Source organism: Mixophyes fleayi, chromosome 7 (genome assembly GCF_038048845.1).
Source record: "Mixophyes fleayi isolate aMixFle1 chromosome 7, aMixFle1.hap1, whole genome shotgun sequence".
Lineage (NCBI taxonomy): Eukaryota > Metazoa > Chordata > Amphibia > Anura > Limnodynastidae > Mixophyes > Mixophyes fleayi.
In genome coordinates this window covers 150511986-150800343 of record NC_134408.1, presented here as the reverse complement: position 1 = coordinate 150800343, position 288358 = coordinate 150511986, and the positions used below count along the sequence as shown (strand labels likewise).

The window sequence follows — 288358 nt, the reverse complement described above, 5'->3', positions numbered from 1 at the left end:
GGATCACATGATCCCTCCCTGTCACTCTGCGTGCTCTCTCTGCAACTATCGTTGCAGATACAGAGAAGGGATCTGTGTGCGCATGTCCAGTTCTTGGAACTGGACATGCACAATTGAAGAATGAAAAGAACGAGGAGAAGACCCGGAGACAGCGCTTCCGAAGAGGGGGGGTAAGTATGATTTTTTACATCGCAGAAACAGCAGTTTTTCGGAACTGTGCAGGGCTGTACATAAATGTGAGAAATAGTTCAATCCTTACCATTGCGATAAGGATTGAAAACTACTTTTCACTTTATGTGAATATTGATAAATGTGCCCCTATGAGTGTGTATACTTACCCGATGGTCCAAAGTGCCGATCATCGCTTCATCTGGTTGGTCGTACTGGTTTGATTTTTGTCGTTTAGCAGCTAGTGAACTGTCAGCAGCTGCTGACAGTTCAGTGTAAATCTGCACTATCTGCATCCTGAGTGAAGGAGAATGGAGACAGCAAGCAAGCACACGGTCAGCAAGCACACGGTCAGCAAGCACACGGTCAGCGTTACAGATAGTGAGAAATGCCAACCGTTTCATTCATTCATTCATTCATTCTGCTGCAGCACATTTCTTTGATGTACGCTTTACACGGTAAGCTAAATAAATGAAGAGTGGTCTTTAAGGGCAGAGCCGACACTGCAGGACATTTGCATGCTTCAGTTCCTCGCCATAACATCTTCCAGGCTGACGGTGACAGGCTGTAAATCTGAAGGTAAATTGTGTGTAGTGTGTACACATGAATCGCATGTTGATCGTGGCTTTTTTTTTTTTTTTTTGGTCTGCCGTTAATAAATCGCTAAACATTAGCATTTCATGTAGTGTGTACCCAGCTTATGAAACAGGTTTTACACATAACAAAGATGATTGGATGAAAAACAAAACACACATTAATGCTTTTGTACAAATAAGTTTATTTGCATTGAATCCAGATTCCAGTTCAGGGATATTCCTGTACAACAGTAAATAGCCAGTGCAAAAATATGCTTCTCCATTCCATGTATAAAAGAAAAAGGAAAAAAAAGAATGGCAGTAATTAACCTGTTCAGTCAGCGTCCCATTCACCAGCACAGACAGACATTCGCTCTGATCCAAATTGCATAGAAAGCGTAGAAAGATCAAATTTAATGCACAATAAAAAATAGCAAAAACACATTTCTAGAGGAACCCAGCACCGGACACCCCGACAACAGTTTAACTTCAGTCAGTAGAAAATCCTAAAACATTTAAAAGAAATTCGAACAATTTTATATGACTATATCCCACCTTCATCTGAATATTCCCATAATCCTTAGTTATTTCAGGTACAGACAACCGGGACATTAACTCAAAAAGAGGGGACATGGCTCAACACAAAGGCACCGATCATTGTTATCATGAAATTTTAAATGAAACTGCCTCCCCAAGCACTCAGACCTGCTGAGCTCCCCTCTCCCCAACCAGCACCACTTTTTGAAGCACAGAAAAAAAGGTTTAACACTAATTTTAAAGGACAAGTGAATTGAAGGGGACAAATCTACACCAAGAATTTAGGAAAGGCTCCAAGCTCCAGCAATGGCCACGATCTGTAGAATCTCTCCCAAAAATTAATTAGCCAAGTAATCTGCTGCTCCAAACCCCCCTCTCCCCTCTTCCCCAATGCCTCGAGCTGCGCAGTCGTGTTACTCTGTAGCAGAAATTGCATCAGAAGTAATAGGCTTGGTTCTTCCCGCTCCAATCATTAATGGGTTAAGGGGTACCCACAGAATTTTAGGCTTTTTGCAAACATGAAGTGCTTCTTTTAGGTTATTTGATAGGCAAGTGACCAGCACATCTCACTCCAGCCGACTATCACCAGACGCTGAATGAGATAACAACACAGCTATAACACTGTGGAGGAAACGACCATAGGGGTTTGGATGTTTGTGAAATAGATCAATGTTTGGCATTAAAATTTGGTCAACATGGACAAATCAATCTATATACCAAATACACTGCTCGACACCAGACATATTGCCAGGAGACTGCCGCAGTGATATCACCCATTCTTAGTGAACGGAAAGTCTGGCTGTTGTTTCGGCCCACAAACCGGCTGCTTCCAAGGCGTGTAGACGACAGGCCCACCTCAAAAGAACAGTTACTGATCTGTGGTTAGTATCTAGACTTTGCCACCAAGTGTCATTTCTGAAGAAAGCTCAGCACAAAGAATGACGGCCATTATAAGACTTTCCAGGGTCAGACTATTATATCTCACTGCCTGTTGGTGTTAAGTATTCAGACATAGTCTATGCATGGATGTCCAATAATCTCACTGCATCTGATCATTGTGTAATTAGTGTGTACAATAATATCATGATATGGCACAGACATGAGACCGATAAACACAAGAAAGAAAAATTTCATGCTACCAAAATAAAGTGTGGTGAATCTTCACAAAACCTACAATACACCAAAACTGTGTGCTACATAAACATTCAGAGAGCAAGAACTCAGCTCTTAGCTTTTCAATCTAACTAAATATGTTTTGTCATATTGATTCACTTATTAATGCCCCCTACAGCAGCAGTTGCTAGTACAGCGACTACAGGACTTGCCCCCGTGTTAGGTTCATCCTTAATCAGCTTAATTATCAGGGGTTGGCTGCCTTCCTTAAGGCACAAATTCTTAGAACCACAATGTACTGAACTGTTCATCGCGGTCAGGCTACGAAAAATGTCATCACTCACTTTATACAAATTACTAAACATTAAAGCATTTAGCAGCTTTCAGAATATATGAAACAAAAGTGCTCCTATTTGATATTTTGTTACAGAGTTGAATAGATTTCATTGTATCCTGGTCAGACTTGTGTAATGTTTTTTATCATTTGAAGAGTTGGTGAAACACCATCAAGTTTATTTATATCCATATATGTAATAACTGCACATAAACCCCCTTTTCATGTGTTCTGAATGTCATCAGCATGAAAACCACAAAATACCAGGAGAAGAGGGGGGGGGGGGTAAATTGCATGATGTTAAATTTCCTGCACACTTATTTCCTATAGAAGTCATCTTTTCTACATGGAGTAGTACCTTTCATTTATGCTGTCAATGTTACAGAAACAACAGATTGCATAAGAGGACTTGTCAATAGGATACATCAAATCAAACATTTCAAATCATGAACACAGCTTCAGATATGCAAAACAATGGAGATGGGGATTTTAAAGCTTATAATGCCATTCTGATTACTCAGCACAATATGGGGAAATACAATGATTTTTGCTTGCTATGAAGTTACAAACTTAATCTGTACAGTGCAATAAGTCCATGCTTATAGCAGATATTCAAGCAGAGTCATTAACCAAGCACACAACAGCTCATGAATTGCTCTGGCTGTATGTGATAGAGATGTAGAAAACCGCTTCCCAAGGATGGGAAAGTCCCTACCTCACTGGGACTATAACTATATATACACACACACACCAATCAAATCTACTTTTATTACAAATAAGAGATCTGGAGAGAACCAGTGTTTCTTTTAGTGAATTCATGTACAATAAAAATGTGGGAAAATATACATAGTAGCAGAAGATCTGGTGTTTAGCATATTCTATTATTTACACTATCTCACAGGTTGGAGGCGTTGGATTTGTCACACACATATTTACAATAAACTTGTACAGCTCATACATTGCAGCCATGGGGGGGGTCCTGCAGAGATGATGGTTTACAAACACTTGGGATTTACACATAAATATGACTGTTCTTTTGCTGCTACACACGCCGGCATGGACACCAGGATTTTGTTCATGGGCCGTTTAATACTCTATCGCTGATTGTCTGATGGTAGAGCAGAAATCGTCAATATTTGTCCTGGGTGAATCTCAGGGGGGTTTCATTTCAAAATGATGTGATATCCGACACCGTTCTCTGCTGCAACATAAAACATTTAACTTTGGTTACATAACCTCAAAACCCCAAGACAGTGAATTTGATTGGACAAGGTGGTTTGTCCCTGGATAAGGCATATCCAATGGATTCTAGAACCCAGTGACCTACCTTTCAGGGTGCTGATCACAAAACAGGATTCATCTTGGAAGTTTTGGACCATCTGAGGGGAAAAAAATAAATTAAAAAAAAGTTCTCGTTCAAGAGTTTTCAGAAATCTTTCTGAATCATTTGTTCAGAAACCCAGGAGTTGGGCGTCATAAATGTCTTTTTGCTTTCCCAAAATAATTTTATTTATAAATCAGGGGTAAAGTGCAATTACAGCAAAATATAACAACCACACATTGCGTACAATCATATTAATATTGGAAGCCCTAACAAAAACAGCCATGGCTTTATTTTTGGGGGATCAGTTGATGGTCAATTTTAGTGAGAAGCCGCAAAATCACTTTCCAGAAAATGTCTATTCTGGTGGTCGTGGGCTTTTCTCCAGCAAAGAGGAGAAGTGGTACTGTGTATTTTTTCAAGACTAGATGCCACCTCAAATATATTTTATACAATTTTTTAGGGTTGATTTTGAAGATTTAGAAACTCGTTCTCTAATGGTTGGATAAGCCTCCTTATCTAATGGTCTTCCCAGGTCAGCCTCCTATTGTTCTTCACATCTAGGGGTCAGCAATTGTTCAATTTAATAACAAATATAGATCAGCAAGACCAAAATGTTTTATTAAGTAGTCAAAAACATTAGAGAACTCCAATTCAAAATTTGTATATACCGAAGGGAAGCACATGTACCCCAAATACCAGATACAAATCTTCTGCCCCTTGTCTGCCATTGATTAAAGTGTATTGTGGGGATGAAATTAGACTAGAGATATTAAAAGGAGTTCTGCAATGATCTTAAATACAGCAAGATAAATGAATTACCAGCCGCAAGAGAGGAGACTGGTCTTAATTTAGGAGGTCTCCAATTCTATCCATCTGATTGGACTTTATGAGAGAGAACCAGGCTACAATTTGGCTAAAATTGGAAGCAACATAATATTTTATGTCAGGAAACCCTCTACCTCCATTTCTAGTTGGACATCTTAAAGTGTAGAAACTAGTTCTGGAAGATTTATCCCTGCAAACAGAATCAACCATTTATGGATCTGGTTTAGGGCAGTAGTAGGTACCAATATGGACAAGGTTTGTAGCAAATAAGAGCAGTCGTGGAAGGAGAGTAGTTTGACTGCTATTATTTTCCATAACCAGGAGATGGTCAAACTCTGGTACGAGTAGCTTGATTCCTGTGTGAATAAAGGGGGGATGCAAGAGGACAAACTCAGATGCATGTTGGGTCCGGTGCATGGCCGGGGTACCAACCGAAGCAGTCCTTGTATGACACGGGTGTAAATGGCTTAATAAAAAAGGTTTACTCTAGAGGGAAATAGTTGTCGATTAATGTTACAGCAGCCCGAGTGCTGGCTTCTGTTTTATGGATTGAGATCTATATTCACATACACACAAAAACATTTTGTTAATGAAGAAAGACTCTAGAACGCAGGGCTTGGATAACAAAACACCTTCGTATAAAAGGCACTTGGTGCAAATGTGAAACAAAAAAAAAATGCTAGACACACACACACACACACACACACACACACACACACACACACACACACACACACACACACACACACACACACACACACACACACACACACACACACGACTGCTGAGTAACCACTGTAAGCTACGATTGCTGGGAGAATGCTTTAGCAGCATTAGAAGTCAGTAGAGGGAGGACATGCCTATGACTGTGGGGAACATTCCTGACATACTATGAATACAGGTCACAGAGGAGATCAGAACACTCTGTCCAGTAACGGTTACATACACACATAGCTAATGGCACAGAGCGTATATATGTATATGAGTGGAACATGGATTAGGATTGGTTAAAGAACAGTCTGTGTGGATAGGGGACACATCCCCCCTTTTGAATGATAAGACTGGATCTACGTACACGCAGTGCAGCTCACTTGTTTGAAATTCGATCCATCCAAAACAAGTTTATCTGGAACAGTGTTTCTAGTTCCTAAAGCTGGGTGCACACTACAGATTTTTCAAACAATTAGTTTATCAGGCCAATCACATAATAAACGACTCTTACGTCCGATATCGCATTAGCGTGTACACTGTCCCAATCATATTTTATTGAACCAAAACACATCGTATAGTTTTCTTTTATTAACTAACTAAAAATCAGGAGCAATATCAGGCAAATGTGGCAGTGTGTACGCACACACGAGCAGCAGTGTAGGCAGATCTCTATAGAGTTTACAGACCCATGATCTTTTCAGCAGATGGTTATGACAGATTATAACCACAAATCTAAATAGGTAAAAAGTTTATAGTGTATACACAAATCTACATGAACATCGGGACTTTGTCGTTTGTAAAATAGTCACAAAAATTGCATATGTGGTAATTTTCTGCAGTATGTATTTAGCTTTACTGTCTTGTGATAAACCTATAACCCTGAAAGGACACATCTTATCTATATCAGAAACAAAGTGGTTGCTAATATTTATAAGTACAGGAAAGACTTCCCAGTAACAAGATTAACAGAAACTTTTAAAGACAACCGACACAAAAGACTTATTTGAAATGCCAGCATTAGACTAACTAAGATTGTAAACGGCGCTTTCAGAGAGACCAATCGGCTGTTGGCTGTAAACCTGGAGAATCACAGTTTTCAGGACATCTCCAGTCTGATCTGCTCGTACATTGTTACATTAACCAGCTGAGACAGAATTCTATTGGGACCCCTAAGACTTGACTACTTGGGGAGCCGGTATTTAGCAGTAAAGACATCTGCGCCTGCAGTTTTCCCTTTACCAAATTGTAGAATTAGGGAATAGGGGTACACACCTCTGTGCTAACAACAACATGGATCCCAGTTGGTCCCTGTCTGTAAATCTGATGGATTTGCTGAGGAGAGATTGTATACAGGTTGGCAATCTTCTCAATTAACTCCAGGGATGTCAGTTCTTCCAAGAAAATGGCATGGTACACTGCAAAAATAAAGATCATGCTGAGTGACAGCCCCCTAAAAAAAAACCTCCAAATTTATACTGTGCAGGACTCAATCGGCCGCATTGAGCTCATCTGTAAGGAACCGTGGTCACAGCCACGTCTACATTTTTTAGTAATGGGCGACATTTGCAACACCCAATTTGTAACATAATATGTGAAATTCAATATATATCTATATATTAAGATAATATGGTTACATGAGCACTTCTACTAATCAGTTTTATTATAGGTTTTTAACAATGTTTGTCACAATATTCAATCACAAAAATAGTCAAATTAACAGTTGTTTAACCTTTACCTAGATTTTTTTCTAATGCAGACTTGTATAACTTCAATAGGAGATGATATTTCATAGTTTTCCTTTGTTTATAGGAACTGTACTAAATCACTTCCCAATAATGGTATTCTGGTGGCAATGCCCGGCTCGTATCTCCACCATTCTCTGTATTTAGCAATTTAACAAAATTTACCGCGCTCCCATATACGGGACTTTCGTAATTTACCTTCGGCACTGCTCAATTCTCTCCGTAGCCGGTTGTTTCGAACACTGCGGCTCAATGAGAGACTATTCTTTCTAGGTGAGCCGAGTGGCACAGTAGGTGATCAGGAGAGGAGCCGGGTGTGGGTTTAGCAAAGCCTTGATGTTTAATACCACACCCTCTACCACAAGAACTACCGACTGTTTCCACCAGTATATTATACAGATTGCTCAACAGCAATAAATAAGAGGCTCCACAAGGTTTTCAGCAGTGACACCCAAGACCCCAAATATCGTGGTGACACAAAGTTTTCATGGGTCAACCACTCTCTGCAAGGGCTGAAGAGGCTGGAAGACATGTTAAGTCTTCAGTATGGAAAGCATTCGCCGTAGTTCTGGCCATGCTAACTGAACACGCAGCCCATGGACACATATGTAACGGAGCAAGACAAGTTCACAAAGACTACTTTACAATCCAGTGGTTGGACTGCGGGATAACTCCGTTTTGGCTTTAAGAGCGAGAAAAAAACCTGTCGAGCAGGAAATACAGACCCTAAGAGAATGTCTGTAGAACCTGGTGGCGGAATGTTGGATGAACCAGTTTCACATTCCCCGGAGAAGATCCGAGTCAGCAATATAGGTTCCAAGGGTGCAGGGAAGTAGACACAGGACACACATTGTATTCACCTGCATATATCTTAGACACGTTGGAAAGCCATGAATAAATCAACACCCTCACAGAGACAAATTAGATGCTCATTAGTTGAAGTCAGGAATTGTTTGTCACATTGAACGGAAATGAAGCAACATCTAATTAGTACAGTAAAGGGGAGCTCCACAGAGTCTTAATATTGGTCTGTAGAACACAGTGACACATAATCTGTATTTACTAATACCTCATCCTTCACTATTGTTCCTGACCCAGCCAGCACCCCTCCACCTCCCCGTAAGAGAGTTATTTGGTATTAGACCTTAGTCAGTGTAGAACCTTCACCTACCACACACGGCGGTTTCGCTGTGTTCCCGTTTATGCTGCAGGGCAGTTCGGTTTTGTTCCGATTCATGACAGACGTATATGGTCAGTCTGGGTCTCACGTTTCTGTAGAGATAGGTAAATGGAGCTGAGTATTACCTTTATTAATCCCCTGTCCTACCACTGCACTACAGGGAACTTGTACCAACCTTCCTTTCACTGCGTTAAAGAGCCGAATTCCATCCGCAGGGCCACAGACTTGGATAAAATCTTCCTTGGACATCTTTAATAAGTCAGCACCTATAGATGATAGCTGTTAAAATTCACATTTAACCATTCATAGTTGTTCCAGCTTGTGGGAACATCACTCATTGATCTTTATTTCAATTTTATTTACATAAAAGCTGTGGTTTATGAATGAATTTTGGCAGTTTTGTTCCATCCAGCAACCCAAATCCTAAGTTACTCAGGCAAAACGTGTCTCTGGCACCATAACAATCACTAAAATCCCGTATCCACCGAGTGCCAGAAATATTCTGCCAGAATCACTCTCACAGTTTACTGGCTAATGAAAGCCACTTACAAAGATTGAAACATTTTTCACAGTAACTGAAAACGCAAACACAAGTAATCTTCATAGTTACAAAGTTTCCCTCAGGAATTTGGCCACTCTTCCTTCATACCGCCTTAGCTTCCCTGCACTCTCCATTCCTAGAACATTGTTTATAAAGCAATGGGTATAATTTGGGTGCTAGCTAATAACAGACAAAACCATACTTAGTCCATGCCTCAAATTACAGGAGAATATCCTGTGGCTACAGATTGGCATTGCATGATGCCTGCAAGTCTACTACCTACACGCGTGCCAGGATCCTCCTCGTGGATTCAATGCCACCACTGTTTAAGCTACAAGGGTAATTTCAAGCCACCAATACAGAGCATTGTATTTATCCTCACAAACTCATCTGACATGAACGGTCCCAACAACTTTCTACGTCTTACAAGGAGTGTGGCGAGATGGCGCAGTCTGGATAAAGTGTTTTCTGGAAACACCACATACCTGAGAAACTAGACAGGAGTCTGCAATACTGAGGAAATCGGTTGCGTTGTAACCATTGCTGGACATCTTGTATGGATGCTGAAGGCACAAGATGCTGTTTAACAGAAGGGGGGGGAAAAAACTATAACATATGATAGGTAAGATACAGAGGTAGATATGAGGTAGATAAGATATGAGATAAATAGATAGATAGATACAGAAAACAATCACCAAACACAAGGGTTTGTTAAAATGTAGAGTTTTAGAAATTGTAATTTACCTTTCCTTTATCATCCGGATTCCAAGCCTCAGCATGAAATCCAGGGACTGGCTTCTATTTGGGAAGACAGAAATAAAATTTCTCAAAAGTACAAAATTCATCCCCCATTCTGTGGCTTAAAGGTCTGTTAGATTGGACATTTCCACTGAAATGTAATTTCACCACTTGACAAAAACAACAAAATATCTGCATTATTTTAATGATGTGGGTTGGGGGGTGCAAGGGAGATACAAAGAAAGGACCATGGGGGTAGTGATGTAGATCCCAGTGCCAACATTTGTCAGAGACAAACATTCTAACAGGTTTCCTGGGAAAGCCGCATTGCAGAGATTTATTTTTCTGTGCTAAGGGTCACACATTTCAGGCATACTTACATCATTTCTAAGGGAAGGAGGTTCCACCTGGGGGGTTGGAGAACAGTTCCTAAAACAGGCGAGAAATGTGATCAATCAGGAACACGTCATGGATAAAAGTGACAAGACCGAGTCTGCAAAAGACGGACATGCTGCTGTCCACAAGACTAGTGCTGAACCTGGTCCGAGCTCCTAGAACAGTCTCCACCTGTCCGTATAGACTTATGCAGACACCACAATGATTTACTGCAAGATATGAGATCATGGGACATGTCAGACATTCTGGTTGTGTGTTGGGTACGTGACCCCGACTAGCACAACACCGACAAGGGCTTATCCGACTTAAGGGCGAAGCTGGCAATCACGAAAGAATGTTAACACCGAAGATTTCAAATTACTAGCTGCCAGAATCGTGAACAATGCAGAAGCCGACACACAGAAAGTCTTGCGACTTCCTGGGACTATATTATTATTAGTGGTGTTAAGAGAGTAATGCAGAGAGGCGTCGAATGTACAAAGTAGAAGGCTTGTTATAAAATATTGTACATCCGGCACCTCCCTGCATTACTCTCTTAACACCCCTAATAATAATATAGTCCCAGAAAGTCACATGATTTTCTGTGTGGCGTCCTCTGCATTCCTCGTGATTCTGCTACTGATTTGAAACCTTCGGCGTTAATATTATTTCGCATTTGCCAGCTTTGCCGTTCTCATGTCGGGTAAGTCCTTGTTGGTGTTGTGTAGTCGCGTTAGTGACTACCACCGATGGTTGTACACGCTGCAGAGCTGAATGCATCCGACACAAACCATCGTAAGACAAGGTAACATGACCATGTGGTATATTTAGCAGTTCTAGAAGAATGGTGTAACCTTACAATGACAACACTGTATTGCCCCAAGATGACAAAGCTTACCCATCTCCGATGCTGAAGCTGTTGGGAGAACTGTTGTAACCAGGAGAAGAGGAGCTGTTAGACTGATAAGGCAAATCCGGCCATGGAGAACACTATGAAGGAAATAACTGGAGGTCAGGACAAAGATTGGACAACTGGAGGTGCTACACCAGGCTCCAGGGCAGCCACAGGGCAAGTAAAGGTACGGCATATAAATCTATAAAGGACAAATAACCTGCAGCAACCAGATATATAGATGAGTGCATGGTAATAAAGGAACATTTCAGCAGTGCTCGCAAAAAGAATACAGATGGTTCCCGAGGCTGCATTTCTTATGAAACTACTTAATTCGTATATTACAAATATTCGTATATCTTTATCTACACAAATCTTTCTAGAAGATATTTTAAAGACCTCAACGTTATCCGTAAGGGGTAACAGATTTACTGTATGACTATCACAGTTTTTACTTTAGCGCCTACAGATTTCTTATGCGGAGTGGACAACTTCCTTTTCACCATTATAATTTTGTGTTTCTCACCTCTGTCAATATCGTGGTATCGTAGGAGGCCTGGTATTTCTCTCTCTCCTGAGCAGTGCGCTTCTCGATCTTCTCGCGGTCCGTCTTCTGTTTTCGGTCTGCTCCTTTGGGCTAAAGATGCAAAGTAATTTAAAATTATGCAATCTGTACGTTTAGTTTGAAATAACAGTTTATATTGAAAGCAAATATAGCCCAATGTAACTACCCAACCCCTTCACACTTATTACAGAAAAGCACTATTTTAAAAACATTTTTTTAACTAAATACAAAAAATTTGTGGGCCTCCAGTTTGTGCATTGACTGAAGGTATTAATGACAGGATAACGACAGAAGAGGTTTCATGCAGGATAAGCTGTACTATGTTTTCAGTGTTTTTGATTTTTGCATTCTTGTGGATGAAATAAGGCATGATGGGAGATGAGACTGAACTTGGTGAAGAACTATATCCCCAATAATGCCTCACTTTGGATGGGGGGGTGAAAGGATGCTCTGACTAGTGTAGTACAGACAGGAGCACTGTAATGGGAGAGGGTTCCTACGGAGCAAAGACAGCCCATCAGTGTGACGTACAGCGGTACAGATCAGTTACCGTGGACAGATAAAACTGCACAGTACAGAATCCATCAGCGACCTGTACAAGTAGATGTACGCCTGTGTCAATTGCTGCAGATCACTGCAATAAGATTTAAAAATCTAAGTACAGAAAGCAGGAGGCTGAACACAAAGTGATCACTAAGTGGACTAGTTTAGCAGAGACATCTTACAGCTAGAGAGAAGCTGCTTCACCAACAGGACGGCATCTTCATTGTTTAAAACTCGATTTTCTTTGTTTAGGAATACATTATGTATGTATATATTTGAGGCTATCTGTAGGGAGAGAGCGTCTTCTGGAAGTCAGGCCGGTACCTTGAACACCTTGATCTGGCAGCTGGCAGAGTGCAAATGTTCTGTGTATTCTCCATTCTCATTCTGCTTAAAGGTGTCAATCTGAATTCGGAATGGGACGCCCTTCTCCCCTCCGTGCTTTCTGGGTGTGAACTCTGTGCTGATACAGTGCACCTATTCAATATGAAGAACAGATGGTTACGAAGTGCGATGTTCTAATCCTACTACAAACCACTATCAAACGGAATTATATCAAATCTACAAACGTGGGGTCCAGTGGTGTTATGATGGATTACAGATAGTTTGCACATGAGAATAAAGTGTCAGGGTCACTAAGGATACAACGTGTATACAGTGGGAGTAACGAACAGCCCATGCAGACGATATGGGGCCTGGCGGCACTGCGCCATCAACTCAGCCCTCGTTCCTGAATGGAGGAGCCCAAACAGTGTCTCACAGACCTATTACCTACACCTACAATGGACCCTAGAAACATTCTGGCAGAAACAGCACCCCCATACCTGAATAAACGCAGAAGAACGTTTGGTGGGATCCCACAGGAATTCCACAGTGTTTAGCTGTGTTGGACTAGCTCTGGGATCCAATATTCCAACCGACAATGGGATATCTGTAGTGAACATTAAAGAGACATCAATGCGGATACAGGGAAAGCCACTGCTAAATATATTTACACAGAGGAGGAGGACTGGCAGAAGGGTTCTATGGGGAGATAAAGGGAAAGACGACAGAAAAACAATGGCACTCCACTGAAGTTTAAACACCGCAAGACTATGTTGTAAAAACAGGGTAAAGAAAAAATATAGGGTTCAAGTGCAACATTGTAACGTATGTTGTCCAACTAAAACTCACAACGGCTCTCCCTGTGGCCAGAGATATCAGGGATGGCAGGGATTTATCCTACAATTACACTGACCTATATCAAGAATACGATCCCCTGGTCGGTTCCATCTCCAGCCTTCAAGCTGTTGGTGTTCTGTGTACTGCAAGCGCCGGTCATGGAAAACGACCCGTATAATGCTCTGAAGAAAGAAGATAAATCAGTTCTGATACACCGCACACCCTCCCCCAATGTGACCCGTGTGCCGTGGACCCGCTTATAAATACCTTTATATATTTGGTATTCAGCTCTTGGTACTCTCCAAGTTTTCGGTTGTCAAGCAGACGAATTTCATAAGGTTGTCCTGAAATGAATGAATACCTGGTTCAACCTTGTTTATAAAGCAGTTACCCAATAACAATTATGTATCAGAGATTTGCTAGGTGGTATTCCTCGAAGAGTCACAAGTGCTTTTAGTATCTATTGAGATTTTAAATATGTATTAAAAAAAAATTACAGACAAGGAACTTGAAAGTGCAAGATGTAAGTTTCTATCCTAGCATGCAACTTGTGCAGACAATGCACTCACATACGGTTCTCACAGCAATGAATGCGTGATACATACAGAAACCAAACATATCAAACCTCGTTACTCACCCCGCCAATCACCAGACCACACCACAGTCACTCACCAGACCACCCCCCCACCCAGTCACTCATCCTGCCAGTCACCAGACCACCCCTCCCACCAGTCCACACTCCAGTCACTCATCCCGCCAGTCACCAGACCACCCCCCACCCACCCAGTAACCAGGCCGCACTACAGTCACTCATCAAGCCAGTCACCAGGCCGACATCCCTCTCCCGGACACTCACAAAGCCGCACCCCTCCGGTCACCATCACTACATTGCGCATTATCTAAGATTTCTGTCAATGCGTTCCACATACACACTTATGGTAAAACAAAACAAAAAAAGGAGACAGGTTCACTCTCATTTTGCTGCATCAGAAACAGACAGATACATTTAGGGGTTTAAAAAAATTACCATAAAAAAAAAGGCAGTAACACTTACCCAGAAAAACACATTTATACTACATGTGTGGCAGATATTTCAATATGAAGGAGGTGAATACTAATATAACTGGGAAAAATAATCCTAATGTCCTAAAAGTGGGCGGGAACAATTGGAGGGGACTCATCCCATTCAAGTTCTGGTAAAAAATAAATATAGGGAGATAATTAGCAACCTGTAGAAAGGAACAGTAACAGAGGATCCGGGAAACGGGGGGGAGGGGGTGACGGGGGGGGGGGGGGGGGGTGACCCCCATATCTGGCAGTGTGTCTCAAGAATTTTCACGCAGTAACAAACAGCCTGAGGAGCTGAGTGTTCCAGGTAACCGGTTATTCCGCCCATCAGTGGCTATAAAACCTTCAGTGCTTAGTAATTATCCTGGTACTGTGCAATTACTTTGTTTCCAGATCAGCAGCCAAATAGTATGCCAACTGATGTAATGGATTTGTGGGAAAACAAGATGGAGAAAGGATAACACTAGTACCTGCATGGTAAGACCTCACCTGTGAAGGAGTTTCTACAGGTAAGCATGCGGTCACAGGACAAGCTACGAGGAGGCTGAACAATCACTTGACAAATCTGATATTTGTTTTAATTTATTTTACAAAATATTGACACAGTTATACCTATGGTGCAGCTCAGATTCCTTTATTTAGGGTCTGTACAACAGTCCATTAGAGGCAGGTATTCAGCATGAACACAGTCACTAGACTTCAATCACAGCATAACTACACAGACAGACAGTCATCCTCATGCAATCACTGCACAATTGATTGTTCACAAACATACATAGATATCTTCTGTGTAAACCAACAGTTCATTTTCATCACTCCGTGGTACAGAGTTTTAGAAATACAGTCTCACAAACAGTACCCTAAAATAATGTATGTTAGAGGGGGGTTACCCAACTCCTGAGATTTGTACTCCCTTACAAACTTGTATTTTGCATCAATCAATACACTATTGATAGATGCCACAAAAAAAAAACAACTATTTGGAAAAACCGAAATTCTTAACTCTTTCAGTGGCAGTCACCCAGGTCCACACAAATTTGGTAGGAGAGACATTCACAAACCACCAGACCCACACAACATGTGACCACACGCTTACACGTCTACTCAGACACGTCACCAACACACAGAAAACACATGAAAAAAAAAAAAAGTAAAAATCAGTAACTTATTTTCTCTTTATTTTTGGACATGGGTCAAATTGCTTTGGATTCCTAAACAGTTGGACGAGCAGTTCTACAACCAAGGACCATATTCCTGCGTACGCCCCAAAGCAAAATGTAGAGGGAGAAAAGTGAAATAGATACCTGAAAAGGGAGTAATTATAGCATCACCTCCAAATGGTGCAACATCAGGTGTTTTCTACCCACCCACCTACAAAAGGCAGCAGGATGAAGGTTTCTGAGCATCACCCAAGCAGGCCAATTCTTTCAAGTACAAGCCTTTTCTCCACAGGGAAACAGGTGAAAGAAAACAGGTCAGAACTGGGAAAACAAAACACGCCCTCAGATTTGCAAACACAACTACACAAAAATCATAGAGAAGAGAGCGGGCGATGGACCCTGCGGAGAGAGGATGGGGTGACATCACATACATTGCATTCTGGATCCCCAGGAATGACTGAATGGAAAGGAACCGACTGCCTGCAGAGACCTAGCAGGGGCCTACGCCCGTTTCTTCAGGATCAAAGCTCGGAAAACTAATCTGCTCAGTGTGGCTTTGGTTAGAGCTGATCCTCCCATTTCATGCTATGACAGGACATGGAATATAACGTGTACTGTGCGGTGTTTCTCCTTCATGTAAAAACCACACTGAGATGTTGATTAGACAATAAAAATATTGGAGGAACCCTGAAGATACAACGCTGCCCCTCCTCTATATATTGGCTTGTGTGATGGCCAAGTCATCCATTCATTATGCAAGGTATAGGAACCTGCCCTCTAGCCCTTGTGGAACTAGAAGTCCGAGCATGCTTTCACGTACAGCTCCACAACAGCCAGAGAGCCACAGGTCAGCCGGTCCTGCTATAAACAGTCATTGCTGGGGATAAGAGGTGCCGCAGCAGCTGAATACGGAACATGTCTATACATTCAGTAATGTTGGAACAGGATATGGACAAAGCAGTGAGGAGATAGAACACACAATGTGCAAATCTCCTTATAGAAGAGAACAAAAGGTTCCCATAAACACCTCACAAATTAGTACATATCTGTTCCATCATGTGAGAAACGCAGAGTATTCTAATATACTACAATGTATCAGTGAGCTCAATCTAACAGGATCCTGCACAGAATATTGCTCAGTGTCCCTGCTGGTTTAAGACCATATAAAAATACTAGAAGAAAAAACAGATTTCTTCTGTAGTCACTGAAGCAGAACACACCAATTCCAGCGAGCACAGAAGGTGGGAATCTCTAATGATCAGTGGTCCAAGTTATAACCACAATGCAGGGAATGCAGTTACTGCCCCTGGGGAGCAACAAGGAGCTCCCCGGACAACACACACACAAAAAAAAGCACCAAAAACAAGATGGATTCTGAAGGACGTTCTGTATAATCATTTGTCAATCTTCTCCAAATGAAGACTGAATTTGAGGCGTTGAGTGAAAAAGAGATATTAAAAACCCAAGGTGGGGATTTCTCTTGTTCTCATTACCCCACCTATTCTTGTATCTTAAAACCTGCAGTATCCTCTTTTACCCAAAAAAGGTTCTACCTCATCTCTACAGTAAAATGGAATTTCACACTTCCATCATGTTTCATCTCTATTATCAATGTCATGATGTTTGAACATTTTAAAGATACTGTAAAATAAAGAAGTAGAATCCCTTGGGCGAGCAATCACTTATGTGATTTTTTATGGCAGAACGCTGCGTATTTTTACCCGCACCCTATCTGCGCACTCTGGCGCTCACATTTCCCTGCAGACTGCAGGCAGTGTAAATGAAAGCTTTAATTGGCACTATATATGCTACATTATTCAAAGGCTGCCAATTTACATATCTATTATCCAATGGAGAACCTAAACTGGTAACAACTGAAACATGTCACCATTAGTTAAAGAGCGTTTATTGGCAGAAGTATTTCTGGGGCACAGAAAGCCCAATATTAACCCCAGCCTGGGATTCAGGAGCTGTGACCGGGTTGCTTTGTGGATTGAGGGACAAATGTGGGTTCATTAATATCACATCACCCTCTGTACCTCTAGTCTGTCTCCCTAGCCTTGTTTTCCTGAGCTCAGGCCCACTTCACCATCAGTCTCACTCACTGTCCCGTAAATAACTTCATTACCATATAATCTGTGTAATCTGCTACGGCTGTCTGGTCGTGGTATAATTAGAATTAGTTTAATAACGTGTTATGAATCGTTGCCTGTTTGTCATTTACGGTGCTGCAAACCTTTTGCACCGGCTTATAAATATAAATAAAATATTAATAATAATAATAAAAAAAAAAATAAAAAAAAGAATAATATTAATATTTCAGGTTCTATGGGTAAACTGGGTGGGGAATTTAATATCACAACACTCGCACTGGATTTCAGCCAGAATCAGGATATTTTTAATATACAGACTTAGATATCCTTGTACTCCGCTATGGCTTATAGCTTAACTACAATGCCAAGGCGCACAAGTGCTCAGAACTCCATGTAACACTTGTTAATTTAATATTTACAGAGACAGTTATTGTTGTGATATTTGTCCTCGCATTTAGTTGAACTTGTATCACTAATTACGGAGCAGAGAGGTGGAATTAGAGCAAGAAACTTCCCTGCGCGTAGATACAATTACAGGCTGAATACTGACATTTTACGCTCTGCACTTCAACTTTTTTTTGAATTACAGTTAGAGGACATTTAACAAATGCTGCCCATGCCAGACTATGGGAATTTACGTGCAGCGAGTTCTTAGAGTATCATCATGGTGCAAAACTGGGACACAAACCAGATCTTACAGATTAAAGACCCACATTTATTTTATATTCTAAGGAGTACAGTTTTATTTAGCGAGTGGAGCGGTTTAGAAACAAAAAACAATTATTCCATACAACACTTTATGTAATATGTAGAATAGTGTCACTTGGGCCAATTGTACAATATTAGAAGTGATCATATATTTCAATATGCGATTAGCAGAAAGTTTACGTTGCATCCTGGCTGGCACATGGGAAAAGGTTTTGCATCTAAATGCAGGATATAATCCACCAGTAGAGGACTAGATCATCTACATATATAGTGTTGAAAGGCACCTTGCAGAGAGTATTCCCAGCCTTCATTAGCTTCCAGCATGAGATCTCTGTACTGGGGGCAACTAGAACAATACCCAGAAAATTAACAGATCAGATATTAGACTACAACAATTGTCACAGAAACGTGATACAATGTAATGTGCGTGGACTTAGCCGCCCCCCCCCCCCCCCCCTCACTATACTGTGCAATGTTACATAACAGGTGACTGTCCACTTGCCTATTTCTTAAGTGGAAAAAGCAGCTCAGTGGTTAACATTGTTACGTCTCAGCGCTGGGGTTATGGGTTCAAATCCAACCAGGGCCCTATATGTGTGGAGTTTTGTATGTTCTACTTGTGTTTGCGGGAGTTTCTTCCAGGTGCTCTGGTTTCCACCCAGTCGCACAATAGACATATTGAAAGGTTAATTGGCTTCTTGCAAAATGAAGCATAGTGCTTGTGTATGGAATATAGATTGTAAGCTCTGTTGGGGGAGGGACTGATGATAACATGTTCTACATAAAGAGTGGTGTAATATGTAGGCACAATATAAATAACTGTTAATAAATAATCTACTGTAGATTGATCGCAGTACTTCCTCCCCTAGATCCGTCCTGTACCCGAGCACGGATTAGGTCTGTCTCTGAACAATTCATACAGAACATCCTCTATGACTGCACCAGATGGGACATCGGCGAATTCATACCTTGGTTGAGATAGGTCAGCGTCTCCTCGTGCAGTTTGATAGCAGGTGAGGTGCCTGCACACAACACATACTGGAATGGGGGCAGTTTGGCATCCGTGTCTGGGGAGAGATGAGGTTCCTCTTGCTTAAAGATCGGCAGAGCAAGGACGTCACTAAAATAACAAAAACAGCAGAGGGTCAGCATGCCTCCATCCGACGGATCACAGGTAAAAGGATATAATTCACACTCCAACGAGTGACCAGCGTAGAACACATACACCACAATACAAGGAACACAACAACACAATTATTAGCAAATGCAAGTAAGTTTGTCAGAAAACAAAACAAAACAACCAAACCCTCGAGAACATATTACACTGGGGACATACGGACACTGGTGCACAGATATTACAAGAATATAACTAAGCAGGTTTGTGTTACAGCAATTGTTACCTGTGACCTAGTGTTGATAATCCCCCTTCCCCCAGTAATAACATTAACGGCAACAGAATTTCTACCTATAAATCAGGTATATGGGTTATATGTAACAAAGAGAGACCAAAGCTGCTGCAAGTTAGGCAAGAGGAATGAAAACTTAAATAAAAATCTCTTTAATTGTTCTGAATATAACAAGTTATAGTCCTTAGCTATCTTTAAATGACTCTAAATTGGTTTTATTGGGGGGGTGGTGACAGGTGCATTTTTTACACCATGTTTTTCTGGTCCATTGAGAGAACCTTCAATTTTCTATATAATTATCATCAGGTATTTAGAAATTTGGCTGACAACCATAAAGAACGTTGGCATTTAACAAGACCACGTCACCACTCAGCTTTCCCAAATTTCATTTAGCTGCTACTGGGAGCTAGAACCTCCCTCAGCGGGAAACCTCACAGCCCAACGTTTAATCCACTTCAATATGCAGATCCTGTGTTACAAAGCACATTCATAAAATAATCTCCTTGCTGGATCCCAATTTTCTCGTCTTTTTAAGCCCCCACTTTTAAAAACCGTTTTAACTCTTTGAGAACTGCCTACGTAGCAGAAAGTTGACTTTCCGCATAACTAGTGCCAATCCAGAACACTGAAGATTGATGTCGGCTGGTCATATGTAAATTAAACACGTTTAACAAAATGTGACGACTTTGGTCAGGGTAGATCTGGTTCTAACAAGAACTGCAAGGGGTCATATTACCCAGCATGCAGCAGGAATGCACTGCCTGACCTCATGACAGAATACAAAATTTTAAATGATATATTGAGTAACAAAACTAAAACACAACCAGATCCATCAATGTCAAAGAATTAAAGTGTTATAGGCTCAAGTTACTGTATGTATTGCATTCAGAGATCTATAGTTAAAACTAAATCTACTTTATTCCCCAATTTTAGAACTTGAATGTAACCACATCCTAACCACATTATAACATTAAAAACCCAGACTATATAGGGCATAAGTACAGCTCTGTCATCAAGAGCGACGCTGTGTTTTCCAGAGACAAGGCGCAAAAGCTGCAAAACTGATGCAAATGCGCATTACCGTTTCTCTATCATAAATCATAAGTTGTATCTCATCACTATCATTCCACAACACAATGTTAATGAGGAGACCACACAGGGTACTGTGTGGTCTCCTCACAGGGTACTGAAATCTGTAAATATATATATATAGATAGTCAAGAAGTGTAAGGCTGGGTAAACACTACAGAAAATTTCTCCCAATGCAATATCGTTAATGGTTTTAGCAACAACTGAAGCAAAAAAAAAAAAAAAGTCCCGATCAGCCCCCCCGATTCCTGTGTACACACGATACACGTTTTACCATCAGATCTGTGCTCTTCATCTGTCATAACCATCGGCTGAAAAGATTGTGACTCTAAACTCCATAGAGCTCTATGGAGTTTATGAATTTGCCACGTTTAATTCTATATGACACCTTGGTGGCACTCTGAATTCATTTGATTCAACACTAATATAATATATATATATATATATATATATATATATATATATATATATATATATATATATATATATATATATATATATATATATATATATACACACACACACATACACACAGTCAGTTCTTGAAGTTGATGTGTTGGAAGCAGTAAAACTGGGCAAGCGTAAGGATCTGAGTGACTTTGGCAAGGGCTAAATTGTGATGGCTAGAGGGCTGGGTCAAAGCATCTCGGGTCTTGTGGGGTGTTCCCGGTATGCAGTGGTTGGTACCTACCAAGAGTGGTCCAAGGATGGACAACCTGCAAACTAGTGAACAGGGTCATCGGCGCCCAAAGGGGGGTGGGGGCACAATATCTGACTTATGTGTAAGACAAGGGGTGTATTAACACAGAGAGATTCCACATCATGAGAGGGAGATCCTTAAACATGACATTTTATTTCTGCAATTGATAAGATAACCCTGTATTTTAAGATATCTTTCTAGGTCCACTTCCCCCCTCCCTCTTCATAGGGCATTTTTAAATGATCACCCCCCCCTATCCCCTGCACTGCATGGGATATAAGAATTCAATTTGAATACAAGTAGTGGTGTCCACAGTACCTCCTCATACCACTGGCATTAAAATAATGACTTACTAGCATTTAAGGTAAAAAAAAGAAAAAGCCCATTTTCTTTTAACGTCAGTTGGCATCCCTTTCAGGGCCTCGTGTCATTTAAGTGCTTCAACACATTAATTTTGAAGAAACGCAAAGTCAACATACCCACTTGCACTTACACATGTTTTTCACATATGTTTTGCTGAAGGAAGATGAAAACACACATATATCAAACACAGAACGAAAGCATGTAAAATAAAAAACATGTAATAAATGCATTGCATTTGACGTGATGTTTTTTCACACACAAACCAGTGGGTAGGACACCAGAGCTGACATCGTCATGGCAGGACGACCAGTAATAAAACGTTGCCTTGTGCTGTACGGAAGATAAGGAGTAATTGCCATCTCTGGGTGGCAGATCTCTCATTAGACAGAGGATCTTCTGTTGGAGACAGGATTTCATCTCAGGGACAGAAGAGGTGACAGGAGGTCATCCCGCATTTTGGGTCATGCCAAATGAGGACACAGACATGGGTAGCGCACAAAAACTTGGCAAGTCTCCTTAGTCACTGAAAGAGGGTGGAGGACAAAAATAGATCTGGCAACGGGCACGGAAAAGTCAGAATTTAGCTGCATCAGCTAATTATTGTGCCAGAATTAGGGAAAAACAGTAATATTGCGAGATATCTGCAGTAACAGGACAGAGGCATCGCCACAAAGAGGAGAAATGACCAAGTGTCCCAAAGCTGGACACAAATTAACCCCAAACAAGATACAGGGGATCATTCAGAAAGCAGAGACATCCCTAGAGTACCAGATCAGCCCCCACCCCATGATGCAAGAGCCAGGAGGGTCTCATCCAAACTCAATGTGTTGCACATCCAATATCACAATATCCAAACTCTTCTCTTGTATTATGCACTTAATCGTATGTATTATATAAATCACTGCTGGAGGTACCAAATACAGGTCAACTGAAACAAAACTGTTACACAACATTCCTGCGTTCAGTAAAAAGAACCTTACTAAACAGTATGTACAACACCAGAAACATTCACAGCCCTGGTGGGAGTCAATTTATCAAGTGGCATAGGAATGTGCAATAATACAGTATATACATCACATATGTACACACACACATACCCAACATATTAACTGTTTTTACTATTGAGCTAAGCAAATATATAATTTATACTTTAAACATTAATAAGACAACACAGTTAAGACCTAAATTTACAAACTAGATGATAAGGGTTTATTTTGAAAATATTACTACTGTCCTATAAAAGTGAACTATATAAATATAGTATAAAGCTAGAAAACCCACAAAGATAAAGAGCGCTCTTACATATGTAATCCCAAAATTAAATTGCATGTAAAGCAAAGAACAAATTATGTAATAAATTAGCCATAAAAGGTCAGGAAACAAGAATGTGCTGATCTTATAGTTATTCGCTGCTACATGTTATAGTTTAAAGCTCCACAATGTTTAGGTGCAGCTATAAAACATTACTATAAGATGTAACAGTGATTACACGATCAGTGCATCCTTGTTTTATTTTATGGATTATGTGATTTATTAATACATTATTTGCTCTGGCTTTACATGCAACTGACTTTTCAGTTTACATATATCAAAGAGTACACAGCTAGCGCTTATCTTTGGGTTTTGTTTGCGGATACATTTTAAGGATCCAGTTGTAGCAGTCTGTGTACCTATACTTGTCTGTGTACCTTACTTATTAATGCCAGTTTTTTAAGGCGTGCACCTAATAGGTTGTTTTTTTAATAGTGTATAAAGCACTTACCTGTCCTGAATCTCCGGCCATCTTTGGAGGGACTAGTCACTAGTGGATCCTCTGTTATGGCCAACCCCTGCCACCGTACCCTTTTACCAACATCAGATTTGAAGAGCGAAAATCTATTTGCACAGTTCAAACCTAATGGATTGGTGATGCGGGGCCACCCACCCAAAGATGACAGAAGCTTTAGAACAGAGAGGTCATTTATATCTATATCTCTATATATCACACACAGATACACAATGGTTGAAATAGAAGTTTAGAAGTGGTGGTATGGAAAATGTAAGTAAATCGAATTTCATTGTTTTACATTGAAGGCAGTAAAATTGGCAGCGTGGCGTACAACCTTATATCAGCCCACTTCCACCTATATATAAGAATATTACAGATAGAGTACCAGTCAGGGGCTTGCTGGGCTGGGGGAGGAGGTCAGGGGAGCTGCTTAGCCGGGTCTTGCCCCCTGGCTAATGATTGCCAGCCCTCCCCTGGTACCAGTTCTAATTAAAAACAGATCCTTAAGGTGTATTATGCAAACTCCCCCCCCCCCCCCTTCTTGCAAAAAAAACCCTGCAAAACCACAAAAGTAAAGTTTTCCTTTAATAAAATAGTACAATTATGTCCTTATGTCCTGTATTCATAGTAAGACTTGTTGCATTTTTGGAGAACATTCTGTGAACATTGCATTGGACCAATATTAAAATAATTGTTTCTTTAGACCAGTGTTTGTCAACTTTTTTAACATGTACCTCTGTGTGACCATAAAGGTTTACCAATTTCACCCTAAAATGTGTTTAAACTATATATCTCCTAGTTATGCAAGTTTATATAAAGTAACCCCGAAGAGGAAATATATACCAGATCACTGGTTATCAATTGAAAGTTTTTTAAGATACCTATTCTGACTGTTAAATCTATCTCAGAATAACGCTATACCAATCAGATGTACAACTTTGGGGTACACTGACCACAGGTTGGGAACCTGGAAATTTAAGTTCATTTTTCACAAAAACAAGATTATCTTCTCAGAACGCCACCTAATTTGCATGAACATTTTTGAAAGGTAGAATCAAATTAAAAAAGTATCAGCAGGGTTAAGGGGGGGGGGGCGGGGGGGGGGAGACACAACACACTCAGGAAAAACCACTGTATAAAACAAGACAGTCGCCCCAGTTCACCTGCTTGGGAAACCTTGGGGTAGTGTTCCAGCTGGCACTATCATGGATGTACCCTGCATGTTTGTTCCACACAGTTGCCCTACTGATCTTACAGGGAAATGCAGCTGAGCCCGGCCACAATCTGCTGTTTGTTTAACTAGGAAAGGAGACCCTGACCTAAAATACCAGTCAGGACATCATTCAATTATCACTGACCAAGGTAAATAGCTGCAATGCGCTTTCATTCTGTAGGGTGTACACAAACTGGAAGAGTATAGGAAGGGACAAAACCTATAGACCCTTTATAGGGACAAATCCCCTATAATGACACAAGGTACACAAGGTAATGTCACCTTTTCTGCTTCGCACTAGGGACCAATAGCCAATAACTGAGCTGGCCTTCTGTAAGACCTTGTGATATATTTATAGGCCCTGGAATATAAATGGACACCGGTCAAATGTCAGCTTAGTGTAGGACAGAACATACCCTGACCAATGTTATTTACAGTCTGGTCAACATTTGTATAAACAGAAGAGACAGAACAAAGTGATACATAAGTGCAGAACAAAATTATTTACAACAGATTTGTTGGTGGAAATCAGGGTGACAATAAACAAACTAAACAGTAAAGAGAAGGATTATTATTCAGGTAATAAACAAGTATTAAATAGCAGCTAGAATATACCGATCACATCTGACACTGGGGCAGCTAAGAACATCTCTAACAATCAGACATGATAGGGAGGATTCTCTATTACTACAGACACGTCTGGGTGCATTGATCACATTATAACAGATGTCACCCACACACTATAATAACCATCCAGCCTGATCTACGGGCGCTCGGCCGACGATCGCAAAGAGATCGCACACACATCGGGTAACTCACCGCAGGTAGCCTCCGCTCGGGTGCTGGTTGTAGTGTTCTGGTTGGGTGTGCCAGAAGAGCATTTTCAGTAGGCACTGAATGGGCTACAAATCCAGAAAGCCCCCCCCTCCCTGCAGCACAAGACCCCCCCTCAGGTCAGTGATCTCTCCTCTATCCGGACCGGTCACCCCCAGTACATACCTCCTACAGTGTCCCTCTCATACCTGTCACCCCACTGCCCGTCCTGTGCCAGACCCCAGACAATGTGGCCCCCCCTCGGTATCCTCTAGTCATAACCCTGGTCTCCCAATAACCCAACGCCCGAAACACCCTCCTGAGTGACCCAACTCCCGAATCACCCTCCTCAGTGCAACTGTCTCATCCTGCGCCCGGCCATCGTTTTATACATTCCCTCCCCCCACCCGGTCCCTGACACACGTCACCACCCCCACCCCCTCCGTGTCCTACCGTGCAGGGCGGAATCTGCAGCTCACCTGCCCTGTGTTCCAGAGCGGGTGTCTGGGGCTGCATTCACCTGTTCTATCTCCCCAGAGAGCGGGTGTCTGGGGGTGCTCTCACCTGTTCTATCTCCCCAGAGAGCGGGTGTCTGGGGGTGCACTCACCTGTACTATCCTCCTAGAGGGCGGGTGTCTGGGGGTGCTCTCACCTGTACTATCCTCCCAATGAGCGGGTGTCTGGGGGTGCACTCACCTGTACTATCCTCCCAGAGAGCGGGTGTCTGGGGGTGCTCTCACCTGTACTATCCTCCCAGAGAGCGGGTGTCTGGAGGTGCTCTCACCTGTACTGTCCTCCTAGAGAGCGGGTGTCTGGGGGTGCACTCACCTGTACTGTCCTCCTAGAGAGCGGGTGTCTGGGGGTGCTCTCACCTGTACTATCCTCCTAGAGAGCGGGTGTCTGGGGGTGCTCTCACCTGTACTGTCCTCCTAGAGAGCGGGTGTCTGGGGGTGCTCTCACCTGTACTATCCCCCCAGAGAGCGGGTGTCTGGGGGTGCTCTCACCTGTACTATCCTACCAGAGAGCGGGTGTCTGGGGGTGCTTTCACCTGTACTATCCCCCCAGAGAGCGGGTGTCTGGGGGTGCTCTCACCTGTACTGTCCTCCTAGAGAGCGGGTGTCTGGGGGTGCACTCACCTGTACTATCCTCCTAGAGAGCGGGTGTCTGGGGGTGCACTCACCTGTACTATCCCCCCAGAGAGCGGGTGTCTGGGGCTGCTCTCACCTGTACTATCCTCCCAGAGAGCAGGTGCCTAGGGGTGCACTCATCTGTACTATCCTCCCAGAGAGCGGGTGTCTGGGGGTGCTCTCACCTGTACTATCCCCTAGAGAGCGGGTGTCTGGGGGTGCTCTCACCTGTACTATCCTACCAGAGAGCGGGTGTCTGGGGGTGCTCTCACCTGTACTATCCCCCCAGAGAGCGGGTGTCTGGGGGTGCTCTCACCTGTACTATCCTACCAGAGAGCGGGTGTCTGGGGGTGCTCTCACCCAGAGCCGTAACGACGGCGGTGCGGGCGGTGCGACCGCCCAGGGCGCAAGCCCAAGGGAGCGCAGCCGCCCGATACCAACCTCTGTGCCCAGATGAATCGCGGTTCCACAAGCTCCCCTACAAGCAATATTCCCGGTATCAAAAGCAGTGCAGTGGAACGCATGTGCGTTCCACCGAAAGCAGGAAGTTCGGCATTTGGAACGCATTTGCGTTCCAAATGCCGAACTTCCTGTAATTGGAACGCACATGCGTTCCACTGCGGAAAGGCAAGAGGCTGAAGAAAAAATATCTCCCCCCGCCCCCATGCCCACTGTGTGGACAACCAAGTCATTGTCCAGAATGTCAGTCTGCATACACCTAAGGACATATCAGAAGTACTTAAGATGATTATGGACTTTCTTATGCTTTCTAATGGTTAGTAAAGTGGTTTTAATTGATTTTCATCTGACATTGTGGTACTATCTCTCAGCTCCCTGCTAGGTTTAGATGTTTATAGATAGCTGCAAGAAATAATTATAACCTTATTTCCCTGTCCTCCTCAACTGCTTTTTATTAATGAAGTTCAATAATCATATTTCGAAATCTGGGTTTTGCAAAGTATCTGTTAACAAGCATGGTAAGCTCGACCATGAGACTGGCTCCACATGTAAAATATTATGTAAAATAATCCAAATGTATATTACAATTTGTGGGTCATTCGTTATTACTGATAATGGCATTTATAAGGAATGCCCTGCAGGGTGCTACAAATTAAATAAATGGCTGAAAAGCACATGAGAAAATCAATGTATCAAACGTTGCAGGAGGCCATACAAGCTAATACATTAAAGTCATCTAAGGGTGGTAAATGCTTTAAATGTTACAATTGCTAGATTAAAATAATTATGACTTAATAATAGATGACATGCCAAATATTATTATTATTATCATGAAACTGAATTTCTTGACAAATCAATGCAGATTCTGACCCCTTTGCAGAGCTGTAACTAGGCATGTGTGGGTGGTGCCATCGCCCAGGGGCGCAAGCCCAAGGAGGCGCAGCAGCTACCTGGCACTGAATTAGACTGAGACTTTCCCGCAGAATTCTTTAAGTAAAGTGCTGGCCACACCCCCACATTAGGTTGGCCACACCCACTTGGCAAATGTCACTCCCATTTAGATGGGGGGCGCCAGTGCCCTGTCTCGCCCAGGGCACTAAAATGTCTAGTTACGGCACTGCTCTCACCTTTACTATCCCCCCAGAGAGCGGGTGTCTGGGGGTGCTCTCACATGTACTATCCTACCAGAGAGCGGGTGTCTGGGGGTGCTCTCACCTGTACTATCCCCCCAGAGAGCGGGTGTCTGGGGGTGCTCTCACCTGTACTATCCTCCCAGAGAGCGGGTATCTGGAGGTGCCCTCACCTGTACTATCCCCCCAGAGAGCGGGTGTCTGGGATTGCACTCACCTGTACTATCCTCTCAGTGAGCGGGTGTCTGGGGGTGCTCTTACCTGTACTATCCTCCCAGAGAGCGGGTGTCTGGGGGTGCTCTCACCTGTACTATACCCCCTCCTAGAGAGCGGGTGTCTGGGGGTGCTCTCACCTGTACTATCCTCCTAGAGAGCGGGTGTCTGGAGGTGCTCTCACCTGTTCTATCCTACCAGAGAGCGGGTGTCTGGGAGTGCTCTCACCTGTACTATACCCCCTCCTAGAGAGCGGGTGTCTGGGAGTGCTTTCAGCTGTACTATCCTCCCAGAGAGTGGGTGTCTGGGGGTGCTCTCACCTGTACTATACCCCCTCCTAGAGAGCGGGTGTCTGGGGGTGCTCTCACCTGTACTATCCCCCCAGAGAGCGGGTGTCTGGGGGTGCACTCACCTGTACTATCCTCCCAGAGAGCGGGTGTCTGGGGGTGCACTCACCTGTACTATCCTCCCAGAGAGCGGGTGTCTGGGGGTGCACTCACCTGTACTATCCTCCCAGAGAGCGGGTGTCTGGGGGTGCTCTCACCTGTACTATCCTCCTAGAGAGCGGGTGTCTGGGAGTGCTCTCACCTGTACTATCCTACCAGAGAGCGGGTGTCTGGGGCTGCATTCACCTGTACTATCCCCCCAGAGAGCGGGTGTCTGGGGGTGCTCTCAGCTGTACTATCCTCCTAGAGAGCGGGTGTCTGGGGGTGCTCTCACCTGTTCTATCTCCCCAGAGAGCGGGTGTCTGGGGGTGCTCTCAGCTGTACTATCCTACCAGAGAGCGGGTGTCTGTGGGTGCTCTCACCTGTACTATCCCCCCAGAGAGCGGGTGTCTGGGGGTGCTCTCAGCTGTACTATCCTACCAGAGAGCGGGTGTCTGGGGGTGCTCTCACCTGTACTATCCCCCCAGAGAGCGGGTGTCTGGGGGTGCTCTCACCTGTACTATCCCCCAAAGAGCGGGTGTCTGGGGGTGCTCTCACCTGTACTATCCCCCCAGAGAGCGGGTATCTGGGGGTGCTCTCACCTGTACTATCCCCCCAGAGAGCGGGTGTCTGGGGGTGCTCTCACCTGTACTATATCCCCCCAGAGAGTGGTGTCTGGGGGTGCACTCACCTGTACTATATCCCCTCCCAGAGAGCGGGTGTCTGGGGGTGCAATATTCTTCTGATGAGAAAGACAATTCTTTATTACAAATGACCCTTAAAATTTATTTTTTGTGTGCTGTCTGAAATTACAATATTTAGAAAAATATCTTTGAAGAATAAATATATGTAAATAAACGATGTTCTCATGAAGCTGCTGTTTTTAAAGGATCATCATACTGAGAACGGTGCCAAATTATCGTAGCAGATCTCTGCTCAGGAATTTTGCGCGCTTTCAGAATTGAAAACGAGGCAAAACGTTTTCAGTATGTTGTCAGATCTCACAAGTTTTGGATGCCATAAGCACGGCCATCTAGCGCAATTTCACAGAGGGACACAGAAGGGGTAGCATAGTTGTTGGCAGTCTCTAGTGCAGTTGGGCAGCATCATAGGTAGAAAAGAAAGAGGAGGGGTAGCAGTGTTCTTCAAAGTCTCCAGTGACATTCAGGAGAGTTCCATTGCTCCAATGCTAATTGTCATTTCTGAAATAGAATTAATAATAGGTCTGGCAGCCTTGGTCTTCTAAATATGCAGTCCCATAATGTACAGTGTTATATAGGTTACACACAAAGAGGAGAGCTCCATTGCTCCATTGCTGAAATACAAATACTAGGGCTGACAGGCTTGGTGTAAATCTGCAGTCAAATTGTACGGCGTTATAGAGGTTACACACAAAGAGGAGAGCTCCATTGCTAACTGTCATTGCTGAAATACAAATACTAGGGCTGGCAGACTTGGTCTTCTGAATTTGCAGTCAAATTGTACAGTGTTATATAGATTACACACAAAGAGGAGCGCTCCATTTCTAATTGTCATTGCTGAAATACAAATACTAGGGCTGACAGGCTTGGTGTAAATCTGCAGTCAAATTGTACGGTGTTATAGAGGTCACACACAAAGAGGAGAGCTCCATTGCTCCATTGCTAATTGTCATTGTTGAAATACTAATATTAGGGCTGGCAGTCTTGGTCTAAATCAGTATATAGAAGACCAAAGCTTTATTGAGACAGACACAAATATAGGGAAGGGTGCGTAAATTAAGACAGGACATTCAACAAAACTTTAAACAGTGATGGGGGAATGGGTTGGAGGGGGTTAGGAAGGGGGAGACACACGCCCAATGTTTTATTTAATAAACAGACACATAGGGGGAGAAGGAGAAGAGGGGAACACAAAATTAATCATCTTCCTCTTCCTCAGGACTGTCAATGGTGTTATAGTCTCTTAGTAGGCTGTGGATCAGCCTGCGACAGTCCTGAATGGTCATCTTCTCCCTTTTTAAGATAAAGCGATTCCTGGCAAGCCTTAAAGCAGTTCATAAGCGTCAGGCCTCCTGGATTGCCCCAATGATGTGTGTCCCAGGAAATAATAATACATAAAATACAGAATGGTATGAATGGCAAGTTCTGGGCACACTGTCCTTAAGTTCATGTTCAAAGGCATCCAACAATGCCTGTGCAGTGGGGCAGTCCCAAAAAATATGCGGTGCTACTTCCCTTCTGGTGATGCAGAAGAGGCAGTGGACATATGGGCACAGGTTCCAGGAGTGCATGAATGTCCTGAGAGGCAGACATCCCTGGATAGCCATCCATGCCATGTCTTTGTGTCTATTAGTCAGCCTCTTAGAGGCCACATTCTCCCACACGTGTTTTGTTGTTGCAGCAGGGAGCCCTGGAACAGGCTCCATAATGTCTTTAGCTCTGATGATCTTGTGGACAGTTTTTTGACTTCCACAAGTCCCTCCAGATGGTGCTCCCTCACAAATTGTCCAACATCCAGGTAAAACCAAGGTGTAGTCCAGTAGTAAGGGAAGGAGCTGTCCCACTTGTCCCAACCAAGGGTCCTTCAAAATGGCAGGAGGAAAAAGCGAGACATGGACATCCCAGCAGAGCAAATATTCTTTTCAATAAGAGTTCTGTGGATGCAGTTGCAGATAAAGAAGGTGCGGAGCATGGTGGGGATATCCGGGATCCCTTTCCCACCTTTGAGGGTCTCCTTGTACATGACTGCCCGCTTTACTCTGTCCATGTATTAGCTGTAGAATTACCTCAGTTATCCAAGGAACGGGTGGAGCGATCAAATGAACCATAACTGATTTCATGATCCAATTCCATCTTGCACCACTTTTCTTTTCTGCCACTGCTGTGTGGCAATGTTTCCTAGATGTGCTAGGAACTGCCGTGTGTTTGTGTCATTGCTCTGTCGCTTAGCATCCAGCCAGGTCGCTGCAGTATTTGTCCAAAAGTCTATATAAATAATATTGTGACCTGTGAGGTGGTCAAAATTGACTGCAAATGACTGGAAATTAGTGTTTTTGAGGTTAATAATAATGTAGGAACAAAAAAAAAAGCAAAATTATGTGATTTTAGCATATTTTAGCAATTTTTCTAAAAAAATACAGATCCAAAACGCATGAGGGCGGTTTTGCCAAAACCAAAACACGATGTAAATCCAGATCCAAAACCAAAACCAGAACACAGAGGCCAGTGAGCATCTCTAAATAGCATATCTGCTGTCACGCAAATTATATAATAACTAAGGGGACCAGCTCCAAAACAGTCAGGTTCAGGTGAACCAAAATAATAATTATTATAAGAAATTAAAAGAACATTCTGCACAATTATCGCCAACATTAATTAGAGTGTAGATGAAAAGTCTCCCTGTAATGAATTATAGATTTTTTAGCAGAATTCCAAAATCTCATCCACCCCATAGAATCCACCCACAAGTCCTGTTTGTCCAATGCTTTGCACATCTACTATAGGAGAACAGAACTGGATGTCCTAAAGACCCAAACACACAGGTGGGAGAAGTGTAATCCCAAGAGGGGCCCACAACCTGATCCAAATCTACCTCCATCAAGATTGTGTCCCTAGCGGTCAATAAGCCCAGCACAGTGGATGCAGAAGGTCTGCGTGAAACCTCCGTCAGGTAGTCCGGCCGGCCGTCTGCTGGTCTCCACAACACCCTAAACATGGCTACATGTTATCTACTCGTACTACGGTCATCAGTCTTCGCAAACATCTGAGGGCGTAGTAGGAAGTTTGCCTTTTGTACAACAGCAGCCGAAGGGGTGAGTATCCTTGAACCTGAATCATTCATGATGGAGTCTGCACAGGAAACTCCATTGATGTCACTTTATTAAATACCCTTCATTTGAAGAACTGTTGGACCCCTTAACTGTTCTGTCTGTGAGATTGGTTTCCAGAGGTCCTCCTGCACCCTGCAGTACTTGTGCTGGACACAGAAGATGCAGTCTTACGTTTTCCTGGATCTATCCCTGGCATTGCGGTTGCGAGTCCGCGAGTGGTCTTGGATGCTCTGACATTCGATGTGACCAATTAAATGCTTCATCTCAGGGTGTGGTCCTAGAAGCACTAAATAAACTGAGCACTGAGGCTGATACTTTGGCAAATTATTGAGCTCTTGCCTTTAATCCAGCATTCCTGTGTTCCTTAGTTTCTGTCCTGTATCTCCTGATTCTGACCGCAGCCGGTTACAAGACCCTGCCCCTGATTTTCCCATTAATTTCGGATAGCCAACGCTTCTGCATGTAATTTTCCTGCTAAGCCAGTAAATTCCCTGTCTGAGAAGGAGATGGCTCTTCTCCCAGAAAAGATCTGCCCAGGAGTCCCATCGATATGCTAATGACAGATGTGTTTTCCTACTGCTCCACAGATAGTGAGCTAAAATCTAAGTCCATTGGGCTAAAAACTAAATCGGACCGCTTTCCTTCTTTTATTGTGCCCCTAGTGCTGTCTGCATTCGTTGTCCATTGGATAATGGAATCATCTCTACCCTCTACAACAGGTTGCTGTTGGCTAACCAACCCGCCATCCCTAAACATTACATTACATGGGAGGCTGACGGGCAGACAACCAGATGAGGATTCGTGTTCCAGAATTAGAGGGAAAATCTCTAAACCTTTATTCTCAAATAAAAGACAACTCATGGAAGATATAGGTGGAATCTGATGGCTGGATGTAGGTGGCGGGTCCGGGCATTGCGGCTTTAAAACTATCATTTTCACTCTGGCCATTAGAAGTGACCTCATTTCTTCCTGTAGAGATTTGGGAAAGTCGCAGTTTACAGTTGATGGGCATTAAGTGTGGGGGAAATAGTGTCTGTCTGATAGGTGGTAAGTCTAGATCATTGGCTCGTCGCTTTTACACTCATCGCTATTTTAAAGCCGCTGTAAGGTGTGTTGGGATTTTGACAGTCTGGTAAATGACTACAACTGATTACTGGATGTATAGTGTTAGTCTTAATTATGTATACTAACATTTAAATGCAGAGGTTAAAGACGCCTATAGTTATATTAGTTAATATAATAATATGAATTATATAATGGGCAATTTAGAGAATACAGGCAATACAATATTAGTACATAGGAATTATGATAGCAGTGGTTGGGTGGAATGAGGTGGAAATTAGGCATGGTCTGTGAGGGTATAAAGGATAAAAGTAGAAATTATATATAAGATGGATGAGATATTATATAACATGAGATGTGTCACCAGCAGGAGAGAGGTTGTATTAGGGGGTAGTGGAGTGGACAGTATTTAATAGAAGGGATGGAGTTGGAAGTTGTATAATCAATAGTATAAATAAAATGAAACCATAGAAAACAATAAAATGTAAATATAAATTATAGTATATGTGGAAAGCGAAATAAAAGTATTTGCAAGTGAATAAGATGATAAAAAACGTGGACTCAGAAGTGCAGGAATCATCTCAATATAAAGCACCCGGCAGCATCCGACCTACAGTTCACCCAAGTCCAGGGGGAATATTTACTAAACTGCGGGTTTAAAAAAGTGGAGATGTAGCCTATAGCAACCAATCAGATTCTATCTGTCATTGTGTAGAATGTACTTAATAAATAATAGCTAGAATCTGATTGGTTGCTGTAGGCAACATCTCCACCTTTTCAGCCACGCAGTTTAGTAAATATACCGCTATATGAGTTCACTATACTGTAATATAGGTGTACATCCTATGTAGTGGCTTTTTCTGTAGGCCTTTATATGTAAATGAAAATAAAGTGATTTAAAAAAAGATTATCCATGCACTGAAATGGACGCACTAGATGTATGATCCCGTTCTGTTCTACTACCTAGATTCCGTGTTCCTGTGGTGAAATCACCAACTCATTCCAGAAACCAAAGAGCTAGAGAAAGACGCACACCCTAATGTGGGTGGGTTTTTGTTTGTTTCCCCCCCCCCCCCCCCCCCCCCCCCCCCGTCCCAGGAAGCATCGCTGGAAATCACATTTTATGGAAAGACTGGAAGACAATTTTGAATTACTGAGACTGTGAACTTGTTCTTGGTGTCTGATTTCACAAAATATGAGGAATGCAGAGCTGAAAATAGAAATGTAGACTGTGACGTAAGAGAACAGGTCCAGCTACTCTGCTCTTTCTGTGTCGTTTTGTGTTTGAGATGTTTTATTTTTATTTTTTCTTAGTATTTTGTAAGTCTGAACACCAGACATATTTATGTCTTATGGATCTGAGTTCCCACCACATGATTACATGATTAAACTGTACATTTACCTTTATATCGTCTGAAACTAGAATTCCAGGTCCCTCTGACATTAATTATATCACCATTGCTTCTATATTCTGCTCCAGGGTTTTACGTCCCACATGTATTATTTTGCATTTGATGTATTAAAGTTCAGATTCCACAGTTCTCAGATAAATCACTTCACATTTGTTTTATCCCTTCTGGGGTTTCAACCAGAGGCGGAACTAGTGAGCTGTGGGCCCCGGTGCAGGGAGGCGGGGAGCAGGGAATTGGGGCCCCCGACCCTCTGCATCTGCCATGTAGCGGGCCCCATTATCTCCATGGGCCCCAGCGCACAGCACCTGTCGCACCAATGGTAGTTCTCCCACTGGTTTCAACCATACTTGGCTACTTTTTGGACGTCATCTCCCTTCTCAGCTTACACCACTCACTACAACACTCTGGGCCTGATTCATTAAGGGATGAAAGTCAATTTACGGGGCGTTCTTTTGTATTTTTCACTCTGCGCCTGGTCAAAACCTGAAAAACATGCCAATGAACGCAATTCATGTTTGCATTTAAATGACACTTTCTACAGCCCCCGATTTCATGGGCAGAATGGGGAGGGGGCATATGCAATGAATCAATGTACAGTAAGAGCGCCAAGCTCCAGCGCACACAGCAATGTCCAGTTCAAGCTTTAAGCATCACTAAGGTATGTGATTTTCTGTTGTATCACTTGCACCAGCTACAGGTCTGGTCTAAGTGCCGATTACTAGTGATGACGCTGTGTATACAGCTACAACATGTGTTTGCAATCAAGAGCAAGTGTAAAAATTATTTTTATGGACAGTAGACATTAATAACATCCTGGTAAATGTATTTCACAGAGAAAATAAAATGATAAAAAATTACTAATATTAACAGGTGACAATAATTAAATACTTTTTTCTTCTGTGCGTTCTGCTGCGACTTTATATTCTACATATATATTATACGTATCCTGCAGTGTAATGTGTCTGTGTCAATATAGCAGGTGCCGTGTACAGAGCAGACTTAGACCCTTATTCAACAAAAAAAACTTTTTTTTCCGATCCGCTTGTTGCTGACTACAGAAGTGCGTGTTCCCAATTTCCGTGCATGTTGTTATACACACATAACATTCGTTTGCCATGTCTTAATGAATCAGGCCCTCGGCCTCCTCCTGTCCTTTAACCAAACCTTTCTCTATTCCACTGTCTCTGACCCACATCCAAAGACTTTCAGTTTCTGAATTAATCTAGTCTGAGATCCCATATTAAATGCTGAAATCTATACAAGTCGCTATCACCTGATCCTGATCTGTCACTTGTAGTTACACAGTGAAAGTAATCAACTAGATTTATTTAATATCATCTTGGATCTTGTAAGTAGTATCAATTGTCAGCATTTGTTTTTTTTTAATGATTCAATTAATTTCCATATTATAATGTGAGACTCTGATCTATGCTTATTATATTCTTCCCGGCAAACTTTTGTTGTTTAGTGAAAGTATATATTTCACATTCGCCAATCACCTGGAATGAAACAGCCATTTACATATTTTTATATGTATTTTTCTTAATAATTATAATAACAGCAATTTCCATGAACGCCGTTATTGTCTTTTTTATCCTTTCATTGTTTTACCAGATGCGCCAGCAGGTTTTGGAGCTTATTCCAGTCAGTTGTGTTCACTTATCTCTATTAGTAAATCTAAAGATGCACAGAATTAAGTTTCTCTTTGCAGATTGATCTGTGCCCAGGAATCACTGGAACGATAAAGGTAAAGTAGACGCTTTTCTTTTAAACCGAGGATTGCGCCTCATTACATTATGTACAGGTTTGGCAACAGTTGCTAAATCCTTGTGATAGACTTAGGTGGCTTTACAAGACTTTATGTTATGTACACATACAGCTTGCATGCAGTCCTACATATGTTACTGTCATATAAACACAAGTGTAGGGAATGTTCACCTTCACGTTACAGGCATAGATTGCAGCTAGCTCAATATGTACCTGTCAGGTAAGCCGCACATGCGTGTACCGTGATATCACCTCTCATATTACAATATCCTCTTATGATATATAAATATTCTCTGCACAGGTTGAGCAGCCTACACGAGCCTCTGAAACTTCTGGAGAACAGAGGAACCAGGGATACCCCTCCTCAATAATGGTACAATGCCTATGGAACTCATTATCGGTGGTCACATGAAATCCCCCATTTATTGGACAGTTACTATGAAGTTCTGCCCCCTCCTCAGATCTCCGTTGGTGCTGGTTGATTATTTTTTTTTTTAGAAAATCATCATCGTCGACATTTTTGTTTGTAAGGCGTCATAAACGCTGCAACCCCAGAGAGAATAAAAGTATTGAAGTACAAAGACAAGTACAAGATATCCACGTTCAGTTACACGTATCCCATAGTCAAGAACAGATGCAGTAAGTACAAGTTAAACATAAAACCCATAAAACTCGCACAAATAAAAGTTATACCTAGAACCTAACGGGTACATACAAGGCAGAGCGGAGACACAGGTCCCTGCTATGCTGTAATGTTTATAATCATACTAATTAATGATAGGGTGACATATGGGGTTTGGGATTATGGTAAAGATTAGGGTTTGGGGGGTGGGGGGTTTCCATCCAGTTTTTATCACATTGGGATTTTGCTGGAGGTGGAACGTTGGCAATTCAGTTCTCAGCATTTTTATTGATTTGTTAAGAAAAGGTGTGAGCACCAAACTGAAGGATCAATCTGGAATCCAATGGCAGAAAATGTTCATCCAAAAAAGCATTAAAGACGATTGAAGAGAGTGCATTGGAATCACATAATTATAATCCAGGGGTCATATAACTGCTGTATAGCGCTAGATAATACTGGATATGTCTTTCTGCTCTAATCTGTCCATTGGGAGTAATATACACAGTACTAGTTGTAATGCCAGTAACATGAGCATTGATACTAATATAATATAATATGCCACTTAAATGTCCATCTATAGTAATTTTATTATTATTATTACCACTTATTTATATAGCACCACTAATTCCGCAGCGTTGTACAGAGAACTCACATCAGTCCCTGCCCCATTCGACCTAAATTCCCTAACATACACACACACAGATTAGGGTCAATTTTGATAGCAGCAATTAACCTACTAGTATGTTTTTGGAATGTGAGAGGAAACCGGTGAACACCGGGAGAACATACAAACTCCACACAGATAAGGCCATGGTCGGGAATTGAACTCATGACCCCAGTGTTGTGAGGCAGAAGTGCTAACCACTAAGCCACCGTGCTAATAAGTCAATAACCAGTAACAATACAAACTTATATGGAACAACGGATTAGAACATCACTGATTACTCTGCTATAATTGTATTATTGTGGCAAATACTTCTCATGTTAGTGCTTGGCGTGTAATATAAAATTTTCTGAGCTGGGTCCCTTAAGGCTGCACAGCCAGTACGGTCGCTCCTTTACAGAGGTTGTAATAAAAATTAAAAATGTTATGAGAGCAAATACTGTCCCATGTTCGTGACTTAGTATCTTCTCACATCACCTTATTTCTGTTCAGCAACAAAAGTCACACAAACTATGTTTGTTTTAAATACTGTCAATAACTTTTATCAAAAATAAGTCATAAAACGCTTGAGGAGCTTCCTGTGAATTGTTTTACTCTGCTCGGTGTCTGAACTTCCACCTGCATATGTCTCGTAATGTATCTCAACTCAGAATCCAGACATTTCTCCGGTACATTCAGCATTGCTTCCTCGAACTTCAGTTTTGATGCAAAGACAATATAAATGAATAATAATTTGTCATCACTTTGTCAGACAGAATTGACTGAAATCTGTGTAGGGGCGACTGCATCCTGCCGGAGAGATTTCTGTTTGTGGAGAAGAGATGGTTTCTACCAGTTTGGGGGCCTTGAATCCATAAAGCATTGAGCAGTTACAAGAGCGACCGAGGTCAAAGCCGTCCCAGCAGTACAAGAATTCCAGTGACGCCTGTGAGCTGTAGGGACCAGGAATCCAGAACTGGGACTAATTTTTGGGTATTGCGCCATGTTCTCCATGACTGAATCACCACAGTACGTCTCTGTAAGGTTACAGCGGCCCTGATTCTCAACCTGCAAACAGGAAGCTCTCACCGTTCATAGCTGTGGTTTCCAGATAATCATCGGATTGTAGGATATTATAAGTTAGAGATCTCTAGTAGGACAGGCCAGCACTGTGCAGGGGTAACTGGGACACATGAGATCTATAGTGATTCTGGAAATAGTTTTAAACATATATTTTATTTGATTAAGTCCAAGGTGTTCATTTTAGAGACCATCTCTACCAACATCTGTGAAAATTTTGGGGTTTACATGTCCAGGAGCTTTATCGACACAATTGGCTATTGAAACTTCTCTGTGGGTGGCATATCGGTTAGTATTGCTACCTCACAGCGCTTGGGGCATGGGTTCATTCTCCCCCCCACGCCCCTATGTGTAAAGTTTGTATGTTCTACCCGTGTTTGCGTGGGTCTCCTCCAGGTACCCTGGTTTTCTCCCACACTCTGAAAACATACTGGTAGGTAAACTGGCTTCCGCTAAAATTGATCCTGGTCTACGGAGGGAATTAACCTGTGAGCCCCAAGGGGGCAGGGACTGATAATGATGGTTCAGTGCGCTCTGCAAAGCGCTGTGTAATATGGTGGCGCTAAGCAAATAAATTATAATAATAATGGTCTAATCCCTGGAGAGGAAACCATTACTGGTAGGGGGACATGGCTGAACGTTTTCTTTAACGACTTGTAGTTTTACATAGATCTATTTAAAATGCTGAATTTTAGGGAACTAAATGAACATATAAGAGAAGCGAGTTAATAAGAGAAGAGGACGCAGCTGGTGTACAACTTGGAGAAACAGTTATAATGACAGGTAGGAAACACATCGCTCTCCAACTGTTGCTGAACTACGAGAAGCTGAGGCTTTCAGGGCTTGTTGGGACTTGTAGTTCTACAACAGACGATGAGCAGTGACTCTGAAAGAGCCAGTTACTGATTAGACCTGTGATGAGGAAGGCACAATCCCACACTAATTACAGTGAACTAGATTACGGGTTATATAAAGTATAAAACATTATTTCTCGGGTCTCTTTTTTCTTTAGCAACAAATACATTTTCAGCCGGCTGGAACTGATCAGCTGAAACTAGTCCCCTAAACATACAAACTCTGTGTTTTGTTTTGTTTCCAAGGTTTTATATTCTCAACCAGAAGCAGGACATGGTAAGAATGTAAATACGGCATTATCTGGTACCTCTGTGCGCACAGATGGGTAATATTATATATTAATATACACCCTGGTTTAATGAACCAAAACATTTACATTTCGGTTATAGTTAGACAACATGTCTGACCTGCTGCATGTAACATTTGGTATAAAAGTGAATCTGGTAGCTCAGCAGACGTATGATGTCCAGGCCCGGTGCTCCCATTAGGCAAGGTTAGGCACTTGCCTAGGGCGCCGGGATCTGGAGGGCGCCACAGAATAAAAATTACTTTAAAACTGTGCCGCGACCGCTGACCATACCTTCCACGGCCGCCGCACAGCTTCCGATAAATCCACGGGGAGGGGAAAGGGGCTATGGATCACCACTGCCGCCTCTCTGCTCCGTCTCCTCCCCTCCACTCCACTCACTGACTGTCGGGCATGACATCATCATCACGGCCCGACAGTGTCAGTGAGTGGAGGGGAGGAGACGGAGCAGAGAGAAGCAGTTTTATGGCGGCAAGTAAAGGTAAGGAAAGACGGGGGAGGGGAGTGGATTGTGAAAGTGTGCCGGGTGTGGGGGGGGCGCGGACGTGAAAGTGTGCCTAGGGCGCCAAGGACCCTAACACCGGCCCTGATGATGTCATACACACGTTTCACATATCAAGCATGATGGATTTTCAGATAAGGAGCCACTTACATTGGTTCTACCATGGTGGGAATTAGGGACACGGGAGGTTCATGGTTACAAGAAAACACCGTCTGGAATCCAGGTATTCGGAAAGTATATAGTTTTTACAGTTGTAGTTTTGCAAAGAATGGATCTATGCATAATAGATCTATGGATCCAGCTCCCGTCTATGTACAATAGATCTATGGATCCAGCTCCCCTCTATGTAATTTAGATCTGTGGATCCAGCTCCCCTCTATGTACAATAGATCTATGGATCCAGCTCCCCTCTGTGCACAATAGATCTATGGATCCAGCTCCCCCCTATGCACAATAGATGTATGGATCCAGCTCCCCTCTATGCACAATAGATCTATGGATCCAGCTCCCCTCTGTGCACAATAGATCTATGGATCCAGCTCCCCTCTGTGCACAATAGATCTATGGATCCAGCTCCCCTCTGTGCACAATAGATCTATGGATCCAGCTCCCCTCTGTGCACAATAGATCTATGGATCCAGCTCCCCTCTATGTAATTTAGATCTATGGATCCAGCTCCCGTCTATGTACAATAGATCTATGGATCCAGCTCCCCTCTGTGCACAATAGATCTATGGATCCAGCTCCCCCCTATGCACAATAGATCTATGGATCCAGCTCCCGTCTATGTACTATAGATCTATGGATCCAGCTCCCCTCTATGCACAATAGATCTATGGATCCAGCTCCCCTCTATGCACAATAGATCTATGGATCCAGCTCCCCTCTATGCACAATAGATCTATGGATCCAGCTCCCGTCTATGTACAATATATCTATGGATCCAGCTCCCCTCTATGCACAATAGATCTATGGATCCAGCTCCCCTCTATGTAATTTAGATCTATGGATCCAGCTCCCCTCTGTGCACAATAGATCTATGGATCCAGCTCCCCTCTGTGCACAATAGATCTATGGATCCAGCTCCCCTCTGTGCACAATAGATCTATGGATCCAGCTCCCCTCTATGTAATTTAGATCTATGGATCCAGCTCCCGTCTATGTACAATAGATCTATGGATCCAGCTCCCCTCTGTGCACAATAGATCTATGGATCCAGCTCCCCCCTATGCACAATAGATCTATGGATCCAGCTCCCGTCTATGTACTATAGATCTATGGATCCAGCTCCCCTCTATGCACAATAGATCTATGGATCCAGCTCCCCTCTATGCACAATAGATCTATGGATCCAGCTCCCCTCTATGCACAATAGATCTATGGATCCAGCTCCCGTCTATGTACAATATATCTATGGATCCAGCTCCCCTCTATGCACAATAGATCTATGGATCCAGCTCCCCTCTATGTAATTTAGATCTATGGATTCAGCTACCGTCTATGTACAATAGATCTATGGATCCAGCTCCCCTCTATGCACAATAGATCTATGGATCCAGCTCCCCTCTATGTACAATAGATCTATGGATCCAGCTCCCCTCTATGCACAATAGATCTATGGATCCAGCTCCCGTCTATGTACAATAGATCTATGGATCCAGCTCCCCTCTATGCACAATAGATCTATGGATCCAGCTCAACTCTATGTAATTTAGATCTATGGATTCAGCTCCCGTCTATGTACAATAGATCTATGGATCCAGCTCCCCTCTATGCACAATAGATCTATGGATCCAGCTCCCCTCTATGCACAATAGATCTATGGATCCAGCTCCCCTCTATGTACAATAGATCTATGGATCCAGCTCCCCTCTATGCACAATAGATCTATGGATCCAGCTCCCGTCTATGTACAATAGATCTATGGATCCAGCTCCCGTCTATGTACAATAGATCTATGGATCCAGCTCCCGTCTATGTACAATAGATCTATGGATCCAGCTCCCGTCTATGTACAATAGATCTATGGATCCAGCTCCCCTCTGTGCACAATAGATCTATGTAGGGCCCGGAACATTTGCTGTAGATCCCGTCTATGTACAATAGATCTATGGATCCAGCTCCCCTCTATGCACAATAGATCTATGGATCCAGCTCCCGTCTATGTACAATAGATCTATGGATCCAGCTCCCCTCTATGCACAATAGATCTATGGATCCAGCTCAACTCTATGTAATTTAGATCTATGGATTCAGCTCCCGTCTATGTACAATAGATCTATGGATCCAGCTCCCGTCTATGTACAATAGATCTATGGATCCAGCTCCCCTCTATGCACAATAGATCTATGGATCCAGCTCCCGTCTATGTACAATAGATCTATAGATCCAGCTCCCGTCTATGTACAATAGATCTATGGATCCAGCTCCCCTCTATGTACAATAGATCTATGGATCCAGCTCCCCTCTATGTACAATAGATCTATGGATTCAGCTCCCCTCTGTGCACAATAGATCTATGTAGGGCCCGGAACATTTGCTGTAGATCCCGTCTATGTTATTTCCATGTAGTATTTATTAAGAGACCTCATTAACCTCACAATAGATGTCCTCAAGCTGCCACATACGTGGGGATCATTTCGGTTTCATTCACTGACCACACTGGAGCCTGAGGGGTCTTTACCTGCCCTGGAAGTGGTTGCAGCAGCTTTGAGAACCTGTTGTTCAGTCTGATGCCTGAAACACTTGATCTGTGCAATCTGGTTCCATGTTTGGTCAACCTGTCCAGTGATCCGATCACCCCACCTTGCCCAAACTGCCCCTGGTGTGTCAGTAACATGGGGGACATGTGAACATACACCCTCCCTGTAGAGTAGATGTGCACATTACACAGAGATCATGTTACACAGCGCGGAGCTCAACGTCTCCCTGACAGATATTTACATTCACTGTCAACACATGCACACACGTATAGGCACACGTACACACATGTAATTGGATCTGGCTGCCTCATTCATAGTGGAAACTGAAACATCTTTATCTGCAGCATATATAAAATATTTCTATATTCCCGTCAGTGGTGTAATGAGCGACACTGCGGCCTATTTATCAATCTGTGGAGACCTCTGGTCTTTCTATCACTGCGATAGTCGCCACAATGTACTAATAAAATGTCACAATACTGATGGATGATGATGATGATGATGATGATACTAGTCCGCACATGCAGAGTGGAACTGACTGTGTGACCCTCATTCCCTAGTCGGACACTGCTCTTATTTCCCTGACCAATTGTTTTTATTTTCAATATATCCCAGGATATCTGGGCACTATCTGGGTGAGACAACCCTCTCGGATGAAACAAGGACACCAGGGGGCTTAATTAGGTCTTTTAGGGTCTGGAGGTCTATCGGGGACTCTCAATCCTCTGAGGCCCAAGACAAATACCATTTTTTGCCTCTTCATTAAAAAGATGATGGAGGAGTCATCCATTTGTAAGACATGGATCTAGTCAGACATCAGGACACTGATAAAAACATATATATGTTCTCTCCCATCCAGGCTCCATCACTGCACAGTCTAAGGGTGACTTTCTGTCCCTGTGGCCACGGAGCAAATGCCCTTTTTGTCCCTAACTACCATGCCCTAACCAGTGCTGAATCTCTCCGTGTTTGCGTGGGTTTCCGAGAGAGAAAGAGAGAAAAAAGCCCCCCCCCCCCCCCCCCCCTTTTCTCTCTCTCTCTCTCTCTCTCTTTCTCGGAAACCCACGCAAACACAGGGAGATTCAGCACTGGTCAGGGAGGGAGAGAGAGAGAGAGAGGGTGGAGAAAGAGAGAAAAAGGGGGGGGGGGGGAGAGAGAGAGAGAGTGTGTGTGTGTGTATAGACTATAAACCCCAAAAAATGAGCCCTCTATTGTTAAGACTTATATCTAATAAATTTAAACATATAAACAAAAACTCACAAGGTGGTTATTTTTTTCTGCTGTCAAATTATCTGATTCTAAGTTAAAGCGTAGTCTGCCCTCACAGAGCATTAGTAATTAATCATCTTAACGCCTTCCTGCAGCATTGTAATATGTTCTTAACGAGCGCTCCCATAGTGCTCCAGTTAGCGGAAAGTGGGTGTTTTTTTAGGGAGTGAATGTACAAGTCCATTCACTTCCACTATTCATGAACTATCATCTTCCAACTTTGTTTATCAGGCCTCGAGAACACGCTTCAAAAGCTTTAAAATAATGCACATGTATGCGAGGAAAAAGATCCCGCTGTCTGCGCAGCGCTGAATGAGACACCATGAACGCGGCTCTGCCTACTTACACTGGAAGCTCTTGTATAATTTTATATTTATTAAATTTGATCTCAATTTAAAAATATCCAATTTATTCATATATTATATGGATGTTATGTTATAAAAGTTTTCCAGATTGCTGTTTTTAGACATTTAATCCTTAAGGATTAAGTTTATATTGAAAATAACTTTAACGTTGCTCTTCTATCCTGTTTTAAGGGATTCTGCCTCCCCTTTTGGTTCTATATTTCACTCTATAGAGCGCAATATTTGCTCTCTTCCTCTACAACTAAATGCTCCGAGACAACTAGAAAATTTAGTGCCTTGACCAAGAAAGAAATCCAACAGCCCTTTGCCCTCAAGTTTAACCAAATTAATATATAATATCCATTTCCCAGCTTTGCACGCGGTCTGGTTGCCCCCCGCACACTGCCCTTGTTATGACCCTGACCTCCAGCCTTCAGCCGCAACGCCTCAGCGATCTCGGAAACTATATGTTGCTGTGAAACATTCTCTGTTTACATAAAGTAAACCCCTTTCTTAATTGATATTTATCTTCCAATTCGCCCTGAATGGTGGCCGCCTATCGGCGCTTCCTCTGCACACTCTGTGCTGTTTGAATAGTGGTTAATCTAAGAGAGACTTTATGGTGAGGGAATATTGCACAGAACGGTCCCTCTGTAATAACCGGGTAGATAGGGACACAATAGCTGTCAGTGTGAGAACTTTTCCTTTTTACTGTTTTGTAAACATTTCAGGGTTGTCTTACTCAGACACGAAGGCACCTTGTCCCTTCCATACAAAGACCTGGACCTCCTTCCTCAAACAACACATCAGCTCAGCTCTGGGGGTGAGGGGCTCTGAGGTGGGGGTATAATTAAGCAGATTGCGGCTTCTGTCAGTAGATCTAGTGCAAGTCAGTAAAAAAAATGAAACTTTTACCCATCAGTAATAATCCAACCTACTCCTGATACCACGACTTGGCCCATAGACACTTGAAGATCCCATTGGAAGAAACTTTGTATCAACTTCTGTCCTCCAGTAATATTCACCAGAAATGGCAACAAAATGTGGAGATTTCATTGAAATAAAAAGGGATCATTTTGTTCCTTTAAATCCTAAATAAGTGGCTGCAGCTTTACCAGATCTCAAATGTTTTAGTGATAATATAATTACTGTTCACAACTTATATAGGAACGTGGATGGTAATTGTTAGGTATAAAGGGCTAATTCCACTACACAACCTAATGACCCCTCCTGATCCCTTATTCCTGTGTGTGCCCTTGTCTCCTGCAGGATTAAGGATTTGTATCCCCCCTTTGCCCAGAAAGTGCATAATATTTTGGGCCTTTTCCTTAGGCAGGATGAGATGGGCATATTCAGGGAGATGGACCAGGGACCCTGTTAGTTCTGACATGAATATATTTACTACATTGTAAAGATCCCTCCATTAACATTAATCACTTCATCTAAATTCTAGATTATATAATCTTGTCTACTGAATGTTATAACTTTGATTATTTAAGTCATACTATTTTAGTATTACAGGCCTTTGTTGCTAATTTATAGTGTCAATTTAAATATTTAGATACTTGTATTGCTCTATATTTAAAAATAAAGAGATTAAAAAAACACAGGCAATATTACAAATAGGTAAATTTCCTGATATAAATAATGATCCACGAAGCTGGGGAGAAAGAGAGGGCGCTAGGTGATGTCTTGTCACATCTCTGAAACAGGATTATGGAAGTTTGGGCCGGCAGCGCTCCTATACATAGACTGTGTGAGTCCAACTACCACAGGGCGGCATCAAGCTTATGCAATGTACTTAGAATACTTGATGCCGCATAGTCTAATGCCGGTGAACCTGGGAGAATGTAGAAGAACATGTTTTTATTGTATTTCTTGTGATGCAAACAGTTTGGGGTAAATTTATCAAGCTGCGGGTTTGAAAAAGTGGAGATATTACCTATAACAACCAATCAGATTATAGTTATTTATTTAGTACATTCTACAAAATGACAGCTAGAATCTGATTGGTTGCTATAGGCAACATCTCCACTTTTTCAAACCCGCAGCTTGATAAATTTATCCCTTTGTCTTTCTAGAACTCAATTTCAGGGGCTTATTCCTATCAGACAAATACACAGAGAGAACACTTGAAAACTGTATCTGTTTGTATCCATATAAATTGCAGCCATTTCTGATGCTGTGCCAATCTGCTTTGTCAGCATGGTGGCACAATGGTTAGCATTGCTGCCTCACACTCTGGCCCCTATATGTGTGGTTTGGATGGTCTTTCTGTGTTTGTGTGGGTTTCCTTCTGGTGCTCTCACAGTCAGTGTGTCTGTGTCAAAATTTAGACTGTAAGCTCCAATGAAGCAGGTCTACGTAATCTCTGTACAGTGTTGTGTTAGGTGATTGCACACCATGAAACATGTCTCACATTCCAGCCTCTCCACTGACTACTCCAGTATATTAATCTACCTGCAGTGGTTTAGACCAAACCTGAACAAGGGTTTTAATAGTTGCAGCCGTTAAGATGAAAGAGAAGCGTGATTGTAGAAGGATGATAAGGATCAGTGTAAGTCATGTCCCTGCTCCACGCATGGGGAGATGGAATGTGGCTTCTAGGGAATGCTGTCTATCTGCTCTGCAGGGGACCAGAAGGTGGCCATTATCCCAAATACAGACCTCTGATTGGTGGTAGTCACACTCAGAACTGCTATAAGGAAGAGCCCCAGTGATCACATCCATTTGTCTTTGTTATTCATAGAAAGTCTTTTTATAATAAGGAACTTTAAATCCCACAGAAATAACTGGGCAGTGTGTTGGAGCTTTATCTGAGGGTAACTTCTTGCTTAATGAAGTACAAATTTTAACAGAAATAATCCATTTTGTGGTCCCAATCCAAGTGGATCTCAGAAGCTTGTAATAACATCCACACTGTAGATTATTATGCATATTGCAGCCTCTTAGTACTCATATTGGAGGGGGGAAGGGGGGCTCAAGAGAAGAGATGTAGAGTTGAATGGGGATCTGTTAACCCCTATGCTGTTCTGTTTATACCATCCCCATAGACAATACTGAAATACTCAGCACAGATTTGAAAGTGAGGATGTTTACTATAAATATTTAGTACTGGGGGTCTATTAAGACGCATCGCAAATCTTGTCTATTAACAAACATCTCTTATTGACGCGCTATTTTGCAGCAATAATTTGTTATGATCACGGAGGATTGTACTATGAGTCCGGGTTAGCACAGGCCTCCACAAGGCGAGGAGCTTAACGAACTTCCTGGTCTTCACCAAGAACCGCTGCAAGGCCGGATGGATTTTGTTGCAGGGAGAGCGCAGGTAGCTAACAGTGTGGAGCAAGAGAGAAACCGGAGCCATAGTTAAATTGGATTAGCAGGGGTCTGGTACAGAAGAGTAGCGCAGTACAAAGGAGAATCTGAAGTCGTAGTCTGAGAGTTAGCAGAGGTCTGGTACACAGAAGCTGCGTGGTACAGAGAAGACTCCAGGGACAGAGTCAGGCGAGCCAGAAGTCATACGCAGAAAGACCAGAAAATACTCTGATGCAAGACAGGACAGGAGCCAGACCCAGGGGGCTGAAATCCTATTGCACTGACACAAGCTAAGTGTCTGAACCATTCTTATATAGGAAAGAGGAATTTAAATTCCCCGCCTACCGTCTCATGACCACAGCGGGCCGGGCCGGGCCGGGCCGGGCCGCGCACCTGGATGTTGACAGTGCTGGCGACAGTGATTGAGAACCAGAACGTGGATCAGACACGTCTCTTACATAATTGATGTAGTAATGGAGCAATTTATCAATTAACTTAAGCCGGGAAAGCTGCTCCGATAAGCAGCTTCCATAAAGACTATTTCCAGGTTCTGTCCCAGTTTAACCTTTGTACATGTGCAACTGTGTACAGACTATGGTACTGGGAGATCATTTAATGAACGCTGCAGACATCTGTGATATGTTGCTAAATAGTCCCAATACTAAAGTTGCTTTAATCCTGCGGCAACAGCCCTAAAACACACATTTGACCACAAACAATGGGTGTGTGGTGTTCTGGGTTTGTACCACCCTCCTACCCCATGGGGTACCCCACTTCTAAATATATTTGGGAGTTCCGCAATTCCCTCACTAATGCTACAAGAACATAAGTGTTGGGCTGTGTCCCCCATGTGACCGAGTTGCCAATAAAATAAAGTATTTTCTGGAAGAGAATTGACAATATCACGTAAATATCACGTCCTTAATTTGCTCTGTAGGTAAAGTATATCTACGTACAACCAGGTATGGTGCATTGTGTCTGGGAGGAAACAACCAGCGCAACAGGAAAAAGTCAGGATTTAAGTAGAAACATTGATGGAACAAACCTTTGATTTAAATAAACAGCCTGTGTTACAATCTACCATCCACTCTAGTGGAATCCTACATGTCAATAGATGCATTGTGTCCTCTTATCCCAAAGTCAACAAATGAATGAACACAGAAAATGAGTTTCTCTTATTCAGTCACCTGCTCCACTATTCAGACAGACGCTGTCCATCCTTAAGACAGTTGACTAATAATTTTCCAGATGTTTTTTTAAATATATATATATATATATATATATATATATATATATATATACACACACACATATATTATACATACACATACATATATATATATATATATATATATATATATATATATATATATATATATTAATATTAATTAGAGTGCAACACAGATGAGAAGAACAGGATGTCACACAGGAATATAGAGTAATAGATATAATGAATTTGGGCAACTCTAGTCTGCTTAATTGATTAAATTGATTATCTTCTACCATCTGTACATATTTATAGGATTTCAAATAAAGTAGTTTGGAGTTCTGCATTCTGTCGCTATCTGCACTTCCTCGTAATGAAGGTTACATTGTGCTATTTATTTCTGTTATAGACAGAAATGTTTCCAGTCACTAAAATAAATATACTGTATACTTTGGGTTTACATCTGGGTTTACCCAAGATTCATCAATATAGTTAACTAATTTGAATTGTGTACGTTATATTTGAATGCGTACATTATTATGGCAGCTTCTTAAAGTAACATTGAAACACTTAAGATGAATAATTCAGCCTCTTGTGCTGGTAAACATAATAAATATGGTGCAAACATAAGTAGACCTGAGATTTTGGTCACTTATTAGGCCCAGATTTGACATTGGCCAAGTTTTCAGGTCACAGCCCTGATATTTGTAAGGTTAATACAACAGAATTGTTAGTCTATAACAAGAGTATTGGGAATCAGGTATAAAAATAACAAAAAAAAATAAAAGAAAAAAACCAAAAAGCAACCACCCCAGAAATTGTGCTGCGGACAAGAGGGGGGACAACATCTGTAAAAGCTGCTCTGGGATTATTTCTGGAGACAGAATGGAGACTGTGAACAGAGAAAAGATAAAGATCACACTCAGTGTTCACAAGTAACTATATTCCAAGTGAGTATTCACTAACATGAGATGGAAGATTAGGCCGGTGAATAAAGTAATGTCTGATCTTTGTTGTGTAAACAGCTTGAAAACAATCAGTTCAATTACTGGAACAAATTCATTCACATTTATAGGTGGGAAAATACAGAAAAGACCTTTTGCTCTCCTGTCATGTGGGACTATAAAGGGGAACGGGGTGGGGGATTGTCTGTTCCCTTAAGTTTAGGGTGACCGTTCCAGGTTTTAGGATAACCGATTGGTGTAAGTTATATTGACCCTGTGAACGCAGAAACAAAATATTAGTCAAACGCCAGTAGAAGATTGGAAGATATTAGTATAGTAGCAATGAGCTGAATCTATGACCGGCAGCCTCTTGTTTTATTAGACATTGATGTCTTGTATCTGTGAGATACCGAGGATAAAATAAATAAGACAATTTCTTGTGTCCTGTATATAATTATGGCCAATCAAGTGGTGGATCAAGGAGGAAACAATACATTGTATCCACTGATACACAGTAGCTAATAAGACATTAATGCAGGTTTTATAGATATAATAAATTATATTAAAGTATAAATGTACATTAAAGCTGTAATAAAGCTACTGTACACTACATGCTGCTATACAGTTCTGGAGGTCAGAATGTAGTTTCTTAGTGACCTCCCTGAAATTAATCTGTAATAGGTAAATGGGGGAAGAGCTTGATGGGTCCCTATAAAGTAATGTCACCATGTGCACATTTTGGGCCTCATAGAGGATGCCTTGGTTTTACCACAGTGAGCCCAGATGACCCGTTCAGCGCACATCAAGGTGAGCGCTCAATCTCCGCAAACTAGACCTGTGCTTAGGTGTATGGAGATCAATCCTGGATGGGTCATCGCAGTCCAACCTCTTACAACTTTAGCACTGTCCCTTTCATTAAACTAACTTTTCTGTTTTTCTCCTAAGATGTTGTTTGGTTCAGAGTCCTTGAGGTCTTCAGTTAATCACAAGAGTGAGAAGACATCAGGCCGTTATCACCAGTCACTCTGAAGGTTTTGTTTTACATTACTGCGCCTAGAAACAGGACTCTGTGAAAATGCTGCTAGATGGTGCAAAATGTGTCCCATTAAAATGACACTTGTATAGCTCAGACCTGGTGCAAAACATGACGTCCTCTGTAGAGGCCACGTGTACCCCCCTATCACTACCTCCGCTACTCTGGAAATGCTGCCATTTCGGTTCATGCAACTTGGGAGAAATTTGGTCGCACCTCTGTGTTGTCTAGCGCTGGGTCTCAGCCACTGCGTAAATATGGCAGCCGGTCTCCTCTTTGCCCTACACCCATCTGTCTTGCTCCATGTATTCTCCCATATCTGCATTGTGGCCACGTACATGCACCCCACGATCCTGTGTATTAATACTAGTATTAGTTGGTCTCCGCTGACCTAAACAAACTGAACAACACAACATGCACAGAGCCCTACAAACAATGGTGCGAGGCATCAAATTTGGAGGTTGCCTAAAAACGAGGACTCCTGTTAGGTGTACAATGTGTCATCTCTTCCATAGAGCCGACAATGATTCAGGGCAGTGACTGGACCCCTTTTGCTAGTATGGCTACATATGTTTAGGGGATTGCTTTTTAGTGGGTGTAATGGAGAAGTCTCTTTGCACTGGGGGCTGGCAGTTCCCCGTTACCCACAGATGATCAGCACAAATGGAATGAAATCCTAATCTACCTTCCTTGTGGGTCACACACCGTGCACAGAGACACGTGCAGTATAATCAGTGATCCGCTGAAGGTGCTGGAGGGCATGTTAGGACCTGCAGACCACAGGCTGGGGGGTGGGGGTCCTGCAGCCTCCCACCTGCTGACTACAGCAGTGCCTATTGGCTAGGGATGGGGAAAGTTATTCTTCCTTTACAGAAATTACCTTTTATATCCAACTAATAAATTGTTTTGTTCAATTTAAATAAAAAAAAAAGTTCATTCTAAAGTTGAACAAATTAAATCATGTTTTACTTTTTCCTGTCCAGGAGTTGAATGTGGATTTCACACTAATTGGATGGCAGGAACCAAAGAAAGATGCATCTCATTAGTGATGCAATTATCTGGTGCCTGTTACCATGGTAATAAGCTGCTACCGGTCCAAGGTGTGAAAACCAGAGAATAACCCAGAACACAGGTTATACTACAGAGATACCCAGAGACCTGACTGGGGGAATAAAATATCCGTAAACAAAATCTACAATATTAGGATATTTTTGACCCACACTTTACCAAAACCATGACCCCCTGCACCTCCCTCATCTCTCTGTACTGAAGAAACAGGGTCCGCTCACTTGCAAGCACTCACTTTGAGTGTATTCTACAAGCTTGGAAGAGAGACCCCACAGTTCTTGAACCGTCACTTTCTCTTATGGAATAAATTATCCTTAATTTTTTCTGCAGCTGCTGAGTGGCACCTGTTTCTTCAGATATAGCACAGTATATATGTATCTCTATCAAGTACTTCTCTATATTAAAAGCAGGGAATGTTAGTTCCACATATTGCAATACAAGTTAAGCTGACCAACTCACGCCAAAGTCTTCCCATTCTGGTCAGTCCTAACATGATCACATACTATGCTATTTTATCTGGGCTTAAGGCTTCCCTGCACACAGCTTTTAAAGGCAAGTCTTTCCCTAGCACCAGCAGCCATGGGAGACCTGGGACTCACCTGACACAAGTTGGAATTAATTAATGTAAAGAATGGGGTGCAAGAGTCATGGGACTTACATTGTATAAACAAAAACAGACATAGATCCTCTGCACTCACTATGTACAGACTGGGGTGCAAGAGGGGGTTGCCCACATTGTATAGACAAGAAAACAGGGATACTCTGCACTCTCCAAACACATAATTAATGCTATATCATATATATAATTTTTATATTAAGAAAACTCCATAACGGCGAACGAATAATCTCACCTAATTATTACTAATCTTTATAGAGTGCCACATGAGGCCGCAGCGCTGTCCAGGGCAGACAATAAGTCAGCACATGGTATATCAGTGCAATACAGTAAACAAATAACACTACTCTCAGCACAGCTACTGGGGTGCAAGCCATATATTCAGGGCAGGCTGAAGCTTGTGCCCATTAAACAGATTTTAAACCACTGCAAGAGGTGCAAAGACAACGGAGGAGTCAATGAGCAAAGAGCCCAAGGAAGAGGTGGAGGTGGTGTGCAGTATAGGTAGAAGAGGGCCCTGGTCTCTAGAGCTTACAATCTAAAGAGAAAGAAAAACAAATGGTTGAAACATGGGGATGAGCCAACGTAAGGGGATCCGAGGGCAAGAAGCAAGAGTGGGAGAGGGGGAGGATGAGAGGGTGAGGTATACTACATGGTTAAGTAAAGGACTGGTAGGTTTTTTTTTTTTAAAGAAGTGGGCTTCAATGACTGTTTGAAGCTATACAGACTAGGAAACAGCCGGTAAGATGTTGTGTGATGCACATGGCGCAGTCTAAGAGGACCTCCCTCATGACATGTTCATTGAACAGTTATTTCATATATTGCATTTTAAATACTCTTATTTAATAAATATTATGTTACAAAGCCCAGATAATACGTACAGAGCACTAGACTTGTATATAATAAAGTAAGTATAAGACTTGTATATCGGACAGTTCATGACCTTTTTTAAAAAATTCCAGAAGCTTCAAATCTGGGACTCTAGAAACCATTCATCACAGACCATGATGCCAACATCTTTAATATCTATATAATAAAACCACATTGTTAATGATGTGAGAGGAGGACGCACCCGTAACAACCTATCTATGCTTTAGAACCTCGGCTACAGCCAGAAAATATATTTTGTAACAATGGGCGCAACGTTGTTCACCTTTATCGCTAAAGAAAATCTCTTTTCCGTGTTTACAATGGACATCATTGGAGACATTCCTACAAAGAACATTGATTGTGATTCCTTTCCTATTTGGGAGATTCCATATACTTCATACTGCCACCAAATTAAAACAAGGATCCTATCGACAGTCATGAGACCATACAGCTTCCTGAGGACCCACCAGTGCAAACATGAAACAATGAACCTTTTGGCTTACTCTCATGCACATGGCCTCCCTCCTACCTTAGGCTGTTCCATCCCCTTATTTTGCCTGTCCCTGTTTTATCTATACTATTTTCCCATTATCCCCGGTGACGCAGAGCAATAATATTCTATGTATGATCAAACTTGACAGATCCGGGGGCTGTGTGGTGGAGGAGTGGGTGGGTCACCCTGCGTATGGGCAGCTTCTGGGTACTGTAAAAATAAAGTAACTTGTCTCTGGTACAGATTCTCATACTAAGGCTGGTTACACACTACAGTGTTTTCAGCCGAGTATTGGGTCAAACGATAAAACGACCATTCGGCCCAATACTGGTTTAGTGTGTACGATCCAGTGATGAACGAGGATCGTTACAAAGCACAGATCATTGTTTGATCTGATTGAACGAGATTTATAGTTTGAACAGTTATGAAACAATATCCTTCCAATCCTGCAGTGTGTACCCAGCCTAAGTGAGGCAGAGGAGAGGTGTCCTCCAGCAATAAGCAAACACCTTCACTCCCCCAAATTCTACATTCACCTCCCCTGGTAGGACAGTACCCCCCTTTCATCAAATCCTAGCAACAGCCCTTGATTAAGTGGCTCCAGCGAATCTTCATACGTCACATTGACTTAGATGTCAGCCGTGGCACACTAAAGTAACATGAAATCTTCAAAAATATTCTTGTAAAGCAAATCATTGGTGTAAATCTCATAACTCTAATGATTTTCTCACATATACTGCCATCTACCAATCCTACCGAAATGCTCCGGCCACTGCTAAACAAACATACTTCTAATCTCTGCTCAAGTTTCTAACCCCAAACGCCTTTTCAACATATTTAAATCTCTTCTCAACCCTACAACTCCCCAAACCCTCCAACCAGTAGCCAGGATCTTGCTTCCTACTTCAAGAACAAGCTTGATAAAAATTAGACTAGAAATGGTATCATGGTCCTCGACAAACAATCAGTTGAATTCCTTCGAAGCACCCTCTGACACCCTCTTTTCATTTGATCACATAAATGAAGACGACGTATCTAATCTTTCATCTTCCTACTCTACCTCCCGTCCTCTTGATCCCATTCCCTCACAAATTAGTAGGTCCCTGTCTCCTGTGCTCATTCCACCTCTAACTAAAATCTGTAATCTCTCTCTCTACTGGTAACTTTCCTTCATTATACAAGAACGCAGTCATTACTCCTATTCTGAAAAAACAAAATTCTAACCCAAACTCTCTCTCAAATTACCGCCCCATCTCTCAGCTCCCATTGCCCCTCCAAGCTTCTCGAGAGAATTGCCTACACTCACCTCACGCTTCCTTTCAGCAAACAACCTATTGGATCCTCTTCAGTCAGGCTTTCGCTCTCAACAATCCACAGAGACTGCGCTGACCAAGGTTGTCAATTATTTGATCACAGCTAAAACTGAAAGCCATTATTCTCTTCTAATTCTCCTGGATCTCTCTGCTGTATTTGACACTGTTGACCACTCTCTCCTCATACAACACTACAATCCATTGATCTTCAAGACACTGTCCTATCCTGGTTCTCTTCCTACCTAATCGCTCGTTCAGTGTTTGTTTCTCTGGATCCACATCTGCTCCGCTTCCTTTATCAGTTGGAGTACCACAAGGCTCAGTCCTAGGTCCTCTGTTGTTCTCAATCTACACCACCTTCCCTTGGAAAACTAAATAACTTAATTTCAGTATGATCTCAATGCAGATGATACCCAAATGTATCTGTCCTCTCCGGCTCTCGCTATCTGTGTTGTCTCGCATTACTGACCGTCTTTCTGCCATTTCATCCTGGATGTCCTCTCACCAACTCAATCTTTCAAAAACAGAGTTAAAATATTCCCACCCAACAACAAAAGTTACTTACCTGACTATTCTATTTCTGATGCAATTCCCTTTACTGGCCTTCCCTAAAACAGATAGACACTCACCCCTACAATCTATTTTGCACACAGCGGCTGGATTGATTTTCCTTACAAGTCGTTCTTCCTCTGCTGAACCAGTCTGTCAAGTCTCTACATTGGTTGTCTGTTTTTCTTTACTGAATGCAATATAAAATACTTCTACTAACCTACAAAGCCATTAACAAAACTGCACCGAAATAAATCTCCTCACTTGTCTCAAAATATCTCCCAACTCGACACCTCCGTTCTGCACAAGATCTGCGTCTCTCCTCCACTCAATACATTCTCTCATTCTCGGTTACAGGACATTTTTCGGGCTGCACCCACTTTTTGGAATTCCCTCCCTCGCTCAATAAGACTTTTCTCTGGTCTTCAAACCTTCAAGCATTCTCTGAAAACCCACCTCTTCAGACAAGCTTATAATATTCCTCAATCACCTTCCTAACCTCACTAGGTTACCCTATTACCACAATCATCATCATCATTTATTTATATACCTCTACACAATTCACACAAGACCACAACCCTCTGACTAACATTGTTGTGTGACTAATTATATAGCACACATCACTTTTTACCTTTGCATTCTGGCTGGACCAATAAGCAGTATGTAGACTTAACCAACTCCCATTGTCACATATATTGTAAGCTTGTGGGCAGAGCCCTCTTACCTCTTTGTCTGTATTACCCAGTACTGTTTCATAACGGTTTGTCCCCAATTGTAAATTGCTACGGAATTTGCTGGAACTATATAAATAATTGTTGATGAGGAACATGGAATCATGATTTGAAAGTCTAAGATTTTTAGGCCAAAATAACTTTCTGGTGCATTTTCACCACTTCAGCATTATATGAAAATGGTATTACCCTTCAGGGGAAAAATTATATCTGTCTTTAACCAAATCTAAAGAGGTTTCTCAGATGTAAACGAAATGAACAATGTCATTAAACCATTAGAATATCCAACACTAGTATTTATGTTTTGTTAATATTGACCACCTGCCACTTTTGTATGTAATTTTCAGCATCAGGATTCTGATTGAAATGTGCATTTAGAATAAGTGTTGTCTCGTATCCGAGGCAAGGAAAATAAACACCTGATTATATAAATACATGACTGAAAAGCGCAGACCAGCATTGTGCCATATCCCGAGGCAAGGAGCATAATCTCTGATGACAGACATGACTGAATAGTAGGGAGCAGCGTTGAGACGTATCTCGCAATAATGAAAAGCACAGAGAGCAACTAGAACGTGTACAATGTACTTGGTAAACATTATAGGATGGCGTATTCGGGTCAGAGAGATCTCTGCAAAGTCAAAATGGCAAAACAAATAACTATTTAATACATTAAAATACCAGCGAGACAGCAGAGTGCTATGTACGGACCGGCTTCATGCACTATACTGGTGTGAGTGCACAGCAAATGAAGGACTCCATATTTAAACATAAATTGAATTTATTCTAAAGCAAACTCAGGATTTTTTTTTCTTTTCTTCTCATTTTCTTTTATAGCAAATTCTATCACATACAGGTTAATGCAACAAAAATTTTAAAGGAGACAAAAAAAAAAAACCAAAATAAAAGAAAAACCAAAGAACTTATCTGTACAATTGCCATGATACACGGGAAAGTGGAAAATCAAGATATAAATACAGATGTAACATGACCAAAAGTTTTTAAAATAAATCCATGCATATTAACCAAGTATTCATCAAGTCATTTGCTGTAAGATGCGCTGTTAGCCTTCCCCACCCCGGGGGACCCCTGACAAATATCTCATCCGTCTACACATTAGTGGGATCTATAAATAATATACAGGGGTGCTGCTTGCAATGCTACTATGCTCGTTAGGGGAGAGTTGTGATAAATAGGACAAGACGTGTTCAGATCGGCTGTTAGTAGACGACAAAGAGCTTCACTCTGACCGCGACCTGGGCAAACCAGACACATGCCGTCCATATTTATGCACTATGGTATTATAAAGTGGGAGGGTGGTTTTATAAAGCAGTTTCCTCTTTTGCGCTGAGATATCTTCTCCATTATATATAAAGTGTTGTTGAAAATAACTCACAGCTGGGACCGGTGGTCATTTAGAGGACTAGTGGTCAGCACACCTACACCTATTCGTTTTCTCACTGGGAACAATTTAATATCTCTCAGACTGCTGCCATTCGTTTTGGAAGAAAACAAAATCCATACAGTATCATGTAATTCATTAGACCAACACCCACTTTGGGCATGGACAAAGTACTGACAACTGGAGCAGCTGTTAGACCTTAACAGTCAATATGGAGCAAGCATCTTACTCCAGTGTGCTAATCTGCTCCAGGAAGGATGGGAGATGGCAGAAAGGATCAGTGGACCATCTTCAGGAGCGACCTTCTTCCATGTTCTCCTTGAAGTTAACCCCTCTTTATGGTGAGAGAGGGGAAGGCGGTATTCCAGAAACAGGGAGTGCGGCCTGGGAATTCATATCATACATACAGCGCCGAGTTCTCTCTCAATCGTACTAGGAAATTGTGGAGCATTTTATTTACATTGTGATTAAATATTCTATAAATAAATCAAATGAACACAAAAAAACCAAGAGTCTAAGACCATTCCCCTCATCTGTGCTGCAGAATAAAACCTGGGTACACAAGATAGCAGAAAGAATGGGAATGAGCCCATGGATCAGCAGGGCTCGCCCGGCATGCTGGAGATGTGGTTGGATATGGGTTGGATACACCTGGGATGTAATTGGACAGGTCACATTGATCTGGGTTAGATTGAAATATAACTGGGATCACATCCGGGTGTGGTGCACTTTGGCCCAGCCTCAATCACTCATTGTTATTTCAAATAAAAGAGGGACTCTCCCTATTAAGACAACGGTGAACATTTTTTTCTTTTTTACATTGTGGCTTTAGACAAAACCACTAATCTGCACAATTGATCTGGTTATAGAACGAAGCCTCATTGTGCACTGAATATTGGCAGCATGCTGCTCGTACAGCCACGTCATGTGACTCACGTGGGCCAAATGCTTAAAATATTTAGGTTTAAACCTTTATCTTGATAGGGGACCTCAAATTCATAGCGTGCGACTTGGCTCATAGATAACGATCTAGAGTATTAAAAAACGATTTGACAACTTTCGCATGTGGTGTTCACTGATAGGTAACGCAGACCTGTCGGCCTTCGCACTATGTACACAAGGTTAAAACACAAAAACCCCAAAAATAAAATAAAACGGTTGTGTTTAAAAGATATGACCTTATCATCCTGGCTTAAGTTTTACTAAGATAAAATGCTTTTTACATGGTATGTCAGACGCAGTTGCTGAACAGTCCGCTCCGCACTGCAGCTAATTTGTCACAAAGGGCAGAGATTATGCGGCACCAAGAAGCGGGGACAGAAAAAAAAAAAAAAGTCAAATTTTCAATAACAACATCGTGTCCACTTTCTGAATGTGAAACAGTTTAATGTGTGCAGCTAAACACTGTGGATCCAGCTCCCTCTAGCAGGGATATTACCAGCAGCTGTAAAATTATTTTGCTGAATATTTACAAAATAAAACAGCATGGGAAAAAAAAATATTGGGGTGCAAACCTTCGTCCGCCTGCAAATTCTAAAGCCAGTTCAAATGTCTTCCTTATGGGAATTTTGAGTCACACCACTGAGCCACGAATCTCGGTGTTACATTCAATTCCAAAAGCAACAAAAGAAAAAGGAAAAAAATTACATATACAATTGTTAAATAAAATACTGATGATTGCAACAAATATCGGGGGTGCATTTGCAGAAAGGTATGAGAGGCACCGCTGATCGCTTCTTCACCCCGCAGCTCTGGATGGGTCAGATTTTAGGAAAACCTAACAAATGGACAAGAGAAACACCATTTTCTTGACAAATAAAACCCCTTCAGCGCTGGATCTCTGGAAGGCCTCGCCAGCCTCTCCAGTGATGTTGTTTCTATTAGTGTTAATATTTACTGGTCCACCACTGGAGACACCCTGCGTATGGGAGTTGCCGGCGTGGTCTCTGCCGCCACTTTCTAAAAGCCACCCAGGACCAAACCTGCCCACTAACTGTGCGTGGAAACATCGGAAGAGGAGCTGCTGTTGCTGTTCGTCGTCTGGGCTCTTTTAATGTACAAATTCAGAAGTTTCATCTAGGAGGGACAAAAATATATAAAGGTGTATGTATCATTGTTCATCATAGAGTAAACATTTCATCCAAATTATAACAAATACATTTGTTGTTTGGAACGGTACACACACTTTCTGTCTAGTGCAGGGTTTCCCAAACCCAGCCCTCAGTGCTCCCCAACAGGGCAGGTTTTCTGGATCACATGTGACATAATTAGGACCACCTGTGGATCTGTTACAATGTGTCAGTCAGTAATGATTACGCCTGTGCTCCAGCAAGGAGATATGGAAAACCTGCACTGTTGGGGAGCCCTGAGGACTGGATTTGGCAAACCCTGGTCTAGTGTTTGCTTTGCATCAATGCAGCGTTAGGAGCGTTAATGCTCCGTACACTATGTTTCAGGGCAGCTTTGAGAACACATTTTGAGCATTCTGTTAAAAGAAAGAACAAAGTACTAAGTTTTATAATGTCTAGGTATGCAATTCCTAAAAACATAGTCCTTTACCTGTAAAACATGACATATTTTGGTTTACAATTATAAATAATAAAAGTATGACTATTATATTTAATAAAAGGGATTAGTTTGGCTTTGTTGCTCTTACAGCTTTACATATAGAAATAATGGTTTCGGAAACACATTGCGTTCTCTAATGAGTTGGAGTCTACGAAGGTAAAGTCCAGGTTTCTCAGTAGTGTCTGAATGCTATAGTGATTTTTCATTATATTATAGGACATTCAGCTTGTAATGGGAACTGCTGCTCCCTATTACATATCAGCATGCAGAAACAGGGAAACAGTGTTTCCCATGTGTAACTTAATGAGCTTGTCTCCCGAGAAAACGAGGTTGTGGTCTGAATAAGAATCAGAAGTACAGTGTTGTAACATTTGCAACTTATCGAATTAAGATTTAAACTTGTCTTTATTATCCACCTGTGCCCACACATTTGTATCTGAACCATTATTTAAGATTTAAATACAAGAATCGGCAACATCCATCCGAGCTCTAAGAGAGCAGCTTACAACATATACAACTATTGGCTGCAGTATGGAGAATTTCACTTAACATGTAGTACGGACAGTAACAGACCTGGAATAAAGCTTTGTACCATTCATTCCTATATATGCAGCCACACCTATGACATTCACTGTATCACTATTACCTTGCTGCCGGTGAGCTGTGCAAGATAAGGTTTCAGCTCTTCTCCGATGACGGAATAAATCGCTACCAGGCAGAAGACGCTCGCTTTACGGACGCTGCTCTCTGTGTTATCATAGCCCTAAGGACAGAAGAAATGAGAGTAGGAATATGCCAGCAACTCTAGAACCAGACTTCATTTCCACTTTAGGTTTCAAGATTGGTAAAATAAATGGGACATGAAGCAATGATACAGCGCCTCTAGTGGTCAAACTAGAAATAACTGGAAATATGACAGGAAAATCTGCATCTCATTCAACAATAGGAGTTCTGCAATAAATATTATGATAATTGAACAGATTCTTAATACTGATGGAAATCTTTCTTGTGAGAGGGAGCATTGTAGAGCAACTGTAGATGCAGAAGATGAAATAAACAAGAAAATCAGCTTAGAGAATCCCTAAATAAACGTGCGTGCACTAATAACACTACTATCTACCTTGAGAAGCCTATGCTAACGTTACCACAAACACTGATACTTCCTCTCATAGAGCCCCCTCCTGACTGGAGTTCATCAGGTCGCTTTTCCCAGATTCCTGGCGTTTAACAAAAATGTTGCAGAAATTAGCATAACACCTGCTGACTATATGAACAGGTCCGGCTGCTCCACTGACCAGGTGACAGTACTCGCTCTGCAGGAAGCCGCAGCTTCCACTAATCAATATGTAGGGTGAGAACAAGGGCGACCCAAGGTGAAGGTAAAAGTATCATTATCCACAGTTATATAGTCTTATATAATCTATAACTATGTAATAATCCCGCGTCTCTCCAACTCACCTGGGGCACGGTGCAAGTAGACAAACCATGGCCCTTATTACTGCAGGATTTAAAATTATAATTTTCCCAAATATAAAAGCAATTTTTTTCCCAGACACCTGATCTTGGAATTTTTGAAAGCAGCGACCGGCATGAACAGTTGTGACATTATTGAGTGATTAAACCAAATCAGAGTCTGGGAGAGGAGATCTGTTGTCACAAAACATACTCGTCGCAGCAGCTCCGCAAACATACAGGAGAAGGTGGAAATAAAATATCCCTTATTGGCACCTACTTAGGTCTTTGTCAGGCATGTATAATCCAGATACTGTCTCATATTTATACACACCAGTAGTGTTGATGAAATAGACACAATGAGACGGCTAAACAAAGTAATGGATGGATCAGAATTTAACAGCTTATGTTGTATCAACATCTGAATGGAGGAACTGACTGAGAATCTATACACGTGACAAGAGATTCCAGCTCATAATAAACATCACAGTAACGGAACATTTAGGAAAAGGAGACAGAAAAACCTTGTATTTTGTGGAAGACGGTTGGGGGAGGGGAATGGAGGGGGAGGGGGTGGTACTGGATTATTAAGGCTGCCCCTCGTGGAGGTTGCTACAATCACTTTGCACCAACTCTGTACAAATGTCTGTCTCACCTGTAATAAACCCGGGATTATGTCTTGCAGGATTTGGTGAAGTGACTCCTTGGAAATCCGCTCGATGACTTTAGTCTGCATTTTGATGGCAGCCAGATTTATGGGGTAGTCGGCCGTCTGAATGATGGGACAGAGCACTTTGATACATTGCTCGGGGTGTATGGAGCTGGCGAGGGTGGAGGCCGCTTCTTCTGCAGCTCTGACAACCTATAACGCACACAGAATAAGACACATTGTATTACCTGCGCTCAGGCAAACACGATTCTCAAAGAGGATTTCTGGTAATACACTTTGTAAGATTGATATCTCTATGATCTAATGGTGTATGTGTTATGTTAACACAGGAAGTGTCTCACAACTACTACACAATACGTTACATGGTCCCAGCAGGACACCGTACCTCAAGGTAATTAGATGGAACATAGAACCACACTACATCTGGATAGGTTGGCACTGGTCTCCTCTTACCCATCAGAATAGTGCATTACATGTTACTGCTACATATAGTGAAAGGACGGCCATAGAAGTTATCAGGTATTCAAGATTAAAGTTTACTATAAACAATATTTCATCCTTTTCACTGCATCTGGTTTAAAGCATATTAAATGCAAGCCTTCATATAGAAATCCTACTCCCTTCTGCTTGAAGATACATTCTGTCCTCCACGGGAGGTGGGACAGGAATATGCATTTCCTGAAGATAATGAACCGAAACTTTTACAAATTTTGAAACCCTTTCCAAGTACTAAAAAAAAATATTCTGCAAATCACTGTAGTGCCCCCACCAGGACCCAGTATGCGCCCCTTAAACTGTGCGGTCAGGTTCACCAATGCAGAGCGAGGCTCAAGTAACGGTCCCTGCAGAATCAGCAATCCATAGTACAGTGAAACACAAAACATTTTCACATCCCCAAAAAGTTGTGTTTAAAATAAAAAACCCAACACACAACAGTTTGTGTGGGAATGAATACTATTAACAAGGACACATAAATGGTTAACACATGAAAATATATGAAATATATATTTTGCTCAGGTCACAGTGGTATGTTCGAATGTAAATGTACGTTATAGGCACTTGGAACGAAGAGAAATCAGAATTCTGTATAGTAACCCTTAAAATGTAACATGTGTCAGAGTACAAAGCAACAGGAAAGATTCACTAACGATGGGTAAATGCAACTTGCGTGGACGCAGCAGTGCCGTGTAACGACTTCCGATGAGCGACCGGGCGCTTTCAGGGCATAAAGCGAGAACGTCCTTCCTGCCCCTGCAGAGTAAACAGCCCATAAACCAAGTTCCAGGTTTGTAGCAGTCCATGGAATCAGAGCCTGGGAATACTTTTACTGCAATTTCACAGGCTTAAGTGCTTTACATATAAAAGCTTTAAAGTCAAAACTACAAAAAGTACACAACATTAAAAAGCACTTAAATGGAATCAACCGAGTTTTGTTTGGTCCTATATATATTTATACAGTGTCCTCGCAGTGCAGAGTGGTTTCTGCTTCCTATAAATGTTAATGTGCAGAAAATTCAACTCATCACATTATAGTCTTAAGAAAATGCCTCGTAGTGAACATCCATCAATAAATCTCAGGCGACAGTGTATTACCATAAGGAGTTATTGTTTTCTGTATCCGAGATGAGCTCACTAAATGAGCAGATTGAGGGGCTTATTTATAAAGCATCAACTCCTGCGAAAACAGCACTTCATAGATTTTTCTTACTTCAGTAACTTAGTGCCAAGTACGGCCATCCCCATAACCTCTATGGTGACCGCTAATTACCAAGGTGTGAAAAGCTTAGTTTCTCACAAAATGTGGAAGATGGTGTCAAGGTAAAAATGGCATCAAGCCTATTTTAATGGCTGCCGGAGGGTAATGTCTCCATAGTATGAATCTGCGCACGCTCGGTCATACTTGCGGCAAAACAAGGAAATTAAGTTTTTTGACGCTCAGCTCAGGACATCACTGGGAGGGGGGAGGCTTCTGAAAGTGCTGCCCTAGCAGGAAAATCATAGTAAATAGTTCAGAAAAATTGGAGCGACCAGATACGAACAGGATTGTGAAATATCAGGGAAAATCTGGATCGGTAAACTATGGAGGGGATTTACACCATAAATCACCATTGGGTGGAAACCCTGGGATTATTGTACACTGTAAGATATATATTGGAGATAATTGTTATATACTAATTGCCCAGATGGGGTTGGAGTGCTGCCTCTGTCCTCTAATGATCGCTGGAGTACAAGTACCTGGTTCATGGCACTTTCCTGAGAGCAGCCGCTGCAGTTCAGAGAAAGAGAAAGAGAAATGAATCTGATGTATTAGAGGAGAATGGGAGCGTTCTACCCTTGAGAATGACTTGTGTCCTCCTGCCACGTTGTCTGCAGTCATATGTGCTGCGAGGTCTGGTCCCGGGGGACCTTTGTTTATTTCCTATAAGATAGAGTCAAGACAAAGATGGGGCCGATAACCAAAAATGAGCAACCACTTTAAATATACTTCATGGAAAGCTGTGAACTATTAAATGATCATTTTCAGAGAATGCTTCTGAATTTGTTTGAAACCTTGTTATTTTCACTAGATATTAGAACCCGACAAGTGTGGACAATTCAGGCAGATCGAACGACTGTGCCAAAGTGCGGTCAATCTCCCTACAGGAGAACGAGCGCAGCTACTCGGTTCGGCATGTTACAGACCTTACAACAGTTGTGGTTAAGAATCACACCAGAAAATTACGCAAACAGACTGAGAACACGCAGGATGTGGTGCGGTGCCGAGACAGTGAACACAGCTGATAAGGTTTCGCTGAAACCGTTTTATATGGCGATTTCCTGGCTTATAAAAGTCTGACCTAGTTAGGTTTGGAATGTGAGCAGAGAACTAGAACCAGTTAATGACGTCAGCAGATGTTCTGTGAACACAGTGCTGGAGGGAGCATCAATGCACAGACTACCTCCGAGATGTCAGGCGCAGGGAGGGTTATTATGGAGAAGTATTTGGCTGTCGCTACTGGCAGGTGATTCCTCAATCCAAGCAATATGGAAAAGCTGTGCCAAAATGACCAAAATATCTCCAGGACAGCTCAATACCACGGGAACAGCATGGACAGATACAACAAAGCAGCGGAGACCTGGAATGCCAATGTGGTCATGTGACTGACCGGGGATGAATCTAAACCAAACTCAAATCACTACATTGGGCTTTCTAGGTTAATTTTGAAACTGTTTACACTTCCTGAAGCCCTACATAGGACATAAGAGTTTTGGTTAAAATAGTTTCCTTCGATTAAGCCCCCAAAGTCTGAACTCTCTAGAAGTTTGAATCTGCTAAAAATAGAAGCTGGTCTTATATTTTCATTAGCGTCACGTGGAAACAATTGCTCAAATGTGGACTGAAAATTCCATATCTTAAGTTATAAAAGTGGAGCCCCTGACTTTGAGGCACAGCCGTAAGCGTCTAAAACTTCTTTTGGGGCAGTTAGGAGATTGTTTGAGGTAGCAGAGAAATATGATCTGCGCCAAATCTGATAATTTGGGGAAGACACATGCAGTCATTTTTAGTCAGGACAACGTGGGAAGAAAGCTGAACTGTGGCCAGGCCCTGTACTGGGAGAGTCTTCCAACTACTCTACAGAGTCAGTCCTTGGTAATGAGGAAACAGATGAGAACAGTGTGTGCACAACCTGTGTAATTAGTCTGCAGCACGAACACATCAGACCAGTATTACATACAACGTGAAACCAATAGACAGAAGCCTGCGCAGATCAGATATAAATCACTGTACTTGTCTGAGATATAAAACATGCACAATGCTGGCATTTATCACTTAAAAAAACATTACAGACAGCAGATATTGTTACATGCACAGCAATTTACATGTCCCATTAAACGGATCGCCTACAGATACGAACAGTTATTTTTGTCACAAGCGTGTAATCTATTCTAGGGCAATACAATCTAGAAGTGGTTCTCATTAACTCCCAGCAACTGCGTGTGCAGGAATGTATTGGTAAATATTAACCTACAATACATCCCAACGTTCCCTCCTCTACGACCGCACAGCTTTATAGGAGCTGTAACACGGACAAATAGTCTGTTCCATAAACCTTCAAATCTCAGAAATGTCAATATCACAATAAAAAAAAGTAACACGTCTGAGTTGAGTGCAGTATACTTCTACACACTATTACATTTGTATCTACCTAGACACCCATACTATTTTATATATATATATATATATATATATATATATATATATATATATATATATATATATATATATATATACACATATACATACACACACACACACACATATATATATATATATATAGTCTAACATTGCGAAATCAAAATGGATTTATCCCCAAATTCTTATCACCAATCATAAAAAAAAAAAACACACCCAAAAAACTCTATAATGCGAAAAAAATAGAACTTTGTTTCAATTATAAAACAAATGATTACATAACGATTTAAAAGTTGCCTATAGAGGTCACAAATGGGCTTCTACCAAGTATTATTACCAGGGGTTAATTACTGATTTAATCAATTGTTATCTGGATTTTATTTGTCCTCATACAGGATACAAACATATTGCTAAAGTTAAGAAAAAGAATGAAAATAAGAAAAACAAAGCAAAACAACGTTACCATAAACCAAATATATGGACATTAGATGGACCTTTAAGTTGTTTTGCCATCAGATCATCAAATTCTTTCTTTCTATGTTAAATTAACTAAGAAAAAGCATTTAAGTGATAATAGTGAGTATTTAGTGTCCATCAGTATCTCCAATAAATCAATTTTGGTTATTTAATTTAAAAAAGAAAAAAGTGAAAATGCCAACAAGGGGCAAATATGTTTTATAACCAAAGCCTGTTTCTGCACATTTCTAGCTACATATCTACACAGCCGGGCAGTACAGCCACACGGCACGTACAGGCACACGGTACATACAGACGTGTGCGTACAGCCACACGGCACGCACACACAGCACGTACAGCCACACAGCCGGGCAGTACAGCCACACGGCACGCACAGCCGCACAGCACGCACAGCCACACAGCCGGGCAGTACAGCCACACGGCACGCACAGCCGGGCAGTACAGCCACACGGCACGTACAGCCACACGGCACGCACAGCCGGGCAGTACAGCCACACGGCACGCACAGCCACACAGCACGTACAGGCACACGGTACATACAGACGTGTGCGTACAGCCACACGGCACGCACACACAGCACGTACAGCCGCACAGCCGGGCAGTACAGCCACACGGCACGCACGGCACACACACACAGCACGTACAGGCACACGGCACACACAGCCGAGCACGTACAGACACACAGTATATATTGTAGGGTACGTACAGGCACACGGTACATACAGCCGGGCGCGTACAGGCACACGGTATATATAGTAGAGTACATATAAGCACATAGTATAAACAGTAGAGTAAATATATATGCAAAAAGTAAAATTGCAGTGAAAACCTACAAACACATACACAGGCTGGCTCTGCAGAGTACAATGGGGCTATTAATTCAGGCCTCGTTAGTTTTGTTGGGCAGTTTGTTAATAAGTAAGCTGACATCACTAAATCTATAGCCCCTGGGACACGAGGGGGGGCTGTGTGGTTATGCAGCATAGAGTGTGTGTGGATCCGACACGTTTCTTAGAAAACGGCACAAAATGCTTAGTGATCTGTATTATATTGTGTTAAAAAATGGAGGAGTTTGTAGCTAGTTCACCACTTACAGTAAGAATGTTAGCATGTAAACAAATAATAAGACACAAACCTGAGTCCAGCCCAGAAGAAGAGAGAGTGTGTGTGTGTGTGTGTGTGTGTGTGTGTGTGTGTTCTGTGAATGCTGTATATATAACATGTTACTATAATCCTCGCTCAGCTGAGAGAAATATCATCTATACAACTCAGTGTCTCTCGTAGACGGGTAGAGTCATGGTGTAGTGTTGTCTGTATCCTGTCAAAGTTTAGTGAACAGAATGCACTTTAAAAAGTCTCCCAGTTCTCTGCGCACAAATATATTTTGGGCTAGTCGCAGGGGAGGGGCGCACCGAAGCGGCAGCCTAGGGCTGGGCGCACGGGAGGGGCGCACCGAAGCGGCAGCCTAGGGCTGGGCGCAGGGGAGGGGCGCACCGAAGCGGCAGCCTAGGGCTGGGCGCAGGGGGCGGGCGCACCAAAGCGGCAGCCTAGGGCTGGGCGCAGGGGAGGGGCGCACCGAAGCGGCAGCCTAGGGCTGGGCGCAGGGGGCGGGCGCACCAAAGCGGCAGCCTAGGGCTGGGCGCAGGCGCACCAAAGCGGCAGCCTAGGGCTGGGCGCAGGGGGCGGGCGCACCAAAGCGGCAGCCTAGGGCTGGGCGCAGGCGCACCGAAGCGGCAGCCTAGGGCTGGGCGCAGGGGAGGGGCGCACCGAAGCGGCAGCCTAGGGCTGGGCGCAGGGGGCGGGCTCACTGAAGCGGCAGCCTAGGGCTGGGCGCAGGGGACGGGCGCACCGAAGCGACAGCCTAGGGCTGGGCGCAGGGGAGGGGCGCACCGAAGCGGCAGCCTAGGGCTGGGCGCAGGGGAGGGGCGCACCGAAGCGGCAGCCTAGGGCTGGGCGCAGGGGGCGGGCTCACCGAAGCGGCAGCCTAGGGCTGGGCGCAGGGGACGGGCGCACCGAAGCGACAGCCTAGGGCTGGGCGCAGGGGAGGGGCGCACCGAAGCGGCAGCCTAGGGCTGGGCGCAGGGGAGGGGCGCACCGAAGCGGCAGCCTAGGGCTGGGCGCAGGGGAGGGGCGCACCGAAGCGGCAGCCTAGGGCTGGGCGCAGGGGAGGGGCGCACCGAAGCGGCAGCCTAGGGCTGGGCGCAGGGGAGGGGCGCACCGAAGCGGCAGCCTAGGGGAGGGGCGCACCGAAGCGGCAGCCTAGGGCTGGGCGCAGGGGGCGGGCGCACCGAAGCGGCAGCCTAGGGCTGGGCGCAGGGGGCGGGCGCACCGAAGCGGCAGCCTAGGGCTGGGCGCAGGGGGCGGGCGCACCGAAGCGGCAGCCTAGGGCTGGGCGCAGGGGGCGGGCGCACCGAAGCGGCAGCCTAGGGCTGGGCGCAGGGGAGGGGCGCACGGAAGCGGCAGCCTAGGGCTGGGCGCAGGGGAGGGGCGCACGGAAGCGGCAGCCTAGGGCTGGGCGCAGGGGAGGGGCGCACGGAAGCGGCAGCCTAGGGCTGGGCGCAGGGGGCGGGCGCACCGAAGCGGCAGCCTAGGGCTGGGCGCAGGGGAGGGGCGCACCGAAGCGGCAGCCTAGGGCTGGGCGCAGGGGAGGGGCGCACGGAAGCGGCAGCCTAGGGCTGGGCGCAGGGGAGGGGCGCACGGAAGCGGCAGCCTAGGGCTGGTCGCAGGGGAGGGGCGCACGGAAGCGGCAGCCTAGGGCTGGGCGCAGGGGGCGGGCGCACCGAAGCGGCAGCCTAGGGCTGGGCGCAGGGGGCGGGCGCACGGAAGCGGCAGCCTAGGGCTGGGTGCAGGGGAAGGGCGCACGGAAGCGGCAGCCTAGGGCTGGGCGCAGGGGGCGGGCGCACGGAAGCGGCAGCCTAGGGCTGGGCACAGGGGAGGGGCGCACGGAAGCGGCAGCCTAGGGCTGGGCGCAGGGGACGGGCGCACGGAAGCGGCAGCCTAGGGCTGGGCGCAGGGGACGGGCGCACGGAAGCGGCAGCCTAGGGCTGGGCGCAGGGGACGGGCGCACGGAAGCGGCAGCCTAGGGCTGGGCGCAGGAGAGGGGCGCACGGAAGCGGCAGCCTAGGGCTGGGCGCAGGGGAGGGGCGCACGGAAGCGGCAGCCTAGGGCTGGGCGCAGGGGGGGGGCGCACGGAAGCGGCAGCCTAGGGCTGGGCGCAGGGGGCGGGCGCACGGAAGCGGCAGCCTAGGGCTGGGCGCAGGGGGCGGGCGCACCGAAGCGGCAGCCTAGGGCTGGGCGCAGGGGGCGGGCGCACGGAAGCGGCAGCCTAGGGCTGGGTGCAGGGGAATGAGTGCACTTTACGCTTAAGGAATAAGCTACAGATCTCATCATTAGATCACTGCAGATTTGTATTTCTCACCGGCTGTTACAACTAGAAAGCTACAGTCAAGACAAAGAAAGAAAACTTGTAGAAACTGTATGACATGAATGATGGTGGCTCTGCCATACTGAAATAGACGGGGAGGGCACTCATGTTCCTGCACGTAGAAGGACAGCCTAGGATGGCACAGCTTGACTGGGAAACTGGTCCTGGCAGGGAGTCAGAATGACAGATATACTGAGGAGGTGGCACAGCAGAAGCAGAACAGAACGTCTCCTGGAATCCAATCAGAAATCTCCACCCTGACTTTTCACCTACATGCAAATATTCAGCTATCAGGACATCTCTGTCCCATGCACAATAATGACAGGGTGTAAGGGTTAATATGTAACTATAGATAGAGATTTAGAGAACAGTTGGGATCAGTTGTACCCCAGAACAGAAGCTGCTCCAAGCTCACCAGCCACGTAACAGCCATCAGAGGTTTACTGGTGCCTCTGGGTTACAGCTTTAGTTCCAATGTCTGAAGTCAGGCAATGGTCCGCCTTCTACGTATCCCCTAAATGTCCTTTTCCAGATGTTTTACAGCTACACTGCAGGCAAAGGAGATGGACAATGCAGACATTGGGTGCAGCTTTGTCAGAAGCATGTTATTTTGTTCAATTGCAGGAATAATATTTTTTTTTTTATATATTTGGAAAGTGGGGGCTGGAACACAGGTTCCTGGCACAACTACTAGAAGATGTTTTGGGAGTAACAGGTTATAAATTCATGTCCTATTGCAGATATGGTTATTTCTGAAGCTGGGGACCAAGAGATACAGCATATAGGTATTACACAGTGATTGTGCATGGCTTATGTTACTAACTGCAATACCTGAAGAAGTCACGCTACTATCCTCTGCAAACACATGGCTGTCCCCCGGGGCCAATGCCCGTGTCCCACACTTACCAGCCCTTCCCTGATTCACCTCTCACATCAGCTATTTATATAGCGCCACTAATTCCGCAGCACTGTACAGAAAACACACTCGCATCAGTCCCTGCCCCAAAGGAGCATTGACAAGAGTGAATTTACCTCCTTGTGGGAATCCTTGTGAGCCTCTAGTGTCTTCATGATCGTCAGCTCAGCATAATTTTTAAACCTGGCTGGTTGGTTCCGCAGGATTTCACGTAGTACTCTTAATGCTAAGGCTCGAATTGCATGCTGGGAAATGAAAGAGTGACAACAATGCTCAATGGTTCTAGAAACAACAAACCATCACACATCACCCAGAGGCAGCTACATTATAGAAGAGCAATAGTGAAAGATTGGAAAACCCATCACAAATATTGTTTAAACTTAAGGTGAAATGTGAGATTAAAATGCCAGTAAATTTAAATGAAATCTGGCAAAAAATTCCTATGCCGGACATTTCCTATTCAGATGAGTACAACCTACAGCCAATGTCATTCCATAGACTTATAGACAGGAAGTTTGCTGTGCTGAGGTATAATATCTTCCTGCAGAACAGCAGCTTCATTTCTGAGGAGCTTCTAAACATATGTATTTAAAAAAGTTACCAGTAACTTTCATATAAAGAGCTCTTTAGAAACCAATGAGAGGGCCCTCATAACGCCTCTTGTGGTCCAATCTATTTTTTGGAGTGACAGTGTAACTTGTGTTGGGAACGGGAACGCAATTTACCGGTACTTAACACAAGTGACTGATTTTCACGTTATTAAAAGACGAAGATCTTACATCTTTGTCGCCCAGAGTCTCCAGCAAGAGGAGGAGGATGGTTTTGAAGTGTTCCTCCCAAACACCAAGGTTGTCTTCTCGCGTTATCTTCAGCAACTCGCAAAGGGCTCCTTTCCTCTCCTCCACCCGTTCGTTGTGATTGGACAGTTCCTTTAAAAGGTCGGCGACCAGGTCAGAGTGGTCAATGGGAACTGAAAGACGCAAGAGGTGCAAAACATTATGCGAGAGTGAAAGCAAACCTTATAGAACTAAAAACAACCTGCTACAAAGGTGGGGTCATTGGAAGTAGAGGAAACTGGAGCCAACGAACCATCACGCAACTGGTCCATGTCATCATCAAAAACAGCTTCCTTCAGAGCAGTCTTGTCATAGTTATTTATGGAGTCAGAGTACGGGTAGGGGTTGTATTCTCGTCCTCGTGGTCCGCTAAAAGCACGAGGTGGTTGAGTGTTTAGCAAGGAAGTCTTGTTATCCAGTGCCATCCGTCCTCCTTCCACCATATCAGATCCTCCACGGAGGTCACTGACAGGAGACGCCATTCCAGCTTCCCGGGAGACCTGTAGTGAAGATGAACCAAATATGAAAACCAAACTTCTAAGGCTTTGAGTGGGGTTGTAGTCAGCTAATAAAACAATGGTCAATAAGTAACTGACATTAGCAGCAAATCATGAACATTCTACGTAATCTGCAACATGTGCCGCTGGTTCTCCGATGTAATAATGCATATACCTAATGGTGGCTGGCATGAAATTATTTATGGGAAGAATACCAGATAATGGCCATACAATATAAATATCTACAATTAAATTCATAATTGTAAACAAAATGAAAACAAAAAAATTCCCGGTGAAGTTGAATCACCGCAAAAAATGTAAAAAAAAATAAATTTAAATTAACAAGAGCATCGTGTATCGATTTAAAAACTGATGCAGCCTGTGTGTTTTATCTCTAAAAACCAAAAATCACTGCAAAGCATTGCTGTTCTAGTTTTGGACCATGCCTACAATGACACGTCAGTAGTGCTCAGCTTGTTTTATAGCATCTAGGTGAATCTCCTAATATTGACATAAGACAGTGGAGTGTATTCTACATTGTGTGGGGTATTTTTCGCTTACACAATATGGCAGTTGCGTGTCCATATATTAGAAGGGGTCACCAGAATGCATATGATGGCTGGTGGGAGGACTGGTCTTATACAATATATATGCACAGCGCCATCATAACGAATAATTGTTGAAACCTGCTTTATGAATATATAGTAGCGCGTCTGTCTATGTCGCCTCTGGCAGCAGCAATATTATAGTAGTCTGTACAGATATGTTACCATTTGTAATAACTCTCTTACCAGGTCACCGTCCTTCCTTCCATCCCGTTTAACAGGCTCGTTAAGATCTTCTTGGCTGCGGAAGCTAAATTTCTCAATGGCTTCAGTGACGCCACGAAGGGAGCTGTAGATTTCATCGGAATTCAGGTTTTCAGTGTCGTAATCCAGCAAACTGCAGGTAAAACACCAGGATGCTTACAATAGGCACAAATACATGATCCTACTTGGCTTCACTATGCTGGGGATGCTGCTAATAGCAGGATGAAGTGATTAGTCCAACCCAGCACAAGTACTATACTGTATTCAGTAACACTGCGCTTTATGAGTCCATACATCACTGCATGGCTGGACGCTGCACACAGAAATGAGTATAAATCTATGAAATGAAACTTCAGTGAAAGAGATAAACAACCGATCTACCCAAATACTGGACTTTTACAAATGAAAAAGAATTAAAGATCAAGTACAAGTCAGTATGAAGGAACTTTCTGCATTACACTGGGAGAAGAATCTCACACCACACTACTCCACTATGGCAGCCCCCAGCCTGCCGGTACACACCCTACCCCACTATGGCAGCCCACAGCCTGCCGGTACACACCCTACCCCACTATGGCAGCCCACAGCCTGGCAGTACACACCCTACTCCACTATGGCAGCCCCCAGCCTGACGGTACACACCCTACTGCACTATGGCAGCCCCCAGCCTGCCAGTACACACCCTACTGCACTTTGGCAGCCCCCAGCCTGCCAGTACACAGCCTACTGCACTATGGCAGCCCCCAGCCTGCCTGTACACAGCCTACTGCACTATGGCAGCCCCCAGCCTGCCGGTACACAGCCTACTGCACTATGGTAGCCCCCAGCCTGCCTGTACACAGCCTACTCCACTATGGCAGCCCCCAGCCTGCCGGTACACAGCCTACTGCACTATGGTAGCCCCCAGCCTGCCAGTACACACCCTACTGCACTATGGCAGCCCCCAGCCTGCCAGTACACACCCTACTGCACTTTGGCAGCCCCCAGCCTGCCAGTACACACCCTACTGCACTTTGGCAGCCCCCAGCCTTCCGGTACACAGCCTACTCCACTATGGCAGCCCCCAGCCTGCCGGTACACAGCCTACTCCACTATGGCAGCCCCCAGCCTGCCGGTACACAGCCTACTGCACTATGGCAGCCCCCAGCCTGCCGGTACACAGCCTACTGCACTATGGCAGCCCCCAGCCTGCCTGTACACAACCTACTCCACTATGGCAGCCCCCAGCCTGCCGGTACACAGCCTACTGCACTATGGTAGCCCCCAGCCTGCCTGTACACAGCCTACTCCACTATGGCAGCCCCCAGCCTGCCTGTACACAGCCTACTCCACTATGGCAGCCCCCAGCCTGCCTGTACACAGCCTACTCCACTATGGCAGCCCCCAGCCTGCCTGTACACAGCCTACTGCACTATGGTAGCCCCCAGCCTGCCTGTACACAGCCTACTCCACTATGGCAGCCCCCAGCCTGCCGGTACACAGCCTACTGTACTATGGCAGCCCCGAGCCTGCCTGTACACAGCCTACTGCACTATGGCAGCCCCCAGCCTGCCGGTACACACCCAGTTTATTGTACACTGTAACTGAAAATATTTTTATGTAAATATACAAGAAAAATCCACCATTTCTGTGAAGGATAAGCTCAATAAGTTGGGTGTTTTCTTATTTTTATAAAGGGGTATATTTACTTCAAATCTCTGCTTCTGTAAATTGACATCTTGTGATGAGAGAAGTGAACAAACATGTATTGGGACCAGAAGCATCACCATATTGTATCTGGTTAATGTTTAATAAGGGTAATATTCTGTACACACAGTGAACAATATGAAGTCTTCCCAACCATATGCTGGTTCGTTGACTCTGGCTTCATAGAAATGCATGACAAAATACAAGAAGCACCTATTGAAAGCTAGGTGTACTAATCAAACCCGCAACAATGGAAATAATCATGGTTTTGCATGAGTGCAAGCTGACATGAGTCAACAGCTTCTGAGGACTAGAACAATTGAAAACAATAAACCCACCTAAATATATATGAAATAACTTAAGTGTTTATATGTAACTAGTTCTGTCCTGCTACCACCCTGTCCCTGCTGGTGTTGTAAACATACATTTAAATACTGCTAGTCAGGAGGGCCATGCTTCTCTATCTTGCAGAAGCCCAAATCTGGGAAAAGCCTGCAGCCTCCTTAGTAACAGAAATGCTCTGTATAGATCATCAGTGGATCCACAAAAGAGTAATGCACAGTGCTTCATAGTAAGCATTATTTTTTATTTTAGCCTTTGGTCCTATGTTAACAATACTTTAGACATTGTTCAAAAGCTGTCAACTGTAAGTTTCTGATGAAGATGAAAAAATAAACTGAAAATATACTTTGGGTGAATAAATGAAATAAACTGCTGTGGTTTCCAAGAAGTAATATGGGTGAAGGAACAAGATAGTCTGGCCCTATTGCTTTAATGAACAGTACAATTCCTTTTTTTTTTTGCTTAAAACATAGCAGCGACCATTAATACCGTGCAGTGTACCAGTGGGCACAGGATGATACCCAAGGGACCGGTGAACAGGGTGTCACAATATTATTCCATTTACTATGTCACGTAATGTAAGTACAGGTAGAGATTTTTAAAGGCGACATCTATACAATGCAATGTACTGTTTTTCTTTGAAAACACTATTATTACAGAAGAGCGATTACAGTATCACTTTTAAGGTGATTATGGTCAGAATTAAAACTAGAAGCTAATGTGAGTCCGTATCCAACAGGTGACATATATGTATGACATATATATGCTGGCTGTATGAGGCTACCATTACCTTTGAGACTAGTACCCCAACGTACCCGCTGCCTTTCTGAGGCGTACCTTCCTGCTGCTCACATTTACACACACCAGTCCCCAAACCGGACAGAAACCACTTTGTGAAGTGGATGACTTATATAAACAAATATTACGTTATCTTCCTCTGTATACACATTCTGCAAGTTTGGGTGCTTGTGTTCTACATCTTGACCTGTAGGTTTATTTCCAAACAAAAAACCAACCGACGCAATAAAAGGAAGGACATCAATTTGTCACGCAAGTGTGTTAAAGTATAACTGCATTACTAAACAACGGACAGAAGCGGCTATTGTGCAGTATGTGCGAGCACAGACAATTCCTTGTTACTGTAAAGGAAAAAAGAAAGAAGAAAATACAGCGTTGCAGAGACTTCTGTCTGCCCTCCAGCCAGCTGCCCCCGGAGGAGAGGGGGGACCAGGGAAAGGTGAGGGGTAGGAGAGAGAGGTGGGCAACGCTGTAAGTTTATGCTTTCTCCGAAAAAAAAGGGATATTACACTGAAAAATGTCTTATTCTGACCACAAATAATATATTAAAATACATATAAGGTGCGCTCAAGGTCACTAGCTCACTCATCAAGCTCGCCCTTGGCTGTATGTTTAATCTAAGAGCTGGGGCTGTTCCAGGTTGTATCATGTGCAATAAATCATCAAATCATTACAAAAGGAATTTATTTCAGACATTAAAGCATAAAGAGAACACAATTATATAGTAATCAAAATAAAAAATATTAACTTACAACTTAAAATACAGGGGACACATGTTTATATTTGTGTGTTTATTATACATCATCATTATGTATTAGGAGGCCTCGAAATGTTGGATGAACCCCCTGGGGGAGAGCGGGAACTCACAAAGCTGGCTCACAGGTTTTGCATTTTCCTATGTTTATTGTGAACACAGGTTCAAAATACCAGACAAGTTCACAATCACACATATCTTGGTCACATTGCAAGTGTTGGATACCAGCAATATAAATGTATATATTTAATGGTTCCTGTAACCAGAAGACATTTATGGATACATTACACTGCACTAGTAACCATGCAGATATAGCACTAAGGGTTACAGGGGTCTGAAATGAGTAAGGTGGTGATCACAACATTTTCTTTATAACCTTTAAAAATAAATGGATCCTGTGCATGTCTGGTACTTTCATTCTTATTTTTAATACAAAAGTGGTAAATGGGGGAAACTCTCATTAATAAGCTGCGACGGGCCGACAATGACCATGCCAGCCTGTCGCAGCTGAAGGTGCTGCAAGGACGTTACGTGTATACGGCAGGTTGAGCGCCCGTGATCCCATCTCCTAAACTTACAGCCAGGTGGCTACAAGCAGAGGAATGGGGAAGACTCACACAATGTGACTGAAAGACGGGCAGGTATGGGTAAAGGTGGCAGATATCAGATGAATGAGAATAGGATTTAGGGGCCCCTAACTGAAGAGCTACCAGTCGCTTTAACATTTAGTTTGATCACGTCAGTACACAAGGGTGTTGCGTGTGGTTATGTTTGTCCATGCAGACCGCCTGCACAGCGCACATAAAATAGAGCAGTCACTGAGATGGTTGGTACCGATGCCAAGATCGCCACCTCCATTTTCTCTGTATGACGTACTAATTCCCACTGTGCCAAGAACACACGTCGGCATATTATGTGGACAGACTGCGCTACATTCAGCGCACAGGGCATGAGGTCAATGTGCGTCTAGACAGAAGATTCTTATTGTGATCCTATCACTAGGTGTCACTCATTACAACGCTGTTTTCCATGATTAGGAGAGAACACTACAGACATAACTCATTTATCCTCATGTTCTCCTTATGTACAATTGTGCCCTTACAGTAATACATCTTGTACTATTCGTGTTTGGGTGATCACCTTGTGTTTAGAAACATCCTATCACACAAGCGCCTCATTATGAACAGACACCCGCCCTGCAGCTCCCACCCATTATTCTTCATTCTACTTCCAGATACACTGACAGTAGGGACATGCTGGTACATGTAGTTCTACAACCGCCATGAGGTCAAATTTGTGCAGTAAAATGTATCCCTGTTGTATGAAAACGACAGACCTGGTCAAATACCTTTTACTAAATAACAAGTATCAATAAATCATGACCGCCATAAACCGAACGTGTGTGTTGTATACATAGATTTATCATTATACACACACAGCGACAGTCAGGTGTTCGCACTACAGTAAACTACAGTGTAGAAGAAACCAGGGCTGGATCTCATTTCGCCACTTATTGCACATCACAGCCTACAGTTTGAAAACGTTACAGAAAATTAATAACCTGGAACCAACTATACACTAAAAAGACTAATTATTCAACTGGAAATAGCTCAGAGGATTCTCACTGAAGCTCTGGCTCCTTTATGTAGAACTGAGGCCTCCCTCATGACCTGGACAAGAGCTGCTCAGTGGAACGTATGTTCCCCCTTCTGGCAATCGTCATTCCATCCTGATATCAGGTTTATGGATTAGCTATTAAAATTTAGCAACTCTCAAATCTCTACTCTGGTTTCTGTTGCATTTCACATACAAGTATCAGCAACAACATTTGTAGCAAAGATGTTTCAAGGCAGAAGACATTTCCCCGTCTCTAATTATAGACAATGGTGCACTTACCACCACCTGCTGATTTCATCACAACACAGGGTCAAGGACACAAGATATAAAAAAAACCCTCTTTACCCTCACTTGGAATTTGCAATCACTTAACGATTCCTCATTACCTTGGGGAGAGACCACCATGAGAACAGTTGGTTGGAGATGTTAAAGGACTTGAGCGGCTGCTGGAGTGTCGGGAGGGGGTACGGCCCATGGTATTGCTTGGTGATCCCTACAGATAAAAACAGGAATTGGACACATTAAAAACAAATCTGTGATACACCTGCCCCCCCCCCCCCCCACCCCTCAATAACAATATCGGAGGTCGGGTTTGTTATGGTGAATGGGATCACACCATACAAAATAGGATATGGGAAAAATTCTTAATTCACAAATATAAGTATTTCAAAACATATAAACAGAGAAACAAATCACTGTGGTCAATGGGGACATCCCTTACTAAGACGAGTGATTACTTACTATATACACATATAGTGACAACAGACAAGAAGTTAATATACTCGTCCGGCTTGTTACATTTGCTTTGCGGAGCAGCTTCTGGTTATGTCTAAGGATTGGACCCTTACGGCCACATAACACAATCTATAAGCGTTATACACTGTGTGGACGTCTCACCATGCTGCTGTTGCTGGAATTCTTGAGATGGTTGTGCAGTAACTTTGTCGCACCATCCTGGAATGTTTTTGGCAAAGCTCCCAGTAACATGGTGAACTCCGGTGTGTTCAGTTCAAACAGAGAGATCAGGACAATCTGCGCTGCCTGTAATGACAGTATAGGTGGTCAACCCGGGGGAAATGTGGCATGGTGTAGGAAAGAACAAGCTCTGGAATACTGGTCATCCAGGATAATACAGGAGCCCGCTGAACTACAGGGAATGCATCTCTATAATCTACAACAGATCGAACTTACAGATATTGTTATACCATAGAAACAGGTCACCATACTGGGTTAGGTTTTCAGATTACTAATCAGTGATTCTTAAGGCTAGGTCTCAAGATAAAACGTCTTGAACATTTTTTACTAAAAACATATGGCAAGACATATAAAAGTAGTTACTATCCTGCAAGGGCCATGGATAACTGGGTGGGTTCAGGGCGGATTAGTGGCGAGTGTCTGGGGCTGACAGAACAGAAACAGCAATACAGTGAGCAGCAAGCACATGCAGTGAGGATGCAGTGATCACTTCCATACGCAGTCACTCAATCAGCCAACACCCCCACGTCACACAACTCTACAGAACTACAGATTCTTAGCATACAAAGACTGAACATGAGGCTGGACACCCCAACACCTTTAGAGGGAGCAGTAAAGTCTGCAACCTGCTCCAAAACAGAAATACCTCCTTACTGTCAAATGTTTGGGTGGAAGATTTATTTTGATCCAGTTTATACGGCATGTATATGAGTGACCCTGTCAGACTATTAGGTGAAACCAGTGCCATTTTGGAATGTGTCCTATGACCAGGCAGAGGCTGGTACAGTGAACCTGTCCCTCGATAAAGCCATTTTGGGTTGGTGTCTAATTCCTTAACCGATCTCGCTCTCTGTTACTAGGGGTTGAATAAATAATGTCACTCCTTGTACTATTTCTGCCATATAATATGGAGTTGTGGGAGCCGTCTCCCAATGCCCCCTGCCTTATAAGATGGGGGTTCTAATTAATGAGGTCCTAACTCTGATTAAGATATAGGATGCCCGGACAAGAGTGCCTGAATCTTGGCTCCTTTATGTTAGGAACATGAGGTTTTACTTGGAGTTCCTGGAGGGTGTGTGTGTATTGTAATTGTTACTCAGTCATAAAGTAGGCCGACGTATGTTCAGCAAATGTCCGTTTTAACACTCAGTATAAGGAAAAGTCATCTATCCACATTAACACCAAATCACGAAGAGATACAGAGTAACTGGTGGTTCGTTTTCCTCAAATTTTCTAATTCTCCTTTTAGAATTCCATTATTAACTATTGGCCAAGTATCTCTGCAGTCTGATAAGCTTATGAGAACAGGAAGAAACATTAGAGGAGGTCTCGCTTCCCCGGTTACCTTACATGATAACAGTCGTCATATGAACAGGCCCCCTGGAAATAAAAACTCAGTTTAAAAGGGATGATTCAGCAGAAACTGTAAGTGTACAGAATATGTTGGCAACGATCAGTGTAGCTTAATCCCCTGTACAGAGAAAGGATAACAGGTCAGGTTATAACGGTGAATTACAAACACTGTATCCAGGGCAGAGCGCCATAGAAACAGACAGACAGCGAGACGCACACAGCAGTTATAGTGTTAAGTAGCTGCTACAGGACACAGACACATGAGCACGTTGTATACATGATGTGATCATCCTGTTAGGATGTGCTGTAACCGGAGCGCAGAATAAGCCCCTGGCTCTTAGAACTTGTTATAATCCAAACTTATGGCCGCTGAAGGCAAGATCTGATTGTTACCGCTTTATAATATGGAGAGCTCAGCGACGGCTCATTGGTCAAAAGATGGAGGCGTGCGGTATCAATTTTAGGGTGCAGGGCCTACTTCCTGAGTAGTTAAAGGAGGTCTGATCAGATAAGTGCAACAGCGGTTACAGAGTTTATCTGATTTCAGAAAATACAACTAAGAAAATGGGACATACAATGAATGGCATATGTGATGGGCAGACAAGGAAGCAGCTATTTTCTCAATCTCTAGCCTGAATCTTGACAGGGACACCAAGGAGAATACTAGCCCCTAAGACTCCATGTTGTGCCCATTCTGTCATTAGTTGAGGGGGATCAGACCAAACTAATCAACTGTGGAGTGATCAATGTGAGGTCTAGGAGCCCTTGTGGTGATAACTGAGGGGATCAGAGAAGCTGACCATCTAGGTCCCTAGATGAAACCAACTACAACCAACATTACTCTAAGACTGAAATTCAGATTTATGAGATAACCTCCAATTCTTACTGGTAGAATTCTTATAAACTCTACCCTTCTAGAGGACTGAAGTAATACAGCGAACGTCAATCAATAGTTATAAATGCCGAAGGAGTTGAAAACACACATATGGGAGTAAATGAATGAGAATGGTTCATGAAAGGAAATGGGAGAGCCTGTTAAACCATTAAGGCATGAGGGGCGTGTGGAAACGATGGTTATATAAATCTTCTTGATCCCGGCTATTATGTGTTGTGCCTCCTTATGCAGATCTACCCACGGACTTACTGTATACAAGGATACTGAAGATGGCCACATGGAGGACCACTGACAGCTAGTGAGATACACCTAGGTGTGCAAATTACAAAATATCCTTTCAGATTAAATCAGTTTGTGTTTAATGTTTCAGTCTCCTTCAGTCTATCCAGCGCTTATGTCGGATACATCTACGTAGATCTCAGTACAATATGACTTTAGGGCTGAGGAATCCTAGCTGGTCAGCGGCATCAGAGATCAGATGGGTTATTAAGACACGCAGGGTACACACATCAAGTGCAGTCTTGTGGTTAGTGCACACGACTACCTGTTTACACCTCTCTTCCAGGTTTCCCTCAGGCCTGGAGGATGCTGTGTTGGGTCTGGCTGCAGGGTCATCACACACCCAGTTATGCAGGGTCTGGGTTTCATAAGACGGCCGTGCAGAGAACCATTTCAGGAGGAAGAACCAACCGTTAGAAACAAAAACACACAAATCTGCTGCAGGGGTGTCTGATACACCTGACATTAAACACAGGGACAGAAATCACTGAAAATAGTTAGGACAAAACTAGGAGTATTCGTCCATACCTGGAGGGTCAATGTCAGTAAAACCAGAGTGACTTCCATTCCCCTTCCTTGAGGACACAGGAGGACAAGGTCATGAAGAGGAGATGGGGGAACAGTCTAACTTGGGCGCACTATGTAAAGCAACGTTCTAATGAAATCAGACGTCACACTGACCATGCTTATTAGTGACTGTGCAACATACAATAGTAATGCAGCTGGGGTTTACTAGCATCTAGACACTGGAGAAACCAGATTCAGAAGGCCAGCAGTTTGGTAATGGTGGTGACCCATTCTTGTGTTACTGGTAGAGGGGAGAAGAGAGTTTCACATGAAAGTCGTACATTAAAGGTTTTCTGCAAGGCAAATATAAATACGCTTTCTTTTAAGAATGATTCAAAACTCTAGAACAGGCCTGGCCAACCTGTGATGAAACTACAAGCCTCAGCATGCTTTTCCTGCCGATAGCTAGCAGGGTATGCTGGGAGTTGTAGTTTCACCACACATGGAGAGCCACAGATTGGCCAGCCCTGGTCTAGAAGATCAGGCGATAGAGATTAAAAGCTGTAAGATGACCTAAATGCAGGTGTGAATACCCAATATAAACAGAGGGTTCCTAGTCAACATTACAGCCATAAACAAGGAAGACTAGTTGTGGGATCATTGTGCCAAGAAGGGCTGGATTGTGAGTAAAGATTAAAAACTCCTTGTTTTTATGTGACCAAGGAAAACATTATTAAAACCTCACTTAACGTAATGCCTCCCATTAATGCACTGAAAACAAACACAAGTATTTTGGAAATAGACAGAAGAACACCAGGATCATTTTGTTCTGATGACGTCATGCCAAGCAGACAGCGGTAAGGCCAAGCGGGCAAAACAAAATTAGGTCACGGATGAACATACTGAGAAAGAGAAAAATCTAACATCCATTCAAAAAGAGATTCCCGAAAATGCTTTGTTGTGGCAGATGATTACATTTCCATAGTTCCCTGTCTGTGGAAATACATCACAATGAGTAAAGTAAGTGACCCAAGTGTAGCCATTGTCTCAAAATAAATCAGTGTTATCATTTAACCCAGGATAAAGGTCACTTTGTAAGAACTACTATTACTAATCATCAGCTCATCCAGCAAGATGGCTATAATGGCAGACGTCATGGACAAGTAGGTCTGTATAATGCAGGTATGTATAATGTAACACATCTTAGGATCAGTCTATAAATTGCCCCCTCATCGGCCCTAAGTTCTGCTCAGTGGTATCAAAGTCTGTATTCTACAGGAATGTTACCCCTTGTAGTCCTGTCTGGTGCACACTTTATAAATCCCCTTCCTTACAACATAGTGCTTTACATTTTGAGTCAACTCTATATTTGAATACGTTTTAGTAACCAGAATGAAATAAGTAATCTGTTCTCAGAAGTAGGAGGATATTAAACTAGTTGCACAAGCTGATTTGTAAGTTTTCTGTCCGGAGGCAAATTCCCAGCTTCTTGTGATTTATTATTTTCCTGAGTGCTAACTAGTGGAGCGCAGAGAGTGCGCCTGGAGGAAGCAATCATCATTACAGCCCTAAACCTAACGACTTCACAAACGTGCACACAAAACCTATTTCAGGCTAATGGAATCGAAGCTCATTACAGGATCAGTGTCGGTAGCAGATTAATAGGTATTTCTAATAAACTGCCCCCCCTGCAAGTCTCCACCTGGGACCGTGAACACAAGCTGAAAATGTGCAATATTCTGGAGCGTCAGCTGGTCAGTACATCACTATGATCACAGCAGTACATACAGATTGGTTCTAATGCTCTAAACGGCTGCTTTAGCCCTGTGGGTGTGTATCAATATTGTGATTGAATATTGCTATATACACATCTAATTAAAAGGTTTCCGAATCCTCTCAATGAACCTGTCATATACGAACACTGGCAAGTAACAACCCTACTAGCATATCACAATGTGCTCCTGTCAGGTAATAATGTTACTGGAGTACTGCAATGTGCTCCTCTCAGATAATATTATTTAAGTACTGCACTGTGTTCCTGTCAGGTAATAATATTACTGGAGTACTGCAATGTGTTCCTGTCAGGTAATAATATTACTGGTGTACTGCAATGTGCTCCTGTCAGGTAATAATGTTAGTGGAGTACTGCAATGTATTCCTGTCAGGTAATAATGTTACTGGAGTACTGCAATGTATTCCTGTCAGGTAATAATGTTACTGGAGTACTACAATGTATTCCTGTCAGGTAATAATGTTACTGGAGTACTACAATGTATTCCTGTCAGGTAATAATGTTACTGGAGTACTGCAATGTGCTCCTGTCAGGTAATAATGTTACTGGAGTACTGCAATGTATTCCAGTCAGGTAATAATGTTACTGGAGTACTACAATGTATTCCTGTCAGGTAATAATGTTACTGGAGTACTGCAATGTGCTCCACTCAGATAATATTATTTAAGTACTGCAATGTGTTCCTGTCAGGTAATAATGTTACTGGAGTACTGCAATGTGTTCCCTGTCAGGTAATAATGTTACTGGAGTACTACAATGTGTTCCTATCAGGTAATAATGTTACTGGAGTACTACAATGTGTTCCTATCAGGTAGTAATGTTACTGGAGTACTACAATGTGTTCCTATCAGGTAGTAATGTTACTGGAGTACTACAATGTGTTCCTATCAGGTAGTAATGTTACTGGAGTACTGCAATGTGCTCCACTCAGATAATATTATTTAAGTACTGCAATGTGTTCCCTGTCAGGTAATAATGTTACTGGAGTACTACAATGTGTTCCTATCAGGTAGTAATGTTACTGGAGTACTACAATGTGTTCCTATCAGGTAGTAATGTTACTGGAGTACTGCAATGTGCTCCTGTCCATTATTATTATTGGAGTACTACAATGTGTTCTTGTCAGGTAGTAATGTTACTGGAGTACTGCAATTTGCTCCTCTCAGATAATAATATTATTTTTAAGTACTGCATTATGTTCCTGTCACCTCTCGGATTATCTCTTCACCAAAGCGGGTGCCCTGAGGATGTAACAAATGGTATTTTTTGCTGCGGCTCCAGGGCTGGAGGACGGCCCAGGGTTATATCTGTAGGAGGCCGGGACATCGCCACGCTTGCTGTAATCTTTGGAGAACAGGTTTTGTAATGTCAGGCTCATGTTACTGACGCAGCAAGAAGCTATATTTGGGTGAAAAGTAAAAAAAAAAACAAAAAAAACTGGACTGTCACCATGTAAACATTATTTACAGTGATGAAAGGTAAATCACCTGGAAACCTTACTCTCCACGGGGCCCTATTGATGCAGCATCACTTAGTACTAAAACATCCCAATATCCACAATTACCTCTAGTGAAGGAGAACTCTACCAGTCAGGAGACCATACACACTAACAGTATAAAGTAAGACTGCGCGTGTCGTGCTCCAATGGTGTCTGGGAGCCGCAGGTTATGTTGGGTGCTGAAATAGTGGCAAAAAGCCCATATTACATCTTCCAGGAACTGGCCAGGCTTACAGGCGGCCCAGGCCTTGGTGACTACCAGATAGACACAGAAGAGTATCTGTTCTGTACGTCAGGAATCAGTCTGCACTGTCTAACCGGTCACGCGAGAGGTATATTTTATGACAGATACACACTGTTCCATACACTGTTTGTACAGCCGCACGCACATCATTTCAAACGGGGACTGGATTTTATGGCTCAGTAAAAGAATTGTAAAAACTACACAGATAAACTTCATGTGACAGAGGTGGAGTCCAGACACCCAGCTGGATGTGTTCAATCACATGGGACCAGATTACCTAAAGACAGGGTTATATCTATAGGAAGAGTGACCCTGCATGAAACACTTTATCCGACTGCAGCCTTCACATAATAAATGACCTAAGTCTTAGTTGTAGCCAACCTGTAAGGCCATATGGAAAATAGAGCAGATGTATAGACGTGTATAAAAATGCATGTACATACATATAAGGCCCAAACATGACCTAAATTACATAAAGCAGGTGAGAAGTTCATTAGGGAATTCAAGCAGCATTCCAATGGAAACACGAGGCGTGTTTTTTTTTTACATAAATCAGTAAGCTGTAAGAATCTTGGTATTAAACATTTTTCTTGGTTGTTTCTTCAGACTGCTATTATTAATTTAGAATTCTGCAGGGTTTGTATAGTCGTGTGACTGCCATGGCAACCACAGTCACATGCAGTGAACAGAGGTGCCTTGGAACACCCCACTAAGCTCCTTCTCTCCCCTCTATCGAGGAGATAATGATATGTAGAAGGAGGTATCCTAAGAAATATGATGCAGATACATGCTTAAAGGTACTTTACTTTTTTTTTTTTTTTTTAAAAGAAAAATAAAATAAAGTTCTATGTGGGAATGCTTCTTTAAATGTCGTATAAGCACATAGCAAAGTATCAAACTGAAGAAAATTTTGAGCGTACATTCGGAATGACAGATTCTGGACATAACTTATTTCACTTGTGTGATGCACAGCAGTACTGTGTGTACCAGAGTGGTCTGCTCTGGGACAACATAACATTGGAAGAGTCACCTTCATATTATGTAAATGAACAATGGAGTCATTTAGGATGCGAGAATTGAAGCAGACAAACAAACATAATGAGTATCATAAAAGGTCTGCAAAGTGTCAGCATGATAATAAAGAGGAACAAGTAGGGGTTAAATAAACAATCTGTTGGTGAAGGTCCCATCGCACCAACGGACTCGTCAGAAGAATTATTTCCGGAATCAATGTGAAATTACGAGTGTGAGATTATGAAGCCCTGGTAAAGCAGAACGTTTTATTCCTTGCCATGGAATACATATTACCAAGTAATCGGGCAGCCAGACTCCACCTCACTTTGTACTCAATCACCTAGACCTGGCACGGAGACAAAGGTAAGCGAGAAATGCAGGAACAGACTGGGGTAAAAGGCAAAACTCACAAGTGGGTGGATCGCGAAGACAAATCAAAGAACTCACTCTGCTGTACAAGTCAGGACACATTCACTACTAGTATATGAATAAGCGGGTCCTTGAAAAGCTAATAAAAATAGCTCTTTACAAAACAAACAAAAAAACACCAAAAACGCTACAAGTCATGCTTGTCTCTGTATTTTAATTTAAAAACGCATGTCCGGCTTTTTCTGGGCTTACTGGAATAAATCCTGATCTGTGTAGAGAAAAGGCTGCTCTCATGACTAAAAGCTAAATAACTCTGACACACATAAAACTCATCCTGCAGCAGCTTTGTGTTGTGTACATATGGTCTTACAGGGCGAGAATTCTTCCGATAGTCATCTCTACCCCGCACCACTTACAGTTGTAAATCTTGCTGTATAGAAAGGGCAGGAGATACAGGGATATCAACAGGTTTATCTTGTGTGCTCACACTCTTATGTTGAATAGTCACCTCGCACCAGGTCACTGGCCCGGGGACACTAATGACACAAAACGCTAACAAAAAACCCATGGACAGGACAGGCTTCTACTTCCAGGAACGCAGAACAATACCCGGGACACTGCCTGGAAACTCTCCAGATAGTGGTCAGGTCACATGGCTGACCTGGTGCTGGACATAATGTAACCTCATCCAGAGGAAAGTGTATTGCTCCAGCTGTAGCAGTATCTGTACAAGAAAACTACCCACCTTGGGCAAATGTTTTGCGTACAGATAATTACATTTACATAGCAAAAGACAACTGTGGCGGATGATCAGAGTTTAAAAAAACCCCAAAAAACCAAGATTGTACAAAGAGGTTTCAAAGTAACCTGGAATTAGATATGAAGACGAAATGTAAAGAAACATTTTAAGTTAAATTGGCAATACAAGGTCAGAATCAGATACAGCTATCTCCTCACCCACACGCACACAAGCCTCACACATACGTGATACACGCGTACCTTTCTCACATCTGAGCTCTTTGGTTCAGTTGTCCAGGTGATGATTCTGGAAACGGCGAGACGTGTCTCGCTGGAGTTCACAAAATCCGTAGGGTCCATTTGCCGGGCGAGTGACTCAATGTACTTCAAAATCGCAACTTTCACCTGTGGGGGTCAAGACAGAATCTGGTTATAGTGACCAACACAAAAACTGTGAGCGGCTGCACATAGCCAATCATGGGGGTTAAGCAGCGGACTGGGAGGGGGGGGGGGTGTTATTTTGGCAGATGGAGATTACAAATAAAGTAAAATGATGTGTAGAGAATATGTCCTGCATTTGAAATTAGGTCTACCCTGTTTATAAGAGCTGTTGATACCAACCTTTAGGTTTGGCGTCTGTGTTTGATCCACAATGAACCTCATCAAAATGTTAAACTGCTGATCAAAAGGAAATGAATCCCTGGAGAGATAAATATGAATTGAATGTCAGACCAGAGAACAAATAAAAAGCATTCAACTATAGGTCAGCAATGATTGATATAACATGATGATTGAACACTACACTTTAAGAGCAATTCAATTAGACTGAATATCATACGACGGCCTTCAGAGAGTTGGTATAATGTTGGAATACACCGCATTGCAGAATCGGTTATCACCAAAATAGGCGGCACTTCTATACCATTATAAGCTGCACCTCCAAACAGACATTTGTTCTCTTTAGTCTAATGAAAATTAATGGCTTATATCAGTAAATAGGCCTCTCCGTGTCTTATTTCTATAGATCATCTATCACCAGATGTACATGTCCAGGACTGTTATAGTAATAATGAAACGCTAGAAATGTTCCTGGGACATCACAGAAAGTATTAGAACAGAATATTTCTATTTAATACAAATGTCATTTTTTCAGGTTAGAATTTCTTATCGGAATTGCGAGGTCAACTTTGCCCAAGTGGACCGTGAAATATTTAACAAGAACAAATAATGGTTTATATAGGATATAGGTACATTTACACAGCAAGTCAGCATCCAACCAGTGTGCACAATAAACTAGTCACTCTTACACTATAGGCAATGATTCAGAAACTCAAATAATATATAAAATAAACACACTGTGGCTTGAGTCTATTAAAAGACAATTCAGAGAAATTAGGCTCCGTGTACTGAACACTCCTCTTATATTTTTTGTATAAGATTGTATATTCTTCATTTATGGCCATGTCCATTTGAAAGCTCTATTTAGGCTAACAGGGAGACTTGGAGCAAAAATGACATTTCACCCTCCACTTCAGAAGATGACTTAGACTGACCATTTAATGAGTTGCTTTCTTTATCAGCAGACGTTTGTTATCATAACCGCTATTCAACTTGTTTTATTTTCTGTATATTTAAAATAAAGCAGTTAAAAAAATGCATAAACAGCTAAAAAGCTCAAACAAGCAGCAATAAAGCTTTACAAGGCTGAGGTAACATGTGTGACTCCAATTACAAACAGACAGTAAATGCCGCTGAATCTGATCAATGCCACGGTTTTATTTATCATTACAGCAGACGGCTAGGTGCAATCTTATCAGCCGCCTTGCTACTGCATCACAATTCGTTTTGAGCACACAAAGACAACATGTTTTTCTCCAGCTGCTGTGGTACCATGAGCATCCTGGCATATGTAGTCCCACAACAGCTTAGAGCACCACGTTTTCTAGAAAGCCATCTGGCATTTGTTTTTCTCTGGTGTTGCTAATCACGGCTTTATTCAATAACTAGATGTCCTCTACAAATCGGAAGCGTGTGATCATCGCTCTATAACCTGCGGGTACACAGATGTAACACCTCATTTACTTTAACAGATCAGAACTGCTGTCCTAGTCTTTGTCCAACCTGAGTGTGGACTTTCCATACTGTAATGGCCAATGTTCCAAATAAAACGCGTTGGGTACAAAGAACATCCTGTGCCAGTGTCGTCATCCTCATCTCACCTGGTCACGTCCAAGGCTTTCTGCACTTTGGCCTGCACAGAACCAAGCAGGTCAGCGCCCATCTTCTTCAGGAGCTGGGTGAGTAATATGAACAACCAGTCCTGCAGGTCATCCTTATGAATAATGACGAAATCCACCAGAGTTTCCAGGAACATACTGAACACCTAATTCAGGGAGTAAAGTTTGCGGTTGTTACTATCAAGTTATTACCATTCTAAATAAGAACATGTATTATAAAGGGATCAGACAGAATGATCTAAATCAGTGCTGGACAGATCCACAAAATGTTAACGGTGTCAAAGGTGCAACTTTTTCTGGATCTGGTCACAAAGTCATTAATATGTAACGAGATGTCCACATGACAGTGGAGTCCTTGTTATAGGCTGACCCGTATCTGGGGAGCACAATATACCGTATTTCCCCATGTATAGGACGCTCCACTGTATAAGACGCACCTATAAAAATCATGTGAAAAAATTGAGGATAAACATTATCCTCAATTTTTTCACAGAGTATTTGTGCAGCTTATACAGTGGAGAGACTACGCTATAGTGAATTCTGACTTACCCTAGTCAGATGCTTCCTCTGACTGGTAAAGTCTTCTGTCTTCTCTCTGTCTGATCCTGATGCTGGAAACCCGATTAAGGTCCTCTCTGCGATGTCCGGATGTCCTTTCAGGACCTTGACAATCCTTTCAGGACCTCAAGGTCCTGAAAGAATGCCTTTCAGGACCTTGTCAAGGTCCTGAAAGGACATCCGGACATCGCAGAGAGGACCTTAATCGGGTTTCCAGCATCAGGATCAGACAGAGAGAAGACTCTACCGGACAGAGGAGTCATCTGACAGGGTAAGTGCTACTACCCCTGTATAAGACGCACCCAGTTATTAGACCCAAAATTTTGGGGGAAAAGGTGCGTCTTATACATGGGGAAATACGGTAGTATTACTGGTTCAGCCTACCAAAAATATATGTCTGTCTGCATCCACACCGTGTGCAGGCGAAAAATTCACTTTTTATTTTAAGGACACGTTAGATATCCAAATAGTAAAATATAAAGTAGTAGGCCTAAGCCAAGCTGTGGTTCTCCAGGTGATGTGAAACTACAAGTCCCAGCAGGCCCTGACAGCTATCTGCTAGCTACCTACTGGCAACACATGCTGGGGCTTGTAGGTTCACAACACCTGGAGAGCCATAGGTTTGTCAGGCCTGATACAAAAGGATAAATCCACCCAAAAAATAAATTATTTTTGGCTGAAACAATAAAGTAAATAAAAGAAGAAAATGTCACTTGCATCTGCTATCCCGATATGGAAGGTCCCACAACACCTTTAACATCTGGGCAGGAGATCGTCTCTCCTACTCTGGTTGGACCCTTACATACCGCTAGCGGTGCCGTCACGGCCCCACACCAGGGGTTTCCCATTCATCTGAATGGACCCCGACAACACTGCTAGGAGCTCAGTAACCAGGAGCATCTCCTGCTCAGACCATTCCAGACATCACAGGACCCCCCGGATCTGAGGTTTGGGGGGGAGCAGGTGACGTTTTCATCTTTATTTTACAGATTTCCTAATTTCTTAGCTTTGGGTAAAAGCATTTTTCACTATAAACAAAGGCATCATTTTGATCCCTACAGTATAATTTTACTATAGAACCCACTTGTAGGCCAAATATATCACTGACACATCTGTGTCCTATAGAAAACGCTTTGTTAATGTTAAGATCTCTCCAAAGAAAAAAGTGACACATGGAGTAAAAAAAAAATAAAAAAATTTCATTCAAATATGATGTATAAAACAATAGAGCACTTTGATCAGAGGACAACAGAAAACATTTAACACCCCCCCCCCCCTCCCTGCAGCTTGAGATACCAGGGATCAAACCGTTGGGGTCACTGGCGACCCCGGAAGCAACCTGTGCGGTCATTGATTAGTTTCCTTCTGCTACATATCAGAGCTCACCCTAAAGGAAGCAGCTACATCGCTGTAACCAAAAGACAGCTCAGGGCGTCTGACACCAGAGTCTGCGCTAGCAGTCCCGGAAATAAAGTCACATTGAGCTCACAAGTCGATTACAGAAAAGGTGGGATTTTCAATCTGAAACAGTATAGGGACTGAATGAATAATGAATGGCCCCTACCCTGACCTCAATCATATTAGGGGCCACACACCGCTCATTAATATTATACATGTTTCTGACTATGTATGTGCTGCCCACTTACAGCTGTACGGTCATAACAATTTAGCAATACGGCCTGTAGATGGCGCTATGAAGAAAGGAGCATTCTTTAGAACAGAACATGATCCAATGTAATGCGGGGGCTGTAATATAATTATAATTGTTTATTTATAGATAGCTCAATGGGGCTGGTGACCTCCATTATACATAACCACAACCCAAACGCAGACACATGTTCTCCTTCATTACAATAATATAATGTTGCTCTCTGAAAGCACGTAAAACTGAAACTAAAAGTCTATGTTTAACCAACTCCAAGGAAACCCTGCTTCCACATCTGAAAAGAAGAAAAAAATAAATGAAAGGGGAGAGAGACAGACAACAACATAGAGACAGTAACGTGACTTACTCTCTGGGGTGTAATCCACAGCAATGCAGAGCATGCAATAAAACAAACCACACGTTAGTATTGTTCATGAATACGATGACAATTCCCCCCCTCTGTCCTGTCTGATCAGTCACTGCCTGTGTTACACCTGGATGTCTCATGTTTTACACTTTAAGGTAACATACATGGGAACCTATTAGTGACATTACCCAACAAAGCCTTTCTCCCCTCTCATCTTTCCCACTATAAAATATGGACCAGAATACACTAAACAGCTTAGTTTGAATTATTTCCTAGGATGTGTCTTATAGGAATACTGAACCTTGCTGGCCATTGATGTTCACTACATTTAACATACATTTAACAGAGTAAGATTTAATTTTCACAGGTTACATTAACATTTCACTAGTGTCACATCTGTAGACAATTGTTCAACAAACATAGTGAATGAATCTATAACAAGTGACGCTAAGAGACAGTCATGTGTCTGCAATAAGGCAACACTAGATACCGGCATATAATGGCTTACATTAAACCTAATGGTAAACATGTTATAGACAATATAACAGCTCATACAAAGATAGAAGAAGAAAGGATGGAAAACCTTGTGAAATGGGAGGGAAAGATGGAAGTGGGTAGGAGGTAGGGGTAGGTGGGGTGAAGTAAATCATCTCTGCCACTCTAACCAAGCTATATGCAGCCATACAGTTCATAAACAACGCAGCCTCTGAACAAAGCGCAGCCTACTCGCGCTACCCCCCCCCCCCCCCCCCGTTCTGACAAGGTGCAGCAAGCCATCGCCCCTCCCCCCGTAGCCTCCTGACAATGTGCAGCCCCCCTTGAAGTCACTGAAAGAGCGCAGCTAAAACATCTTCTTTAAGTGTAAGAGGTGACTAGTGAAGGCAGCACAGTGAGCTGTATTGGTTTAAAAAACTAATAATGGAGCAAATTTGCTGCTGCACAGCACAAGTATCCCTTATCTGAATCAGAGAATGAAAGAAACATGCCGGCAGCACAAAAGACAATGTGCAACATGCAAGTGCATGGGAGATGTATAAATATATTGTAGCCCAATACGGAATGGAAGTAAATCAAATGTGTAAAATATGCTAAATATTTGCATTTAAGAATTGTAAAACTAAAAAGCTCAGTTTGAAAGACAATGTGCTGCTTTATATGTATACATCTCCCCAAGACAGAGCCATGCTTGTGTAACACCACGTACCTTGCTGTGGGGATCCGCAAACATCCGAGTGAAAATCTCACACAATCTTTTCAGCTCCACGCGGCTGCAAGATAACAACACATATTACTGGGAGTCACATCCGCGGGGGGGGCGGACAGCCAGACACCACCGGCAGAAACATGTCAGAGTACAGACAAACCCAAAATATGTGTTGGCTTATGTGAAACAGTTATAGGGATCACTCAAGTAAATAATGGAGAAAAAAAAAAAAAAAATCACATTACATATGTCATATCACTGACATCGTGTCAATGTGGGGGAACATTTACATTATTACATTTAAATTTGCCAATGTGATTAGTAGTTTCATATAAAACGACTTGTACTTTAGGCTTCTCAAACCTTTAACAAATTAAATAAGTGGGAACTAGATGGCAAAACACAGTTATGTATACAAGGTCACAACAGAGAATATCCTGCCCTGGATGTACTATAAAATACAGAGTTCTTCATTTACTGAATCACCTCTGATCAACCTGAAAATATTTAATCTATATGACAGGAATATTGGAAAAGTTGTCTGATGCCGTCACCTCCCCCCAGGAACAGTCAGCATGACCGATGAGCCAGCCTGTGGGCGCTGCCACCAGTAGACATCACGTGACCTGGCTGCAGAGAACTGAAGGTCACATGATCCGGGTCAGGATATGTCCTGTAAGATTTATACTGCACCGGTCGCTCCATAAAAAACACTTTAGTATCTTTAAATCAGGTAATGTCTAATGCAATTTTGTTAAGCTAAATTTATGACCCCAGGTTCACCCTAAAATGAACAGATATTTTATGAATTCCCAATCAGAAATAAATTGAATATTTACTACACGCATATATGATGCAGTGTGATGTAATGTTTGATATAAATATATTTATTTTACCTGAGTGTCCTCTGACTCTTGAGCAGGTTCTGCAGCCCGATCAGTCCCTCTTTCCTCTCTGACCAGTTGGAGCTGGCACAGTGATTAAGGACCTCCGCCACATCCTCGGTTTGACGCAGGTAGTGCGGGATTCCGCCATTTCTTGAGCCGTAAGACCTTTCCGAGCAAGCGCTAGAGGCGTCGCTGTTTGCGTCGTCATCGGAATACATTCCATATGGCTCATAGCGTCTTCTCACGGGCTTCTTCTGCACACAATAGTTTATATTAGCGACAAAAAGTCTCCCTCATATTGAAAAAAAAAGATACTAGTAACACAGATATGTAACATTGTATTTATATTTGCCATGCTGCAGAGTGTAAGCTCTTGGGTCTATGTTATCAGCTAAGGGAGGGTAGGCGCAGCACCCGTCTATGGAATTACTGCCAGGAATATCGCCCCACACAAACAAAACTTTATATATATTTGTGATGCGTATCAGCAGCACTTCTATATAAAGCATCTTGTGTTTTATATTGAGAGAAACGGATGTCAGCAAAGCAACAGGTGTTTCTGGACTATTTATAAGGACTGTAATGCTAGTATTTTTGGTGGTTTACACAGGATGATTCTGAACCATAACAAACAAAAACCAGATCAGTGTGCAGGGCTATTAATTTACATTTTACATTGTATACGCTGGTTCAATCTCAAAACTAAACATTGCGGAGGGAAAAAAAAAAACATACGCAGGGCATTCTGGGTAAGGTATGACACGGCTGAGGACACAGCGCTCGGAGATGAGACATTTTCCATACAATATTGTCACAAGTTTTACCGATGGAATATGAACTTAAGTGTTCCACATCCTATCCCGACCGCACAGCGCAGGATGACCACCATCGCACCAGCCCTATATATAGATCAATAATGCAAAATGTAATAGGAATTCCTCAGAATGAGGACGCACAACTGAAAGATTGTATCGCACAACTTCTGCCGGATCCCGCTCCTCTGTAGTGCTCAGGTACAAATGCAGGGCATGGCAGTATTTGAGGATGTGTATTTGTATCAAATCTGGATCACAGGCAAGGATACACTTCTAGAATCTAAAACATCTACTATGTATCAGGAATGTATGGAAATCATGACAATTCCAAGTAATAGGTTTTTAAAAGTGATGAGTACAGATTTTGGCATATGGTGATTTCTCTACCAAAGTCAGTAACACTGGACACAAAGAAGACTTTGTACTAATGGGATGGAATATGAAGGGGAGATTAGGGGCTGATGCCAGACACTGTTTCAGTAACTTGAGTTGTGGGACAGTCTGCTGCATTATAATAGAAGCGGATCTTTGCTGACAGCCAATGAGAGGTAAGACGGTGCTGCAAGCCGTCTGCACTACACAGCATAAATCACTGACTGCAGAACGTTTCTGAAGTTAGGACAGAACCTGTATCTAGTAATATGTGGCTTAAAGGGACACTACTATTTCTTTAGGTTATGTAAATGTTTACATTATTCCTTTGATTTCCAATGTATTACCTCCTGAGGGCGAACTGAACTGTAACCCCCCAGACTTAGCTGTGCAGTGATAGTTCTTGCTGCACAGCATTCCTCTAATATAGGACAGATGAGGCCAGATAGAGGTCACTACATCCCACTTCCAGGCAGCATTTTCATTATTCAGCAGAGTAAAACCAGCACGTCTCTGCACATTGACCAGTACAGGACCTCCCATCCCCACGGTTTACACCAGTCAGATAAGGTGGATAATCCTGTGTTATATAGATGGACAGCTCTCAGGATGAACAAACGCTTAAGTCTTTATTCAAAGCACTAGGGCACTTCCAGACCAGTCATAAGATAGGGGTCTTCGTAGTGAACGAATGAGAGCCCCGAAATGGGAACGTTTCCATCCCAGTGGTCCTTGTGTAATGGACGAGAGGTCCATAAGACAGTGGTCAGTTAGAAGGTTAGTTACAAAAAGAAATTAATTGAAAGAGTTAGAATTAAACACCCACCACACTGTAAGATCGCGCCACTGAGGCTGACCTGAGGGAAATCCAGTTTGGTTGCACATGACAATGATCACACTAGATAGGCTCCAGCAGCTTTTTGGGCCCAGCAGCCGGTTTCTTTTAATGTCAGAGGTTTTTCTGGGACTATAAAATGTTGAGATGTGTTATAGTAGATTACTAGTTCCAGAATGCCCAATCTGCTTGTTTTATAACCTTAACGTCAGGGTGGACTTATTCCAATTGTTTTTACAGCAATTCTGAAAAGAGGTGTCATCTCCAGGGAACAGCTAACAATCTATTCAATGGTTAGATCAATACATAGATTTTTCTGTAGATTTAGGGTGGTGTCAGACGGGCACTTTAAATGCGCTAACTGTGCTTATATCACTCAATGTGGGCACACTGAAGTAAATGGGGAACTGCTATCCCATCATATGGGGGGGATCACTCAGAAAATGCAGTGCCTTCAGAGCTCGTCACCCCCCTCCCCTGTGCAATGGGGGAAGAGCGTTCCAGGTTCACTTCAATGAGACCACACAGTGATGGGAACGCTGTAAACGCTCTGGGTATGTGACAACACGGAGGGCTGGTAAACGGAGAAAGACGCAGGTCTATCCGGCTACACTGGAGAGATCTCAGGACCTGATTACTAGATACTTTTGTCCCTCTTCACCCGTAAACAGGAGAACCTCATTAATTTCTGGTTTTCTAAATGAGCACAAACCGGCCGCATAATGTTGAACACACTCACAGTTCCCAGTACAGCAGAAACATACACACAAAGACAGAACATTTCCTAGGACACGGTCACATAAAATAGGCAGAAACAGTGTGACCCTGACACAAGGCAGATAGAATTCTTTACAAAAGAAAGCAATCAGCGGTGTGGTGAATAAGCAGGTTACACGGACTGACAGGAATCAATGTTGTGATGATTTAACGAAGACAAGTGACCTGTCAGATGTTATCACTAAGCGATATGTACACGAAATATCAATTATGTTTGAGCCGCACATGACAGACACTAAAATATTTGTGTTTTAGGCTCTATTTAGGGCAAACAGATTTCATCATTATTTACCATTCATTTCTGCTTCGTCATAGCAAAAGAATCAAATATCGTGCAATATAGATTTTTATTTTTACTAAAATGAAAGTAGAGTAAAGTTCAACTGTAAGAAAATGTCAAACCTGGATGTCACACGCATTACCCGGCACAAACCGTCCTTAGGAAAGTGACAGATGACCTACATACGGCTAGATGTAATAGGAAGGGCTCCGTACTAATCCTCGTGGACGACCGTCCTCTTGGTGGGTCTATAATTGGGGGCTGTGACCCTGCTCTTCCATGGGTTTCATCATATGTCTAATTGCTCCTTTAGCTGCTGGCATACCTCAGGGAACAACGCAGGGTCTCTGCTCTTTTCCTTATATAAGCAGTCTCTCGGCTTGTTCATTAAATCCTCTGGTAAATACTGTAGTCTATGCTGGTAACACACCGCTCTATTTGCCAGTATCAACAATTACACCTGAGAGTCAAACAACAATGGGTGAATGCCTCTCAGGAATGTCTACATGGACGGCTGCCGGACATGGATATAACAAGAGGTCTTAACCTTCTGCAGACTGTTAGACAATCTCCCTGCTGCCTGTCATCCGCTCACACACTCACTTTCCAGATTCAGTCACAGAATCCCGAGGTTTTCCTTTAAAATATTGAAAACATACATCCTATTCTTGGTCACTCAAACACTAACATGCATGCCCTCATTCTGTGCCACTTAAACTACTGTAACCTCCTTCTCTTCTCTGTGCTTCCTATCAAAATTCAATACAACATTAAAGAGAGTTTACAATATTTTTTTTAATATAAAACTGAACAATACTTACATTATTATATCTATTTATTTGTCTAATATCTGTCAATCTCCATTGATTGACAATAATAGGTTATCTCAAGGATATACTTCTAAACTACTAAAGACATCTTCCAATCTCCTTTCTAACAGGGAACATATGCCCAGTCTCTTACCCACAATCTGCATCCTCTTCAGTGTCTGGATCAATGATCCCTATTTGTGGGTTAGTGGTGCAAAAGGCTAAGTAGCATGCAATTAATAAAACATGTTAATTTGTCCAAAGGCATATGCAAGGTGCATTATGGGAGACATTTATAAAAGTCTGTCACTAATTTTCATTAAAGTTTGAGGTATTTTAAAAAGATTTTTTTCAAAATATTATTTTATCCTACCAAGCAATTTTTTTTTCTTCAATGCACCAGACATAACCCTATGCTTACACTGCCACCTGTGTGCTGAAATAAGCTCACACTGAAGACATGAAAAGCTCAGTAAAATACAAAGAACTGGTTGCCACACGAGGACATAGGAATATCCCACAGGGGATAGTGTGTAATAACTATTTATAGAGGTTACATTGTACTAGAATGTTTATGTAACAATGGTTACGACCATTGCTTCAAATCTGGGGAGAGGTTGTTTAAAAACATTATTGCTACATAAAAATTATATTCAATCACGCTTGGACTTTGTTGAACATAACATAAATGACTGTACCTTATTCCGGGGGTCTCCCAGCAGCTAAACAAGAGATTAAGAATGTTATTAGAATTATATTTATAGAGGATTAATACTGAGATGTTTCACAGATTGTGTAATGAGAACATAAAACAATGAACAGAACAGCGTCCGGGTCCTCGTATAGTTACAATAAAGTTATGTTCATTTCCAAGATGACTTTTCGTATTCAGAGGTTACATTGTATCCCTAATTGTTTAGTTTACGAGGTATGTCCTAAGGAAAACATGAGGAACGGTCATGGGTATCACAATGGAGAGAAGACAGACATCCACTGCACAGTCCCCGCATGATGGGAACACACAAGTTGGGAGCGTCGCCTTTCTTTCTCTTACCAAAGCGTCGGCCACTGCGGCCTCCAGATCCGTACTGGAGCCGAGGACCCTCATGGCGTTGACGGAGGACGGTATCCTGCCAGACTGGCTCATTCCATAGCGATCTGAGGACAAAAAAAAAAAGGTAAAGATTTAGATCAATTTGTTTCTATGAGGCAGAATTCCACAAGTTTAGATTTTGAGGGCAACTGACAGGCAAAGATCTAATCTAACAGTATTTATTTATATACATTGTATGTGCTGTACCATCTCCTACATAGATTTACCTCCCCCGTTGGCTCCACTTCATGTACAGCCTGTTTGACTCTGGATTATGGTCTCGCTCAATACATATTCTCATTCAATTAATATTTAAAGACCATAATGCTAAATTAATGTTGTGGACAATTTTCCCTGGAAATTTATAGAATTAAATGTACCTAATTTTATTCTCATTTCTGTATAATCAGAACCCTTATAACTGCAAATCAAATGCCGCAACTGCAGTTTAGTAAAGGGACTGGAAGCTTTCAACAGACTGCAACATAAAGTTTATATTTTTATTATATCAATTGCAGTGTTTATTGTTATTGGTTGATTTGAAACTATGTTAATGCAGTTTTTCCGCCAACATATAAGAGATTAACAGCCTGGAGCTCTTGTCTGTACCAAGTCTCCTAGATGTGGGGACAGATTTTCCAAGTAGAGAGTTTTTTCTTTCATCTGCTCTTCCTTAAACCACATTCTGCCCAAGTAGGAAATAATTTGCAAATAACCCAATTATCTGAACAGAAAGCGTTTGCCCATCAGAAGTCAACATTACAAACTGTAGGAATTCTGCGGTAAAACCACATGACTGGGAGGGAGCGGATAATAACTGGCGTCTGTCCACCAATAGCCAGCAGGCGGTCTGTGCAAACACCGTCTCTTCAGCTGTTGCACATACAAGGCATGCTGGAACTTGTAGTCTAACAGCTGAAGACCCAGAGATTGCCTTCTTGTGGACAACCAGTGTATGTAAATTTAGACCTGCAGCAACAAGTTATTGGTACATAAGTCACTGGACAGAAGCGGCCACAGAGCATTAGAACTTATGAGATTATTTCACCTGTACGAACGTAAAATGGAAGAGAATGGTAAAAAAAAAGAAAGTTAGCGGCAATGAGATGAATAATCCAACAAAAAAATAAAACGAGGTTACAGAGGTGAATTACTGGCCCTGTGTTTATACTTTTACACTATTTACTTTGTAGCATATTTTACATCGGTCACAATTCTCATGATTCGGCAATATCCGGCTCGTCACTGAGCGGCAACACCCCAACTGAATATATAACCTGTATGGAGAATGTATAAATGTATCTACACATATAAGATACAAGTGTATAATATACAACACTGTTTTCTCACATTCCTGAATGATACTGAAACATTTCCAATACAGAATTCTCTTTGTACTGTAAATCCTGCTGACTTCCTTCTCAAGGGCCTCACAATAAGAGGGGGCTTTGCTTCTTGGCTGGAACATCTTGAATTTGGGCCTTGAATTTTGGTATTTGGATCAAAAGCCCTCTCTCAGATCTTTTATTTAGGTTAAATTGCATCTTTTAAAAACAGACGCAAAAAACCGTAAGAGTGCAATGAAATGACTAATTACAGCCAGCCCAGTGGTGGTAAACCAACATTTTATCACCATATCCCTGTTATCTTATGGTTTAGATATTTACAGTACAGCTCAAACCCAAACCACAGGGGGAAGGCCGGGCCCGGGAGGAGGAGCCCACAGGGCGGGCCCGGGAGGAGGAGCCCACAGGGCGGGCCCGGGAGGAGGAGCCCACAGGGCGGGCCCGGGAGGAGGAGCCTACAAGTCTAAACTTGAGATGAAGAGCCTACAGACTGAAAAGAAGTGTCTACCAAATTCAGTTAGGGCACTAATTACTTAGAATCTTATTACGGTTTCTTTTATCTATCAGCCCATTTAGGGCCATACTTAATATTTAATCACATACCATGAGCCTCAAACATTTAAGCCTAAAGGAGAAGGACGGCTCTTAAAGCTGATAAAGTTCAATATCGCAGACTAATACATATTCCTGTAAAATTAACTAATTATAAAATGTTCTTTTCTGATGACAAAGAATCCACATGAAGTATTTTACATTGCTGGAACTACAGCGTGGGGAATGGGGACTTAATGTTCTTACATTTCAATATCCATAATGGAAAGGAAAGTGCTGAAGTACTAGACCACATTGTATCTGATTTTAGTTCTCTGTGTTTTATAGGCTTTATTATAACATATGGTCTAGTCAGTTTACAGGAGGTATAGGCCTAAAAATAAATAAATGAAAAGAGGGTTTTAGCTTGACAAAGCAACACATAATGACATGAGATGATCGATGTGAAGCACGTGTAATAATGAAGCTCTCATGCAGTTAGCACAGGGTCACCTGACTGCCCCACAGACTCGGAGGTGGAGAGCGCACTAGTGGACCTGGAATGACGTCGAGAGGCTGCAAGAGGAAGGAATGGCAAACACCCAGAGGGTTAACACAGATAACAAGGAGACAAACACGCTAACATATATGATCCTGAGATTACAGAGGAACCATCTGATTCCAGGGAGGTGACAATGGGGCAAAAAGCAGAGTGTGATTTGAATGGAACAGATAATATTTTTACAGGTAAGTTATCTGACACCGACAGCAGTAGATACTTTACAAGCAGAAGCGGATAAAGACAGAAAAGATGAATATTGAGAAACCTGACCCCTGCTGGCGAAGAGAGGTAACTGGTTTTCTCTATCAGTCACTATGTAGTGTGGATCTCCAACCGCTTAACTACAAGTTTTAGAATGCCTATTAGCCACTTGCTGGGCATGCTGGGATTTGTAGTCTTACAACGGCAGAGTCACAGGTTTCCTAAGGTTGCTCTACATCTGGCCTGGCCAACCTGTAGCTATCCAGCTGTTGCTAAACTACAAGTCCCAGCATGCCCTGCCTACATAGAAATGGTTCACTGACAGAAGATTGTTCCAGAATACTTTACTGCAACAAAATGGTCACTCTGGTCTCTGTATTTCTTTAGCAGAGTGAGTTACCAGACACTAATAAATATAATTATTCTTACATTGTATCAAGGTTCCAAACACAGGTTACAGGTTCCATTGTAAGAGAATACAATGCACACTCCTGAAATACTTTGTATGTCACTAGAGGCTATTCATAGATAAAATGATGCATGTGCATCTAAAGGACTGTAGAAATATAGGACGGGAGATAGATTATCATGTGGTGGCAATGAATTTAGATCAACACCAAGCGTCATGCATATCACATATTTAACAATACAAAGAATATCAAATGAACACACGTCACATGTACGTACTCTCCATGCAACAGTGACACAGAATTATTCTGACACAAATACAGGGGACAGGAAAGGTAAGAGAAATGTTTAACAATAGTTAGAATATCACCAGATTAACAAATCAGAAACTGTTGTAACAGTTTAAATGGGACACGTCAGTTATACATTTTATATATAACAATGAGACGTTTGATTTTAGTAAATAACTTGGCAAATAACTTAATTGATAGCTTAGTGGTTGCAAAATAGTGAGTCACCTAATCACCTAACTACTGGCAATCTACAGCCACGGATATGTCACAGAATACACCATACTGTCTGCGTGGACTGTGCACAGTGTGGGGATTCGTTTAGTCTGCTGTCAGGTTAAAGGGACTTCAATCTGGCAATACTCACCGAGAGGTGCAAAGCCCCTAGCGGGACTGGTATCCCGGCTGCTCTCGCGGCTGGTATCGCGGCTGCACCCCTGACTCATGCTGGGTCGGGGGATGCGGCTGCTCCGGGCTAGCATGCGATGTGAGAAAGCAGCACATTACACACAGAATAGAAGAGAAAATCTACAATGAAGCAAGTGGTTAATGCAGATATAGAAAGGACAGAACAACATCTTCAGCTGCGAGAGAGCAGACCGCTCAGGGAGCAGCGATTCACCAATATAGTGAGAGTTAAATGCCTAAGGGATGTATCTTTCTTCGAATCCAATCATTTAGAAGGTGAAAATGTATTAAAAGATGAATAAACCCTATTAGAGGTGTATCAGAAAGTGCAATGTACAAGAACCCCAGAGGAGGACACAGTAGTACCATTGAGGCAGGTACCACACACCACGAAACAGGAAGATGGATTTTATAGTGGACTCTCCTGCAGTAGCTACAACACAATTCTCTATTTGAACCCCTTATTCAGAGTACCGAGAACGTAAATTGCTGCTACTCAACATCCTACACACTGTCGCCTCCTACAGTCACTGGACGCTGCTAAATCATTTACTAAGGAGGAGAAGGGCCAGTGAGATTATGGGTCAATACTCATATGGTAATTTAGTATATCTTATACATGGAACCCCTCTCAATCAAAGCTTATTTCAACAAGTAAAAGCCATTTCCAAATGTTTCTACAGTATCCACCCAGAGCGAAGCTGCCTCTACACTCAGCGACCCCCCCTCCCCCCGCCTCTACACTCAGCGACCCCCCCTCCCCCCGCCTCTACACTCAGCGACCTCCCCTCCCCCCGCCTCTACACTCAGCGACCCCCCCCTCCCCCGCCTCTACACTCAGCGACCCCCCCCTCCCCCCGCCTCTACACTCAGCGACCCCCCCCTGCCCCCGCCTCTACACTCAGCGACCCCCCCCCTCCCCCCTCTACACTCAGCGACCCCCCCCTCCCCCCTCTACACTCAGCGACCCCCCCCTCCCCCCGCCTCTACACTCAGCGACCCCCCCCTCCCCCCACCTCTACACTCAGCGACCCCCCCCCTCCCCCCGCCTCTACACTCAGCGACCCCCCCTCCCCCCCCCTCCCCCCCGCCTCTACACTTGGCGCTCTCACTCCCCACCCCCCAGTCTCAACAGTCAGTGCTCGGACACATCGCCTCTATGCTGAATAATACAAAATGTTATTTATGTTTTTTTGTAACCATAGACAATATTTAATAACTGTTACAATGTAATGTTTGAATTCTGCAGACTAAATATTAGAACAAACATTGATTTTAAACAGTACAGCTAAAGTCTACGGCATAGAGGAAAAATTACCCCTAATATCCCATAACCATGTTTTACCTAGTCCCATGCGGCTCGGACTGGTCTCTCGGCTGCAGCCCTGACTGCGCGGGATCTTGCTTCTTTTGTCGGAGGACGGTATTTGAGGGACCCTCTGAGCGTTGGTCACCAACACTCCGTACCCACTTGATAGTACTTTTCCTGGAGAACTGGAGCGGCTGCCAGCTACATAGACAAAGCGCAGAAATGAGCAGACATAGCAAACATCTTACTTCCCAAGTCACTAATAATCTAGGGTTCTACAGAGCCCATTGTCACCCAGTGAGCAGTGCACGGACACCCCTATACATGTGACATGGACTATTCCAGCAGCAGTGGAGACAACTCCCATGTGACAGAGTACATGTTTGGGGCCGGCTGCTGGCCCAGGATGGAGTGGAAATAAAACAAAGGTGCAATTAGGCTGCGAGAGAACACACTGTCCGCTAACCAGAAGAGCGAGGAGTGTTCAGCCAATTCCATGAGCTGCCTGGCCAAGTGCCACTGGGTGCTCTACAGGCCTCATTGTCCCACATTTGTGAGAACTTGGCACAGGAAACAGTGGTCCCCGCAGTGCAGAGGTTCCAGGGTACGACTGTCGTCAGTAACTACACAAAGACGCACTACAGGTTTTACACACAATAATGATAAGACAGGAAATGGATAGAGGGGGTTGAGGCCCCACGGAAAACTTCTTACCACTGGCTGGGTTTGCTGATCGGGATCCTTTAGCATGAAAGCAAGTAGAGGACAGTAAAGAGGGATTTAGAGAAGGCCACAGAGTCACAACAAGCATTGTAGATCTGGATGTCTACATGTAGAGTTAACCAGCAACCCATATACACAGCTAACCATGCAGTCAAAGAACTGGACGTACAGATGCTTCTCTACACGCAGCCCCCCATCACCCCCTCTCCGACAACATAACCCAGACATCCGAGAGCGCCTACAGGTTACTTGTGCTTACGCTGGGACTGAGACACGATCTTCGCTCTGCTGCGCCCGCGGGTGTCTGCTTGGGCGGATGTGGCGCTGCTGGTGCTCCCAGAACTCTGCCTCCTTGTACGGATTCGGCCTGTCCCAGAACACAAAGAAAACATGATTACTGGAGCACCCGTCAACATAATCTACATAATGAAGAATCTATAGTCTAATAACTTACAAGACACAAGTTATTCTAACATACATTTAATGACAGATATTAGAAATTGTGCTTTGATCACAGCGTAGTCCTCTAACAAGGACCAGTGAGGCCTGTGTCATACAGAAGGATCCCCGTGAAAGTTACACATTCTCTATTTGATCCTTTCTGTAACAATTCTCGTGATACATTAGGAATGATTTGTACTGTGGAATAGTTACCGCTGCACCAGAATGTGAAATTAACCCATTAATAGAAGAGTTCCAGGTGGGATGAGAGATAACTTAGGGTCAGAAAGATGAAACCACCGACTTGTATCATAGTTGAACAGGATACTTCATAGTAATCAGGTTAAACCCGATCTCCTGATATTTATAGCAGCAGAGAACAGGAACATTACTATGACCTGGTGAAATCTGTGTAAAATATGAGCACACAAAGGATGTACACATTCCATATGATGCAAACACTGCATGAGCTGCTTCTACAGCAATTGTGCTACACAGAAAGCAGCCGACAAAATACACTCAGCGTGACTGACTACACAGCATGCGGTATGTCGGTGCTAATGTCCCAGAATGTACACGTGTTTATAACCTAATAGCACCACAATCTCAGCTACAAATGATCTGATCTAGTGATGCCCAGGACATCGCTGTTCTTGTGAAAGTTACATTTGGGAATCATTGTCTCACCAACAGTCTCACACACAAACTACTACATAATGACAGCTAACACTACGTGCCACTACCAGAGCATTGCTGCAGCCAGTGCCCCCTGCGCCATACACAAGATCTAATATAACACAACACCCTAGAAAGTGCGTCAGAAAATGGAGCGCAGAAACAGATCCATTTATCCTGTCTTTACTCACTACTATATGGTATATATTTTATAGCTTTGAGGATATACTACACACCTGCACACACACTAACGCAGCATGCCACAAACTACGGAGTAAGATTTACAAACTAACCTCCTTCATTTCAGGCTTGTAAAGCAGCAGATCTATGCTCAAGCAGTTCATCCCTTACTTCTTCCCCAATATTAAAGATAAAAGTTTCCCTTGCTCCAAGTGTAGATCAGTGATTAAACCTCTATAACTGGAGTCCTTCACTAGAGGATATCATCTATAAAGAACAGCTCTCTGTATTCTTGCTGTGTGCAGGTTGTATTGTGTGCATGTATATATGCGGGTGAGCTGGAGGAGGGTACAGAACGCCCGAAAGGTCCTACACTTGGGCTGTGGATGTACAGAGGGGTTTTGCATATTTGTTTGGAAACCCATCATAAACTTCTAGGTGGTTTTTCCTTATTCTATTTTGTAGTCCACCCAAATCAATTCAATATCAAATCTTGTAATTCCTCTCTGTAGCAGATTGTGTGTAGGAAATATTACAGAGAAATATGAGGAAAATGCACTTATCCCTATAACTGCATAAAAATAACTGGCTATCTAATGTGTGTAACCGATTATGACATTTTCTATAATGTTTTTGCTGCTTTTTTACATGATTATGTCCTATGGGGAGGTGATTTTTCATTAGTTTTTGTAAAATGTGTTTTCATGCAAATATACAGCTTTGATGTCAGTGACCTATGTCCTAACAGCAGCCTCTCTGGCAACCCCAGTGATGAAGTCTCCAAGGGTCCCGGAAAAAGGTAGAAGGGAGAGGCAGCTCCCACACACAGCGCTCTACAGTGAAACCTAACAGCCGCTAATGCCTATATATGGCTCCTGGCTAATACACCAGCATCAGTGACAAGTTCCGGTGTGTGTAACAGCTGTACTGCTTTGTGCATGAAGACGACGCACAGCAGGACGTACAGGGAGGTTCCTGTAGATCAATACGTCTGTGTACTACTGTTACAGTTGAGCTTACACCTTGCGGGAATAGAGCTAAAGTCTCTTTAGTAACCATGTGGAAGGTTGAGGAGCGGCGTGTCAGAGATGCACAAATTCCATTAATGAGGGAGGATTCTCAAGGTCCCTGTAAGTCTCCAGTAAGACAACATCTGGCATTAGGTGGGGTAAAGTGGATGGTGGGGGGGGGGGGTTGTTGTGACTGGATTCCTAAACTTTCTCATGTCTCTGAGAGATTACAGGTCTGTACAAATACTCTGCAACTGGGATTTACAGGACACTATGTGTGCTGGGGAGATCCTTAAATTGCTCATACAAAAGTTTAGACTACAAATAGATGGTCACCCCCAAGTACGCCATCTCCACAGATTGCATATTAGGTAGAAGAGAATACCAAGTGTAACGTTTTGTGTGTAATTCAGGGGCCATGTCTTTCTGTTTGTCCATAGATAGAGCAGCTCTAGGACAGAGAAAAATAAACCATTTTGGGGAAAAAATACAATTAGGTCAAATAAAAACGGGAAGCTAAAACAAAGCTAATTCCAGAGAGACTTGTCTGCTAATGCCTTCTGTGTAAATTGTTTGTGACAAGATTACAAATAGAAATAAATAGGATTTAGAAAGGAGGAAGCAGATAATCTAAATGTTCCTATAATGTGGAAACGTTCCATTGCTTTATTACCAGCAGTGATTGGCCAGAACCTTCCCTTCTATATACAGCATTGTCTTTACACTTAATATTTGATTTATACAACATGGGATTGGATGTTTAAAGGTAAAAACAGAAATCAGGATAATCCCCGGACAGACAGCCCAGAGTCTGAACATAGTGAGAACCTGCGTATTACAGGTTCAGGGCCAGACATACACAGGGACATTGATGATTGTAACAGAGGGAGAACGGGGGGACCCATAATAGATGACATGTAATGCTACATGTATAATGACTGACACAGGGATGTATCCTGCGCAATGGATGAAAGCCGGCAGTCAGCGGTAGTGAATGCACAGTACAGACACGTTACGCAGCATGCAGATGAATACCGGATAGACACACCCTGGTGGGACCACACAATCAGCTTACCCTCACATTTAGCAGTGGGACCATCTTTAGGCAAATTAAACATAGAAATAAAAATAGGGAGAGGAAACAGTGGGGAGAATTAGTGAGAGAACTAGTCAGCAATATCATGATGTTAGTATGTGATGATTAACCCCTCCTAGGCTGCAGTGTGTGATATCCCTACAGAGGTTCGTGTATCTATAGTGTCAGGAGACGTGCCCCATGTCTGACCTGAGGAAACTAAGCCCATTATACGGGAAAGGATGAAAGAAAAGAAGATCACAGAGCATGCAGGACTGTGTGACCTCAGTATTGTGAGCTAGCTGCAAATCAGGAGAAATGCAATGTATGATGCCCAGGCCTGCATGGAGTGCATACGTGACTGAGCTGCTGTGAACATGGGATGCATGTAGAGGGTTTCTCCTCACCTAGTGACGCGTACGACCCGGGCGGCAATGCAGCAGCCGCGCTGAAAGCAGACGTGGTAGAAGATGCCACTTTGCACTTGGCGCTGGCTGCTGCGTTCACATCGATGTCACTGCGGGAGCGCTGCAGAGAGCCTGGGGTGGCTGTAGACCTTACTGTAGAAACTGTAACAGAGGACACAAGTCAGAGCAATGCGAGGTCTGCACTAATCTTAGTACACAGAGACTTGTGTGGGACACTCACCTCTGGATGCAGAACTGCCAGGGGGGCTTCTTTTGGCTGTCAGGGTGCGGCTGAGAGAGAGAGAAAATCATTTGTTCAGTACAGCGAACACCCTACAGTGACAAGTGTACAATATTCTGCACTGAAACCGAAATGTGTCCTCATCACTTACTGCCACAGACAGATCAGAAGTCTGCCAGCTTTCTATCAAACTGTGGCTAGGGGGAGCTCAAATCAAGACAGGGGAGGAGACACATCAGAAGATACAGGAACATTTAGTGCACAACTGTCATGGGGAAGAGATGTTTATTATAAACTAAACATGAGATAAACAATACCAATTCTAACACGGCTGCGTTCCCTGTGCGACATCACTGATATTTACATCATCTTTCCTGCGCCACTACTTGTGCTCATTAGCCTTAAGGAGCTTATCTTTATACATTAACTCCTGTGGTACTGAGGGAGGGCAGGAATAGTGGAGCACGGGGTAGAGGTACTAGACTCACTTGAGGCTTTCCTGGGAGCTGGATGAGGACCGGTCTGACTGAGGGAGGGAGACGATACTGTCAGAGTTTTTCAGATGGGATTGAAGGGCCTTCTGATAAGAGGACTCCAGGCTGTGGAATAATTGTTCTGCTTCTCTGGTGAAATGACCATGGAAACCCCAGTAACACCTAGGAGAACCAGACCATGAATATGCAAACAATCCTTCAGCTCTGCTAAAATCTTTTTATTGCAAATTGAGTCAGTATTAAAAAAAATACAATAATCTTGCAGCACTTACAAATATGTATAAACATTCATATATCAGGACTGACAGACATTATATTTACATTTGCCACACAAGTTATTATAGTCCACTATTATCCATTAGTTCCCATCCTTAGGAAAACTAAACTTTCCCCACAATGTATCTCCGATACATTTACATTAATAATTGTGAATGTTACTAAGACACGTTGTAGACATCTTTTGTTATTAACACTTTTGCTCTGCAGGTATATTCGATTCCTGCAAAAAGAAAAAGCTGAAAAACAAAATCCTCCCAGATAAACTCACAAGGAAATGTCGTTACGTGATATTTCTTCCAACAAACAGGAATATATTTTTTCAAGCGTGAGCAAAAACATAACTTTCGGTGTCAATGCCTCGGACAACCAAGGGATTGTCTTTAATTCCCTAACGTAGTGCAACTTACGTTTCAGACAGGAGATTTGAGACACTTACTTTCGTGCGATTATTCTCGCTTCTGAATCTGCATCATTGAGTCCCTTCTTGATGGTCTCCACTAACACTGATATGTGCCTGGAATGGAAAATAACTCATTTATAAGGCTGCAAGCAGCAGAAGAAATAGACTTAGGAAAATAACCAGGAAATGTCTTCTCCGTCTATGGAGAGAACCCCTCCTGCTGACCACGGCCTGCCTCGTTTTAAGGAATCATTAATTCACCCCTTTAAAGGGGGAAATAACAAGACAAGGCTGAGACCACATTCCTCAGGAGTTATCCCATGGTTGTGATAGTAACACTTAAGGACAAATCAGGTCTTAATACCAAAGTACAGACAGCAGATCAGCTAATGAATATGGTGCAGAGTGTGGCAGGAATATGGACAACATGGAGCTACAGGAAGTAAAGCTTCCTCCTCACCTTTCCAGGGAGTGAGTTTGCCATTCTTGTAGAAGTAGGTCCAAAAATTCATAACAGCGCCTATAAACACACAATAGACATATTATTCTCTGTATAGAGCTGCGAGATGTGGTCCGTGCTACATAAATAACAAAGAATACTCTGGGGTAATATCAGTGTTAAATGTAGTTTGCTCATAAAAGCTTGCATACAGCCACTAACCATACAAATTTGGGGGCTGTTGTACAGGTGTCACATGTAGCTGAACATGTGAACTGCATATATGAATCTCCATGACTGCTCTATCATAATACTAGAACTTGCAAACACTGATGAGAACATTATTGGATCTTGCAAGACTAGTTAATAAAGAAATAGGTATCTAAAAAAGGAAAACAAAAACTAAAAAAACAAAGCTGAAAATGGGTTAAACACATTTACTTAAAAAAAACCAAAAAAAACGGTCATTGCAAATTGAAGCTCCAGGAGCAGTGAAGGGACAACCGTCATGTCCCTTAGAGACGTCACTGATCCCACAACACAATAAAAAATACACACAACAAAACAGCCAAATGTGCATCACACAGAACTCGGAGGCGATGGCTGTGCAGAGTATCACAGACAGAGAGAAGATCAGACACCCCCTACAGGGTCCACAGACACTACAAACCTTCGCACTGCAACAGACTTGGAGGTGCAGTTACTTGTTATGATCGGGATTAACCTCGGGACATGTGTATGCTGCAAACAAGGAGGGAAAAACTTCAATTATTCTACAATCATGTATAAGACAATAAACCCACCAAGTTGTGACTGTTATACACAAAAGTGGTTTTCTCTGTATGAAGACCGATTAAACCAGCCAAGGCCCTGTGTGTGGTAACTGCATTGACAAGAGTTTCAGCAAATACTTACACGTATGATTAACCGTATAGCTACCACGCCAGAGGTGGCCATCACTTTGGCACTGTTAGGGACTAAATTGAAAACCGTGGGCATAATTGCTTCTGCGCCATGGTCAAATTTGTTCCCCAGAACAGATGAAAGATGCCTGACGTAAAAAGAAAAAAAAACTCAGGACAACATAAAGCACACATTGCAACAATCAATGCAAGAAAACCATAAAATCTGGATGAGAGTAGCCAGAATCTATCTATTAAGATAGAAGTAATGCAGTCAGTGTCATTTTTATGTGTATTCCAGATTCCCGGAGCTAAGAGTCTAATGTCTGTCAGGACACGTCAGCACGCTACTTACCCCAGGGTAATACAGGTCTCTCGAACCACCTGTGAACGCAAGTCCTTGGCGGACAGCTTGAAAGCTCCATCAAGAAGACGCAGGTGCTGGAAAAAGGTGTCGTATTCAGCGGCACCAGCCAGCAGGAGAGATCGGATTTTCTTAAGCTGCAAATAAATAAATGATATATCCAGTCACACCAGGTGGTCTGTTTGGTGTACCATACTGGGATCTAATTCAGTAAGAAATTAATTTATATTACAATTGGATTGTATGAGAAAACTGAGGCACAGAATCATATGTGTTTTATGACCTGAATATGTAGATGAACATGATAAAAGTTTTGCATGTAACAGTATGTAAAACATCCGGTTATAATCTGAAAGGCTTTCCTCACAACGCAGGATTATGCCTCATTCAGGACATGTATAGGAACAATGTGACAATTTAGGTTTGACAAAATAATGTTGAATTCAGGAGCCAGTCAGTGAAATCTAGGAGCCAGTTGGATCTGGGACCTGGGAATATGACCACAATGTCGATGCTCCTGCCATGTGTCCATCCTGCTTATACATAGGGGCTTTAAATCTCCGGCAAACACTGACATAAATGTTACAAAGGGAACCTCATCTCTCTGCATATTTGATTATCATTTGTGAGCTTTACGTGGTTGGAGTGGCCAAATCCTTATAGTACAATAAATATGTGGCTTTCACAAGTATACGTACAGGTATATTATATACACATAAATAAAAGGGTGATGCAGCCTTCTATACAGGAGCCTCAAGTAGGGCTGCATTATTATTCCTTAGAAAACACCAGTTTCAGCTTGAAACAAAGTAGCTTAAACAAGGTGATTCTCTTCTACAGAAAATCACTGAAATATACATGACCTGACACTTTCACAATGTGTCCTGTGACATCATCACTCTCCCAATATCAGGATACAATGTATAGGAGTGACATCATGACGCTCCTAATCTAAGGTTATATAGCACAGGATATTTTACATATGGTCATGTCACGTGTGTGTGTGTATATATGTATGTATATACACACCCATATACACACACATTAATATACATTATTATACATACACACATTAATATACATTTTTATACATACACACATACACACACACACATTAATATACATTATTATACACACACACACACATTAATATACATTATTATACACACACACACACACATTAATATACATTATTATACATACATTAATATACATTATTATACATACACACATACATTAATATACATTATTATACATACACACATACATTAATATACATACACACATACATTAATATACATTATTATACATACACACATACATTAATATACATTATTATACATACACACATACATTAATATACATTATTATACATACACACATACATTAATATACATTATTATACATACACACATACATTAATATACATTATTATACATACACACATACATTAATATACATTATTATACATACACACATACATTAATATACATTATTATACATACACACATACATTAATATACATTATTATACATACACACATACATTAATATACATTATTATACATACACACATACATTAATATACATTATTATACATACACACATACATTAATATACATTATTATACATACACACATACATTAATATACATTATTATACATACACACATACATTATTATACATACACACATACATTAATATACATTATTATACATACACACATACATTAATATACATTATTATACATACACACATACATTAATATACATTATTATACATACACACATACATTAATATACATTATTATACATACACACATACATTAATATACATTATTATACATACACACATACATTAATATACATTATTATACATACACACATACATTAATATACATTATTATACATACACACATACATTAATATACATTATTATACATACACACATACATTAATATACATTATTATACATACACACATACATTAATATACATTATTATACATACACACATTATTATACATTATTATACATACACACATACATTATTATACATACACACATACATTATTATACATACACACATACATTATACATACACACATAATATATATATATATATAAGTTCCTAGGATATAGCCGGGATGTAAGACTTGAAGGTTTAGTGTCTGAATGAGAGTCCACAGCGATCCGCTTTACAGGCAGCCAGTAAACATGGCAAATGGTCTCCAGAACTACTAGACTAGGTAGAACACTGACCACAATTGTACTGTAACAGGTAAACCACAAAAGATAACCAGAGATCCCGCAAGCTTCTTACCGCAGTAATCCTCTGCTCCCAGTCATGCTTATCATCTGACAGTATTTCCCGAATTTTATTGATCGATTCCTCAAGATCTCTGCTCGAATAGATCTACAAATAAAGAAAAAAATAATGGGCATTTTCGCAACCAATCATTTGTTGTATGTCCCCAGTCTTGATGTAGGTGAAGAAAGAATCACATGTAACCAATGAGATCAGGGGGTGGTCATAGCAGCACATACTATTTCAGGAGATGAGGGAGTAGCCTGTCCAACTGAGTAAGTGTGTTAGTGAGGACAGGGCTGCATGTGACAGGGGCAGTGACATGATGTGAGGAGGGGAATGGAGGCAGCAGGAAGTCACAGGCTGAGAGTTATATAGTGGAAGGAGCAGAACCCCCAGCAGCACAGAGTATATCAGGAGTTGAGTGGTGTTAGTGAGGACAGGGCTGCATGTGACAGGGGCAGTGACATGATGTGAGGAGGGGAATGGAGGCAGCAGGAAGCCACAGGCTGAGAGTTATATAGTGGAAGGAGCATTTGTAAAACATGAAAAGTGGGAGGTGAGAATGGCCATAACACATATAATACTGTAAAGCAACAGTCAAACCCATCAAGGCCCTTGATATGCAAAATATATCAGCACACAATGCAAATGTGACAACTGTGTGCATCAGATATTAAAAACATAATTTATGATATTTTGTAAGCTACGGAGCCTAGTCTGCAATTTATCAATCAGCTACAGCATTGACACCCCCTATTATATTACCTGTAAGGTTGGAACATCTTCAAACGCTCTAATGAAGTCCTCCTCATCAACCGCTCCTGCGCCTCCTTCCTTTGCTGTTTGGAGCAGACACCAGTGTATTAGATCACGAATGTGCATGTATCATTTCCTATTCACCATGTTCACTATAGGTGTACAACAACCAGCAGGTAAATGTGAGTAGATTTATGTGGAAGCTGCTATAAAGGGACGGGGCTTAGAAACTGATTGAATCTTCCTCTGTTGTGACCAGATTCAGTAACTGCAGAGTTGCCAAAACTATTTATGGTGGGTAATGAAGGGCAGAGACAAGTTACCGTGTACAATGGATGAGGATGATTTCCTGTATTTATACAGCTACAAACTATACATTCTGTGTATCGTGTGACCTGTTAAGCAGTGAAATCCGGCATCATTTCTCACAATGAAACCTTGCACTGTTCAGGATGCAGATTCCCCCACTCTCTGGAGGGATATATTGATTTCTCTTGGAAGCAACCAAATTACACATGAAAAAGGGACATAATTGAGCCAGGAGCCTCAGATAAATCTTGCAAACTGCCGATATTAATAGTTTATTCCCTGAAAATATAAATCCATCTTCAGCCAAGTGCCATTGAAGACAACGCTTCAGTATTAGCCCTGACTGCACAATGACGCAGCGTCACTGTACAATAAATACTGTACATACATGAAAGTTTCCAGAATTAAGATCATGCCCCCATAATCACCTCCTGCCTTGGTGGCCACGGTGGTCGTCCCCGGCCTCCGAGCTGTCCCCATGGTCACCGGTTTGCGGGCAGAAGGTGGTGCTTTGGATGAGGCAGTGGAGCTGGCTGATGAAGGTCTGTTTCCATCAACCGAGTCTTCATCATCAAAGTTTTTATCTGCAATGAAATTTCCCAGGTAACGTTGTTATCCAATCTCAGACCACTAGCAGTGATTTCACCATTATTCAATTAAGAATCTGACACATTCACAATAGTTGTATATGTAAATATCAGTCCCACCTCTCCCAGCTTCTGACCTTCCTGGACATCATATAACGGAGCAATGCATTAACTGAATGGCAGCTTTAATGTTTTATAACCGTAAATTCAGTAGTTTAGTTCGGAGAAGCAGAGGAGCAAGGGACAGAATTCTCACCAAGATGGTGACATGTTGCAGTACTGTAAGGGTGTGGTCCCAAAATTCAGTATTAAGCCCAATAATAACCCAATGGTATTAGCAGGCTGGTTAGAAAATGCAGCCTGGAAACAACCACCATCCCCGCACTACAGGCCCTGGTGCGTTCTGGGGGGATATCAGGTAATTGAAAGAATTCTACACTGAGTATAGCTTCAGATATAACTAAATCTGTAACATTTACAATGTTTGTAAATGCACTGTGGCAGAGTGGTTAGCATTGCTGCCACACAGCTCTGGGGTCATAGGTGTGATTCAAACCCAAGTCCTGTGTGTGTGGAGACTGTACATTCTCCCTGCGTTTCTGAATGGAGATGGGGGATCACACCCCTACTTTACCCCTCATCTCAGGACTACGGCCGTCAATGACGGACGGTGGATCCATCATGTCAAAGTTCACTGAAGAAAGCTTAGGAGCGGAAACGCATTGGATCCCGTCACACAAGAACACAAACCGCTTACAACAGGACTGAATGGCGCACTCTACATACAACCAGCTACCGGACCATCACTGTACAACTTACACTGGAGGGACTGTCCGCAATCATTTCATGATTTTTCTTGCAAGGTAGATAAGGTCTTAATTCTTACTTAATTCTTACTTCTGGATTCCTTGATTGATTGTCTCCTTAGGTGAGAGAGACCTTATCTACCATGGACCAGAAGCAACACAGGGAAGACGGACACCTCTAACGCCGATCTTATGTGACGTAACTGTATTTACATTATTGTTGTGGGCTCTGGACTATCTTGAATACTTGGGAGTAACACAATGTCCTGCTTTGGACTGTATTACAATAAGTTATGCGTCTTTATTAAACTTATTTAGCCTGTGAGCCCATTGAGGGATTCAAGTACACTTACAGCACCACACTTCTCCCTCCTGAGTACGTACCTCACTTTTTGATGGCAGTTAGACATAATAAAAATATTTATATAGGTGTCTCGAAACCGTAAGATTTGGTTAGATTTTTATCACGAATTAGGTGAATTTCATAAATCCCCTTCACATATTAATACAAAACGTGTAACTTGTAAGTTGTTTCATGATTATATTTAAAGTCGACTACAGACGATGTCACCACAATTTCGGCAGCTCCTACAGCAATGTGATATAGAAATAATACTACTACAATTTATAAGTTCCAGCGCTAGCACGTTGCAGCCAAAACAAAACGGCCACAGAACAAAGGTCACAGTACAGGTTAGTTACACAACACAGCTTTAGGGGAACGTGTCCACTGGAAAACCATGAACATTTCACACGGTTGGAAGTACATACAATAGAAACATCACATGTGTACATGCCAATAATAAAGGACAGGTTAACCAATAGGTGGTGAGAGGAGGTGGTTGAAATCAGACTTCACGAAAAATGTTTTATAGACATAATTATACAATTAGACACCAATATCTCTCTCTATATATATATATATATATATATATATATATATATATATATATATATATATATCTATATATATCTATATATATCTATATATATCTATATAGCGCAAGCAAAGAGAAACATAAATCCTGCCCTGGAAAAGTCTACAAATGGTGTCGCCTCAATAGCCGAAGCCCCTCACAGTCATGACACACTGACACACACACACACACCCCTAATGACTGGGCCCCATCAAAGACATGAACAAGCCTAAGGGCTGGGTGACCTCTCTCCTCCACAGTGATGTACTGAGGCTCACAGTATGTGCTGCTATTTTACTTTTCATTGAAATGAAATTTACCAATAACAACGGACATTTAAATATGAGATAAACACACAGTTATACATACATTGTGTACATATGTATGTAAATAGGTGTGTATGTACATATGGAAAATATATATATATATATATATATATATATATATACACACACACACACACATATACATACATAGACACACATATATATATATATATATATATATATATATATATATATATATATATATATATATATATATATATATATATATATATATATACACTGTACATGCACACACGTACATGGACTATCTACCTTGGGCCACATTTATGTGCATGCCTGTATATAGGATCATTTATGCCGAACCACCATATTGCCCAGCGCTGTACATAGAATATTGAATCCTTTACATTGTATTATATATATAAAACCACTCAGATTTACATGTATCCAGATCTAACAAACACACTTTTATATTAAGACAGATCTACATCATATATCTACTCCAAACACATCCAGATATATATATCTCCATCCGCACAGACTGATCCTCCATCAGGAAGACAAAGAACAGGCAGGAAATACAGAGTGTGATATATACACGAGGGAAACAGAGAAATTCACAGCCAGGCAGCTGGCAATCAGCAGAATGGTTATTGTACATCCTTCTGTCATTATGGCGACAGGGCCGAGGACAGACCACTCCCTCTTCCATCTACACACTGGATCGCTCGGCTACACAGATACAAAGCATAAAGAATAGAAGCCTTGGCTCTTACTGGTACATATCCTTTGGCAAATGAGCTTTCTCAGCATCCCTCCGCTCTCCTCCCACACCGGCTCCACATTGGAAGGGGTTTAGTGAAGGTAAACTGTCGGCTGTCTGATCACACAGAGAGACAGCCAACATGCTGGGAATGTCAGATCCTTCCCCCCGGTGTGCATGGTGCAGTCACAGGAACTGAAGGCCAATCCGCTGGCTGTGTTAGGTGTAACTAGTCCTCAGTGATCCCGGAGGAGCATCAGCAGCTTCTACAACAGCTGCTCTCTGGCCAGGACTCAGTAATGCTCCCCCTGGGGACAGACTGGAGAGAAGGCTGTAATGTGCTGCTAGCAGGTAGTGAAAGGGTTTCCAGGCAGGAGGAGAATGTAAATGAGACAGACAGGGGATGGAGCTAGGCTGACATCGCTGTGTCTGCAGCACAGTAATGGGTGATGTCATGGAGGGTGGTGTATACAGAGGAACTGACAGCTCCAGAGCCCCTTACTCTGTATTATCATTCTGACTCACAGAGAGGACGCTGCATCACCTTTTTTACCAGAAAGCACCTTTCACTGCACAGCCTGTCATAGTCAGCAAATGGTTCCAAAATAGAGAAATACAAGCAAATAGAGGGCGTCTTGCACCAAAATATTAGCATCTCCCAATCCCCTCAGTAACATTTACATATAAGTAGATCATGGGGAGCACGGTGGCTCAGTGGTTAGCGCTTCTGCCTCACAGCACTGGGGTCATGAGTTCAATTCTCGACCATGGCCTTATCTGTGTGGAGTTTGTCTGTTCTCTCCGTGTATACGTGGGTTTCCTCTGGGTGCTCCAGTTTCCTCCCACACTCCAAAAAAACATACTAGTAGCTCAATTGGCTGCTATCAAATTGCCTTTAGTATCTCTCAGTCTGTGTGTGTGTATGTTAGGGGATTTAGATTGTAAGCTCCACTAGGGCAAGGACAGATGTGAACGAGTTCTCTGTACAGAGCTGCGGAATTAGTGGAGCTATATAAATAAATAGATGATGATGGACTATATATTATACACCCCTGTCTACAGACATAGATATGCCTACACACAAATCATCATTAACAATGGACAAACCTAAAGATAATGCCGCTATAATGTTCTGATAGGAATCCGCCATTACTGGGGGTACCTTCTACTTTCATCACTAACCATCTGTGCAGGCAAAATGTTTACCTGCTTATATAAAACAAGATATACATATTTCATTTTTTTTCCTCCATGACTCGACTATTCTCAGCAATATTTCTCTTAAATGATATATACACTTTGTTATAATTTTGCAAAATTTTTTTTATTTATTCCGACCATTTTAGTATCCAACACTAACCCGTACCGAGACCCTGTGTCCGTGTGTCCGGGGGACGGACAGTCAGCCCGTCTATCCTTAGATTACGGATCTCGGTATTTTCCCATTCAAAATGAGTTGTTTGAAATCTAAATTTGATTAACCAATATAATGTGACAACAATCTGTCTGTTTTGATCATATAAGCAGCATCTGAGCAGTAGTGATTGATCTCATAGTAAAAGAGATTTACTAAGCTGCGGGTTTGAAAAAGTGGGGATGTTGCCTATAGCAACCAATCAGATTCTAGCTTACATTTATTTAGTACCTTCTACAAAATGACAGCTAGAATCTGATTGGTTGCTATAGGCAACATCCCCACTTTTTCAAACCCGCAGCTTAGTAAATCTAGCCCTAAGAGTCTAAACTGGCTGATAAAACACAATCAAAATGACAGCTTACATTTAGTGTTACTGCAGGAGTATATAATTGTATAGGAACGGTTTACAAGTACATTGATGAAAGTTATTGGAGATCTTTTAATACGGAGCTTCTCATGTATCCTCTACATAGAACAAAAGGAATCAGATTTATACTAAGAACACTGGGCAGATAGTCCGACCCTGGTGTTACACCGAGTATGAGCTCCTTGGAAGTTTGTCCAGCATCTGATACAATGTTACAAAGCACCAAGTATGGGACAATGAACGGAGACGTTTAAATATAACTTTCTTTGGAGCAAGGTTATATACAGTATCAGTGTCCTACATTTTAACAAGAGAATATACACTATAGGTATTTACTTTTCCATACATGCTAATAGAATCATACATTTTATGTTCTGCACAGAGAAGAACTTAAGCATAATAAATAAAAAGTATTTTTAACATTATAAGAGCTGCCAATATAAAATAACCCACAACAAAGTATCACAAGGACAAAGTATCACAAGGAGGCCAAACGAATTGTACAATGTTGCATTATGTTAACAACGTCTAAATCTCTCATAAACAGGCGACATATGATCTATGAAACAGATCTTCATTCACCTTCACTCTATGGGGCATATTCAATTAGCTTTTGTATTCGCGGTAACGCGCGTTGCCGCGAAAAGTGCGCGTTCTTGCGGGTATTACGGTACTGCATTAACGCGGATTTTCCACGTTATTGCGGTACCGTGTATTACGTTTTGCGGCTGTTCCGGCGCGTTACCGCGAATCCAAAAGCTAATTGAATATGCCCCTATACGTCTTAGGCTGGATACCCAATACATTTACACAATAAATAACTGTTAGCTCAGATATTGCATTAGTGTGTACGAACCTACGATCACTTGTTATCGTTCCAAAGAACATTGTATCGTTTGATTTGGATTTTATAAACAGACCAAAGTCTTTATAAACGATGGAACTACGTTGTTCCAATCCTTCAGTATAATACTCATAATCATCTGTCTGACAACCTGCTGATATTTCCTCCTTTCTGGGTGTGTATGTTTAAATTTGTGGTCTTATGTCTCCCAAGCAGTGTGTTGTCAAAACGTGAAACACATGGAAATAGTGATCTTACAATGGCAAATCAGTAATAAACCTTTTTACATGCTGCACATGTCTTGCCATGGTGAGAAGCTAAAAAGCACAAACTTTTTTTTTTTTCTAATTTGATGTGGACATTATATAACAATAAATCGTAACAAGTGTACAGTTAAGAACCGTTGCCAAAAGCACACGACATAGCAATGAATGGCGATGATGGGATTTCCTGTTTGTGGATGTTGTGCGTGTTGAGGTTCAGTCCTTTTTTTGAATTGAGCATATTGCTGCAGGCACGGTAGATATCTGTAGAGTACTGAGTCACGAAACTTTGAGACGATGGTTATGACAGACGTAAATCACAGATATGACAGAAAATCGTGTAGAACGTGTATAGTGTGTACACGTGAAACAGCAGGCTGATCAGGACCTTCAGTTGCTAGTAAGATAGTTAACGATATCACATCGGGATATATTTTCTGCACTACCCAGCCTAACGAATAGGAATCTTTACTGGGTTTAGTGTTCATACAAGATGATGGGCTTCTATTATCTCATATTGTGCAATCAACTGACAGGTTTTTAAAAAAGAATGGATTCAGAAATGTGAGCAGTTATCTGTCATCAGCTACATAAAGGGTTTATGGATGTTAATTGTCACTTCATACACTACCATACAAGGCTGTGGATGGATACAGATACTGTAATGTAGATCCAGGGTGGGATCTGGATATTCTCCTCATCGGAAGTAGAAACCTTCTATAATAGCTATTTCTAGAGATAACATGACAGATTAGCATTCTTTCCTCTATATAGCAACACAGATGCCACCAAGTAGCCAGAACTACAGGAAAAATACACCACTACCTTATCATTGTCAGATACTATCATTGTGACAACATCCCCCAGATATGGTACTATCACTGCTTACCCAATGATAGGCAGCCTGACCCACTATCGTGGCCACATGGTGCGGCCCACTGACCTACGCACAAGGGTAACACATGACCCTTAATCTTAGTAATAAGATACAAATAGATTTAATCAAAGAAAAAGTAAGAGTAATAACATATTATTATCATTTATTTGTTAGGCACCACAAGGTATCCGCAGCGCCGCACACAGACATATCAGCAGCTATAGCAAACACATCTGACAATCACCATTTATTTATATAGCGCCACTAATTCTGCAGCGCTGTACAGAGAACGCACATCAGTCCCTGCCCCATTGGAGCTTACAGTCTAAATCCCCTAACATACACACACAGACTAGGGTCAATTTGTTAGCAGCCAATTAACCTACCAGAATGTTTTTGGAAGGAAACCAGAGCACCTGGAGAAAACCCACGCAAACACGGGGAGAACATACAAAGTCCACACAGATAAGGGATGACTCCAGTGCTGTGAGGCAGAAGTGCTAACCACTGAGCCACCATGCTGTCCACAATAAAGCAGGAAGGAGCTGGGGGCCGCAGATGAAGGCTCAGAGGGCCGCACGTTGCCCATCACTGACTTAACCAAACTAGGAAACATACAAATTATATGGGGGTCGATAAGTAACAGTGATGTAACCCATAGCAAGCAGACATTTTGCAAATTGTATAGAACAAGTGTGAGGTTAATGCAAGCATGAGCGCAGCACTGGCCTCCCGTTTGTATTTATAAATATGAAGACAGACCTGGGAGAAGGTATTTGAGGCTCCAGGTCTGTAAAAAGTCAGATATGCACATATACATGTTTCTACCTGTGTGTTGTATCAGCTTCTGGTATGTTCGTACAGGACAAGTCCCTACCGAAAATGTCTAAAGAGTCTACAGACTCCCTATGCAGATCCCTGCTGGATGTAATGAGCCGCCACCTAGTGGACAATAATAATCTTTAATTTTATTGGCCTGGGGTAAGAGAAAAACATTCATCTTCCAACAGCCCTAGCAGACGTTCTACACAGCCAATGAGGGGCTGCATGTTATATCTGAGTGTTGGTGTCAGTGGAAGTCTGACCTTGACCACTCCCACAATTCCCGCCCCACGAGCTCACCCATGGTCAGATATTGAGCTCAGGTGATGGAGAGGACTCTCCGGAACATTGCGTTGTAGTCTCTGGTTTTTAATGAATAAACTTCACCGATGGCAACGTTTCCACGCACTGCCATGACACCACCATGGCTTTTCTTTCGCTTTCTAAACACTGCGACATAGAAGGTAAATCGTCGCATTAAGAGGCATCAGATCGTTCAGAAAGAGGAGAGGCCCTGGTCCCAGCCCTCGCTCGCTGCCCTGACATTCTTTCTCAGTAATGCTTAGGGAAATGGATTACAACATGCCAGTAATTGCCAATTAAAAGTAATTTCTCCAGAGAAGTGTAATGTGTGTGACAGCAGGGAGGCTCTAACGTTTCACATTTATTTTCTGCCTAAGTTTAGGATGCTGCTACCCATCATCAAGTCACATATACAGGTTGTCTCTGCTTCTGTAAGTGAAACTCCAATACAGGAAAATACAGCAAAATGCCTAAAATAAGAATATATTGTACAACTCTTCTTGTTTGCTCTATAGGGCCGGGCTCCATTGTAGACATATAATACTACTCACAATAATTACAAATACCAGATAAATGATGGAGCTATGCAGATAAATTATATCCTGTGTGCTTTATAGATTTATAGACTAATACAATGGGTATAAACCGTCCTATGAGCATCTCATTTGGGACATTCATTAAAATGTTGCAGTGACCATGTCAGAAACCAGTATGAAAAGAAATTTGAGGCCAAATTATCTATATAAAAAAAATAAAAAAATGACATTTTTGAGTGCCAGGGTCAGAAATTATATGTCTGTATAAAAGGGACGTACATCAGTCATTATTATACATATTATGTATTATATATTATACATTATATATCAGTATTGGAACAACTGATTTAGAATCAATCCTTCTAGTGTGCATGTATAAAGTCACTGACTGTACATGTTGGACAACGGTAACAAGAGACGTACCAAAATATGAAATATCTATAACACATGATGTTGCCAGTCCTGTTATTTCAAAAGTTATTAGCTACTGTGGAGCAATTTTTTTATTCGTATCCCTGAATGTTCTCAACTAAGTCAGCTTAAAAGTTAAGGGACGTACCCCCTATACCCCACTTGTTGTTTATCCCTCTCTCCTTTTGTTTTCTGTATCCCATATACTTATACTCAATAAAAATTATTGACGCTAAAGAAAGTTAAGGGACAAACTGCTTTATGGTTCATTGTAGATTTTTTAGATTGTTTGTGTAAAAAAAAATTAAAAAATAATACATATCAGCCTCCAATAGTTATGGTACCACTACCCATAGTTTCTAATCTCAGACCGGTTTACATACATTTTACAAATGCTAAAAAAGCATATTAAAAACACCAGTGGGTATGAGGATATAAGAACAGGTTTAATGTGGACACAAACTACAGCTGAGCGCACCCTGCGCCCTGGAAAACCAGTCTGTCTAAAGCTGGTGTTCTCATTTCATAGCTGCAGGTTCTCAATATGAAAATAGATTGCAGAAGACGTCTTTTCACCGATACAAAGTAACAGGTCAAATCAAAATAAATATTCCAAAACTTTTCATAACTGACTGGTGGAAATGATTAAATTATAAATTAGTGGATGATCTGTCTCTCTCAGAGAAGGCATGTGAGCAGTAAGGTGGATGCTGAGTGGTGTTCAGCATATAACCTCAGACGGTGGGGTTCAGATCATCTATGATCCTGCTGGATGAGATATACGAGGCATGTAGGTGTGTGTGGCTGGATCACTTATAAATAACTCAATGTATAAATGTATTTAAAGGAAACAGCGCAGGGCGCTTATTTATATCATTGCAACTGTACTGATTTTATTACATCGTGTGGCACTTTGTATAGAAAATGCATTAATTTCTGAGGTATTGATTTGTAACTTCTGAGACAGGAAGTCATGATTGGAATTTTATAATTTTTTGGAAGAAAGTCCCTCATGCTAATTAGACCTTTTCATCTCCGTGACCAACACGTCTGTTTGGCCTCTAAACTCAGCAGGGGAAGGCGCTGCCTCTGTGTGGTTTGTATCCTGCATCTCAGATCCTGTCCAATAATACACACAGAAGGTTTTGGAATATAGCAGATAGGTGTAAATTTTGTTAGCTTTGCATTTAAATCCATGTTTGGGGAAACATATTGCATCCTGATACTAAAAATGACTCAGACTCCTTGGGGCAAGCAAAGTGTTCAGGGGGCTGGCTTACCCCTTGCTAGGCTGTGTCCAAAACTGTATGAAACACTGGTTTGTACTGAAATGTATCATTATTGTTCAATCCGACCTTTTTATCACTGGTACCTTAAACCAGTGTGAACTGTCCTTATCAGGACACGAGTGAATAAACATCACTTGCGTCAAGATCCTGCTTTAATAACTTCTTCCCCTGCTGTATTTCCTGTGATCTACAGATTAGACCCAAATCCGTTTCTGAGGTGGATCCAACATTCCAGTACCACCGCTCTGCCCGCTACCTGCAGCTCAGGCCAGTGGTACCATCTACAGCAACCCTGATATGAAGGCCAGAGGTCAGGGGTACCAGCCCAGGTGTACCAGCAACGGGGTACACTAGCAGCATTATTATTATTATTATCCTTTATTTGTTAGGCGCCACAAGATTTCCGCGGCGCCGTACACCATACAAACAGTACACTATACAGGGTGAAACAGCACAAGACAATAAACAAAAATACCAGTACTTCAGAAACTCCAGGCAAGTTAAAGCAATAAACATGGAGCAGAAGTACAGGTGAGGAGACAGGAGGGAAGAGGGCCCTGCTCATTTGAGCTTACATCCTAAGGGAGGGAAAACAGAAAGACACAAGGGGAGCCAGATGAGGCAAAGGGGAAAGCGAGTGGAGGTGAAGGGGTTATGTGGATGGTTGGTAGGCTTTAAGGAAGAGGTGGGTTTTCAGTGCACGTTTGAAGGAGCACAGAGTAGGAGAGAGGCAGATGGAACGAGGGAGGTTATTCCAGTGAAGGGGGGCTGCACGGGAAAATTCTTGGATTCTGGAGTGGGAAGAGGTGATAAGAGTGGAGGAGAGTCGGCGATCACTGGCTGAGCGCAGGAAGCGAGCAGGAGTGTGAATGGAGAGGAGGTTAGAGATATAGGGGACAGTAGAGTGGGAGAGAGCCTTGTAAGTGGTGGTGAGGAGTTTGAAAAGGATTCTGTAGGTGAAGGGGAGCCAGTGTAAGGCGAGAGAGAGGGGAGGCAGATGAGGAGCGGCGCGAGAGGAAGATGAGTCTAGCGGCCGCGTTGAGTACAGAGCGGAGGGGGGAGAGATGGGAGTGGGGGAGGCCGGTGCGGAGGAGGTTGCAGTAATCCAGGCGGGAGATGATGAGTGCGTGTATGATGGTCTTGGTGGCATCCTGAGAGAGAAAGAGACGGATGCGGGCAATGTTGCGTAGTTGGAAGCGACAGGCTTGGGCAAGTGAATGAATGTGGGGGGCGAAAGAGAGAGAGGAGTCAAGGGTGACCCCCAGGCAGCGGAGTTGGGTGACAGAGGAGATGGTGGTGTTGTTGACGACAATAGAGAGGTCGTGGTGGGAAGGGAGTCTGGACGGAGGAAAGACAATGAGTTCCGTTTTCGAGATATTGATTTTGAGAAACCGCGCAGACATCCAGGAGGAGATGGCGGTGAGGCAGTCAGACACGCGAGAGAGGACGGCGGAAGAAAGGTCAGGAGAAGAGATGTAGAGTTGAATGTCGTCAGCATACAGGTGATACTGAAGACCGAAGGAGGAGATGAGAGCACCAAGGGAGGAAGTGTAGAGCGAAAAAAAGTAGAGGGCCAAGAACAGAGCCCTGCGGGACACTAACAGGGAGAGGGTAGGGGGGGGGAGGAAGAGCCGGATGTGGATACAGAGAAGGAGCGGTTAGCGAGGTAAGAGGTGAACCTGGTATGGACAGATCCGGAGAGGCCAAGAGAGAGAAGAGTTTGCAGCAGGAGGGGGTGGTCCACAGTGTGAAAGGCTGCTGAGAGGTCGAGGAGGATAAGAAGGGAGAAGTGACCCTTGGATTTGGCCGATAGGAGGTCGTTAGTAACCTTGGCCAGGGCAGTTTCGGTGGAGTGGAGAGGACGGTAGCTGGATTGGAGGGGGTCCAGGAGGGAAAAGTCGGAGAGGTGACTGGCGAGGCGGCTGCAGACAATCCGCTCAAGTAATTTGGAGGCAAAGAGGAGGAGTGAGATAGGGCAATAATTGGTTAGAGAGGTGGGGTCAAGATTAGGTTTTTTAAGGATAGGAGAGATAAGGGCGTGTTTAAAGGTGGAGGGGACTACACCGGAGGAGAGAGATAAGTTGGAAGAGGTGAGCGAGGTAGGAGCAGACAGTGGGAGAAAGAGAGCGAAGGAGGTGGTAGGGGATGGGATCAAGAGGACAGGTAGAGGGAGGAGAGGAGAGGATAAGGGAGCGAACTTCTTCCCCAGTTGTGGGACAATAGGAGCTCCAGAGTTGGTTGTTGGAGGGAGGTGAGGCAATGAGGGTGGCAGGAGAGGGGGAGGAGGAGGTGTTAAGTCGGTTGGCCTCAATTTTGTAGGAGAAAAAGGTGGCAAAGTCAGTAGCAGAGAGGGAGAGCGGAGGGAGTTGAAGGTGGGGGGAAGAGGCGGCGGGGGTTGGAGGACTGGGAAGAAATGAGGGACTTGAAAAAGGATTGTTTAGCGAGGGAGAGGGCAGAGCAGAAAGAGGAGAGGATGAATTTATAGTGAAGGAAGTCAGCCAAGGAACGAGATTTCCTCCAGAGGCGTTCAGCAGTGCGAGAGCACCTTTGGAGTGCCAGGGTTGAGGAATGAGGCGGCGACGGCGGATAGCGGAGGCCGGGGCGACAGCATCCAGAGCAGTGGAGAGGGAGGGGTTGTAGAGAGAGGACGCCTGGTCAGGACAGGCCAGGGAGGGGAGGGTTGATAGGAGAGACTCAAGAGAGGAGGAGAAGGAGGTAGGGTCAATAGCATAAAGGTTGCCCCTAGATAGGGTGGCTTTAGGCGAGGGCGGAGTAGGGGAGGAGGACAGAGTGAAGGAGAGGAGATGGTGGTCAGAGAGTGGGAATAGAGAGTTAGAGAAGTCAGAGATCAGAGAAAACAAGGTTGAGGGAGTGACCAAGACAGTGGGAGGGGAAGAAGGTCCACTGGGTGAGACCTAGAGAGGAGGATAGGGAGAGAAGTTTGATGGTGGCGGGGTCGGAACGCTTGTCAATGGGGATATTGAAGTCGCCAAGTATGATGGAGGGCAGGTCAGAGGCGAGGTGATGGGGGAGCCAGGCAGCGAAGTTGTCAAGGAAGAGGGACGAGGGGCCCGGGGGACGGTAGATGACAGAGTCACGGAGGTGGATAGGGGAGAAGAGACGGATGGAGTGAACGTCGAAGGAGGAGAAGGAGGGGGAAGGTAAGGTAGGAATTACCCGAAAAGTGCAGTTAGGGTTACCCAGAAGGGCGCGGTTCTGGATGCCACTAAGGAGTCCAGTGGTGGCAGCAGCTTAAACAATAAAGTGTAAGTATACCAAATCTTCCAGGATAGGGAATAAGATTTTGATAGGACCTCCCTCTGTGTTAGGGATAATGAGGAATAATTATACATTTGAAGCACTCAACATCTCAAATCATAATGAACAAAATAATTCGCATTTTCCTTCAGTTATATGTGCAATGTTATCCTAAGTTCTATCAATCATGATTATATTTACGGAAGATTTCCACCATCAGGCAGTTCATTGGCCTCGTTACGGCATCCTGCAACTCTTACTAAGCACATTGCGTTAGGGTTTCATGATTTTATTGTATTTATTTGTAAAGCTATGTGGTGATCTTCAGAGTATGAGAAAGCGCAACACATTATAGAATGCTAGACAGCGCGGTGATGATGTGAATTCATCAAGGAGTTTAATCACGACAGAGGCGACCACAGCCAAGGAAAAGCTATCACCCCATCCCACGCCTGTGTTTTCACCAAAGCCTTTATACCATCAAGTGCTTTATTTTGTTGTTCTTCAATACAAATCAGATCCTACTGCAATCCATAGACATTGTTTTATATCAATTGCATCTTTCCTTCCCCCTTTTAGTTTTCATGTTTTGCGGTTTGTATTTCTTGAGTGTTAAGATGCTGAATAGTGGGAGATAAACCTGCAGATTACATGGGTGGACTAAGCTTTATGCTACACGGCTCAATATGAAGCGTTTAGAGAACGGCTTCTAGATCCACACTTGCACAGTAACATGCACAGTCTGCCTATTTCCCATTAGCCGGTAATACTGGGCTGCAGACAACGTGATGCAGGGTATGACCAGAGGTTACGACGATTAATATGTTACAAGCAGATAGAAGGCAGAACAAAGAAAAAAAACAAACATAAGCCCCTTCCCCCATCCAACCAGCCCAATTCTTCATTAACTAGTCCCAATTTCCTATCCAAAAGAAGGTATGGCCTAATGTGACCAAAATTATCCCAAATTGTTTATTCAGTATCATTCTAATTTATGCAATTTTCACCAAAGAATAAGGAGAATAATCTACAGATTACTCCAACCCCATGCATAAAGGTCTTACATTAAAGTAATAATAAAACACACAATTGCTGGTCTTGGCTGATATAGCACAGAGAACCGTTGGATAGTTAATTTTAAGGAAGACTATCTTATAGTAAAATACACAATAAAGATAAAAGCAATGGGCTTATTCTGAAGAAAACCCCCCACACATAGAAACAGGGACTGATGCGAGATCTCCGTACAGGGCTGTGGAATTTGTGGCGCTATATAAATAAATGATGATGAAACAATGTAAAATAAGAGCAACAGAATGAAGAAAAACAAACTTACATATTTGGTTCATCTGCTGCAAGTCTACAGGTACCCACTATAAATAGCCAGTGGTACACAAGTCCAGACCTATAGATCAGGAGGCGGAGCCAGTGATAGACCGCTATAGGCTTATAGACCCAGGAGGAGGAGCCAGCAGTGATACACTGCTAAAGGCCTATAGGCCCAGGAGAAGGAGCCAGCAGTGATACACTGCTATAGGCCTATAGACCCAGGAGGAGGGGCCAACAGTGATACACCGCTATAGGCCTATAGACCCAGGAGGAGGAGCCAGCAGTGATACACCGCTATAGGCCTATAGACCCAGGAGGAGGAGCCAGCAGTGATACACCGCTATAGGCCTATAGACCCAGGAGGAGGAGCCAGCAGTGATACACTGTTATAGATCCAGTAGGTACACAGTTCTGCACATACAGATATCATAGAATAGAATGAAACCCAGCCCTCTTTCCATCTCTATTGTTTGTCTTTTCAAACCTTTATGTTTTTACACTTTCCCCAAAGTGTTTTGTTGGTAAATTTCTATTATTTTACATATTAGATTTTGTAACCTGTTAGTAGCTGTGTTTTAAATTATTGCTGCACTGTTTGTTGATGTCTGTATGTCCTTTGTAAGACACTGGTATGTGCATGGATAGGTCTGCCTTTCGCTGTCCTGTCTCAATTATTAGACAACTATTACACTTCTGTCCCTGTAATAAGATAACAAAATTACCATGATTGTCATTTTGAAACATGATGATATTTTGGGCTTTGTAACATGGTAAAAAGAAGCAGACATTTATGGGAGAGGAGCCATAAGTGGTGGTCACTTGCCTGACATAATGTAAGTAAAGCTAGGAACATTATTGCAGAAAGTGTTGGTGTATTGGTGCTGACAGACCAAGGGTGCAAAATCCCCGGTATTCATCAAGAACCGCCGCAAGGCAGGATGGACTTTGCTGCCGAGAAATCGAAGGTCGCGATCCCCTGGATTGTCTCAGAATGTAGCACTAGGGCACAATTAGGTGAACAATAGCAGACACTGGATGAACTGGAACCAAGAACAGAGAGGAATGGTGGAACAGACCAGGATCTGGTACACTGGAGATCAAGTAGAGAACAGTCAGACAGGCTGGGATCTGGTACATGGGTGACCTGGCAGAGAATAGTCCGACAGGCAGAGTTTGGAACAAGCAGATATACACAGAGAGCAGGGCTGAAGCATCAACACGTGGAACAGTAAGGAGTCAGAAGCTCAGCAACTAAGTGGCTCTGATACAGGACAAGTGTCAGAGTGGGGGGAGAAGTTTGAACAGATGATTCATGTGACCCGCTAGCCAGAACCGCTGAGAGCAGCGTGAGCAGAGGACAGCGCTGGAACGCAAACAGGCAAGTATGTGACAGTGTATAATTATTATATTTTGTTATTACACGCAGTGGTGCTTGAGATCTAACACTGCTATATATTTAGTGTTTAATAACAGTAGAGCATTCTATGTGCAGTGCAGAAATATAAGGGAATAACATTTATTCATTAGCAGTGTGTAGCAAAACATTTAATTGCAAGCTCTGCAGGCCCATTGTCTGTTCGTGTTCTCTCTGTGCTACACGATTAGTCTAATAATAGCTGCTGGTGAAACATGAAATCCTGCGCACTGCTCGGTTGTACGGGATAATCCGTCACGGAGGACTGGCTGCCATTTTCAGCTACCTGCAATATCCCACCAGCTGGAAGCCTTCGGGATATAAATCAGTTTCTGAACCATTTCACAGCTTCGTTATTTGTGTCTCTGTGCATAAATCTTTAAAAAGCAAAGTAAATAATATCCATCCCCCCTCCATAAATGTTCTGCATTTTACTAGATCTACAAATGTCTGAACAACTTGTGTATATGGACAGAAACAGCTCACTCCCCCTTGTCCTGCTGAGCACAGCTCTGTAGCCAAGCAAAATCTGACAGCTTGCCTCTGCCAAAATAAAAGCCTTCTGCACAGACATCTCAGCAACCCCAGCTTCCATCCCTGAATTACAATATTCCAGACTTGCAGCAGCTCTCACAGCTGAAGAGAACGGTCTGGAATGCAAATACTTGTATTAAACACAGGAATTAGTTTCACAAGTTAATCCCTTTCCTTTCTGGAGAGGCTTAGATCCGTGCTCACAGAAAGCAACATATGGACACCATGTCAGAACCTCAAAACCAATAGATGGACGATATTTATTATTACCAAACTAAACAAAGGAAGCGTTTCTTAGTGACTGTCCGTATTACATATTGTACTAAGGTGTCCTCTCACTAGTAGGTTTTAAGCTCAAACTGTAAAAAAAATAAAAAATAAAAAGTTGGCATTAAATTAAGTTGGTAGAGAGATTATATATATATATATATATATATATATATATATATATATATATATATATATATATAATCTCCAATACAATAAGTCGTAACTAAACTCTATATAATAAAAAAATTAAACCCAATTGTTGGGTCCATAATTCGGACCCTTCCAGCTGGGGCTTGTGTGACAAGTTAAGAGACTGTCCCCTATATAAAGACTGTGGCTCTCACTATATTAGCAATGCACCCGTCATTACACACCAGATATACAGCACAGGGGACATTTTTAACATTTTTTAACACTAATATCTTCTTTCCCAATTTCATACTTCACACCCAGTCCGGCTACTTTATATAATTCCAGTCTGATCAGATGAACGGGGAGTTCAGTATATTATGCTGGCAGAAGGACCGATCCAGTGACCTGGTTTTGTGTAATATCTGATTGGTGCCAGCAGACACTGCGTCGCTCCATTCTATTCCCTGGTACAAATGTACCCATTGCCTGACGTTACCGCATGACAATGCTGTATTGCTGATTAACCAACACAATCTGTGACTAGGAACAGTTTTTGGATGTAAACACTGACTCCCCCTCCCCCCCCAGATCAGAGAGTAAGGTGCTAACAGCTGATTTAATGATTACAGATATAAGACAGCGTCTACACTTCTGCTGCCAATAGGGACAGCCCCATCTGCATAAATTGTAGCAATAGTCATGATACGCTGCACATAATTAATGGTTTAAAAACGCACTGAACACACAAGTGATGGTCTTGCAGAAGGGGTCTGATAATTAATGCACTAGGAGGAGAGAGTCCTTGGGGTAACCTAGCAACAGGGAGAGATTGCATCTTGCAGGCTGGGAACCATTTCAAATTACAGCTCCGACACAACAGTCACTGCAAACCACAGATCATCCTACAAGCTGTACTCGGTACATACCCAGAGATGATTGGATCATGGTCCCGGATTTCTGGACTTCGTCGAATTTGGTGAAAATCACATTCAAGCTGTAAACATAAAGACAAGCGTGAGACAGAGCAGGGAGCAGATTACATGAGCGCAGCTTGGAAGCAGCGCGCAGCTCCCTCTAGCAATGTTTCACCTAAACTCTCAGCTCTGTGCACAAAGTAAGATCTGGCCTGGATTCCTTAAGTAGCACTGTCATAGTGTGATCCACAGGATGGCGGCTAGATGAAGGCCACTAGGCCACATTATTCCTGGACTCTCTGCACTCCACCAGGATAAGTCCTGAGCCGTCTGTTCCCAGTGATGTATAAACAGAGAAGTCGCTGCATGGAGTGGAGGGGGCAGAGTGAGATCAGCGTCACACACAGCTCTGCATGGAGCTGCAAATACCCCTTAAAGGGAAACTACTACTTAATCCTTGTTCTGTCCACATCTACCACCTGTTACTGGATCTTTATAAAGATGTATTTACAGAACCATCATGCACTGAACTACTAAGTACACCAGCCCCATTTTACATTGTAGTAATATAAGGAAGAGAAAATACATAACATCTGTTTTGCAACAACTGTCCGAGCTTCTATAGAAATATTCTTAAAGCACCACAAATAGTTACATGGAAGACCGATTTTGTCAAAACTAGCATGTGTTTGTGTGAAAATGTTAGTTGAAATTGAACAAAAAATGGGTTGGGACAATGGGTGCAATCTGACAGTGACATCCGTCACCAGCTGACCACAATATAGGATCCAGCAGTTGAACGAGGTGCAGAATGGTCTAATCTGTCCGGGCGATGGGCCCTTGGATCTGTACGGGCACAGTTGCCTTGCAGAACTTTCCCTTACAGCCAGTGTTGTGTTTATTTTCTAACTTCACAAAACCCTCCTGTCGAGAGAGAATTATTACACCACAGTGTGGTATAAGGACAGGTCTGACATCACTGGGAGAGTAATGATGTCACTGGGGGATTGGCCAGGCCTGGAGGCAAATAGATGGCAGTCACAACCTATAATATTGTACATATATTTATACTCTCTGAAGAGTCTGTGTCCAGCATAAACAACGCACCATTAGGTAAATAAGTGATTGATTTCAGGTAAAGCATCACGTCTACCCATCTTATACAATAGGAGTAACGATTGGGGGACTAACACTATTGAGTAATAACTCCTCGTGTTCATTTCAGTTACTTATAATATGCAGTAGATATAGCATTATAAGCCATCTACACACCCGGGAAGCATAAACAATCTCCCAACACTATAATTTAGAACGCGTAAGCAGTAGACAGCCTTTGGTTATACATGGTCATATATGACGCCAAACACGCAGCATTGACAGAACATGAACAAGGGGACTGGTGGGATCATGGAAGTCTGAACCGGTTAATGAATGTAACAGTTTTTAACCATATAGCACTTTAAACCATTATTTGTGTATTCTACAGCAATGGGTTCCTAATAAAAATACAATATCAGGATGCAGCATGGCTGTATTAACTACATTTTACATGCTTTTAAGCAATCAATATACATTTATAAACAATCTTCCATGTTTTCATAGAGGACAAAGAGTTTCACATTCATCGGTGCCACTGTGTGGTCTCATTGTGAGTGTAAATTCCTGACAAGTCATTGTATATGAAAGGGCAGATAGGCTAATAGAGAGTAAGGGTCTATACACTCCTGGGAGGTCCAAGACGTGGGACTACAACACAATACCTGTGTAGTAAATAGGCACAATGGCCGACGTCATAAAATCAGAATTAAACAGACACTAGGTATACAGACACTAGGTATACAGACACACGGTATACAGACACACGGTATACAGACACACGGTATACAGACACACGGTATACAGACACACGGTATACAGACACACGGTATACAGACACACGGTATACAGACACACGGTATACAGACACACGGTATACAGACACACGGTATACAGACACACGGTATACAGACACACGGTATACAGACACACGGTATACAGACACACGGTATACAGACACTAGGTATACAGACACTAGGTATACAGACACACGGTATACAGACACACGGTATACAGACACACGGTATACAGACACACGGTATACAGACACACGGTATACAGACACACGGTATACAGACACACGGTATACAGACACACGGTATACAGACACACGGTATACAGACACTAGGTATACAGACACTAGGTATACAGACACTAGGTATACAGACACTAGGTATACAGACACTAGGTATACAGACACTAGGTATACAGACACACGGTATACAGACACTAGGTATACAGACACTAGGTATACAGACACTAGGTATACAGACACTAGGTATACAGACACTAGGTATACAGACACTAGGTATACAGACACTAGGTATACAGACACTAGGTATACAGACACTAGGTATACAGACACTAGGTATACAGACACACGGTATACAGACACTAGGTATACAGACACTAGGTATACAGACACTAGGTATACAGACACTAGGTATACAGACACTAGGTATACAGACACTAGGTATACAGACACTAGGTATACAGACCAGCATCACACCAGCCACAGCTGTAGGAATTGTAGACATGTGAAAAGCTGAAAGGGATTTCCACCACACTGGTGATTTTGTAGCAACCAATAAAGGTGGCAGTACCCAAAAGATAAGGTAAATACTCATGCCATGGAAGGCACAGCAAGCGAGGGCATCGTCTTCGCAGATTTACCAATTGTCTTGGCCAACATGTGAATGATTCTGGTACAATACTGGTTGAGATCTAACCATTTCGGGCTAAAACGACCCAACTGCTTGGCCGTATTGCAGCATGTAAGGGCACCAGAATTCGGTATGTAGGAGATAACGATGGGTATTTTTTCATACAGATCAAAATAGAGAACAAATAACCAGCTCTCTGACCTGTTGTAACATGCAGTGTTTTGGAAGTTACTCATGCGATTCACATGTAAAATATAAACTGGAGCCCACGATAATAGTAAATATATAGCTGGGGTAAATTTAGAGTCACTGAACAACAAATCTACAGCAATATTTTTACAGTAAACCACCTAACCTTCAATGGGCACAAAACAGGGGTGCTCTGGTGTGCAGGACCCCCGATGATTGGCAGCTATACCATCACCCAAACAGTTGCTGTCAATATAGTCTCCTGCAGGAGTTTCTCCTGGATGTTTGGGGTCCAAGATATCAGGTCCCCCAATACTGCTACATAGGAAAGAGATGTACTGTAATAATATTACAGTTAAGCAAAATTTACTTCACATAAAGTGTAGTGGATAAGTGGAATAGCCTCCCATCAGAGGTGGTAGAGGATAATACAGTAGAGCAATGTAAACATGCTTGGGATGGACATAAGGATATCCTTATAAAGAATAAAGGATCAAAGAGGGTTTGAGTTACCATAGGTTACAATATGGGCCGACTAGATGAGCCAAGTGGTTCTTATCGGCTGTCAAATTCTATGTCTATGGATACTGTGCTACCCAAAACCATTTTACAGTAAAATGGTCTCCATGAAGCATCACCCGTCCTCATATTACCCAACAGGGGAATTCTATAACGTTACAAGCATCACGTCTTTCTATCTGCACACGTGTGACACGTGGAGTTGCTGTCTAAATCTGTATGTAGCTTTTAGAATTAAACACATAGTCCCGGTAAAGGATAAAGCGCTGAAACATAATAACTCACCGAGACTGTGGAAGTCCTTTCTTGCCAAGGTCAGCACGTACACGCTCTCCTACATGTCTGTAGATTTCAACCAGGCAATTTATTGCTGCGTCTCGGACCTGCAGGAGCCATGCACAACACAACCGCAGGTTAGAAGTGACCCTGGATGAGGCCTTGTACATTCCTCAGTACACAATGTAAAGCATGATACAAACGGGAGGATACAAGTGTTGCATAATGCAGAGGAGGAAGGTTAAGACAATTACTGTGCTTTCAGAATTACAATATGTTAGCGAAATGTGAAATTGTGACATGTGAATTTGGTCACTAACTGCGCTGTCCTGATGCTAGCGATGTGTGATGTCATCAGCAACAGCAGCCACTCATTAAATCGGTGCCCTCCCAGGGTAGCAGTTTTGTGGTTAAATACACAAGTAGAAAGGGGAGAAACCATTCCCAGATCTGAAAGGAGCGAGAAATTCAAACTTGCAGCACAGGGAGGTTGGCAGTGAATGCAACACCCGACGGGCCAGGAGCCACAGCCGTATATGCAAAAGGTCTCATTCACACAATCCAACACGTTCATAGCAACGTGAACGCTGGAAGCTTTCACTTCCACGATCACAAAAAAAAAATCACAGCCTATCAAATCACAAGGAATTAGTGACATCATAGTAAGACATTAGCACTAGCTCCTAGAGAACTGATAGACTGTAGTCTAATAATTATTGGCTGTATCCTATGTGTAGGTGATGTGGACACTTTAATAACAGGAATATATACAAACATGTTTTACAAGGACTCGAAGAAAAATAAAGTGAGATTACAAGTCTTTGGAACAAGCATTCTAGATATCACCATTTTAAATGTTTTTGTGAAAGGTTATTTAAAAGGTTTGTTTCCCATAGATTTGTTTTCTTCTGATAAGGGTTGGTGTTAATGTTTTTACTCACCTACAATTAAAATATTCTCCTACCTTTACAGAGCATTAATTCAGCAATGACTTGGGTTATTAAAGGTTTGAACCTTTTACTGCTGTGATCGGTCTCCCATGGTTATAATGTCGCGCATGGCAATAAACATACATGTACCCAGGGAAATGTGAGGCAGACAGCCCCATGGCACTCAGTGACTCATTACATCCCAACTATACATTTTTCTACTAAAAAGCTGGAACTTGGGAAACACATATTAGCTGATCTGAAAGATAATTTAAGATAGTTTGTACTGTTTTGGTGGTGTCTCTAATACACATACTCTGCTCCTGAAAACCCACTGATGCCTGAGAACTAAATCTGAGCAGGAAAGAACCATGTGGGACATTTACAGATGTAAATGGCTTCATCAATAAAAGTGAAGTCCATTTTCACTTTTAATTCACTAGCATTCTCCGGAGCCAAAACACACACCTATGTGTTCATAGCTCAGATGGCAGCTCATAGGTCTGAGCTTTCAGATTAAGCATAGGTTTTATTCCTTCCAATCACTGCTCAAACTACTTTCCAAATCAGGAGTGATGTGACCTCTGTACCAAATACTCCACCAGACTTAGAAGAAAACAAATACTCCACACCGCCACCTATTGGTTGTAAAGAAAATGTAATGCACATATCCTGTAACCTCTATTATTTAAAAGAAATCAGTCAGCAGCAAACTCCTGAAAAGAGACAACCTCCTCCTCAACGCAAGAGGAGGAGGGGGCACCAAATATCCTGAATGCAAGGGGGCCCCATACTTTCTTGTGGGGGCATTACAATTCCTATACACAAGGGGGTCCCCACATTAGACTTCCTGTATGCCAGGAGGAGTACATTTGTACAGAATAGAATTATGTTGTGTGTACTGTGACAGAGCATATGCATTGTAAAGATTTGTGTTTGAAAATGACCACCTTAGAAGCAACAAATTCTGTTATATGAAGTTCAGTAACAAGCCCCTCCCCTTAATATAAACAAGACCTCATTACCAACAAAAACTACAAGCTGCAGCATGCATTGCTATCATTTTGCCTGGTGCCTGGTTAGGTTGTATGGTTCAGCCATTACAGAAACAATGGTATTTTAGGAAGTGATAACACAGCAAAGTTACATGAAGAACTCGTCCACACCAGAAAACCAAATGAACAATAGGATGCTTTGTTATTGGGTAGTTCCCACCACAGTGTTATAACATTTTAGCGGCAAGCTTAAAATGTTATTACATGGTATCCTTTGTTCCCCACATCGACTCTATATATCTAAATAATATTACATACATCTAAAAGAACATTTCCAGAATATGCACAAATCTCACACAGGACACTGCAAAAGTCTTAATTTATGCACTCATCTCCCACATCAACTATTACAGCTCGCGACTTACTGGTCTTCCCAAAATCAGACTCAAACCCGAACAATCTAATCTAGATTGATTTTCCTTGCAAACCATTCTTCCTCTACTGAGTCACTCTGTTGAAAAACAGGCAGCCAGTGTAGAGACTGACAAAGTCAATATAAAATTCTTTTACTAACATACAAGGCCGTCAACAAAATTGCACCGACATACATCTCCTCACTTGTCTCAAAATATCTCCCAATTCAACAACTCCGTTCTGCACAAGATCTGCTTCTCTCTTCTACTCATTACTTTCTCTCATTCCTAGTTACAGGACTTTTTTTCGGGCTGCACCCACTTTGTGGAATTCCCTCCCTCACACTGTAAGACTTTCCTCTAGTCTTCAAACCTTCAAGAGTTCACTGAAAACCCACCTCTTCAGACAAGCTTATAATATTCCTCAACCAGCATCTTAATCTCCCTATTACCACCCTCTATACAACTAACAAGAAAAAAAACCTCTGACCAACACTACTGTGTGACTGATCAGCCAACTCAATACTTTTTACTTTTGCATTCTAGCTGGACGATGTAGCACATGCCCTTGTGTATCAAACTCTCGTTTTATTAATGTTTGTTCCCATTTGTAAAGCACTACGGAATTTGCTTGCACTATATAAATGATGATACAACCTATTTCCAATGCAGTAGCATGTGCAAGATTGGGTTGGTAAAAGTGTTAAAAAAGCATTTGATACATTGTAAATACATCTAATCCATATATTAGTTCTCATTAATTTTGACCAATGCATGTGAAACACTTTAAACCTTGTATAATTTAAATAACCCTCATACGCTGCTGGAACACTTCTGTCCATTTTTCTCTTTCCAGGATTAAATTTAGGATTGATAAACGGTGTAATAACAATTAACAAACCACACACATCTTTCAGTGAAGATGACAAATTAAACCGTAGTCTGCAGGACTTTAAACCCTGTATAACTATAGAGAAACCTGCAATACCATTAGTGCCCAATAGAGGGTGCTAAATGCACAGCCGTTATTTACATCAGTCAGGTTTCATTATCACAAGCAAAATTAGGGAGTGTCGGGCCAGAACACAGGAATGTCACCCGTACAATACAGTAGGCATTGGTAGAAAAAGAAAACTGCCATGGCTTCTCTACAAGCAAATAAATACAGCATAATGGCAAAAAGTACCGTACACATTCCTGCCCCTTGGAACTGTGGGAAAAACATGCAAATTACAGCACATCATCAGCGTCTACTTGAAGGGAGTGGTACTAACATTACAGCAAATCCTGCCCAGGCTGGGACATGTACACACACCAGCTGGATGGCCACTGCTAGCAGAGGACACCAACTAAAGGCTGTGGTGCTTCTATACAAATTTAAATATTAATAAGGGATTTAAGGACAGCTGCGCCCATGGACAGGCAGAACACACACATATATAATCTATATCTTTAGTAGAGTGCATATAGCATGTGTCTCTCCTATGTTCCTTGATGGGTCATCATTACCAGGTCAGTGTTCAGAGAATTGTGAGAGGTAATTGCATGAAATTGGTCTGGTCTTTAAAGGGCCACTAAATATTACTTACTCAGTTTTATTTTATGTTCCAAGATTCACCCATTGCTGTGCAAAGATTCAAGAGAAATTTGGCCTTGCAAGTGAATTCCCTGCCGCAGTTTCTAGATTAAAGGTGAGAGCCAAGGAGCGGTACAGGCTTCATCCAATGCACTGATCACGGCTTCCTAGCGTGGAGCCTCTTACACGGATGTGCTCACTGGCATCAATACAGCTGACCTCCAACAAGGCTCAAACGTTTTTTTTGTTATTATTTTAATAGAAAACTTTAGGTGTACGCTTACTGTCTTTAAGTTCCCATATTTTGAAAATCTCTTCCTGCTCAGGTTAAGAAACAGGGCACAGAAAATGAATATTGCTAGAAAAATACAAAAACGGGCATCCTGCTTGGAGCACCCTCTCCCCGAACATGTTTGGGCAGCCGTAGCTCTTATATAAAGGCACAAAACAGGATTTCTGCAAACCGGCCTCTTGGTCAGAGGATCGCGATACTCTGCCTGTTCTGGGGAGCCCTCGTACACCCCAAGGCACAACTAAACCTGACCCAGAAGGCCAAGAAACAGGAATTAAGCGTTTCTTCAGGTGGCTTTTTTAACAAAGGCCTGTTATAATGTTTGGGTGTTTGGAGAGGACAGTATTTTGTAATAATAGATGTGATAAGAAGTTAGTGGTAATTTAAGTGTGGTGATCTGTATACATCTAACCATAATCCCAACATACAGTAAATTGGAAAAATGAACAGACAAAATAATATTATTTCAAATTTCCAACATGCAAAGTTCATCTATTCACTAAAGGTAGACATTTCTCTGGACAATGCGAGCTACAGAATCAGCTATAGGCTGATATGAAACATCATAATTACAGCCTTATAACTGGTTACTGTTCTTCCAAGAGTCAAAACATCTAATTATCCACATTACTGTAGTGCCAGTCTCTCTTCTCATGTAAACAGACTCACCTGACTGTTGGGGTCCCCTAGCAGGTTACATATATGAGGTACAATCTTACTTAACGTCAGGCCGTTGGCTCCGTATCTGCGGATGGAATAAAAAAAATGACCGTTACAAAGTTTCCGGCAGCAGAGACAGGAGACTGAGCGATTGTGTGGGAAGGAAACTCACGTGCTTAGCGTAGCAATAAGGCAGAGACATACTCCTTCCCGTGTACGAAAATTCTTGTGCTTGAACCCTCCCAGCATCCGGTCCCAGACATACTACAAAAAGACACAAGTTTTTCCAGTAATCGTGCAACGGGATTGGTGCTCATTTACATGAGGTTTCTACAATAAGCAGCTACATAACAATTTCACAGCTAAGGAATCCTGGCTACATTCAAATACCCTCCCTGGTCTCGTGACAGATTTCAGTATTCAGTCTGTAAAATGGCAGATTATTCCTCAATGTCACCCTTGGTGCTTCAGTCACCGGCGCCTTCCTTGCCTCGAGCCAGCATGTAGGAGACTTGGTAAACCCCCAAAGCCATGGACAACTAATTAATAAGTGGTCATGTTACCTTGGTCTAAAGTTCTTTTATTTGGCAGAAATTTTGCCAGAGTTCACTCTATGGTTATTTAGCTCGCTACTGCGATATTATGCCATTGGTGGAACAAATTCTATCTCTTGCTTGTTTTTAATAAGGACCCCACAGCTGCAGCATTATACAATGAAAAAATAATTTTAAAATATAGACATTTTATTAAAAACAAGCAAGAGATAGAATTTGTTCCACCAATAGCATAATATCGCGGTAGCGAGCTAAATAACCATAGAGTGAACTCTGGCAAAATTTATGCCAAATAAAAGAACTTTAGACCACGGTAACATGACCACTTACTAATTAGTTGTCCATGGCTTTGGGGGTTTACCAAGTCTCCTACATGCTGGCTCGAGGCAAGGAAGGCGCCGGTGACCCAGGATCAGAGCGTTGAGGAAGCTGTAGGATTGGTCAGGCTCTCAGTTAGAGGATATACATTTTAGGGAGAGGTTCCAACATACAGAGAAGCAGCTACAGAAGATTTACCTGCGAGCTGGGTGAAAACTCCATGATCTTTATCAGCAAAGCTTGATCCTGTTCTCGGACAGAGTCCTTAGCATCACCTAAGCGATCAATTAAACTCTGCAGAACTAGAGGGAGAGAATAATAAGAGTTCAGGATAACCAGCCATACAATGAATTACACAGAGGGCGCCTGTTGTTGTATCACCCCATAACCATCACTGCCTGGTAAAACGTGACAAGTTACCAGATCATCTCCGAATTACTGATCAAACCTAATCAACTACACATTTCTAGGACATTATTTTATATAATCTATATGGGCCAGGAGTTATTTTCTTGCTAACAAAATGAACACGCTGAGATTTGTTCTAAATACTTGATACAAAATTAATCACATCTCCAGCAGCTGCAAAACAAGAAAAACTCTGACAAACAACTTAAATCAGAGATCATCCCAGATCCCACTTAAGTAGATTGATTGTTTGAGAAGTAGAACAACTTCCTTAATAATGAGCTGTTGTGTATACTATATATGTATATATATATATATATATATATATATTTATATATATATATATATATATATATATATATATATATATATATATATATATATATATATATATAATCAGCCAATCACATGGCAGCAACTCAATCCATAAAAACATGCGGACCTGGTCAAGAGGTTCAGTTCACCGTGGAATGATTGTTGGTGACAGGCTGGGTGGTGGTTTCAGTACCTCAGAAAATTCTGATCTCCTGGGATTTTAACGCACAACAGTCTCAGAGTACTCAGAGAAAAGTGCGCAAAACAAAAAAACATCCAGAGATCGGCAGCTCTGTGGGTGACAACGACTTCTTAACGAGAGGTCAGAGGAGAATGGCCAGGCTGGTTGAAGCTGACAGGAAGTAACACAAATAACCATGTGTTACAGCAGCGGTATACAGAAGAGCATCTCTGATCACACCGCCAGGGGAGCCTACAAGTGGATGGGTTACAGCAGCAGACGACCACGCAGGTTCTCTGCCTGGAAACTGAGGCTCACCAAACCTGGGCAGCTGAAGATTGGAAAAACCATCACCTGGTCGAACAAATTTCGATTTCTGCAGATGGTGGATTAGGAATTTGGTAGAAACAACAGGGACTCATCCTGCTCTCTGTCAACGGTGCAGCATTGTTAAAGTGCCATAACCTACATGAGTATTGTTGCTGACCATATACATGTAATGGCGACTTCCAGCAGGATAACGCGCCATGTCACATAGCACACGTCATCTAGAGCTTGTTCACAAACATGACATTTAGTTGTGTGCTCCAATGGCCTTCAGTTACCAGATGTCAACCTAATACAGCACTTATCATGTCAACATGGACCAGAATCTGAGGAATGTTTCCAGCACCTTGTTGTATCCATGACATGAAGGATTCAGGTTGTACTGGAGGCAAAGGGGTGTCCTATTCAGTACTAGAGGCCTAATAACATGGCCAATGACTGTAATACATCCTAACAACACAAGAACAAAGTCACCACTTCCAAACGGACATAAATTGTGATAGTAGATGGAGGTCACAGCACTTCCAGACACACGATTAATGTACTTGATTACCGATTAGTAACATGTGACTGAAATTACCTTTTTCATGGATATGGAAGTAGTAGGGGTGCACTTACATTTCCCACATGGTTCCTGCCTGGTGGCTTATTTGTTGTTAAACAATGACAAAGTAAAATCTGTTATGGGCTATTTGTTACATGAAACGAAGATTTATCAGAGCCAAGTACTTGATAAGGTCAAGATGATTTTTAATTGTGTCCAGATATGTAAAAATTTGAAAAAAGATTTGAAAAATGGAGCACACACACTTTGGGCACAGGACAAAGACGTGTTACATTACCTGTGCTAATCTGTGTTCTGAACCGATCTTGCAAACGTGCAACTAAAGCTGACAAAATGTCCATTCCCAGCAATGCAACCTGGAAAAAGTAAAAAAAAAAAATATATATATATATACATATATAAAATGAGAAACTGGAATATTGTAAAAATCTATTTAATATAATTTTGGAAAAATGCACAAATAAACTTGAATATTGCAGTAGGAATTCTACTAGGATATGCAAATTGACACAATGCATTATGGGAAGTGAACATTTTCTACACAGAAAAGGGGGGAAAACATATTTTAAACCATTAGAGACTTGCAAGTCTCAGTGCTTGAGACTAAGTTTTGGTGAGTCATCATTTCTTCCATGTAACTACCAAACACAAAAATCTCCACAAATTGAAATGGGTTTTAATTTTTCCTATCAAATTTCGGTAACTTTTTCCACTTAACCATCCTTCTCTTGGGGTGAGCTACTGTCCAATGAACGTCTAGTGAGGATAGTACTGCTAACACCATTGACAACACATCGCCACTAGTGTGAAAACATTAGAAAGGTGCAATTTTTGGAAAACTATGTTTCTTTAATGTTAATAGAAGAAAGTTGTAATTATTAAAGTAACCACTAGAGGGCAATATAGGAGTTCAGAACAGAATACTATGAGATTTTTTTACCAGTATAAACTCATACACATAAGAACAATATACACTATTCCAAAAACACATTAATGATTAATTTGTTTACAAGATTTTGAACTGTAATGTAAGGTATGATTATATTAAGTCTGTATACAGTGCCCATATTATTATATAGCTACCACTTATCAATAAATTACAAATACAGAGTAAGATTACCAGTATATGTAATACCTATGACATAAGAGGCGAATGGCTTCGCATAGGGACATACAACAGGACAGGAAATGTGCATCAGTCATAACTGCACTGATGACTTCTTGTAATTCCACATTCACTTTGTTACTTGTTCCACTGCAGTCAAAGGAAACCGTAATCACAGTTTGCCAATAAACTACTTTTTTTGTTTAGGCCAAAACATATTTACAAAGTACAGAACACAAACATATGCAAATGACCTAGCCAAGTGAACAGCATTCTGGGCAATCAACATTTCTAACAAAAATCTGCACAAAACAAAATAGTATATAACAGACAACCTGGATCCTAAATACTAAAATGATGAGCTGCAGAGACTGAGGAGGTCAATGGGATCCAGATCGAGGACTCACTCCAAGTTAATAATACTGCTGCAACACTAACCAATCACTAGAGTGTAACCTACTGTCCAATGGGTACCTGAGGAATATTTATTGATTTCACTAGTGTGTATATGTCTCAGCTGATCGGTCTGCACCCATGGGATTTAACAGGATGAGGCTGTACAGTCCTAATGGCTCTAGTGTCCAAAACTGCAGACTGCAGGCTCAGCATTTCGTCCTGTATGAGACTTTCAGGAAACTGGTCTAAAGAGGTGGGAGGAGCTTCAGCTGTCTGACGCCATCGAATGCTGCGATTTGGGAACTCACTATCTGGAAGTCCCCAGTTTGAGAACCTAAGCTAGCTGTAAAACATTAATTTTCCCATTATCTGTATGTATATCCTATCTGGACTCACTGTCATCTGCATTGCCCTGGATATCAGAGACCTTCGTGTGAATGAGCCCCATTAGTATTCATACATCTCAATGCCTACAAACCACAACTGCGGATGTAACTATATTGTACAGGAAAAAAATGTTTTAAATGTAAAAGAATTTCAGATATGCAAATGACCTTCTGAAAAACATTAAATACACAAATGAAATTAGAAATCACAAACTTCAGACGTATTCAAGCAGCCACCACCAAGGAATTGCTGGTTTTGAGGTAAACATGGTTATACTTCTGTCACCATCAGCAGGAAGAGCACTGTTTACGGCAGCGCTGTAGGATGAACGCCTTGTGAGGATGGTTCAGGATAAGGAAGTTTACTGTACAGAAATTCCTGAGTCCAGATGCAGTCACTGAACTGGGGACAATTCCACCAGCCACACAGTGAAACCTAATTGCAGAGATCACTGTGAAAATACTTAATACAAATATTCCATTCTTGTTGTGTTGTACAACACTTCGCCTTAGGCCCATCACAGCCTATTGTTGCAGTCACTAATAGTCCCACTTTATCCAGTTCTGAGCTTTAATATGTTTCAAACTTCATATTACTATTACAGTATACCAAAAATGGATACGTGTGCTCAGCAGCTGTTATAGAGACTACAAATCCCATTACTGGGTAATAGAACACAACTAAAACCTGGAGGCGGTCACTGGTTTGTATATAATACATGTCATGTTTTGTGTACAGTCCTTTCACTTGTTAATGTATCACTGAGCTCTACAACAACAGCTGTATTTACAGCAAACAGTTCCCATGAAAGAGAAAACAAGGTAAATACAACTAATTAAACAATGCAACAAGTATACCCTCATGTGGCAGTGTTATTACCCTCCATGCAGCACTGGGCAGAATACTAGATTCCAGGTCACTATTGTAACTAAATAAATCCCCCTGGTGCACAGTGCAGCCCCCGGCTTCTGTCATTTAGGGCCACAGACTGGAGAAACTCGAGGCCCAAGGTAACCAATATTAGTACATGTACTCTGGCAAAGCCAAAGCCTTTAGTTGAAGGTCTAATGCCCATGTAGCCAGCCTGCTCCGCTGTAACTTACGTTCAAGCCACTATTGTTGGGCAGATAAGTTAAAGAAAGAGGTTACATTAGAAATAAATACGTTGCGTCTAATTTTCCACATTTAACTTAAAAAACAAACAAATTATTACCATTGGTGGCAGCAAAGTATTAAGGATAAAAATGGATGAGCAGGGCTATTATTTTCGTGCCTGAAATGACACTTCCTCAGGGTAAATGAACGGTTTCATACTGTTAAGTCAACAAACTGTGTGAAAGCATTAGATTCCTTTATTTCTACAGCACCAACATATTCCATAGCGCTGTGCAGTCAAGGAGATAAATTGAAAGGTAACAATAGAGTGTACACAAATGGTGGGAGGACCCTACGCTCTACAGCTTAACCTATATCGCCAACATATTCTGCAACGCTGTACAGTGACACATTGAATATGCCATGCTCATGCCAGCATATACAACTTGTACAATGTTACAGAATATGTGATATAGTATAAGTAAATGACACGTACATACAGGGTATAAGAGTACACCTCTCACTACAGCTTACAGTCTACAGAAGTGGGAACCAGCAGTGAATATACTCACAAGGATGAACTATGTACAGTGTAATATAAAGTGCGTAGTTGAAGAAGTAGAAATGCTTTCAGTAGCCGACTCCAAGGCTTCTTAATCTGCTTCATATGGACACATACAGAACACTACCCAATTTATATGTAATCTTACTTCTATAAATATAGCACAACGGTTTATCTGATGCACAAAAGGACATTATGAATATACCACAAGTATATAACAGTTATAAAGCGACATCATTTATATGTAAACGTATGACACACGGATCTGCCTGGTTATTCCAGGTACAACATTTACATGTAAACGTATGACACACGGATCTGCCTGGTTATCATTCCAGGTACATTTATATGTAATAAGAAACACATTATGCTACTTTAGAAGAGGATACTTACTTCATTCCTTATAAATAAGCATCTCAATCTATAAATAACAAAGATTTTAAAAGGTGATAAGTTTATTCATTATGTGCCCAAAACCACTGCAAGCTTTCATAAAGGCTCCCGGGCCTGGCAGATCCTACCAGGAAGTGTATGTGTCATTAATATGCCCTGCATGGGAAATGTGCATTTGTGATTAAAAATAGCAAGATTAATATGATCATCCAAGCTACACATCACATGTAACCACCCCATTGCCAAACCCATGACATGTAACCGCACGGGCTCTCAACATTAAATTGTAACATTTATTCATTTCAGAGAAACGTTTCACACCCACACACAATCATTCCTGCTTCTGTGTCATACCCACTGGCTTTTATGACACGTGTTTTACATGTTTAAAGTGTAAAGCACATGCAAACAGGTGTGACAATGGAAACCATTATTTCAAGTCTTCTCACACTTATCAGTATTTTACTTGTGTTGCTCCAATTTGTGCATGTAACACATCAGTGAGCATTCAGAGAACACTAACTAACTATGATGCAAAATAACTTACTTTGTTGCTGTAGTCTTCTCTCCATTACCTTGTGCTACAGAACAACAAGGTAACAGTATTCCCCACACAGATCCCCATTTTTAGCCCTTAAAGCAGCTTGTAGGTCATATTAGGCTGCACGCACACAGGCTCCGCTCACAGGACAACTTAGCGGAGCAGAATGCAGCAAATGGAACCACAGATCCCTACAAATCCTTGTGGTGATGGCAAATAAACCCTGCTCTTGTAATAATTCATCCCCTTATAATGAAAAAAACTAAATTGGAGGATGGGGGTGGTCTTGGTGCTGTTAAATAGTTTTAACAAACATACATATCCCAGTAAGGGCCATAGAATAGCCGCATAAAGTAAAAGAGTGGAATTATATACAAAGTGCAATTCTGTTTTTCTACGCAACTTACAATATAATGTAAATTAAATAGCATTTATTCCAACACGTGCTGAGAGAAATGTATTACTCCTAAATGAATGAATACCTAAGAGACAACCCCTGGCCGTTAGGTTTGTCTTCACATATGTATCCTTCTGCCTCCCTCTGTTATCATCCATGCAGGAGAGCGCATAATATATATATATATATATATATATATATATATATATATATATATATCTCACTGGCTGTGCAGGCTGTCAGGTTATCCCATGATAAAGACTGGTGTGTGTGGACTTTTTCTCTTCCATAGTTTGCTGGTTTTGCTCTGCATACATGACCCATATCACGTCTCTTGTATGTTAAAGAACAATTATTAACCAACTCTGTTAATGAGTCCCAGCTCCAGAACGCTCCTCCTGCATTTTACTGCTGGAAATAGGATGTTATGGCAATTCTGACAAGTAAACACCTCAGACAGTCAGCAATTCATTACACGGGCTGACAGAAGTCATATATAGTCTTATTTCCTAATATTTCTCTAATACAAATACCTTGTGTATTCTGCTGCTTTTTGCACTTTTCTGTTATACTACAAAGTTTTATTTGTTCTCTGACTGTCTAAAGCAGTTTTATGTAGATACCTTGGCGCAGATTCAATTAAGAGCGAAGCGCGGCTACACTGAGCGCTGTACCAGTAATAGCGTTACAGAAATCACTTATTTTTGCTGACACCTCGCTGGGGTGCAAAGATTTTACCCAAGTACATCTGGGGGAGGAATATCGCGTGAGGTTCCTATGGAATGTATTTCAATTTGCTCCTATGTATCAGTGTTTGTTGTGTGGGGGTTTCATAAAGAAAATTATAAAGAACAGAAGCATCTTTTAAAAATCCAGGCTAGATGTGCATCCATTGGCCTCAACAGAAATGAAGCCCTAAATGTAGGCACTTTTGTAGATGCAATGACTACCAGCCCTTATATATCTATGAAACAGTGAATAAACCAAACAACACTTAGTGAAACAAAGTGTCAAAAAACGTGCACAATGTAAGATAAACACATACAATAGGCAGCTTCACATCTTATAGCACCTATTTGCAGATGCACAGCCTAAGGACAAAAACAGAAACGCCGAGCATAGTGTGAGTCAATAAACAACCAACGTAAATTAAGATGGCGAGTCAATGGCTGTGTACCTAAGTACAATAAATATGGAGCTTATCTGGTGTTGAAGTACGTTTATGTCACCGTCTTCCTCAGCACTGATCCATATACAAGCAAAGCACACAATCGCTCAATCAAATACGTATAAAATAGCTTATCTGGAAACAAAGGATTGCAACCCTTTGAGAATGTCATTTGAACGAAACGCGCCAAGAGGACTATCTGGAATCCATGTCCTCACTATTGTGAGAGCATTTTTAGGTTTTCAATGATGATGGTAATAATGATATGTGAAGGAGTTAAAAATCTTGGTATTTGCCTTAAAAATACATTCAGTGTAATCACCAGCTCCAGCCTTGAACTATCTCAAAGACCCCGGATGGAGGCCTAGGACATGGGATAATGGATGATGAGGACATTGGGAGTACTGGCTCCAGTGAAAGTTGATAAGAACCTATAAAAGTGACATGAAGAGAACTAACTAGCTTTGTCAGAAGATTTATATTTACTCAGGAAAATATCAATCATGTGTTTCTGCTCTATAACCAGATCAAAAGCTTTTTCATGTATAAATGTATGCCAGAAATAAACGAGCACAGTTCAGTATACATCTTGACATTGGCATGTCCGTGTCTTGATTACTGATCTCCTGGTTAACCAGCATCTTATCTCACTGATATCTGAAGGGACTTGATAAAGGAGAGGTAAAATTACCATAACACTATATGGATGTGGAAATTACTTCTGTGGCCAGAAAGCTTCACATTGGAATCCTACAGATGAGACTTTGTTTCCAGATGAGCTATTCTATACTTGGGCTATTGTATGACTCTTGTATATGGCTCATTTCTGAGGAAGACAGTGACATAGACCTACTTCAACACCAGATAAGTTCCATATTTATTGTACTTTGGTACGTGACCATTCACTCACCATCTTAATGTACATTGGTTGTTTATTGACTCACACTATGTTTGGCGCTTCCTTATATATCTATATATACAGAAATAAGAACACAGCCGCATCCAGTGCTGAATGGTCTGCGTTGAAAATCACTGCTCATATCTGGGAAAGGTCAATTAGTGGACAAGATGTGTTCTTCTAAACCTGCTGGATGATCTTTGTGCTTTTCATAGTTGTTGGTTATCTCTTTTGTTAAGTATTTAGGGATTGATACACAACAATCCCCCAGAAGAGCAGCAATTATCAAGTTTATTGATTTGTGGCTATTTTAGAACAGTTTTATATATTTTTTAATCTGTTGAAATTATAATAAATTCCCCTATTGGGATTCCACAGAGGCGCCCAATATTATCCATTATTTTGGATAGGATAAAAAAAAAAAAATCTTTCTCTTGGTTGGATAATCTCTCTCCCTGTAAAGTTCTTGCAGCATAAAGAAGTCTGTAGACATATCTCAGGAAAACCCCATCATCATTTGTACCAGTCAGCAGATGTAGCATATAACTTTCCTGGCTTCTCAGCCTTTTAGCCAAGATCAAGTGCAGTTGTGGCAGAGCTGCACTTGGTCCTCTGGCCAGGGGCCGGGTAGGCCGCTTTGAAAGCCTGGGACAAATGTGCCTCCGGGAGTGGCTACCCCGGGGGTGCCATAAATCACTGGTCATAGCACCTTAAACGCGTGATTATGTTGGCACCCATGCACTTTTGACCACTTTCATTTTGCACTCGCTACATTCTTTGCCCTGGCCTTATGGCTGGACGAGAAAATTTTTAAACGAAGCTCAGCCATTAGGCTGGGGCCGTATTCACTCGGCACCATTTATTTTTTTCTTCTCGTTTGTCACTTTTATGTTTTCACGTTTCTTGGATTTTTTTTGGGTGCGGGTAGGCCCTTTTGGGCTCCTGTCCCCGGAAGAGCTAGGGGGGGCTGTGCGACCGAGGCTCCATTCCCCCTGAAACCCCTCGAAGGTCCTCCCATTAGGGGGTGGACTAGTTGTTGAGCCCTGGGTGAAGCCTCGGTGGATCCCACGGGCTAAAGGGACCCCCCTAGCCTTGTGGCGAAGGGGGTCTGAAGACCCTTGCCACCTAAGTGACCTTTTGGTTCCGGGGGTCGGGGACCAGGGCCCTTTCTTTTTAAAGGAAGGGCCAAGTTCCGCATCCCTTAGTGCACTTTTTTATGGTTTTGCACCTTTTTTGGGCACTTTTGGATTTTGATTGCACGTTCCCAGTCTTTCAATAAAAAATATAACTTTCCTGGCACATTGTAGGTATTCGGCGATAGGTGCAGCCCCCTGGTTGGGAACGAACTGATATTTTCATGACAAAATAAAAGCATAGAAAGGAGCAGGGACCCCGGGCTCACATGTGACGTCCATAGATTGCGAAGAGAAATAAAGATCACTAGGAGAGACTTGCAGGAAGCACAATACACTAAGGTGGAGGTCAGTTACCTGGAGTAGTATAAGGTCACACATGACACATTAAACCTCAGAGTCTTCATTCCACTATGTGTCTCCTGTACAGGTATGATGTTCTCTAATATGCCGGACACAACTGTGCTCTCTCAACTAACATTTAATGGTGAGAAATCCTCACAGTTGTCCTAAACTGCTGTGGTAGCACAGATTCAATCAAGTCCACACCTAAAACCATACAGAAGGGGGCAGATCACAGCACGATTTCATCAGTTAGACCCATATATGCAGTGAGGTCTGTCCTACTTTCTATGAAATTATTAATACATGATTTTTTGCACTGTGTAGTGTCCACAGTCCCCTCAAGTAGCAGTTAGGTGACAGATTATCCTCTGTGACTCTACCTTTTCCCTAATCTCCCCACCAGTCACCTTGAATGCAGGAAGCCCAGAGATCGGAGGTGGAGGTAAAAACATTTAAAATGTTAAGAGGTTTAGTGTTTGTGGCACCTAAAAGAAAGCTGCATCACCAAACCAATTATATGCCATATTTACTACATCAGAATGGGGGGCCCAATTAGAACCACAGTGCCCCAATTTCTGGTGCCCAATCTACAAGTTAAAGGAGAACTTCAGATTCCTAGTGGTAAATGTATTAAACAGCCACATTTAAGATGGAAATGGGTTTAAAGGCAGGATTTGCCTTAATGTAAATTGGCAATGTGTTGTTAGCTGTCAAACGTGCCGAATATCAGCGAGTTGCAAAAAGCGCTGTAATACATTTACCCTCTATACTTTTTAATTTTTATCACACCCAACTAGAAACCTGAGGATTTTGCCCCTGATGATGCCCTACAATTGGCCTATGACCATCTCATACCCGTTAGACACCCCAGGCATATTCATCCCAGATCCATCTTTCTTTATCACTTACTACCACGGCAACCTACTGAGAGAAGTCTTACTGTAATTATATCAAACTGAAGAACCCTAAAAAGTTTGTTTTGTTATTTTTTTTGATTCTCCAATCCTCAGTGCCAGTAACACCACATATGGCATCCAGAGTTTCCCTGAGATCTCTCTGTAAGAAACACTGACTCTTGGTTATGTGATCACAGGACTACAGAGGTCTCCAGAAAGTGGGAACACACAGCTGCACTGATCCTCTCACCACAGCTATCACACAGCCTCCAAATCCCTTCACAGCTTTCATTATTAAGAGCCAAAATATTCAGCCATGATTATTCAGTCCGAGGGTATGAGAGATCTCAGTGTTACAGAGGGTGACCTGCAGACTTACAGGCTTTGTTACTATGTCTTCTGTAACATGACCAGGACAGAACAGGTATATGCCGAAATCCAGATCTACCATCATATATAGAACAAGACAACAGATCAAAATATAACTATATATTCTACAGTAATACTGACCTTCTAAACTCAGTGACCACAGATAAAAATCCCATAGTTCCTAGTAGACAAACATTAGTTATTACTGTCCAGGTCTAACACATTGCACCAACTGTAAAACCTGGTAACAAACCTACAGCCTGAACCATGTGCGACGTCGTCTGGCAGAGACACAGAACACTGCCGCTTTCCTGCCCAGTTATCTGGACTGTTAGTAACACATGACTGATAGAACACACAGGCTGGGCACAGCCTATGGGAAGCCTGGATCAGGGAAACCATCCAGCAGGGAGCAATGAGACTTACACTGAGGGGCCCCGCACATACAGAACAATGTCAGTCCAGTAACCAGCGATGTCTCCTGCACAGTAATCCGTCCTCACAAGTTCTCTCTCCTCATGGACAAATACAGGATGAACCAGACACTATGAACAGTTAATGACAAGATCCTCTTAACAGCAAATTTATCTGAAAGATCCCCTCCTTAAAAATAATCAAAATAGCTGACAAATGTTATGATTTCTGCATAATTCAACAGATCCATTCATCAATAAAACAAGTGCAGGAATCGTACTTCAATCTGACAGGTCACAGTCACCAAACGTCCACCATTTGCAAAAACTTGCCTAACAGATTAAAGTGTGTTAAAGATCACCTTTCGGCCACACCTACAACGCATCTATTTAAAGATTCTACCAGAACTGTGAACAATATACACACATAATATACCGAAGTAAGAAGTAAGACCCCCCTGGCGCAAGCTATATCTAGTAGAAAACAGTACATAAGTAATATATGTGTAGAGGAAATCAGTGAATGTTAATGCATGGGAACTGGTGCCATTAGAAAAACTAAAATATACAACTGAGATCATTAGAATAAAACACTGCAGAACAGGGGCTTTAAATGCTAAAATATTCATGCAAAGCAACAAGATCACTTGTCAGCAGCAATCTGTAGAAAGTTACTGGTACAGAAGAGTGAGAAGAGGGCGCTCCAGGCTCTCACTCTTCTCTATCATGTTTCACGTTCTGATTGTGCAACTCGGCCACGGCAAACACATGTGCCTGTCTTCTCCTGCAGACTGAAAATAGAAGCGGGTAAAGTCACCTCCAAATACACAGCCGCTACTGGCGCTAATGAGACGCAGCCGTGTCACTCACTCACTTTCTACAAACAGCTGAGTGTGTCACTCACAGACTCACAAGTTAATACACTGATCGTTAGCACAGCCCAGGTTTCTGCTGCTGCTCATGTGGAAAAAGTTTGTGTTCGTGTCAGGAATGTAAATTGAGTATATGAGAAGAGTGCCCTTGTCTAGCTAATGATTACTGCCATCAGCTGAGCAGTGACAATAAACTTTCACATGACCAAAGCATGGAAGTATAAACCTGGAGAGTACTCAGACAGGGGAGAACACAACCGGTGCTATCCATTCTGCCAGGCCAATATCTCACCAACCTGTTATTGTAACTGGAATACATTTCAACATAAATGGTTTGTTACATTACTATGCTAGTGTGACTGGATCACTTATAAATAACTTATTTGTGGCTGGATCATGTAGAAATAATTTACTGTAGAAATGTATTCAAATCAGAGGTGCAGGCACCAATGTATAATTAGAAATGCACTTATTGTGTTACATTGGGATGTGTTTTGTATGGAAGTGTGATTATTTGGGTTTGTATCTTTGCTAGAGGAAGTCTGTTTGCTGATAGCAGGAAATGTTAAGTAAGCCATAATGTGAAGTGACAAACACCTTGTTTAGCCTGTATACCCAGCAGAGGGCCGCTGCCGGACGTGGCTGCATTTCAGATAATGCAAGCATCAAGTTTTAGCACATAGCAGAGTAGTGTAAATATTGTTAGCTTTGCATTGCATGTAAATCCCTGTTTGAGAAACATATATCGTATCCCGATACTAAAAATAATCTCAGGGGGCTGACTTACCCTGTGAGGCTGTGTCCAAACTGTATCAAAAGAGATCTTGTACACTGAAATGTATCATCATTCTTGTTCCATCTGACCTGATCACTGATACCTTCAATCACTGCCAATAAACATCACTTGCTTCAAAGACCTGCTTGAAAAAGTCTTCCATGCTGAAAATCCTGTGACCTACAGATTAGACCCAAAATCTAATCCGTTTCCGGCTGTCTGAGCTTTGGACCCAGCTTCCCAGCACCTACAGCTCTGCCTGCTACCCAGCAGCTCTAGCCACTGTGATAGGCCAGGGTGATCCATCCACAGCAACCCTGATCTATAGGAAGAGGTCAGAAGTACCAGCCCAGGTGCACCAGTAACAGGTTACATTAGCAGCGTCAGTTATCCAGAAGAAACCCAGTTCTGGATGCCGGTATAGGAGTCCAGTGGTGGCAGCATTGTAAGTCCCTCCTACTGCGGTTAGAAGGCGCATCTGGGGATAACGAAAGGGAACGGTGGCAAAGTAAGCCCAGCCGGTTCCCAGCAACAGACAGGGTGGCATAGGCGGTCCATCCTGTCACAACTATTATTCACCAAGGGAACTTTTCCTGTGCCATGGAAATGATTGCCACCTGAAGCAATTTAAGCTGTTGATTGATCAGTGGTGCCTTAATTAAAACAATGTACAGATGAATTCACCATAGAGCAGGGGTAGTAAATGGCAGACAGCGGTCGCCAGCAGTCCATACCTAACACTCACAGCTTAACTTAAGGTGCAGGTAGACATGTAATTACACTGCTCATCAGTCCCCACCCATAGGCTGTGTTGCGCTTTGGAGCGTAGCAACAGCTCTGCCTGCAAGCCCACTCGTGTCCACGGGGCACGCACAGAAGTACACATGGTAGCTGATGTTATGGAGAGGACAACACATATCCAAAACAAGTTTGGGGGAAGAGGGATAAACAAAAACATGAGGACAAGCAGTGTAGGACGCTGTATTACTGGTAGTGGGGGGACTGGAGGAGGGGGTACAACTGTTGTAAAGTGTCAGGTTTCCTCAATGTAAAGTGCTTGTCTGACAGCTTGTTTGATCATAAACTTTTAAACAGCTGATGAGAGGATTTTACAATATATTAAATGATGTTATACAAGCACACACACATTTTCTCTGCAAACAGAAAACAAACCTCTGGCAGCACTTTAACACATATTCCTCTGCAGTCTGCAGAGCATTGTGCGTTAGACATGCTCACAAGTCTTGCTGCATATGTGCCAAGCATTATCCAGAGATGAATAATAAGCCAGAGCTAGCACAAAGTAAGTAGACACAGAAATAAGATTTTAAAAGAATGAATGGACAGAGAATTAGAGATTCCTTCTCCTAAATGTTGCCTACCCAGAGTCAATGTGTTACACAACAAATCATTGGCTCAAAATTTAATAAAGTAATATATTACAAAACTCACCAATGTAGATATATCATCATCAGCTTGATTAGCCAGACAAAGGAGATTTATAATTTGGTTAAAGATTTAATTCAGTCGTCAATACAAGCAGTACAGAAGGTCGGACTCATTAAATGGTACAAAAGTTCTTTATTGAAAAATCTTAAATACTAACGATGTCACCTTGCTAATATCAGCCTTGAACAGGTGAGAAATAATATTTTTAGGGAAGGAAATGAACCATGTGAGACATAATCAATAGACATATCCATGCTTTCTATGACATCTTTTTGAACATGGATGTGATGCCAGGTGTGGATCCAGCTCTCCCCCTAATACCAGATTAGAGAATTATACAGCATTCCAATGAAACATTTTTGGGGAGCAGCCAAGGACTACACTTACTTCACTGTGGTTGATGTGTTTGTTCCCGAAACAATGGTCCATTGAATAAAAGGTATAGTGGTTAAAATGATGCAGATTATAAATCAGGTTACATATCCCTGAAAGAACTTTTATAAGTACTGTCCAAAGATCAAGATGCCAAGATACACTGAGGTGGCAGAGAGAGGAACAAGCTATATTTACCACCATGCAAGGGGCTTTCCTCTTCATAATCCATTCCTTGTGTATTTACCCTGAGCAGCAGTCCTCTCCTAGACACAAGCACAATGTCTGATAATGGCCGCGCATGCCTATTTCTCCACTATGGTCAGTAGTCATCTGCAAGCTGCATGAAGGCCCACACATGGCCCAGAAGGAATCCCACTGCACCAGCTCTAGGAAACAGGAACTAATTAACAATAACTAACACTTTAGAGCTGGTGGCTACAATCATGGGTCAGTTTATATTGCTGACATCTTTCCCTGCTCCATAAATGATCAGCTGCTGACAGTGCAGAGATCAGGGTTCTCCTAGACTGCCACACATGGGCTCTATAATTATAGCTTATTCCATCATTTCCCTACTGTCCCTCCTATCACCTCACACAGTCCTCTCTGGAACAATTGTTTCGTACTTGTCCACTTAAAGCTCTTTTCCATCTGTATAAATTGCTTCAGTTTAGGGTTCTAGTCCTAAACCTAGTAATAAAATCTACTCAGGAGGAGCTGGAGAGTGAGGCCTGGGGAATACCAGATATAATATTATGTGTCAGTTATCATCAGACTAAATACATCGAGCATGGCTGACTCTTTATAATGTGTTAACTTTCCCACATCCCCCTACACATTAGGTCTCATTTATTAACATAGTATTTAGGTGCAAAGTTTACACTGAACCACAGCAATGAGACACTTGCACTCACACTAATGTACATCAGACAAGCTGAGGCTAAATGCAGTGTTAATAACAGAACCCTCCTCTGTGCGGCCCTACCCGTCACTCTGGGCTTCATACAATAATTCTCTGTACAAGTTAATTCTGCTACAGTAACTTACACAACTTGCTAAGATCCCCCTCTCCAGCCCCCAATGTTCCCACTGTAGGACAGTGGAAGCTGATAAACACGGACCTCCTAGGTGTGCGCTACTGGATCACAGAGGAGAGTTTCTGCATTGTGGTTGTTTGGTGAGTGTAAACTAATAATGGTTTATTTCTGGCTTTTTCTGGGGTCTGTACAAGACAAGGTTGGACAAAACCGGTTTAGGACGAGTCAATTCTCTATATATTAAAATGCAATGAGGCCACCTACAGTCTAAGCAGAGAGGAGGCAGTCACTTTGTAGGCTGAACCAATATTCATAGGAATGCATGCGGATGATGGCTCTGTTCCCTGACAATGAGCCTGTGTTTTACATCATAATCTAGCAGTCATATAGCTGTGAGGAACACTATGCCAGTCTACAGGGCACCGAGCCTGGCACGTACTGTACTGATGGCCAGACAGAGCTAAGAATAAGGAATTCGTACTGAACCTTCTCCTATGTCCTGCACAATTTTACCACGGTATTAAATGCATTTTGTCAACAGGAGATGATGTTCCCACATTACCTCCCTGGATATATCAGACTGTAAAGACAATATACTCTATCACTTTCTATGGAGAGCAGAGAACAGCACTGTCCCAGTGATGTCACATGACCACAATGCTCTGAAACAAATCTGTTACTTTGTAGCAGGTACCTGGCAGTAATATTGTACTATTACAAAAATGACAAATATTCCCACTACACGAAGATATTAGTGTTTTGTTCCGAATTGCCAAGACTGTGACAGAGTCCTCTTGACTTGAGGGGTTGATGTGAAACGAGCGACAGAAGCAGCTGTGGTCTTACTTCTGAGTCAGTCCTGGCTGTCTCAGCCACTGTAACCAGAGCATCGGTCCTCTGCATTTGTGTTTCTAGGTCAAACAAGTAGTGTGACAGCAGACTGCGGACCGAGGGTTATAAAATATTAAGTCAGAGCCACAAAGTCAAATGAAGTAAACTTTTTAACCCAAATCAGCAATAAGATGATATTTCCAGTTACCAACTGAAGGGTTTGTTCAGACGAGAGCATTTAACAGTGTGTTCCATCACCTGCCTCAGATTGTATAAGCAGGAAGATTCCACCCATATGTACAGCAGTCATTCATCCCTACGTAATATATCTGTTCACACTGATGCACGAGCAGCTTTATCGTTACACACTTCCTTTCCCCATAACAATTACCTTCTATTCGCGGCAAGTAACAGGCCAGTGACAGAAGCAATACCAAGACTCAAGCTTTATCTAAAGATATATTTAAAACGCTCACTTCTGCTTTGCAATCTAGGTTAATGCAGATACCAGAAATACGCTTTAAGAGTTTCCTCTGAAATATTTGATGATTTCATCCATAGGAATTTCATGCCAACGTCATCTTAGGAACGGTTTGAGAATGGAAACTTCAATGGAACATGTCCCAACAATTACCCCTCTGTCAAAAATCACTGAGGTCTTCTCTGGTAGCTGTACCAGCTGTACTGATTGGGATTTACAGCACTTGATGACAAGCTGCTATACTGTCTGGAGTCTTATGTTTAAATGCCCAAAATGTAACTTTTTAATGTAAGAAACCAGAAAACATTATTTTACATTAACGTTTTTTATTTAAAGTAGGATTATATATTCATATTCAGAACAGAGCAGTGCACAATCTTAAAGAGTCTGTCTGTATATATAGTGCTCAGAATGCAGAGGGATAAAGGTCCTGAGCCGATCTCCCACATGCTCCAAAAGCTGAACTTCCCCAGGAATAGTTCTGCAATCCGTCACTGTTTTCAGTTTACCCATCTCTCACCGTTTGCGGACACTCTTGTTTCTCCCTTGGGACCTGTCAGCACCCTCCCTGCTACCCTCCTAAAGTGATGAGAAGACAATTGCAACAAGACTTGTTTATTTAAACATAAGAAACCAGAAAAATATTGAATTCATTGACACTGAAATTTGAGGGAAGAAAATCCACAGGAATAAAACACTAAATTCCCCACTAACTAAATACTGCTATAGAAACAAAACATATTATACATTTTCAACACTCAAGTTTTCAGGGATTAATCCAGTATGACATCATACTACCATCTGACCCATCCTAGAACACACCAGTTTATAAATGCTCTAGGAGGCTGACAACACTGAACAGCTTGCAGAGAAGTCTTCATATCTGACAGGTACGGAGGTCAAGGCCCAGGGGTGGGAAGAATAACCACCCTGTAATTAGCACATCTGCAGGGAGACAGCAGGCTGTCAATTACCTCATGATAGAACTTGTTTTCAGGTGCAGACACTTTGTTCCTCCTTATGTCACTATTTGAAGAACACAGTCAGCTTGTTTCCTAATATGACAGCAATCAGGAAGTTCTAGAATAAAAGCCAGTAGGCAGAGGCCTGACTGCAGGTAGACTATAAAATGGGCCTAGTCTGTCCCAATCTGAAGAATCCAGTTCATCTATGAAGCAGCGCACACACTATTAAGGACGAGCAGACACCTAACATGACCTTCTGCAGAACAGAACTCTCACAGCTTCCATACACCAGTTACTGAACTAAGATTAAACCTATAGCTTTTGAATATGGCACTTACACATCCTTCATAAAGTGTATGTGAAACAGGGAATGAGGAGGATGCTCTGAGTTATTCCTCTCTCAGGTGAGAGGATGAGGATATGAATTTATTTTCTGTACAAAATGTAAAAAAAATTATGTAGAAAATAAATGAAATTACACCTAAGTGCAGAGGCTGCTTTGGGGGTCAGTTCACCCAGGAGGCACGAGGTGTTTTATGTTGGCTCCTAAGTTTTTCAGATTGTTCCCTGATCGTTCACCTGGACTTAACATGAACATACAAAGGTGTTTCTTTAAAGTGAAACTAAAACCAAACAAAAAAAAAAAAATACTTATTTAAATGTAATCCATATATGATGGATCCTACATGACTGAGATTAATGGGCGCTTTCTACGGACATATCTGTTGTCTCTCTGAGTGGGTGGTTCTATGCCGTATATACCAAGAGGAAAGAAATGGAATTAGAGTTACCGGTATATAGATCTGACTGTCAATTTTATTGAGAGCGACATGTAACCAGGTAATAAGAAAACCTGCTTTATCCTATATCGCTACTAACACAAAACAGGTCATATCGCAGAAGAAGCATAAAATCGCCATCATGCAACAGGTGCAGACCATTCTCCCTTCACCTAAACCAGTCACCACAGTAGCAACTGAGCACTTACGAATGCTGCATTACTGCACCCTAAACCTCCTGCTATCACGTCTCAGCAGCTCACATGGGAACATAACGTTTAACACACTCCAGCTATGAGCAATGTACACATTGTGACCAGCAATGTAAAAACTCATCATAGAGTTAAACATGAGGACCGGTGCAGAACAAGGGATAGACTATAGTGAATACTCAGGGGGGCTGCAGGTATGCAACAGGAAGCAGCCTGCGCTATTAGAACAAGGACCCAGCCTGTAATAAGGAGATTTACACAGACAGAGAAGAGTCAACAGCAGCCAAATACACAAACTGTATTCATTTCAGTCGCCCACTGTAAAATGACAGGAATATTTTATGTGCCATTACTTCTCTCTCACAGACAACCAGTGAGAGAATGAGGAATGACCCCTGCCCACTGAGGGAAGGTCAGCAAAGCACTGATCTCTGCAAAGCTGTATATTATCAGCCCCCAATATTATATTCCTGCCTGAGTATTACAATCTCCTCTTCATAACTGTACAGGGTTGGTCAGCAGTTGCCTTCTTAGCATCAAACTACAATGCAATTAAACGTAGATAGAGATACATTAGCGATATAACAAGGTGTGATATGTAGACAGGTTAGACAGCTGAATCACACACTGCTGCTAAATTAATTAAAGGAACTAAGAATGTGGGACAGACTTTCACAGACAAAAAGCTGCATGTATTATGCAACGTGAAGGAGTCATCATGAATGTCAGAACTTGTGCTAATCGATTAGCACTCATGATAAAAGTACATCATCTTTTATAAAGTCATCTTTTTATCTTAAGTATATAACCTGGCTCAGTCGCTGTACAGGTATAAACGCTCAGATGTACCAGAGATGTCCCTTTCCGTAGTGGGTAACGTCAGATACCTGTCAGTAAAGCAGATATTTCCGTGCATCTGATCTTGGCAGGTTTCACCATAGCTAGTTTCCTAATCCCTTCTTACAGAACCACAGACAATATATTCTACCGTAACAGCACATGGGAAAAAAAAAATGTCTGGGGCAAAGAATGAAAGAATAATGTAAACAAGAACTGTATGAGTGTGACTAGGTTAGTTTCCTAAGAAATAAATGAATCCACAAAATAGAGCAATTCTGAGTCCAGCACAACAGGGGCCCGCTCCGTACTGAGCGCCTGCCCCGCACAACAGGGGTCCGCGCCTCGCACAACAGGGGCCCGCGCCTCGCACAACAGGGGCCCGCGCCTCGCACAACAGGGGCCCGCGCCTCGCACAACAGGGGCCCGCTCTGTACTGCGCGCCTGCCCCGCACAACAGGGGCCCGCGCCTGCCCCGCACAACAGGGGCCCGCGCCTGCCCCGCACAACAGGGGCCCGCGCCTGCCCCGCACAACAGGGGCCCGCGCCTGCCCCGCACAACAGGGGCCCGCGCCTGCCCCGCACAACAGGGGCCCGCGCCTGCCCCGCACAACAGGGGCCCGCGCCTGCCCCGCACAACAGGGGCCCGCGCACCTGCCCCGCACAACAGGGGGCCGTGCCCCGTACTGCGTGCCTGCCCCGCACAACAGGGACCCACCCTGTGTAGTGCCCCCCACAACAGGAGCTTCCTGCAGGGCTGATGTTGGTGCTCTGCATGGTACAGAAGGATGTGTAAGCCAATCAGTGTTATACGCTCTGTGTGCAGGGTCTGATCATCTCCAGCATATAATCGGAACTCACACACCAAGGACACCATACTCCAACCCTCACCCAATTTAATATATGTATTAGCTGCGTACATAAATGTGTTTACATGTTGGCATGTTATAGGAATAAAGCTGTGGCTGGTTAAACCAATAACTTGTTTTGTGCTTTTAGAGCCAATGAGGATCGGGTGATGCACATTGCACAGAAATAAGAGGGGGGTAGATCACCAAACTGTGAGCAAACAAATAGTAGATACCATGTCACTGACGTCTGCCCACCCTGATGTGGTAGGACAGACCCCACTACAGAAGCAGAATTGGACGACAAGATCTCACATTCAGCACAAGCATGCATTGTTGTGTAATGCAGCAAACACAGACATTCTGCTTCCATATAGAAGTACAGCAGCTCAACATTAAAAGGACAACTAAATCCTAGAATTGCAATTTTTTTTAAATATGAACCCTGAAGGTAAAATACGTGTTATGTTACCCTGATACTCACTGCAGCACTGTGAAAGGGTGTTACTCCCCCCTCTCACTTACAGACAGCTGAAACTCCTCCCATATCTTAAGGACAGTGTCCCGATTTGATCTACAAAAAAAAAAAAGCAGCGACTGCTGTCATCTGAGTTACTGTGACATAACTGACCACATCCCTGTGTATGAATCCTCCAATCCACACAGAGCATTTCTGCACAGCAAGTCTGCAAAGCTATCAGCTACTCTGTGTCTGCTCTGTTAGAGAATCATCTATCCTAGAACAACCACCTACTGCAAGGGAGAAAAAAAGCATGATGGACCTACAGTATTTAGCTATTTCATGACTATTATTCAGCTCAGTAATACACAGGCCTTTTTGTATATTAATTTTAAATAGTGACTTTGCTCTTTAAAAGCTGTTAATTAGAAGCTATTTTCCTTATGTTGCAATATACAGCTACAGTTTAACTGTTGCAATTCCATGTTACAAGAGCTGTGTGTCTGATCATGTAAATATATTGTTGTAATGATCTTCCTAAATAAGATACTACGGTAGTCATACATACCCCATTTGCATATTCATCCTCTTACCTGCATAGAGCATTTCAGGCTCTTTGTAATAAAAAAATAAATAAAAAGTCTCCATCTTGACATCTAAACAAAAAATTGTCAGAGCCTTGTGCCACCATTCCTGGGGTTTCCACGTACAGCGGTTTAGCTGAATTCTTACCCTCCAGAACTGGCAAAGTGTGCCAGCTTGTCCAATCTGATTTACTGATACGCTAACTGCAAGGGGGCTGCTCTAGATGGCACAACAGAGCAAGAGGTGGTCCCAGGACGGACGTCAGGATCCCTCACATTAAAGAGACAAAAATACATTTTACAAGTGCTTTTATTTTTGCCATGTGACTAGTGTGCAGTGTTGGTGTGACTGATACACCTAGTTTACACTACAGCAATCAGCAAAATACTGGATAATTCCTTGTTTGATTTAGAGAGGATTCCTCAAAAGCAATGCAGGGAGAACACCTACAGAGCATCCAAATTATCCTTCAATAATGAAGTAGGTGAAACTGCAAATCTCAGTGAAAAGGGATCAGAGCAGACAAAGTGACCGGCCAATCCCACCCCAAGGCCAGGTACCCACTAGAACAATGGAGGTTCAAACACCAGTGACACCCCATGCCAAAACGTGAACGCAATAGTGTTACGGTGGTTACTGAACGCTCGTACTTCAGTCAGGGAAGTCAACGGTGGACACTGGTGCTGCACACATAAAATAGAGAAGAAAGCGCCTGAAACAGTTACGTTCCCGACCACAAGTACAAACACAAGGGGCTATAGTGACAATGCTCCCCCCAAGACCCCCCATGTACATGTGTTGTACTCTGGATAAGTTAGTAAATGTTTTCCCAGTGGGCCAGAGAACTAATGATTCTGTTTTCACACTGAACTAGTTGAAGCTGGATAAGAAAAGAACCTTTGATCCTGATCCACATGAAGACACAACACACCTAGAAAGCATAGTCCAATTTGTCCCAGGAGGGAAAAGAATTTCTTCCTGACCCAAGTCTGGAAATGTGACAATTTCCTGCACTATATGTAACACCAGTATGAATATTCCAGCAGCAGAGATATCACAGGATCACCCGCTAGGAGCGTTGCAGGAACACAAGGAATAACTACAGAGCACTATGTGGGGTATAATCCATTACATGGATCACATGTGCTGTACATGAAGTGAAAGGATTCCCCATACGGTCCTCACAGCTTACGGCTTCAGCCTAATCCAAGGTTACATCACAGCAACTTCCTGCTTTATACCAACAAGGTCAAAACTACATCAGCTGAGTCAAACAAAAGTAAATATAAACAGCTCTCACTGCAGTTCTCTCACAGGACAGTGTTTTATTAGAGGCAGTACTGCAGCACCGTGGAATAAAGTGTCAGTTTCTGCTGTGCAACATGTACGTTATGAGACGATAACTAAAAGCACATTTCAGTCACTGCAACACTGAGCTTGTGTGCAGGACCCACTTACCTCTGTCTCCTTGTTTTATTATTGTTTATTTTGAAATGTGCAGCACTGTGGTATATGCTGGTGCACAATCATGTGTACACACTATACATTTCTCCTCAGATCTGTGCTCTTCAGCGGTCATAATCAGCTGAAAAGCTCATTACTCTAAACGCTATGGGGATCCTGATCGCTGGTGTATACGCTTTACAGGATTGGAACAACATTGAACGAGATTTTATAGTTCTGCTGAACAATCAAATGAAAACGATGTTCGGTACTTTGGAATGACCTTCATTCATCATTTAAGTACGTATACCAGTGAGATATTGGCCCAAACGATCATTTATCGCTCGACTGACCCAATTGTCGGCTGAAAAACCTGTAGTGTGTTACTCAGCCTTAGGCAGCAAATTCTCTCTTACCAGCAGCCAAACACACAAACTCATTACCATTAAAATGGAAAGTCTAAATTGTCTGGGGAGGAGGTCCGCACTAATCAGCACGTGAACACACACTATACACGTTTCAAAAGATTTACCCTCAGATCTGTGCTCTTCACCTGTCATAACCATTGGCTGAAAAGATCAGGACTGTATACTCTATGGAGATCCTGATAGTGAGGATTGGAAGGATGTCATTCCATAACTGAACGAGATTTATAGTTCTGCTGAACAATCAAAACAAACGATGGTCAGTGCTTTGGAGCGACTCATCGTCTAAATGTACACACTAATGCAATATTGGGCTGAACGGTCATTTATCGGGCGATTGGCCCGATAATTGTCTGAAACCACTGTAGTGTGAACCCGGACTAACACAGATCGCTGTGTTGGAAAAAAAAACAAAACACATTCACTGACCACCCCACTCATTCAAAAAAATGTTTATTGAACTGAAAGTGCCTTTATTGAACTGAAATCCAAGCCCGATGGGGAGGTACGGGGAGAACAAAAATAAACACCCCCCCCCCCCCCCCCACACAAATGATTCAGACCATATCCTACTGTGTGACCAGATGGGCTTACTTTGCCACCCAGCCTGTAGGGGGAAAGGAGGAATGGAGAGATGTTCTTCCTGTAGAGTTTATCTGGGTTTCTCTCTCAACATCAATAACCGACTGTTACTGACCACACCTACTGGGGTCATCTTGCCACCAGACACTCGCCGACTGCGAACGTCAACTGCGCAATAATTGTAAGAGAATCTTGCTGCCACCACTAGGCTCCCTTGCGGCACCTAGAACCACTTATATCTGGGGTAGCCGGTATAGCACCTCTTTGCTGTAGGTTGGCTGGTACCTCCTGACCGCTTACCATGATCAGGATTGCTGGGTGGCGGGCAGAGCGTTGACACAGACGCTGGATTCAACACAGGGGGAACAGCTGGGGAACGGATTAGAGGGTAAGCTCTTATCTGTTGGTCAGAATACAGCAGGCAATAGGCATATGCAGAAAGCTCAGATGGTATAATACAATACATGGTCAAACAGGACTCTTTTTATACAGTTTTGGACACATGACCTGGCAGGAGGTAATCCTGCCTGCTTCCTACCTGACAACACAAGTCTGAGATTTTGCATCAGATATTTAGCACTAGGATGTAATATTCTCTAGACTTGAGAACGCAATATTAAACTTTAACAAAATTTACATCAATCTGTGATTTCTTAAATTACTTGCTGGTTGCATTATTCATGTAGTTCGTCTATCTTATTAACAAGATAGGATAAAAAGGTAATGACCCCCTCCTGTGCATTCAGGCTCAAAGATGTCTTGGCCACTCACAATGAAAAGGCCTAATTAGCATGAGATTATTATGGGATTGCCTGCCATCAGAAGTTATAAAAACAAATTTCTGCCAACATGGCATATCACTACATTTCCAACATAATATAAAAATCAGTACATTTGCAATAATATACATAGGCGGACTGCGCTACTAATTAAAATAAATGTATACAATAATTTATCTATAAATGATCCAGCCACGCCTACATGTCTGATTAGTTGGCAACCTGCCTGGCTAGTTCACAACACCTGGCGAGCCGCAGGTTGGCCAGGCTGCTGCACTACTTCATTCAATTAGTGCCAAAACGGATACTAGTATCGGTGCATATTTAACCTGTTGACTTTTACCTTTCTTATCAGCTGACTATTGTTCCCACTGAGAGCTCCAGTAGAGATATAACAAACAAAAGGATTGTCTTATTCTGTTTTACAGCAACCCAGAAGAGAGCAAAAAAAGTGTGGGAGGAACAGATAGGCAGCAATAACCAGTTATATATTAATCAATACATTAAGATGTTCTCTGTACAGCGCTGCGGAATTAGTGGCGCTATATAAATAAATGGCGATGATGATGATTAAGATATCTTTACTCAGACAGGCCTGCATATATAGAAAAGAAATAGTCAGTCCACTGTTAATCAGTAAAAGTTATGTTATGTTTTCTTCTCTTTTGGTAATGGTGCCCTTTTAAATATGTATCTCCATCAAGAGCCAGAAAGTGACCCCTCATTTTAATTTGTTAACCCCATAAATTTCAGAGGAATTGATCACTGGACAGATTTAGAGTGCATACACGCTGCAGAATTGAAAAGACATCCTTCCATCGTTGAACGAGATTTTTAGTTCATCTTGTTCAATGATAATCGTTCCAGGGTACATACTACTGTGATATCGGGCCAGTCAGTCATTTATCGTCTGATTGGCCCGATAATCAGCTGAAAACACAGTAGTGTGTACCCAGCATAAGTCTTCTGTGTGTTTGTATGTATGTAATGGGGACTTCCCCATAACTGCTACATAGAGAGGTCAAACGAGGGCATTTCAGAAGTGGAACATCTTTCCTATCCTCCCTACCACCGCAAATCCTATGTTCCTGTTTAAAAGGACACATTTATTGCAATCAGAAGACAACATACACCTAAGAGTGAATGTGGAAAACACAAAATGCAGTACAGTAGCATTATAACATTTTATCCTAATCAAACTCAAAATTGTTTCCTCAGTGACGCAAGACTTCTGATAATACAGTTATACTACTTTTAAAAAACACAAATGATAAAAACTCTGTAAAACGCTGGGGCGATTTCTGTAGGAGATTCACTTCAGCGTTGTCATCAGCTCACATTATCAGTCTACTCAGGTAAAATGTTCAGCTGTACTTATAATCGAGTAGGTGGAACCCCTTATGTTTTGGACTTATTCTCTGACAAATTAGAAGCATCAAAGTGACAGCAACCAGACAAACAGTGTGGACTCCATACATACAGCATGGATGCTAGAGAACCTTTCATTCATGACGCATTTTGCGGACTTGGGGGGGGGGCTCCTAATGGCGACAATGGTTTCCATTAAAAATGGAAAATCAGCACACTGTACATATATCTAAAATAAACTACTCTCCATAGTTTTAAGGCATTGTGTTACTCACCTTAATTGTGCTCCACTGACTGTGTCCATATGTACACAAATAACAGTCATTTATTATTTTTAAAAGGTTTCACAGCAAAACATAATAATTTGCACATAGCAAAGCCAAAGACCACTTCATATAATTGTTTCAAGTAGGAAATAATCAAGGCCTAGAATATATATCAGATTTTCACTGTCTGGACTAGGCCCAGGAAGCAGGTGCTTGTAATGTTTACATCTCACTGGTCAGAAAACCTGCGACAAACTAAACACATTTCCTGTCACTACGTGAAGTGGTGGGATGGATGTGACGAGACGCGGCAATGACATACTAATCCATACCTTGTAATTGCTAGAATTCACCCAGGATGTAGCAAGCACATCGACCATCCTATCAAGGAGAGTCTGATCCTGTTCTAGATCCGCAGATTTCTTTTTATCTGACAGGTAATCTATCATATCTGGTCCCACTTGGAGCCGTTTGCCAACATCCTTCTGCTGTATCTGGGTTAACCAGTAATCCATTCCCTGCTCCATGGCTAGGGGGCGTTGGAGCGCACACTAGGAGAAGAGGCAATCTAGAGGGCAGCAAGTCACAGATCCGTCACTGGATATATCCTCGTGGTCTTGTCTTTTCTGAAAAAAGCTGCAGAGGGCTTGGCCGTCAAAGATGCAATCCTGGGAATGAAAGCTATTCACCATGTGTCTGCTCAGCAGCTGCTGTGATATTAAAAGTCTAATTTAAATATGCAGCAACAAGGGGAGAGGCACTAACGTTACTGGTCCAGAGGTACATAGTTCTGCAGAAAGTCCTGAAGAGAGAGAAAGGCAGAGTTAAAAATAGAACTTTAGCTTTGTTTTCTTTTTGATATTAATAACAGAGCTTAATATGGTCTGTTCACTGAAAATATCAGTACTTACACATTCCTGAATTACATAATATGATACTACGCAATCTTATTAGAAAATACATCTTTTCAATTGCTACGGGGCAAAGGTTAAACCTGCATTTTGGCTGCAGTTCATTTTATTCACAGTATTTTTACACGTTGGCACATTGACATGTGAGGTGCATTAAACTCCCAACTCTGTTCACAATAAGGAATATGGAAGCAGGAGTTTACATAAGGTGTATATAAGAGGTTGCACTACATTTTTGGTTTGCTCATTGAATTCCTCAGTCCACTGTGTTAGAGAAACTGGGCTGAATTTATTGCTCATTGGCTAAGTCGGTCTTCTATTTTATATATACACTTCTGAACATTAAGCAATGCCTGGAACTGTACACCAGTCTTAGATCATATCACTGGCATTATCACCACAATAACATACATGTCCGATCGCGTACTCTTTAGCTAAAACAATTCATATCGTAGGTTACATCTAAACACGAAAGTGAAGCGTCATCTGTGGACTTTTAGCAGTCTGCAATAACGATTATGAGGTCCAAATCAAGTAGCAATCCTATCACCCCTATTATTACCTAATACATATATTCGGTTTATGTTGGGAACATCAGTGCAGTCTGTAATACAGCAGAATGTAACATAAAAAACAGATATACAGATACTTGGCAGGAATGATTAGTTGTATATGGCTACAGAGCCCTGTAATATGTTTTATCATTAGGGCCACACTCCTGTAAGCATCCACAGCAACAACTGTATAATATGATCCCATTTACAGGCTTATGACAAAACCTGGACACCACTAACTGAAGCAAAAGCCTCAGCACATTTTGAGCAGAGTGTTTGACAGAACACAATGTATGTAAGAAGACAAAGCATCTTATAATACCCAAAGCGTCACAGACCCACCAGGGAGAAACAGATACCGACATTACAAGATTCCGGTCACTGGCTTCAGTGCTTTTCATTTTAGTAGCCGCTACGCATGCAAAAAGCTGCTGGACTGGTCTAATGAGAGATTACTGTACAAATTAGTTTCAAACACCAGCAGGAAAACCAAATACCTCATTGACAATGTAAAGGTTTCAGACAATGTAGAATATCCTGAGAAGTGTAGTGTGTGCAACATGTCACAGGAGATTGCAGAACAGTCTGGCAGAGATGGTGTTATATGTCTGCTCACTGCTTGCTAAAACCCTGGATCCACTAAATAAATTGAAAACATTTCAGAATAAAGATGGAATTGAAGATTAGGGACTCCTCGGAACGGCTGCTAAGAAGCCCAGGAGAGGCTTTCTGATACAACCCCTGAGGCAAATCAGTGCAAGACTCTGAAATCATCTTCTGCTCACATGGGAGGATCCCAACAACCCAATTTGGTTATAAAGAACAAAGACGCTGAAAATTCCATTCAATCAAATGCTTGTAGAACGTAAGAATTACAACACAGATCTCCACAGAGACAAAACACTCATCACACCCCCAAAACCAAGAGAGATAATTGTTTATTACCAATAGCTGGAATATTGTACTCAAGAACTAAAATACACAATTAACATGGATACAGCATTTATCATAGTGTGGTGTATGATACTAAACTAATTACTTAAAAATCTCTGCTCACATTAAACCAGCCAACAAAAAGCAACACCGTAGGCCAAGGTGGCTCATGTATGAGAGGAGACGGCTTTATTTAACAGTAACTGAATATCTCTCTTACATGGTTTTGTTAATGATTTCTTAGTTGAGCAGCACACAATTTTCTTTTTGATTACATTTTTAATTTGCTATATATCTAAAAAAAAACACAACTATACCTTAAAAATCAGAATTTTGGATCATATTAACTACTCATTAAATAAAAACTCCAAAGAGACAAAATTTGTTTATAATCACCACTTTGTCTCCCTGGTGTCAACAAAAACATGCACCAATTTAAAATCTAAAGTAATGTTGCCTATTTCCACATAAATCACATATTTGTCACAATAATATTGACAAAGAACAAAGAAACAGTGTGACCATATCCTAACCACAAGACTTTATGAAAGGGAAATTGAATGGTCTGGAAAGGAACAGGTAGGAGGTGTTGTCAGGAAAGGCACCTGGTAATTATAGTTTGATCATCTGCATTTGTAAATATCTCTAAGCAAAGGACTTTTGTGTCTCAAAAAGTTCAGCGTTGACCTTAAATGCAGCCCGGGGATATGTTACTTGTCAGAGCAATATAGTGTGGGAGAATCATCTGCAACGCTATCCATGACCTGTGGGAAACACTTTATGCATAACTTACATATATCCATTCCAGGAAATAGATTTCGTATAAACGTTGCACTTTGGATACAATAAAGTGTTCCCACAAAATTTCAAGAAATCACCAATAATGAAAAAGAAAACAGATAACTTACTATATCATTGTATCATTGGGAAAGTAAATATTAATGGTGAAGGTGGTGTGGGGGTTGTTTACATTTTATATTTTAGGGACGTATTATCCCTTGATTAATTAGATACAAGTTCCCATATCCTGAGTACTGGAGGTGGGGGACATTATATTTACATGCATCCTACTGTTGTCTCATTACAGACATTACAGGCTGAGGAGAGGTAGACAGTCTTTCAATGGGATTAACGGGCAGAAAGTCTAGAAAAATGCCTCCCACCATAACCACTACTATATCTATAAATCTAAGCTTCTGAAATATTTACATATACGTTTGTGTATGTTACTAGCAGCTCTAACAACTGAGCTTATCTCCCCTCCTCCCACCACAGTCTCCTCAGTGTCTCTAGCCCGCTACCCTAGTGTCACCCATCTCCCTCTCTCTGTTTTATTCCTCACACCCAGTGTCTCTCCCAGTCCTGTTGCCTGGACCTTGGGTGTATTGCCAGAGAACGCTCTTTTCTTTTCTGAAATGCTACCAAAACTCTTATCTATTCTGTCATCATTTCCCACCTCAACTACTGTCTGGCAGTCGCCTTACCCATTTATCTACGCTTCAGTTCATCCTAAATGCTGCAGCAAGAATGATCTTCCTCTCTTTCCACTCTGCAAATCCCTACACTGGCTCCCTATATTCTCCAGAAAACAATGCAAATTACTCACCCTCATCTACAATGCCATCAGCAACACCACCCATTCATACATGTGAAACGTTTTCCAGATATACTCTCCCTCACATCCTCAAAGATCTACCTCAGACCTGCATCTCGCTTCCACCTACAAGTTTTCTCCCATGTCACTATCCACTTATGGAATTCCATAACACGCCCCATCAGACTCTCCCACAACCTTCAAATCCTTAAAGTTCTCTGCAACCACATCTTTATTATAACTTATCCTACCTCCCACAGGTACAACCCTCCCGCCTCCCATTTCCCCTTCTCCCACCGCTAATAGCCTCCAGCCTCCCCTTCTCCCACCGCTAATAGCCTCCAGCCTCCCCTTCTCCCACCGCTAATAGCCTCCAGCCTCCCCTTCTCCCACCGCTAATAGCCTCCAGCCTCCCCTTCTCCCACCGCTAATAGCCTCCAGCCTCCCCTTCTCCCACCGCTAATAGCCTCCAGCCTCCCCTTCTCCCACCGCTAATAGCCTCCAGCCTCCCCTTCTCCCACCGCTAATACCCTCCAGCCTCCCCTTCTCCCACCGCTAATACCCTCCAGCCTCCCCTTCTCCCACCGCTAATACCCTCCAGCCTCCCCTTCTCCCACCGCTAATACCCTCCAGCCTCCCCTTCTCCCACCGCTAATACCCTCCAGCCTCCCTTTCTCCCACCGCTAATACTCTCCAGCCTCCCCTTCTCCCACCGCTAATACCCTCCAGCCTTCCCTTCTCCCACCGCTAATACGCTCCAGCCTCCCCTTCTCCCACCGCTAATACCCTCCAGCCTCCCCTTCTCCCACCGCTAATACCCTCCAGCCTCCCCTTCTCCCACCGCTAATACCCTCCAGCCTCCCCTTCTCCCACCGCTAATACCCTCCAGCCTCCCCTTCTCCCACCGCTAATACCCTCCAGCCTCCCCTTCTCCCACCGCTAATACCCACCAGCCTCCCCTTCTCCCACCGCTAATACCCACCAGCCTCCCCTTCTCCCACCGCTAATACCCTCCAGCCTCCCCTTCTCCCACCGCTAATACCCTCCACCCTCCCCTTCTCCCACCGCTAATACCCTCCACCATCCCCTTCTCCCACCGCTAATACCCTCCACCATCCCCTTCTCCCACCGCTAATACCCTCCACCCTCCCCTTCTCCCACCGCTAATACCCTCCAGCCTCCCCTTCTCCCACCGCTAATACCCTCCAGCCTCCCCTTCTCCCACCGCTAATACCCTCCAGCCTCCCCTTCTCCCACCGCTAATACCCTCCAGCCTCCCCTTCTCCCACCGCTAATACCCTCCAGCCTCCCCTTCTCCCACCGCTAATACCCTCCAGCCTCCCCTTCTCCCACCGCTAATACCCACCAGCCTCCCCTTCTCCCACCGCTAATACCCTCCAGCCTCCCCTTCTCCCACCGCTAATACCCTCCACCCTCCCCTTCTCCCACCGCTAATACCCTCCAGCCTCCCCTTCTCCCACCGCTAATACCCTCCAGCCTCCCCTTCTCCCACCGCTAATACTCTCCAGCCTCCCCTTCTCCCACCGCTAATACCCTCCAGCCTTCCCTTCTCCCACCGCTAATACGCTCCAGCCTCCCCTTCTCCCACCGCTAATACCCTCCAGCCTCCCCTTCTCCCACCGCTAATACCCTCCAGCCTCCCCTTCTCCCACCGCTAATACCCTCCAGCCTCCCCTTCTCCCACCGCTAATACCCTCCAGCCTCCCCTTCTCCCACCGCTAATACCCTCCAGCCTCCCCTTCTCCCACCGCTAATACCCTCCAGCCTCCCCTTCTCCCACCGCTAATACCCTCCAGCCTCCCCTTCTCCCACCGCTAATACCCTCCAGCCTCCCCTTCTCCCACCGCTAATACTCTCCAGCCTCCCCTTCTCCCACCGCTAATACCCTCCAGCCTTCCCTTCTCCCACCGCTAATACGCTCCAGCCTTCCCTTCTCCCACCGCTAATACCCTCCAGCCTCCCCTTCTCCCACCGCTAATACCCTCCAGCCTCCCCTTCTCCCACCGCTAATACCCTCCAGCCTCCCCTTCTCCCACCGCTAATACCCTCCAGCCTCCCCTTCTCCCACCGCTAATACCCACCAGCCTCCCCTTCTCCCACCGCTAATACCCTCCAGCCTCCCCTTCTCCCACCGCTAATACCCTCCAGCCTCCCCTTCTCCCACCGCTAATACCCTCCAGCCTCCCCTTCTCCCACCGCTAATACCCTCCACCCTCCCCTTCTCCCACCGCTAATACCCTCCACCCTCCCCTTCTCCCACCGCTAATACCCTCCAGCCTTCCCTTCTCACACACCTATGCTACACACACTGGTACACTCTTACACCTATACTATTCTCCCTGGTACACCCTCACATACTCTACTCTCACTTATACCCTCACAACTTTGACAATCTTGACAATGAGCCACACTTGCTCCCTTTGTCTCAGCTCTGCCCTTTTCCTACTAGATTGTACATTCTCATGAGCCATGCCCTCCATAGCCTTTGTTTTCAAATCTGTATTTATTATTATGTTTACCTTATACGTCTCTGTTTTGTGTGATTTCACCATTGATGTGTCTAGCAAATCAACAATAGCAAGAACAATATTATAGAAGCTAACTTGTATTTTAGATTGAATGATTCTTCAACCTTTCTACAAGTTGCTGTTGTCAGATATAATTAAGCATAAATCAGATTATACTACACTCAAGGGTAATCTGTAGTGGAAAGTGTTCAACAAATTAGACAAAGGACTGAAAACAAGGAGGATACATTATCATTTACATAAAAAAACATTTTTAAAGTGTTGTCCTACTAGAAAGCAATAAGTATATATCTCTCGTTATCGCAACGTTAAAGCTTTGTCTTACATTCAGTTGTTTCAAAACATTGCAGCTTTATTCAGAGAATATGACATCACCTCCTCTAATCAATAGGACTCTTGGCAGACAACAGCAGCATTGCTTTTAGTTTATAAGAGATAGACCTTCAAGGCTCTTGCTGCAAATCCTAAGACTCCATATTTTCCTTTATCATGCTACCAAGGCCTAAAGAGCAGGCTGAGTATATCCTGTACCACACTCCATGTAAGCCCTAACCAAATATTACAAGATAAACAAGCAAATAACTCACATCATGGGACACAAAAAGAGCAAGTCTATATAACACTCACTAATCACACCTTGTTCTCTGCAAAGCTGCAACCAAACCCAACAATAAAAGGCACCTGTAATCCCTCATGATAGAAATGGCTTTGATCAAGACATTCAAGCTTTGAACGTTAATGTGGCATTAAAGCATGCATGCCCTGCATTTAGAAATACATTATAAACAACTGATGTTCAGTTTTCTAAATTCTATGCACACATAATTAACACCTCTCTCAGTGTCATTACTTGGTAAACATCTGACAGGTGGGTTTGCCCAATATGTTTTAATGAATGGAATAAATATTTACTGGAGAGCCACATTACTTCCACTGAAACCTGTTTTGTGACAAAGTCTGAGGAAGAATTAGAGAAGCCTTGTTATGTTCACCAGTTACAATTTAACCAATCCCTTAAAGATAACTTCAGCAGATAACTGAGAAAAAATAATACAGCTTGGCCTGTACTGTGTATCTGGAGACCATTATACCATGCATAGATACAGAATGGAAGATATAATACTGACATTGCAGATTATTCTGTGCTGGCCTGGACCGTATACTAAACAGAGATTTAGTGGTGTCATTGCTGGGCTGTCATTGTAACTATACATAGAGATGCTGACACAGTTACCATACCTAGAGGCTTCCATGTAAACATACTATACATAGAAAGAGCACTATTCTAAGAGCTGTCTATATAAATATACTGCACATAGAAAGAGCACTATACTGAGAGGTGCCTATATAAATATACTGCACATAGAAAGAGCACTATACTGAGAGGTGCCTATATAAATATACTATACATAGAGCACTATACTGAGAGGTGTCTATATAAATATACTGCACATAGAAAGAGCACTATACTGAGAGGTGCCTATATAAATATACTATACATAGAAAGACCACTATACTGAGGTGTCTATATAAATATATTATACATAGGGCCCTATGCCTAGAGGTACATGTAAAATGACCCAGTGACTAACCTAATGTACAGTCAGCCACCTTGTGGCTTAATGTGACCCTCTGGGATAGACTGTCCTGGATGTATGCACTAATGTACACATATAGAGCCTAGATGCCTGTAGTGTGTGTGTGTGTATTTATGTGTATAATATAATATAATATATATACATACACACACAGAGACTATGCCTTGTGCCTGCACCACACCTACAGGACAGGGCTCCCCCGTCAGAGGCCGGTGGCACTGGCTGGAGCACTGTCTGGAGCGCTGACGCACGGTGCACACAGGCCCGGACCCCGGCGGAGAACGCCCTGAGCCCGCTCTGGTCTATCTTTACCTGACAGAGTATAACGGGGAGGCCGCTCTCAGTGCTGCAGCCGCCGGCTGTCCCGCTGCTCCTGGCCCCGCCGCATCGCTCCACTCTCTCCCAGCTCGTCTGCGTCCGACTCCCCGCCCCGGCTGCTGAAAGGAACCGTCGCTGCGCAGGCGCGGACTCCCGAACCATAGAGAACAGGAGAACCAGACCGGCCAGAATCCAGACGACCGGCGCCATCTTGTGCGTGGCACCGGCTCCTGCGGCGGCCATCTTTCTTTTGGGCAACTGTTTTACTTTTGAATCATTCACTTGAGAAATCTAAAGGTTCCTGATGCTATAAATATTAAATAGTTACTATTTAGCCTGTTTTGTGTAACATAATATGATACAATATGGGCTGCATTAATAAAATCATCATATGTGTTATATCTTCATGTGTTACCTTCACTTTTAGGTAACACAAACAGTATGCAGCAGTGAGTCAGTCACATTTTCCACCTCCTTTCACTTTGTTTCCATGTCCTATCTGTGGTATTTATGGTTTGCTTAAACCCACTCCTCCTGGAAAAATATAAAACACTGTAAATATTTATTGAAAATCTAATTTTTTACTGACATTCTGTAGCATGAAGCCGCAATAATTACAAAAAGGGTATTTTAAAACAATTACCCCTGGTTTCCCATTGCCCTAATGAAAAACACAGAAAAAGCATTATTTGTTGTTACTAATTATCCCATACCTCTGAATACATTTACTGATGATCACCAGGAGTCGCTCTGCACATAAGACAACAGCCATATTGTAAAGGCTCTGACAGGAGAAGATAAACACTGTGAGATGGCCGTTTGCTTGTGTTCTCATTTTATAAAAGCAGAATGCAGTTTTAGGAACGTATTCCCAGGACTAGAATTCTTATTCTTGGGCAAATTTACATTTCTGGATACAGGTTTCTATCAGCAAATAAAATGTTACTGTTCTGAAAATAACAGGGAAGAGAATAGTACATATTGTGATAGATAGAGGTGAAAAGGCCTCTTGGGTCTGAGCAGTTAAAAGTAACGTTTACCTCTCAATAAGTTAATGCTTCCTGACTGTACAACTGATTGTTCTATCTCGGTGCTACCGGGCAATGAGACTGATCCTAACACATCTTCCTTGTGATATATTTAAGGGTCATTGTCCTATCAAATCACAATATGATATTCACAGAACAGTTTGGAGTCTTTGTTACTAAAATACAGTTCCAAACTCTTATGTGAGAGACAGTGAACTGGTCACTTTGCTAGTTTCCTTATAACATTCATCAATATATATATATATATAACATTTCCCATAAAATTAAGGACTTATAATATTTCTCATGGTATGTACATATTCTAGTGGGTAGGGTTAGTGCTTGTAAAATTGTTAATACTGGATGTGTCTCTGTGGGTCAGTGCAGCGCTTGTAAGTCTTGTTAATGTATTTGTCCTAGTTATTTACAATACAGAAGGTTACTCCTTTGCAGAGCAGGTGCTGTCTGACTGGATAGAATGGGAGGCAAATCATCATCATCATCATCAATTTATAAAGCGCCACTAATTCATCCCGTGTTTGTGTTATAATATAGTATTATTGATCCTATCTGTTTCCAGGCAGCAGAATCTCATTTGCTACATTTCATGAATATTAATATAGATTTTTATTTTAGATTTAGTGGCTCCTTGTAAGAGCTGTTGTATAAGAGAAGAGTTGTTCTGCAAAGTAAAAAGAAAACAATTAAAAAAGTAGCAAGGTTCTGATTTTGACCTATTCCCATGGTAAAGGCAACGAGTTCCACATGCCCCCCCCCCCCCCCCGCTCCTATGTTCACACCTCCCTCTTTTACCTTCAGTAGCAGTCTGTCACGCCTTCGCTCAGTTCTGATTTGAATGAAAATTAAATGAATGAAAAAGATTATCGTGTCCCATATAAAAAGCCAAGTGGAGCTGAGCTTCAAAAATGTACAAAGTAGAGAGACGAACTAGAGTTCTTTATTGTAAAAGATTCCAAAACTTGACTCATCATTCTGTGGTGGTGAGGAGGGTGAAGGAGGTCGGATTTTTAAATTAGGGACTAGTTTGTTTTGGCATACAGCATATTAGCCTGGGGAGGGAGGTGCTATGAGAGTATTAACCTAGGGCGGCCTGATCAGGCGCTAAGCAATGTGCAGGTCAGGGGCAGATATTAGGGTGGATATCTGATGACGAGGTCAGAGGTGAATAAGGAGGAGGTCACCCATTTACCCACTACGATGAGTTTCTTCCTATCTTACCCACAGGTAACAAAAACAAAATAACCTCAGCATTCTGTACTAAAAACAATTTGATTCAAGCTGATCACAGACTGATGAAGAGATTAGTTCCACAATCTTTACTTTAAAAGGGAGTGGTGGTCTGGAAGGTCCAGTTGTGTACCCCTATTTCTCTGATACTACGTTCACAGTGACCTAAAACCCCGGGTATTGCCGGGACGGCAGTGTGAATGTGGTATGACCAATATCAATACCTGCAAACGTCACAGAATACAGTAAACAAGCAAAAATGTGAAGTGAATAAATTAATCTGTTTAAATCTTCCTTGGTTGCTAGAACAGCTGTTTATTTAATTGGATTCCAGTCCAAACATGCCATGACTCAATGATTCATAAACACTAACAATTCACGTCTGAAAAACAGAAAGTTACTAATATAATTATAGGTGACCAACTTCTTACATTAAAAAGCCCCTTATGGACTGAGCCTATATCTTGTATTCCAGATAATACAAGTCACAGAACCTTTGTTCTCAAAATATTGTATATAGAATTAATATGATAACAAATTTGTGAGCAATTAACTGCTACAGTGATGGACTCAAACATCTGGAGAACGTGGTGTAGAAGTTAAATAATTGGACAAAAGTGGTAATTAATAATTTCTGTACACTATAATCAGTAGCGATGCGATGAATACACAACAAAGTTATTATCGTAACAACATGTAAATAAATTTAATGTTTATCTATTGTTTTATGTAAAATATAAAGTGGTAAAGAGGCTAAATAATGTTTACAACTTACAAATTGCATTGAGTTTGGTATCAATCTTTTCGCAATTGCATGAGAACATTTCTGGTGTCATTTATGTGCGAACACTAGTTATAAATAATATCACTTTTTCATACACCAAATAGCCAGTACACAGAGATCATAAAAACAGTTTATACAGGTCTAGAGGCAGGAGCCTGAGGAAGGACACCTGGCATCAAGGAACAATGACCAGAGGAATCCACCAATGTCATGTCAAATTCCTGGAAGGTCAAGACCCTTCAACTTATGAATGAAGACCCGAATACTGTAACTGTATCTCTGTGATGTCACAGGTTTTTTTTTCAACTGTGCAGTGTATAAATTGTTCACCTCTAGCTTTGGAAACCAGAGCGTTCTGATAGAAGCTTGATATTAGAGCTAACAGGCGCATGCGGATGCGAATAAAACCTTGTCTTATTATATTGCGAATAAAACCTTTGCTCTTTGGAACCACAGCGATCGCATCAAAGAATCTTTATTGGTGACGATAGTTACGGACGTAACAGCTAGTTCTTTGTGCCACCTGTTCTGGTCACAGAGGTCAGATGCTCTATCACAGGTCTCTTCATTGGACAGCAGGATGATTCTCCACTATCTTTTCCCAAGTACCTATATTGCATTTCTATACTCAGTATACAGATCTTAGTGCAGCCAAGCGCATATCACTAGATGGAGCCTATCTAACGTATGTGCTCAGTGAGCAGAATGTACAAAACTATTACAAACAATTTGACACATTGTAATGCTCACCCCCCAAATATAGATAGGAACACACAGAATAATATACTCCCCCCAAAGCATCCTTCGGATGTGGATCCAAGAAATCCCACATCGTTTGAATTTCGGGATAAACTATTTTTTATTTTCTGCATGGACTGGCTCAAAGCGGAGTACAAACAAAAACATTTTTTGAAGTCTTGGAGAGGCTTATTAGTACCTTGCAGCTTTACACTCCACAATTTGGTACAAGACTCGCACATGCAAGACCCGCCAATCATCTTGAGAAATGGTTCATTCTGCCTCACAAATTTATGGAGTCAAAACATGCGGTACACTAAAACTTTATAATATCTAGCGTTGGTGCTGTGAAGCACGTTATCTTCTCTCTGAAAATCTGTTTGGTTTCTTCCGAGGCTTTTACCCTTGTAATTAGGACATACCGCAAATGGATTGTTGATTTGCTTCAATAAAGAAAAACGTTCTTTCAAAATTCTCCCATTTGTCTCCTCCTCAGTTAGTTTCCAAGGATTCAAAGAAAAATTAATTAGGTAGGAGCACTTCATAGAGGATTCCTGTAAAAAGAAATGTTGAGTCAAACTTTCATTGTCCCCAGCACAGCACCCATCTGTAGAGGACCAAAAAGATATTTTAGGGAGAGGAACACCCACCTTTCTCCTGAAGGTCTTGGTTGGACTGCACATTGCTCATATAATGACAGGTGAGGGTATGGACCAGGCCACCTTGGCAGACTGGCTCCAGGCTTCTCTTGCTATAAAGCCGGACTGTTCTGATAGATATAACCTTCTCATCTTACATGATTGCCAGACAAACTAATCTTACCAAAGAATCATTAATGGCCCCTTTGCCCTTAGATATTTCTTGTAATACAATTAACAGACTGTCATCTTTTCTCCAGGTCTTTGTTACATCAACGGAATTAATCAAACACCCCCTCACTTTTAAGCAGTAACATTCCTTTGGGGGTTTTTGGCAAAATGCCGTTAGAACCTCAGGTCTTCTGGATGGAAGGATCCAACCCCAGAACAATCCAGACTTCTAAAACATTCACATAGGTTTGTGTATTACAAAGGGCTGCGCGTCTCATTCTGTGAGTTGTAGTAATTGTTACCAGAAACGGAAACTTGATATTCGAATATAATTTAATTTAAGGAATAAAATGAGTTAAGTATCATCAAACCCCTGTTGAGATTCCAAGGAATGACCGGCTGTCTTGCTGTAGGTTAAATTCTTCTCAGGACCTTAAATAACCTGATGTGACCTCTGTCAATGGTGTATTATACAATACATTTAAGTCTAAGTCAAATTGTACAAAGTGAAAGATATCTGCGGGAGAAAAATCGCCAGGGCAGAGACTTATAGAGCGACACCACAATGTAAAAGCCTTCCAGAAACCTGAGATAGACTTCTCTCATTACCAATTTTCTATTTTATTTTGATAATCAGCTTATACGAGAGTCCCAGATTCTTATATTCAGGATCCAGGGCAGCACCTCGAGTATATTTCACAGTGTAAAATTGGACCCTGGAATAGAAGGACTGGTATTTGTAGAAGCAGCTAAGAATCCTCTCCAGTCATATTCTCTTTGATGGAGTACGAGACCACCTTGGTAAGCAGGGACCACTAGAACAGGTCACTGTGTATTACTTTGGGGATCACCTTTAATGGAGGAAACGCATATAGGAACATTCCATTACTGATTTAGAGAATCTCTCGGAAAGGATCTTTTGTACTTGAAAGATTTCTCAACCAGAAATTCCTTCACCAGAGTCTACTCCATCCCAGATAATTACCTTGGAATAAGGTGACACAATCTGGACTTTGCAGAAGATCCTCCGCTTCCCAAGACGAAAAATGAAACTTTCCACCTATGTTGCTAGATTGAGTTATCCAACCCCGGCCCCCTCTTACCTGGACTCAGAATCACCAGGTCCCGGGAGTTGTAGAAGCTGCTGTCTAAGCACTGGAAACATTCCTCTCATAGAATGTGCTCATACCCGGATATTAGGAAAAGTTATGTATTAAGCCCAGTGGTTTATAGTATAGAACTAAAGTTAGAATTATTCAAGTGAAAATCAAGGTCTGTGTAACACGTAAGATCATCTACTAAGGTTACCAACAAGAGGGGGCAGAGTATTTATGGTGAGGTTGGAGAAATAACCGTGAGCTGAAACTTCCAGAGGGAATATAATTATCCTTTTACAGCATCATTTTTTCCACAGAGGTTATAAACCAGATTTACAACCAGATACATAACGGGAGAGATTCCAATTTAGTCATTTATCTTAAATCCAGAGATAACTGAATATGAATTCAATGCTTTATATAGATTTAGCAGAGAAGTTTGAGGAGACGAGAGTCAGAAATATGTCTGCAGAACACAACAGTATATAAACCTCCTTCCCCACAACTGTACCCCAAAATGAGTTTTGTAATATTTCATGTAATATAACAAATAGCCCACAAACCAACCAACGTACATGACTATGACAGTGTTATCTCTCTTTGGGAAGTAAGTTTGTGAGATCGGTTACGTTGTATTTATTAGGGTTGTTTATACTGTTTCTATATTTTGTTTCCATTACAATTTGCTTTCTTCATATATGTTTTCATTTTGCAGCTTTTCAATTTCCCACTGGATCAGCCTGAAGTTACCAAACAGAAACAGATCTGACACCAGGTAAGTTCAGACAGTACACGTAGATCTTTACATATATAGTTTATATAGATCGTAAGCCTGTGAGCAGGGCCCTCTGACCGTCTGCAGGACCTAGTCTAGCGCTTTATATTATGGTAATAATAATCATCACATAGAGGAGCAACCTCAGTAAACAATATAGGACTGGTGACACTTGTGTTGTAGTTTCTAGTTAATGTGCTGTAATCACAAGTGTTGACATCTGTATAATGTAGATAAGGATACGCCCACTGTAAATCAATCAGTTTAGTTCACCTATAGAACACGTGTGTCCTGCATCGCCAATGTTGATAATAAAGGAGCAAACACACATGTAAACGTGGTTTAATGTGCACCAACCCCGTCAGGTGCATTTACTCATTTTAAAATCCAGATAAAACTTACACTGGAATTGTGTTTCTCACCGGTAGTGATGCACCATACACTATACACCATACACTATACACCACGCACCCTTCTTTTTTTTTAACCTTACCTGAAATTAAAAGTAATAGTGGTAAACAAGAGGTTAAAATGGCTTTTAGTTTATTTTTTTGTTAGTATATTGGTGTTAATTTACCACCGTATAAAAACTATTTACCTCCAGTTTTACAGAACAACCACTTACAGCTTGAAGAGTTTGATTCATATGTGAGTGATTAGCTATGTATACTAATTGTTAATTGAGTTTCCTTCCTCATGGCAGCAGATACTAAGGGGTTAAACCTTTCTTCTAAGTCAGGCGAGAATAGAAAACACCTCTACATACAGCGACTCCTCTTTCTCCCAGCAACAAACCACATAAATAAAAAAAAAAAACAGACTAAAAAGGGAGATCGAATAAGCATTAATTCCACAGATTCCTCTTCCTCCTCCGTGGCTGTAGATAGTTAGGGGTAATACACAGCTAGTTACCTCACTGATGGGTCCTACACAAATATTATCCAAAATATATTACAATTTTGTGGCTAATCCAACCACGGTGTTCCAGAATTTGTACGGCCCACATCGGTGCTTGGGATCTTGTCAAGACTTTCGTGAATGTTTTTAGCACCGTTGACAATGCAAAATAAAAGGCTCTTGCATTGGATGTTGGTTGAACATCGAAGCCTGAGAAACGTTTGATGCAACGCTCCGATAAGTACATGAAGGTACTTCCTGAGGATGACGACTGCAGTTCATCCGTAGGCCCCAGTGGCTTTGCGTACCTCTGGTTCCTGGCAGAAAGGTGGTTCTCCCATCGTAAAACCTATTTCCACGATATTCGGGTTTCAGCTAGCACTGCTGTAAGATACCAGGGGCTCCAAGGGAAGCCCCTCCACCCCTCCGGGCATGCAGGTATATACAGTTCAGCCTCTCACCAGAAAATTACAGCAACTATCTGTACCCGACTCCGCAGAGGACATAAAGACACCTGGAGGATGGGGGGGTGATTGTATTTATCTTCCAAGGGTAAGTCCTCCTTTTCAATCAAATTTTCTGTTCTAATTCAATTAGACTGGATGACTAACCCTTCAATCCGCCCGGGCACCACCTGTGCGCAGTTAGTATATTTTCCTTGTATGCACAAAGTTCTACAGGTAAGTTAATTGGGTTCTGACAAAATTAACCATAGAGTGTATGGTAAAAAATTTAGGTTGTAAACTCCGCTGGGTCTGATTATACGGTCTCTACAAAGAGCTGTGGAACATGTTAGACCAAAGAATTAAAGATCAATAAAAATATCTGTGTAAACGGACAAGTGATTTCCTGCCAGACACAGAAGGGGACACGGGTTATCCATGCATATTATAACACACGCACATAGATGCATGTTTCCAATGAATACTATAAATCATCCATGTAGCGTGTGCACAAGTCACTTTAAGCGCTCAGCAGCCCCAGTCATGTGACCTCTACAGCACATGAAAAACAAACTAATCATAAGATTTATTTACCAATCCAGTAATAGCTAATCTGATATAAAACATGCAATTTACTCACATCAATTCTATGGAACCTGCAATGTACAAGGTAGAACCAAACCCCTTGACAAGTTCCAGCAATATCCCCATCACCTCCTCAACAAGTCAGAGCCTGAGAAATGCACATTGGTGACAGACCGTTAGGAATCAGACTAAGCCCAGGACCCCCACGAAGATTAACAAAGTATTGTCCCCCCCATAGGCCCCCGACCCTCATTTTCTGCTAAGTGGTTAAGGTTACACACAGGTTTGTTTCCTTCAACACAAACACATACTTACCACAATCCGTGTGGACCATAGCACCGATGAACTCCACACCGAGCACAGTATCATAGGACACAACGGAAGACATTTCGTTACCAAGTACTGGACAAATTAAGCCAGGTACCGGAGTAAGTGTCAGAAGCTAGAAGTCATGTATCTTTGCTGCATCGACCTTCCAGGTTCACCTCTCAGATCGCTCATTCAGTGTCTTACTCTCCCCTCAACGCTGTGCCTGGCCCAATATGTTTTTTTTTCCACCTCCTGCCTTGGTCACCACATTCGGCCTCCCCTCTATCTAACCCGAGCGCTCCCTCACGTGTCTGACCGGCTCTCTGCCATCTCCAGAGGGATGTCTGTACTCTACCTCCACCAGTGTCACAGCCCCTCCTCCGGTCACCCTTAAGGTTGATGGTGTCACCCTCTATTTCCCATGAGACTCCCACAACTAGTCCATTTCCCAATTCTGTGCCCTCCACCTTTGCAACATTGCCCAGATCATCATCCATGTTCTTATCCCTAGATTGCTGCAATCTCCTCCTCTCTGACCCCCCCCCCCTGCAATCTATCCTGAATGCAGCTCTGCGACTAATTTTCCTCTCCCATTGTGCCCTCTGAACAGCGCTCCTTAAGACGCCACATTGGCTCCAGAGAACACTTCAAGCTGCTGACCCTCTTCTATAAAACTCTCTCCCTTCAACATCTCCGACCCTGTCAAGAAAATCTCCCCGACCACGTTGTCAATGACCTTCGCCTCTCTTATCAGCTCACATTGTGTCTTCATGGCGTCATCTGTGTTGTTCTCCACATTTGGAGCTCCCTGGCCCATCTGACCAGACTGCACCAACCTCCAATCTTTCAAGCGCTCCTTCAAAAATCTCACCTTTTCCCTTACGTACCCCGTCCCTTCCTAAGACAATTCCCTCCTCACGTTCCAACGGTCCTTTCTACCCCACCTGCCCCATCCTAAACAACTTCCTCCTCTCCCTTCCCTCCACCCATATAGTCTCCGTTTATCTGCCCCTCCTGAATAATAACTTACAAGTTTCCCCCTCTACCTCCCATCTCCTCCTCTTTGAAATGTTTCCTATGTTCCAGCTGTTTCTATATGGTCTCTTCTTGTACAGATATTTATTGACACTCTGGTTTCCATTGCCCCTTATTTTTATATTTTATTGATCTTCAGCGTTGCGGATTCCGTATCACCTTATAAATAAAACTATAATTTGTATCGCAGTTCAACATTACATGTGTTCTGAAACTGTCGTTTCTGTCGTCCCACTTCCTTAAATATAGATTACCTGTTTTATGACTTACCTTCTTCTTAGTTTCCCAATGTGATCAGTCCTACAAATACTGTTTCCAAAAGCGAACAGGGTAACTCCATATCCCAGAACACGTCAATGTGTTTGGGGGAAGTCTGATAGGATTTTTATTTAGGGGACAATCCCTTTAAAACTGGGAAAAAGAACGGTTCACTATGGTTTTGTAGAAATTGTAAATTTAATTAATCACCATATAATGAAGATGATCTGTATATTGTTCTGTAATTGATAAATTTATTTTAAATAAGTAATCTTGATGACATTGATATTCCTCAGTTAAGTATTATTTACTGATGTAAGAACTGTTGTCAATCATTTTTAAACAATACTTTGGCTAAGGGCCACAATTCCCCAGATGTATAAACTATTCATTTTATAATAGCAAAACAATCAACATCATGTTATAGTACAACCCAGGAAAGAGGACGATGTGTTTCCTTATTAGAACCTCACAATAGATACAGATGGCACCAAAAGACAAAGTGACCCACCAATCAGGAAAATAGATATTTGGATATTCTGTATCCGTAGGGGACACAATCATATCAGAGTTTGGATTACAACCGTTCTTGATGTGCCACAAAAAATATATTACGGTACAATTCTATCAGGGGGAAACTAGGAAGACTGAAGTCACCAAACAAATTCTAGTTTTATCCACAATTGTCCAACAAGTGACCAAAAAGAGTAGAGAAGTGTTGGTGTTATCCTCTATAATCTGACTATACACAGCAAGTTCATTACATCTCTCTGCAGACACCAAATAATTCTGGTTTATTACAAAATAAAGAGTTACAATGACTGCAAGCTCCGGGTCATTATAAAAATATCTGTGCTCCTGTCTGAGTCTCTATGTAAGGAGGGATCTACCATTTATAAACACTGCAGCATCAGCGAACGATGACGGAAACTTTGGAGGGTTAGAAACCTTTTACCGGTATTGGATTCAACGAGTGCAAAACGATGGAAAAGGAGGAAGTTGTGGTACCACAATGGGACAATGAATTTGCCTTTTTATGGAGCCCACAATCCAATCTCTCAGCCCTGCCCAGAAGAATTAATTAAGAGATTGTAATTTATAAAAGGTTTCTAATACCATTAGATGAAATAAAAACTGCAGATCCTAGATGTGAGACCAGTACGAGAGGGCGTTCCTGTGCGGAACTATCTGCAGGAGCAGAATATAAACATTTGTCCCGTTCGGCTACCTCAATGCTCCGGCCTCTGCAGTGTTTTGCTCTTGCAGGGTCTGTAGTCTCTTATTCTCAAACTTAATTTGTTTGTAATTTCAGTTTCTTAACCTTCATCCTCTTCTCGGCCTTGGTGAGTTTCGGTACTTTCTTAGACGTGGTTTTCAGTTCCGGTAACTTCAGCACAATTTCATCGTCGCTGTCTTCAGCGTTTTTCGAGCGGAGAGATTTCCTCCTCTCCAGAACATTTGGGGTGCACACTGGGGTTGGGTCCTAAAAAAGAGAGAACGTTATTCACCAACCCCGGACAGGACCTGTCTGACGTCTGGACTAAGAGGTATTTCCACTCACCTGACTGTTTACCGAAATGTCGGCATCGGAAAGAGACTGCTTCATAGCCTTCTTATGTGCAGCCTAGAAGAGAGGGAAAGAGGGTGAAATTATGGGACCCTTTTTAGGGACGAAGGAAAAAGAACAGAAGACCCCGTCTCTGCAACACCGATGGATGACGTCTGCCAATCAGATCAGCTAATCCCATCTACCAAAACTCCACAAGACATGTAAAATACTGTCACTAATTCACACACACATCCACCAATCTGCCCCTAATATAGCCAGAAAAATTGCACCCCTTTCCTCAAATATCAGAGTCCCTGCAATAATGAACCGCGATAATATCCTGATTTTTACTGCATGTTGCCCTTATGAATATTGTACATGTAGAAGGCAGACTATCAGTTAGCGGCTGCACAAGGTATTTTTTTATAAACACCAAATAGGTGATTAGAAACATTTTGTACTTTAAACATAACAAAAACAGCACAAACTCCTTAAAACGCTTCACTATTCCAGCATAAGCTTTATAAAGGGCCTTACGGCCTCCTATCTGCAGTGTGACTCGTTGCTGCAAACCAACCCCAGGGCCCAGAGTAGAACCCATGGCCGTCACCAGACATGTGAAGAGGTAACAAGCACCCTGATCTACCCCTCATACATTTTACTTATTCCCCTTATCGGCTGCCAGTAACATCAGGTAGTCTCCCAGCATCAGCGATCTGGACAGCACTGGGCAGTAACACTCACAAATCCTGGAAAATCGTATTCGATGCCTTTCTCTGCCAGACGCTTCCTTAATTTTGTCTCCTTCTCCAGCATCCTCTCCGACATCCTCTTCTCCTGCTGCACGCTGCGCTTCCTGTTATACCGATTCACGGCCGGCAGCGTTGGCTTCTTGAACTTGGCGTCACACCCTACGAAGAGCTTGGGGTGGACTTTTTCCGGGGCCATAAGTTCACCTGGACAAGAGGAGAGAATAAATCATCAACACTTATGTTATTATTAACATTACAGCGTAATAAACATCACACTGCTGTCCGGACCACACCACACACGTACGTGTGTGTGTGTGTGTGTGTGTGTGTGTGTGTGTGTGTGTGTGTGTGTGTGTGTGTGTGTGTGTGTGTATGTATATATATATATATATATATATATATATATATATATATATATATATATATATATATATATATATACTGTTTTCACTATCAATAGACCCAAATCATATTACACTTTATATGAGACTTTCTCAACCCAGGCCCTCGAGTATCCTTTACAAACCTGCATAACTACCCACCCAGTAATAAATTCAATTAACGCACCAGAACCTCCACAGTTCAGGAGGAATTCACCCCTGCCTACACAGAGCTAGAGGCGTGGGCTACTCACCCCGTTACTTACATTTTAGCAGCCGCTCACAGAACAGATAATTGTTCATGGTGTCTGCAACAATTTTAGCAACTTCATTGCATTCAAACTCCACAAAGGCATATCCTTTACTGCTACCAGTCTGCAAACCAGAGGGATATCAGAGAAGTTACAATTCCACGGACACTGATAACAGCTCTACATTTTTTCTGCACAGAAATTAAAAAAAGATTTTTACCTTCTTGCTTCTCGACAGGCGCAGCCTTGTTACAGTCCCAAACTGGCCGAAATATTCCCTGAGCTGCGGCTCAAACAGAGCGCGAGGAATGTGACCGATGTAGATTACGCCAGGAGTGAGCGCTTCCACCTGGCAGGAGAGACCCATATTACATTATACATAAAGCACAACCACAGATATAGCCGGGAGATCTGATACAGCTTCCTGCGGTGCTGTGTCCGGGCTACTTGGGGGATACGGGATGAGTCTCACCTGGGCTTTTTTGATAGTAAAATTATAATAAAGTGAAGACCAGCACAACACACACTGAAATAACTTCCTGCACACTGTGCTTTGAAAACGAGAACTCTGGGTAGACGTGAGACCGAGTCCCAGGCCCTAGAGAAATAACGAACTTTCCTGCTAAAAAATTGATAAGAGGGGGCAATTGTTTACTTAAAGTGCTCGGCCTCCGGAGGGTAACCCCACTAGGTAATCTGTGTCCCCAAAAACTGGGGGAGAAAAAAAAAAGGCTTCCGTATCACCAACTGTTCCCCATTCCCACCCCTCCATAGTGCCAACCACTTCCTATACCCATCTCGCTACACTGCCAAAAATTCCCCATATCTGCCCCTTCTTAGCACCAACCGTACCCCAAACCCATAATACAAAATGTTTAGCCATTACTATACCACCACATGTACCCCATACTCCATTCCTGTACAGCCCCAACCGTACCCCAGCCCCATACATCCAGTTACCCAGTCCTGTACCCCAGACACACCAACCTGCACCCCCATAAACCAACCTACATTCAGGACAACAAACTAGATTGTGCTCAAACAGAAATGGCATCAAAACTTAACTCCCACATTTCTAATGGCCGAGGAGGACGTTTAGAATAAGTCAATTACTAATATAATAACTTATTGTTATTACATAGGAGACACTTTATACAGACAGAGGGTTTATCCAAATAATGTAATCTATGTAATCAGACTCAAAACTGGGCCACATGGTTAGAGGAGAGGAACCCAAATATTTCATTATCCCCCAATAATAATCTCACGTGTCCCGCATATGTATGTACACACATCCCATACATACATAACACATGTATGTCCATACATCCATCCATCCATGACACATGTATGTATGTACATACATACATACATACATACATCATGTATGTACACATACATACATCCCATACATACATACATATACATACAATCATACATACATACATACATACATGACACATGACACATGTGAGCTGTACCTGAGGTTTCCTTCGGATATTCTGAACTTTCTTCTTGAACTGTTCGTGCAGTTTGGGGTCCAGGGAGAGCAGGGGGCCCCCAGAGCTCGTGTGATCCGGACCCTCCGACATCTTCACCAGCTGCGTCTGCGAAACAGGAACACGTGGATCTCACCCGGTGACAGCGCCGCCCAGCGGCCGGAGGACGCCCCGCACCCACAGCGTCCATACCACACGGCGACACCTGGCGGCAATCCTGCAGAACTACACCTCCCAGGGTAATGACTGACACCTGGCGGCAATCCTGCATAACTACACCTCCCAGGGTAATGAGTGACACCTGGCGGCAAACCTGTAGAACTACACCTCCCAGGTAATGAGTGACACCTGGCGGCAAACCTGCAGAACTACAACTCCCAGGGTAATGAGTGACATCTGGCGGCAAACCTGCAGAACTACAACTCCCAGGGTAATGAGTGACATCTGGCGGCAAACCTGCATAACTACATCTCCCAGGGAAACGTGCGACACCTGTCGGGAATCCTGCATAACTACACCTTCCACCACAATGAGCGACACCTGGCGGCAATGCAGCATTACTACATCTCCCAGCTTAATGTGCGACACCTGGCGGCAGTCCTGCATAGTTACATCTCCCAGCTTAATGTGCGACACCTGGCGGCAATGCTGCATTACTACACCTTCCAGCATCATGATCGACACCTGGCGGCAGTCCTGCATATCTACACCTCCTAGCTTAATGTGCGACACCTGGCGGCAATGCAGCATTACTACACCTCTCAGCCTAATGAGCGACACCTGGCGGCAATTCTACATCACTACATCTCTCAGCTTAATCTGCTGCAAATAATGGTGTTCGTCTCTGTTCTAGCTGGAGGAACAATTGAAATTTTGAAGTTTGAGCTGAGAGCAATAGAGATATTCACTTGATATATCTTGATGATTAGTGATGTCATACAGGGGACGGGTTCATACCGTCGGCTCTGAGATTCGGTCAGTGCCAGGACTCCTTGCCAGATTATTATCTGACCAGTGTCCAGCATTCCTGTTATCTGTGTTCCTGAGTATTGACCCGGCTGTTATTGATCACTGCCATTCAGTCCCTGCTGTTTGTTCTAACCACCGCTTGTCACTTAATCTATTTGCTCCTGTTATTAACTGCTGATTATCATCTTTACTTTGCAATCGTTTGTGCTTTATTATTCTGATGTACAGCGGATGCTGAGCCTATCGCTTTGTGTTACCTGATGACAGTGCCGTAACTAGACATTTCAGTGCCCTGGGCGAGACAGGGCACCGGCGCCCCCCATCAAAGTGGGAGTGACATTTGCCAAGTGGGTGTGGCCAATCTAATGTGGGGGTGTGGCTAGCACTTTACTGTAAAGAATTCTGCTACACATATTTGCAAATGCATGATATATATATCTATCAGAGCCGGATTTACACCTCATGGGGCCCTAGGCAAGATATTGGTTTGCCCCCCCTTCACACACACAGTGGCCCCTCACATACACATAATACACACACACACAGTGGCCCCTCACACACACATAATACACACACACACACACAGTGGCCCCTCACACACACATAATACCAGGGGCGGATTGGGAACTTAAAGTGGCCCTGGAAAAATTCTGAAAGTGGCCTTATGTAGGCGGGACCAATAAATGGTAGGCGGGGCAAATTGTAGGCGGAGTTAGCACTCCATTAGCTCGAGCCACATTGGTTTTTATACAAGGCAAATGCAATACGCTATGGTAAGCAGAGTCCGTCTATCACAGTTGACGGAGCTAACACATAAGTAGGCAAAGCATTGCACATGTAGGTGGAGCAGTCACAAGTAGACAGAGTCAGCACACCAGTGGATGGTGTATACACATTAGTTATGTAAGTGGAGCAGCTTAATCCAGCAGCAGGGAGTTCCCAGGGTTAGCATTAATGTAATAATAGTTGGGTCACCCACCGGATCAAAAAGTCTCAGTAACAATATAAAATTAAAAAAATAAAAAGTAAATCACACTGCTTCTGCATACCTGTATGCAAAACTGTAGCATGTCGAAACCATGCTGGTGTGTGCCTTAACCCCGAAGAAGAGGTTCCAACCTCCCAATGTCCTCTATTCCTCCCAATCCACTCTTCTTGGAGTTAGGGATTTCAAAGATAAAAACCCACATACTTTTAAATAAAACTGTGATTACTTATACACACAAGCATGAACAATTAAAACATTTTTCTTTTTCAGATTAAATTAAAATACTTCCATGGATGCATCATACATATTGAATTGCAAGGTTTATACTGTTCTGCATGATAATTTAGCCAGTATTAGTGATACAAATACAATATAAACAGCCTCCTAGTGACCGCCATACAAAATAAACAGCATCCTAGGGACTGCCATACAAAATAAACAGCATCCTAGGGATCGCCATACAATACAAAGAGCATCCTAGTGACTGCCATACAATACAAAGAGCATCCTAGTGACTGCCATACAATACAAAGAGCATCCTAGTGACTGCCATACAATACAAAGAGCATCCTAGTGACCATCATACAATACAGAAAGCATCCTAGTGACCGCCATACAATATAAACAGCATCCTAGTGACCGCCATACAATACAAAAGTGAATTCTAGTGACCATCATACAATGCAGAGTATCCTAGCAAACGTCATGCAATAGAGAGAGCATTCTTGTGTCAGCCATACAATGCAGAGGGCATTCTTGTGTCTGCAATACAGAGAGCATCTTAATGACACTATATAAAGTGCCCAGTGTGTCTGCCCCTGTATGAGTGGCGCCCTGTGTGTCTGCCCCTGGTATGAGTGCGCCCTGTGTGTCTGCCCCTTTATGAGTGCGCCCTGTGTGTCTGCCCCTTTATGAGTGCGCCCAATGTGTTTGCTCACCAACTATATGTTGAAGTACAGGACTAACAATTATTTTATTGAGGTAGAGAGAGCATAAAAGTCTGTATCTGCAACAGTTTGTGTAGTGACAATATTGGGTTTTTTTTTTTTCTTCATTTATCAAGTGATTACTTAAGCTGACACTGGATATTCAGAGAGGAACTAGAGGTTGTATATAATCTGCATTTATAGTGTACATATGGTGCTAGTGAATATGTGATTCTGTGAGTGTTAAAATACCTGCTATTTACTGCACAACTTCTTCATGTGAGTCAGTCAGGAAGTCAGAGGAGCTGTCCTCCACTCATCCCACCCCCCTGCGCTGTCACATTGGATCTGCAGCTGCGGTGATGTCATCACAGATGGACGCGTAGCTGTCTCCCAGTCAGCAATAGGATTTGATCCTTTCATCACCACCTACCCCCCCCCCGCTCAAGTGCCAACCTCCCTCCCTGCTCACTCTACACCCCCCCCCCCCCCGCACGAGTCGCGGGGGGGGGGGGTGCCGCGAGTTGGGGGAGGGGCCAAAAAAAATATTATTTTTTTTTACCTTTTAATGTGCCACAAAGGGGAGAGTAGCGGGCGGCTGCTGCGCCCTCTCGGGCTTGCGCCCTGGGCGACGGCACCGCCCGCACCACCCTAGTTACGGCTCTGCCTGATGATGATGCATTTTTGCTGTTTGCATTGCGGCTGCTCTACGCTGTACTCCATCAACCTAGATGCTGGAATAAACCTTCCTGCCAATCATTTCTGATGTGGAGAGAACACTGAGCCTGATTCCATTCTCAGATCAGAACTCTGATATTGATCGTCCTGTTGCTACATCTTTCTGTTAGAGCTGTGACTATGGCCTGTACTCTGGGCCTAGTTGGAGTCCTCCCAGAATCCTCTGGGAAAGCTGCTATTTCTTATGAACATTTAGCTGTTTGATTGATGACGCTACTCATGAGTCTTTAGTGTTATGGCTGACAAGGAACACCATAAACTTGTAGAACAGGTAGTAGAGGTCTTCACCTATAGCTGCGCCTTTCCCGTAGAGCTGGACGCGCTCACAGGTACTCAGATGCCCCCAGGACTTGAACTCAAAGTAGTATAAGTTTATGATGTCGCCACAGCACTGGCAAGGGCCAGATAGGAGGCAGAAACGGAGTCCAGTAGTCAGGCCGAGGTCAGAGGGTAACAGCAGACAGCAGAGTAAGGTCCAGGCAAGGGTCGAGGGCGGGCAGCAGACAAGGGAACAAGCCAAGGTCAGAGGTCACAGGCAATAAAACAGGGTCCAGAAACAAGCCAGGGGTCATATACGGAAAATCAGAACTAGAACACAGCACAGCAGCAGGGACCAGGGAGCCTAGCTACACTGAGAGCTATAACTGGCAGTGAGGCTCTGTCCTCACTGCCTTAAGTAGCGAGGGAAACCAATAGGAGCAGAGTGCCAGCGAGACTCCTCCCTAATACATTAATCACAGTGTGTAAGGCCATCACCAGTAAATCCAAGTCCTGAATACAAGAACAATACAAATGTAAATGAGCAATACTGCCACAGGCAAATTCAATGTATATAAACTTAAACAGTTTAACTTCTTCTGCGTGCATGCGTCCGGCTGTAGGACAGCTGGCCGGGCGCTGCGGCAGGAGAGACAGAGCGTCCCGGTTGTTGCCCAGGCAACTGGGATGTGGAGGGCGGAAGTGACGTCCCGGTCGTCATGGAGACGGCCGGGATGCCTGGGGCAGCCGGAAGTGAGCCGCGGCGGCCCGTCGGGGAGCCGGACTCTTAACATTTAGTTCTACTTACAACCTGACTTAGACCTGAACGTTCCTGTGACAGCTGACAAAGACTTTGACGCATGTATTTCTGGGGTCTCATCCTGCATGTAGATCTGCTACAAGCCATGACACAGATCAGGGCTCCTCTGTGCTCTTCAGGGCCGGATTAAGAGAAGGGAGTTCCCCGGGCTAAGGGTACTTTGAGGCCCCCCATATGACTCATGGGGATAGATTTACTAAGCTGCAGGTTTTAAGAAGTGGGGATGTTGCCTATAGCAACCAATCAGGTTCTAGCTTTCATTTATTTAGTACCTTCTACAAAATGACAGCTAGAATCTGATTGGTTGTTATAGGCAACATCCACACTTTTTCAAACCCGCAACTTAGTAAATCTAGCCCATAGTCTCACTCTCACGAGATCTCCTCGGTAAGGAGATTACTGCGTGCCACGTAAGTACTACAGTGACTGCAGGCAGCTAACAGCATAACATTTGCTGTTAGCTGCCTGCCATTCTCCTTGAACAGGTGACAGTCGGAGCCAAGGGCAGGGACGCCCCCGACCCAATGAGTCCCGGCAGGCCCCCCAGATGCCTGAGGCCCCTGGCCTGAAGCCCCTTTAGCCCTATTGTTAATCCGGCTCTGGTGCTCTTACAGTCTCTCTCCTGTGGGTTGCAATCTACAGTCCAAGCATCTCTTCACATCCCTAGAGACAGAACTGATATGAATGCACAAGGCTTTAATGTGTTGTGATTTGTTAGCCCATATAATTGATTAATTTATCACCCAATGCCAGTAATAAGGATCTACACCTTGATCACCATAATCATCTGTGTGATACCAGACATTGCACCTACACTAATCCAACACGAACCTTCTGTTCTCTGTCCCTTCCTAAGTGATCCCACTTCCTCTTTCTGGGCCTGATACATCACACAGCGCAACTTGTTTTTTTTTGCGTATAATTACTCTGAGCATGCCCAGAACCGGACCATACACCACAGAACGCTGCAACTTCCAATTCAGCGTATGCAGGTAGTCAATGTACAGTAAGGGGAGCACCGAGCAACGTCCAATCTCTCAGGTTTTTACCCGTATTCTTATCTGTGGCCTTATCTGTGTGGAGTTTGTATGTTTTCCCCGTGTTTGCGTGGGTTTCCTCCGGGAGCTCCGATTTCCTCCCACACTCCAAAAACATACTGGTAGGTTAATTGGCTGCTAACAAATTGACCCTAGTCTGTGTGTGTCTGTCTGTGTCTGTGTGTGTGTGTGTGTATTTGGGAATTTAGACTGTAAGCCCCAGTGGGACAGGGACTGATGTGAGTGAGTTCTCTGTACAGCGGTGCAAAATTAGTGGTGCTATATAAATAAATGATGATGATGATGATGAGATCACTTGCTCCAGCTACAGGTCAGGTGTAAGTGCTGATTACTAGTGATGACGCTGTGTATACAGCTACAACATGTGTTTGTAATCAGGAGCAACTGTAACTATGTATTTTATGTACAGTAGACATTAATATCATCATAATAAATGTATTTTATGGTGGGGGAAGATTTTTTTATTATTTGTTAATGTTTTGTCATTACTGGCTATAATAACAGGTGACATTAATTGAATAGTTTTTTTTCTGTGCGTTCTTTTGTGACTTCATATTTCACATATGTATTGTACATATCCTGCAGTGTATTGTCTAGTACAGCAGAGCCGACGGACACCCGTATTCATCACCGCACGCTGCGTACACCCGATTCACGTGTTTTTTTTATAAAAACGCACATTACGTTCAGTACACGTCCCTTAATGAATCAGGTCCTCAGGTTCATCTCTGCTGCCCACCATCTCCCGTCCTCTTCCAGCTTTCATCCGCCACAACCTGGGACTTATCTTGTTTGTCCATAGTTTGGTTTTATACATGTGTCACCTGTGTTCTCTGTGTCCTCAATGGATTTTCTTTATTTGTATTTACCTGTAGTGTTATTTTAGCTATATGACTATCTGACTTGGTTACTTTGTTGCGCTGTTTCACCATGTGCTGTGTAACAAGCTTTACATTTCTTTATGTCCCAAGCCCTGCCTGGAAATAAACATCTTTACATCTAGCGCACCCAACCGGTTGCCAAGAGGAAGATAAACTATGGATAATGATGGAAGGAATGTGTCACAGAGATGTTGACACAACAATCCTCACACATTGCACAACCCTCACCCCATGTTACATTCAGTAATATTGTAGCACAATCCTTACACAAGAACCATCAGTGTCAGATAACCAACAGGAATAAAGATGGCCGCAGGGTGCTTCAACCTGGTAAGGTGACGTCATGACACACGCCCCCAGCCTCTGATTGGTCACAGGTCGAGACGTGCTGTCCCTGCTGTCCGCTAGGTGGCAGTGTGCCGGTGGTACATTACTAGCGGAGGCTGCGCCCGGACCCGGACACTGAGCGGAGACCCCGGGGGGGGATCGGGCCTGAGACCCCCGGACTACGGCAGATGGACTGACCGGTGAGTGATGTCACGATAGGGTCTCTATAGTGTGTGTCCCAGCGCTGTGATATCGCGACACCGTAATGTGGATACATTGTTGCGATACACACAGGAAACTATTATATTATTATACTGGGGTCTAATAACTAATATAACAAGATACGGTCACACTGTCCCCTGATCTGTATCACTATACACCTCCCTGTAACGTTATTACAATGGGTCATTTCACAGTGTTACAATAGTTTATACCGGAGTCTGAGAACTGTTACTTTTATAATCCATAAACATACTATAGTCTAATATATGTATATGTGTGTATGTTTGTAGATATGTATGTGTGTATATATATATATATATATATATATATATATATATATATAATTTATCCCCCTCCCTCTCTCTCTCCATTGCCCTGATTTATACTGAAATCCCATCACTAATATTACATTATAGTGATACATATAAGTGGATTGTGTTATCACGTTACACTAGGTCAGACTCACCAGAATAGTATTTTATTAAGATAGAAGTACTAATGTAATATTATATCGGTACCCAGAGACACTCTATTCATAGATCACGTTATTACATTACATTGATTTATATTAAAGTATTATAACTCTTTTAACTAATATCATCCAATGCCTACAGGCACTGACATCCTATAATTACATTATAATCTATACAGAAGTCGTTTGACAGATTACACATTTATATTATGTCGCTTCACTAATGTAGTCTATCGCTTTACTTCTGACATTACATCAGTTCTTCTTGCACAATTATAAGGTAATGTAATATAGTCACAATAAACGCTCCGCTTTTCTGTTAGATGTGACTTCTGGATTCCACTTTACATCTGTTATCAATTCATAGCTGTAAACTGGAATCTTCTCCTCTTTCTCCTCCAGGGTTTGTAAATTTACCGCTGGGAGTATTCATCACGCAGAGCGTCGGCAGGTGACTCCACAGATCTCCGGGGTTATTGTGATAAGATGCTGCCTAGGTAAGCTGTAAGAATTCTATGACTTATTATTAAGTGATTATCTGTACACACCTCACACATTCCTGAGATACCTTGCAGACATATACAGATATATTCTTTATTGCCCACAAGCACCATGAATGTTTCTGTCCTCAAAGGACCTGTATCAGGACACACAATATAATATGTATCTGCTGTCACTCAGTTCTGTTGCTGATGACGAGGGGCGGTGGACTGTGAACAAGGCACACGTGCTTCTTAATAAGGGACTGTTCTTTTCTATAGATAAATCTATAATATGACCAAGGTGTTCCCTCGTGACTGTCATATTGATAACATACAGTAATATCATTTATCAGATGGAGAACTCATCCCGTGTTCTCATTCAGTGTATTTCTGCAGTAACAGGTAAAGTACTTCAGTGTTACAGACAGGGCCCAAAGGCCAAATATTTCCATTGTTCTGTAAAACATAAATGAATTGATCTGATATAAAATGTTATTTCTGTCCTGGCCGCTCATTCATACACATTTAGCGGTGACTGGGTCAGGGTTCGATGGTTAATCTTGGAATTTTACCATCAGTGTCACAATCTGTGTTTCAGGTTTTATGGCTAAGACGACGGTGATATTTTTATGACTCTCCGTTCACACAGTGACGGACTGATAACAGGAAACTTGCGTGGTTATATTTGTATCCAATCAGTTTAGAGCTATGACACACCTTTTTTTTTAAGTTGCAATACTATGTAGGTTTTCTTTAAGTAGCAAGTAAAGTACCTTTTAAGCATGCATCTGATTTGTCTTATCTGTCCTTCTTTAAGTCATAATCTCCTTTCCAAAATCTCTCTGGAGGGGCATCCAGTATGGCTGCCAGTTACACAGACACATGGGGGTATTCAATTCGGTGCTAGACCACATTGGTGCCTTGTTTGATGTGCGACTGTTCACTGGGATATGCAATACTCAAAACATCGCTGATTTTCGCTTGCACCTCTGTGAGCGATGTTTTGTATACCGAACATCCAGTGTGGCTCAAACGGATCATTGCAAAGAATTGAATCTGCTCCAGAGACTTGCAGCTCTCGGTATGTTACGTGAAGGCATGGGGGGAGAAAGTGAGTGAGGATTGTACAGTACACAGAGCAGACAGAGCTCAGAGGGGCGTTTCCAAGCCTCTCTGTTCACTACATCATGTGCCATGTGACTGTGGTTGCCATGGTAGTCAATTTACTGTGGAGACTCGGCAGATTTAAAACCATTAATAGTGGCCCAAACAGACAAAACAATGGTAAATACCATCATGCTTCCTATAGCCTGTCAGTGATTTATGTGATGTTCATGGGATCGCTGCTTTAAGCATTAAATATAACAAAGACCAAAATAGACTTTTTGCAACTGAAATGAGTGTGAATTTACACTGAAAATGACTTAAGCTGGGTACACACTACAGAAATTTCGACCAACTTTTTATGCAGAGCGATTTTACATGCGATCGATGGTCCGATCGCTCGGTCCATGGACTGCATACACACTAGCCTTGTTTAGGACGATAAAGGGAAGAGCGGACGTCCCTTTAGCGACTTTTTACAGCCATGTTGTCGTGAGCAATGACTGTAATTTCGTACTCACTGTTGTGGATCGGTTGGAAGTTTATACACACTACACAGCGGAAACGAGATTGGACCGAAAATATTAAACGGTACGACCAACCAAATGAGGCGACAATCGTCCATTTGGGCAGACTTTCGATCATCGTGTCACTACACACACTGACCCGACTTTTAAACGAGTGGTCGTATGTCGGCTGTTTGAGCCGATTATTGGATGAAAACAGTGTAGTGTGTACCCAGCTTTAGAAAGAGAACCTGGAGGGTGGAAGGTGAAAGTTACATTGTCTGAATTTTTATGTAGACTTATAAGAGACTCTGGGTATATAATGACATAAAAATGTAATAATATATATACATTATTCAGAAATTGCATTGAAATGTTGGAAATCAGTTTGGACTGATATTTCAAAGCAAATGTTTATTGTCCAATTATTATTATTTTTTTTAAACAAATTAATTGGCACTTTGTTCATAAAGGATGTCTAAACAAAAAATACAAGTCTGTTTCTATTATAGAGCTACTAATAACATTCGCAAATATAGCTAAAAGTTTCAGGAGGATCTGTGAGCTGCAGATATTGGAGATGCAGTGACAGTGGGGGGAGATATTTCCCCAGGCACAGAAGACTTCACGTCTGATGTTCTATTTGTGGACAGTGCAGGAAGCAGCTTGAAATGACAGGAAAATACCTTGTACTCAGCTACACAGGAAATGTAACTACAGCATTAAACCACGGCTGCGTTTGTCATGTTATGGGGACTTTTATACACACACTTATTAGTAGTTCTTGTATATAAGGCTACATTTATTATAAGAAGTGCAGTTTTTATTATAGTCCTCACATAAAGGTAAATCACAGACCGCTGTGTGCATGAATAGTAAATTACCAGATGTATCAGAACTAGGACATTATTAGACAGAGGTGTAAGTCGGCTCAGACACGGGATTCTGTAGTAAATAAAGCGGTTCTAAATTGTTCTCTCGCTGGAGGAGGTGACAGATATCGGTACTAGGTGCTGCTGGGGGACCTTCTCCGTCTGGGATCTGTGGCGTCCGGGAGTGTCCCACGAGCACCTCCGGAAACACAGAGTTCTATATAATAGACTGAAGATCCCTTCTCCAATCCATCCACATTACTTTGTGCTACATGTACACAGGTAGAGAACTCTTCCTTGCGCACTAGTCAGTAGCTTCGACGTTCGCTCAGCATGGAGGTATTAAAGCGCTGCCAGAGCCTATGTTAAAGTGGGGACAAAGGACGCGGTTCTGTCTATACCTTTCGACCGCCCGTGTGTACGTTGCCTAAAATGCCGTATTTTTAGAAGGAAATTACAATACGACATCAGATTTTATGATACTTTGTCTATACAGCAGATTCCGCAGTGATTTTAGAGTGGGAAACAAATATAGTAATAAAACAAGACTGGGTATTAACAGTTAGAGATAGGGGCTGATTAAGGAAATGGCCTCATGTTGTGTTTTTGCTGGCTCCTTTCTAAGGGGTGAGTAAGCAATGAGCAAAGATCATCATTACCTAAACATCACGCGGAATTGACTCCGAGGTTTACCACCTATATGTGATGCAACTGTTATAATCCACTGAACAGATTACTTGGGCGTTTATATAAAATAACATTGCAGGTGCACGTAGTTCCTTGTCTGTGATGGGCGGCTTCTTGGGAGTTTGCCTGGAAGGAACAAGAGGTGTCCTGTGCACAGATTCACGAGACACATTAACATGTTTACGCGTTGTTTGGTCACCTCTCTGTGCTGCGGTTGTATGTTTAGACGGTTTACACATTGTACATTGTTTTCATGATGGTTTCTTTTCATCCTCTCCAGAAATGTCTGTACCACCATGTGACACTAGGGGGCAGTGCTGGCGGGCACACAGACGAGGACACGGAAAGACGGGCCAGTATGATCAATGGAAGTGCGGACTGTGCGTGGGAGCCCCTGTCGCGGAGGGAGAGGCTCCCATGTGACCGCTTTAAACACGCGGCGGTTTTATATAATGGCTTTGTGTACATCCACGGTGGTCGGCAGGATTACCTTCTGGGGGATTTTTGGAGATACAGTATAGGTAAGATGAATTTACTTCTATTATTTGTAAATTTTATATGTTTAAAAAAATATCTGGCTCATTATCCGTTATCCAGGGTCTACGCGGAGCAGTGGATCAGGGAAATTATAACTTTTAAAGCCCCATTAAACAAGTTATAATAACCCAGTAATCTTTGATTTATTGGGGCGATTTCAATTAGTCGCTATGTTCTTCAGAACATCGCGGCTGTGTTACATTGTCTCTGGAATGTCTGCAAGACACTTCACGGCTAATTAAATTCCCCCCATTGTCTGTAATATCTCCATACAATGACTGTGCCCAATAGTATGGATGTCATCATTTACATTTGGAGAGAAGTGATGGCGTTGTCTCATGTGATTCATCCGGGGGGGAATTCAGTTAGACTGTGATGTGTCCCCAGAACACGCCGCAGACACATCGCCTCAATGGTTTTTTTTTCTCAAATGTCCATTGATTTTTCTTCGCAACCCATAGACATGTAAGGAGAGAATTAGCGGAGATTCTGTACCGTATTGGCTGGTAACGCGCACAGCAGGACATCCGGCGGCACCTCCCAGCTAATTGAATTCCCTCTATTATGTTCTGTGATGAAATGTATAACTCTGTGCAGGTGAATCTCACCTGGATGGGGGGGGGGGGGGGTGACCTCACGCAACAACTTCACGCAACAACTTCACGCAACAACTTCAATTTGAAACTTGTGTATTAAAAGGAATAATGTGCTCCTTTACTGCCACTTCTCTGCGACTTCTAATATCTCAGATTTTACAGTGTGTATGTGTGTGTGTGTATATATTATATTACATGATTAGACTGCTTTTAGCATGCTTTTGGTCGGTGATTAGTGTTTAGATGCACAATAAGGGACTCCAACAGGTGACCTCAGTCCTTACTTTGTAGCAGCTGAATATAATACACCCTGCCCCCCCTTCAGGCCACAACCTCACTTCCAGTCCCCTCTCTAACCAGTAATACAGATGTTTTTAAAAGAATGAAATCTCAGATAATTTGATGGCAAAATAGAGTCCAGTTTATGAGCTCTCGTGTACACGGACCAACGAGTCTAGTCAGAAAAGGAGATAGTGATAATACATTTGCACATATGTTTTATAAGCAATAATATTGGCATATCTAGGAAGATATCTCACATTTTTATATATGATCAATAGTACGACTGGACCTATAACTATATACTGTACTCTACCTGACATATATTGGGATAAACCTGCACCTAGCCATGATAAAGGATCCTATTCGCCCCAGGGGTTAACCATGAGTAAGCCCCCTGTGACCCCACAACTTGTGGTTTGAGCAGCTTTGTACCTTTTAATATATTGCATTTTGTAAGATGAGTTACACTTGGGTTCTGGACACGTCATGTTGGCATTAAATATTTTTGTCATTCTTTGTATTACTTTGTTTTAATAAAAATACTGATACATTAGCACAGTAACAATCAGAAATTCTTATATCCTTATTATTTAAAGTGAAGTTAAATGATCTCTTCTCTGGGTCTTTTATCAAATCACTTTCTTTACTAGAGTCAGGAAACGCCCAATGTGCATCCAAAGTAAAGGTGATTTATCCAACAAAGATCAAAAGATCAAAAAAGATGTCTTTCTGCACAATTAATCCCAGAGCAGCCTCTTATCTTAAAACGTACAATCCCTTCTATGTACTCATATATCTGTATAAAAACCACAATAATAAGAGAAGTTGGCGCTTAAGGATATAACATATAAAACACCCACATAAGTCCTAAAATAAATAGTCACTTATTTCTTGATAACAATATTCAATGGAGTGTGAGATTCCTCTTCTTTAATTATCTTCGTTATGGATATTTCTCCAATCAACATATGTAAAAAAATATAAAATTGACATAGTGTAGCCTGTTTATATCCAACAGAATATTCACACGAAACAACCTTTTAATGACCCGTGTCTTCTATTATACAACAACACCACGTGATGAAGAAAGATCCTCATTTAACCCCTCATGGGTATGCACTTACTAAAGGTTAATAGAACATTAGCGATGTAAATCTAGCATATGTAGTGGTCTTTCTTCTTTTCTGATCTTTATCCCATAAAGCAAACTTCCACTCCGTCATAATAATGATAAAGGAAGAGAAGATTCCATAGTGTAAAATCCTCACAACCCCCCCTGTAATTATGTCCCCCAAAAGAGCACACTGTGCCAGCCAGCCCCCAACCCCCCCTGTAATTATCTCCCCCACAATGCACATAATGCGTGCCAGCCAGCCCCCAACCCCCCCCCCGTAATTATCTCCCCCACAATGCACACTATGCGTGCCAGCCAACCCCCAACCCCCCCTGTAATTATCTCCCCCACAATGCGTGCCAGCCAGCCCCCCCCTGTAATTATCTCCCCACAATGCGTGCCAGCCAGCCCCCCCCCTGTAATTATCTCCCCCACAATGCACACTATGCGTGCCAGCCAACCCCCAACCCCCCCTGTAATTATCTCCCCCACAATGCGTGCCAGCCAGCCCCCCCCTGTAATTATCTCCCCCACAATGCGTGCCAGCCAGCCCCCCCCCTGTAATTATCTCCCCCACAATGCGTGCCAGCCAGCCCCCCCCCTGTAATTATCTCCCCCACAATGCGTGCCAGCCAGCCCCCCCCCCTGTAATTATCTCCCCCACAATGCGTGCCCGCCCGCCCCCCCTTGTAATTCTCTCCCCCCAAAAATTGAATGTACAAATAGCCAGCCCCCAGGACCGAGCGCTTACCTCGGTCTTCAACGCTGTTCTCCCCAGCTCACTCCCTGCTGCCTGCCTGTAGTGTCTGTTCCGCGGTGCTCATTAATCTCCTTAGTAAGGAGATCTCTTGAGAGTGAGACAGTCTCACTCTCACGAGATCTCCTTGCTAAGGAGATTAATGAGCACCGCGGACGGACCATTGCCTGGCTGCAGTGCAGCTGTCATTTCAGGTGAGTGACGTCACCTGCTTCATTCAGTAGGAGTCGCTGACCGCGGTACAGGCTGTAGTGCGGCCGGCGGCTCGCTACAGCTGTACAGTTAAAAAAAAACAAAAAAATAATTACTTTCAAGAAAGGGCCCCACAGATGCCCGAGGCCCCTGGGCTGTAGCCCAGTTAGACCTCGGGTTAATCCGGCCCTGACCATGACTGAAGTTGAAGATGTCAGGAGAACCTGGTAAGGACCTTCCCACCAATCAGACAGTCCTCCTTTTCTTAGAAACACTTTTATCATCACACGGTCACCTGGATTTAGAGCGGTGTGTCATGGACCTGCTTTATTTGTCTGCTCATTTGAGCTACGTACTTAATAGTCAAGTTATTTCCTGTAGGTAAGTCTGCTGCATATTCTGACTGTAAAACACCTTGCTCATATCTGTTGCAACTCCCACCAACATATAGAGTAAGAGAGTAAGATCAGGGTTATCCAACAGGTTGTCAACAGGATCTGGCCTTGCAGAAAAATTTTGTTCAACAATTTGTACACTGACAAATTCCCCCAGCACACTGCTATAGCCAGCAACAGATCTGCTATTTCTACTGTAGATAAAAATGCAAAAGTCTTGGTTGCACACATTTGCAAATGTATGTTGAAGCCACCCACCACTCCACGGTGCTTTTGCTAATAGGGTGGTCCTACTCTAAACAATGAGAGTCCCATATATTTGGGCCATACATATGTGTTTTTAAATTGAGAGCTAACTTACCAAAGAGGTACCCCAGAAACCTTCAAATAGCAATCCAATGTCAGTACTCCCCCTCAGCTACTGACACCAACATGCCTCTCAGACAAATAAAGAACTGGAAGTTGCTCAAATCAATTTATAGGCTATAACAGGTGCATGAAAGGGTGGGGTTATCCTAAAAGGAAAAAACACAGACAAATTCCCCCAGCACACTGCTATAGCCAGCAACAGATCTGCTATTTCTACTGTAGATAAAAATGCAAAAGTCTTGGTTGCACACATTTGCAAATGTATGTTGAAGCCACCCACCACTCCACGGTGCTTTTTCCTTTTAGGATAACCCCACCCTTTCATGCACCTGTTATAGCCTATAAATTGATTTGAGCAACTTCCAGTTCTTAATTTGTACACTACCATAATGTACACTCCCATCTTCCTCCCTCCTGAGAGTGGAAACTCTCATCATCCTCCGGATATTGGGGGACACTCTAGTATGCTACATGTCTTTGTTTGTGTGCTTGGGATAGAGATGTAATCTTTATCTTATAAAGCAGCATACCCTCAGTGTCTCATCCTACCTGAAATCTGAGCACTGTATCACAAGTCAAATTACTAACAAATATCACTTTACATTGATATTCAGAAATGTATTAAATTATACTCATACACGTTTAGAAGGTACAGTGACATCTCCCTGTATGTATACAAGCAGAAAACAGACATAACTCTTCTCTCTAGTAATTCACTGTGAAATAAAAACACTCCCGCATTGATAGAGAGAAAAAAGAGAAAAAGAAATTGACTGATATCGTACAACCTACAACTGTGGAACTACTAATTCCAGCATGTTTAAAAAGTAAAAAAAAGTAAATTACTGATCAAATTCAATGCGTTGACTCTACTCCAGAGACATTTTAATTACTGTTGAATTATTGTAGTATACTCGCAAAAGAACTTATTTTTTTTTTTCCCCTCAACTATATATACATTTTCAACACTTACTATGAAGACAATTAACACTTAACAATGTCAGACAAGCAAAACACATTTTTTTTCTTCAAGAATTCTTGCACAGTGCACAGTATTTGTTAAGGAGAGAATTCCTCAGCGTTGATTCCCCCCCCACACAGCCCCCTTTTCTTCTTTGTAATAATCCGAAACTTTCACACCAAGACACAGAAAAGGGGGGGGGGGGTACATCCTCTCTCTCTCACTTTCTCATCACAGAAAACATCCTCCTCTCACTGGCTTTTTCTCCCATACACATACATCTGTGGGACATAATGGGGTACACATCTCTTTACTTATTTACTCTCTACAACCCACAGATGTTATAACTTTCATTCATTCATCATATTATTTTTTTAAAACATTTTGTAAATTATCCAAAATTTCAACATTGTAGGTACCAGTTATTGGGAAGACTAATTTGTCAGAATTCTGCTCATGTCAGCACTTCAGGTACCTAACAGCAGTTAAAACGCGCTTCCTATACCTGTGATTAGCAACTGGCCCTTACCATGCGGCCTCTAGTTCTGTCATCAGAATCATGTCCCCCTGTACTGTTTAGCATTCGGACCCTTAGATATACTTGACAGACCGGGCAAAAAACACCAACTAACTTAGCTGGTTTTAAATGAGTCAAGTTTATTAACTCTCTTGTACACGGACCAACGAGCCTAATCAGATCAGAAGGTAATGATAGTACATTTGCACGTATGTTTTATAAGCAATAATCTTGTCATCCATACGCAGAGGGGTATTTATAGTTATGTGCACCTCTACTCAAGAAAGTGTTTTCCTGACCGCAACATGTTAAGAGAATTAACATCTGAACACCTCAGAGATGGGCCTTATTTTATCAATGTTTCTAAATAATCACTAACGCAAGACAGTGCGGCCTTGTTAAAGCACATTTCAAAAATCCTGAAACATGAAGAACATGAACCTATTTATCTCTTGCAAGACTTACTTCAAAAAAAATGGAATCATATAATTACATTAATGGCTGCTGAACTCCATTTACTAACCCAGATTGATTATTCAAACTATTCTACATCACCAGTGGGCACCGTGTTGTCCCCTCCTCAGTCTCTTTCCTCTAACAAACACAGGACTCTGGGACAGACCTCTTGTTAGTCTCAAACTGGTCCTCTCGGCTTTCCTGCCTCCTGGGCACACAACGGCCTCACACACTTCTTCAATCCCGTTGGGGCGGATCCCAAACTGGGATCTGGGAAACGTCTTATAAAGAATACAGTACTGATGGTAACCAATAAATGATTGAAGGACCAATATAATCATCACCCCTGGGTTCCTTTATAGGGATCTGTGATCCCTACTCTCAGCTTATTTCATGCTGTATTAAACATGCACATTACATGACCTTTTATTTAGCCTGAAAATGTTTTGATATTCATCTACTTATTTAGCACAGTCGCCAGCGCAGAAGTCACTAACTTAAGCCACGCCTACTTAATACATCACATGAACGAGCGACTCTGGCGTTGCAAAGAGTAAATGTTGTATAATTGAATTGCTTATTTAGATATTCTGAATAATTTTGCCTTGCGATGCTTTATATCATTGTGGTTTATTGAAAATGTGTGTCTTGTTTTCTGATTGACACTGTTAACTGGAATATCCGAAATTGTGTAATGTAGACGACAGCCGCTGTTCTGATATTTTGGGTTCCTGTTGGGGGAAATTAGGGACTGGTAAAACCTAGGTATTTTTTATTTCAAGTTGGACTTGTCTATACAGCTCATATGAAATGGTTTTGTATTCTTATTTTGACATTAATATATTGTGATCTACAGAATGTTACAGAAGAGGTTTAATCTCCGTACACGGACGTTTCCTCCATGTATCTCTGCTCACAGATTCTATTCTTGTTTCAGCACTCGGCCAATGGGAGCAGCTTCCCTGCAGCAGACAAGCTCCGGATAAACTGGAAGGACACTCGATGGTGGCCCATGAGGTGAGAGGTCCTTGCGTTATGTGATAATGGTTCTGTTGTTGTAGGTTGCATTGAATAAAGTGCGTTACAGGGTGTTCCGGACAATATCTGATTTATATCTATCAGCCAGTTCATGGTCAACATCATCTACAAACCAGGAAACACATTTTACAGATATGTTTGTATGTAGATTATATTTGGGCTCCTCTCACCCAGAACAATGGTCACAATGTGATGATTTCAGATGAGGCCGCCGGGTAGTGGGATCTACAAACCATTCCTTGTTGTGTTTCAGAATCTCCTTCTGATCTCTTATTTACAATTCATTTTGTTTTGTTTTTTTTAGTACTTAGCTGGTGTGTCCCATTTTTCTTGACGTTGTCAAAACGTTCTTTTTTATATTTACATTTATTTGTAAAATCTTTATATTAAATTGTAAAATTGGTAGTATCTATCAGTACAATATGCTCATGTATTTTTGATACTCGCAGTGCAGTAATTTGGTAACATTACACTTGGATTATCACATGTAGATTACAGCTGAATATCCCAGTTTTACAGGATACATATTGGAATACATTTTCCTTATTCATCCTTATTGATCTCCTGTTTTAACTCCAACCCTTGGAGATGTATGTAGAGTGCATTAATCTTAAGTGTTTCTCCAATACATAATTATTCCATATTTAACCAGTGGAAGTGCCAATTGACAGTCATACATTTTAGAGTCATCCAGAGAGGCAATGATTGGTAGGTTATCATGTTGGGCTTGGCTATACGTATATGGCCTTCTGATTTTTGCTGGCTGTAGATCTGCCAGGCAGATTTGATAACTTTATATAGAGCACTAATAACTGTGCTAAGATTTTATTGTTCAAATTCATGTGCTAGTTAAGCTTGGTCATTTCTTGTGCTATATAACTGAAATCCAGATTATTATTTGGTTAATGATAACACTGATTGATTTTAAGTTGTTTGATTTGTTGTTTGAGATCTGGTCAGGGAGTAGCCAATGGCTTCCTTTAAGAGTTTCACTCTTAAAATAAACTTTGCAGGCGTATGCATTTTGGAATTAATAGTGAGGGGGTGTTTTAAAAAAGGGATTATAATCCTTTCTAGGTTGACCATGGGGGGTTTATTTACTCTTTGTCAAACAGGCACACCTGATTGCTGGTTGTGAAAGTAATCTTAATTTAACTCTAAATACCTCCTAGGTCTGATGGTCTTTTCATTCACAAACTGATAAATGCCTATTTTTTTTATTTATTTATTGTTGTATTTTGAACATTTTTAATAAACAAAAAGTTTGAATTAATTATAATATAGTGAAATATTTTCTGTTGTGTTTCTGCAGGATGTCTTGTATGTGTTTGGGGGAATGGTGGATTTTGGGGCAAACAGACAGAATACTCCACTGTGGATGTTCGATATTGGTAAGGAATATCTCCTTTCTGTTTCGTTAATATGTGGCGGGATTTCTTGTTACAGCGATGGGATCCCCCCTGCAGATTGGATATTCTAAAGCTGCCCATGATGGTGCAGATTGGGGCATTGGTGGTTCTAGAAAGCGCCCCCCTCCCCCCTCTGTACCCAGAGAGTTAGGGTACTTGTGCTCGGGGCTCTGGGTAGTTATCCCCCTGCATGGTGACATCACAACAAGCTGGAAGTCTCTCCTGCAGCTGCAGTAATAAGTAATATATAAAATGTTTTGCTCTGTAAATTTGGGAGGGGGGTGTAATTTTTCTCTAATTTAGGAACGTTGCTTGAATCGTTTCTCTACATTTTCATGTAGTAAAAATAGAAGAGATTCTTATTTCGTATTTTTAAGGCGAATTAAACTTCCCAACGTATGAGCATCTTCTGCTGAGACAGTTACCAGGATGCAGCGAACATGAGATAAAATTGCTAGCAGTGACAGGAGAACGGACAAATCGCAGTCCCTGAATCCCTTATGAAGTGATTTCCACCTCTAATTATTATTTCACCCTTTACCTTCACTTTATTAACGTAATTTGATCACTGCCCTTTGCTCAGTTCAGCAAGGTATAAATCTATTCAAGGTAGAAAACCTGTTTTGTGGCTGATGTGTAAATCAAAAAATTAAAAATAGTCTAGTTAGTAGTGAAACTTAGATGTCATGTGTTGCCTGATGCTGACCGACCCAGAATGCTTTGCACTGTTACTCTCCTACCGATCATAACTGGGAGAGGAAATATCTGTCCTCTGAGATTTGTACTGTGTATCGTCGGCTCTCTCCGACACGCTCCCCAATAATATGTTTACTCCACTGATTTTATTCCAGAGTTAATACACTTTTAAGATCAACAATTAACTTACAGTAACCTGATCTGTATTAAATAAGAAACTCCTTTAACGTGTACCAGCGGAGGTAGCTTGACCAATATTCATGAGAATAAGGAACCAGTGACCTCGCTGAGGTACATGTTGCTGGTGCCTCATGTCTTCATGATAAAACTAGTTGTATTTTCTTGAATATTGTTCCAACCAACAAAATGCCTACAGCGTGTGCACGTGACTGTCCACTTTAAATGTATTGTGTATTCAGGTCTGTTTACTGCATTTGGAGAATCATTAGAGAAAAAGAGGAGCAGAATATTGTGTCTCAGGTGAATCGGGGCATGTTGGAGCATATATAATAGATCTTCTTGTTTTGTCATTCATCAGGCACTAGAAAGTGGTATGAATTGAAATCTCCGGAAGGACAGGTGAATAGAGATGGGCTTTCCCTCGGTTCCTCGGGGGTGGGGCAAGAGGGATTGACATTGTGTTTAAGCTGCTGTCTGTGTTTCAGGAGCCCAGGCCGATGAACCGGAAGGGCCACAGTGCGGTGGTGTACCAGTCTGGCATGTTCATCTATGGAGGATACTTTGATATCGAAGGGGCAGTGGAAGAATTCTGGGTGTTTTATTTTGGTAATTTTCCATCTGGCTGAATACTTAATGAGTATGATGTAATATATAATGTCTTACAAAAATGGCAATTCCACTTGTGAAACCTGAAATACTCATTTCTAGACTATAATTATTTGTATTGTACCGTTATACCTTATATTGTCTTGTTTTTTGCCCTCATTGGTGCTGCGGACCTTGTGGCGCACTATAAATAAAGGTTAATAAGTTTGTGTAAAATTATGGGCATTGGCTGGTTAGGGGCGGCCCCCACTCCCCGCCCCACCTATGTCAGGATGTAGGAAATTGTTGGGGTTCTTTCCCTGAGAACCTCAGTAACCCCATCATTGGCGCCCGACCATATTACAGCGGCGAGAGAACGCTGGCAGTCTGAACACGATCTGCTAAGGTGGGTTATGTGCAGGGAACGTGGCGCCTGATTGGTCGTTGAAGGTTCCATATTCACTCTGCCAATTGTTCCGGAAATGTATTCTAGACACACAGTTCTGACTGCTCTCTCCTCTGTTATTATTGATCTGTCAGCAATGATTCAGTAACTGAGGGTCCCCGGTAAGTGTGAGAGGAATGAAAGTAATCGCCCCTTTAAATACAGTGGGAATTAAGCTGTCGTCCTTTTCTGGGTGGAGTTCTTTATTTACAAGATAAGTCCTATAAAAAAAAAAAATCTTTTCTTCCACCAGATACCCAGAAGTGGTCGGCACTTAGTCCTCGCACCCGTGGCCTTGGCCCAGGACCTCGACATGGCCACTCCAGTGTCACGTACAACGCTGCTCTGTACCTGTTTGGGGGGCTGAAGAACATGGCGGAGCAGAACGACTTCTGGAGATTTGATTTCCGGCGACACAACTGGTCAAACATCAAAACCAGGCAGGTCCAGCGGCTCGAACGGTCCGATGATCTGTTTATTTAATGTCCCAGAGGAGGGACGCTAATGGGGTGGGGGCGGGGGGCACATATAGGAAGGGGCTGATGTAAGGTCTCTTGTCGTTTTTACTGTGGTGACCTTATAGGGTAACTCTCTTCTTTTTTGTTTGTTTGTCTTTAGCATACTTGAGACATAATAGTCATGTTTGGTACTTTAATACCTGGATTCTTTGTTTCTTTCTTTAATAAGAATATTTACAAACAGCAAAAAGTGCAGATGGGTGATGGTTTATGTGCGTCTGCTTGTCCTACGGGTTGTATTGTCTCACCCACAGCTTCCCCCTCCCACTCCCCTGAAATTGGTCTAAATCTACATTTGTGGGTTGGCGGATACTCCAGAAACTGCGCATGGGGGATACAGTAGGGGGGAAGGGGGGAGGGGGGGAGGGCACAACCTTACACTTTAGGACCCCCCCCCCCCCCCCCCCCCTTCATTAATTGCACATTTCATATGGCTCTCCTGAACTACAGCTTGGTTTGGCCTCACTTTGAGAGGGGGCGACATCGGGGCTGTCTGTGGCACGTTGTGTGGTTGAAGCTTTAATTACATTAAGTGCATCTAGAAAGTATAATGACGACACCCAGTCTCTTGTTTTGCAAGAAGTAAAATTATATACAGCCCCCACCCCCACCCTCCCCATGTGCACTTCAACCCTTTATCTCACTTAAACTGCCTCAACCCACATAATAACATCTGATTGTTGCACAGAGGCTGCGCTCATAGGTCCTGTGATCCTCCAATCAGATGAAAGAAAAGTTTGCACGCAGCAGATGCTGATATCTTGGCCCAGATCCATGCACTTCATCATCATCATTTATTTATATAGCGCCACTAATTCCGCAGCGCTGTACAGAGAACTCATTCACATCAGTCCCTGCCCCATTGGAGCTTACAGTCTAAATTCCCTACTATAGACACACACTCACACACAGACAGACAGAGAGGGGTAGACTAGGGTCAATTTTCGATTGCAGCCAATCAACCTACCAATATGTTTTTGGAATGTGGGAGGAAACCGGAGCACCCGGAAGAAACCCACGCAAACACAGGGAGAACATACAAACTCCACACAGATAAGGCCATGGTCGGGAATCGAACTCATGACCCCAGTGCTCTGAGGCAGACGTGCTGCCCATAAGTAGGTACCAGTATTTTTAAACTGAATTTGCCTGGCGGTTTTACACTTTTGTGGTTTATTAATGTACGTTGTGTTTTATAGCTTTGTCCACATCATTCTTTACTGGATTCCGAATCACCCATTCAGTCTGTGTATTATTTATTGTTACCTGTTGAGTTCTCTGCAGGATGTTCTGTTTCCTAAATTCTCTATATCTTCTATTTGCACAGCTCTGGCCCTCCAAAAATGGTTGGACACGCGTCTGTCATCCTCCGTGGCTGTTTGTGGATAGTAGGAGGAGGGTTACCATCCCGCACCCCCACCAATAATTTGTGGCAATATAATTTTACCGCTCGCTCCTGGAAGAAGATATCCAGAGGGATGGACGGCATGGACTGCGCAAAGATGTATCACTGCGTGATCGCTGTGGGTTGTAAATCCGCACATCATGGCGGGAGCATGGACACAGCCGAGAGCGATACAGAGAAACATTGTTCTTTGCACAGATGGAGCTCCAATAAAGTGGCAATAATGTCCAACTCTGAACTGATTGAAATGAAGACGTTTAAAGAACGACCGGTGACCCCAGTATTATGTTCCTGCTCGTTCTCCTCAACTGCCCGCACTGATGAGCGCCATCTCCTGGCCAGCTATGAGAATGAATCTTTCACATATCTCGAAGATGAAATGGAAGCGGATTATCAGCAGACAGACCTGCAGAGCGAGACAGTGGCTCAGGGCGAAGAGGTTTTACTGGTTCTAGGAGGAAAACCTCTTTCCAGACACTGCAAGTTATCAATGTGCCAGATTAAAGTGGGGGTAACGTCTGGTATTCACTAGCAAACGCTATGGGACTGCTGCAGCATCAATGCCCATTTGCATGGCATAAATTGTGTGATTTCGCTCTGCAAATGCTCACAAACAAAACCCTGCAGGTACCTATACAGAGTTGCCCGCATCCACCCTGGCACCAGCAGAGGTGTGACGGGAGCCCTAACGTAGGCGGAGTATAGTAAGGGCGTGTTTTCAGAATTGTAAGCCGGTGTGCAGATATGCCTCTTATAGCTGTAATAGATGTAGCGGCTGATAATCGCCAGCGCTAACCGCTTCTCCTTATTGATCGCGCCTATATTATAGGATTGTGCGGCTTCCTCTGTACGCACGGCTGAAGGTTCTTTGCTGTATTATATGAACTCTAATAGCAAATGCATGTTTTGCTATAAAAAAATGTTTACAAAGTTTTATTGCGCTTGCACCTTGGTTCTATGTAAGGAGGTGCCGTAGCCTAGCGTATATGATGCAGATGCAAAGCTGGGTCTATTGTGAGATGTGCGTAAAGCAGCTGTAATGCGCTATTATTGCTCCATAAATTAGACCTCTGTTGTGTTTAACTCTGTGTCAGATACAAACGCTTCAGTAGGCAGGAAGAGTTGTTACTGTGTGACACCGCTGCAACCCAACGCAACGTGCCACTTCCTGGTGCTGCGATCAGTAGCCAACGTGTTCAAAGTATAAATGCTGCATGTACAACGCACGGAGCCGATTATTAATATTAGAGATGGAGAGAGCAGATTACTAGCAATATATACGACGTTAATCAGGAAATATAAAGTGAGCGTTTGATCAGCCGAGGCTGTGAGTTGTTTACACAGAGAGACATAGACCCCGCTTATAAATAGGGTATGTTATAATGTTATACATTTACTAATACCCAGTATAACACATATCTATGTCTTATTGCACAGAGAACTTTATTAATACTACAGGTATAACCAGACAATTTGCCGAGGTGAGCGGCTTTAGAAAAGATGAACCACTTAGTGCCAAACTGATCCTGAATATAGGAATACATTTGCTTATTGTTATTAAGCAGGAAAGCAAAGTTCAGCAATAGTATATTCTGGATTTATGTTGCATGATGTTACAATGTTGCATGCAGTAGATTGGTTTTGGGAGGTTAGGCTCAGTGTTGTGAGATATTACAGCCTCAAGGATTCTCAGCGGACTATGAAAGCAGAAGGATATCTCGCTGGTGTAGACAATCTCATGGCATCGATCTGTGTCTGCCTAGGATCTGCTTTGAGGAGATCTCAATCACTGGCTACTTATCTCCAAGACTGTCCGATTGTCCCTTCAGGTTTTAATATTGTAGAGATATCTAGAATATACAGCAGTAACTTTACCTGCAAGATTATGATTTGTGACTGACATGGGGGTAAAAAGGGAAAGTAAAGGACTAATATCCTCTGAAAACATCTTTCTGTGAATACGGCTGAATGTGCAATATTCTGATGTTCATAGTATTAGTTTATTTTAAAAATGACTTGTCAAAATTTTTGTATAACCAAATGTTTTAATATTCTTCCTTTATATGTATCAGACATTTATACATGTACAATACAGTTTTATAGATTCTTTTATATGTGCTATACTTAGTCTGTGTTGTACTTAATGGAAGATTATAAATCACATTTACTTACGTTGAATTACTTTATTATAAAATATTGGTCCGGCCCACAAGATGGCGGCATCCATCGGTTGTAGATTTGTGATTAATCACACTGACGAGTATAAATGCATTAAATTGAAGCTACACGGTGGCAGGACTCTAGTACAACTCACCTTGTCAACAAATGCAGAAAATATTTACAAAAAAAACAAACCACACACAATCAGAACTTAGGTTTGTTTATATTTAAAGTAGCAGAACAGGTTTTTACAAATGAGTTTTGTGCATTACAAACCAGAGTCACGTTGTCTACTAGTAAACTGGCGCTAAAATTAGGCTGCACTTTGACGAGAAACGTAGTGAAAAAAATACAGTAGTGACAAATAATCTCGATAAAAATAAGTTACGTTTTCAGCTAGAGTACAAGTGTTACATTTCAAAAGGAGAAAAAAAAGAAAAGAAAAAAAAAGGTAAAAATACCAGTTAGTGTTTAAAAATAGAAACTAGTAAAAATAAATTCATATTTCATGACGTTTTTGTGCAGTCTCCAAACTGGACACAAATAGGAGGTTAGAAAATAAGACTGAGCATAACAGAGACATGTCTAGTGTCCAGTGTGTCGTGTGCTACAATGTTACAGTAAATTAAAGTGCCGGACTTGTGAAATCCCCTCCTGTACAGACATTTACTCTCCATAAACATCAGTACTAAATCAGTTTGTGCAAATAAGAGACCTTTATAGAATGTTGCAATCACATGGACGTGACAGACAGCAACATTATATCATGTGTAAGACCGCGTTACTGGTTGTGGAAATACAAGTTTCACAAATGTTTAATTTCCCTTTAATTCTTGTAGTCAAATATTTCTGTCTATTCTGGAATGTGGGTTTGTTTCATGAACCAACAGCCCGTGTTCTGCCAGTGCTGTATCTATTACTGTTTATATAGCACCCACCATATCAATCAGCGCAATAAATCAGTTACCACAAGATGTGACCAGTCTCCATCATTTCTCAAACAGACTAATCTAACATCCAGTTATCCCAGCAACTGTAGCTCCGATGTCAGCGGCTAGATCCCAGGTATGGGTGTGACCAGACGCCAACAAACATCTGTATGAAATAAGTTGTAGACATCACTGCAACGTTCATTAGGAAGATGTATTGTTAGAAGACACAACCCCCCTACTGTACATTAGATGCTTTTAGAGCATTATCCCACAACGTAAGCTCTTAAGTAATCACCTCTGGATCCATGTGTATTATAAAGAATGCCCCCCCACCCCCCCTTACTGGAGATTATTAGACTTCTACTCTCCTTACACTTGACCTCAGGGAATACATCTCCCCAAATATTTTATGTGAAGTTGAAGGAAGAAAAGAGTGGTTTTATTATACTATTCCCAATGTACAAGGCTGTAACCTGGTTTATCCTATCTGGCAGTATATATACACATTTTATAACAGTCTGGAAAGTTTTCCATACATTGGAAGGACTGATCAGATTTACGCAACTCGAGTAGACATACAGGCTGCTGCGCGACCGTCCTACTGGGTCTAAAAATAACTTCTTAGAAGGCAGAGCGCGTGGTCCAGTGTTTGATGAGGTACAGAAATAAAAATATACGATAGCAGCTGCCCTGCAGGGACATACATTGGGAAAACCTCTGACGCTTATGGAGACCCTGGGGGTTTAAAGACAAATTCACATTTACAGCCAACCTAAGTTGCAAAATACAATTACTTTAAACAGAAGAAATCTGCAGAGGTCGTAGACCAATAAAAGGGATACTGAACGATCCGGACCAGATCGGGGTCACACAGAGGACGACGCACGGGGGTCAGGTCCATACAGCAGATAATTACTAATCCTCATAGTGTTACCCCTAAAAGGAAATCAAGCATCCAGCGGTGGCTGCTGTAGTAATTCCCTGGGCTCAGGTGTAAATCTCCACGTCCTTTGCTTGTAAAATGCCAGGAGAGCAAATTCTTCCCCCTTCGTGAAGGAAACCGTAGCACAACGTCATCGTCGCAGGGCAGCAAACGTTAAATATTACCGAGACCGACAGCACCTTCGACCATAAATTCAGTGTAGAGTCCCAAGTCTAAGGCTCAGTCACCGCACACATTCCCAGTGGAATGTAATTATACCTGGTCATCCAGACAGACCGGGGAGGGGCGGCAGTAGAAAAATTCCAGTGTACCATATAAAAATAAAAACAAAATAAAAATTAAGTCCAGCTTGAAGGAGACGGAAAGGTGGCATTCGTCAGCGGCTCCTACTATGGATCATACAGTTTAGTGTCCAGTTCTCCAACCAAATCAGAAAGGTCTCCGCTGTGATTTAAAGCTCTGTGGTTAGCAGACACCTCCGTCTGGGGAGATCCTCCGGGATCACCGTGCTGAAAAGATAAAAAGTAAATCTTTCTAAATCTGCAATTGTACAGTCATCTCTGATTGATAAGGCGCCACAGGGCTTCATACAGACGAGTTAAATTGAATATAGGTTAAATTGAAAACACCATCATAAAGACACTTCATCTCACCTGGAGCTGGGGGCAGGAGTGGCTGGTGGATCCATCACATTATTTTGGACTTTCGGCGGTAGGTCCGTCTCTCCCCCGAGGTGACCGTTCGACACAATCCCACTCTGCAGAGATAAAGAGAACACCATCGTTTTACGGCTGGATACTGAATGATCCCAGCAACAGTCTCCTCGTGGCGGCAGTAAAGGAGTTAAATGATAAGTTGTTCATATAACACAGGTCCAGTCTGGTGTATTTCTGTTTGTAAGAAGTGAAAATATAGAGGTGAACACTGCAGCGTGCAGGTCTATAACCGCGCTATCCTCTGCCGGCTCTTGGATCATTATCACACAGACGATCGGGGCCGCAGGGGGACGAACAATCCTCTACCGACTCCCATAGTGAACTACAATTAACAAAACAACCTTGTTGTAAGGTAGACCTGGTGCTCAGTGATCTCCTAGAGAATGGAGAGGATGTGTCTGGCACAGCCCCCCAACAATGGATACCTCCCCCTCCCCCACATTCTGGCTAGGTGACCAGAGCAGATTTATTGGCCTTAAAAAGAATTAACTTTTTATATGACAAGATTTGCACTTACTGGAATTAGCCACCGGGGGGTGGTAGTTGTGGAGGTCGTGACCTAGAGAGAGGAAACAACAAGTCAGCACCTATCTGACCTAGGACTAATCAGTGTAACGTGTGACGCTGACTACCAGCAGTTACCGGTGGAGGGGCGTCTGTGAGGTCAATAAGGTTCTCAGTCAGGGAGGCCAAAAGCTTGTCCAAGTCCTCGGTTGCGCTCTGTAATGATGAAAGTTATTATATAAATCAAGAGATCCCAGAGAAATAAATGTAACGTTTCCTGTTTTCCTTGTATAAAACACACAGTACTGTGATACAATGTTTTGTACCATCCATATATGCAGCCAATTGCAAGCTAATGCTCTCTGTTATCAGCCACTTCAGACTGGGAGAGGTTCCCGGAATGGTCTTCTGATAAACACATCCCAACAAGAACCATCGTCATGACTCCATGTAATCCATATGTACAATAGATACACACACAACATGATATATATAATCTGTAGAGCCCTCAGTCTTCTCAGACACTGTATACAAACACCGCAGGAGGCCCGGACATGTGGCCCGTTCTGCTGAACACTCTTGAACAAGTTTGTGCAGAAATAGGTCATGTTTAACTGAACAGATAGTGATTGGTCTGTACAGAATTAGTACTCTATCTATTATGAGAACGCAGCTTCCATAGGTTTCTTGTAGCTGGATAACAACATTTCTATTACAGGTTTGGGATAATTTTCCTTTGTACAAGTCTAGCGCAGAGATGTGCTTTATTGTGCTCTCTTCTCCTGCAGACATATCCCAGAGATTGTCAGTAAGACACAGATCTGAGGACTGTGATGGACTCTTCAAAACCATACATCTCATTCCTGTATTTCATGGCAGAGATAAGTGTCTGTTTTGTGGTCGTGCTGAAATATTAACACTTCTCAGCCTCATTTAATTTACCGGCTCTGGGTCACCAGCCTCCAGGATTTGTTGATAAAAAGTTAAATCCATCATTCCTGCCCCACATCGTAATAAATCTCCACCCTTATCTGTTAGTGATGTGATCTCTTCTAGGAATCCTTCACCTGGATTTCTCCAAATGGATCTGTTGTGGCCACAAAGTTACATTTCTGTTTAATTAGTTCCCAACATTTCTGGCCAATATAAGTGTATATCTCAGAGGGGTTTTGTGAGGCGGTCGGAGGACAGGTTTTCTTCTGATAATGTGCCCCATACAGATTACTTTTGTGTAACCTCCACTCTATAAACCTTTCTGTGTCCTCAGGTGATCTGTGACTTCTGCTTTGTATATCTGGTTAGATTACATCCCGCCCCATAGTGAGGAGAAGGCAGCGTCCCGAGAGGATCTATTTATCCCCGGATTAGTGGAAGCCGAATGAGTCCATCAAGTATTGAGGCTTTTATAAAAATGTCAAAGCATTAATGAATCAAGTGGAAGAGTGTCCAGACTTTAGCAAATGCCACATTTACAGTTTTATTTTATTTTTTTTCAATCTGTTAAATGCAGTATATAAAAATTGTGTAGAAATATGTCATGTTTAGAAGTGTACTGTGCACGTACTGTACCGCTGGTCATACAGCTCATCCGGTCTACACAGTGACCGACGGAATAAGCCACACGCGCTGCAGTAACAGTAACTGGATTTATAACAAGAAATAACAAACCATCGAGTATTTTCCCAACACACCAATCTCTAAAACATACTGTGCCTGAGTCATGAAGGAGAACAAAGCAAAAAAAGGGAGTAACTTTGCACCTTGGCAAAACCATGTTGCATTGGAGGGGGAGGGCATGTCCTGGATCAACTTTAACTTTCATTGAACAAAAAAGTTTTATCAAGTATTTGTGTGCTACATATTGTCCTTCTGTGCACAATAATAAACTAATTTACACCCCATGCATCGTAACATGGGTTGTCCAGTAGCAAATTTGCTCCTTTTTTTTTGCTTTGCTTTCCTTTAGGACTCAGCCCACAGAGTGAGTGATCCGGATACCTTTATTCCCGACACTTCTCCCAGAAGGGACCCTGCGGATGGAGTCGCTGCGTTTTCAAGTTTAGATTCTTTTAGTTCCTGATTCTCAAAACTTCTAAAGTAACGAAAAAACAAAAAAACACAAAACAGCTTAAACAAAATCCCCAAATGAGCCTGGATGACTAATTACTGAAAACAGAGTCAATCGCCAACATACACTTTATTTTAATGTCAAATTTCAAAGATGTGTAGCTCTTAATGTTCTATTAATATTTATCTGCCATTAACAGACCATGTTCGCTACAGATATAACTGTCCAGGTTATTTCAGGTCTTGGTTTTAGTATCTGAATTACATTCTAGACTTTGCAAAAAGTTACAAATATCTTTAAAGGTTCATTTGTATCATGTATATTATATTTGCAACAGACACAATCAATCAGTGTCTCCAGCTCAATGAAAACCCAAAGTGCACAATTCTGTCCTGTGGACACTGCAGCCCCGGTGTCTCCCGAACATCCCTCTGGAGCGGATTTAGGCTTTACGGGGGCACTAGACCCAGGAGCAGGTCTTCTGAAAGATACTTTGGGAGGGACATGTCAATCTCCCAGACTTAGTGGTGCCTGGCTAATGTGTGGGAAAACTGTATATAAAGCCCCTTGTAAAAGTGTAAGTGTACATCTACTGCCGTTACAGTGTGAGTGTAACAGAAGGACTGGGATGTGACACAGGAGCCGAGCATGGGGAGAGGATCACTTACGTGAGGAAGAAGCTCTGGGCAGGAGACTGCGACTCACCGAACTCCGGACAGTCCTGAGATAATGAGCAGTTATTGATTTTCACAGTTACGCTCCTGTAGAAGGGAGATTAGAGATCATCTCTGCCAAATGTTTATTATATATAGGCACACATACATAAAATATATATATATATATATATATATATATATATATATATATATATATATATATATATATATATATATATATATACATATACATACATATACATACATATACATACATATACATACATATACATACATACACACACACAGGATCAGAGACACACACCTGGAAGATGTATCCTCTGTGGCCAAACTCTTATCAGTAATCCCCAAATCATCTCTTGGAATCTGAGAAAAGCAAAGACATACTCCTTATACCCAGGTGTCAGAATACCCAGGTAATACAGGATACACCTTATATAACAGTAACAGACCAGAACACCGCAGCCAGGTACAATGCGGGCGTTAAGGGCTCAGTCACCCAGACTTCCCAGCTCCGTGTCCCAGTTTCTCACCTTCTGGTTCGCTTCCACCTGCGCTTTCAGGATGTTGCTCTTTATATCGGTCGGCAGCCAGAGCGGCGCAGACACTGGAGTGTCCATCACGTTATTCAGACACTTGTCCATCAGCTTCACAGGTTCTTCCTACGGTGGGTAAAGATGGGGGAGGGTTAGTGGATCAGGGGACGGGCGAAAAAAATAATGTAATAACTGGTATTTATGGGGGAAGTGAAGCAAATAGAAATCAGACTTTACATTAGCTAAAAAATATGATATAGATCTAGGGACCATAAAAGGGTCAACTAGACTCTTAATGGAGAACTGAATCTTTAATTTGGGCCATTGTTATGTAGATCTAACTGATTATATATATATATATATATATATATCCATTGACAAAGACATTTGTTGTATCATGATGGTAACAGTCATGCCCCATTTTGTAAAACACATGCAAATAAGCTTTGTGAATTCAGACAGCTCATCACACACTACATTTTATCTGTTTTAAATTGGTGTCAATCCTTCATTGCAGGTTTAGGGATATATCAGAGGCATCGTGAACTTTCAGGCTATTAAAAAAAATAAAATAAAAACAAACAAAACAAACACCACAACAACTTATGGTTGTGACGGATTTAACCATTAGATTTTCCAATTAAAGCCTCCACATAGCTAAAGTCTAAGCACCCCTTTGTGTGACGAATAAAACCTAATACACATTAATCTCCCATGTTGCAGATTTTATCCCTTGGATGTGATCTATAGCTGCAGACTTTGCTTGTTGCTCTCTCCCCTAATCAGGAAGTGTTTACATAAGAAATAGTGAGATGACACATGAAGATTCTACTGCTCATTACGGGGGTCTGTAACAGAGGGTGTCTATGTGAGGAGCCCCCAAGTACCTGCTTGCTCGCATTCACGTTGACATTTAATCGTACCGGAGGAATGGACACGTTATTGGCTTCCAGATTGTTCAGTTTCACTGTCATATCTTCAAGAGCTAGAAAACAAATGGATTGTTATAGTATTTATGTTACAGAACCAAAATGTATCAAACTTCCACCATGCGGAAACGGACAGTTTCTGGGCAGAAGAAGGTGGGCATATTTTGGGGGTCCCATTTGTGTATTAAATTACTTTGTAGCTATGCGCCCAGCAATACGCAAGATCTGCCGGCTACAGGTATTTATATAGTCAGTATAAAGACGGGCAATTTGTTTATGTCGGAATTTTTACAGTAGTTGAAATAGACGCATCATATACGGATAATGTTTTACAGGACGTCCCAGATAAGACAATGTGCGCGGAAAGACTGCAACTAAAGGAAGGTTATATATTTACAGGATATAAGATATTTATAAACATAATGTCACTTAATACAAGAATAAACCAGCAAGGTTCAAGTCCAAGGTGCAGTTTCTCCCATATAATAAGTGGTGATTATTGCCAAAATTGCTCCCGTGGTTCAGATATAATTTATACACAGAAAGAACCAAGCAGCCGCCAAGCAGTCAACCGACGTCCCCCATAAGAGTAGTCTTGTGTCCCCTAATATAAAGGGACATATTAGTGTATGACATGTAAACAACAATGGAAAGGGTATGTAATATCTAGTATTAAAAACCACACTGTAGGATGAAATAATTTAGCTTGATTTTGCTGCAGACTGGAGCAGCCGTTAACACTCCCGCTGCTAGGGGAACTACAAGTTTCAGCATGCTCGGCTAAGCTTTGTTACACAGTGGCGATACAGAATAGCATTGCACAATACACAGGCTTTAGGAGTTTTGCACAAGCGGTCTCAGCAGTCATATTTCCACATAGAACATACTTATTATTATACTGTATCGCAGGAGCCCTATAACGCATTCCTTACCTGGTGCGGTATCTGGGGGCTCCAGTGGAATCTCCTCCAAGCAGGGGTTGTAGAAAGCCAAGCCTCCGGCATCCAGTCCTGGCACGGGACTCGTGTAGACCGGCAGAGCCAGATCATCAGTAATTTGGTTTTCCAGCAATTCCTGGCTATCAATTAAACCAACAAAGCTGTGGGGGCAGCAAGGTACAAGTTTAACAAAACGGCCAACCCAGGGTGGAAGCAGAGAGGCGATATCCTCTTACTGTTACCCTGTGCCGTGCCGCTACCTCTGTACCCGCTCAGAGTACCAGTCCTGTGTGCCAGCCTGCCTGGCTTGGTGGTATAGGGTGGATATTTTAAATAATTTTTAGACATGGAACCATCGTTTCTGCAGACTGAAGCCCACAGGTTTAACTCAAAAGGAGGGAAAAACCGCACCGGGTGGTTCATATACTTCCTCAATAATATATCAATCCTGTCTAATGGCATCATCCATAAAGATTGAGGATCGGTGCACCCGATCATTAATACATTGTAAGTCAAGACACAAGGGAAAGAAAAGAAATGATCAAATGGGGCACTCAAAACGAACCCTAAGTTAGGATTATAATGTATGTATATTAATTACTGTAAAATACTTCTTTATTGATATTCATTAAAACATTCTCATAGCGAAATATAAAAGGTGATAAATGGATGAAACTGGTATAATACAACAACTGATAAAAAGACAAACTGAAATTTGTCTTGCCGCGTTGCTACTCTCTTATACCACTGGACTATTATAAGTTATAATGTATATTATCAATATTACATCTCCGTGGTTAACGTATTCCTGGATATTAGATATAAAGTAATGCTAAATATCTAACCTCTAATAATGAGAGTATAAATAAATATGATACCCCCTAGATAATAGAACAGATATATACCAAGAGTTTGATAAAACTGGTGTGATTGACATATACCAGTTAGTTGAGATAGGTAAAACCCAATAGTTATCTCATATAAACCATATATTAGGTGTAAATATTATAATTTAAACCATTGGGACATATGAATCTCCTGGAAAAATACCTCCAATCTATGTAGAGGTTGAGTTATTATACAACATATACTATAATAGTTGTAGCTTGAAGGTATTAATATGCACTGTATTAAACCTTTTTACAATGCCCTAAATGTAGGTATATTCATAGGTTCTTATCCCCTCTTATTTATGCGGGTTTAGGACTGCAACATACTCAAAGTTCATTGGTCCTCTTAATTATATCAGGACCACAATTAGATAGAATCAAATAAACAGGTTGTATATTCATGATTATAATTTAATCCATTGTCCTGCTATCTTCCCTATTTCCCCATATATAAAAGGATCTATCTATCTAATATGTAGATGGTGCTATGGTACTGAATTTGCCACAGCTGTGTCAGGCTGCAAATTTAATTAACCAATGTGAACGTTCTCAATATCAGGGCTGCAGCGTGCACAGAGATCTCATTAGGCTGCTTTGAGTTTTATAGTATATGTGATCAGATCTGTTTGCTATTAGAGGTTAAACTATCTATTAAAACTACCAGGATTGAAGAGAGCATTAAACGCGGCGTCCGCCGACGCGCGTTTCGCTAGAAGCTTTTTCTAGGCCTAGAAAAGTCTCTGTGCACGCTGCAGCCCTGATATTGAGAACGTTCACATTGGTTAATTAAATTTGCAGCCTGACACAGCTGTGGCAAATTCAGTACCATAGCACCATCTACATATTAGATAGATAGATCCTTTTATATATGGGGAAATAGGGAAGATAGCAGGACAATGGATTAAATTATAATCATGAATATACAACCTGTTTATTTGATTCTATCTAATTGTGGTCCTGATATAATTAAAAGGACCAATGAACTTTGAGTATGTTGCAGTCCTAAACCCGCATAAATAAGAGGGGATAAGAACCTATGAATATACCTACATTTAGGGCATTGTAAAAAGGTTTAATACAGTGCATATTAATACCTTCAAGCTACAACTATTATAGTATATGTTGTATAATAACTCAACCTCTACATAGATTGGAGGTATTTTTCCAGGAGATTCATATGTCCCAATGGTTTAAATTATAATATTTACACCTAATATATGGTTTATATGAGATAACTATTGGGTTTTACCTATCTCAACTAACTGGTATATGTCAATCACACCAGTTTTATCAAACTCTTGGTATATATCTGTTCTATTATCTAGGGGGTATCATATTTATTTATACTCATTATTAGAGGTTAGATATTTAGCATTACTTTATATCTAATATCCAGGAATACGTTAACCACGGAGATGTAATATTGATAATATACATTATAACTTATAATAGTCCAGTGGTATAAGAGCAGCAACGCGGCAAGACAAATTTCAGTTTGTCTTTTTATCAGTTGTTGTATTATACCAGTTTCATCCATTTATCACCTTTTATATTTCGCTATGAGAATGTTTTAATGAATATCAATAAAGAAGTATTTTACAGTAATTAATATACATACATTATAATCCTAACTTAGGGTTCGTTTTGAGTGCCCCATTTGATCATTTCTTTTCTTTCCCTTGTGTCTTGAAGCCCACAGGTATTAGGTATAATGAACGGATTCATATTTACAGGTTTACAATACAATCCACATTACGAAAACTCAGTATAGAGACTTAGGGACAGACCATTCTGTAACCAGAGTTATGGATTGTGGTTCCCTTATATACGAGATTAATGTTACATTATGAACAAGGCTTTTGTTATTTCTCCCCATTTGTGTTGCAAGAATGTTTCTATCAGCACAATGATGGCAATGACTTGAGCCGTTTAGTGTCTAAGACCCCAATGTCTGGGACGCTCTTACTGACACAAAGTGCTGCGACAGACCGTGCTGGACCCTGGGCAGTAATTACCTGCTGTGTAAGACAATGAGATCATTACGTCTCTTACCGTAATCCAGATAATAGCTGCCCACTGTAACCTCAGCTGACTGTACCATAATTATTCCTCTGCTGCTCATAAAACCGGATTAACAGTAACCAACAATCTAATTGAAGATTTTGTCATAGTGCAACAAACAGGACATTTAATTACACAATTCACAGTCCTTGGGGATTTGGGGTTTTGTTTTTTTTGTTTGTTTTTTTTAAATAAAATATTTTCAGTTTATATGTATGTGACAGGTACAGATTGTGCCTGAACTACAGAAACCAGCGATTAATTATTGGAATAAGTTTGTGCCCATATTCAAATAGATTCAATTCAGGGTTTCCAACCCTTCAATGTCATATTACTGACACATTACTATAAACAAGAGGTTATCAAAATGAAAAGTAGCTGCATCTACAACAAAAGGGGGCACAGATTTTGTGAATAGGGGGTTCATAGCCCTACATCATCTCAGAATCTCTGGAGTGTATTATTAGATTTTTACAGAGACCGATCATTTTCTAACAGATTAGTGTAAATGTTACTTTTAGTAAAATTTACTGACTGTTGGCTGCTCACAGCTGCTGATAACGGCTCATTTCTCCCAGTGATTCCTCATTCTACAATATTTCCTCTTTCTGGCTCTGCTGGGACAAGACGACCTGAGAATATTTCTGAGCTAGAAGTGATCAGCAAGGTGGGAAAAAACTCCAAACGCAACAATAGAAAGACGTATCCGGCTGCAAGAAACGCAGAGGAGGGGGTTACGTGTACTGACTGATGGGGCCAAACCTGGTGTTTTCTTATCTGTTAAATTCAGCAAATAGTAATGATTCAAAAAGGGCCTCATTTTGAGTTGGGTTTACAACATTTTTTTAAACAAAATATATCTATTTCCGTACCACATATGTGCACAGTACACGTCCATAATTAGATCTTTGCACCCCTGTATACTTGGGACCAGGAGCTGCAAATCTTAGGATGCAAAGGAAATTATTAAATTTTATGTATATAGTGCCTATTATATTACACAGCCCAGTATAGAAGATATATAATCATTCATATCTGTATATGCCCCACTAAAGCTTACAGTCTATAATCCCAACCACACAGACACCAGGGTCATTTTGTCAGAAGCCATTTTGTCTCCTAATATGTTTTTGAAGCGTGGGAGGAAACTCACGCAAACATGGGAAGAACATACAAACTCCACACATGTGGTTCCTGGTAAGAATTGAACACATAACCCCAACACTGGGAGGCAGCAATGCTAACAACTTAAAAATAAAACGTTTCTGTTCTCCACAAATATAACGGGTAGAAATTGTAATGTTTAATGTTTGGATCATTTCCAAATAGGACTTAAAACTTTGCCTTCTTTTCAGCTGGATTATTTTCTTTAAACAAAACACATTACTGGTAACTAATATTTGGATTTATTCAAAAACCTCAAGTCAATGTTTAAAGCACGTTCAGTTCATTTTCTGCAGTCAGCTCACGGGCAGTATACAAGGAGTCCGGGACACCCCTGTAAATCAGGGGAGACCGAGTGCTTGAGCAGAGGGGCCCAGGTGAGTACGGACTGCAGATATTGGATCCACACCCTAAACATTCAGCAAAATATGAGACATACTCGCTCTCACTGCAGCAGGAAACACAATATCCATTTACACCGTTATTTCACTACACTGTTATTTAAACAGATTATGGAACATGTTGAGTGTCTTTATCCCAATGTGACCTCTGCATGAGATGTGTGAACAGTACATCGCTATACTGGGTACAGTAACAGCACCGACAAGGTCAGGGAGGTCCTCAAGGTGGAAAATTAACACTTAGACCCCACTGATGATCACGGCCATATCTGTTTTCACCCATCTCTAGCATGGGACAGGGAGAAAGGCTTCCGGCATTCTATAAACGGTGACCATGCGTCTCTAACTGCAAGAAATTAGCAATTTATCCAGCAGACGATTTTAAACTTTTGTTTTGAGTTCTACATGGTCCATATACCAGTTTGTAAATCCACATGTAATTATAAATCAGTCATGGCCGTCGTCGCAGTTAGCGCTCGGAGCTCGATGGGTTTCCCAGCATTCTTTGCGTTCTGCTGATAAACAAAACGAGTGTAGCTTGTGTCCGTAAGCAGCGAGGGAGAAGAGGACTGCGCCTTCCAGTGGCTCCCGCCTTCCTGTGCGGTAACGGCAGGCCTATATTTTTAAAGTAAAATTAATACTAAGGAAACGGTATCAGAAAGGAAAGATCAACAAGACCGGACAAAGAGGAAAATGCCTCAAACCCAGATCACAAGTAGGAGGAGGAGATTAGGCAGGAAGGAGGGAAAAATCATCAATCCTTCATCTTGGAAAGGTAATTATGGATCATTTATTGCACGTAATTTTCAGAATAGAGCCACAGAAAATCCCTCTGCTGCTTGCGAGAAGGATCCCGGATCCAAAGACAGCTTGACGTCTTTCTATGGTCAAAGTATTGAGTAATTGAAGATCCCCAAAATCAGAGGGTTAAAGCTGAGAAGCAACAGATATAGAGCGACACAGATCATTCAGTACCCAGAACCCCCAGACTGGAAGAGTTGAAGCCAGGTAGTTACAGTATGACACAAGCTGTGTATAATATGGATATCAGTATATTACTGCTGATATCCATACCGACAAGACCCAACACCAAGCGCTCTCTACACCCCATAACCACCAAGCAGGCACCACCAGCGAAGGAGCCGATCAAGGCACAAATTTTGCACAGCAGGAAAGTTTGATTTGATTTGATTATTGGTATACGAGAAGCAGCGTAGCACAGAGACAGCAAGGGGCACATGATAGACAATAAAACATTGTATCCAAAACACAATCTATCCTTCTAAAAAGAAACAAAAAACGCACAAATGTACTGTACCCAAAGCAGAGGTACCTGATGGACAAGGTCATCTATACGCTACTGTTTGACAGCGTTTAACTGATTACTATGGAGTAACGGCAACTCTCGTGCTATCAACATGGTTATTAGAAAGGGCATTTCATCTAACTGGAGCTATCCTGCCTATAATATACACAGCGTTCATAGGATATACATGTTAGGCTGCAAATAAGTTCTCACATTTAAAGGTTTTCTCTGAATCCTACTAAAACCAGCCCTGTATCGGGGGAGGGGTGGTATATTCCTCACTTAGATATATGTGACTTCTCTGCATCTGGAGACAATATTCTCCACATGTTTAAAGGTAAATGCCAACTTTTCTGCAATTATTGTTCCTTTAAATTATGCCTGAAATGTCATTATGCTAATGAATCCCTGTTTATATTGCAAAGTTAGATACACTCCCTAATTGTGTGCATCTGACGGTACCTGCAGCTGATCTTGGGAGATTGCTGTGCATGTGAGTGGAAGCTATTGTTTTCAACTGTTTACTCTTGTAGCAACCTTGTATTTTCAGTTTAGTGGTCCATCAAGGACTGCAATACAAGGTGTTGGCATGCAATAACCAAATGTAGAACTACAACTACCAGCATGCTTCCATGCTGAAATGACTCATAGAGAATGCGGAATGATGTCATTTAATGAGAGGTTTGTCCGCATAATGTAAGAAGCCCGGACTAAGCTCTAAGCAGACACTCGTCCCTCGCATTCTGACAGTGATCGTTAGAATATTATGACACACAAACCATTTCTTCTCTGCGCCCGGACTTCTCTTAAGGTTTTCTATTTCTACCAGCATCGGTGCTGCAGGTAACGAGGTCACTACGGGGACGGTGGATTTCCCGGTCCACACCTGTAAGACGTACAGAGAGTCAGGAACCCGGGAAAACAACGGAATTATCTTCCCCAGGTCAAGGGCAATTACAGCTATTGTACACAAGTGATATTATACATTAATATTTATATACAGTGTGTGCGCGTGTGTAAATGTTGCCACTTTACTGAGCAAATTGAATTGTCCTCTTCTATAGGGACACAATATCTGGTACTATTTAAATCAATCAATAAAAATAAAACCAGCACAAAAAAACTTTGAATGAAACCAACAAAGTTTACAGATCTCTTTATGAGAAGACATGGACCTCCTTAGTGGATCACTGTACCAGGTCCCGACACTGATAAAATGGATATGAGGAGACCCCCAATGCCCCCCTACACTACAATATACAGGATATCATACTTGCTGCGATCCGTTGCTGTGAATTGCAGGATTAGTTCGGGCAGCACTGCTGGGAGAAAAATGAAAAGTATTGTTTACTGGACATGCTACACAAATACACACAGCGACTACCCCCGAATAATGGGCTACCCCCAGCCAATGCAGCAAATAACTGAGCACCTAGCCCAGCACTGGACAACCTGACAGGGTATGCTGGGAATTGTAGTTTCACAAAACCAGGAGAGTCACAGGTTGTCCAGGCCTGGACTAGCCCAACCACCACAATGAGCAACTGCCTCCGACCACATGAGCAAATCACTGCTCCCCCCCCCCCAGCGAGTCACTGCCACCCGCCCCCACCTGCAAGACAGCGGTCAGTCAGGGTCTATATCGAATATACAGAATAGAGGGACACTCACTTTGGGAGGTCTGGTCTCGCTGCTTGTGCTGTAAATTGAGAGAGGGGAGAAAAAAAATAAAAGTAAAAATCAGAATATTTCAGGTAGGATTTACAATGAAAAAGTATCTACAGCCCTCTGCAATCAGACCACTACTACCCAGTGTTTTTAGGTGTTTTCCTTCTTGACTTCTTGTTTTTCGGGGATATTTGTGGCATCCGTCACACGAGCTAGAACCAGAAAACCCCTCTTCCTATGCAGTAAGGTTACAGATGCAGAATCTGGGGATGTTCTATTCACAAACACTCCGCTCACAAAATATAATCTGTTTCCTCCATCAGAAACTTCCTGTCCAACATTACTATTCCTGTTGATAACATGACCATAAATCCCACCCCGCAAGCTCGCTGCAGAGGTGTAATCCTTGCCTCACAACTATCCTTTGTTCCCCACATTAACTCTATATTACATCATGCGGCATATATCTAAAAAACATTTCCAGAATACGCACATATCTTACCAAAGACACTGCAAAAAATCTAATGTATGCACTCATCATCTCCCGCATCGACTATTGTAATTCCCTCCTTACTGGTCTCCCCGATCCAGACTCCCACACACTAAAATCTATTTTGCACGCAGCAGCAAGATGTTGTTTCCTTACAAGTCTTTCTTCCTCTGCTGAGTCACTGTCAGTCTCTACACTGGTTGCCTGTTTTTCAACAAATCCAATATGAAATTCTTCTACTAACATACAAGGCCATCAACAAAGCTGCACCAACATACATCTCCTCACTTGTCTCATAATATCTCCCAACTCGACACCTCTGTTCTGCACAAGATCTGCGTCTCTCTTACACTCTCATCACATCCTCCCATTCTCGGTTACAGGACTTTTTCCGGGCTGCACCCACTTTGTGGAATTCCCTCCCTCGCACAATATAAGACTTTCCTCTAGTCTTCAAACCTTCAAGCGTTCACTGAAAACCCACCTCTTCAGACAAGCTTATAATATTCCTCAACCACCATCTTAATCTCCCTAGGTTACCCTATTACCACCCTCTACACAGCTAACACAAGACAACAACCCTCTGACCAACATAGTTGTGTGACTGATCACACAGCCCACTAAATACTTTGTAACCTTTGCATTCCAACTGGACAAATATGCAGTATGATGGAGCACTTACCCTTGTGTATCAAACCATTGTCCCATAGACTGTAAGCTTGTAGCAGGGCCCTCTTACCTCTCTGTCTGTATTACCCAGTATTGTCTTATTACTGTTTGTTCCCTAATGTGAATCGCTACAGAGCCTTCTGGAGCGATATAAATGAATGATGATCTGTTTGGAGATCACTCAGTCACCAATTACAATGTACCAAACCCAAAGAGCAGCCTAAACCCCGGGGCAGGGTCACATGTGTCATGGTGCTAAATCAATATCAAATTACAGTGATACCGTGGCTGGGAGTCTCTGCACAGTGATCATTTCCTCTGCACACAAGGCAGCCTTACATGACTAAGGATCCTAAAGTTAAATACTTTAAGTATCCCAATTCCTAAAAGCTCAGCCCTGTCCCCTCCCCTCCCTGGCTGTGCAGGGCTTCACTTAAAAGCCCTGCTGCAGACACCTAGTTTCTCTAACCAGTCGCCCCTCATGGGCAGCTCACTCACACATCTGACAGTCTTCAATGCCCGTCTCTCTATCCTTCCCTCCCACCAACCCCGCCAGAGCCGCGATCAGTGGAGATTGGCAGATCTCATCAGCCGTCAATAGAGAATCAGTTTCTCAGTGACAGAAACCCTGCACAGCCTGAGAAACGGAGCCTAAGGGGCCTAAATTACAAGAACATGTGTATGTGTATGTGTACGTGCGTACATGCATGTATTCTGTCTCTACTTCATAAATACACCAGAGAGAAGTAAAGTTACTCATCCATTTGGACCAAAGTAGCCTCTGCAGGGCTCGCTGGCACAGAGAGATGCGAGGGACGTATTCACCTCTACTCCCCCCACACGGACCCTGATCCCCCTCATGAACTGAACACGTCTGTACAGTGTATGTGTAATAGCGGGATTCTGCAGTAACATCGCACCTCTCATTAACATGGTTCTCCTCGAGTAGCGTTTGCTGGGTCTGCGCTCAAAGGACGTGGAACGACGTGGCTTGCTGGATTTCGTGGTCTGGTATTCGGTCTTCCCACTAACCAGAGACAGAAGGACAGTAACGCTCATCAGATCATAGTGGTAGTCATACAGCAGATAACTCCAAGTAAGATATACCCTGAATGGCAGAGCCCCCTCCACAGTCCCCAACCCATTCAGAACTGTGTGGGCTATATGCCAGGAAGTCCCCAAATTGGAGACTTTAACTGTGTCCGGTCAGTGTTGGAAAATGACAGTGTTTTAGTTCTGTATAAATAGGGCCTTTGTCACAGCGAGGTCTGGGATATAAATGTTCCACTTGTCACAGATCTGACATCAATCTCCCACAATTCAGCTACTTTGTTGGGGAGGGGGATGTTGGCTAAAGCAGACTGCTAATTTGCACATCAAATCCTCTCACTCTGAGATAATAATTGTGGACAGCACGATACAAAGTAACACTAAAGTCCATAGTATATCCGTTACTATAAAATACTAGTGATGGATGTATCCTAGAATAAGAGTTAACTGGAAAGTGTAAATTAATAGTTTAATAGATGAACTCCAAGTCCACACTATCAGAATTGATGATTTTTGTACCATTACTTTCTGAACCTTTAAACCAGCGATAGGCAACCGGATAAACTTCAGGGGCCACACGGACGGCCCTCTAACCTTCACAAGGGCCACATTTCAACCTTATCTCAGTAACAAGATAAAACCAACACCTATCTGTAATAACATATCAGCAGCATTTTCCACACGTGTTACACGCTGTAACAAACACATCTGACAACACAGCAGAAATGGCTCAGGGGCCCACAGGGGATGGCTCAGGGGCCCACAGGGGATGGCTCAGGGTCCCACCGGTTGCCCATCACTCCATTAGGCAATGGAAAGTGTAACAGATATTTCCAAATCATCAAACAGGACATTTTCTGGATTTGGTTTCATAAAAACATTGTGTCAGAACAGTTACAACAATGCCAGAAGATTTAACCCTCGCTCACCTGTATCTGAAGCGAGACCCAAGACGTATAAATCCGGAGCGGCTGGAGCTCTTGTGGACGGGGCCGCGGAGACGGAAGAAGGTGTGGTGCTCCACGGCGCACTTCCATAGGTGTTTGCAGGCTTTCGGGTGGTCCATCTTAAACACAAACGTGTGCTCCTGCTCCTTGCCCTGTACGTGGGGGAACAATAATTAGTATAGCTCTGCCCCAATGATGGGGCATCTCTAAAGGGTACCCCCATCCTAAATATACCACACAAAGGATCCCCATCCCCAGAAAATCCTGCTATGTGAAGCGGAGCGCCAAACCGCAGATCTCGGCACTGACAGACTATTGCACATCTATGGGCTTGTACATTACATTTAGGACTCTGCGGTTCTTGGGTTTTGGGGAAGGCGCCCGTAGGGTTATGGGTGGGTCAGTAAAAGTCGTCACTATTCGGTCAAATTATCCACGGTTTCCCAACCGGGTGTAAAAACTCTGCTTGTATGGGGTCCCCTGTACTGGACATCATCAGTGTTTCTCAAGACTATAAAAGGTCTGTGCGCCTTCAGATAACTTCAACTAATTGTATATGCCCTACTATAAAACTTTTACAGTACATCCCGATATTTACACCTATCTCCTTCTGTGCATCTCAGACATGTATTTATATCAGGTCTCAGCACTGGACACAACTGTATATAAACAGCTTTATGGCATAATAAAAGACTGCTAATGTTGAAACATGACAAGCAATATATTAGTGTTACCAAAGGGTAGGTTAGTATCAACTGAAAGTGGCCATGATTTTTTGTGGCTGAACCAATATTCATGGGAATGCAATTCTCTAGGAGCCGGTGATACCACCAATATGTATAGAAGTCATGGTTGTCACGTTTATGAATACGTATTGCGACTTTCTAAGTTATTACTGGTTCTTTAAAAAGAGAAAATATTGTTTACTCACAAACAGTGTTCTATGTATTCAGTAAGATCTATGGACAGCAGCTTTTCGTATACCTCGCTCCATTTGTATTTATTAACACTAATAGGAGCTGACATGTCGCTTACTTGGCCGCGGTAGTTTGATCAGCATTTAACTCCAACAGAAGAGCGCCCCTAGTGGCCAAATTATCATGGTAAATTAAAAAACAAGAAAACCTCTCCGCCCTCCAGCTACTATACAACGTATAGGACCCGTCACCCTCTCCTCACCTGCTCATCATCCTCCACAACCACCAGAGTCAGTTTGGTCTTCTTGAAATCTAGACGAGTTATTTTTGGCCTGTAGGAGAGGGAATGGAGGAGGTGAATATTTCAGTATGGGGGAAGGGGAATCCTCTACAGAGATACCAGTCTATGGTTTATATCACATCTTCATATACACAACACTGATATAGATAGTACTGTGTGTTGTTACTGTATTGTTATACACAATGTGGCTCATTGAGATGGGTGCAATGAGACGCAACAATGATGATTAGCAGCACTATCGAGCCGCTTCTGATTGGCTGATTGCAGCTTGACCCCTCCCATTGATATTACTTTGTGAGGCTGTTATATTATAAGAAATTGCGCATTACGTAATTATTTCCAGTTTGCACTGCGGTAGGAAGAAAACTCCCATTTGATTTTAAATAGGGAAATAGAGGTTTGTATTTAAATCACATTTTACAATGACAAACTTTCCCAATCAGTAATAACACGGTCCAGACTCTTCTCGCTTGTATATGACATTATATTATTATATTGCGTACTTTCACATTTACTACAAACACTTGCAGAGTACTTGATGCTATGGGGGTGCGCAAGTATTGTACAATTTGGAGCGCTCCTGTGTACACCCGTCTGAAAGAACATAATACAGCAACCAATATCTGCATTTATGGGCGATCGCCTAGTAATGCTAAAGCATTTAAATAAAAAAAAAATAGGTGTTCATAAAAAAACATTCCCTTAATTATTCTGAGGAAACAACATATCTTTACCTATGAAGACTAAAAGCACAAACAAGATACATCTGAACTTTTATTCTGAACATTATTAATGTTTTGATGAACATTACTGAACACTTTATTCTTTAAATATTTAGCTTTTTTTTTTTTTAAGACTTATTATAAGCGAGTGGCCATAAATGCAGAACATATGGATTACTTAAGTACACAGAATTGTTTCTCCTGACATATAGCGGCTCCTAGGAACGTGCAAGCTTGAGGGTGACTAAGTCACATCCCAATAAGAGCATTACTCCCAAAACTGCAGCCAGAGGCTCCACTTCCCCGTAGGGCTGAGGAGACGCCTCCATCCCAGCACTGGTGTTTAGCTCAATGGGACAGGCAAGGTCATGTTGTACAGAGATCCGCTTTAGGACATATTTCACATTTTTAAAGAGATTTCGCTGCGTAGAAAGATGACACATTCCTTTGGAATGACAACGGCTCTGGGTTACACAGATAATGCAGAGGAAAGAGAACAACAACTCTGCCTCCTAGTGGTAAACTTGCAGATTGCAAGGAACAACATTAGCTTAAACGTAGGTACCACATGGCTGGCAGGCTATGCTGGGTAGTTCCACATTGGCTGGATAACCTAAAGCCAGGTAAAACTTATACTACAGATTCTATATTATAGATTATATTAGAAAGTCATAAAACAATAAATCATGACAAAAAAAAAAAACATTTAGAAAATTTCTAAACTTTGGGAAAGTTTGGCGCTGAATTTCAAATCATCGTAAAATGAATAACGTTTCTAGTGCTAACAAAGTCACAGGCTTGCAGACAGGGCATTTATATTTTGCCTGGATTGTTTCCAATCGCATATTGTGCGAAAAGATCTTGCGCTTATTGAGCAATGTGGCAGCGTTCCCGAGCAGCCAGAATTCTGCACTGACCATTGAGAGCAGATCACCGGAACGAGGGCGATCTTTACCAAGCTCGGGGTAGGTGTACCAATACAGCAAGTTTTGCGGAGAAGTGCCAAAACTAAATTTAATTTTGAGGAGGAAGATTGAAATAAGAAAGAGGGAGGGTACGTTTTTTGGAGAACTTCTTACTTTGGGGAGAGGTGCGCAGTCCTTTTCACTCCATAAAACAGTTTTATTTTGCACTGGTGCTCAAATTTTAATGCCGACTTGTTGGACGCCCTTTGGCCAATTAAATAAAAAGCCTTATTCCGGATGTCCCATCACTCTCCCGGCTCAGATAAGCCAATAATGACACCAAACCGAGAAGCATTTTAGAATAAAGATTTAATGTTATGAAAGAGCCGATAATAAAATGAGAAAAAAGTTGGACTTTGATGCAATATTTACACTTGTGCGCACTGCGCCTCTTCAGAGGTTTCCACCTCTCCGCACACCCAAGTGCGGAAACATCTCCGGAGAGAGGGAATGAAGAGGAGCACTCAAAGAGTTTTACGCAAATCTAGTGCCCTTCGTAAGGGAGGACAAGAGACTCAAGATTAGAATATAAAGCGGACATGGCTGTTATACGGAGCAAAGACAGGAAAAAGGTCATATAATGCCAACAATCTAATTAAGGAAATATAATGGAAACGGGAACATTTAAAGCCAATACATGGTGTTACCAGCACTCCCTATGAGATAAAGCTTTATATTCTCACCTGGTGCTTTAAATGCTCTGTAAACATTTTTGGTAAACAAATTAAAAAAAAAAAAAAAAACACACAAATTGTCAACACTCCCCAGTTTCCCGTCATTCCGTCCACCACTGTCTGCTTGATCCCAAAACAGTTCTCAACAGACCTGATGCCTGGACAAGCAGCCAGATCGATGGTTCTACAAGGATTTATCTGGGTACAGGGGCCAGGTTAAGTCTTCCTAACACCTCAATCTACAATATAAAGTGGTTGGGACCAGCACACTGGCAGGAGGTGATACAGTGGAGACCAGTTTTCATGTAGTCTTGTTTTTCATAGAATTTTTTTTTAACATTTCATACTTTGCCTGAGAACAGTCTATGGACTGTATATATTACACAGATCCTGTATACGACGTTCCAGTCCAAACATCCCCACCCAGAACCAGAACAGATCTATTGAGGCAGCGTAGACGGTGACTATCGGGGGCTGTCTCTAAACAAATCACCAACGAGATCATCCGCTGGCAGACAGCAGTGTGTAATACTATCTATTTGATGTTCGGAGGGACGTTCTCTTACCTTTTTGTCCGTGCTTTATTACTGCGTCTGTTCCCAATTGTAGAGTGACGCGCTGGTGCTATAAAGTAATTAATATTCCCATAATCCCCTGCAACCAGGTGAACCTACATACCAATAGTAAATGTAAAACTTTAATTACAAAACTTACCAGAAAAACAATCCAATCTTTGTTTCACCTTCAAACACCAGGACCCCTGTAGGAGTCAGTCCGAGCTGGTAGTCATTCCCGTCCCGAGCCTGTTCAAGACACAGCAGAGAGAGAGAGAATAATCCGCTAATACTGCGCACAGGACCCACAGGGGCGAAAGCCAGACCGTCTACATGTACAGGACCACAAGCAGCTCAACACAAACAGGAGCGGAAATAACAATGCAAATAACGGGTAAGAAAGATACATTAAAGGGAACAGACAAAACAAAGGCTGACTCATAATGAGGGCACTTCTTATAAATAAAACCATGCACCTTGTGTCTGCATACAGCCAGGGCGGTTAGTGGTTCGCTCCGCACATATAAGGTAATGTATTTATGTCAGTTAGCATCGCTCACCTTTACAATATGCATGTCCACCCCGTACATCTCCAGCCACTTTGCTTTATTCAGAAAGTTTGTCTCGGCCTCTGAAGGAGTCTGTCCCCTGGAAGACACAATCATTAATGCCACAAAAGACAGCTGACCCTGCGGTAATGGTTTCATCGGTAGCCCAAAGACGTACAGATATGACACAGGCTTCAAAAATCATAAATAAAAACATAAAAATAAAGGATGAACCAACAGAATACAAATCAAAAATGTTTACATTTGTTAAACATAACAAAAATAGTATAAATATAATTATACAGTTATGGATGCATTAAAAAAAAAACCGTTGATGACACCTGGGGCTAGATTTAATAAGTTGCGGGTTTGAAAAAGTGGAGATGTTGCCTATAGCAACCCATCAGATTCTAGCTTTCATTTATTTTGTACCTTCTACAAAATGATAGCTAGAATCTGATTGGTTGCTATAGGCAACATCCTCACTTTTTCAAACCCGCAGCTTAGTAAATCTAGCCCTTGTAGTTAATATAATACCGAATGCTGGAAGGATCTTACACGACAACCAGCACAAAGGTAATCCAACAAGTGGCTGTCTGGTGGATCTACACTTCTGACACACCTTGCTTTCCATTACAAAGGCCAAACAAGGAACAGTACACAGCGACCAATCTCAGCGAGAGGTAACAGCAAATTAATAAAACCAACTTATGGCACCAAGTGTAAAGGGCAACAATTCATCAGTTTAGGAGCAAAACCGTCCCACTCCAAGGTAAATTGGAAATACAGGAACAAACCGCTGTATAATCCAGACGCACAGTTATACGGACCCCACACATCTAACAGGAAGTGTTCCGGGATTCAGATCAGTGTTCAAAAAAAAATAATATTTTGAATAATGAGTTCAGAACGTGGAACAGATTCCAGGATCCCGTAGTACATATAGATCAGTAATACAAACACATCTCTATATAACACTGTGTACTTTTACAGCTCGTAAATTTAAATTTAGTGCCTACCACTTCTAGTTGTGTTGTATAAGAAAAACCAAGCTGTCAAGAACGGGGTTAATGTTATGGATGTGAAACACTTAATGCAGCAATTATTCTAGATGATGAGCGCGATGGGTCAATCAGAAACCACACATCCATGCAGAATCTCCCACGTTAAATTATGAGTCAAGAAAGTGACCTCGCAAATCAACTGGAAGGTTCTCACTGAGAAATAACATGAAATAGATGGATGCAGATAGATAATGTTGTGAACCTACCTGAATTCCTTCCACTTCTCAAACACGGCCAGTTCCAGCTCCTCCGTCTGAGTCGGTACAAAGCGGAACTCCGACACCAGATCCGGAGTATGGTCTGAAGGGTCGAAATCTCCCAGCTCCCCTGAGGGAAGGAAAACAGATTTATTAACAAATGTACCTTGTAAAACCCTCAGCTTGTCCATCATCACACGTACAAACACTGCAGATCTATTACAGTCTAAAGGGATTTGTTAAAATATTTTGGCCCTGCAAAGCCAGTGCTGCTTTAAGACATTAGTGGGCCCCTAATCCCATTTGCAAAACAGGAGGAGAAACTTGTGGCTGTATCCCAAAATCAGGATTCCACTAAGGGGCGTCGCTGCCCCAAGGAAAATTTGGATGAGGGCCCACTGATGTCACCCCAGCCTTGGGTGCATCGCTGCACACTCACATATTCAGAAGAGGTCCCCGCTCTGTTCTTACCCGGCACTGTCTGCTCCCCCCCCCCCCATTCCCCTACCCCCTCCTGTTGGGGTTAGCTCACCTACAGGATCCACTGGTTCCCCTCCTCCAATTCCCTTTGTAACAGATAAATATAGATATATACATATATTTTCTTCTGACAACAATAGTAGGCATAGTATGTAATAAGACCATGTACTTTCCCTTGATGCCAGTTACAGTTACAGGATCTTATTGGTTCAGGTGCATAAAGATTTTATATATGGAGAAGCAGAACCTCCGATAAGTCAGAACAACGGGATCAGAAACATGGTTATCAGGGCAGATTCAGAGCTTCTGAACCCCTTCTAGATTGGGGACGGTTACGGTGATCAGAACCAGACTCGTCACGTTCCGACCACATTGTATGGATCTTTGTTTTTGGCCACCACACTTGTAATATTTGTGGACGTCTTAGTGAAATAAGCAGTTTCCCAGACTGCAAAACCCTCAGACACATGGGAGCATTATATACAAACAAGTAAACAAACATTTTCTGCTCCTGCTGCAAGTTTAGTGAAAGCAGAATGAACATGAACTGGAAGCTTTCTGTGAGGATGCTGCGATTAATCACACAAGGAGGATGGAGGTAACGTTAGTGCAGGATTCCTCTGTAAATATCATGTTTCCAGGCAGTGAGACACAATGCTGCTAAATCCGGCTTAACATCCCGTCATCTAAACACAATCGTCTTATCCGTCCAGCAGCCAGACAGGGGGCTTACGGCCTACCACTGGTTATAGCGGGCATTCACCGAAACTTCCCTTATGCAGTTATCAAGGTAATGGTTTAATCAGAGTCTGCCATGCAAAGTGATGACATGTTGTGACTAATTAGCTTAACGAGACACAAGACAAAGGCTGATGTACATCAGTGATGGGTGACAGTACACAACACACAGGAAATTCACCCCCCCCCCCCTCCATCCGAAAGGAAGTTACCCCCTGTTCCCCGGTTCAATGTCCATTGATTTCAGTAATATGACCCTCTTGGTGCCCCTTACCTTGTAGTGTGTACGCTGCCAACTGCACACAGGTGTCAAACGGACATTCCAACCTTAAAGACAAATATACAAGATGATGATCAATAAACAGTAACATTCTGGTCTACGTGATTGAGGAATAAACAATTCAGCTCGATTGCCAGAGAGATCTGCAGTCATTCTGAGAACACATATGCAAGACCAGATTGTGACCACACGGACAGCAGATTCGGCAATCTGACTGAATGAGTCAATATATTCAATATATTGTGGTTGGCTGGTGACCGAATACACAAAACAATGTAATTAATTAGCAGGTAAACATCTGTTAAATCCTCATTAACAGTGGATTGGGCAGAATGATTGTTAATGGGTCTGCAGAACATTCCCCTGTTCCATCCACTCCTAGACGGAGGCATACTTGTATAATCCGCAGAGCATTTCATGCTGAAAATCTAGGATTACAACCAAACACCGCGGATGCTTTTGTTAACTGAAATCGGACATTTAAACAGAGGTTACCTGCAAATACATTATTAGAGGAACTCTACTCCCGGCAGCTCTCTATTATCTAGGCATCTAAAAAAAATATGTTGTTAACTTCAAGTCAATGGTTTTAATATTTTGCAAAAAAAAATAAAAAAAAATTAGTGTTAGCTGTGTGGGTCAGCAAGTGCAACTGCCAAGGCAACACTTACTTTCCACTAAGGATATCTTGCTTCAGTTGCAGCACAAACAGGTACCTGAAATAGAAAGAACAGTAAGTAATGGAGAATCGCCAGGAATTCGCTATACTAACAACTCTGTGCTGATATAGGAGACGCTGCCATCAAAAGGATACCAATTCCAGGGGAGGCCGACTTACAGTTGACCAGTCAGCTACACACAGTGGAGGCCGCCTCTGCTGTGCGTGGATGCCAAGTCCTCTAAGATCGTTGTGTTTTATTTAATTCACACAACATATATTTTATGGTTAACATGACCCCTTCACCCTGGAACACTTTAGGAAGCCCCAACACGTTAGCAGGCGAGATGTGAGCGTCCGGTCCCAGGTCAGGCGCGCCCCTCTGCAGCGCACGGAGTCGGCTCCTACCCTCCACCAGTGAAGGATGATCAAACATGACAACAGTCCCAGTGTTTGTGTAAATCACACACCATGACCGAACCAAATACACATTGCAGTGTTGAGTATATAACAAGTATACAAGTTATCAGCTGTTAGCCTGAATGTCCTTCCGTATGTACATGAAAAGCTTTGTGCTCCAGAATCACAGCCGCAGCTGAAAGTTAGTTGGTTCCGATAAGTTTGCAAAATGTTGCGTTGCTGCGCGTTATAGATTTGTGTAGATATATAATAATATATTAAATATAATAAATAAACCTGTATTTTAAATGTATAATCGTACTTTCAGGCAACTGTGTAGATGGGAGACAAGCAGATACGTCTTACAACGATCTAACAATTATTATCTTCTACTTATAAGGCTCCACAGAAGCTTTGCAGCGACAGACATACATACATGGGTCATCATACACAGCCAGTACAGTGGTCTGTAAAGTGCTGTTTAAAGGGTATCAAAGCAATTTTATGGGCTGAACCAACAGCCTTTGGTTCAGTCTTATTAGTTTACTAGGAACTGGTCACAACGCTGAGGCATATTGTATCCAACGCCTCGTTGTGGTAACTAGTACCTTAATATTGGGTGCGCACGCACAGCATCTGTATGCAGAGGATGGGCCCAATTTCAGTGTAACGTGCTAGCTGCATTCAATCCAGAGGGATTTAGTACAAAAATCCCCCCCAAAACAAGATAAAAACACCTTTATAGAGGGATGTGAGATTAATAAATCCGCAGAGTGGGAACAGTAATTATTCAGTAATGTGAGTGTAACAGGAGAACAACGTTGGAATGTTTCATGTAAACAGTCCGAGTGCCGAGTGACAGGTCAGAGTCCAGCTGTCAGTGACTCTCACTAACTGGATCGTAGTCTTCTCTCTGCAGAGGTCACAGGGCCGGTAAAGTTTAGTTTTAAACAGAATTAATGATTCACCTTCAGCTCCATAAACACCAGTGACATTGGCATCATGGCCTGGCAGTGCAGCGATTGCATTAACTGGGTAATGGAGCATGCAAGGTCATTATATAACCAGCATTCTCCGTAAACCAGCCGGGAGCTCTGCGGCTAACAAAGGCCTCAGTCAGCGGGGTCTTTATTGCGCACTAAACCTAATGAAACATTATTAGAGCACAATAAAACACCGGAGCTGGAGGTCATGTAATGTCTGTATGGGCAGAGGGCAGTAAACATAGCAGTATCAGATTAGATATGGAATCAGAGTTATGGTGGGTGAAAGCCCCCTGTGGACACAATATTAGATACAATTATCTAGGGGTCTCACGCTCACATGACACACCCAATCCTGGGAGACCCTCTTCAGCTGGGTACACCCCTCTGCCACCCTCCAATCCCTATAAAAAGGTGACAATAAACAGCCGATTGTGACTTGAAAGTTATTTTATCTCTGCAACACTTGGGAACCAATAGCAAAATGCCCAAGGATCAGATGTACTATACGACCGAGCAGCTGGTCAGCTTCATAATAGAATAAGAGATTATCAAATTACAGGAAAAGATCATTTTTGATTTCTGGATCAAATAAATTAATTAGTGTCATATTCTGTAAAAAACAAATAATGTATAACATTTGGAGCAAATTCATCTATGGGGTGTAAATATGCACCTGGACAAACCATGTATCATATGTAATATACAGGCCAGGGGCCGGTGATCTCAACACCGTAACTTTTCACCTGAGTTTTACAAAAATGGTCTTGTAAAGAAACTACAACAAACTATGTATTTTAGACGTGTAAAGTTTCATTGGCTCAGTACTGAAACGCCTGGATTGGTAAAGCATGGAGAGCAAATAAGAAATCAATAAAACCGTTTTAAACAAATACATACAGTATCACAAGAAAATATCTAGGAATTAAAAGAAACTAATGCTACGAAGTAGAAAAGTATTGAACATAATGAGGAAGGTGGGGGTAGAGGGATCGGTGGAGAAGCGGTTAAGTTGTTAAAATTAGAAGGGACTGTAAATTTACTATGGAACAAAAAGAATGTAGATTAACATGTGTGCTAAAGGAACTAAGTTCAGTATTGACAGAACACAATTATTTATAAATTATGGACATCCACAATCTTTAAAAAATGGAACAAACTGGAATCAGGAAATTATCTAACTGTGAAACTTCTATCACAGGTAAATTATGTTAAGAGGTTCTGAGGGAGGAAATTCTGAAATATAGTGCAGAAAATAATTTGGTAACAGTGTCAGCCCGGCTCCTTGAAGGACTATCCGGCCTAAAAATAGGACTAGTTTTTATGAGAAGGTGAGTTTCGCAATGGATCTTGGTTGTTCAATTAATGAGATATGTGGAACAATATGCACTAGACTGTTGTATATGGAGCTTCATAAAAGAAAAACACTAGGCCTAGGGGGAAGAGAATATATGTACATAGACAGAGAACCAGTTAACAGATTGAATGAAACAATCAGAATGTGATAACCAATTGGTGGTTTAGAATATACACCATAAATTAAACATTTATAGTCAGCCATCATAGCCAAATGTATACGATATCAGCTGACCACATATTACAGTGCAGCTTCATGAGGATATTATCTACCATACTGATACGCTAACAAAGACAAGAAATATATATATACACACACACACACACACACACACACAGGTATGTGCTACTATTCAGTAGTATCAGAAACTTACATCCAGGACCTATACAATTGTGTATGAATGGGACACAACAATAAATGTTTGCACAAAACTCTACTGAATGCAAAGTGCATGTAACGATGACAGCAAATCTAACCGGTACACAAGATCCTTTATTCTACCATATTCCCATAAATAGATCCAAAAGTGTGGGCCGCTTTCTAAAATGACCTAACAAATGAATCGGCCTCCACCACATACTACCACATATCAGGGCTGTTTTAGACGCCTCTATCCTTATGTCTGATAAAATCACATTATGTATAAAAAAAAAAAAATAAAAAAATAAAAAAAAAAGGTCTGATGACCTGATCCAGTTGAGAATTATTTTATTGCTGTAAATTTATTTCTATACACAATCTAGTGGACATTTTGTATTAATGTTGTTTTATTGTGTTAGAAAGCTTCATGTGATATAAATGAACATACAGAAGTGTTAGTATTAAGTAAGAGACTACACTGGGGGATAAATAACATGGTATATCTGTGTACACCGCTATATGGATAAAAACTCCAATATAGGACCAAAATGTATTTTAAACTTCAAGGTGTCGAGTGCAACAATTGGACAGCTGGCGCCATGTGAAAACTATTTGACACAGAAGCATAGTGAGTACGCTGGTGGAGGTTATGGAGAGCTCCCGCCACAGGTGAATATTACGTTTTTTTTGAATCACAAATGACAGGGGTCCTGGACATCAGACCGGCACCATTTTGCTAGTTTGGGGAAGGGGCGTTTAGTTACACAAATCTACATGGTTTATAAATGTGATGAGCTTGTTAACCCTGATCCACAAATTCCTGTGACCAGATTTGTCACCCCAGGTAAGAGCACATATTGTAATTTTTGCTTTTCATAGACCAAATATAATATTCTAATTAACAACGTGACAAGACCAGAGAGATATTGGAAATCAATATAGTAGAACAGAGATCAGATAAAACTTGTATGTCACATGAAATTCAAGATTCCACTGCAGAACCCTTTAACCTACACTTTGTTTTTGTGTTATTATACTAGGACTGTGTGAAGGTTTTAAAGATAAGTATTCATCCGTTCAAACTCGGTCTCACTAAATTACACAATATTCATTTTGACCTTAAAATGATCACTGTTAACGCGATCTGCAACTAAATATCGAGATGAGAGATCCCTCGCCCCATAATAAACATAACCCACACTAAGGTCCAAACACCCCCAAAGTGGGGCCTGATGTATGGGGGTACTTCACAGTGATTCTGCAATGGATGTGTAGATTCCCTTATCCATCCCCCACCCAGGAATAACATTTTGGCTGCGTTGACTTTTCCTTCCCTTTAAAAAATTAAATTGCAAAGTCTTGGAAACAAGACTGTAAAACCTCTGAGTGTTATGTGTGCTGCTTTCATGTTCTACCACAAAGTTAATTTCAGTGATGAGATTAAGAATACGAGGAAGCATTCTGCTTGCGCCCCCCCCCCCCCCAGACTCACCGTGTCAGCTCTTCACGCAGGTTGTTGGGCTCAGAAGAGTAGAATTTGACACGGAGATGGAGACAGTAGGGTGGTCCGACTGCAACAGAAACATCAAGTGTCACATTCATCTCATTTAACCAGATGTAATCAGTGACCCGAACATGCACCTTGTCAACATCAGCTCAGCTCTCAGAATTGGGAAATTAAATCAGACAAAGAAGGATTTTAACCTATTTCTTAGAGGTACTGAAACTTCAGCAGTTACTCCCAGACGGTTTAAATAGGAAATAGATGTGCCCCATACCCAAATTGTGGTATCTCCTGTTCTGCGCCACCCACCAGAGTTTTGCTGTCTGGCAGACATTTTTTTTTTTTGGGGGGGGGGGGGGCGGGGGTTGTTTGTATTTGTGATTTAAGAACAAGGTTAGGGCATATGTTTGAGTTGGGGTTTGGACAACACTAGCCTACAGCCCAAAACCAGATGTATGAGAAAAATGTAATTCATTTCGTTTCCAACTAGAAGGCGACCGACTAACACCTGCCGGGGAGAGGGGAGCGGGGGAGGCGTCTGGAGGGCGAAGCAGATCGGGGCTCCAGCACTGAAACTTAGATATTACCATTTTATAACTGCGCTCAAATCATGAGCTGCTGCTGTAACAGAGTGTTGGGCTCAGATTTACGTTTCTATGCAGAATGCCCTGAATGGGGAGAGGGAGAATATGCAGTCATTTGGCTGCACTGAGAATCTATATTAAACACTCTTCAACTACAATCCTGGTAGATACAAGTATCCCTGAAGGATCGTCGCTTTGTAATTCCAGCACGTTCTGGAGTCCTATCACATACAGCCTCACGTGTAGATGAAATGTTACATTTATTAAACATAAGGAACTTGCAGTAAAACTCAGCCATATACAAGTAGCAGATGTTCCCAGAGCTCCAGAAAGCCACAAATCTGCTACTTTCTGAAAGTAACTTTACTACATAGTAACAATTAAAGTGATGTCATTTTCCTGATGCTAAAAAGTCTAACTATATTTATATGTTTGTGCAGGTAACTTAAACTTTGCTATTTAAAATTGCCTATAGCAGTTTATGGTAAATTGACTATTCCAGACCTATAGCGGAGGATGGCAGTTTTTCACAACACCTCCGGGTGATCGCAACCTCCGTTGCACTCTGCAAGTACAGACATCATGGGACCAGGAACCACATTCCCAATTAAATCATTTTAGAAGGACGTGACCGATGACAGGGATAGTAAATGGTCACGTCTGGTGGAACTGCAGGATGTGTACTGTGAGGTCACCTGCAGAACGGTTGTATGTAATCCCTACACCGCTGCACACAGGATTATGTCAAGTTCAATGTCTGAGCGTCCGTGTCCTTACATTGCGTGTAACATATTAACATCAGGCTGCGGTACTTACTCTTCACTTGCTTTTTGATACTCTTGGTATGATCCAACCAGTGCTAAAAAAATAGATTAAATATTAAATTTGGTAATAATAATCTGTACACAAATCTTATTCCAAAAGAAAGGGACGTCCTGCAGGTCATTATGAGATCCAATCACGGTCATGAGAGGTGGCTACATCTAATAATCAATCAGAAACCAGTTTGTTTACAGACTTGTATCAAGAGATTAACAACGTTATCCAAACAATCAGCTGATTGATTACAACTCAGCCGCCTTCTGATTGCTACATACAGTCCCAGTGAAATGTCGCTGTGCGGAGAGGCTCCTTGGTTACACAGCAGGCGATACAACGGGACTGTGCGCAAAACAGGGAATAAGGGACTTTTAAGGTTATGAAAAGGCAAATAGGGCTGTAAACATTTTGCTGTTGCCATCTTGTAGAATTGCAACTTTACATAATCAATAACTAAACCGAACCAGAAGAGATGCAAACGCTTGTGACCATGAATTTAGTGACACCCCACCTAGCGCAGTTTGTGCAGAGAATGCCCCCTACTAGAGGCTCCAATCCGCCACCTCTCTGTGCCTGTCTCAGAGCCGCTCCGCTGCCAGGAATGTGGGGGAGATGAAAGAAAACAGGCTCACAGATGAAGGAATACAGCTCTCCCCCCCCCCAGACCATTACCTCCCCCACCCATGTACAGCTGGGAGCAAGAAGCCGGGATTAACCCCGTGAGCTCCAGGGAACAATGAGTGGAGGTGCAGAAAGTGAAATGGAGTCAGACAATGAAACCACAACCAACGCTGTTACTCATTAATGAGTCATTAATTCCATTTAAACATGATAACCCATCATCTACTCATTTAATGTTTCTGCAAATTATACAGATTGTGTAAACTGAACTGATTTTTAAAAGGCAGCTACTACCTTAACCACAAGCTCAATTATCTGCTCGGTGTGCAGGAAAAACAGACTAACAGGAATGACAATAATAATATTATATTATTAATAATAAACAGTCTCTGATTCAAAACAAACATTCAGCGGTGCAGTATAATTTGTCATACAGATTGTGTGTCAGGTCTGGGGGGGGGGGGGGGGGTATTATTGGTAAAGTGAATGATGCAACAAGACTTACAGGCACTTGAGCAGAATCCATGAATTGCAACCCAAAATAATCTATCTCGATCAGGTCCAGATGATACATGATCTGATCAAACAGCTCCTGGCCTTTGGCTTTTTTCTAAAATAAAAAGTTAATAAAAGGCGTTATTGAAACCAAGCGACACCTGATTTATCACGTAGAAAAGACGTGACGTCACCTCATACAACGCTTTTGATAACGGTTACAAGATTATTCTCTCTCCACATGGGTGGCCCAATCTCCAAGCAGGAAAGTTAACAAAAACAAAAAACACACAACCCACAGCCCTTCCAATCCGTTTACTTATATGGATATAAAGCAAACGGTTACAGTTCAAACAATAAAATACAAGTTGACCGAACATTAAAAGACATCTGGCAACATTCACAAAACAGAAACACACAAAAAGCTCATCCTGGTACAGAATTTAATGCTGTAAATCTATACACAACCTATAAAACTAAAACCAACCTATTTGAGTCAATAATTACTGTTAACACAGGACAAAGATGTCTGCAGGAATATTACAGAGTAAGGACATAAGTTTGTCATTTATGACTAAACCATTACCTCAATTTTTAGTTCCAAGAAGTTCCAGAAATATTACACATTAGGTTATGTTTCTACCAATTCCTTTAAGTAAAATATATTTATTTTCCTTTATTAATAAGCTATTAGTTTTGGGCAGTTTCCTTAAAGAAAAACAAAACTATGGATGGGTCTTATCTTGTTTTAGAGATCAGTAAAGGAATTTTCTTGCATTCCTTACAGACACTTTAAACAAAAAAAAAATCCTCATCAAACTGAGGGACCAGAGAGAAGAGTGTGGAAAAACCGGTTTATTGCTGCCAACAAACCCAAGTGTTTAATGCCAGCAGTATATTACACTTGTCACTGCTGTGAGAGGAACAGAGGAGGGTGGAGGGCACAGAGATGCTCAGACACCCGGTAACAAGAGATGCTCCTGCGGACCAGGGACAGTCTGGGCAAGGGCTGAAAAGCCCCTTTGTGCCACTAATGAGCCGATCCGGGACTCTGCTGTTTGAGACCTTCAGTGTCTCCCACATTCCTCTCCCCTCCCTCCAAAACGCAAATGACCAAGATAAATATTTACACAGTTCTAATGGTCCCAGGAGAGAGGGCAAAATATTTCTGCTCACATGACAACCTTTCCACCACTTCATGTTCAATGCCTGACCCGATTCTTCCCAGTAATCCCACAACAAAGAGCGGTTACTGTTTCTGCTTAACAATCATTCAGTGCTAGATGCAAGAAAGAAAAATTCAGGAGCCAGTAGGTGAAGGGATAGAGCCATCGTATGGCCCAGCGGAGCAAGCCAGTGCTACATAAATAAACTTTATATAACAATAGTATCCTGCTCAGCGCATCTAACATAGAAATGCTCTTTTGACGCTCTGAGCGAAAGGACACCGTCCGTCAAAGTTCTGGTCAACACCTAGAAATCCCTTATTCCTGGGCACAGGTCAAAAGTAGGGACACAGACACCCCATCCTGAAAACAATTCAGATGGCTCATGGGATGTAAACATCGGCTTAGTCAGCAGTTTTTTTTGGCACAAGAGATAGTGGAGGCAACCTAGAAAGAAGCTGTCTTGGCCACTACTAACCGCTCCCATTTAAATAATGGGTGGACATCTTTTTTGTTAAACATAAATAACTGTGAAAGGCTAAGAAGAATGTTGACATCTCCCTTTCTCTCCCCACCCCCCCCCCCCCCTCAGTCTGTTATTAATGATTTAGGATTCTGGACTATCATGGCAACCACAGTCACATGACACATAATGTAGTGAGCAGAGAGGCTTTGAAACACCACTCTGAGCTCAGTCTGCACTGTGACATCCCCCGGACCCTGCATGACATACTGAGAGTGGTGAGCTTGTGTTATAGATTGCGTGTCTGGTGGCCATTGTTTGTTTGCCCACCAGAGAGTTTTTGAAGAGGATTGTGATTTGTGGGATGATAGCTAAGGAAAATGACTATCCCATGCATACTTTATATTAAAAAAAAAAAAAAAAAGGAAGATTAAATTGCAAATTAAGTACTTTATTTTAAGAAAAAATAAATACAACTTCTACGTGGAATTGCTGCTTTAATTAAAACTTGTCCACATCAAACAGATTCTGTAATTTCCCAATTAGAAAACAAAAGCAGTCAGCTGGTTTGGAAACATGGGGCCAGTGAAAGGTCACCTGTGATTCCATGTAAAAATTCTTATCCTTCCCCCCCCATGTCATATATACCCAAAAGAATCTGTTCAAGTTTTTAGTTTAAAAAAAATAAAACTATATTATATATAGACACTTTTGGTGCTCAGAGACAGAAAAGTGAAGTAATTCCAGGCAGAAGGTGGTCACCTTGTTACCTACTGATACAGAGCGGGTTTACCGAGGTCTCCCAGCTGGATGCTCAGTAACAGTCAACGTGGAAACAAAAACCTCCACCTTGTACAAATATTCCCGGCAATGTACCAAACATTCCTGGAAGAAACGCTTATAAATGTATTCATGGGACGTTTATAACACAGAAAAAGGAGATGCCGAGGACCCGGTCCCTGGGTAGATCCTCCCCCGTACACACAGGGTACATTACAGTAACTGTTGCTACAACTTCTTACATGGAAGACCCAGAAGAGTAGAGGCACCTAATTACTGGTCTATCTAAGCTGCTATCTTACTTATTGAACTAAGGACAGACCTGTGTGTGTACTGATCATGTGTAAAGTAGTCTATTGTTGTCCTGGGTGTCATTTCCAAGCACCCACTACTCTGTCAGCACTTCTGTAATTATTTCTGTGCCATTCTGAGTATTTTCTGGGAGATTTTTAAGATTTAAATGTAGAGAATTCTAAAGAGAAAGAAATCCCAGAACATGGATGCGTTACTCCTGAGGGGATTTCATGGCCATAGGTCAGGGAGGTGAGCGCTTCCTCGAGTCAAGGTTTAATCTTACTGATAACAATGGTAAACCAGAGAAGAGAGGAGAAGGAGGTCTCCATTCTCTGGCAGAGGTTCGCAGATAAGAGAACACAATGGTGGACACAGACTCTGTCACAGACACATTCCAGCCATTCAAAAGAGGAAGAGTGTGATCGTGATCATAAACACAATGCACATTGTTCTGCAGGGGGGGGGGGGGGGATGTAATATATTCTGGAATCACTGCCAGTAAAGGCGCCAATTACCAGTCTTCTCAAGGACACCAGGAAGAACAATTTGCAGCTCAATTCAAGGCTGAAGATTTTTTTTTTCTGCATTTCAGCTTCCCAAGAACAAAATATATTTTTTCTTTTCACAAAAAAAATGTCCCCAGCTGTATTCTGCACTGAGTATTGTTTATTTGTCATAATTTATTTACATAGCGCCCCCTTATTCCGCAGTGCTGTACAGACAATATTTATGTACATCAGTCCCTACTCCAATTGGATGTTATATTCCTAAATTCCCTACAACATACACACACACACACACACACACACACACACACACACACACCCTTTTTGGCAGATCCTACCATGTATATATTTGGAGTGTGGGAGGAAACGCCCTACCCCCACCCTCTTCATCTACACTGTGCCCATGGCTGGTGCTTCCTAGTGTTATGCAAAGTTTGTTTTCCCTGTGATCAGCTTCAGATTCTCCTCCTTTGGGTAGGGACGTCACTGCAGGGAGAGAGTTTTTGGCTGCAGGACCCTCTGGTGGGGTAAAGTCTATGTAAATAGACAACGAGTGACCACAAGGGCAAGGGAACACCTGCAGCATTTTACCCTGAGCGGGATAACTTGGTTCTCATGCTGCGTTCTACACTTGGTATCCTGACCAGGGCACGGATGGAGCATTTACCCACAAAATAGCCGCTGTCTGTAATCATCGCCTCCGTATAAAGAGCGCGCCGCCGCTCCCCGCCGCCGCTCCCGGCACACGCAGCACAGCGCCGCTACCCCACCGACGTTCTCGGCAGGCACAGAGCCGCTCATCCCAGACGACAAAGCAGCATATTACACCAGAAAGTTTTACGAATATTACCATAGATTGTGAGCAGGGCCCTCTGACCTCTTTGTTTACTCAGTATTGTCTTATTACTGTGTTTTCCCAAATTGTAAACTACTACGGAATATGCTGGTGCTATATAAATAAATGTTGATGATGGGTTTTCAATTTTGGAATCTACCACCACTTTAAACAGGGCAACAAATATACAAACCCCAATCTTGGTACCTTCGGACATCATTAGTGGTGATTATTGTTATTATCTAGAAGCGCCACAGATTCCGCAGCGCCGGATACAGAAGCAAGTAACAAATAGATGAGGTGATACATGTCAGCAGCACAGAGGAGTGTGAGCGACGCTATGGGGACCCACAGAGTGCAGCAAAAGACGTGACACGATGTACGAGGGACAGGAGCCAGACATGGGACAATAGGTAGAGAGGACCCTGCCCGCGAGGGCTTACATCCTAAAAGGTCTTTAACTACAGTGGCCACGACAGGACATAACTGAGTGATAACGGTAATTATAAGCTACATCTGTCCCTATGCAGTGCTAGAATAATATTTTTAGTTTCATTCCACGGATCCCTCAGCGCATCTCACGTGAGAGCACACAGATCACATGACCCAGCTGTGACCGCTCCCCCGCCTCTCACTAACTAATAGCATATACAAAACACATGATATAGTTAAACAGTGAAATAAAAACAAAACATCAAATAGGTGGAATAATCCTCATGTGTAACAAAAAATGTCATCTGCGGTGAAACCCACAAACCCTTTCATATTTACACATGAAATTGTGGAATTCTCTCATTTTGAAGGAGACTTAATCAATGTCACAGACTTGGGTCTCCTTACAATTCACCCAAGGTGGTTATTTTTGTTATAAAGACAGTTGAGCTGTATTGTAAAGCGCTACAGACAGAACACATCTCACTTTACACATCCTGTAAACACAAACAGAAACCTTACATTCCAAAATCAGCATTTAATGCTACACCGCCCAGCATGTCAAGTTCAAAACAATATCAATACAAAACCATCGGCTTAACCTCATTTGTGTCACCCCTGTCTCCTCCATCCCAACAATAGTTGATATTAATCAGTTTTGTGGGCTACAAGGTTACATTTCTGAAAGTCAGATTATTCCCATGAACGGAAAAGAACAGATTCAGCGTTTCCCTCAAATTGTAATGAAATTTAAAATCAGTTACCAATTTAAATATTTGGGAATAAATATAACCTAGAATTATCAATGGTCTAAAATCCTCCAAGAATGAATTTCTCTAAATTAAAAAAAAAAAACAAAAAAAAAAACTTGTACATTTCTCCTTTTATCGTTGATCTTTTTTCTGAAATTATGGTAATAAGTACAGAACTAGATTTATTTATACAAATTAACTGCAATCCAGATAAAGCATGGTTTAGACTCAGTGTTATGACTGTTCCATGGAAGTTCTGCTGTCCGTCAGGCTTCAGGATCGTAAAACCATTCATGGTGCGTACATATCTCAGCCAGATTTCGGAGGAATCGTGTGGACGTCTAAAGTGTAAACATTCTCATGCAGAGTTTTATCAGAACATGTGGGAGTGTTAGAAAGTTCTGGGATAAAGCTATTTCTGAATTCCATCTTTACCCTACACCTGACCACGTCATGCTCCATTGTTGATAATTGGGATTTGGGTGCGCAGAAGAGATTGGTCGTTGCTCATTGTCACAAAAAATTTCAACCCCACCTTTCCAGGGAACAGTTAAACATTTCTTACTGCAACTTTTGTATTTTGACCGATGACCATTTCTACCATATAAACAAATTGGACAGCCCCAGACAAAGAAGTACTAACAATTTATGAATACACAAATTGGTGGCTCTGCTGTTTCTCTGTGAGTTTCTGGAGATATTTAATCCTAGTTTACCCTGCAATTGGGGTACTATGATGAGGAGTTGGGGGACATGGATGGTAATGAAAAGTTATTTTTGTGGCCGTTTTTAATTTATGGTTTGGAAAAACTTTATGGGATCTAAGTATCACACAGAGATGCTATGCAGGTATGGTTAGATGTCCTATAATATATTGAACGTATAAGGAGAGGGAAATAGTTAGGAACTCATTTAAAAAAAAATAAAAAAACAAACAAAACAGTAAAAACGCCAATAAAACCAGCTCCAAATAGTGCGACCACCATGTGTTGAGTCATTTCAATATTTCATTTTGTGGCTTCCATATAACTACTACATACAGAGCAGCTCTTGCTGTATCCTTCCACCAAGTCTATGTAACGGCTCGTACATGCCTTGGAATATTCCTGCATTTTCTAGAACACTGTAACACATCCACATTTATTGAACACATTTAAAACACAATGAGTAAGTGCAATCATTGTCTTATACATGGACCGTTATTGGAATCATTTTATTTATGTTGGGTCGTTCTCAGTTTTCATGGCTTTAACAAGCATAAAAACACTTTAATCCTTCGTCAGCTAAATGCAGGAAGTATATCCAGGTCAGCCGTTTAAACTGGTCAATTAATCGTGAGGTGATCAAGCAGTAAGTGTGTTGTACAGGTCTGATTTTCAATGACTTAATATGGAGCCTAGATGCAGGCAATAAAAATGATTTATAGAGGCCCAACGCACGCATGCTTTGCTGCAGTATGAGTACAGCTATGTACGAGGAGGGGCGAAGGACTCTCATGGCTGCCATTTATTCCACCAGGGTAAATGCTACATGCTTGTCATCAAAGAAATGTAATTATTCTGATCACCAATTGAAATAAACAACCGTATATTGTCCAGGGATTAAAGTACAATACATAGCACAGGTATGACAGTGGGAGGTGGGGGGAGCAGACCTACAACTCCACTCAACAGTGGTTGCAAATTGCTTCCTCTTTGTGGAGACCCAATTTAAGTTAAGCGCCTCAGTAGAAGGGTCTCGGGGAAGGATCCCCAATATTCAGGAGATGCAGGGTAGAGTGTGTTTTGTTTAAAATAAAAAAATATTTCAAATAAATTTGCGGGAGGAATTTTTTCCCTATGGACAGTAGACTTCCTGTCTAAAGTGTACTCAGGACAATGTCTGACATAATATATAAAGGAGCAGTATATTGCATTAGTCTTTATCGCAAATACCAGACACCTTAAGGTTCATCAGCCTGCAAGATCTTTTATAAATAGTGAAAAAGTGGTTCTTTTATATACATTATAGGCTGTTTTAATGTTAGAGTTAAAGATGGAGATTACGGTGTAATCTTTTTTGGGAAAATTAAAGTCTCAAAAAAACAAAACAAAAAAACAAGAGACAAAGAGCAATTCATAGTTTACAAAACGAAAGCTTTGTCATAACCAAAGATACCCACGAGGTGATGCAGGGATTGGTTATTGTGACCGGACATTACCGCCCTGTGTGTTACAGCCGGAGGTTCCAGACAAAGTTCCGCACATAAAATAAATAACAGCTACACAACAATCACTGACACTCACCGGTAGATCCACGCTGACGTCGCTCCCATCCAGCAGGGACACTCTACACGTGATCACCGACTTGGCATCTCCAGCGGCTGGGATGTGGGTCGTCGCCTTCTGGGCTTCGCGGAGTCGCTCCTTCTCCACATGCCGGCGCATGGACCGGCGCCCAAGGGTGCGCCGGAAAAAACTGAACATCTTTTGGCTGCAGAGAAGGAGGAACAATTAAAAACCCATATTCCAGATCAGCAGGATAATTGTGCCACAAAAAAAAACACCAGCTCCTGACGTTACCCCGTGCTCTACGTGTCCTTCAGTCTAACCCAACATACATGAAACAGTCCAGAAATCTCTAATATCTGGATTAAGAAGGTAAATTGCACCAATGTGGAGTCTGTACAGATGAACCCGTCTCTGCGGACTGTCAGCTGCCGTATAACCGGGTGATGAGCAGCTGGCTCGCTCCGGTACTTTGGGCAGTGATCTACAGAAACAGTGACTCACAGACACACAAACCGGTTTCACCAACTCTCTGCTTACAGTCTTATGTCTGAACATGTAAAGTGTCACAACTGCTTCACTGCAGACTTTCCCCAGAGCCAAATAATAGAAGATTGTAAGTTTCTGGGCACATTACTCACTGAACGACCCAAAACATGTGCAGAAAACACACACAAGAACTAGAAGTATCACCCGGGAAACCTTAGTTATTTATGTAGTTCTGCTGCCATTTGTTCAATAAAATGGTGTTTATTATATGTGTATTAGCAATGTTTTTAAACAATGGTTATGTGAGTAAATGGACAGGCGAAACCATAATACCTGCTGACTACGCAGCTCTTTAAAGAGACAGACTATGAGGGTGGCGTGGTGATGCCATGATGGGGGCGTGGCTATATCACTATGGGGGCGTGGTCTAAGGGTTCTGAAGAGCTTTACACAGAAGTCAGGTCTCACTTCTTGGTAACTTATACTAGGTCTCTGACAGTGTCAGGTTATCAGTAACAAAACTGCTGTCTATGGCTAGGCACCAACTACAGAAACTTTCTCCCGATGAGATATCGTTAACGATTTTACTAACGACTGAAAGCCCCGATCCGCACTCCGATTCATGTTGATCAATTGAGGCAATTATATTAAAATAAATCGTAATAAATAAGCAGTTGTGACTGAGCGTACACTATACACAGACGAGCTGCTGAATGAACGGTGATGATGTATTTCTTTTTCCGGAATCTTTGTTTGTGGAGATGTTTCGCGCTGAGGTGCAGACCTTTATTTACATATATTTATCATATTGCTGCAGGGGGGCCGTATATCGGTTCTGAGTGAACGGAGTCACAATCTTTTGAGAAAATGTTATGACAGACAAAAATCGCAGCCCAGAAGCTAAATCCTGCAAAATTTGTGTAAAACGTGTATAATGTGTACACGTGGATCAACCACCTGATCGGAACTTCAGTCGTTGGTAAAATCATTATAGGTAACATAATGTCCTAATAGTCCTAATCAATTAGTGACCAAATCCCTGAAATGAAAGAATCTCAGAAGCAAAAGGCAGAGTGTAACACGTGTCACATTTCTTAGTAACAAATGTTGATTAAAAAGCCATTAAACCTTAAAAGTGAAGGTTTCAAATACGAACCATGTATATAAAATACACCGTTCAGGGTTACCCCGACACCCCACTGTTATACGGTATTATCCCTCCTCCATTACAGACAGCTGAAGCTCCTCCCACATCATTAGCATAGGACTCACAGGTTATAAAGCAGATTCTGCAGGTATCTAGGTTACGGTGACATCACTGGCCCCGCCCCTGCGCATGAATCAGCCAATCCACACAGTGCACAAATTACACCAAATGTATACAATATCCATACTGTGCTACAAACCACACAATGGTATTACACTAAGCTTTTTGGCTTCCTTTATTCTTCTACGTATTACTAGAGACCGGTAACATCCCCCATTAGTCAGCAACAGCTGACTTTGAGAGGTTTGCTGATCATCCACGAAGAGCACAGGATGAGGTGTCCTGGGGGTACCAGATTGTCACCTATGTATTACATACAATAAAGCGCTGCCTCTTTTGGGGAGACAGATTAAGGCCACATTGGTACTTGGTGTCTTAGCTTAAAAAATTAAAATAAAAAAAGGAATTTGAGCCCCACAGCTGTAAAAGGGGAATAAACTGCATGAAATTCTGTTTAAAATTTCACAAACTCTGCCATCAAAAGGAAAACAAACTAGCGGCCATTAAAAATAAATACCCCTCCCCCTCCCCAAATATAATATTATGCTGTCTGTAGCCCGGCCTGGCCAACATACATGGACCTCCCCATCAGGGAATTCACAGGTGACTTTCCACATTCCAGTATTTGAACATCTGTTTGGGATAATTATAACATTTGCCTGTTGTACCCAAGCAACCTGCTCAGCCCCCAGTAATGCAAATATCCAGACATTGTCTCACTGCAGCGATAAGAGGGTCAGAGAATGTGTCACATGGGATCGTTGCAGCCACCTGATCGGAGCAGTTTCGCAGCGTTCACATCACAATGATATTATTGAAGACTGAAATAGGGATCACTGATCCCGACACATAGACAGTATTGGAAGAGAGACGATGGACAATGAGCAGAAGGAACGCTGTACGCCAGACAAAGGCAACCAGTGCCTCGCCAGCGCTGGAGGAACTACAAGCCTCAAAAACTAGGAGGGCATGCTGGGACTTGTAGTTCTATTACATTATTGTAGATCCTCTATTCTGCTCTATCATTGCTCAATCCATAGACAACTATTTAGATCTACAACTCAGAGCAAGTAATCTAGTAAACTGTTTCGATGGAATCTCAAACAGGTCAAAAAGCAGGGACATCCCCCCCTTCATCTATGAACTATGAATCCACCACACTATATATAAAGCACATTCATATATGTCAGTGAGACCTGCGGGATGTGAGAGGTTAACAATCAGGTAGCAGTCAAGGGACACTTGTCCAGTTTAAGCAGACACCTCCCAGGGGGACAGAAAACAGGTCAGGGGACTGCATTTAGGAAACAATCAAGATAAATGGCACATAAAGATAATGTCTGAACAGATAATACGTAGCTGTCTCAGACAGACTTGTGACACAATATTAGTGTAGAGGGGTCAGTCTGCAGCTGTTGGAGGAACTACAAGTAACAGCATGACACAGAGGGAGTACATTTACTCAGTGATAATTACAGCTACATAATGACCACAGAAGCCAGGCTGCCCCCCACCAATTATACAACTACACACCTCCAACTCCTACACGGCTGTGTGTGTGTGAACCAGGCAGTCATGCAAATAATCAGTCACATTCTTGTCTGTAAATGGTCTGTAGACAACCCTGCAACCGTGAGACTAAAGTCTAGAACAGAGGACTAACAGAATATAGATGTAATGCAGAAAGAGAGATCAGTAATAAATGATGGGGAGTCCCAAAAATTTTGTAGCCAACAACTTCACAATGTACCTGTCAGAGTTCTGAGCAATCTAAAAAGAAAACTATGATCTAAGTAACCATTCATGATAAAATCACTTCTAAAGCTGCTCAACCTCTGGTCAGGAAGAACAATTGCTGTGAAATTCACATCTATGTAAAGATTCAGAGTCTGTCTGATCATTATATGACCATACTGGGCTGGATCTGTGGTCTACAAGGCCAAATAGCTGCAGGACTGTGTGTGAGGTCAACAGAAGCCAGAAATGATCCAGCAACTCGCTATAAGACTAAATCTTGCCCAGCGTGAAAATAATATATATATATATATATATATATATATATATATATATATATATATATATATATATATATATATATATATATATATATATATATATATATATATATATATAAATAAATACACACAGAGTGTCAGGGTAAACACCCGCCCCAACAGCAGCCAAACCTGCACGTTGTACAAACAAACTAAAAATACTTCAGAGGAATAACAAAACAAAAACAACTGAACATATAATAAAAGGCAAAACTTGTAAAACTTCAATTATACAAAAGGCTACAAAAAACAAACAAACAAACAAAAACACCCTCAACCTTTGATGCAGATATGGATTTTCCAAGGATCCTGCCATCGGCACCATACTACTGTGAGTCGGACAGAACTTTTTTGTACCATTTATTACGGCTTATTCTGTGGCTCCGATGATCAGAAAGAAAAATCTGACTGTAATCCGCATTCTTTTCTGTGTAGCTGCTCAGTATAACGAGGCGTCGCTGACGCTCTACAGACGAGGATCACAGACGCCGATTACAGAATATTTACAACAACCAGCAAAAGAGGATATTGGTGCAATAGTGTAAAACTACTGACCTATGTTGCCTGTTGGTTAGATACACTCTGCTAGACAGTGTATCCACATACCTGCAAAGGATGCTGTATTAGGCAGATGTGGCTGTAGATACGGTGCCGGCCTCCAACATCAGAGAAACTATTATATTATAACAATCAGATCTTTCACCAGAACCATCAGCTTTTGAAACTTCCGATTATTTATATATATGATCATTCAGAAACAATCGCCTCACACACCACAATGTGGGTATTAGGGCACAATGTTGCCCTATATAATCATTTTACTGAATCAAACACTTTGATCCGATTATTTAACGACAATGAAAACGCAAATATTTCCAACCTAGCTGAGCAACTGTATGTTTGTATCTCGACTGCGTCATATCCAGGTTATGCTCCGCACAGATCATCCACCGTCTAATGAACAAGGAAATCTGGACATTTACATACATATAGATACCCGGTACAAACACAAACTGGGTACAAACGCAGACCACAAGTGATCAGGCTGGCTGTTTATATCTAACTGGACGTTTGCTTTTTGACGGACGTCTAGCGATGGAAAGTCTGATTCACGTCCAAAATTAGTTATTTAAAAATGTATTTTGCTCCACTTATATCCAATGTTCACCACATCGATTTGTGCATATTTGTCCAACGTTGGGAGATTCACCAATGGGCCCTGGTAGCAGAAACACATGAAGCTTCTACCAGACAGAAATCTTTAGGAGCGCAGACTCTGTAGTGAAGCTGGGTACACACTACAAGTCTTCCACCCGATTAACGTGCTAATCACATGATAAACGACCATTAGGTCTGATATCGCATTAGTGTCTACGTTCCAACGATCTTGTTTTATCGTTCCAAACCTCATAGTATTGTTTCATTTGATTTTATAACCGGATTAAAAAGCTCTATAAACGATGGAACAATGTTGTTCCGTTCTGCAGTGTGTAAGCGCTCAGCACCAGCAGAGTCAATAGATCTTCACAGAGTTTAGAGAGTCACCATCTTTTCAGCAGATGGTTATGACAGATGAAGAGCACAGATCTGAGGGTAAATCATGTAAAACATGTATAGTGTGTACACAGGAATCGGCTGATCGGGACTTGGTAAAATCGTTCAGGAGAGTTTTCCTGCAGTATATACCCAGCTTTAGCGATATCAGTGATCACCTAACAGCAGTGGGGGATCCAATCTAAAGTGGTTGCAAATCATTCTTTTGAAAAGTCTCCATTGTGTGTACAAAACTGAGATAACGTCTATTATCTCTCTCTCCTCACAAGTGGGAAATGGAAGCAATTCCTACCCATCCCCTCAGATAAAATTTCCGATTTAAGATGCAGAAAGGAAGGTGTTGGATTACCAGGGTGCGAGGGGGTAACAAAAAATGCATCCAGTGGACACATTTTTATTTCATTTTTTCTTTAAATAAGGACTGGCTGCTCGTCTGGAGGTCAGAGAGTCGAATATTTTCCTCCAAGACCTTTCCTGGGCTTGGCCGTCTTGGAGGACCCCATAGACGCTGTGTTGATTAATATTCAGCACACAGTCATGTTGTTTGACATGAAATATGAAAACCTTGGGACAGAGCCGCTCTAGGTAATTTCTGTGTAGTTTGATTCCCGCCCATGGCCTTATCTGCGTGGCATTTGTATGTTCTCCCCGTGTTTACGTGGGTTTCCTCCGGGTGCTCCAGTTTCCTCCCACAATTTTGATCCATATTATTAGGGTAATTGGTTCCTGACAAAATTACCCCTAGAATGTGTGTTGGGGATGGGGATTGCAAACTCCACTGGGGCAGGGACTGATGCGGGTGATTAACATATTCTCTGTAAAGCACTGTGTATTATGTAGGCACTATATAAATAACTGGACCCAAGAGCTGGCTCTTGGCTCGATTCATATTACGGTCACTGTGAGAACAACAAGGAGGACGTGGCACTAGGCCTATGTAAAAACAAAATTAAAAAAAAATCCCTCACACAGGGCGGAGGAGCCGACCTTTTATAAAGTGGCCAAACCAGAGAACTAATCTGAGGTGACACAGAAAGGTCACTGACCTAGAAATAAAAAAATAAAGTGCGACACAGAACTGCGCAACACATTCAACACAACTCTTGTCTGTGCACAGCAGCTTCACACTGTGATAGCTACACACAAAGTCGTCCAATCCTCTGAAATGATCCCTACTTTTCCTGCCCCAGACTCTGCGGTTTCCTTTTATCATTGTAACAGCTGAGTCTATACTGAGTCACCACCTGCATGTGATACAATGTCACACAATCACTACCAGCTCAGGGATAGCACCTGCAGCCCCCCCCCCCCCATCACACGCCTGTAACGCTGCACCCCAAAATACACATGTGGGACACACAATTACCTGGGAACATGTAAAATCACTGACAATTTGTTTCTAACACACAATATTCAGCCCGCTCTCTGGTAGGTGCATTGTATGGTGCAGAACGTAAACACAATAAGCAACAACATCCAACTATTCAAATAGCAAATAAGTAACCTTTATATTGGTCTAAAAGCCCCTATATAACAGAATACAACTCACATATCACATGCACCCATCAAAACATTTAAAGCACTGATTAGTAGTCACACACATACACACACCCAATGCACAGGGTGTGTACTCTGAGGAATTCAGGAGAAACTTGTGGAGGTAACAGAAGATTTGGTTCATAGAAATCTACAACCCAGACAGAAATAACTAAATGCAACTATTAAGGCTGGGACTCCAAGATGTCATACACAGGGACACATGTGTAATACATCCATGGATCATGTACAATGTAACAACCTGTGTGATCACACACAAGCTACACTAATAACACAACTTAGATGTAACTAGAGTATAATGCATCCTGCAGCAGCTGCTCATACATGTGTCATACACCGGGACACATGTGTAATACATCCATGTACAATGTAACAACCTGTGTGATCACACACAACAAGCTGCACTAATAACACAACCTGGAGGTACCCACAGTACATCACATCCTGCAGACACACGTCCGGGTGCAGCAGCTGCTCATACATGTGTCATACGTGACGTGCACTCACCTCAGCGTGTGTCCGAGCTGTACTCACTCTCACTATTCACATCTCCCAGGAAATGGCGTCTGTGACTGGCAGACTGGGAGCTGCTCATTTAAAAGGGCGACAGCGCCCCAGCCGGTGGGGTCCGCAGCGTGAGGGAGGGGGCGTCCCGGGGCCCCAGCTCCTGTACACAGTGTGTGAGTAACATTGTAACAGTATTATCCTTCTCCTCAGACAGGGAGAGGTCTGCAGGGCTCAGGGCACTTAGTAACATGAACTAATAGAATACACAGCGCTGTTTCCAGGCTACATGTCTGTATTACATACACATTCAATGAAAATAATAATACTATGTGTCACTGTATCTGCGCAGAAAATTAATAATTCATAAAAAAAATAGCTGTCCAAAAACTTGCTTTTTATTTAATTTCCACTGACGAAACTGTTCTGTTAAATGGAAAAATGCGTCAGACTTTGGTACTTTATGGGCCTCATTTAGAGTCGGACGCAAAGTCCGTTTCAGGCGCATCCTGCACATTTCCACTGACGCGTATGCGCACTAAGCAACAGTTCCCTGCAGTTCCGTCTGCTTTTCAGACGCAGTGTACACTGCGCCAGCTTGCGTCTCAGTACGAGGGAAAGGGCGGAACACAGAGTTATGTAGGCGTGACCATGAATAATTTAGATACTATGGGCGTCTACCCGCAAAAACTACCCTAGTCAGATCAAGACGCAGGTAAAAAACCAAAAAAACAGAAAAATTGTGGCAGTAATTAGATAGCGCAATTAGTTAGCTGTGGAACTGGTCGCAGCTTGGTAGGGTATTACGGGTGGGACGCAACTGGGGTTGCGTGGCACTATTGGTCTATATCATATAGATTGGAGTCATCTCTGATATTTTGGATCGAACTTGGAAAAATCCTCCATTTCTCCCTGGATATACAGCTGTTATCAAGTTGGATAAGTTATTTCCATAACCATCTAGTTGTTTGAACTGTTTTTCCTGCGGTATTTATCCGTCTGCTAATGAGTCCTTTATGAAGTTTGCACATTTCCTCTTGAAGCTGCAAAGGAGAGTTGTGGAAAGAACTGTAAAACTGTTATATCTGGTGATTTGGGGTATATTTACTAAACTGCGGGTTTAAAAAAGTGGAGATGTTGCCTTTAGCAACCAATCAGATTCTAGTTATCATTTATTTAGTACATTCTACAAAATGACAGCTAGAATCTGATTGGTTGCTATAGGCAACATCTCCACTTTTTTAAACCCGCAGTTAAGTAAATATACCCCTTGGTCTTAATTAATTACTGTTATTGGACAGCTATTTTTTATGAATTATTGATTTTACGAGCATATACAGTGACCCATATTATTATTTTTAATTAATTTGTGCGCAATAAATAATTTTAGCTTAGAAACAGTGCTCTTTTATCTGTTTGTTCTCTGTTTATATGCTCACAGGTACAGAGTGCTGTGTTTTGGGAGCTGTGATCCAGACTTGTTATGTTGTTTACATGACTCTTAGCGCCTGATATCATCATCATCAATGTTTATTTACATAGCGCCAGCAAATTCCATAGCGCTTCACAATTGGGGACAATATATCTTGTTACTTAGTAACAAATACTGTGATGTGACTGATTAAATATTCTCTGTAATATATTGATGTTATATAAAGGTTAATAAATCGAGAAATGTTTTAATTTCAGAAAATTAAAAAGGTAACTTAGAGCTGCAAATAAAATGTCTCAGGAATCATCATCCAGGAACATCAGAGTAATGTTATTATCACTTTATGGATGAGTATTGTACCAGTACTACGTGAAAGTAACTTACCTGGATGATGTCATAGGACACTGTTTATGTGTATTATCATTAATAATACAGTGTGTGTGGCAGAGGAGTGTGTATATATATATATATATATATATATATATATATATATATATTTATATATATATACATATATGCAGTACATCACATTATCCCTAGCTGTGGTCACTGTGCATCTCATCTACCTTATACCTATGTGTCTAAGTGTGAAACCCTCTGCAAGATTTAAAGGGGAAACACTGTGTCACTCTACATCACTGTATGAGATGACTCAAACTCAGAATGATTAACATCTGTAGTCTTCTGTTTCCGCTTTATATTTATAGGGTGAGTTTCGGGGTGGGTGAACACGAGAAAATACATTTGGCATACAAGCATAGATAGCTGCTGCTGATGTAAAGATACATTGTGTCACCTCAGATTTTGTGGTTTGTAGATGACCATTATTTGAGGCTCAGATAATGTTTAACTGAGACAACAGGACACTCGTGTTATCTGAAGTTTGTACAAACCAGACAATATCCCTGTCCTTCCTTTTAGGAGCCCATTAAGGTAAAATAGTATGGAATCATATTTGCAAGTTTATTTTGCGAAGAATAAAATGGGACTGTCCTGGGAAAATCAGGACACGTGAGCTCTGCTCTTATTAGATGCACACTGTTCAAGATAAATGACAATTAGAATCTGGTAGCTATGAGGCACAGCACATTTAGCCAGGGGCGGATCTAGGCAACTGCTCTACCCGGGGCGATTTTAGGGGCGGCAATTTAGGCCCCGCCCCCTTTCTAATTTCTAAGGCTGCCGGCGGCTGCACAGTATGTGCAGGTCCGCTCGGCAGTGATAGTGTGCTGTCCGGCTGCTCTGATTGTGTTTAAAACACAATCAGAGCAACCGGACAGCACACTGTCAATGCCGAACGGAACTGCACAGTGTGCAGCCGTCAGCAGCAAGCCCCTGCTAGGGGGGGCGATTGCCCAGATCGCCCTCCCCTGGATCCGCCACTGCATTAAGCACAGTTACTTATCCCTGAGCTTCAGTTATGTCCATAACGCTCTACATTGACAGTGGCGCACGCAGGGGGGGGTTTTTGGAGACCCAGAAACCCCTCCCCTCCGCTAACTAAGTGCTCCACATAGCGGCACTGTACTATACAGCAGCCTCGGCGCTGTCAGCGAGATGCGCCCACACATACAGCACCGCTGTGGACGTTTCTTTGTTTGTTTTTTTCCGGTGGGGGGGGAAACCCCCCCTAACAATCCTGAGTGCGCCCCTGATTGAGGGGGTTACTAAAGGTATAAGATACCCCCAGTGTGTCAGACATGTGCTCAATGCATCCAACAGGTCGTTATAGGGAGGGGTGAAGGGACAAACTTCAAAACATAATCTTTATCCGATTGGTTGTTGGATGTAAACACAAACCAACCAATTTGGGATAAATGTATTTCCCTTTGTAAAATTATCTAACAGTGCTAAATGGATGAATGGAACAAGAAGTATCGGCATACAAGACTGACTGATGTGTAAGACTCTAACAAGTGGGCAGGAAAGTGTTCTTTGGTTTTAAAATAACAGAAATAAATGTATTTTGTTTTTGTGAAAAAATGTGTCCTATTTATATTTTGTTGCACACTAATTTATGTGAAAGCAGACAAAAGTGGGGCAGCACGGTCGCTTAGTGGTTAGCACTTCTGTCTCACAGTCATGAGTTCAATTCCCGACTATGGCCTTATCTGTGTGGAGTTTGTATGTTCTCCCCGTGTTTGCGTGGGTTTCCTCCGAGTGCTCCAGTTTCCTCCCACACTCCAAAAACATACTGGTGGGTTAAGAGAGAGTGTGTGTGAGAGAGAGAGAGAGAGAGAGAGAGAGAGAGAGAGTGTGTGAGAGAGAGAGAGTGTGTGTGTGTTTAGACTGTAAGGTCCAATGGGGCAGGGACTGATGTGAGTTCTCTCTCTGTACAACGCTGCGGAATTAGTGGTGCTATATAAATAATGATAAAAGCGTTGAAAATGTCTATCAGTGGGAGACAAGGACATAAATTATTTTCATTTACACAATATAATTAAATTTTCACACCAGAATTCCTCTATACGTGACAATTACCTTCAGGGACATGAAGTCACTTTACAGCAGCCTCATACTTTCAGCAGAATCATTTTATTCTTTTTCTGTCTTAAGGTTCTGACATTTCTGTGTACGCAGAATAAATGTCTGAACAATGTTCCTGGACTCTCACACCGTCAGCATTTCAACATCTGTTACGTAGCCAGGGCTCCTGCTGCAGCGCAGGAGCAGAACATTGTGTACCGTGTACAGAGGGTCATGCTGGGTAACACCCAAAGAAAACATGGACTGAGAAATGTTAGTTCTCTGGTTTGTATTCAACCTCCCAGTGACAAAACTATCTGCAGGGTGGAAACGGCCTCTAATAATGACCTGCGAGATCCAGATGTCTGACACGGGGGAAGTATTCTATACAAAGTGGCTGAGAAAAGGGGTCCATGATGGTGTTACTGTGTATGAGGGCACAGTGCTGGTATAATCATGTGAGAGTACTGAGGAAATCATAGATCCGGGAACCAAGACTGCTGCCTACAGCCATTATGGTCTCTCTCTTCCGTGACTCACCCTGCCTGCATAAGCTGCGTTTACCACCACATACTCCTATGTTACGCTGGTGGGGTACAGGTAACTCTACAGCCCATCATAGTTCTGTTGGGGGAGCACGGTGGCTCAGTGGTTAGCACCTCACAGCACTGGGGTCATGAGTTCAATTCCCAACCATGGCCTTATCTGTGAGGAGTTTGTATGTTCTCACCGTGATTGTGTGGGCTTCCTCCGGGTGGTCCGGTTCCCTCCAACACTCAACATACTGGTAGTAGGTTAATTGTCTGCTAACAAATTGACGTGTGTGTGTGTCTGTATGTGTGTTAGGGAATTTAGACTGTAAGCCCCAATGGGGCAGGGACTGATGTGTTAGTTCTCTGTACAGCGCTGCAGAATTAGTAGCGCTATATAAATAGCTGCTGATGCTACTGTAACGGAGCATCACCTCTATATAGTGCCCTGTTCAACACCATAGATTACCTGTTACTACTACAGAATGGAGAATCAGTACATGCCCCTGCACCACACCCTTTACTGCCTAAATTACACTTATTTGAACATAATCACAACCCCTTTGGCCGCCATAGAACAGGATTGTTGGCTGGAATGCCCCACAGTACAGTGGCAGATAATTGTCTCTTGGTCTCCACCTCCGTACATGGAGGACAGTTAATCTTTATCCATCGTGCCAGAAGCCCCCGTGATTTGCATCGTGAGTGCAGATTGTGCTCCAGGGATCATGTACTAAGTCTTCACTGAACCACAGCAACCAATGATATGTCTAGTGTGAGTCACATAATGGAAGCGGATTGGTCACTGAGGTGCCGTGATAATTTTGCACCTAAATGCAATCTAATAATATAGTGCTGTAGTCTTTGTTGTAACTTCAGCTCCGGCTTATCCTTAATGTTACTCAGCTTTGCGGAAACAGCCATGTTGGGGAACACTTAATTGCTTTCCATCCTACATCCAACAGTTCCAGTGGGAAGATCACCTTTATTTAAGTGGCACACGCTTATGGAGACTTGTGTGTATACCAGAATACCCCCCACATCCACCACTGTGTGTATATATGTGTGTGTGTATGTGTGTATATATATATATCTATATCTATATATCTATATATCTATATAGATATATATTTATATATCTATATATATATATATATATCTATATATATATATATATCTATCTATATATATATATATATATATAATATAAGTGACTGGAATGTGATAGTGTTACAATGAAGGCAGTAGGAGAAGTGGCGGTATGACATATCCCCGTATACCCCCACTCATATATATATATATATATATATATATATATATATATATATATATATATATTATATATATACACAGTATATAATTATTAAATCTAAAGCAATATACAAGCACTGGCCACGATTTACAAGGCATCTACTTTGCATTTTCATATTCTGTTATCAGCACAAAATGATGGAATGAAACAAACGATGTGAGGGAGCGTTTGAAGCTACTTCCTAGGAACAAGATATAACAATATACCACCAGTCGCAGAATAACAGACGTCTTACAGGGGGCGGCTCTGATGGGGTTAAGCTTTGGGAGATTTGGATGTATCACGACCTCACTGGAAAGTTTTCATGTAAACAGCAATAAAACAAGAGTTGGTCACTGGACGTTTTTGGCCCAGATGATGTATTTGAGCGGGGCCCAGTTATAATCCCCACCTGTGCCCAGACCAATTAGCTTAATTCAGTATTTTCTTTTTCTCAATGATCCCCTTCAAATAGTGTGAAATTAATCACCACCGGCTGTGCTGGAACACGATTTTTGGGCTGGAAGACCTGGAGAGGTGTGAAAATAATATGTGAGTAATGGAACTCTGCTGGGGAGCTGATTGGTTTATCCAGTTAGGCGGGGTACACACTATAGGTGTTTCAGCTGATTGTCGGGCCAATCAGACAACAAATAACTGTTCGGCCCAATACCACATTAGTGTGGACACTTCAACGATGAATGATTACCGTTCTAAAGCACATTGTATCGTTTGATTTTATAAATGGACTAAAAATCTCTATAAGTGACGGAACAATGTCGGGCAAATTCTGCAGTGTGTACGTACTCAGGACCGGCAGTGTCCATAGATCTATGGTGTGTACAGAGTCACCATCTTTTCAGCAGATGGTTATGACAGATGAAGATCACAGATCTGAAGCTAAATCATGTAAAACGTGTATATTGTGTACACAGGAATCGGCTGATCGGGACTTTCGCTCATTGGTAAAATCGTTAACGATATCACATCAGGAGAAATTTTCTGTAGTGTGTACCCAGCCTAACTCTTTTATACAACGGCTAACTGTTAGGATAGGGGTCCCTGAGTACTATGGAATTTTGCACAGAACTAAAAAGAAAGACGAACAGATGGATGGGAACTAACGCAACAGATCTGATTACACAACTGAAATTACATTATCAGTTATTAAAGTACAACTTTATTTTTGCAGATGACCAAACATCCACAAATACCACATATATACATTTTCTGTACCTATGAGACGTTTTTAATAGAAATGAAATATATTCACAAAAATTAGTCTCAGCCTTGTTTACATGATTAAGACTAAAACAAGACAAGATGAATGAAAAATAAACGTATTTATCTGCGCAGCTGCTGGTAATCTATAAAGGAGACGCCCACTAGAATCGTAACTGACTCCCTTTAGGAAGCCGACTGATACTGTAACAACACACAATCCTGTGCTCTCTAGAACAGATATTTCCCGTCGCCCCCTTTTATGATTATTATCCTTTTCATAGTGCCAACATATAGCGTAGCTCTGTACAACTCGGGCACATCCGCCCCTGTCCTGGAGAAGCTTACTATTCACACACATAAGGTAACATTTATTCAGAAGCGATTTAACCTATGTTTGCCCTTATGGGAACCAACAGAGCGTACATACCCCATGTATACAGAGCACTGGTAGGGATTAAACCACACCCCCTGCGCTCGGAGGCAGCGATACTAAACAACTGCACCAGTTATAGATCCGTGACACAATATAGTGCATTTAGCATGGTATAAATGGACGGCGCACACAGGGGAGATGCAAGTAGTCATTGTTGATGATCACAGTTGACGCACTGAGCATTGGACGGCAGGAAATATTTTTTTAATTGTAAATTACAAAATAATTTGTTCCAAAGGAGGGGAAGAGATATATTTACACTTCTGGGTGGTTTCCACCTTTAGGGGGGTATTCAATTGTTAGCGTTAACGGAAAAAAAAACGAGCGCTCAAAAAATATTACCGTTTATACAGTAATATTGCGTGAGAAAAACGTTAATACGGTAGTTTACTCGCGGAATTTCAGCTTACCGTATTAACGCTAAGATTTTTTGAGTGCTCGTTTTTTTCCGTTAACGCTAACAATTGAATACCCCCCTGTTGTTATAAAAAAGGGATCATGTTTCCAGCTACAGGAGACCAGCGTGCGGACGCACATATAAGGCGTATAGAAGCACACGTTTCGCAATGACACAGAGCGGTCTGTTCACAGTATCCAGTGTTCAATATATTCAAGTGTTCAACTGTCTAAGCCCGGGAAAAAAAAAATGAAGGGACCTTAATTTATATAAACGTTACACACAGTGTAAAATGTCTATAAATGTTCTAAATTCAGGCTCTGCCTTCCGCTTGCAAGATCCCTATTTCCAATCCCGATTTCCAGGGTTAGGCTGGGTACACACTACAGTGTTTTCAGCCGATTATCGGGTCAGATAGTGAACAACCAGTTGACCCGATATCACATTTGTGGGTACGCTGCACAAAGAGAGGTCATCGTTCGAAGGCCCATCGTATCGTGTGTACACATGAATCGGCTGCTGATCGGGACTTTTTTTTGTTATCAGTCATTGGTAAAATCCTTATAGATAACACATCAGGAGAAAAGTTCTGTAGTGTGTACCCAGCCTAACAGAGTAAAATGACCAAAAATTGTTGTGGGAACGGCTGGAGGGTTTGTGATCCATTGGGATCGGTTTTATGACGTGTTGATTGTAGAACAATGTACCTGACGATCATACAGGGATTCTGATAATTGATGCACAGATGAAATGAATGATGTAAGAATTTATTACAAATGTCTTTCTCCAACTATAACCACAAATCTCTGCAGGGGACCAGTGGGTCTGCTAGTGAGGTAAGTGAGATTTCTATAAAACGTTTACAGTCAGAATGAATAGAAAACTATAGATACAGGAAAGCAACACAAACAAAATATATGGGATTTACCTAATATCACTGTAAAGCGCACAATTTATCACCAATTTTGGAAAACCCCATTGTGTGAGGAACAATTACTGGGCAGTTAAAACAGATTAAGTTAATGATTAAAGATATCCTGAAACCATGGCCTGTTGGGGGTAGTGGAGGACAAGGTTTTAGTACCTCTGCCCCAGATTAGCATTGTCCAGGAATTTGCATAGATAGGACCATATACATATAATCTTCATTTTGCATTTCAAAGGATCTTTATAGGTGTAATTGAAAGGACTTGCACAGTTTTTCCAACTAATTTCACGCCTCCCTCAATACAAACATCATTCACTTATAGGTTAACTATAAAACACTTAGAGACACACACGGAAAGCACTGTATAAACCTCATATAGAGCTATATATTTAATGGCTGAATATTATATATTTATCTATATATTCAAGAGCTGAATAGTATAAAATATTCATTAAGGGCCAGCACCACAGCAGTGCTCACGGGGTGGTTTCATTGAAAGCCAAATTCAGATTTCATTGCTGTAAATTTTGAATAAACTCTATACTTAAAAACTGAATTATAACAACTCATTACAAATATACAATCCACATAAACTCAATAATCTTGCCGCCTGAAATATTCTGTTGAAAATTCAAAAACTCACTGTTAAGGATAGAAAAAAACTGTGCAAAAGCGCATAGGCATCAACAGCTTATTTCAGGCAGAAATCCTATATAAGTATTAGGAGTTATTCTACATTTTTGAGTGGCGCTACCTTTTAAAAAGTTACTGCAAGTGTTCTCAAGTTTTACTAATGGCCAAAGAACCATAGATATGATGATAATATAATTTCATACTGTTGTTCATATGTGTTATTTGTTCACTGCATTATACTGTTATACCACGTGCTGTCTTGTTGTTTTCTCTCTGTACGGCGCTGCGGACCACACGTGACACCCTATAAATAATGGTTATTATTAATAATAATAATACTGGAAAAAAGGGCAACAATCTAAGTTACCGTATGCTTATAAACTCTGCATATAAACAGGATTGTTTAAAATGTGTTTTAAGATATATTTTTTGTATCTATTAAACAAAAAAGAAATAAAGCAGTTATTAGCAGCATTCACAACTATATTCATAAAAGAATCAGGACATTAACAGACTTAATTAGTGATAACAGGGACTTCAGGGCTTAACATGAGCACATGTAAATGATGCAAGGTAAATGAATATATTGCATTTTAGGACTATTTATTGTGTCAACATAATTCCTTAATGGATTCTGTGTTGTAGAGATGAACATGTCATCGACCCTTTTGCAAAACTCTTTCTCTATGTAGTGTAGTGAATACAGAGTCGCAGATACAATGTAGTCGTAGAATCCTCCGCAACACAAAAATTAGTTTATCACAACACTTTGGGCCTGATTGGTGTTTGGACACAAGTCTGCGCATCTTGTATGTATCTTGTATGATATCGCTATGTTCATGCTCAGAATCAGACGTTTTGCCAATGAATGTAATTGCATGCAAGTCCTGAGTGATAGAGATGACTGGCACAGTAGTCTTTGTATTAAAATCTACACATATATGTGCCACTAGATAGCACAGAACATGTGTATGGATGGAAGATTGACTATATAAACGCATCGTATGCAAAGTATGTATTAAAATCATCTTGATTTATGTAATAAAAAAAAAAATACCTTTTTTTTTAATAAAAAAAATCTATTTTTATTAATGATTATACTGTTAGAAGTTGTTCATTTATTTTGTGTTTCTTTTTTATGTGTTCTGATCTTTAAATGAACAGACGCTTGTGTGTGAATACTGCTGTCTGTACACACAGAAGTAACGTTTAGACAGAGCGCACTTACACCCAGTTGGGAATGTATTTTGAGATCTGCTTGGATTTGAAAACAGTCGGAACCACTTTTGACTGTGTTTATAAAAGCAGAACTAGTTCCGCTTTTATAAACACTCAAGTTACTTGCAGCTGGCGTCTGAACAAGAATCGGGCCCTTTATGTATATTTATAATAAGTTAGTGGCGACAGGTAGCAGAAGACATTAAAACGTTAATGATACAAGTCAGACAGGTTCCTCGCTTGTTGTTAGAGCTGACTGGTTAAATATTCTACAGTCAGGTCATTATGTATCCAAACAGCCTTGTACCTCGTAACTGCCTTGTAAGTATGTGGTTGATTTAGACTTGGATGTACTGATGCTCTTTTGCATATATGTAAATGTGTCCGCACACTTGTGTTTTCACATTTGTGTAAGATGCGTTTTATAAGTGCGACCTTAGAACGCAGATACATTCTGTGCATATTCCGGCTTGTGCAGAAATTTTGTTTTTATGTGTAACATATTTAATTATATGTGTAACAAGAATACAGATTTATCTCAAAGGGCGGAGCTAAAATTATAAATTTTTATTTTAGCACAATTATTAAAAAACAGCCATCGGAGGAATCTTTAATAACTACTTTCTGGCTTTTGTTTGAAATAAAATTACACAAAATAAGTTTGTTCTTAAACATATGCTTTGCAAATGTAAAGATTGTTCCACAATATAGTTTTCATTTTGCGATGTGTTAATATATTAGTAATGTGTTACAAGCACATTAAAACCTGTTTGTCAGCGTCTTCTCATTGGGGTTTCTCTCCTTCCTCTCGCGACGTCCGGTATCTAATGCTGATTACAGGAGTTTCCAATGCGCTGCATGTTATTTCTGTTATATTTGCTGCATGTAGCGTTTTAGTTTTTTAACACTGTGTAGAAAATGAACGAGTAGGGAGCGGTCCACACGTCTGCTGGAGGTTGCACGTCATAGCGCTAATGTCACTCAGGATAAACTGTATTTCAGGAGAGACACTGAATAATTAAATTAATGAAGGCGCTGGTCTTAGAGTGGTCGGACTTTGGGACGTCTCACTCTTTACAGCGAGCATTGTATCATATCGGCAAAGTCATTTACAGATTGAATTTTGGGGGGACGAACCACAAAGGGGGAGTTGAAATGCACTAGAAATAAACACATACAGATACATAGCGGAACTAATGCAGAGTTGGATATAAGACAGGAGCAAATTGCTCTTTGAAAAAGCAAAAACGAGCGCCTGGTTTATAACAAGTCATAATCATCAGCGAGTATTTGTACCTGTCCTACAGCAGGTACAAAACGTACACCTCCAAACAGGCGTATATATGTGTTTCGGCAGTCTACATGAGCCCCTTCCCTCCTCATCCCGGCACCCTGAGCCAGAACAGGTGTAAATGCCAGAATCATTCGCATGCTCCCCCTTTCTGAGCAGCTACAGAGTGTTTTCATGCAACATACTCTATGCTAACCGGCCTATATCCCAAGCAGTCAGCAATGACTCCATCCTATAACCAATATTCAGGATAAAGCAGCCGGTCCGTTCACCAGGAACCAGTCACATCGCTGAGAGACTGCGGCCAATGTCTCTGGGTGAACTGTAAAACACGCAGATAGACGGCCTTTATTATGAATTCATTTCCTCAGTTAAACAATGCAATAGGGAAAAATCTTGCGTTAGGAGACAGACATTTAATCCAAAGACAATATATTGTTTATCTGCATTATTGTGCGTAGCAATAGTATGACTGTTACTGGCAGCATAAGATAATAACGTGTATTACTGTCGGTCAATAAATAAACATAAACAGCTTAAGAATATTTAAATGATCACAAATGGTTAAATAAAGTCGGCCGTGTGAGTGAACGCGAATTAATTTAAAGCAAGAATTCTCCTACGCACACTTGAATATTTTTTAATCAGAAGTATATCCACATGTCAATGGTTTATCAGAAGGCTGTACATATAAAACACATCCTTTTTTTTATTTAATAAAAATTCACATTATCTCTTTTCAAGCAGAGAACGCTCGGGATCCCCGGCCATCTGTGACCAGGTAGACGGGAAGGCAGTGAGCACAGGACAGGTCGCTGGAATCTAAATACACAAACAGCAGGAAACACCATACAGGGAGGGGGCTCAATGTTCAGGCCCCCTTGGTTCAGAAGCTGCGGTAAGAACACTGTCCCCAACGACTGAAGAGGCGCAGTGCTCACCAAGACTGGCAGAGTGGGCGCTGGAATAACATTGAGTGGTTTATAAAAGGACTGGCACAAAGTACATCACCACACTTGCCTGATGTGTGATCCATATTAAAGTGTACCCCTCTAATGCACACAGAAGTGACGGCCATCCTGTGGGCTGAACCAGTATTCAGCCAGTCCATTCCCCCCGAAACAGTGACATCACAAAAGCACACGTTCCAAGCGAATTGATTGGCTAAATTCTTAGCTATTAGTCCAGCCCACAAACTGACGGTTGCTGTGTGCAGGTGAAGGGTCTTCTTTAAGGTGGCGGGTATATAAAATATTTTGGATGCTATAGATTCTGTGTTTTCTAAGATACGCACCAACTGGCGACTCTGCCAGGCTGCAAAGGAAACAAAGCGAACACAGGGCGAACACAAGCTGGAAACTAGAGGGAGCGGAGCAGAGACCAGGCGGTAGAACAACTTGCCCGACACCGACATGCTAAACAACCAGGTAGGAACGCTGCAACGACAACAGCTCAGTCTGGGACAGATGCAGCAACTGTGCGCTTGGTAGAAGCTGAAAGAGGGCTTGAAATTTACTGACGTACGAACATTTACACAACGCTGACACCTCTTCGGAGATATGCCGATGACCTGCGGTGTTACCTGTCCCAGTGCTTCATATCATCTTGTAGCTTTTCATCAACAATTTACATCTTACCATTAGAGAAGTCCTGGAAGTGTTTCCACTACTACTACAGAAATCATTGGGGGCATTTATGACTATTACTAAACACATATGACTGGTTGCAGGGTAAAGGTGCTGAAACCCATCGCACACTAGAAAAATAAGCACTAGAATCTGATTGGCTGCGATAGGATACACAGTTAGACTTGCTTCAGTTCTCCTAAGGGCCCCCAATGTGTTTATGAGTCATAAAGAACATGCTCCAGTCTTAATCGCCCAATCAGCAGCAATGCTAAGTACGTGAGCAGGGCTGTCCGTGGAATTTCAATGCCTGCTCGGTCCACAAGATGGCAGCATACACATTACATTGTGTGTAGGACATTGGAAGTGATGTCCTGGGCGGAGTCTATTGCTGCGACATCACAGTCTGAACTATAATCACAATTTATCACCTACGTTGAGAGATTATGTTTAAACCCTGGAAAGAAACCAGTCCTGTTTCATAGTGTACCTGTCACCTACCTACAGTGGAGGCCGCCCCAAAATCCAACCTATCGATTCACTAGGAAGAGACATGAGGCACAAAAGGCCTCATGCCTCCGCGGTGCTTTCACTAGGTCTGTAGGTTAACAGGGCTACTTTGAGTCCTTAAATTAAACACGAGTGAATTCTTGAAAAGAAAGACATCCAATTAACTTATTAGTGGTCAAGGAAAGATGAGCTGAAAATCTGTCCCACCTGCAAGGTTGATTCAGTAATATTATTATTTTTACACCGTACAATGCTGATTTAAGAACATGGTGCAGCAGAGTACAGATATGCCGTCGCCCATAGCAACCAGACATTGGCTTTCATCAGTGTAGCTTGCCAATATAAGTGGTTGCCGTGGGATACAGCGCACAGCTGCGCCATGTTAGTGAATACGCCCATGTCCTGATGGGACAGAAAGATAAACAGCACACAGATACATATTTGATGAACAGCTTGGTGTGATCTCTCCCAGCACATCCGGTGACTGTATCTGTATTATACTCATTGATCCGCAGTCCTGTGTGTCAGAGAGCGACAGAGGGTCACTGTATAGGGTACGGATCTACGTGAAGCATCCAGAGAGACCGGCAGCATCTAGCTGTGACATGTGGACGTCCTAACTCTCTGGCAGGGAACATACAGAGGGGGCATCGTGGAGCCAAAAGCAAAGTTACATAAATAAAGGTCTATTTGTTCCAAGCAAAGCGGCTGCTAAACTGTTTTTCTAAAAAAAAAAATAAAGAAGAGGAAAATAAGAGAGAAAAGTTTTCAGATGCAATGAGAAATGTCGAGTTTCAGAAATCTTTTTTGTTTGTTTCAACATAAAGTGCAACAGTGCTGAATTTTTTTTACAAAGTCCTTCAGTAGCGCCTTAGACTCAATCACCAAATCCTGGAACCAGGGGTGAGCGGGCGTTCGGGCGAGGATTGTTCTAGCCCTGCCGTGGGCGGGGCTCCTTCATTCACAGGTACCCTCTGTTAATGAAGTGACGTGTTTAAAGGTTTAACAATTCCTTCTTCATACACCTTCAAGATTGCTTCACACACAAATCTGTACTGACTCTGCAAGCAATAAAACAGGGATTAGAGGGGAGACGGAGGGGTGTTACATTCTGTATATAAGCAGCTGGTATTAGGGTAACATGAGGGTACACACAGCCTCACACCCTGCACCCGGCCTGGTCTTCTGTCCCACATCACAGGTCACTGATTTACATGATCACACTGCTGCTTTTCTATATATTCAGACGTGCATTACACAGCCAGTGATGGACACGTCCCCCACACAATGTCTTACCCTACGTCCTTCTCATCACGTTACTGGCGTGTGCCGCTGTGTCTTACCCTACGTCCTTCTCATCACGTTACTGGCGTGTGCGGCTGTGTCCTACCCTACGTCCTTCTCATCATGTTACTGGCGTGTGCGGCTGTGTCCTACCCTACGTCCTACTCATCACGTTACTGGCGTGTGCCGCTGTGTCTTACCCTACGTCCTTCTCATCACGTTACTGGCGTGTGCCGCTGTGTCTTACTTTATTACATCCTTCTCATCACGTTACTGGCGTGTGCCGCTGTGTCTTACCCTACGTCCTTCTCATCACGTTACTGGCGTGTGCCGCTGTGTCTTACCCTACGTCCTTCTCATCACGTTACTGGCGTGTGCCGCTGTGTCTTACCCTACGTCCTTCTCATCACGTTACTGGCGTGTGCCGCTGTGTCTTACCCTACGTCCTTCTCATCACGTTACTGGCGTGTGCGGCTGTGTCTTACCCTACGTCCTACTCATCACGTTACTGGCGTGTGCCGCTGTGTCTTACCCTACGTCCTACTCATCACGTTACTGGCGTGTGCGGCTGTGTCTTACCCTACGTCCTTCTCATCACGTTACTGGCGTGTGCCACTGTCTTACCCTACGTCCTTCTCATCACGTTACTGACGTGTGCCGCTGTGTCTTACCCTACGTCCTTCTCATCACGTTACTGGCGTGTGCCGCTGTGTCTTACCCTACTTCCTTCTCATCACGTTACTGGCGTGTGCCGCTGTGTCTTACCCTACGTCCTTCTCATCACGTTACTGGCGTGTGCCGCTGTGTCTTACCCTACGTCCTTCTCATCACGTTACTGGCGTGTGCCGCTGTGTCTTACCCTACGTCCTTCTCATCACGTTACTGGCGTGTGCCGCTGTGTCTTACCCTACGTCCTTCTCATCACGTTACTGGCGTGTGCGGCTGTGTCTTACCCTACGTCCTACTCATCACGTTACTGGCGTGTGCCGCTGTGTCTTACCCTACGTCCTACTCATCACGTTACTGGCGTGTGCGGCTGTGTCTTACCCTACGTCCTTCTCATCACGTTACTGGCGTGTGCCACTGTCTTACCCTACGTCCTTCTCATCACGTTACTGACGTGTGCCGCTGTGTCTTACCCTACGTCCTTCTCATCACGTTACTGGCGTGTGCCGCTGTGTCTTACCCTACGTCCTTCTCATCACGTTACTGGCGTGTGCCGCTGTGTCTTACCCTACGTCCTTCTCATCACGTTACTGGCGTGTGCCGCTGTGTCTTACCCTACGTCCTTCTCATCACGTTACTGGCGTGTGCCGCTGTGTCTTACCCTACGTCCTTCTCATCACGTTACTGGCGTGTGCCGCTGTGTCTTACCCTACGTCCTTCTCATCACGTTACTGGCGTGTGCGGCTGTGTCCTACCCTACGTCCTTCTCATCATGTTACTGGCGTGTGCGGCTGTGTCCTACCCTACGTCCTACTCATCACGTTACTGGCGTGTGCCGCTGTGTCTTACCCTACGTCCTTCTCATCACGTTACTGGCGTGTGCCGCTGTGTCTTACTTTATTACATCCTTCTCATCACGTTACTGGCGTGTGCCGCTGTGTCTTACCCTACGTCCTTCTCATCACGTTACTGGCGTGTGCCGCTGTGTCTTACCCTACGTCCTTCTCATCACGTTACTGGCGTGTGCCGCTGTGTCTTACCCTACGTCCTTCTCATCACGTTACTGGCGTGTGCCGCTGTGTCTTACCCTACGTCCTTCTCATCACGTTACTGGCGTGTGCGGCTGTGTCTTACCCTACGTCCTACTCATCACGTTACTGGCGTGTGCCGCTGTGTCTTACCCTACGTCCTACTCATCACGTTACTGGCGTGTGCGGCTGTGTCTTACCCTACGTCCTTCTCATCACGTTACTGGCGTGTGCCACTGTCTTACCCTACGTCCTTCTCATCACGTTACTGACGTGTGCCGCTGTGTCTTACCCTACGTCCTTCTCATCACGTTACTGGCGTGTGCCACTGTCTTACCCTACGTCCTTCTCATCACGTTACTGGCGTGTGCCGCTGTGTCTTACCCTACGTCCTTCTCATCACGTTACTGGCGTGTGCCGCTGTGTCTTACCCTACGTCCTTCTCATCACGTTACTGGCGTGTGCCACTGTCTTACCCTACGTCCTTCTCATCACGTTACTGGCGTGTGCCGCTGTGTCTTACCCTACGTCCTTCTCATCACGTTACTGGCGTGTGCCGCTGTGTCTTACCCTACGTCCTTCTCATCACGTTACTGGCGTGTGCCGCTGTGTCTTACCCTACGTCCTACTCATCATGTTACTGGCGTGTGCCGCTGTGTCTTACCCTACGTCCTTCTCATCACGTTACTGGCGTGTGCCACTGTCTTACCCTACGTCCTTCTCATCACGTTACTGACGTGTGCCGCTGTGTCTTACCCTACGTCCTTCTCATCACGTTACTGGCGTGTGCCACTGTCTTACCCTACGTCCTTCTCATCACGTTACTGGCGTGTGCCGCTGTGTCTTACCCTACGTCCTTCTCATCACGTTAC

General features: G+C 42.2%; 6 protein-coding genes and 1 non-coding gene across 13 annotated transcripts in view; 2 read left to right on the top strand and 5 right to left on the bottom strand.

Moving 5' to 3' along the window:
• Window positions 1–926: 926 nt before the first annotated feature.
• TFCP2L1 (transcription factor CP2 like 1) lies at window positions 927–26068 on the bottom strand. Its single transcript, XM_075181142.1, has 16 exons — window positions 25712–26068; window positions 19322–19473; window positions 13592–13668; window positions 13401–13506; window positions 12988–13094; window positions 12488–12640; window positions 11582–11692; window positions 11062–11153; window positions 10169–10217; window positions 9795–9848; window positions 9536–9629; window positions 8685–8775; window positions 8501–8601; window positions 6860–7002; window positions 4055–4106; window positions 927–3928 (listed from the first exon to the last, which is right to left on the bottom strand). Exons 1-16 carry the CDS (start codon window positions 25771–25773, stop codon window positions 3891–3893), a joined length of 1482 nt encoding a protein of 493 aa, XP_075037243.1. The 5' UTR covers window positions 25774–26068; the 3' UTR covers window positions 927–3890.
• Window positions 26069–60347: 34279 nt separating this feature from the next.
• Window positions 60348–181295, bottom strand: CLASP1 (cytoplasmic linker associated protein 1). The gene is made up of 41 exons (XM_075181141.1): window positions 181137–181295; window positions 173018–173487; window positions 147496–147574; window positions 145621–145724; window positions 144723–144814; window positions 144560–144635; window positions 139695–139792; window positions 135955–136022; window positions 118031–118186; window positions 117303–117376; window positions 116550–116642; window positions 114222–114367; window positions 113880–114015; window positions 113635–113705; window positions 112986–113045; window positions 112562–112639; window positions 111841–112008; window positions 111353–111402; window positions 111112–111273; window positions 110705–110728; window positions 107583–107690; window positions 107315–107341; window positions 106637–106801; window positions 105251–105358; window positions 103936–103998; window positions 101507–101610; window positions 101151–101174; window positions 96574–96818; window positions 95678–95741; window positions 91886–92049; window positions 90288–90366; window positions 89928–90071; window positions 80900–81043; window positions 80389–80495; window positions 74788–74938; window positions 73753–73999; window positions 73443–73633; window positions 72780–72908; window positions 63658–63864; window positions 62197–62313; window positions 60348–61058 (listed from the first exon to the last, which is right to left on the bottom strand). The coding sequence occupies exons 2-41, from the start codon at window positions 173210–173212 to the stop codon at window positions 60972–60974; spliced, it is 4605 nt and encodes a 1534-aa protein (XP_075037242.1). The 5' UTR covers window positions 173213–173487; window positions 181137–181295; the 3' UTR covers window positions 60348–60971.
• Window positions 147935–148057, top strand: LOC142098751 (U4atac minor spliceosomal RNA). The gene has a single exon (XR_012678423.1). It is a non-coding gene; the product is annotated as a U4atac minor spliceosomal RNA (small nuclear RNA).
• Window positions 181296–191434: 10139 nt separating the features above from the next.
• NIFK (nucleolar protein interacting with the FHA domain of MKI67) lies at window positions 191435–195717 on the bottom strand. The gene is made up of 6 exons (XM_075181139.1): window positions 195562–195717; window positions 194301–194429; window positions 194096–194204; window positions 193442–193653; window positions 192710–192772; window positions 191435–192631 (listed from the first exon to the last, which is right to left on the bottom strand). The coding sequence occupies exons 1-6, from the start codon at window positions 195670–195672 to the stop codon at window positions 192440–192442; spliced, it is 816 nt and encodes a 271-aa protein (XP_075037240.1). The 5' UTR covers window positions 195673–195717; the 3' UTR covers window positions 191435–192439.
• Window positions 195718–202626: 6909 nt separating this feature from the next.
• On the top strand, window positions 202627–221695 carry LOC142098353 (kelch domain-containing protein 10-like). The gene is made up of 9 exons (XM_075181138.1): window positions 202627–202744; window positions 203641–203735; window positions 207170–207410; window positions 214003–214082; window positions 215416–215494; window positions 216747–216787; window positions 216874–216994; window positions 217672–217858; window positions 219264–221695. Exons 3-9 carry the CDS (start codon window positions 207248–207250, stop codon window positions 219871–219873), a joined length of 1281 nt encoding a protein of 426 aa, XP_075037239.1. The 5' UTR covers window positions 202627–202744; window positions 203641–203735; window positions 207170–207247; the 3' UTR covers window positions 219874–221695.
• A 10-nt stretch (window positions 221696–221705) lies between these two features.
• Window positions 221706–270635, bottom strand: EPB41L5 (erythrocyte membrane protein band 4.1 like 5). Of its 6 annotated transcripts, none has more exons than XM_075181132.1 (26): window positions 270534–270635; window positions 263124–263310; window positions 255621–255725; window positions 254492–254534; window positions 253080–253158; window positions 248502–248546; window positions 247825–247877; window positions 246342–246462; window positions 245084–245171; window positions 244684–244772; window positions 241570–241639; window positions 240373–240542; window positions 239314–239420; window positions 237238–237265; window positions 236840–236888; window positions 236346–236452; window positions 229739–229905; window positions 228765–228862; window positions 227875–228003; window positions 227646–227707; window positions 227333–227425; window positions 226595–226688; window positions 224735–224812; window positions 224610–224651; window positions 224030–224133; window positions 221706–223885 (listed from the first exon to the last, which is right to left on the bottom strand). In XM_075181132.1, the coding sequence occupies exons 2-26, from the start codon at window positions 263301–263303 to the stop codon at window positions 223828–223830; spliced, it is 2259 nt and encodes a 752-aa protein (XP_075037233.1). In that variant the 5' UTR covers window positions 263304–263310; window positions 270534–270635; the 3' UTR covers window positions 221706–223827. The 6 variants fall into 6 exon arrangements, 5 of the variants coding, with proteins under 5 accessions (XP_075037233.1, XP_075037237.1, XP_075037236.1 ...); XM_075181136.1 differs by having other exon boundaries at window positions 228801–228862; XM_075181135.1 differs by having other exon boundaries at window positions 236840–236885.
• A 12362-nt stretch (window positions 270636–282997) lies between these two features.
• The window catches only part of PTPN4 (protein tyrosine phosphatase non-receptor type 4), an 87167-nt gene continuing 81806 nt past the window's right edge, over window positions 282998–288358 (bottom strand). For both annotated transcript variants that reach the window (XM_075181126.1, XM_075181125.1), the window contains one exon: window positions 282998–285569. In XM_075181126.1, coding sequence (XP_075037227.1) covers window positions 285486–285569 — 84 coding nt within the window. In that variant the 3' untranslated portion in view covers window positions 282998–285485. The remainder of the gene's footprint in view (window positions 285570–288358) is intronic.

Bases quoted from the DNA above. Each gene is read 5' to 3' on its own strand.
- TFCP2L1 (XM_075181142.1), bottom strand. From the start codon at position 25,773: ATGCTCTTCTGGCACACCCAACCAGAACACTACAACCAGCACCCGAGC. The intron at 9,849-10,168 runs GTAAGTATGCCT...CTTCCCAAATAG, and splicing joins CTCCTTCCCTTAGAAATGAT to AAGCCAGTCCCTGGATTTCA. The intron at 9,630-9,794 runs GTAAATTACAAT...TCTGTTAAACAG, and splicing joins ATCCGGATGATAAAGGAAAG to CATCTTGTGCCTTCAGCATC.
- CLASP1 (XM_075181141.1), bottom strand. From the start codon at position 173,212: ATGGAGCAGGGAATGGATTACTGGTTAACCCAGATACAGCAGAAGGAT. The intron at 116,643-117,302 runs GTAATATAATAG...CTTTATTTGTAG, and splicing joins AAGATGTTCCAACCTTACAG to ATCTATTCGAGCAGAGATCT. The intron at 110,729-111,111 runs GTGAGGAGAAAC...ATTTGCCTAAAG, and splicing joins CGGGTCGTACGCGTCACTAG to ATGGTCCCACTGCTAAATGT.
- NIFK (XM_075181139.1), bottom strand. From the start codon at position 195,672: ATGTCGGAGGGTCCGGATCACACGAGCTCTGGGGGCCCCCTGCTCTCC. The intron at 194,205-194,300 runs GTAAAAATCTTT...TCTGGTTTGCAG, and splicing joins GCCTGTCGAGAAGCAAGAAG to ACTGGTAGCAGTAAAGGATA. The intron at 192,773-193,441 runs GTGAGTGTTACT...CCTCTCTTCTAG, and splicing joins AATACGATTTTCCAGGATTT to GCTGCACATAAGAAGGCTAT.
- LOC142098353 (XM_075181138.1), top strand. From the start codon at position 207,248: ATGATCAATGGAAGTGCGGACTGTGCGTGGGAGCCCCTGTCGCGGAGG. The intron at 207,411-214,002 runs GTAAGATGAATT...TTCTTGTTTCAG, and splicing joins TTTTTGGAGATACAGTATAG to CACTCGGCCAATGGGAGCAG. The intron at 215,495-216,746 runs GTAAGGAATATC...GTCATTCATCAG, and splicing joins ACTGTGGATGTTCGATATTG to GCACTAGAAAGTGGTATGAA.
- EPB41L5 (XM_075181132.1), bottom strand. From the start codon at position 263,303: ATGTTCAGTTTTTTCCGGCGCACCCTTGGGCGCCGGTCCATGCGCCGG. The intron at 227,426-227,645 runs GTGTGTGTCTCT...TCCCTTCTACAG, and splicing joins ACAGAGGATACATCTTCCAG to GAGCGTAACTGTGAAAATCA. The intron at 224,652-224,734 runs GTAACTGCTGGT...TCCTCTCTCTAG, and splicing joins TCACAGACGCCCCTCCACCG to GTCACGACCTCCACAACTAC.